This window comes from Nomascus leucogenys, chromosome 2 (assembly GCF_006542625.1).
Source record: "Nomascus leucogenys isolate Asia chromosome 2, Asia_NLE_v1, whole genome shotgun sequence".
NCBI lineage: Eukaryota > Metazoa > Chordata > Mammalia > Primates > Hylobatidae > Nomascus > Nomascus leucogenys.
Window position 1 is genome coordinate 117,668,903 of NC_044382.1, and position 288,358 is coordinate 117,957,260.

Below are 288,358 nucleotides of genomic sequence, written 5' to 3' on the forward strand. Positions count from 1 at the left end.
GCTAGGAGGCGAGGACACAGACTTTTCTTCCCCTGGGTGTGTCCTTTACCAAGCAGCCAACATTCAACTGATCTGGGCTAAGAGAATGAGGAAAGGCTAAAGAAGAACAAGTAAAGGTGATTAGTTCATCAGAGCATCTTTGTCAAGAACTCAAGACTGTTGCACTAAGGAGGTGTGGGTGGACTCTAGGGAGCTGCTAAGGAGAAAAGCCACATGGTCAAGGCGGGGCAGAGAACTCCTCTAGGCAGCAGCATGGGCGTTTAGCATAAACCCTCTTCTCCTTGCATTTTCTTAAGGCAGGGGGAGCAAATCCTGTGGACTGCTGCTGTGAATCTGGCTGAGTTTGTTTCTAACACTTCATATTGTACACGTCATTGTCAATTTGGTAAACCAGACAGTGACTGTAACCACCATTTCAGGAGTCTCATAAAGTGAAACTGCATTATAATTTCAGCAGTGTTAAGAGAAACTGAAGTTTTCAACAAAATGAAACCCTGTAACTATAGATATCAAACTCTATGTTCCCTGAAAGTAGCTTTACAGCATATAAAACCAATCTTCCTTTCTGCAATTAAACCAGAACAAGATAGATGTCTCATTCCTTGATGTAATGGCCTTGAGGCATCTTAATGGAAACACTCTAATAAAAGTTTATCTCAAATACTGACCAATACTTTATCTCTGGGTGCAGTGAGAATGGTGGGCAGCAGCCTTCAGCATTCAGCCTTATCAAAAAAGAAGTTTCAATGTCAAAACGTGGCAATGAAGAACTCAGGATGAACTGTGAGAACCATGAGCACAAGGAAAACACAATTACTTCTGGCCTGAGCCGCTCACCTCACAATTTCAGAGAAGCAATATGTGATCTCTCAGCCAAAAGGTCTTCTGAAGACCTCCTGATACCACTGTCAAACCATCTATGGTGGCCAGAAGATGAATAGAATATTCTCCAATTTCTCCATTCTCTGAGAGGCATGTGAAAAAGAACAGGGCATTGCTGTAATTTTCACACTGGAACTGAGCCATTTGAAAAGAAAATCGCTTTTTAATCTCTAAAAGAAAGGAAAAGAAAGGGAAATCTTTGAGCAGCTATAAAGAAAATGCTAAGAAGTGTTCAGATGGAAAAGCACTCCCATGAAATGCGCCCACTTGCCACCTCTTCGCATTAATATGACACCTTCGGCGTGGATGGAAACCTGAATATCATTTCTCTCACAGCGTCTTCCATTTCCCCAGGAATCATGACATTTCCAAGCTTTGCCTCCCATAATGACTGCATTCCACAAACTTCTACATATTCTACTGTCCAAGTCTGTCCCTTCAGCGGGAGACTAGGGTTTGATTAATCCTCATTTCCTGTCAATGCAGTCAGGGGACAAGATGGTGCTCAAGGTACGGAAACAAAAAATAATCAAGACACCTTTATCTTAAAGGAAACCATGAGGTTTGGGATATGTTCCGTAGTTATTTTCATGTCCAAAATGATTGCTTAATATCTTAACTTTATTTACTGAAGGGGAAAGCAGACACGATGTACACTGAAATTTAGCAGCCCAAAATGAAATTCAATCACTAAATTCATTTTCTGTTGTTTATTTTTGTTTGGAAATACCATCTTCTTTTAGTGCTGTGATCTGACCAGAAAAGCCATCTCTATTTAAATAACAGTCACTATTATTGGACTTTAGAAACTCACTCAGTTGTGGGTCAGGGCCTTGGAATTTTGAATAAGTCCTTGTTTGAGTTGGTCTCAGTTTGGGTCTGTTTTACAAGCTACTGGCTATGCAACCTTGGCCAACTTATGCACCTCCCTAAATCTCAGGTTTTTCAGCTCTAAAATGGAAGCTATGGCAGCTACTCTGCAAGCATATTAGGAAGATAAATTCAGACAACTGTTATAAACAGTGATGCCTGATTATCTGGTAAGTGCTCTATAAATGGTAGGTGTTATTATTAGCAGCAGTAGTATTCAGCTTCTCAGGCAAAGGATGTATAAACTAGGCAGGATAGGCTGAGACTAAAATATTCAATGTGTCTTCTGTTTCCTTTTGTTGTGTTCCACTTTCTGGCAATGAAAGGACATCAGTGAGGCTTTCAAAAAAGAAATAGACCCAATGTTTTTTTTTTTTTTTTTCTGTATTCAACTGGTGCCCTCTTTGGCCATGCACACACTGTCTCAGTGAATAATAAAAATTCTATAATGTTTTCACTCGACTTCTGCCTCTTGGCAGCCATGACCAAAATCACCCTGCAGCTGTCACTTACAACAGGGATCCCTAGCCAGTCACTTGGAGCCACCCTGCTGTGAGGGGCAGCTGCTCAAGAGTATTTCAAGCAGGAAAGTGACAGAGCCAGATGCTATCAGGAATCCCTCAATGATTTCCAGGCATTAGAAAACAGTAAGCCTCGCTCCCCAAAGGGATGGGGACTCCTGCTTCCAACCCATGCCAGGCAGATAACCATGTGATCTTTCTGAGATCTTGTTAATTACAGCAGTGAAAACAATGAAAGAAAAAGGCCCAGATGCTTTACAGTGCCCAGAGCCCTCAAAATTAGGAGAAAACCACTGAAGCACATTCATACAGTTTCAGGGAAAGGTAATCTGTTATGACATCCTTTAAACCTTCCTAACAGGAGTTTAGAAATTTTAAATGCAATTATATACGTGATAATAATGCATAACTTGAACATATATACAATGTTCTCAAATATATAACACATGCTCTCTTTAAAACACTCTGAATTCAATAACCTATTTGGGATATCTAGGATCCTAGAGTTTTCCTCAAATTCTTCTTCCACTAGAATGGCCAAGATATCCAGAAAAGTGTTTTGAGAAATACTAGTTCTTGGACTGTCAACAGGTGTTACTCAAAAGGTATGCCTAAACTTATCTGGATGAAATCAAATTAAATACCGTATGATCCTTTATCTCCAGACACTCAGAGCTTTTAATATGTTAATGTGCCCGTGTCTAGCATTTCCTAAATATGTTTGATCATGTGGTGTGTATGTGTGTGTGTAGCAATGGTAGGAACATGTTTTCTTTGCAGTGCACTTTAGCAAATGCAGCCCTATACTGTAAGCAGCTTGAGGGCAAGGGCAAAATTTTATTTTTCCTCATTATTACTAGACCCTAGCACAATGCTTGTCATGGATTAGGTATTTAATAACATTTGTTGAATGAATTAATGAATGCTGAGGTGATTTCTCAAATCTACTGATAGATACTTATGTAGCACTGGGGAGAAAATAGCTGCTGGCCAGGCCAAAATAGTGGATGCTTAGACATGTCAACTAATGGAAAGCATAATTAATCTTAAAAAAATTTAAATCTTAAAAAAATTTAGAATAATTTTTAAAAAAGAACTTGATATTATGTCAGGAAACAAGAGCATAGTGAGCTACATTCTAGTAAAACAGAAATTATTTTATTATAAGAAATTCAGTAGATGAGACTATGCAAATGAGTTGTGTAGAATATCATCTTCTATCTCCCTATGCACTGGCGATAGGAATTACCTAAAGGCCTATCCTGCCCCAAGGTGTAGGGTATCTCCTTGCTTGTCATCTCTCATTTCACCAGGAGCACACGACAAAGGTGAGACAGGTTCTCAGGCATGATTGTCCTGTTAATTCCTATGAATAGATGCTGGTGCAAGGAGAGTGAACAGCCTGAAGAAAGTACATTTCTGCACTTGAGCTTCCCTTTTATGGCCCTGACACCCACAAGGACCACACCACACACCGGCCACTGCTGCCTCGCCTCAGCCCTTCCCTAACCCACAGGCAGTATGAAGACCATCTGGACCACTGTTTGCAGGCTGTGTGGATGATGAGTGTCCCACCAAGTCACTGCAGATGTGATAAGGAATCCCACCTTAGCTGCCAGGATACTGGTTGCCAGGCCTAGCCCCTTTCTCCCATGAAGACTTATGAGGATGCTGGAGAGGAAAGCTGAGGACCTGTTCACATGGGTGGTTGATACAAGGAGATACAATATTTTCCCCATGTGATGGGAGAACATCAAACAACTGGACAGTTGACTGTGCTGGGGAGAATGTGGGGCTATAGGCACTCTCATGCATTGTTAGTAGAAGTGTGTCTTGGTAATGAGAAGTAATGTATCAGCTTATGTTGTCCTGGGCACTGTTTTAAGCACATTATGTGCATTTACACTTTTAATACTCAGAACAACTCATGAGGTAGATACTAATCACCCTCATTTTGGAGATGTGGAAACTGAGGCACAGAAAAGGGAAGTAACTATCTCAAAGACACATGGCTAGTAAGTTGTAATATAATCTCTTCAGAGGGCATTCTACAAATTTTAAATTTTTAAATGCTCCTACCACTTCCATATAGCTAGCTTAGGGAAACACTAGCAAATGTGTATAAGGAAGCATGTAAGGATGTTAATTGTAGTAAAACCAGAAACAATCTAAATGTTTATCTATAATGGAATGACCAATTAAAAGTTACTATATTCATATAATGGAGTACCATAGAATAATTCAAAGGGATGAAATATATATGAGCAAGGAATGTTCTAAAAATTTTTGTTGAGCGAATAACGCAAGTTTAAGTATGATGCACATTGTATAGTTCCATTTACATAAAGCCCAACCAAAAAAAAGTAATATATGTTATCTGTGTGTGGAAAAAGATATGCCAATCTTGTTAGTGGGGCAGGAGCAGACACCAAAATTAATAGTAGTAGTCAATGGAGATATTACCTTTCAAATTAATGTTCTGTTTATTTTTGAAAAGAATATATAAATATATTACTTGTATAATTAAAAACCCATACAGGCCAGGTGCAGTGGCTCACGCCTGTAATCCCAGCACTTTGGGAGGCCGAGGTGGGTGGATCACGAGGTCAGGAGATCGAGACCAGCCTGGCTAACACGGTGAAATCCCGTCTCTACTAAAAATACAAAAATTTAGCCGAGTGTGGTGGCACATTCCTGTAGTTGCAGCTACTTGGGAGGCTGAGGCGGGAGAATTGCTTGAACCTGGGAGGTGGAGGTTGCAGTAAGCTGATATCATGCCACTGCACTCCAGTCTGGGCCACAGCGCAAGACTGTCTCAAAAAATTAATAAAAAATAAATAAATAAATCAAAGTAAAAAACAATCAAGTGGCTCATTAGGAAAAATTAAACAAAACACAAAACAAACCAAGTAAACAAGAAGACAAACCAAATACAGCGGTTGAGCTTAGCTTTCCATCACCATAATTTTTGGACTTGCCTAATGTACACATAAAGGAGATCCTTCAAGTTTTATTCTTTCACTCATTTTCTGAAAACTTCATATTTTTATGAAGTTTTCACTCATTTTCTTAAAATCTTATATTATTTATTTTCATCACTCATTTCCCTAAAATCTTATTTATTTTCATCACTCATTTTCTTAAAATCTTATTTATTCCAAGAGTAGGCTGGTTAAGAATTGTTGGTAGACTGGTAAATTAACTACATCTTGTGTTGAAGGCAAAGAAGGTGTTATTTGCATAAAGTCAGATAATTCAGTTGCAATTTTTCAGTACACTTTTAAATCTCTGGCAGAATATCTATAATCAAGCAAAGTCTCCTCTTCCATGCCAGCAGTTCCTGCATTTTAAGTGCTTTCCTAGGGATTCTATGTTGCCAAAAAATACAATTACTTTTCAGTTACTTCAGAAAACTTTTAAACAAGCTCTAAGAAAATGTCAGAATCCGAAATAAGAATCTGCAAAGAAACTTGTTTCAATCACATCCATTTTGGCTGTGAGATGCAAGCTTGGTGATTCCATCTTGATAGATTGTGTTTCATTTGCCTTGTAAGCACCATGTAATTTATGTGTGGAGTTGAATGCTATCAGAGGAAATCTAAGCTCTGCAGGATTTGCTGTCGGGCTTCTCTTTGTGTAAGTTACCCCGTGAAGGGCTAGGATCTGTCTTCTGGTCGAGTCTGGTGTTTCCTTGGATCAGCTGCACACATGCTATAAATACAATGAAACTCCAAACTGATCTCACGTAATTACAAAGAGGCAGTGGGCATTAGAGTCTTCTAACAAACTTTCAAAATTTCTGAAATGGCCGTAGATTTCTATTTTCTATGATGATTTTCAAACTAGAAGATTACTGTCTCTAACAGAGCATAGGAAGATGGACAGGAAACCATATTATTCCCAGGGCCTTAGCTGATCTCTGGAAATGTGGGGAAAATTGAGATTGAGTGCCCACTGTGTGCTACTAATGCTACTTCAAAGTATCACATATGTTATCTTATTTAACAAACTTCTACAGTGTTGGCATTCTTCTTTCCATTTTCCATGATGGGACACTGTATTATGTGTCAGAGACAGAATTGAACCTGGATTTGTCTAAATCCTAAGTCCAGACTCTTTCCACAAAATAACCACGAAGTATTATATTAATTTAGTCAGTCTGTTCAGATGGTATTTGAGATACTATGGAGCTATTCTGTTCAATAGAAAGTGATCAGAATAATTTACTGACTTTCTTAATATGCACAACCCTAATTGAGGACCAGGCAAGGGGAGAAAGTATACAGGACTGTTCTTTGCCTGTGATTTCAATACACTCATACACCTTACAATGTAGTACACTGAATTCAGGCAGCCACCACAGGAAACCACCTGAAGCAGAGAGTTACACTGGCATTGGGAAAGTATGGCCCATTCAGGTGAAGCCCATGTTCATTTTTCATGCTGCAGCACACTGAAGTGGGATGGATTTCTTTCAGACCCACCAGTCCTCACTATCACCTGCCACTCCTATCAACTGTCCCTGTTTGCTCCCACTAGGACCAATTGCCCAGGCTGCTTGATCTCATTATCAGAGGAAAGCAAACAGTAGTTGCAAAGGAAGAATGTGTCCTCCTTGTCTCCTTAAAGCCATGACAATCAATGGCAGGCACATTCTTCAATAACAAGCCCAAGGCCACACTGGCAGAACCGGAAGCTCTTATCAGGCCTGAGACTGCTGCATCCTGCCAGAGGAGAGACTTGAAACAGCTCAGAAGAAAGTGCAAAGGATGGAGTGATTCATTAACTCACTCTCTCTAAGTAGCAACTGTGGCTCTGCTCTGCCTGGAACCTGAGGGCATTCAGTTTAGCATAAAACTGAACATCCTTTTAGGAGCTTCTGGGCACTTTAACATTCCAGCCATCTTTTATTATTTATTTATGACATTTACAAAGTGCCAGGTACTGTTTTAGGTACTTAATGGATATTCACCAAGGGGAAAATAAAAACAGTGAATAACCACTAAAAGGCATTCATGAAAATAATCAAAGTAATATACATTTGAGTTTGGGCTACAATTGTGACTATATAAGATATGTATGTACCAGGCTCAAGAATGCAATAGCAGATATACAACGGAAAATAATTATATTGGTATCCAGAAAGACAGTTGATTTTTTTCAACTTTTCAACAATTTTCCTTGATGTTGATTTTATATTGGTTTTGTAATTTAAAGAAAACAAACAAAAATAGTAGTCAAATTACGCTCTCCAGGTAACTTGTTTGAACTGTATGTTGTGAGGATCTCTGATTTTTTGATGTAGTGGGGTGTAATTTTTTTCTAATTTTAATTAGGAGCTTAGATTATCTGAGTATTGGAACTTAGTGTCATTTGGAATAACAGCTGGGCATGATTGTAGTAATAAATGTATAAAGAAGAGAAAAATCTAGCTTCTAAAAGAAGCATCTATTGAATTTTGATGTTCATTTGTTACATTGTCAAATTGTAATTTCTAATTATGGGGGGGGATAAGTGGATACTGTAGCCAATAATTACAAAATAGGGCTATGCATTGAAGTATATCCTCATATACTGTTGTCTAATTGAATTTATTATTTGAGACGTTGTTGTAGAAACCATCCCAGGTTGCCCAAAATTTATGTAATGTATTGTTTCTGAAGAGCCTTTATGCATATGTTAGTTATGCTATTTAACCAGTCAAACATTATGTGAGTGTTACTGGCAAATAGATGATGATAAACTACTATATTCGAATTTTGTGCTTTCTCTCCTTTACCATCATCTTTTCATCTGTGTGAATAGCAGCGGATATGGGATCATCCATGAGGCTAAGTGCCATCTCATCTAGGTTGTTGTTTTTTTGTGTGTCGTTTATTTAACAAGCAAAGATCTTGTACTGTTTTATTTATATATTTTGAATTAATGAAAGAATTAATATATTATCACCACCAACTAATTTGACCAATTTCTCATTATGAATTTGCAACATTTTCTGAATATTAAATGCCTTCAAGCATTACATAAACAATTTCCAATTGAGCAGGTCTTCAGGAACTTTTATGTAGTACCAAACATCCCTTTTAATGTTTCTTAGTTACGTGTGTAGAGATTTTTGTGCTATCCCTGAAAACAATCTGGTGGTTCATTTTACTGCATCTAGAAAGAATTCAGTCTCATACTAGGGTTAAAAAAATAAATAAAATGCACAAAATGAGAAGCATTTCCATGAGTAATTTCACACATGCTGCTAAGTACTGCAGAGTATTGCCAAGCCTAGCCTTTAATCTCTATGGGAAGCCATACAGCTGTAAATTCTTATTTGTTGTCACATGTCTTTTGCAAGGTTGTTAGAAAAGATAGGAGACAAGAAATCCTTCCATGTTACCTTACTTTATTTTTTGACCAGATTTTATTATCATTACCCCTTTATATCTGTTGATAGCTCAACATGTGCATATTTCACCAGCCTCAGGCAAAATTATGAAGTAGGATTCATGAGGCTTTGGTGTTCTCCCCACTCTGCCTTCTGGGCCCTCGCCTGTGTTCTCTCCCTGGAAGTTTCTCACTTGCTGAACCCAGCCCCTGCTCTCTGTCCAATCTACTTATTGTGGGAAGAGCCAAGACTGGCATGAAAAGCAGTGGTACTGCCTCCTCTCCACACCGTGCGCTCAGTGTGTCTAGCTGGCTTGCAACCATATTTCTCACTCTTGGACCCCCCCTTGCTTCACACATGTTAAGCATTCATTAAGAATCTATTGAATGAATGAATGAGTTTGAGACAGAGGATTTTTTTTACATGGTATGTACTGTTTGTTCTGATCTTTGCCAAAATGTCAAAAAGTCAAGGCCTCTTCCCTCCTTGCTCCTATTTGCCTATTTAGAAGTTCTCATGGTTAATTGCCTCCTCACCTACGACTTCTATCATTCTTTTATTCCTGGAACTAGAGTTCACTATCCACTATATTGCCCCCTTGCTCACTCATATCCTATAGGTTATATTCTAATAAGGTTAGGAAGAAAGAGTAAAGGAATTTTAGCTTTTCAGAAAACCTGGTTTCTAGTCTCAATTCAGCCACATGATATCCTTGTGACCTCAGAGAACACACGGCCTCTCAGATCCACAGTGCCTTCATGTGTAAGTGAAAATGTTGTTACTGCTATGCTCACCTCAGGTGGCCTCCTGAGGATCAAAGGAGTTGCTGCATGTGACAGGGCTTTGTAGACTATCAAGTGCTCCACAAATGTTAGTTCTTGTTAAAAGTAGACAGATGCAATGACGTATCATTGACTTCAGAAACAAGAGTTAGTTGAAATCCACCTCTACGATTGTAAGCAAAACTCACCTTTCCTAAGTTTCTGTTTCTTCATCCTCAAAACAGGAATAATACCCACTACCACTCAGGGTTGTGAGAGTTCAGTGAAACAATGTCAACAAAGGGCCTGACTAGCACAGTTTCCCAGTAACCTCTTCTCTTCTCTGATTTCCTGGCTCAAAATGTCTTTGGGATGATATTATCATCATTGTTATTGGTCCGCCCTTAAGTTTCCCCTGTCCTCAAGAAAGAACATTTGTATATTATTATTGGTTATGTGCAGGCTCTGGAGTAGGACTACCTGGCTTTAACCCTGGCTCTGCACTTGCTAATGCTGTGTTCTTGAGCAAGTCACTGTGCTTCTCTTGGCCTCCGTTATCTTTTATAGGGAACAGTACCTCCCTGAAGTGACAAACCATCCCAGTTTGTCTGTGACAGGACTTTCAGTGCTGAAATCAGGAAAGTCCTAAGCAAACAGGGATGAGCCGTGACCCTATTACCTACCTCACAGGTTTTTTAATGAGGATGAAAGGAGTTATAAATGTGAAGTGCTTACAACAACACCTGCAGTTAGTGTTACGTCTCACTATTATTTCTCCAGAAACAGTCCTTTGGTCCAAAAATTGAATAGTGGGTTTAAGGGTACAGGGACAAATCACAGCAGAGATAGAGAGGCCTCCTCAGAACCACTCATCCAAGCCCAGGCACAGCCACCTCCCTGGGCCTGCTGCTGACACTGTTCTGAATCATCCTCTGCTTTCCAGGGTCATACACAGAGGGGAACCACCGCCACTGCTGTCCTTGTCTACAGCTATGATTGTCCTTCTGGTCACTTTGAACCTGCTCCCCGAAGGGAAGAGAGGGCATGAACAACAACAACAAAAAACAACTACCTGATTGTTTGATACTTCTTGTGAGGATTGACCAAGCCCTAGAGGGTGAGGGGAGGTGAGGCCAGGGTTGAGCTTCAACTCCCTGACTTCCCTATCCTGCCTCTGAACAGGCTCCACTGGGGGCCATGAAGTATGTTTCTGATGCTGTATATTGAACATGATTGAGGGAACTTGACATGTTAATTCTGTGCTTCTCCCTGGGTCTGAAATAGCACTGCCTGGAGTCCAGTCCTGCATCTGCTTCTGCTAGGTAAGTGACCTTGGAATTGTTATTTAACTTCTCAGTTCTTTCATCTGCAACAGAGGGAATAGTAAAAACACGACCAACATCATAGAAGCGTTGTGTTATATGAGATAATTCATGTCAGGACATTTTCTCAGAGCCTGGCCTAGTATGGTAAACTAGGTAAAACTACGGTAAACTATAGTAAACTATATATAGGCACCAAGGGGAAATGAATATGTGTTTTGTTGGTATGCCTACATTTCCAAATATTAATATCTTCCTTTTAGATAACTTACATATAAAATTTATTCACTCATTTTTACCATCCTTTTGAAATTATAATGTTAAAATTATGACAATATTTTTCTAGGCCTAATGTTGAAATGGAAATCATGTGTGGTTTCTATGCTTTGTTAAGAGTTTGTTTGCTCATTGTCAATGACCAATAAGAATTTAAAATCTGAGCTTTCAAAAACTGGTTCCAGAAATTAGGTTTTAGTGTGTCATCAATTCTACCAGAAAGAATGCCAGAAATAAACATCAAACAATAAAGTTATATCTTGCATGTTTAATTGCTTACATGTTTACCAAAATCACTCTTTTCATAACAATAAAATTCTTGATCTTCTCCCTTATCAGTGTTTCCAAAGCAGTTTTAATTGTGACAAGGCAATCAAACAATGTCCTAAGTTCCTCGTTCTATTTTCCCTACCTTAGTGCTCCTCTGGGTTTGATTCCTTCATACTCCCTGGTATATTTCCATGCACGTGATCTTATGTTTGGAAGCACAACACAAGGCAAGGCTTTTGCCTTTAGACATGCTGTTGCTGCCAGAATCCCCTGTGAGCTCCCTTTTCCATCGTTTCCAAGCATAATAACAGGATCATCCAAGGGTCTTTATTAAAGCATTGGGGCCAAGATTGTACCACCAAAAACAGCCCTCTGGACTCACTTTTTTTATATAATCTGGTTCCTCTATAACAAGCTTTCAGGTTTTGTCAGTGATATGACTCACAAAGGGAAAGAGTCTTCTGGCCTCCTGATGCATTGTCTTCCCAGAGTTAACTGATGTGCAGTGTGAATCCAGTGTTTCAGCATACATAAGCTAAAATGAAAAGGATTATATATAGTGACTCTTGCCAAACTGTACTGTCTGAGTAAGTGCAGGCCAAAATACCCTTTAAAAGTAATTTGAACAATTATTTCCATTTCTGCTAGATCTCTGAATTTCCTCTATCCTTATAGAATTCAGCTTGCAAATTGAAGGTCAAACTATGTTCATCTCTGAATTTTATGGCATCTAAGTTTAAAAAGCTGCACCCGTTCATCGAACTTTAGACCAAAAATCTATGTGTACTATCCTGTGTAAATTAAACCTCATTTTAAAAATGGGGTGAGGTGTTGATGGGGAGGAATGCCCAAAGATCAAGTAATTCAGAACCTCTTGGTGGTGGGGCCTGGATATGGGTATATTTTCAAAACTCTCCAGGTGACTCTAATACACAATCGGGAGGAATACCCTATGATAAAGGAAAATTGAGAGTGGTTTAGGTTCAGGTTTTGGGCACTCCTGCAATATCTGGACGTATCTATGTGTCCTAGCACTGAACTCCTAGCTTCAATCTCAATTAGTATGCTACAGAAACTTCAGTAATGCCATTGCCTTTTAAGCTGGTTGCCACCCTTCTAACCCTTTCCATCTAGACCATCTAGAAATTTTATTAGGTATGCTTTTGTGTAGAGTATTTATGAAGTGGCAATGACCCCAGACTCTCTCCTCCTTTCATGGCCAGAATAAACATTGGCCTTACTATAAAAAGAAATGCATGAAAAAACTGAGCTTATTCAGGGAGTAAAATTATTATTTGAATTACAGCAAAACAAGTTTGACTCTTTTTCTTGCCTTGCTTGTCTTTTCCTGTCGCCACGGGAGCACTTCCACATGACACATTTAGACCTAAGAAGGAACTGCCAGTTTCACACAAGGAGGAATGAACATGTTCACTGCAAACCACAGGAAGCATGACTGGCAGCTTCCTCGGCCAACCCAGAAATGTGGCTTGCACCAAGAATAATGGAATAGTTTGTATCTCTTCCCTCTGTCATGCTTTTGTACTCTACAGGCAGAATTTTTTTGAAAAATGACATTCTTTATCCCATGTCCTTGATCAGAATGTTCCAGTGGAACTGCTGGTTGCAGAAAAAAGTGTAATCTTCGCAGTTCACCACTAAATGGTCTTACTCCTCGAGCCCAAAGCTACTAGTTCTAGCCTGATTTTCCACTATTTGTCTGCACTATTCCTTGCTGTTCCTTAAGTGAGTTCTTCTCTCTCCCACCCCACTTCTTTCTCTGTGCCTTATTCCTGGAATACCTTCTCTCCAAACCTCACTTCACTTTCTAGTCTCAGTGTCCCTGACCACATCAGCATAGGCCTTCTCCTTTCCTGAAAGTTTAAGCCTGTATTTCTGCTAGACTGAGCATGAGCTTTGGACTCAGAGAGATCCACTGTAAAATCCTATGACCTTCAGGAAGTTCTTTGATTTTTTATCTTTAAAAAAAGGGAAAGATAATAATACTTCTGGGGGTGGGTTGCTGTAAGAATTATATGAGATCACATGTGAATGCACTTAGATGATCAATACATATTTGCCTTCCCTTTACCACTCAAATAGCATTGCTTTCTACTGTGGGTTTTTGAAAGCACATCTTACTGTCTCTATAAAAGCCTAGGGTCCTTGAAAGCAAGGGTTTTTTTTTTTTTTTTAAATAACTTATTTGAATACTCTCTAACACTAAGAAGAGTGCCTTGCATGTAGAAAGTACTCCACAAATATTTTTGATGGCTGAATAAATAAATAAATGAATTTTCTGGCTGTCTGTTGGATAAAAGATAATGGCATGGAGGGGGATATGATGGAGAGAGCCAGTTTACTTAACGATTAGCATCAATCATAATTATGGAAAACACATTAAATAACTTATCCAGTCATATACTAACCTATTTAGGCTTCCTGGGCAAAAAGAAATGTTGAATGTTCCATACAAAAGCAAAGAGGTACTCAGGATCACACAAAAATAAATTCATTGACATTTGATGTTCTTACGCTTACAATGTAAAGAATAAAATGGGCTCTTGTCGTTTCCTTTTCAAAACTTCCCTTTAATAAACTGCCCACTACTGTGTGGTCCAGATGGCTGTTTGGTATATCAGTGTGAAATAATGCTTTACATTCTGTGAGAATAGAGAGGAAGCACACAAAGGGATGCCTTATGGACAATCCAGGCAGAGATAGTGCCTCTCTCACAACAGGGACACACTTTTTTTTTTTTTTTAAAGATTCTGTATATAGAAAGGTTACTGCTTCATTATGAGGTGAACTGTTTGACAAAGAGATGATGCCAGAGAATTCATATTCCTTAGGAGGAGACATCTTAGTCCTCTCTCAAGAGAGAAAGAAAAAAGAACTAGATGAGATGTTTTTGAGTATTTACTGCCGATGCTGCTAAAAAAGCACTCATAGTCTTATTAGATGACAGAAGAATAGACTCAGTTTTATATTGCAAGGTAGAAATGGGTCATTTATTGATGTTGAAGATCCATCAAGACTTGCAGGTAAATTGAGACTCTTGACAGATGACCTTGAAACAAAACAGTGCAATATGATATTTCTCTACCACCAGAAAAAAAGACATTTTTGACAGCTGAGAAATAGTGGCCAGATCTTGAAGTCATTTTTATCCCTCTTAGAGGAATTTGAAATATAAAACTTAGGACAGAGGTCACATCTTTGCTAGTCTCTTCGAGAGCTTAAAGTAATATCAAGATTCCACAGATAAACAATGACTTCTAATCATTATGTTTTTAAGGAAAAATATGTGATAGGATTTAGTGAGAAGTAAATTTATAGCATATTTTAACAAATGCCTCATCATTTTATATGTTTACTCAGTTGTGCCTACATTTTCATATCTAATACTGGTGGAAAAATACAGGTTAATGCAGAAGTAGTTGATGTAAATGCATGATAATGGTACCATAGTTATCTCCCCACCTAGTAGTCTTTTGGGTAATAAGTATGACCAAAATTAAACAATGCTACAGTTTATTAGCACCTTCAGAAATTTTAAAATCTGGAGTATTCTTTCAGCTCTCATAAAACTATTTCAAAAGGGAGAAAATAACTTATATTGATAGTATATTAGAGCTAATGGACAATCAATTACACGTTTTTTTTGTTCTTCTAGTGGGTTAGATTTGTAGCAGGAAGGAAATTTGAAAGGAAACAAAAGAATAAAATTCTAGGGCCTATCACTCTCACCAAGATACAAAACATTTACGAAGAATCAACTGATGGAATGTTATTGTTACTCTCTTTACCAAATATGGATACTAATGCTAGAGATTTTTTCCCAGTTTCCTTCTAATTTAAGTCTGACTCTAAAACATAAATGAAGAAAAATATATCACAATTTGTTATTTTACTCTCTTACTGGAGAAAGGCTTTTGCTGACACCCAATCTGAAATGGATACCTTTTGCAGCATAAGCTGTGCTTCTGAACTTTTGTCTCATGATGTGCAAGCATAACAGTCAAAAGACAGAGGATACAAAAATGGGGCTTCATAGTTTAATGTATGCCCTTTTTCATATTTTTCTTCAATCACACGTCTGTCATTTTGAACCACATTGCTTTCCGAATTAATGATAGTGTAGATGGTAGAATTTTCAAAAAATGTTATACCTAAAACTGATAAAAATGTATTAGTCCATGTTTCTCTCTAATTATCCTAAATCAACACTGTTTTCTAGAAGTTTTCATTTCTTTATTTTTTTCCTTTTAATCTCCAAGGTACTCTAATTGCTTCCATATTATAAAGATTGTGAATATTGTCATGACAACTAAGGAAACTTTGCCACCAGAAGTTATTCAAAATACAATGAAATACTTACTGTGGGGTTTTCTAGTGTTGACTGAGATTATAAAAATGTGCTTTGTGCTTCCCACCTCAATCTAGATCAAAGTGTTTTGGACTAATATGTCTGCTTACATCAGGAAAAAGTGTTTGCTTTTAATCATTGTGTGGGTTTGGTTGAATATATTTTAGCTGTAGTAATGATACATTGAAGGAAAGAATGTTTAAGGCAATAAAACCTAATTACTTTTCATGGATAGGAAAGGTAGTGAACATTCAATGCGATAAACATGTAGTCTGTCTTAAGGGATATGGAGCTTCAGAAACATATCAAAGTTTTTAAAAATGTGCAAGTCTAAACCATCAAATCTAGGTTTGCGAGCTTGGATAATAAAACTATAAAGCAAAGAAAGTTGGAATAATTATAAAGATCAGGTGTGTGGGTGCTTTTCTGGGAAGGGAATGGCTGTGGTTGAGACAGTTCGCATGGAGAGGCTTTTGAGGTGAGCTAGGAGGTGGTTAAAAGGACGTTTGTCTTATAATAAATTGTTAAGCTATGCATTCATCTAGCCTGCTCTATCTGCATTTATTTTACAATAAAGTGATTTTTAAAATGTTAAGGCTATATAGCTTCAGATTCTGAGCATAACTCTGTAGGCTATTTATAATCTGGAGGAGGTTTCTTGGACTTTAAGCAATGCCTCTGCCTTCGTATGTCTCAATATTGTACTGACAGGGTTAGAGATCAGAGAACGATTAAGAACTGCCATAAAGACAAAGACAAAAGAATTTGAAAGTAAAATTTCAATTTAAAATTGTTTTAAAATTATTATTAAAATATTTGATGTAGGCTGGGCGCGGTGGCTCACGCCTGTAATCCCAGCACTTTGGGAGGCCGAGGCGATGGATCACGAGGTCAGGGGATTGAGACCATCCTGGCTAACACAGTGAAACCCCGTCTCTACTAAAAATACAAGCAATTAGCCAGGCGCGGTGGTGGGCGCCTGTAGTCCCAGCTACTTGGGCGGCTGAGGCAGGAGAATGGTGTGAACCCGGGAAGCAGTGAGCCGAGATCGCACCACTGCACTCTAGCCTGGGTGACAGAGGAAAACTCTGTCTCAAAAAAAAAAAAAAAAAATTTGATGGAATAATTATACTTTTTCCTAATAGAAACATGCTGTAGTATTTATAAATGAAATGAAATAATATAGTATCTGAGCTTTGCTTCAATGATAATTTAGTCTGGGTATGTACACAATGGAATACTATCCAGCTGTAAGAAAGAAGGAAATCCTGTCATTTACAACAACATGGATGAACCTGAAGGACATCATGTTAAGAGAAACAAGCCAGGCACAGAAAGGCAAGACCTTACCTACATGTGAAATCCTAAAAAATTGAACTTACAAGTTGAAAGTAGAATTATGGTTACCAAGGGTAGGGGAGGAGCGCACCGGGTAGAAAGTCAAGAGATACAAAATTAAAAAAAAAAAAAAAAGAGTTGAGCTTATAGTTGAAACCATGTTGATAACTGGTGAAGCTGTACTATAGGTTCATGAGAGTTCATTATATGATGCTCTCTACTATTGTATATGTTTGACCACTTCCATAATAAAATAGTTTTAAAAGTAAAGTCTAAAGTATACAGTGGGAACATACATATTTTAAAAGTTGCCTTAGGATACTATAGTCTACATGGGGTTTGTGGCATTTCAATCAATTTTTTATACTTGAATATGACTATTGGTCATATTCAAGTATATAATATTCAAAAATTCTAACTGAACGATCTTAGAGATTAGTCCTTCATTTGGGACTAGTTCAATTACAAATTAGTGGCTTAATATAATTACAATAAAATAATCCTAAAACTGAAATAAAATAAATCTAAGTGGATGAGCACGTGGGTGTGTTTGCAGTTCCTGGCATTCAGAGAATCTTTGCATTATTGTTAACCCACAATGAAGAAAGGAGACACAAGGAAAGACACAATTAAAATGGAGTAGAGAATTGGATTAATTTCTTAGGTAACTCACAGGGGAAAATACAAAAAGAGATTGTTTCTAAAGAAGCATTGTAATTTTTGCTTTTTGTCTTCTCAAGATATATCTGTACCATGGAAAGTGAAGTAATTTGTTTACTCTCACATATCATCATTTATTTAACATAAAATGTTGAAGCTATATATAAATGTGCTATAATTCACAATCTTATGTCCTTCCTGTTAAAATTTTGTTCATTCTTGAGCTGAGCTAACTCCTCAATGTAAGAAAATATCTGTCATCTATCTCCACATAGTGTGTATATGTGTCTGCATATACATATTTTTTTCCTAAACAGTTTGAGAGTACACATCATGCTCTTTACCCCCTAAATATTTTAATGTATATCTCACAATAATAGACACTTTTATATACATAACAGCAATATGATGTTCAACTTCAGTAAATATAACAATGGATTTTATCCTAGTCTACCATCTAGGTGTCTGTTTTATCCATTAACACAATAACTAACATCTTTACAGCATTTTTTCTTGCCGTATGTGGGGGTGGAGTTCAGTCTAGGATCAAATATTGCATTTAATTATTAACCTTTCATTAAAATATTTTCACAGGTTTTCTTTGTCTTCCATGATATTGATGTTTTGAAGTACGCAAAAATATACAATATTCCTTATTTGGAGTTGTTTGACATTTCCTCATGATTTAACTCAAATTATAAACTCCTGGCTAGAATATCACATAAGCAGTATTGTGTCTTTTTCAATGTATCACATCTGGAAGCAAATGATGTCTATTTGTCCTTCATTAGTGATATTAATTTTGATGACACAGTGAAGGTGTTACACTATTTGTTCACTATATAATTATTTTTTTCTTTGTAACTAATAAGAAACCCAAGGATTGCTTGAAAAACATCCTGCTCCCCATCAAAATTTCCCCTATGTTTAGCATTCATTGGTGACTTTTGCCTGAATCAATCTTTGCAAACGAATAATTATTCAACTCCAGCCTTTCTTCTACATTTGCCACTTGACACAATAGTCTACTGTAAGCAAGAGGCTTCGCTTTTTACTTGTGGATTTATCTATTAATATTTATTATTAATAAGAATGCATGAACTTCAATCTTATAATTTGGTTTATAATTCATTACTATACTCACTTATTTTGTCATTAAAAATTTTCCAGATTTGGCCAGTATCAGCTTCTTCAAGCTGGTCTCCATCTTTTTTTTTTCTAGTACTTTATTTTCGTTATAATAAAACATTGTAGGCTTATCTTGTACCTATCCCACTCCAATCTTGTAGTCAATCATTTCTCTGAGAAGCCCTAGTTCCTTTTAGGGAGAAATATTAGATACCAAAATAGGCATGATAAGTGTGCTAATTGCTACTGTGGTGGCTTTATTTCTAGGTGCTTTCAGTGGCCAGAGCTAGGAAATATTTGCATGCAGGTAGACATAGTCATGCATACCTCTACATACACATATGCATATACATGGGTACTTATATATGCCTATACACATATATGCATATTTTAGAAGTCATAAATTCACACTGATCCTTTTCATTTTAATTCATCCCCATAGAATTCTTTATTGTCTTTTTCAGTTCTATATTTGTAAGTTCCTTCTTCCACAGTGAGAACCCTGGATCTCAACAACATCAGCACATTTATTCATTTGCTTAATTCTGTAATGCACCTAAAATGATCCCCAAATTGCCCTGCCCATATCACTACAAAATAAATAAATAAACCTACTAAACAGAATTCAGGATTTGTTTTCAGTATTTATTCCATTGCATCCCCAATGAAGACTGACAATACATAGTCGAATACTGTGTTTATAAATTACTTGAATTAGTTCTTTGCCTGCTTCAGTTTAGCTATGGCATACATTTGAATTAAAATTGCAGTTTAATTTTTGTTTAGTTTTCCCCTCTCATCTTGGTTGATTGAATTTTATTTTTGATTAGTAAAACATTAACATGCTTCCAAAAGTTAAAACTATGTAAAGAGTATCTCTGTATCCTTTCTGTATCACTTCCATCCTATTTTCTGATCCCATTGTAGGTAACCAACTTGATTGCCCTCATAGTCTTGATAATTATTAAACTATGTGACCTCTGTGAGCTCTTTTTTTAAACAGAGTTATGATAATTTGGAAAATATGTGCAGTTTGGTTGATACAGTGCTTGACATATACTAGGTTGCCAATAAGTGGTTATAAGAATCATCATTGGTAATAATATTTACCAGTAAACACACAAAATCTTTTATATAAGGAAGAGATCTTTTTCTTACGCCAGTGTGGAACTTGGCAGAAAAGGACATGAGAGAAGATTCAAATGGGACCAGCTCAAGGCTTCCTTTGGTGAAGGATTTGGGGGTTATGGTTAGAACCACACTATATGATATTTGTAGGTCTAATTACCTATTTATGATCCTGCATATTCATTCCCCAGTGTGGATTCAGGTATTCTTATTTTCTTCTTTCCATTGTTATAATAAAGTTAGGCATTTATGATAATCCCCTGTGGTTTTCAACATGAATGCTGAAAGGAGTGAAACAGTTGAGACATCTGATGATAACAGGCACAATTTGGCCCAGGGCGGGTAAAGCAATGGAAGAGCTTCTCTCACCCTGAAGCCTGTCTATCCTTTTGCACATGTCACATGTTAAATGACCATTTGACATGCCACAAAAAATGTGTATGTTCATTCGAAGTGTTTCTTTACCTTGTAAGAGTATGGTTGCAGCAGCTATTCCAATGAAAAGAATGTCTACATTTAGATGTCGATATTTTAGGTGGGTCATGAAATTAAATTTCTCTTCAAGAGTGAGCATATGTTGATAGTGCATGGCAGAGCTGTGTGTGCGTGAGTGTGGTTAGGAAGAAGGAAAAGAGGCCTTCTGTCTTTTAGATGCATATTCATAGGGAAACTCATAAAGTTCTTTGAGAAAAGTTCCATTTATATATTTGATTCTTGATAATTAAAGCAAATCGACTGAAAGGGAACCATTCGCTTCATAGTTTTGTTTGTAGTTTAATGCTGCTAACACATGGCAACTTATGTGTTTAATGTATTGTTTAGCATTTATGTTCTGGTTGTTTTATTTTAGAGTCATACGACATTTCTTCTTATTGAAAATTATCTCATTTTTTGGACTAAATAATGATTTCACTTTCTTAAGCCTTCATTTTTCTCTCTGATATATTTGATATTTGCCATTCACTGCATTTACAGATTTTTGTATTAATTTTTTTTTCAGTTTTAATATAGTTTATGTTATGGTAATTCATGCTCATGGTTAAAAAACTCAAAGACATGAAAGTATATAAACTGAAAAGCACAAATATACTCCTTACCACGGTCTTACTCCTAGAGATTGTCACTGTTCATACTTTCTTGCGTATCCTTCCAGAAATAATTATACATATATGTATTTTCCTTTTATTAATTCAATTTTTTTTAGAGACAGAGTTTTACACTGTTGCTCCAGCTAGAGTATAGTAGCATGATCATAGCTCACTGTAACCTCGAACTTTTGTGCTCAAGGAATCCTCCTGCCTCAGCCTCCCAAGTAGCTAGGACTACAGGTGCATGCCAGCACATTCAGTTAATTAATTTTTCAGAGCTGGGATTTTGTTTTGTTACCCAGGCTGGTCTCGAACTCCTGGCCTCAAGTGATACTCTCACCTTGGCCTCTCAAAGTGCTGGGATTATAGGCATGAACCACCATGGTTGGCCCGTATTTTTCTTTTAAAAAAGAGTATCAAACTATGCATGTGATACAATAGTATAACTAGAATTTTAACATTTAATACCTATCTTGAATATCTTTCCATATCGGTGAGATGTATATATAGATATATACTATTATTCATGTGATCCCATAACATTTTTAAATACATTTGTGTGTGTCTGTGTTATTTTAACAGCTGATTTGTATTCCATTGCATTGGAATTATAATTTTTAGTGTTCAATTTATGAAGATTTAAGATAGTTTAAGGGGCATTTTTTGCAAGATTACTTTTAATAAAGATGATTGACATTAATTAAATTGTCCCTCCTATTAGTGAATAATGGACATCGACTGACCAGAGGAAAGACTTAACATTCACCAATACTCAACCTCTGCCACCCTCTGTCCCAACAATAATTCATATGCTGCTTCTCTAGCAGTGTTAGGTAATCATCTAAGTAAGGCAAGTAAAATACATTTACTCTCTCATTTCTGGGTGACAGTTTGCTAAGATCTAAGAAGGTTAATTATTTTCATGATCAATTGTACCATTTCTTTTTGAATGCTTCTCAGAAAGACATGGATCAGTGAGATCTCAGTGTAGCCTGTGTACATTGTAATTGTTCATGTGATTTCCAAAAGAAATGCAATAGCAGCAAGACAATTCAAAGTAAAAAAGAGGATTTGAAAATTATCTTACAAAATGTGCAAAAAGCTTCCCACTTATTTATTTTTAGGGAGTTTTTGTTGTTATTTTGTTTGGGCATTTAACAATTTTTTTAAAATTGTAATTGTATTCTTCCCATTCTGTTAATGGATAGATTTCTCTTTTTTGGTTGACACTTCCTATTTTGTGATACTTATCAGCATTAAAGTAATAGTAAATACAAATGATTTTAACTTTAAGTTTCCTTTTCTTTCGTTTCCTTAAGGTCTCAATTTCATAAATAGTCCTTTTTTCATATTTTTATTGTCTCTTTATTTCTGTTTATTTCTAAGACATAACTATTGCTGATATCCCATAATGCACTGGATATCACAATATGTAACATGAACCACTTTTATTCTTCTTCTTTTAATAGTATTATTCTTACCTTTACCTTTTCTGTAATATAAATAATTCCTAATGCCTCTTACAGTGGGCCCCGCTAGTATACATAAATTGGTCACCCCGTCTTTAGTCACTTCTCTATTTTACTACCAGCCCTGAAATAGGCATTACCTTCTGTTTAACTATTCCTCTAATTCTGTAGCAGTATATGAAAATCCTTACACTGTGAAAAAAGAAAGACATCCTAGCAAAACAAAAAACAATATTTTATTGAGATCGACTGTAAATTTTTCAGGGTGTTCATTCTCACCAGCTATAGTGCAGTGATGTGTTCCTGTTTCCTTAGGATAGGGCCTGATACTTAGTAGCCAAGCAACACTTGCTCATCAGGGGACTATTTGCTTTTTGGATGAATCCAAACTGCTCTAAGAGCAACTGCAAAATTATGGTTGAATATAGACAATGTCGATAAAGAATATAGAAAAATAATGGTTGATTTGTTAGGTGGGGGAGTAGTAAGCACTTTACTGCCATTTTTGTCTTTTGGTATTGTTATAGTGCTGATTGAAAAATAAAAAGTTCTGTTAGAGCTTATCTGTTACAGGTCCATGCCTATGGATGACTGAAGTCAGCATGCTCCCTCCGTTTTACTATTGGCTGATCGCATTGTAGCCTTCCTCTGACTTACAAAATTTTTTTGATATAGTAAAATTGAACTAAAATGAATATCCAGATTAAGATTAAGAACAATGATGAAAATAAAAGCCTATATTGCATATTCACTCATGGGCCAAGTACAATATTTAGCACTTTGCTTGTATTACTTAATCCTCCCAACATCATTAGGAGGTAGGATTATTATTGTCTCTATTTAGAGATGAGGAAGGACAGACTCTGAGAGGCTAAATAACTTATTTAGAAAAACACAACATCTTGAGTCTGTCTCCAAAGTTCTTGAAAGTAACTGTAACAGAGCCTGAGATAGTGGGTTAGAACTGATGGCAGGCAGGCACATCTACTTTGCTCCAATAGGGATTAATGGTTTGACTGACCACTATTTTTTTTTTTTTTTCAGAAATGGTGGCTGTAGCCTCTGCTTTGTTTACCCAAGACTCAGACAAGTCAGAATATAACTGAAGAACAAATAGGTGGACCCATCAGGAAAATTATTTGCATAAAACACCAAGGTACTATCTGGGGAGATGAAAAATAAGGAAAACATCAAAAAATAACAAAAATCACATTTCACTCACAGGAATGAGAGAGTGAAGACTACAGATTTGATCTAGGGCTAATCACTCAGGATCACAGGAAAGGTCTGTTCAGATTCACAACAGTCCCTGAGTCGAAGGTCCTAGTGCTACGAGCAAGAAATGATGGGGCTCACTTGTGCCATTTCTCCAAGACTTTGGGAACACTACTTTTAAGACACATAACAACAGACCCCAGATAGACTAAAGAATAGAGCGTGGGGAGAGGAATCCTTTACACTGCAGCCTGAAGAGTCATGGTCACAGAAAGCCAAAACAGGTGAGGAAAAAAACAGGTGAGGGAAAAAAAAAAAAAGATTGGTTGAAGTCGCAGCGTATCTGGGATGGATCTGCTCATGGGGTTCATGTGAGATAGCCCTAGTGTTCACTATTCAGAGCTACCATGTTTCCTTCCTGGCCTTCTGACTGCTTCCCTGAGTCATGCCGCACAGGATAGGGGAGTCAGCCCTACCAGAATTCACTATACCTGAGGGACAGCAACATTTTATTGTTTTTGTTGTTAAATATTGTTGTTGCAAGAAATGGTGAAGTCTTCAAGGGCAAAGACCATATTATTTTTCATATGTCTGGTAGGGCTTAGCACAATGTTGGGTATAGAGCAAGAAGTTGCTAATTCTTCTTTAACCTGATTTGACATTAATTTGGTTCTTATTGTTAGCCATTCAAAACTACAAGGTTGCAAAAAGGTATAAATGAAAAAAAAATCCCTCCTTCCTGGCTATCACCAAGGACAACATTGCTTGGAAAGGATTGAAACATTTTATATCTCTACCAACCATTTCCCTGGGAAGCAAAGCCAAGACTGTAATGCTGATTAACAATGTTAATGTTCTCCTGTAGGCGGACAGGCAACTCAGAGGCTTGCTTCTCACCTTCCCCCTATTCCTTAGATAGAATGACTTAACTCCTCTAATGTTTTAGAGACAGAGTGAGACAGAGAGACACGCACACACAGAAAGAGACTTATTTACAGTTATGCAGTCTCTACTTGGTATAACACATATCCTATAAGAATTTAGAAGGCAGTGAACTTTAAACTGCAACAACACAAATACCTCGTCTACCGTATCAGAATAAATTAGGAACCAAGAACTGAGAAGGGAACTGATGCTTTAGGCCATTCAGGGGTCTTCTTGCCAAAGCCAATGAGGTTTCAGTATCAGAAAAAGCTGCAGCCCGTAGATTTCAGTGACTGTGGAAAGAGATAAAGTACCACAACACACCTGGCAGATTATAGTTTTTCAGCTCAGTTGTTTACTTACATTTGACCGTACACTTATTTGACTCAGAGACTCTGTTACTGTCACAAATTTTACTGCCAGACCTTACACATTGCCAGGATTTCCCTGAGGATGACTGGATATTTGCGAGTTTGTTCATCCTTTGACAGAATTTAAATGGTGGGATGATTTGTGGTTACAACTAAATTTGAAAAAGTGTGTTCATCCATGGCAATAAGGAGTGAGCACTGGTCTAGAGGTCAATACATTTTAGCCTGATTCCATTCTGACCTTTGGCAAGAACCTCACCTCTCTGGGCCCCATTTCCTTACCTGTAAATTAGCAGGTTACACTAGCTTGTTTAGAGGATCTTTGCCAACACTAATATGCTGTGCTATTGTTTATGAGATGGGGTGTAACAGAGAGATGTCCAAACGAAATCAAGAAGACATGACTTGAAGTCCCTGCATTTGCCGTTTACCAACTCGTTTAATCTCTCTGAGCCTTGGTTTCTTTCATCTGTTAAGGTTCATTCCAGTTCTAAATTCTACGATTTTATGACATTGCTTATTGAGTCTGGAAATATCACAAACATAAGGTCTCAGAAATTACCTTTAAGATTTTCATACTGCACAGATTGTACAACATTAACAACCCAATTTGATCGTCAACCACCAGCATTTTTGTACAAACAAATGGTTTATCTGCACAACTGTGCAGGGGTGAGAAGATGCCTATTTTGCAAATACCATTCAGTAGTGGTGGTTTTACTTTCCCCATCATAACTGAATTTTAAATCACCATTAATATTTAGCATCAATTACCACCACACGCTTTTGTTTTCATGAGGTTAAATACCATGTCAAGTTGATAAATTCTGTATTTTTAACATTCTGGATTGCCTGTTCTCTAGGATGGTGCTATTGGCAAGTAGCCAAACAAACAGATTGGTGCCTTCATACAATTGGCCCTAAGAAAATTGCATGCCTGTTGATGTGCTTTTGGAGTATGCATCCTGCAGTAGGTTCCACTTTAGGGTTTAACCAATTCAGATCCTTCCTCCTCCAGAAAATAAATTGTCTCTTTTTTCTTGTATCAGCTTGAGTATGGCTAGGCTGATGTCTGAGATGTGAGTGTGCATTGAGCAAAGAATGCCTGTTTTTAAAGGAATATTGGTAAAATGCAGAGGGAGCTTACATTGTTTTAGGGTGTGACTTTGTGCTCATTATTTTCCATTGTATCTTATTGGCTTTCCTCTGAAAGCCAGAAACAGAAGCGTTGGCTGTCAAAGATGGTTTTAATCCTTGTCCGGCAGCTGCCAAAGTCAAAGAAGGATGGAGAGATGGAAAGTAACATTTATTGAGCATCTCTTGTATTGCCAGATGGTTTAACTCATTCAGTGCTCATGAGGTTACATCAGACATGACAGAATTCAGGGACCTGGACAATGCACTCAGTACTCTGATTTTCTCCATCTCTCAGTTCTGCTTTTTCCTACTTAATTTCTTCTCAACAGCCTCTCTCCATAGGGTGGCAAGGCCACCACCAGCAAATCTACTCTCACACTCACCTAGTAAGCCCAGAGATGGAGAACCGTCCCATGCCTGTATTAGCAATCCCAAGGAAGATTCAGATTGGCCTTGATGCATCACATGTTGATGATGGAATCAATCACTCTGCCAGGTCAGGCAAACCTGTTCAGGAGTTGGGGTATGAGGCACAGTCGGGGGGAGCCCCTTTGTGGAGTGGGGGAGGAGTTTCTTCAAGGAACTAAAGGAAGAGGGTGGCAACCCTTCCTAGACAAAAATTCTTACCATACTCCATGGCAATGGACTACTTAAGAATACTGTTGGTTTGAGTTGTCAGTTTGAATGTCTTCTCTGGTAGAACTGAATCAAGAACCCAAAAAGTAAAGTTAAGGGTAGTTTACCAAGCCTCAGTGGACATACACATTAACATATATTTGTCAGACAAGCTACATAAATCTGTCTTTTTTTCATCTCTCAATGACTCTTGCTGTGCAGTAGCGGCAGTTAGGTTTCTCTTGGATATGTATGCAGTCATCTAGATTTAAAGGCATATGGTCTGTCTTGGATCGCTTACAGATTGCAAGATGGCTCTGAAGCCAAACTTGCTGCTTATTTCATGCCCTGCACATTTAATTACTGCTTGATGTGAATGAAGTGTTTTATCTGAAGATATGCGCCACTGAAATTTTAGCTGGGTAGAATCATAAAACAGTTCTCAGCAGATTGAGGCAATCTTAGAGGGAACTTTGTAAAGAAAGTTTGCTTGAAGTAGCTCACTGTAGGTCACAAATGTTTCGAGTCAGTTTGGTCGTTGCCAGATAAGACAACGAGTACAAGTGTTCCTAGTTTCCTAATTTCCTGGAAAACTCTAGGGATAAGACAAAATTCTTCTATTGGGATTAAACAAATGGTAAATTGTTGATCATTATTCAGGTGGCTTCTGAAAGAAAGGTGGGGCATTTTCCCTTGGCACTTGTTTATTTTTATTACACTTACCTGGTGCAAACGAATTTCTCTGCAATACAAGTTTTCTTAGTTTTTCTCTTTGGCTTACCTGCTGTGTCTTCATGTCAGTTAAACCAGTTCTCCAGCTGGTCATGATAGGTAGTACTAGCCAGGGCTAGGTCAGTATCAATAACCTAGAAGCCTGTATAGCCTCGTATTTAAGCAGATAGACAAAGAGCTCAAAAGTTCAGGTTGCTCTATATCATGGGTTTCTCTAGCAATTTCCAATTATGCAAATGTGAATGTCAGGAAATAGGTAGGCTTGTGGTGAGGATTGAACTAAACAATGCTAGTAAATTACCCAGCATATGTCCTTTATCCAAGGTGACTGCTGTGTTGTAATCAATCCAAGGCTACTGTCCGTGCACATTCTTCACACTGAAGCATGTGGGATGGTGGCAGGCCATAGTAGTTATTAGCCACATCTGGCTCCAAGTGATCCTTTGTTTTTTCCTTCCCTACTGCCTTCCCTTCTGTGCTAAGTAACTTGGATAAAATGTTAAAACAATGATCAAAACTCTAATCTCAAGAGACGGAATGGATGAAGAAAGTAATTTTACTGACTTCTTTAAATTCTTCCGAAGCATGGCATGCTCTCTCACCTTTCTGAGTCTTCATACAGACTGTTCCTTAATTCAGAAACACTTTTCCTCCTTTTTGTTAATGAGGCTTCTCACAGTCAAGGCCCTAGTTTACATTTTCCCTCTCCAGAAAGCCTTGCCTCACCTCTGCCCCGAAGTCGGGGTTAGGTGTCCTGTCTTCTAGGTTTTTTATGCCTCCTACTAGTTGAACTTCTCTTACCAAAGGAGTGTTCTCACCGGAGCCTGGCTTGGCAGGCCTATGAGCTCCAAAATGGGTGGAAATCATGCACACCTCATTGATCCTTATTGATCATTGTTTATCATCACCCCAAGCACCTAGCACCATGCCTAGCTCAGAGCAGGCACTCAATAAATATCCTTCCTTGGAAATATATGTGAGATCCTTTTCTGAGGGGGCTCAAGGGTCATTTGCTTTGTTGTATTTACTCAGTTATCTGTTTCCTAGAGCAACAATGCTGTTATGGTGGAAATGTCACATAGCTGTGCTGGCAGTAGAGTAGCCACTAGCCACGTGACACTACTGAGTGGTTGGAATGTGGGTAGTACAACTGAGGGGTTACATTAATTTAATTTAATAACCATATGTGGCGCTAGTGGCTGTCATATCAGCCAGCACAGTTCAAGGACCAGAGGTTTAAATTTTTTTTTTCAGGAGCCATAACTCTAGGAACTTTCGTGTTTTCAAGGAAATAGAGTTACCACAAAATCCAGAAGTTTGTCAGTAATACTCGTGTAGTTAATGTTTGGAACTGGGTTCCCAAATGACACGTATATCATGTCACTTGTTGGGTGATGCTGAGCATCTCAGTTTTAGGCAATGGAGGGCGGTGCCTTGGTTACCATGTCTGCTCTGACACCTTCTGGTATGTGCCCTTAACGTTTTGCGTCTCAGTTTTTTCAAGTATAAAATGGAGCTGATAATAGTTTGTACCTCAAATAATTGTGTTAAATGGGAATATGTGTGTGTGTATGTGTGTGTCTATGTGTGTGTGATAAAGTACTTAGTACAGTGCCTGGTATGTAGTATGCTCTCAAACATGCTAATCACCATGATTAATCATTCCATTCTTCCATGTTTCTTCATCAGCATGGCATTTGGATACATGTGCATACATCCCAGTATACCCAGTAAATGTGCTTCACAAGTTTTGGTCAGGCAAAATGAAGGTGAATGTGAGTGTAAAGTACTATGAAAAGGTCAAAAGATAGGTGTAATAGACTGTTAAACTGGACCATTATTAGGGAAGGTAACTCATTTTACAAAGATAAAGTATCTTGAAATGTTACTTTTAAAAAGCAGCCATATTTGAAATGGGAAGTAGAATTCCTGCTTGCAGGAAGGCTTTGCTGCAAACATTTCTATGCTTCTTTTCTATTTGCGTCACCTGTCCAGGATGCTTTTTTGCCATCCTTTCAATAGGCAAAATGTTCAGGGGGCAGTTGCCCTGTGCCAAGTACCACAGGGGCTGATATGGGCTGAAGCAAGGAGTCTAAAATCAACCTTTGAATTTTACTACTCAAATCAATATGCTGTACAATGTGTGTATTCTTTGTTGCTCCAAAGCCCCATCAGGAAACTGTGCAAGCTAGGGAGGGAGATTGGGAGATGGTTCCCAGAATCAGTAACTGATTTGCAAGCCTGAGGAGTTTGCATGAAAGGCAGCAGTAAAAGTCAGTCATCAGCTCTGATATTTATAGTGAGAGGGAGGAAAGAAAGAAGAGAAAGCCGTGAAATGTTATTAGGAAGTCAGGTAAATAGAGAGCTACTCAATGTAACTCATACCTTACTACCTGTTTTTCATTTTTTTTAACGTGTGATATATATGTGGGATCTGTTTTTAGAAATGGAAGCAAGAAACTATCTCTGATCAATGTTATAAAGTAAGTTACTATTTTTTTGATATACAAAATTGAAATGAACTAAACAGAAATTCAGGCAGATGAGATCTAAAAAGCAATACGAGGTTTTCTCTTCCCTTTTTTTTTATGTCAGAAATTGGGGAATCATACTGCCTATTCCCAACACAAAGTGTTGCATATTTTGCAAGTTTAGATGCATTTTTAAAGTATTTTATAAAATGTATTTGTATAGCAAGAAGATAGAAGAAATAAAGCAATTCTCACCTGATATTAGAAGAGTATCTAATGGTTTGCATATAAGTAACAATACAATATTGTACAAACAGAAAGCATTGATTTTATTGTGAATACAAATAAAGAAATAGCAGTAACAGTGAGGAACAAACACTGAAAACTATTGGAAATACTGAAATGCCACAGAATTAGGGAGTTTTAATGTCCCCTGATGAATTGTCACTATTGTAGATTCAGTATTATATGGCCATGTAGCTTGTTTCTGTAACTCTGATTTATTATTATCCTGAGAAGATTAGATCATGATGCTTGGAATTCTAATTGACCCTCAAGCTCAGAGATTAATTCCTATACAACCTAGCATCTGGGAGGTAGGACAAGCGTTTGGGGGGAGAATAGCTCAAATATACAGTAAAGTGAAAAACATATCTACGCATACTCCTTCTTTAAAAGTCTTCCTGGGTGTTTGTAAAAGCATAAGTGCTAGCACTAAAACTACCCCTTGGATTAGAATTAGGATGCTTTAGGAGGGCTTATGAAAGTATTCATCTTTGTGAGGCCACTGTGTTTCCACTGCACTGAGTCCACTAAATCAGCAGCAATCACAGAATATGAGAGACTGAACAGCAGCTCTCCTCTCCCTCCCCTTATTTTTTAGGTTAGAAAACTGGAGTCCCAGAGATTGATGGCGTTGCCCAGGCTACACACTGTTCAGAAGCAAGGCTGATTCTAGAATGGCACCTTTCAAGCCTCATCCAGTGCTCCTCACCACAGCATGCTCCCTGGCAGTCCATGGTACCTAGCACCTAATCCACTGCCTGGCACATAGTAGGCTCACAATAAATGTCTATGGACTGACGGAATGGCCTAAGAGCCTTACTATTTTTATAAATGATTTTAAATTAGCTAAAAGCACCAAACAAATCTGGTTTTAGGAGAGGCTAGCCAGTTGTTAACAAGGCCATTATGAACAAGAAGAGAGGTTACTGAATAACATAAACAGAAGGAAAGAATTCAGCTGTGGCCTATACTAAAAACGCTGAAACTTATCTCATGGTAAGGGGCTGAAAAACTGGTAAAACTGTGACTGTATCAAAAGGGATAAAACATCCTTGGCTATGATGGAAAAAATGTGGTGTGAAATTCCTTTGCTTTCTGCTGCTATTTAAACAGCAGGTGTATGTTCAGAGTGCTTCTTTTAGAGAAAACAGTGAAATTTTGACATCAAAAGGTCTTGAGATAACCATAGTAATGAGAATGACCACTGGGGAAGAGCATCCCTTTTTGAAAATACTGATTTAGGATACAGCTATTTTGAGCTTTTTTATTCAAAAAAATGGAAATTTTGCTTAATTTCCATTTATCTTGTTCTTAGTCTGCAAAGCACAGGCATGATTGATCTTAAAATGTCAATCTCTCACCTAAAGAGAGGAAGAAAAGATTTATTTAAAGAATAAAATGTCATAGGGGTTCTTAGGGGAAAAGCTCCGCGCTTGGATTTTCTCTTGACAGCCAGGCTTCTAGGTGAGCTACTCTCCCTTTCCATCCATCTCGTAGTAGCTCCCCAGATAGCTCTGAGCGAGACATCCAGGCTGGCAAATGTTTCCTTGTTTTAGTTTCCTTTTAGGCAGTTCATCTACCTGAGCACCGGTTAGTTTCAGTAAAGAGTTCTTGATACTGAAAGAAAAAAGTCCTCAGGATTTTGACTTTGAGGAGTTGATAAAATCATGCTCCTGGAGACGCTCATCCCAACGAAAATGTGTCCACTAGGCTGTTGTCTTTGGATTAGTCCTGGAGGATTTGGGAGGCAGCTGAATTCCACGATTTGGAGAACTTACCTCACTACAGTTTAATGTATAAATAGGTACAGAAAATATGAACGGTTTATCAGAAGGTCCCAAGAACTCTCAGCGTCTAGATGCAGTCTGCGCACTGCAGGTTTAATAAACGCACTATGCAGTATTTTCAGCAGCTACAGCAGGGCCCACCTGGCATGTAATTAGGCGTTTGAGAATCATTTATTAAAATAATTCAGTGTTAAAATAAGAGAAAATCTCCCACTGGCTAAGGTATGAGCATAAATGTATGTTGTTTATGAAAGTTTTAGCCGTTGTTTTATGACCCTGTGAATTAAGAAACAAAACAAATAAAACATGAATTTAGAGACGCCTTGAGGTGTTATCTAAACTGGCCCCCTGTTTAAAAAAGAATCTTACTCAAATCACCCTAGATAAATGGGATCTATTCTAAAGATCTTCAGATGGAGAATAGCTGTATATAAAAGTCCACTGACTGGTGCCTTGGTTTTCTTCGTATGAGGGTGCATAATCCTTGTTCTTCAGGTTTTCTGTGCTTTTCTGTGGTGGGCAGGATTTATGGAGTTTGTTGCCAATGCTTTGGACTAGCTGGAGGGACCGTTCGTCCTCCTGACAAATAACGTTAAAAACTCAACCTCTATCTTCACAGTCTTTACAGAGGAGCAAAAGGCAGACAGGAGATTCCCCATAGTTGGAGAAAACTGGACTAAAGAAGAATCACTCTACATAAGTGAATCTGTGGTCTTCTCTCTCACTCAGAGACCTCAGGGGAGCATGAGAAATGAGTCAGTCTCTCTGGGGACCCACCAAGCTGCCAGAGCTAAACAAGAGTCTTGTTTGAACTCTGAAGGGGAGAAGGGACAGAAGGCATGGATGAGAACACAGCTGCAGTTGACTTCCATGAAACCATCTGGAGAGCATGGCCCAAGAAAGAGAAAAGGGCATGGGGACCAAATTAAGAACGTTCTTAGTTAATTTTCTAAAGAATGACTCCACTGAAAAACCATCCACTCCTGGGTTCCTGATAATGCAAACTTCATTCATTTGTTTATTCATTCAACAAATGGAGTAGCTCAGACCAATATTATGGATTGGCTTGGAAAATACCTCTGGCTTCTTGGCAGAGAATCAAGCAAGAAACTTACATGTGATTTTGGTCTATTCTAAATAACTTCTCTAGGTTACGTACTTACACGCTGATGGTTCACACATAAGGAGGACAAAAGGAATGCTACCAAAACAAAAATCACCCCTCAAAATTACTTAAAAGGCGAAAGATTTTAAGTTGAAGAAATATCTTAGCATCACGTCAGGGATGAATGTACCAGAAAGGCTTTGTTTTAGCAAATTTACTTCCCAAAGGGCAGAATAATATATATGAAATGAAAAATGCGTAGGCCTTTGGTTCTTTAATGAACTTAGGGGAATATTCTAATTTATTAGGAATTTGCCAAGAAAACAGTTTACCTCTTCAGTTGTCTCATTTTGTGTTCCTAATTTTTTTTTTTTTAAGCCAGAGTCTCAATCTGTTGTCCAGGATGGAGTGCAGTGGTGCAGTCATGGCTTACTGTAGCCTCAACCTCCTGGGATCAAGTGATCCTCCCACTATCAGCCTCCAGAGTAGCTGGGACTACAGCTATGTGCTACCATACCCAGCAAATTTTTGTATTTTTTGTAGAGATGAGGTCTCGCCATATTGCCCAGGCCGGTCTTGAACTCCTGAGCTCAAGTAATCTGCCCATTTTGGCCTCTCAAAGTGCTGGGATTACAGGTGTAAGCCACTGTGCCCGGGCCATGTTTCTGAATTTTTAATACATTTTATTAATTCTTGCTGATCATTTTTCTGTGAAACACTAAGAAAAGTAAATTGTTTTATAAGTTTGTCTCTTAATATCCTCCATAAAAGTTAATTCTATTGCTTTCTCTTTGCATACTTCTTGGATACTTTTTTCCTCCCTTTGTGTCAGTGACTTATCATAGGAAGAAAAAAAAAGTTCCCCATTCATTCCTTACTTGGTATCTATAGGGCTGTAAGCGAAGACATTGGCTTTATCTACAAACTGCTGCAGTCAGATTGTTATGGAAATATGAATTAATTGTCGTAGAAGCAGTATAATGACCTTCTTGGGAATCAGAGAATTAAAACCAGGATTCAAAGCAATACCTCTAAGGGAAAGTGGTTGGGGTTTATTTCGGAATCATGGGGGTATATTATATTAAGGTTAAAGAGGGAGGATGAGATGGAAAGACAGAAAATCTCACCACAGCATGTGGAAGTTTCTCCTTAGGAGAGCCTTGTGGCTCATTGTGCCTGTCAAGTAGGCTAATGTGCCTGTAAATTTCCTCAGACAGAAAACACATCACAGCAGCAGCACCAGAAAACAACACAACCAAACTGTGGAAGACCGAAAGCCCAGCGCTTTCAAGGGTGATCAGAATATGCCAGAGTGAAAAAAAACAAACAAAAAAAAAAACAAAAAAAACCAAGGCATTGAAAATAAACAAAAGCTAGGAAGAAATGAGATCACTTTCCAAGAAATAAGCATTTATCATTTATGGGCGAAAGGAAATGCTTCTCCCACAGTCATTTTTTAATGTATTATTGGGCAGTCTCAGTTCAAGGTCAAAAGTATCAGAGGGCAAAAGGAATAGGACTCAAGATTTAATGCTGTATTTATCATAACTGGCTTTGTAATTGCATAAATATTAAATATGTAGAAATAATTGTAAGCACATTATCTCCACATCTCCACACATTGCTTTAATTTTTAATGTAATCTTTTATCTGCCTTTTCCTCAGCTGACTGTGGGTTTGTAATTTGCATAGCTAGAACGATCCGGTGCCATCAATTTAGTAATGAAGTCGCTCATTGAGCAGAAGAGTTTTCTAAAGATTATACAAAGCTGTAGGAAAGTAAAGAACAGAAATGAAATTTTATGTTTCAAATAAATGGGAAGTTTATTTTAGAACATATTTTCCATTGTAAATTTAATGCAACCACTTCATAACAAATTTGGAAAACAGAGAAGATTGGGAAAAAGCACCCATATTACATCATCCTAACTTATCAGTGTTTTGTGGTCTTTTATACCTAGGCACATATATTTTTAACATCGATGTAATCATAATTATGTGTGTGTATATGTGTGTAATTTTACATCCTATTTTTTCTATTATTAATATGGTTTTCATAACTATAACTATTATCACTATAAAATACTAATAAAAATAGGTGTCTATAATTTTCTCACTTACTAAATTTCTTGTGGCTAGCTGAGCACAGGGGTGGAATCAGATGGATTAAATATCAGCTCTGCTATTGAACTGTGTGGATTTGGGCAAGTTAGTAAAAAGCTGGGTCTTAGTCCTCATCTACAAAATGAGGATAGTGATAGTGCTTTTATTAGAGTGTTCTTGTTAGAGTTAAAGGAAGTAATCCAGCATTTAGCCTGGCTCTGTCATATAATAGGTACTAAAACTAAGTATTAGTAAAGGCAAAAATGTCAAATACGTCACATTGGGTTTCAAAACTTAGGAAAAAAAAAAACTGAAGTCCCACAAAACTGAATTTCCTGGGACATTTCCATCACCCCCTTTAGATTTTTTTTTAAATCTCTTTTTAAAGATGGGGTCTTGCTCTATTTCTCAAGCTGGACTCAAATTTTTGGGCTCCAGTGATTCTCCTGCCTCAGCCTCCATGCAGCTGGGACTATAGGCATGCATCGGTGAGCCCTGCTTGCCCTCACCCTTGAAGTCCCCATGTGCCCTTTCCCAGTCACAACTCCTTTCTTCCACCACAAACTAGACATTGATGCTTAGTGCTTTGTTGCTTTCCTTTATGCTTTACATGTAAGTATGCTTCTCTAAAGATACAGTTTATTCCCTGTTATTGAACTTGATATAAGTGGAGTCACACACACACACTGTGCACACACACACACATGCACACACACACATCATCCTGTATTTAGATAGCATTCAATCTAAGACTTGGTTTTGTGATGAAAAAGCTTTAGACATGGAACTAGAGAACTAGGCTTCTAGTCTAGTCTCCTTGAGACCTTGGGCAAATCTTTTTGCCTTTCTCCATGTAAAATGTTTGGATGTTCTAAGTGTCTTTGAAGCTTTAGAGTACAGAGTTGTTAAGCCTTTCCTATTGGAGTATTGTGTGGCATATGAAAATCAGAGTCAGAGAATCCAGAGAAAGCCTAGGTCTGGCTGGAAATAGACCTCCTCTTCCCCCAAATTAGGCCAATTGTAGTGACAGCAAACAAAGGGTTGTAGAAAAATGAAAGTGATGATCCTACATCACAAATGATTTTCTCATCTCTGATAAGTGCACATTTAGACATATTATTAGCCCTAATTATACTGTACAGAGAGGATATTTTCCCCAGGATAAATCATAGCCATAAAGATTGTAATTTCAAGAGTTCAGAGTTCAAATAAGTAATCATATATTAGATATTATAGGTTTTTCTGGAAAGAGACAGTTTTAAACATTTTATTCCATTCTCTCTGTAGATATATTTGTATTTCTACAAATGCTCCCTGTGGTAAGTACTGCAGGCTGGCTCACTCACTGTCCATTTTCCTCTCTTCTTATGGTGGCTTTTATACTGCAGAGGCTGGAAACTTAAAACATTTCCTAGACTTCTTTGCATGTAGAGCTATGACATGAATTAGGTCTACAATTCGATACACTCATGCAAAACTTAACAGAAAAGAAGTTAAGGCATCCTCCTGACCACTTTCGGTGGCATTTCTCTTAGAATTAAGGTCATAGAAACATTTTTCTGCAGCAGTGTTCCATGGTCCATTATTCAGCCTCCCGGAAGACAATATGCAGCTAAGGCCGTTGACAGTAGTAGGTTTTTGACTCCACCTTCTGTCATAGGGTTATGTTCTTGAACTCAGTGTTCCAGTTATCTTCAGAGGTACTAGCTTCACTGATAGGTCGCTTGTATTATACTGGGAATCACTTTTGGAAGCTTGGTCTAGCGCCCACTTCTTCAATCCTGACATGGATTTTTGTAAGCATCCCCTATTAAATAACTTCTTCCTTAAAATACCTAGAATGATTTCTAATTTTTACACTTAATCTGAGCAATACACTTCCTAAATGTTATTTTCAAAAATCTATTCGTTGTAATACAAGGTATAAAGTATCGTAATTCTATAGAATGCTGCATCAAAAGAGGAGTTTTGAAACCAGAAAAATGAAGCTATACCATTTAGTAGCTAACTATTCTAAAGCAAGTTATTTAACTTCTATCTAAGTTTCTTTATATGTAAAATAGATGTTAATATACTAGTCTTGCAGAGTTACGATAATTAAATGAGGCAACATAAGTAAAGCACTGGGCATAGATGCATTATATGGTGTTCATTTCTTTCTATCCCTATATTGGACTTCCTTTAGTGATCGAGATGATTAGTAAAATAATTTGGGGGAGAAATTATCTTTAAAGGGCTTTTTATTAAAGAAACACTTACTTTATAGGAATATAAAGATTTAGTGCTGACTCACAAAGACAAAAGGAATGGCTTTAAATGCAGCTCAAGAGCAAACAGACATCTATTATGAGCCAGGGCAACTCCTAATGGGCACTACCAATCCACATCAAGTGGTAGCCCAGGACCACGATTAGTATTCACTCATTCAACAAATATTTATTAGGCCTCAATATTGCTAGACACTATTTTACTCACTAAGATACAATGTTGAATCACAAGGTCTCTGACTTGTAGCAGCTTGTATTCTGTTGGGAGGATAGACATAAAATAAGTCAATACATAATTTCAAATAGTGAGAAGGGTTATAAAGAATAAAGTCCTTCTCCAGCTCTCCTTCCCTTACCTTCTTATGTCTCTCTCAGCAGTGTATTACGCTACTTGACTCATCCTCTCTTGCAGCTTCCTTTCATGGGATAAAAGGCACAGGGAGGTAAAGGTTATGCCGACAATATCAAGAGTTTCTGAGGTAGGTGGGTAATTTCAAGATCTGTAAAAGGTCGAGGGCTCACTACTGTTTCGTGGATATCAGTGGAAAACACAAGACACCCCAATTAGAGACAAAGGAAGATGTTGAGCCTGATGTTGGTGCTAGTTTCTCATGTCCCGCAGATCCCACAGGGTCTGAGGGAAAGGGTCCAGCTGGATGCAACATACACAGTGGATTTGTCATAGCAAAGGAATATCGAGCTTGAGGAATTCACTGCTTTACAGTGTGTGGTAAGTCAGTCTGCTCATTGTTTGGGAGAAGACATTACTCGGTTGCTCAAGGCTGCCCCCTGCAAACACGATCCTGAGAGGACACAAGTAAATAATGGTCAGGGCCTTGCATTCTTAGCATACCCAGAAAGAATGTGTAAGGATGCTCAGGGCTTTGACAGACTGATTTTCACAATAGGTTGAGTGGAGAAAAGGATTAAACCGTCATTCATTTATAGTTTTATGCAACCACAATTATAAAATTTTCTTAAGTTTTTAGGATTTAGAACTTTGTCCTACTCTTTTCCAATTTTTCCCCCTTAGATATGATCTATTTAGGCCTTTGAGGAGCTCAGACAGACTTAGAGTATCAGTTGACAGAAAAGATAGCTTTTCCTATTGTTAGTAAATATAAGCTGAGGCTCTTGTGCACATATAGACTTACCAACAGAAGTATGGGGCTAGACCTCATGCCTTCCAGAAACCTCACCCCAAGTACTCCTTTGAGACCTTTCCTATTCAAAATTACACTGAGTGCTCACTTTAACTTAATCTTCACTGCAACAATGTATTTCAGTGGGTAGGAAAAATGACAGATATTTATGATATGCTCCCAACCTGGAGCATTCTTTGTGTGGCCGTTGTTCTTGAATCCTGGTAGAAGGAGTTCTTCTGGATTATCCTCACAGTACACTTTCATTGAGCTCTCAAGCCATAGATCAATGACAAGGGAGAAAATGGTGAACTTGCTCCATGACAAATGAATGCTGTCCAATTATCTACATGGACTTCCTTCTCCATGTCCCATAGCAGCTGTTTCAAATGTTCTCTCCCCTACTCACCTCTCAATGCACCCGTCTTTCCCTTTCCCAGAGTAAATGGAAGTATCTGGTGAATGCTCTCCCAATATGTCACTACCTGTGGTAATCATACGGCAAGGCTGAAAGATCACTGTTACTACCCCAATATATATGCTGGAAAATGGAGGCTTAGAGATATTATGTAACTTTCCCAAAGTCACAAAAGCTTTATGTACTGGAGAAGCAATCAGATTTGAACCTTTATGATATGGGCTCTGCCCTCATGTACCTTCCCTTCCCTCTATTTTCAGTGTTCCTACAAAAAGCTCTAGCCTCCTGAGCCCCAGAAACCTGTACACTATAATGTTTGCTTTCACTTTTGCTAGGAAATTTTCTCATAGCATAAGGATTAAATCTGTAGCAATTTGTTTCCCTAATGACAGAGATAATTGCTCTGATCCAAAGGGAGGATAAAATTTCTCATATCTTTCCCAAATGAAAAGATTGTATCCCAGGATAGGCACCTAGGTTTGTTCTGAAGGTCCTGGGGAAACCAGAATGTCTACCTATCTATCTATCTTTCTATCTATCTGTCATCTATCTCATCTCATCTATTTATCTATCCATCCTATGTATTTATCTAATTTATCTGTATATCTCTATCATCAATTTATCAATCTATTTTCCAGCTTTATTGAGGTATTATTGACAAATAAAAATTGTATATATTTATGGTGTACAACATGAAGTTCTGATACGTGTATCCATTATAAAGTGATTACCACAAGTAAGCTTATTAATGTATCCATCACCTCACATAATTACCATTATTTTGTGGATGATGAGAACACTTAAGATCTACCCTCTTAGCAAATTTTCAGTACACAGTACAGTATCATTAACTATGGTCACCATGCTGTTTGTTAGCTCTCCAGAATTTACTCATCTAATAACTGAAGGTTTATACCCTTAGACCAAAATCCCCCCATTTCCTCCACTTCCCAGCCTCTGGCAACCTCCATACAACTGTCTATTTCGATGAGTTTGACTTCTTTAGATTCCACATACCAGTATAAGTGAGATCATGAGGTATTTGTCTTCCTGAGTCTGGCTTTTGCCACTTAATGTAATGTTCCTCAGGTTCATCTAAGTTGTTGTACATAATAGGATTTCCTTCCTTTTTAAAGACTGAATAGTATTCCATTGTTTATATATGCCACATTTTCTTTATTCATTTATCTGTTGATGGACACTTAGGTTTATTCCATATCTTGGCTATTGTGAATAATTCTGCAATGAAAATGGGAGTGCAGCTATCTAATGAGATATCACCTCACATCTCTTGGAATGGCTATTATCAGCTTTTGGAGACATAAAGACTCATATGTTAGTAACAATAGTAAAACATACAGCTTTTTCATAAGTGACAGTAAAATCTTATTTCAGTAAATAAGTGATAAAGATTATCCAAATTAATTTTCTGAAAAAGATAAGTTGCTTTGGATATATACACAGGAGTGGGATTGCTGGATAATGTGGTAGTTCTATTTTTAAGTTTTTAAGAACTTCATACTGTTTTCCACAATGGCTTACCAGTCTATAATCCTATAAATAGTGTACAAGGGTTCCTTTTCTCCCTTTCTGGGTCAACTCTTACTATTATTTGACATGTTTCTAGTAGCCATCCTAACAGGTATGAGGTAGTATCTCATTGTGGCTTTCATTTACATTTGCCTGATGATTAGAAAACCTTTTTTTTTTTTTAGACGGAGTCTTGCTCTGTCACCCAAGCTGGAGTGCAGTGGGGCAACCTCTGCTCACTACAACTTCCGCTTCCTGGCTTCAAGCGATTCTGCTGCCTCAGCCTCCACAGTAGCTGGGATTATAGGCACCTCCCACTACACATGGCTAATTTTCATATTTTTAGTAGAGAAGGGATTTCACCAGTGATCTGCCCGCCTCAGCCTCTCAAAGTGCTGGGGTTACAGGCAGAAGCCACAGTGCCCGACCTAGAGCACCTTTTAATATTAGCTGTGGGCCATTTGTATGTCTTCTTTGAAAAAATGTTTATCCAGGTGATTTGTTCATTTTAAGATTGGGCTATTTATTTATTTACGATTGAATTATGTGGGTTCATTATATATTTTGGATATTAGTCCCTTAACAAATATGTGGTTTGCAAATATTAGGTTGGTGCAAAAGTAATTGCTTTTTTTTTACCATTACCTTTAAAAAATCGCAGTTGCCACTACCTGCAAAAACCGTAAATACTTTTGCACCTACCTAGTATTTTCTATCAGCTGGGTGGTTGCCTTCTGTATTTGTTTGCTAGGGATGGCATAACAAAATACCAGGACTGGCTAACTTAAACAACAGAAATTTATTTTCTCAGTCTGGAGGCTGGAAGTCCAAGATCAAAGTGTCAGTGGGTTTGGCTTCTCCTGAGGCCTCTCTCCTTGGCTTGCAGATGGCTGCCATCCCAATCTGTCCTCACATGGTCTTTTCTCTGTGTGCATGTATCCCTGGTCTCTCTCTCTTCTTATAAGGACACCAGTCAGATTGGATTAGGGCCTCACTAACAGCTTCACTTTAACTTAATCGCCTTTTTAACTTAATCACCTCTTTAAAGACATTATCTCTAAATACTATTACACTCTGAGGTACTGGGGGTTGGGACTTCAACATGTGTGTTTTAAAGAGAAACATTCAGCCTTATACCACTTTCCTTCCATGGCCACATGATTGGTATGACCAGTCCCAGCAACAATCACTTTGCCCCTTTTCCCCCAAATCCTAACCATTGCTAACCCACACCATCTGTTTGGATTCATCTCTCAGTGACTCAGTGGTTTTGTCCTCATATAGCTTGTACCATCCTAGAACATATCCCGCATCCGAAGTGACCACTTTAGAGTTGTCATCTCATACTCAAGATCATTATCTCCTTCTCTCTAGTTCAAATACATATTATTAAGGCACCTAAAATACTTACTAATTCCTGCTTATCAGGTCCAATCAGCATAATGTTGTCAATGTAGTGGACCAGTGTGATATTTTATGGCATGTCAAGACAATCAACATCTCTGTGGACTATATTAAGGTGAATTGACATACCCCCAAGACAATACTGCGAAGGTTCCTGTTGGCCCTAACAGGAGAAAGCCGACTGCTCCTGGTGGTTTTACAAATAGATATAGAGAAAACAGCATTAGCCACATCAGTAGCTATATACCAAGCGCCAAGTGCTATGTTGATTTGTTTCAGTAAAAATAATACATTTAAGACAGCAGCAGCAATTGGAATCACTTCCTGATTAAGTTTATGAGTTCACAGTTATTCTACTAGATTTATTCTGCACTGGTGAATTAAATGAGAGTAAGTATCACCACCCCTAATCCTTTTAAGACTTTTATGATAGCACTGATTCCTGCAATTCCTCCCAGCCATGCAGTATTGCGTCTGGTGAGCTAAGTGGAAGCTCCAAGAGCTCCTGGAGCTTCCATTTAGCTCTCCCTAAAAATGGCCCTCATTCTATGGCTAAATCCCAATGTGGGGATCTTGTCAGTTGCTAAGTATGTCTATTACAATGATTAGATTGGTGCAAAAGTAATTGCTGTTTTTGCCATTAAAATTATGCCATTAATACATATTCCAATTACATTGGGAAAGTAGCCACATAGTTGGTATGTGGACTAACAGTGGTGATTTCTGTCCCCAGGAATTATCATCAACTCAGAGCCAGTGTTTAGTAAACCTCAAATGATCTGTGTATTTCCTTTTCGCCAATGCAGAGTCACTAGTAAATGGCCACCTGTCGTTTTGGGGAAAGCTTGAAAGAATTTGCCACGTGTACTGTAGCCAAGGTGCAAGATCCTTCTTAAAGGGGACACAGATTCTCTTTCAACCAAGGGACTATGGGTCTGTGAACTGACTTAGGTCTGAGAACCGAGACACTGTGACCATCCACTGTGGTGACTCAAGTCAGGTTTTGGCTACCTGACCTAGATCTTTTTACCTGTTATAAATATCAAGCAATAATCTATTTCAACTGCCTATCTATTTTGTTCCCAGAGCAGCTCCATAAGCCAAGGCAGTCTGATTTCCTGCTGCCCTTTAAGGTAGATGTGCCCACCTTGTCTTTGTCGGTTATGTGCTGCCTGGCCTCTGCTATTCTGAGATCGTGTCATCCCCAGTGAAATCAGGGAGCCCATCTAGACAGTGGCATCCTCTATAGTCAAGGTTTTCAAGCAAGGCTAGTCTCTTTAGACACTGGAGGGCAACCTACTTCCACTGATAAGAGAAAGAGTTGGAGTGTTTAAGATTGTCGGTTTCATCTGGGTCCAACCCATTTCAAGTATTGAGATTCTATTATTAAAAAATAACACAATTTTACACGAAAAACTCAGAATGTGTGTGAACTTAATAGCAATTATAATTCTGTAACATGAAAATTAAAATTTTGTTTGATTCTCATTATAATTCTTGTTGCTACAATAAACCAGAGCTTTTAGAATTCTACAGAATATCTCTGGTTCTCATACCATAACTCTGAGAGTTAAAAAACCTGTGCCTGTCATTTCTCTTTATAACCACTCAAAAGCACGCAAAAGAATCCATCCCACACCAGTCCTTCTAGTCACCTTTATAACCACAGCAGTCAAGTGTAGCAGCCACTTGGGGCCCCAAGGCACAGGCTTCAGTTGGCACTTCATCAGGATCAACCACAGGTAATTGCTTAATTGAGATGCCCAGCATGTCATGAATTACATTTCCCTTTGGCAAGGAGCTCAAGCTCAAACCTCAATCAAACTGACCTTTAATCCCATCTTTGCAGGTCTATTTCTTGGGACTACTCCTGGGACAGGGAAGGCTTAATAAAAAGAATTATTAACTACAATAGAGGATTAGAGTAATGAAGGATTCACTAGCAAGAAGAGAACTTTAAAGAATATAGCAACAGCAGCTATAAGGAGCTAACTTTATAACTAACTCTTGGGCTCAGAGACAGAGTGCCCAATGAAGAACCTCCCCAATTCCTCCCAGGGCTAAGATCTAGACCTTTTTGGAGAGGGCATGACCTGGCTCACTGAATGGCAGAGAAGTCACCATTGGGCTACGTCTGCAAAGCTCATGGAAGATGTGCCCTCTGCAACTTGCTGCAAATGCCTCTACGGTGCCAGGGAAGTTATTCATGGGGTAGTGTCTCACTTCCTCTACAAAGCTCCTAGAGTTGGGCATGTGAGAGGAAATTGCTAGTGACTGAGCACTATAGGACCTTGGCAGTGGAGAAAGCCAGGCATGCTGCAAAAGCCTATCAATACACTGAAACCAGGAAGCAAAATCCTTTTTTTCTGTAATGTCTCTTCAGCGCCCTCTATTGACAAAGCTTCAGTCCCAGAAGGCAAACGGAAAAACTGTTTAAAAGGCTCAGATCTGTTTTTATAGTGCAGTCAAAAAGGGTGAATTTGGAGCTGAGAGGCAATGAATCAATAACTGGCAGAAGCATCACTTCTCAGATTACACTCATGGATTTCCTAGTCAGATGTTTCTACATGTGCCTGGACGGCCCTTTGTCAGTCTCCTTTCCTCCAGGTTTTAACAGGCTGTCACCAAAGGAGGAAATAGTGAGCCCGAAGAGAATGTGCAAGCCCTCTTCTCTTGCATTTCCTCCACCCCTTCACCAAGTACTCTTCCAGGCACGCCAGGCCCGAGTGTCCTAGGATGGGAAACCTGGGCAACAAAGGAAGTGGGGTGTAAGCTCAACCCCTGTTGGACGTGGGGTGCTGGCGCCTGAACGCCCCCGAAGGCCTCAACTCCCACAAAGCTGCCTGCCAGGTCACAAGAGCCCTGTGAAGTCTTCCTACCGCCGGGACACTGGGAGGCAGGCGCGGGGCGGGCACGGCGGGCGACGCGCTGTGATTGGGCATCCTGGGGCCCGCCCCCTCATCCCGGAGCGTCGGGAGGGGGCGGGGCCAGCCGCCCGCTCGGCTCTGGGGCTGCGGGCGCCTATTGACCCAGCGGCCTCCGCGCCGCCACTGTCTTCTCCTGCTCGTGGCGGGCGGTGCTGGAGCGCCAAGTGGCGCTGGAGAACCGGCGCTTCCTTTTGCCGCTTCCGCCGCCATCTCCGCGTTTGTGGGGCGGGAAAGAGGGAGGGGGCTCGCGGCTGCAGCTGGAGCGGGCTTCTCTCCGGGGACGGTCATTTCCTCCCTGCTCTCCTTTTCCTTCTCCCAGCGTTGCCGCCGCCCGCCCTCTGCGCCTCCGCGCGGAGCCTGGGTCCGGGAGGGGGAAGGTAGGGGCGGCGGGGGGCGGGAGAGGCTGGCCAGCGGACGCTAGTTCTGAGGAAACTCATCAATCCGTGAGCCCCGGAGTCCGGGGTGCACACCGGCCCAGCCGCTGTGCGGCGGCGGCGGCGGCAGGAAGGGGCTCAGTCCGGGTAGGCGGGGGCGGTGCCGCGGGGGCGGGCCCGACCGTCCCAGCTAGAAGTTGTAGGGCCAGGCTCCTCCCGACCCTGTTCCTTTCCCCTCTGCTTCTCTGACCTAGCTGCGCGGCCCCGGCCCGGGAGCTGCCGAACCCGCGCCTCCCCTGGGTGAGGAGGACACGCCTGCCCTCGTCGAGAAAACTTTTCCTGCCGACTCAGTTGGGGCGGCTGTGGCAGGAAGTGCGGGCAGCGACCTCTCCTCCGCCTGCCCCGCGCGCCCTGCCGGAGGTCGGCGCTGAGCTTGCGATCAAGTTTGTGGGGGCCCCCCTTTCCCAGCTGCCGGCGAGTCTCTCCTCGAGAGGGGCGCCCGACCCCGGGGAGGGCGGCAGGCCAGGGCGAAGGCCAAGGGCGTGTGGTGGCACCGGAGACTAGGTGCGGAGCAAGGCGAGGACTCGCACCCGCAGCCGAGAGCGCGGAGGTGGCGCAGCCCGGGAGAAGGGAGCCTCCGGCGGCTGCTTCCTAGAGTCCACAGTCCGCTGTCTCCTTTGGCTGAGGACAGTGTCCTGGCCCCGAATCTATCGAGGAAAATGAAGTTAAGCCGCCAGTTCACCGTGTTCGGCAGTGCGATCTTCTGTGTGGTGATTTTCTCGCTCTACCTGATGCTGGACCGGGGTCACTTAGACTACCCCAGGAACCCGCGCCGCGAGGGCTCCTTTCCTCAGGTAAGCACCTGGGAAGGGGGTGCGGGGCTCCGAGGGGCCAGGCGTGCGGGCCCCTGGTTAGCGGCTGCTACCCGACTTCTTCCTCCCTCCGTGGCCCCACACCCGTGCTGGGCGAGGCCAGGCCGGGGGAGAGTCCCAGCCGCCTCCAGCCGGGGCCCTGTAGCTCTCGGACGGCAATGACCACCTGGGAGCCACCTCGCCCGGGCGCGCCGAGTTAACAAAGTGCTGGGCGGCGTGCGGCGGCGGCGGCGGCGGCATCGCGCTCAGGGAAGTGGCCATGTTCCGGCATTCGCACCCGGCCTGTTGGGGTGGCTTCGGGCACCTGCTGGCGGGGGAACGGGCGCGGCGTGAGGCGCCCCCCGCCAGCCCGGGGCCCGCGTATCGCGGTGGGGTCGTCTCGGCTCTCACAGGGTTAAGCCGCCCGCACCAGCCCAGACCCCCTGAGTCGCGGAAATGGATCAAACCGAACCCAGCTAGGCATTTTTTTTTTTTCTTTTTCTTCCCCGCTGCCTCTGAAGAGAGAGAAGTTTATTTCGTGTTGCGGCCCTTTTAGATGTGAATCTCTAGGTTGATTTTAGTGTCGTCATTCTTCAGCTATTACATCTGGTTTGTTTGTGGCAGAAGGGGAACCGAGTGGGGAAGCGCGTGTTATACTCCGGCCGAAAGCTGTGGGGCGCTCAGTCCTGCGTCCAGTGGTTAAATTGGTAAATGAGTTGGAAAGACGACCCATCCAAAGTCTTATTTAAAGTTACCAAAAATAAGCAAAGCGGACACAATCTGTTCCCTTTGGAAGGGTACCCACCGGGCGGCATGTGCGAGTTCAGTTTCAAGTTATTTGCCAATAACCTGTGCACTTCAGAAATTGCGGTGAAGCTGGGTATTGTGTAGTGTGCTCTGTAACGAATGAACCTGAAGAACTCAAACCCTGACGGGGCAATCTAAGTATTTCTACTTGACTTACGAGAAAGAGAAGCCTAGACGTGAAGTTGATATATATTTTTTTCTCTTTTGTGATAACTTAAATGACCAAAGAATATCCTTGCCATTTTTGTGTGTGTGTGTTATGCTGGAGCAAATGGCTTGAATTTAATTGAGATTAAAGTAAAAACTTGCCTGGAATTATTTTGAAAGTGAAAAAAGACCCTTTTATGGATGCTGTCATCAATACAGAGCACTCAACATGTTTTGTCGGTGAGAGGTTTTAAAAATCTTGCCGCAGAGAGATGTATCAAAATTTTAAAAGCCTCTGCCTCCCCTAGGTAGTATGACAGAGAAAATAGAAACAAGCACTATGGGCATCTTTAAATCTTGAGCTCAGAGCTTGTCCAGTGCTTCTTGATGAGGTTGAAGAAAACAGTTGGAAAAAGGTAAGGAGTTTTAAGCTTAACTTGATATGTTGTGTAATTTTGGGGTTGAAATTATTGTAATTTTTTCCCTCCAGTAATCTCATTTTCAGATTTTCCTCCATTACAGGAAAATCATAAAAAGTGATATATTTTACTTAAAGTGTTTCCTTAAATAATGTCCTTTGGCTTTGGCTTGATGATCACTTGAAAATGATTTATGCAAACATCTGGACCTGGGTTTTCTGGCAACCTTGGCATTTTCTCTGTTTCTAAAGACGTGAGTGACTCATTCAGTTACTGGGAAATCTTAGGCAAAGCTAATTCCAATATTGTAATACCTATCCTTAGTCCTCAATGAGAGGCTGAAGTTCTGCTTTAAGTGTAAAGCATTTGATGAAAGGTGAAAGTGGCTGCTGCAGGGGAAGGCTGTTGGTACTGAACTGGGAGGTGGGGCATTTTGTATTTAAGATTGCCTTTCTCAGATTTTCTGTACTGGATTTTCACTGCAGAAAAAAGGTATTCTTTAAGGGCTTGGAGGGCCACTGAATCCCCAAGCAGATAGACATTCTAAGTCCCCTCTGTGAGCTTAACCGTTATGCGTGTGACATTAGCCTTCCTATCTTAACAGGGTAAAACTTAAGTGGCGAGGAAACTGAGGCACTGAGGCACGGAGAGATTAATTAGCTTGCCAAAGATCACACAGCTGCAAGCTGAGATGTGAACAGGTAGCCTTTGTAGCCCAGGCTCCCAGCCACTATGTTGTCTTGCCTCTTAGGAATCTGTTGCCTGTTGTTTAGGCTGCCATCTGCTTATGGAAAGATCTGATGTAAAATATAGAGCAGTGATCCTCAACCTTTTTGGTACCAGGGACTGGTTTCCTGCAAGACAGTTTTTCCACAGACAGGGGTGGGGATGGGGGGAGTCAGAGGTTTCGGGGGATGGTTTGGGGATGAAACTGTTCCACCTCAGGTCATCAGGCATTAGATTCTCATAAGGACCATGCAACCTAGATCCTTGGCATACGCAGTTCACAGTAAGGTTAGTGCTCCTATGAGAATCTAATGCTGCTGCTGATCTGACAGGAGGTGGAGCTCAGGCGATAATGCTTGCTGACCTGCGATGCCACTCACCTCCTGCTGTGTGGCCTGGTTCCTAACAGGTCCACGGCCTTGGGATTGGGTGCCCCCGATATAGAGCATGTTGCTCTCTGATACCTTAGCTTATGACTAAAGGAACTTTTATTCTGAAGCCATAATGAATATGGTCCTTTTTCTGAAACATTTACTGCTAGAGATTTATACCTTCCCAGAATGTCCTCGAGCTCATTTCATAGCTAAACATTATAATGAAAACCATTATGTAGTCCAGCATCCAGAACTCAAGTTGATTCTTTTTTTTTCACTGCTTCTACCTTATTCTTAATAACACCAAACATAGCAGAAGGAGGTTGCAGTACATTTCTTTGGCAAGTTTGGGTATTGAATTCTTGAGTTTTAGTAGAGCCAAGCAGGTCGGTCACTATGTGTCATTTTTTGGTGTCTAGTAGAACGGTTTATTTAGATAGATATTGGGTTCCTCTAAATTGCCCATTTAGTTGGTTTCAGTTGATATGGAACCTTCACTAGGCTTTAGGTCTATCTTGTAAACAAGATATTTTTAAAGACCATCCTAGATTGAGAGCAATCTATTTGTTGTTTTTTTAGAGAGGGGGCTTTGTTCTTTTTCTCTTCTCTCACAGCTCTGTGTTTTCCACCATTTGGCTGGACTCTGGGGCAAGAGTGGGCTGGCCAAGGGTGCCCCAGTTTCTCGCACCATGGAGCAGCTGCCTGCCTCTGAGATATTCTTTGGAAGTCTATCCTGAAGCACTCCGAAGCCTTGCTTCTGCTTCTGGGAGGAATTCCTTGGAGGACTAGAGGCAACAGGGGGCCTAATCTGTTGACACTTGTGTGTGTATTTCAGGGTTAATAAATCTCAGCTAAGAAAATTAATAAAAATTCCACTGTGAATGAGAGGTTGGTCAGAGACTAATGTCCTGAAAATGCTTTATGATAACTTGGAAGAATTTGAGCAGATGGAAAGGAGAAACTTTGTTAAGGTCTCCCTGAAATTAGTCATCATTTCTTACAAGCAGATTTCACAAGTTGCTTAGTGTCTATGGTGTGTATAATAGGGTTGTCTTATTAATTAGTCTGATGTTTGGATCTAGAGAAGTAAATTAATGAGTCAGGTTTTGTATAACAAATGATCACTCTTTAAATAATTAGTGTAGCATATGACCGTAGAGATTAATATTAACTCTTAAAATATGGAAATTGAGACTCTGATGGAAAATGTGAAAGTGAAGTTAAAACTTTATCTTTTTGCCTATGTAACATTTATCAAGTGAGAAAGTGAGAATGCCTTTAATAAGCATTTGATTGAAAGCCATTAGAAGGTGAGAACTTGCATACCTTTTTTTTTTTTCTTTGGGACAGGGTTTTGCTCTGTCATCCAGGCTGGAGTGCAGCGATGGAATCACAGCTTACTGCAGTGGCCTTGAATTCTTGGGCCCAAGCCATTCTCCCACCTCAGCCTTCTGAGTAGCTGGGACTACAGGTGTGTATGTCACTGTGCCCAGCCAGTTTTAAAATTTTTATTTTGTAGAGATGGGGTCTTACTATGTTGACCAACTGGTTTCAAATTCTTGGCCTTAAGCTATTCTGCCTCAGTCTTCCAAAGTGCTGGGATTATAGGTGTGATCCACTGCTCCCAGTTGCCTTTTTTTTTTTTTTTTTTTAACTTACTGTAATACACATACAGAAATGTGCTTACATGCTTTACATCAGTAGTACTTCTTAAGAGTCCAGCATAGTAGATGTTATTAATGAAAGTTGACCCATGGCAATACGTATAACTAGGACTTTGATTCCCCAGTTTTTTTCTTGCTTTCATAAATCTGTAAATCTTAGTTAAGAATGACATGTAAGGAAAATATGATCTCCTTCCCCTTCCTTGAGTACAGTCTATTTATAAACAATAGCACTTGGTGCTGGGGTTTGTTCACGTTTGTATGAGGAAGATTGTCTTATTTTCTGGGATATAGTGCTGAGATCTGTGCTTTTTGGGAAGTGATGGAACTTTGATAGTGCATCCAGCATTTAGGAATGCAAGAACAAACATTAGAGCCTTTTGAGGATGGTGTCCTCTAACTCCTCTTCAGTCCAACAGCCCTGCGGGACTCTTCCTGATCAGCATTTTTCACTAAGACCCAAACTTATTTCCTGTAAACCAGCTGGGCCAGATACTCATGACTGTGGTCTGAAGATAGTAGCTTATTTTTTTTTTTTTTTTAAATTGAATTGGGTGTGTTGTTCCCGGATGAACACTGTTATCAGGGCCTAAACAAATATTTTCGTCAGGGAGATGTCACAATTGTATTATTAGAAGGGGATTTTCTCTCTTAGCTTTCAATTTGCATTAAGAGGTGTCTGGGCTGTGGGCAAAATAGTGACTAAAATGATCACTTTTATTTGTTTTTGAGTCAGCTATTGCTTTTTGTGATAACTGAAAACTTTAGTCTTTTTTGAAGGACTGAAGTGTTGAGAGTTTCCTGGAATGACTGGTTCACTAGCTGTTGCTGATCACCTGCTTTATTCTTAGCTTTTTTTGCATTCAGGAGTCTTAGTTTTCCCTTGTTCTGCAACTTCTATAATCTTTAAGAAAATGAAAGGATATTTAACAGCTCTGATGACCTGTGTTTGCCAGATTGTAAAGGCCTTATTGCATTTTTTATCCCTTCTGTCTTGGTAAAGTTCCTGATAGCAGCAGCTTTTATAAAAGTTTGAGCAGAACTAAGGCAAGGAGGAAGAACTCTAAAATAGTGATTTTTGCTTTTCAGTTGTTATTAGTAGGTTAATCAGGAGAGGAAGTAGGACATTTTAACTAAAAATGGGTTTCTGTTTCAGTTATCAAGCCAAGCTGCTATTTTTAAGGTTGAAACCATGTTTAAATTCAGACAGGTTTGAGGATTAACTGTACTGAAATGGAGCTCACATCTAGTGCTTTAGTGAGTATAGCTAAATGTGCCTATAATAGGGAGGAAGTAAATCATTTGGTTTGATGAACTCTGTCACTTGAGGTCATATCATAGCTTTTCTGAAAGAGTGCCCTGTTTAAGGTAACTATATTTTATGCAGACAGGTGGATAGTAGGTATCTAGCAAATATCTTTTTTTTTTTTTTGAGTCAGAGTCTCACTGTGTCGCCACGGTGGAGTGCAGCGGTGCAATCTCGGCCCACTGCAATCTCCACCTCCCGGGTTCAAGCGATTCTCCTGCCTCAGCCTCCCGAGTAGCTGGGATTACAGGCACACGCCACCACGCCCAGCTAATTTTTGTATTTTTAGTAGAGACGGGGTTTCACCATGTTGGCCAGGATGGTCTCGATCTCCTGACATCGTGATCTCCCCGCCTCGACCTCCCAACGTGTTGGGATTACAGGCGTGAACCTCTGTGCCTGGTCGGTATCTCTTAAATATCTTAATGTTAAATTTCTAAATCTAACTTACTGTTTTCTGAAGAAGAGATCAACTTTAAAGTACTTTAGTTTAAAACTGGACATACTCTACCATTTGCTGCCTCTATCCAGGGTTTGCAGCCTCTTTGCTGTTGACATTTTGGGCCAGAGAATTCTTTCGTGTTAAGGGCTGTCCTGTGCATTGTAGGGTGTCTAGCAGCATCCTTGCTGTCTACCCGATATCTGCCAACATCACCGTTCTCTCTCTGTCCCCCTAGTTGTGGGAACCAACCATGTCTCCAGACACTGCTCTCAATATCCTCTGGGAGTGGGAATCATCCCTGTTGAAACTGCGTTGGCTGTGGCCTATTCTTTATACCTAGTACATGTCGTTAGCACTTCTGTGTTTTAGGAAGGAGTGATCAAAAGGCTGAAGCTCAAAAAGCCAATTAGCATTTTTTGATGGGTGAACTCTGTTCTTTCTCAGGATGCCTAAAATTCAACTTACACATTTAGGATTCTAAATTGTAGTATGTTACAAAAAATTACAAGGATAGATTATGTTCATGTGTAAGTTAAAGGAAAAAAATGGAAGATTCTTATGGAACTTAAAAAAATTCTTTTCCAATTGAACATGTGTATTCTGAGAAAAACATTAGGGTCAGGTCATAGTAAATAGATCATCTTTTACTTTCTTCCAGCTGAATTAGAGGTTGGCACTTGTCCAGATTTATTCCTCTTGCCTTTTAGCATAGGAAGTTAAGATATATTGATTAATAAGGTAGTATAAAAATTGTCTGCAAAAATGTTTTGAAATGTCTGCAGTTTTCTCAGGCAGACTGTTTACTTTTCAGTGTATTGTTTTTATTTCTGTTAATTTTGATGATTCTGATTACAACATTTTAAATATCTTGTTGAGATGAGAAAAAACAGGGAAAGAAACTGGAAAATAAGGAGAGTGGATAGAGACTTTCCTCCTGATCATTTCATTTTGTCCTCTAAATAGCATTTTTTACGAAAGTGGGATGGAGGTGGGAGGGCAGGGAAAGAATGAAATTCTTGACAAATAATCTTCCTTCTTTCGTCTCCAAGGCCTCTGGTTTTGAACTCTGCTAAGTCAGCTAACTGTGAGTGAAATCTGCCTGCTACCTGTCTTTGTAGGGCCATGTGCTAAGAATGGTTTTTACATTTTTAAATGGTTTAGTAATGTTTCATGACATAGCCATGGTCATTCATCTACCAATTGTCTCTGGCCACTTTCACACAACAGTGGCATAGTGTAGTAGTTAAGACAGAAACTGGCTCACAAAACCTAAAACATTTACTTTCTGGCCCTTTTCAGAGTTTGCCAATCCCTAGTTTAAACTATATTTTTCTATTGGTAATAGTGGAGGCAAATAGTATTGTTAGATCTGTTAAAGTAGATGTGAGTTAATTAAACACAAACAAAATTCTCGTAAATTGGTTATTAGATAAGCATTGGTCAAACTTTGTGTTTTTAGAGAGTGGTTTAAAACTTGTGTTATCTACATGTTTCATAGATTTCCAGGTATCCTTGGGGAACTTTGATGCTAGAGCGTCGACATGCTTGATGAGTTGGTTTCTCTTCTTTCACCTGAGGGTTTTGCACTGTAGGACTGCTCTGGGAAGGAAGGTTCTGGGCCATGAACTAGGCAAAATTGATCCATAGCTTCAAGACTGAAAACCATGACTTTATGACTTTTTGGATCTGCTGTAATTCACAGATGGGCTTAATTCTGAGCCCAGTCTGATTGCTTGGGTTAGTTAGTCCTGAGAAGGGAGAGCTCAGGTATAGGTATCTTCTTCATAAGCTGTAAATAGAAGATGGAACTCAGCCAGTCTCTGGGATCCTGAGCGTTGTTCAGCTTGGAAGCAGGGTACTTTCAGGTTGCCAGCAGAGGTACTGGCCTGCTCTTCTGCTTATCAAAGAGCAATTCTTGCTAATTTTCATCATTTTCTTCACTTTTAAAGATTATATGTCACTTTTTTTGCTGTGACACAGGCCAACACCCCATTTGTGTCCTCACAGGTTTTAGTATCATCTTTAAATTGCAGTATACTTAGTGTGAACAAAATGGGGGTAATGTGTCTTATTGAGTAGTGTTAAGGTTAGTGTTAAGTAGAGTTTTTTAAGTATTTTTTTTTTTTTGCATTTAAAAATGTATGCATTTGTGTATTTTTCACATGTAAATGGATTTACCACAGGCCTCCTTTGCAGGTAGTGCCTTTGGAAGTCCAGAGAAATTAAATGCTTTTTCCAAGACCAGAGAAGACTCCAAATTTGACCCTGTCCTATGTTCTTGCTGGTGCACTTCATTGGCTTCAGTGAGGAGTCCGGAGAGCTGGGACTTTACCAATGATTTTTTTTTCTTTTAAACATGTAAAAGGTATAAATGCACATAGAAATAATTCAAATGACATAGAAAGGTACACATTGACAATAGAATGCCTCTCCCTTTTTTCCCCATCTTTAGTCCACTCTTCTCTGAGTCCCACTTCTGACCGTTTCTTTATGTTCCATGTGTAGTTCCTTCTTTAAATATGTGCATATACCTCTGTTTTGATTTTTGTTTCAATTTTGAGCTGTTATTTCCCTTTATAAGAGATGAAGAATTTAACTCAATACCCCTACTCTTCCCAGTTTTTAAAAAAGTTTTGTATTCAATTTCTGTTTGATATACATTAACAACTTTCAATGATGTAATTGCATTTGTTTTCTTGATTCATCAACTTTAGGCCTAAAGCGACTCCCCACTCTGTCAGTCAAGGAATTTGGTACTTCTCAGCCTTCTCCCACTCATTTCTCTTCCTTCTCATTTCTCACCCTCCCTCAGCCATCAGTTTTTTTACATCAACATACCTTATATCATCTACATTTCATTCTGTGACTGAATGTGTTATGTGCTCTGACTATAGGTTGGTTACAAAAATTGAAAACCAGTAAACAAGGATATGGAATTTTAGGTAGGAGGAATAAGTTCAAGAGATCTATTGTACAACATACTGATTATAATTAACAATAAAGCATTGTAGTTTTGAAAATTGCAAAGAGTAGATTTTAAGTGTTCTCACCACAAAAAAGAATAAATATGTGATGTAATGCATATGTTAATTAGCTTGATTTAGCATTCCACAATGTATGCATTTTTCAAAATGATATGCTTGCTAAATACATACAATTTTTATTTGTCAGTTAAAGAGAGCTTGTTTGGAGGTTCCAGCAGGGGAGTGCAGCTCCTTGTATACCCTTGACTGAAGACCAGTCCTCCTCTATCAGGGATGGTCATCCTCTTCGACCGAGCATGCAGCTTCAGGAGGAATGCACATAGAGTGGTGAGGGAGGAAGGGGACACCTGCCTAGCCAGCCAGATCAGCCGAATCAACCCTGGCGATCAAGGGGGTGACAGATTTCACAGCCAGATTGCCCTCACATCCTATTTGTCAGTTAAAGAAATAAAAAATGTTAAAAAAAGAAAACCAGTACATAGTGTTTTCAATTTTATGATGTTAAATACCATTCAATATAAGTCAGGTAGTTTGGCTTCATAAGAAGGAGGGATAATCTTGATAATTAAACCTGTGCCACTTGAAGGAAATATTCTGAGCATTAGAACAAGTGGAGTCTCTTATATTCCAGCTGATGAGAATCATGCTGTATTTCAGTTTCCTTCACTTCTGGACCATGACTTCCTTATATGTAGTTTTTGTTTTTTCTATTTGTAATTCCTTTCCGTTTTTGTTAGTGTCAGAGGAAATAGAAGTTATTGATTCCTATCTCTTTAAAAAATCATTTTACAACTCATTATGTACCAACATTTTGGTCCCTTGTGCCTGCTCAGGATTGAAAGTATGAAGTTTTGCCTTTTTTTTTTTTTTTTTTTTTTTTTTGGTTGTTCACAATTACTGTTTACTCAAACTGCCATGCTTCTTCTAGAACTGATAATGCTTTGTTTCCTTTGTGATGAGAAGCCTTTCCCTTCAGGGTGAGGACTTCGGGGCTGAAGATGTACTTTGCAGCAGTTCCCTTCTGTTTCTTTGTACCACGGATGTAGAGGAATGTGGAATTTATGGGTCCTGGCCTTGGTGGTAACATTTTACCTGTAGAGCATCGGAACATTGAAGCCTGAGAATGTGAATCATTCTTAGAATCATTTTCTACATAAAGTCCTGAATTGGTGTTTTTAGAATCCAGTGAAGCAGTCATTCTTTTAACAGTCACCAGCATTCCAGAAAAGTCATACATATGAAAAATTCAGGCACAGAATTGTAGAGTAGGCTGGGTCCTTCCAGGTCAGGTAATTTTTAGTCTTTGATTTTTCAGATAAGGGCACCGAGTCACGCGTAAACTAGACCTCAGCAATTTGCCCAGTCACAGGATACCTGGGACATGCATCCTGACTTATAATTCACTGGTCTTCCAGCTGTACTATACCCATATCCGGCATATATTTGAAAATTTACTGCGTTAGGTAATATGGAAATTATGGTAGACATATGTTACTTGTTTTGAAAGAACTTTTTAGTTATTTAGGGAAACAAAACTGCCGTTTGTGAAACTATTAGAGACAGTTAAGTGCTATTATTCATTAAAAGTTAAAGAGGTTAGAATGTTGCCTGGCATACAGTAGGTGCCCAGTAAATGCTAGTTGTTACCAATGGACAGAGACTTGTAGCATACCTATTATGTAGCAGGCACTGTTCTAGGTTCTGGGAATACAGGAGCTAAGACTAAAACAAGAGTCAATGATATTATTTTACATTCCTGATATAAAGGCAAAGGCCTTAAAGGGAACTCAAAAACAAACAAGTTCTGGTGATGGCCTGGCTTAAGTTGACTAAAGGAGAGGGTAAAGAAGCTAAGCTTTTCCTATTGGACAGTAGTTTGAAGGGAGAAAGAAAATTGCTAGTGTAAAGTATGGTGCTTATGAAGGCTTTGAATCCTGGAGGAGATTGGCTTGATTTAGAATCTTTGGTGCCTGTGAAGAGTAGTTGGGAAACCACTGTAGGTAGTTCAGGATCAGATTGCAAATCGCCCTGAGAGCTTGTCTGAAGAGGTATGAGTTAGATGTTAGTGAACCACTCCAAGTTATTGAATATACCAGGAAGCTGCTTGAGAAAAGCAGTGTGAGAGAATTAATTTTGTAGAAAATTTTAGACCTGGAAAGGAGCTAAGAGAATATTCAATCTAGATTATTCTGGTAGCTGTGTGTAGGAAGACTCAAGTAGGAAGGCAGCTGAGAATCTGTTTGAGGTAATATAGACATAAGGCAGTAAATCCCTGTACCAGTATTGAATTGGCTAGAATCGAGAGGATGAAAAATGTGGAGACATTTTGTAAAGAGAAAGACCAGAGCTTTTTAACAGGTTTGATCAAGGGTAATGATGAGTGGCTTGAATCAGAAAATTTCTCCTACCTTTTTCCATTGGGGTGTTGGAGACTGGTTGTACTGTTTGCAGAAGGGGATAGGGACAAGCTGATCTGGAAAGCCAAGTTCATTTTCATTTATGATGACGTGGATGTTAGTGGAAATAACCAAGTGGGCTGGAAAGCCAGTGAGAGATCAGGGAAGGGAGATGCTGATCTGGTAGTCATCAGCATAGCCGAGAATGAATGAGCTCACTTGGGGACTGTGCTTAGTGAGGGCAGGGCCAAGTACATTTCTTATAACCAAAAGCTGCACATCTTACATTAAGAATATTTTGTAGCAGATGTTAATGAAATAAAGCAGCTTGTGTTCAAATCGTCAGAAACCAGCAGCTCATGGATCAGCTTACCTAAGAAAAGATAAGATGATCAGAAGGAAGGATTTCAAAGAAGCATTTTAGTAGGAGTTTAAAAAAGACCCTTCTCATCTTTGGCACAAATGATAGGACTAAATTATTTTTTTCTGGGTCGTTTAAGACAGAACATAAATTGTGTGTGTGTGTGTGTGTGTGTGTGTGTGTGTGTGTGTGTGTGTGTAGGGAGGATGGGCAGCCAGGTGGTGGAGAGGGAGGGAGATTTATTAAGGATCAAAATGCAACACCCCAAATAGGGGGCTGAAGTTTGAAGGTTGTTCTGAAGGTCAGACAGATTTCTGAGAATACCCTCCAAACTGCCTCTTATTGATAGTAAAGAAAACCCCCCTTCTGTTGGGCTGGTAGCTGACCCCATGAACTGAAGAAGTAAAAGCTGTCTTTGACCCCGGGCTACCTCTGGAAAATTTGTAGGGTCAAATAACAACACTTGAGGTATAAGATATTTCTTGCGACATTTAGGTAGAAGATCCAACCAATAATTGTTTTAAACAAAAGAGATTTGGGAAGAACTCCAGAAATTTGTATCCTTAACTCATCTTTGATAGCCAATGGTATGATATTTAGAGGTTTGCTATTATTGTATTGTTATGTATTATGTTATGTCTTACTACTGCATTTGTTGCTTCTGTGGTATTTACTGTGTCTCACCTTGCCCTTGTAGACCAGTTGGTACGGATGGATTTTTATAAAGAAAGGCAATAGGAAAGAATTTGTAAAACTTTAGAGTCTGTAGTGCTTGTATAAAGAGTATTTTGGAAATTCAGAATTTATAATAATTCAGATGAGACTTGCCTAAATACCTGTCCCCTGTCAATAAGAAATAGAAGGGACTTATTCAGGAAATGATTAGTATAAATAAGGTTGAAGGGGGGTTGATTATCTACTTAATACCACCCTGCCTTCAGAGGCTTTCCAAAACTATTTCTGTATGAAAAACGATCTCAGACATGTCAGTTGCATTTATTTTAATAGGCCAACACTGTTTAGGTTGATTACTGAAAATTATTTTCTTTTTGTGTTGAAATTGTTTGTCTAAATTACTTGTTTAAAATTATAAGATGTTGACAGAACTTTTGTTAGCATATCCTAACATACAATACATGGCATTAATTCATGGTAAATGTGTTTAGGTTGTATAAATGGATAGTGCCTAATAACCTTGTGTACAAAGATAAGCATTTGTCCAAAATGTAAGACAGATTACCAACATAGACCAGCAATCATTGCCTATATGATGTGTAACAACATGACCCTGTTTAGCTGAGAATTGTTAAGGCCTGAAAGTGTATCACATGAACCTTCATGCAAGTTCTTGGGTGGGATACACTGTTGGCAGATTCTGTCAGAGTGCTAAGCATAAGAATATAAATTAAAAATAAGCTTTAGAAGTAAAGTCGGCGTGGTTTTTAAAAAAAATTCTGCAAAGAATAGTGTTCCATAGAACAGGTTGGGAAGTGCTGAATTAAAGAGTTCTATTAGTCAACAGTTAATATGTTTAGTGCCACTTAATTGTAGTTATTAAATGGATTTGCAAGTAATAAAACTGCATTTTATTAAAATTTTGTAATCTACACATTTTGCCCTGCTTATACACCCTCCTTCCACTCACTTTTAAGTGGTTATCTTTTTTGCATAGTCTCATTTTATGTAATAGCTTGGTGTCTAAAATGTTGCCTCAACAGGAGGTAGTTTCTGTGCAGCCATATTGGGCTGGTGCAGATAGGGCCATGTGGTTCTAATCTAAACGTACATCTGGAAACTCATAGGGTGGAGCTGGTGCTGTCTCCTGGAACCTGTAGAAAACGTCAGCAACTGGAGTCCTGACCACATTTTTGGAGGAGGGTGGTGAGGGAATGAGATGCTATTATTTGAGGTCAGGGCTTGGATCCTGTGTAGTGATTCTGGCAGCTACTAAGTTGGTGGCCCAGCTGCAGTAGTCATGAGTCCCTTGAGTGCTCCGCCAGAACAACGTATGTTGGGCTTGGAGTCCCAGCTTTTCCCTTCACAGTAATTTGGCACTCTTACCTGCATCTGAGCAGCCTCTGTTACTGTCATACCTAGGCAGGTGTGAGATTTATGAAAAATGATTCGCCTGTGCAAAGAGTATATTGCTCTTGCAATTTGGTAAGGTATTCTGTAGCTACGTATTTTTTGTGCTCACATCATGAGGGCATTTGTTTCTTTGAATGGACAAGTGGCTGCACAAAGACAAATTCCACAATTTGGAAGAAATTCAGGCATGTTAAGCTCTGAGTCTGGAAAATACCATTAAAAGGTTATTTATAGCTGGCTTGTGGCTCATTGACAGACAGGTGGAGATACATACAGAATTGTGACCACAGCCCCAGTTCACACTCTTTTTGGCCTCAGCACTACACATCTTAAGGGGTGGAATGGGTACTTGGAGGGTTACCTGTCATTTTATCAAACCCAAAAGCCTTCCTGTTGAGTTCCAGAGATCTGACTAAAGGCAGGGTTTTTCTGTAGAGATTGAATAGTGGCTGACTGACCAGGGACTGCAGCAATAACGATGACACCCCTGCTGGAAATACAGACTCTCTTTTACCAAATCGCAGTTCCTATATTTAGCTTTAATGCGGCGCTTCTTAACTGGGGATGTGTGAAAATCGCCTGGTGAGCCATTTTAAATTATAAAAGGCAGATCTCTGCGCTTTTTCTAGGTAATCCCATTTGTTCCCATTGCTTGAAATTCATATTTATTCTGGCCACTCAAGTTTATATATTTAGCCCTGCCTTCTCTCCTGAGTTCCAGACTTGCACGTTCACTGACACCACCATTCAGCTGTCTAATAGTTTCAGAATATAACATTTGCCCTTCCGTCTCCTCCCCAATAAGTGGCTCGTGGGCCTGTTCCTCTAAAATGCCACCCATAATCCTCCCCCTTGCCCTAGCAAAAAACTGAATGCGAATTTTTTTTCCTTTCCTGCCCCTCCCATTCCTAGCTCATCTTTCTTGTCATTCTTTCATGTTCCTTCCCTGCCTGTCCAAGCTACCATGGCTTTTACCTGGCAAACTGCAGCCTTTTACTCCATATGCCCCACTGTGGCTCCAGAATGGCTTAAAATTTTTTAGTTGATTGATTCTAAAGCTCAGTCTAGGATAAAGATGTTGATGCTGCTTTTTCTGAAAATTACTTTGAACCATAAAGGGTGACTCTGTCTTTTCTTAACTCCTTTATTCAAAGTTAGGTGTAGAGCCTTGTTAGACCAAATTATGCCCCTGGGAGACCATTTATGAGGTTGCACGGCCTCACCCTCCATTGCTTGAGCTCACAGCTCCTTAGTGTCATCGCTCTCCAGCTCTGATGATGGAGATTTGGGCAAGAATTTCTCTAAAAAGGACTAAGCATAAGAATATAAGCTTTATTTTTATAGGGGCAACTATTTGCTAAGTATATTAGTTTCTTATTGCTGCTATCACCACAAACTTAGTGGTGTAAAACAAGAAAAATGTGTTATCATACAGATCTTTAGGTCAGAAGTCTGAAACAGGCCCTACTGGACTAAAATAAAGATGTCTGCAGAGCTGCATTCTTTCTGGAGCTCCAGGGGAGAATCTGTTTCCCTGCCTTTTCCAGCTTCTGGAGGCTGAGTGCATTCCTTGGCTCAAGGCTCCCTTCCAGCAATAGCATCATTCTGATTTCTTGTGTCCTCACATCTCCCTCTCTGGCCTGACTCTTCCATTTTCCTCTTTTCCGTTATGATTACATTGGGCCTACTCAGATATTCTAGGGTTTTCTTCCCATCTGCAAACCCTTAAAATTAATTACGTCAGTGAAATTCCTTTTGTCATGTAAGGTAAGGTATTCACAGATTTCAGGGATTATTAGGACAGGGACATCTTTGACTAAACATTATTCTGCTTACTGCACCAGGCACTATTTAAATTTACTTGCGTATACTAACTAATCCTCATAACAACCCTATGAATTAGGTGTTATTAATTGTCCCCATTTTACAGATGAGGAAACTGCAGCACAGAGAAGTTATGTAACTTTGAACTTGCCCAGAGTTACATAGCCAGTAAGTAGTGGTGCCAGAATTCAAATTTTGGTTGGCTTCAGAGTCTATTCTTAATTATTGTGCGTACTATCTGGAGGTGCATTTTGTAGTACCCTTCAAAATGATTTTTCAAAAGCCATACTTTTACTATGTAGCAGCAGCTGCAATAATACTTTCTTCACTGCTTACTTGTTGGCAGGTCCTGTGCTAAATTCTTTCATAGCCATTCCAAGCAGTGGGTATTAGTATCTGCATTTTGCCCATAAGAAACTGAGGCCCAGGATTAAGTTACTTCCCCAAGATCACATGGCCAATAAGTGCCGAAAGTAGTATTGGAAGCCAGATAGCCTGAACAGGAGCCAGTGCTTAGCCATTAAGCTGAATTGCTTTCACCTTTATCTGGTGAATGATGTCATTAAAGATAAAGGTAATCTTTGCTCTTACATGGTGGGCACATTTGATGACATAATCAGAGTCCAGAAAGAACGTGATATGTTGGAGTTATATGTTGAATCTAACAGAATTAGATTTGAAGGAAAAAAAAACATAAATGAAAGGTGGTATAGATCCTAAGTTTCAGATACATGCATACACTTTGGGGTAAAGTTTTATTTCTTTTGAGTGCTACCATTGGTGGGTATATTATAAACATGTATATCTTCTACAGCTCTTATGACTAGAAACTTGATTTGGTTGAGTGCAGATCTTATATCACTACCATGATAGGAAGTAGTCCAGAATTATCTTGGGGTTCTTTTTCCAAACTTCCTTCACTCCCCACATGAGGTGAAAATAATAGTCTCTTGAGCCATGTTAGTGATGGTAGTGAGAATGGAAAACTTTTGATTGGGCTGTACAGAATCCATAATGTTTGCTCTAGAAAGGGAGCCACATATTGTATTCTTCACCAGGTCATGGTTGTCATCCTGTGGCCAATGTGGGTCCCATTCTATATTATTTCCCAAACAGCCCATGAAAACCACCCTATTAATTAGCTCTTTCCTTCCCATTCTTGCCTACTTTTGGGGATGCAGTGAAGACTTCTTTTGGATTTTCTTTCTTCAAAAATAGTGTGTTTTGTTTTTATTTGTATTCTTTTTGATGTGGGTTTATATGCCAAAACATTGAATACTTAGAAAGAAATGTTACATGCCATTTTTCTTTCTTTCCTTCCTTTTTTTCTCCCAATAAATACCTAAGGTCCTGCTGTGTGCTAGGTAGGTAGGCATCAGGGTACAGTACGTTGAGTAAAACAGCTATGGTGCCTGTTGTCAATATAGGGATTCATTGAGTGAGGAAAAGGGGGAAGCAATACATGAATAAAATAGATAATTGTAATAACACTGTGGAGGAAACAAAAAATAAATTGAGATAAACCATAACATGAGGAGGCTTGTTTTAGACTGGCTGGGGAAGGCTATGCAGAGGTGACGTTTGGCATGAGAGTTGAAGCATTATGTAAACAGAGACCATGTACAAAGGTTTTAGGGTAGGGTGGGGAGGAGCTGGCTTGGAACGGAGATAAGATCAAGGTGAAGCTAAGTTGAGAGAAAGAGATACTCAGTCCTTACTGACTGTGGTGTACAGTGTTTTGATTTTGAGGGTGCCTAACTAGGTAGAGATTAAAACTCTTTCCTAGAGATCTGAGGACTGTAGGTGTCTTTTTGAGGAGGATGATTTTTGGACTTAAGTTTGAAAGCCAATTTGAGGCATCAGGTAGGCATTTGCATATATGGGTCTGTTTTTCAGGGGTGAGGTTTCAGCAGGAGATATAAATATGGGAGACATCATGGAATTTAAATCACGGAGTGGATGAGATCATGTAAGAGAGTATAGAGAGGTAAGAGGCTCAAGAAGCTAACCTTGAGGTGCTCTAACATTTAGAGGTTGGGAGAGAAGGAGCCAGCAAAGGAGACTGATAAACAGTTGGCAGGAGGAAAACCTAGGGCATGTTGTACTGGGAATGAGTAAAGAAAATGTTTCCAGAGGGAAGGAGTGATCCATTGTGCCTAATACTCCCTGAGATGATGGGTAAGGTAAGGGCAGAGTGCTTTTCATCAGGCTTGAAACATGGGAGTCTTTGGGAATTTTACAAGGTCAGTTTTGGTGGAGTGGTGAGCAGATGCTGATTGTAATGGGCAAATGAATGAATGGGAGTTTGTAAGGAAGGGGGATAATGAGTAGAGAGAAACTTTTGATAATCCCGGTACATGAAGTGGGTGGGGTCCTGGAGGGGAATGGGAATGTAAGATGTTTTATTCAGGGTTCTCCAGAAAGACAGAACTGATAGGACACACACACACACACACACACACACACACACACACACACACTCACACACACACACGAGAAGGGAGTTATTAGGAGAATTGGCTTATTTGATTATGGAGACTGAGAAGTTCCACTACAGGCCATCTGCATCTGCAAGCTGGAGAACCAGAGAAGCTCGTAGCAGGATTTAGTCTAAGTCTGAAGGCCTTAGAACCGGAGAAGCCAATAGTGGAGCTCAGTCCAAGGTGGAAGGCCCAAGAGCCCAGGGACCACTGGTGTGAGTCTGGAGTCTAAAGGCTGGAGAACCTGGAGTTCTGACATCCAATGGCAGGAGAGGAAGAGCGGCCAGGCTCTTAGAGAGGGCGAGAATTTGCCCTTTTTCTGCCTTTTAATTCCATCTGGGCTCCCAGTTGACTGGATGGTGACTGCCACATTTAGGGCACATCTTCTCCACTTAGTCCACTCACACACCACCTCCTCTGGAAACACTCTCACAGATACACCTGGGGCAGCTCAATAATTCTAATCAATTGGTAAACCACCTGGGTTTCACTTTGAGTAGATAAAGGATGGGCTCAGTGCCTACTGAAGCTCTGAAGAATAATCAGTATTTGACCAGCTATCTGGATATTCTTTAATCTAGTCAAGTTGAACCCCAAATTAACCATCACATGGGGTTAAGCACAGGAGCGTGGAAGCGCAGGAGTTTGATTTTTTTAGATGTACATAGCATATAATAAATATTAAGTTCAACCTTACGAAATTGGTGGTATTTGACTATGTTTTACCTATGAGAATGGCAATTTCGTATAGTTTGATCTAATAGAACATGTTATATTACTGAGAATGAGTTGCTTTTAGAAGTAGAACTTGATTGAGCAATATCGAGAGGGTTTAATCAAAAGGGCAAAGAACAAAGCCTTGGAGCAGTTGAGATAAATGGGATTGTTGCTCGGCAGAGGGTTGGCCTTTGAAGCAGGGAGAAGGAAAGGCACATACTTTTCCAGGAAGGCAGGAGAAGATATACAGATTCAACCATGCTGGAAGGATCACGGTGAGGTCAATACCCAGTGGGTAGTGTCCTATTTGAGGCAAATAATTATGTAATAAATTTACGGATTTAGCTGTAGATACACATTGATTGATTTTGGTCATAGGACTGAGTGGGTACTGATCCTGTTCTACCTTGTGGTAGACTCTAAATTTGTTCTCTCAGAGGTCTTTGATATGTGATTTTTTGCTTGGTTTTTCTCTTTCACTAAAAGTGGAGTAAATCAAATATCATGACCTCCTTCCCCACTCCTGAACAGTGCAATGCTGTGGCCTCCCTGTAGAACTGATTAGCAAATCAAAGAATAAAGTAGTTTTCTCATAAGTGATTTTCTTGCCCTACAGAAAATTGTCTTTTTCAATGTTACTATCAGTATTCTTTGAGTTCTCAGCATAATTGAAGCATTATCTATGATTTCTGTTTCTTTAATGCAGACTACAAGTACATCCTTTTAAGGTCATTCCACTCTTCTCTGTCACATGTACAGAATTTGCTTGTGAGGTGTGTTCATTTCAAGAATTTCACCTGTTTGGAGGGAGACTTTATTCCACTGCATAATATAATTTTAAAAATGATGTTCTTTAGACCATTGTGTGCATATATCCCTAGGCCATAATTTTCTCCATGTACTTAATTCAATACAGAATTCCAGGTAGTTATCATTAATGATATCTTTAAAGCTAAATGAGATTGAAAGTCATCTTTAATGGCAGTAGGATCCTTTTTTCATGAACTATCTTCTGTAATGTTTATTTTGAATAATACTCTTATCCATGGATTATGGGACCAAAGCCATAATAAAAATATTCCCAGGAAGGGTTGTCTTCTTATTCAGTGTGTACTTGTTGAGCTATAGGCAGTTTTGCTGTGTATATGCCTCTAAAATGATCTTTTCCTCAAAGTACAGAAAGATCTGAAGAAATGTGGGCACTCATGTATTAAGTTTGTAGTGTTGTAATATTGTACGTGTAAGATAAAATGTATCTTTTTTTCTTTTTTTTTTTGAGATGGAGTCTCGCTCTATCGCCTAGGTTGGAGTGCAGTGACGCGCTCTTGGTTCACTGCAACCTCTGCTTCCCAGGTTCAAGCAATTATCCTCCGTCAGCCTTCTGAGTATCTGGGACTACAGGTGCGTGCCACCACACCCAGCTAATTTTTTTTTTTTTATTATTATTTGTCTATTTTTTTTTTGAGATGAAGTTTTGCTCTTGTTGCCAAGCCTGGGGTGCGATGGCGTGATCTTGGCTCACCACAACCTCCTTCTCCCGGGTTCAAGCGGTTCTCCTGCCTGAGCCTTCCGAGTAGCTGGGATTACAGGCGCCTGCCACCACGTCCGGCTAATTTTGTATTTTTAGTAGAGACGGGGTTTCTCCATGTAGGCCAGGCTGGTCTCGAACTCCCCACCTCAGGTGATCTGCCCGCCTCGGACTCCCAAAGTGCTGGGATTACAGGTGTGAGCCACCATGCTAAGCCACTGATTTTTGTATTTTTAGTAGAGATGGGGTTTCACCATGTTGACCAGGCTGGTCTGGAACTCCTGACCAGGTGATCCGACTGTCTCGGCCTACCAAAGTGCAGGGATTACAGGCATGAGCCACCGTGCCCGGACAAAATGTGGTATCTTTAAAAGCTCTGTGATTATGGCATTTTAGATTAAGGTAATGTTTTATTTTATGGAGATGTGTAGCTGTACTGCTGGCAAGATGAATCAACATGTTCTAATACTGCTTGTAATAAGAGTAACTTGATTTACCATTACCTGCTGTGGTAAATTTGTATCTTCAGTATTGGAATTATTCAACAGAATCTGTCAGAAGGGATTTCAAAAGCTGCAGTCTGTGATGTTGTGATAAGTGAAGAAAAGCATTTCCCCTATTTCAGACAGCCTTTGATAGCATATGTATTTAGGAAAATATATACAGATTCATCAACTGTGTACCTGACTCAAATATTTTTAGCTTCTTTGGGTTGAACTTTGGGTTATGCCAAGGGATCGATCCCCTTTGGTCTTTTCATGGAGAATCACTCGTAACCACTGTTGATGTGCACTTACAGAGAAGGGTGTAAAGGTTTATAGGACGATACTGCTCGACAGCTTTGCGGACCTGGAATCTACATGGTTCAGCTAGCTTCTCTATTTGAGCCCTGAACTAGTGTTGCACTCGTCTCCCGTTTCCTTTGCTTTGCCATTTCCGGTTGTAAAGTGATGTGTGCTCCCTCTCTTGCCTTTTACTAGTGCAGTGGGGCTTGTCTTTCAGGATGGGACCTGTGCTAAAACTTTTTCTTGTCTCTGTGTATGCTGATAAACAGACTTTAGAGTTCTATCTTGTGGTGACATATCACCCCACCCCATGTTAGAGATGACAATTGCCTTTAAAGGACTATAGTTTTAATGTGTAGGGGGCTCTTTCTGTTACGTGCTTCTAAGTAGAGAGGCCTGTGAGAGCATCTTTCAGGTCTGAGAAGGTACATGGCTGTCTTGTGCTCCTTTCTTCTCTAACATCAGGCTGTAGATATTCACCCCTAGTGTTGTATTGCCCCCAACCACTGCCACCCCCAGTGATTTGCTGCTAATTTTGGCTACTTTTTTTTTTTATTCCAAAATCTGTTGCAGTTTCTTCGGACTTCTGCCAATTCTGGCATAGTTTGCTCAAATGATTGGCCTTTTCTTGGTAGATCTCAGTCTCTTAACTTCTCCCCTTCCCCTTGTTGAACTGACCAATAACCTGTGAGTGTAACCCGTATATCTTGTGTGTTATATGGTCTTTCATATTTTTTCCTAAAGCATATCATGCCATACATACTATTTTCAAACTGCCTTTTCGCCACTTTGTCTTCTGAAAATACCTTTCCTTACTTTATCTTCTGAAAATACCTTTCCTTACATTTCTATTTTAAAACAATTTATATTTCTAAATTTTCAGTGGCCAACATCCCTTCCATGATAATAAATCTATCGTTTGACCAGTCCCCTACTTTTGGGCGTTTGGATATTTTCTATCCTTTTCTCTTTTCCCTTCTTCCTTCTTTCCTTTCTGCTTTCCTGTTATTTCCTGGTAATGAATATCCAGAGTTGTTTGTTCACCATGCATATAGTTTTTTAAAACCTTAATGTGGGTTTTTTGAGGCTTTTGCTAGTTATGACATCACCTTGTGTGTTCAAAGACAGGGGCCCAAATCTTATGCGTGTCTTCCTAGCATACATGCCTGACACAGTGGCCATTCACTAAAGAATTGAGTTTCAGAAATATGAGGGCCATTTGACAAATAAATGAGTACCTTCTATGTACTTGGAACCCAGGATATAGGGGTGAACAAGGTAAAGATTGTCCTTGCTCTCATAAGGTGAGGTATTATTTTGTATAACGAGGTTTATGTTACAGAGATGGCAACCCTTTTAATGTGAGGATCAATGAAAAAAATTTAAGACACACAGTATAGCAAAAGCAGACTGAATGACTTAGGGTATGGTTACTTGGGAGATGTTCATGCTTATGGCTGAGTTGACTAATTGATTTTTCCATAGATGATATTTCTTATTTAGGATTACCCACTAGTGTGAAGGGATTGAGATGGAATGATCTTTTTCAAGTTCATACTTTTTTGACCCTTGTAAGTAACTCCAGTCAATTATACTTACATTAAAAATTTCATACCGGAATATAATATGCTGTTGTACATTGATTCCAGGGACCCAAACATCTTTTAGGACTGAGTTTGGGGGGAACAGAAATATTTCCCAAAATATTTTTGGTCTTTCTGTTGCACGTCTTAAAATATGATTAAGCAAAGATTGCAGCCGTGGAGAAGATTTTCTGCTGTAAATTGATGTTTCAACCGTGCCAGCTGTTCATGCTTTCTGCGATCCCACTTACAAAAGTGGAAAGTGAAGGGTGAGTGGCTGCCCTCGTAGGCAACCACACAATTAAAAAAAAAAAAAGTGTATGCCTCAGCAGATCTATATTAGTATTTCATATAGCTGCCTTTTTCTTTTTTATTGTAGGGCCAGCTCTCAATGTTGCAAGAAAAAATAGACCATTTGGAGCGTTTGCTAGCTGAGAATAATGAGATCATCTCAAATATTAGAGACTCAGTCATCAATTTGAGTGAATCTGTGGAGGATGGTCCGAAAAGTTCACAAAGCAATTTCAGCCAAGGTGCTGGCTCACATCTTCTGCCCTCCCAATTATCCCTCTCAGTTGACACTGCAGACTGTCTGTTTGCTTCACAAAGTGGAAGTCACAATTCAGATGTGCAGGTAATGTATACGTTCGTTAATAATCACCGGCCTTTTTTTTTGTTGTTCTTTTTAAGATTTGACCTGATGTCTGTTCTGACTTGGTAAGTCACTTAAACTCTTTGGATTCTAGTTTCTCTTTTTGTAAAGTATTTTGATTAGTCACATGAACATTAATGTTCTGTTCAGTGATAAAATTCTATAATTCTGTTTTTCTCAGTTTATCTTACTATTTTATGCTTACGTGAATACAGTCTTTTTGTATGCTTTTCAGGTCTTATTTTCTGTAATAGTTGAAAACCTTTAGAGGTTTAAATTTTGCCAGAGATTTTTTTTTTTTACCTTCCGTTGGAGAATACAAGAAAATCCCTGTTCTTATTATATACAGTTGTATGTTATAGATTTTGTACAAAGTAAGGTTAGATTTTTTTTTTTTTCTTAATATCTTTTTGCAAGAGGGAAGGGAAATATTCTAGAGCTGTACTTTCCAGTATGGAAGCCCCTGTCTGCATGTGGCTACTGAGCACTTGAAATGTGACTAATGTGGCTTGAGATGTGCTGTAAGTGTAATGTACATACACAGTGTTTCAAACTTAGCATGCAAAATATCTTAATTCATTTATATATTGATTATGTGTTAAGATAATATTTTGGATATACTGGGTTAATGAAATATTAAAATTAATTTCAACTGCTTCGTTTTACTAGAAAATTAAAAATTTGGCTTGTATTATATTTCTATTGGACAGCGCTATTATAGAGGGCAATGGAGTCGAAAACCAGCGTTAGAAAGGACTTCTGCTTTTCTTAAACTCAGAGTGTTTCACTCACATTGGCTCTGCAAATTAGGGCAAGGCTGTGTTTAACTTTGTGCCTTAGACCAGAAACTGGATTTTGGTGGAAGTATCCTAAGGGGTAAATATTTTAAAGTTGGACAAAATTATTTGACTTCTGGCCTCGTTTTCGAATATGTACTTTCCACTAACTGCTGAGGGCGGAGAACATGATACCATCTTGAGGTCATGGCTCACAGGCCAAGCTGGAAGCTGAGGACAGTGGAGCTGGCCAGGTCTTGCACCTGCAACCTCATCAGCTAGAGTGTAGCCAGATTCTGATAGGATCAGAATCTTGTGTTTACAGGGATAGCTGTTTCTGTGAGGTTTGGCTTTATTTAGTTTTTTTGTTGAGTGCTTCTTAAGTACTTAGCCTTGTTGTCATCCATGATAAGGGAACAGCAAAAAAAAAAAAAAAAAAAAATTATTTTTGTTGTGTGGTCTAAATCTGGGCTGGACAGAAAGGAGTTGCAGAGCAACCATGGAAGTCAGGCAGAGCAAGTCAGGAGGGTACTGGGAGAGCTGCAGGACTGAAGGAAGAAACAGACACTGCTAACACATCCTCCTGCCCAGCTCGTTTCCAAAGATTTGTCAGCTCATCCTTGGGAAGATTTTATTTTATTTATTAAAGTCATATATTCCATAGGGAGAGGAATATTATTGGCTTAAAATACTTTGTATTGACTTTTATATGATTTGTTTGTCCTTTAAATTTTTTTTGTAACTTATTTATATATTTGGATGTGATTTTTGCAGTCTGGTTTTAACATAATTTAAATTTTACAAAAGGTTGTTTGGTTGTGTTGTCACATTTAATATTATAGAGACTATGAAGAACAAAAGTAAAGTTTTAGTTTTTTTTCCCACTGTTTTTTTCTTTGCATCCAAACATTATTAGCCAGAAGGAATACTGCATTGAAAAGCTAGAAAACAATAGGATACATAAAGGCTAAATCTCAATTTTAAAATTTTTCTCAATTTTTAGATGATTATGCCTGGTTGACCCTGTTGTAGTTGTACTTCTAGGATAAAATAGGTAGATATAACATATGCTACATGGAAGAATAGCTATAGATAGATGTATTTTCGTTGAGGCATAGATTTTTAATATACATGAGATTTACTATAAAACAAAGATAGCTCAAAGTAAAATATCATTTTCAGAACTGTTTTTGAAAATGCTGAAATATCTGGTCATAATCAAATTTCATCAGAAATTTTTTTCTTGGTTCTTTTTCTATAAATTTCTGTTAAATTGTTTTGGAAGTAAAGTAGGGGAAGAAGGAATAGAATGAACTTTTTTTTTTATTAGAAGCAGATGGGAGCGGATTATTTGTCAGGGTAGTTTTGTAGCACAAATAGCATTTCAAGCCTTTGAGTGGTGATGAAATATTTTCTACTCTAAACTCCTCAATTAATGTCTACAGAAATAGTTTTATTTTATAAAATATATATGCAGAGCATAGCAGTGAATAATTTTGAGCAAATATTTACCAACATTAAATTTAAATTAATAATGGTTAAACTTTAATTTTTTTTCTTTTACATTTTTAGATGTTGGATGTTTACAGTCTAATTTCTTTTGACAATCCAGATGGTGGAGTTTGGAAGCAAGGATTTGACATTACTTATGAATCTAATGAATGGGACACTGAACCCCTTCAAGTCTTTGTAGTGCCTCATTCCCATAACGACCCAGGTAAAATTTGCACTTCAAAAAAACAGGAGGTTATTAAGTTCCTTTAGGCCTAAGTCTTTTAATGAGAATGTGGTAGAGGCCACTTCTCAAATTTTTGAGACATTAGTCTCTGACCTTTAACATTAATGTATTCCTTTTATGTGTCATTATGTTTTAGTGTTCTCATTTTGTCAATTTATGTGCCATTCAAGGATAGTATCTGTGCAGTATGAAATAGTAATAAACAAAAAAGAAGGGCTTGCCTTTGGGGACAAAACAGTATATAGTTTTAAGAGACTGCTTGTTCATTTTAGTAACTTTTTGTAAAATATTGCATAGGAGAATTATTTCACGTCTATGAAGTCTACTTTTAGAAAAGGCAGAATACTCATGGGAAAGTTTGAATCTTTAAAATAGAGAAGCAGTATTAAATGTTTTAAGAACCTTGGTGTTGATTGGTTTCAGGCACATACGAATGTCTCAGCTCTCTGTATTTATCAGTGTTCGATGACTTTAGGCAAGTTACTTAATCCCTCTGAGACCAAGTTTTTTCCCTGGTAGAATGAGGATAACAGTATCTGTTTCAATTAGGGTGAAAAGTGAAAGAATCATGTATGGCACAGCAGTAGCTGCTATCATTATTGTTACTGCATATGATGGCGCTTATTTATTGGGGCCACAGATTCCCCCCACCCGACCCCACCCCGCCAAGATGAGGGGAAATTGTTTCAATTATAATGGGACATAGGATTTGATATACATATTTGTTGGTTTGAGTACACAGTCACAGAGAATTTAGTTGCAGCATTTTTTTTTTTTTTTTTTGTGGGGATTGGAGAGGGGGGTGTATTTCCAAAGACTTATTTTGAAAGGAGTGTGTTACTTTTCTTAATATCTCGATTTCATGATTACTGTCAGAAGCACTGGTAACGTAATAATTTGAAGGGTTTTTTCTTTGCTTCCAACATTCATTTATCTTCTACTTACATTTTTTTCCCATTAGTTTATTGGCAGATATTCCTATTTTTCTATTTTGAAGACAACAAAACGTGTTACTTTAGGTCTGGACACATGATTTAGTGAAGCATTTTTTTTGTGCGTGTGTGCTGCTTTTGGATGTGAGAGGTAGTCTGTAAGCTTGGATATTGAAATGCTTGGATTTCTACACTCCTTCAATATTTAGTATGCACTGACATGTAAAATATATGAAATCAATATTCTGGAAATTTGTGATGAGCAGTTACTACACCTCACCTTCTGACTTGATTTCCCTGTCTTTGATCTTAATGTCTTTATCTTTTCCTACATAGTCCTGTTAGTGTTATGTTTTCCTCATATATATTTTAGATTGTCTTTCTCCTTAATCTTAGCCTGTACCTTTTAAATCCAAACTCAGGGAAGGCTGGGCATCATGGAAAGACTTCAGGGATTTGGAGCTAGGCAGAATGAGGCAGGTATCTTGGCTCTGCTGTGTATTGCCTGTGTGTCCTTGGGCACATTGATTTGTGTATGTGTAAAATGGAGATCATACAGGTGGAGTAGCATCTTAAGCCAGGGTTAGTTATAAAGTAATTATAAAAGGTGATGAAAATTACATCTAATCCAAATTTCTTTGCTCTTTATTCACTTGAGTACAGATTAGTATATTTGCATTTAGGGGATGCATATGAAAAACACGTATCTTTGATTACTAGACTCACACTCAGTGAGGTGAGGTGCCACCACTTAATGTAGGATCTAGATGGCTTATGGCACTGCAGATTTTTTTCCTCTATAAATCTCGTAATCACTTGAATATTCAATTATTGAGTGAAATGGTGGCAGAGCCACTTGTAATATGTAAATTGTTCTCCCTTCTCTTTCTGCCAATCATGTTTAGTTTAATTCTTGTTACTTAATTGGGAGAGTGTTGTGATTCCATAGTATAATCTTCCTTGTAGGCTTATAAATATACTTCGAAGTGTGTCTTGTGAGTCTTCCTCGTATGAAGCCCACCTCTTCCCTTTTCTTGATTTTTTAAAAGACCTTTATTCTTTCCCTTTTTCTGCCACTTTTAATTCTCATCAATCTCATTTCTTGTTATTCCATACATGGGCACTTAACTGTAATAATAAAATCTATGGTTTACCAGGCAGAACGCCAAATGTTTTACAAACATTTAGTGCATACCCATGAAAGTTAGTGCCATGATTCACAATGAAGGTGTTACCAGGTTGCACAGCTAACAAGGGGCACCAGAATACTTTGCTGACAATTTACCTGGATCTCCCACTAAAGTAAATTCTAGTGGCAAAGAACATATGCCTCCTATTAAACACACTCTCCTCCTGGCCTAGTTGAACACTTGGCATATAGAATAATTGCCAAATAAATAAGACCTCTTTGACCTTTCTCGAAGCCCCTCCACCGCATACTCATACTGCACGCACACACCTCCATGCTTGCAGGTCTTCGCAGATGTAAACATTTACAGCACTTTTACTTGGTCTCCTCACTAGAATGTTAGCTCATTAAGGGCTAGAACTTTGTTTTATTCACTGCTGTGTTGGGAATGCCTAGAATCATAACTGGCACATAGTACTGAGTCATTAGAGTTTGGTTAAATAAGTTAATGAGCTAATGAATCTGACTCTTCAAACTAGGATGAAACATTTGACTTATTCTTTGGCCTAGGCTTTTCTTTTAAGTTCCCTCCTTCCTGATGGCTACTTATTTCTATTCTTAAAAAAAAAAAAGAACTTATTTAAAGTACTCTTTTGTAATTTTATGTACTAAAAACAGGCAATAATAAGCTCTTTGAGGGCAGGAATTGCCCTTAATTTTTAGATTTTTTTTGTTAGTTTGCATTACTATTCCTGCTTAGTAGGTCATCTTCTGAGTAGACATCCCTAATAAGTATTCCTGACTATAATCTATGTTGGTATCCTAGTAACTATAGCTGAATCTTTTTGTCATAGTAAAAGCTGTTAATGACCCTGACTCTCAAACCCTTCTCCACTTGGAAAAAATAATTGTCAGAAACAAACCTTTTAAAACTACAGTGATTTTTGCTGTCAAGCAAAATGCTATAGAGAAGAATCCACTGACTTAATAATTTTCACTATTCTTTAACAAAAGTAAAATATTGACAAACTAAATTATTCTGTGAAAAACTGAATTAGTCACATCATGAAAAGCCGTTCTTTTTAATAGAGAAAAAAAAGTGTGTTCACGTACACTCCAAGTCAAAATGTGACTTTGTAATGGGAAATCTTTGTATAATACTCCTAAATGAATGTGCAATTAGGCATTGTTCTTTCTAAATGAGATTTATAGAGATTTGTTTGCATTTTCTGCAGCAACAATTTAAAACAAGCTTTAGCATAGTAGTTTGTTTCATCGGTGGATTTTTGTCTATTGGGAATAGAAATATTTGAAATAGATTTTTAAAAATTTTCTGCATTTAGTTCCCCAACTTTGTGAATTTATGTTGCTATGTTTTTCTATATATAGATATTTTTCTTTTTGGACTGAGTTGGTAATATCTCTCAAGAGAAGGTAAATTTCAAAATACGTTTGTATTTTAATAAAATTCCAAATTATGTTACAGTCTGTGAAAAGGTGTAACAATTGTCATAAAATATTTAAGTGTTTTACATGAGTAAAAACCGAATTGGAAAAGAATTGTGAGGTAAATGCTGATAACTTTGTACTGTTATGCTTTTGAAAGTTTTGAATCATAGACCGTGAAATTAAATGTTAGTTGATTGATACATGTTCATGTTGTATTTAATAAGCTGATTAAAACACAATTACAGCACCTTTGTATCTACAATCTTAATTCTTTGCTTCCCACTAGTTAAACTGCTGAAATATTTGGTTAGTTTTACTTCAAAGAAGTCACAGTGTGTGGAGAGAAGATAAGGTATACTAAATGGAAGGTTGGATAGCATATTGTTAGTTAAGCAATTTGTGAAATGAACATTAGAAAATAATCCCTCTTGTGGTATGACTCTAAAATAGTAGGAAGACCTAGGCCCAAGAGTTAACACTGGAAAATAATTTTCTTTTGTACATTTGCAATTCTTTTTAGAACTTTTTATTGACTCAGAGGGCGATTAGGACTTTTTGCTTTTTTGTGTGTGTAAAATTAAGAAACAGATGTTTGCATTTAGTATTATGATAATTATGTATCCTCTAAAAAAGTTTGTAAAAAAAAGAATAAAAACATGAGGAAATCAGTGTAATAATTTTCAAATCTTTCTATTCAAATACTTTCAAGTATAGTTAGAATTTGAAAACAGTTCTGGTCAGCCATAGTTGGCTAATGTCTCTATCGGGGGTGGCCAATCTTTTGGCTTCCCTGGGCCACATTGGAAGAAAAATGGTCTTGGGCCACACATAAAATACACTAACACTGACAATAGGTGATGAGCTAAAAAATAAAATCGCAAAAAAGTTTCATAACATTTTAAGAAAGTTTACAAATTCATGTTGAGATGCATTCAAAGCCATCCTGGGCCACATGCAGCCCGTGGGTTGCAGGTTGGACAAACTTGATGAGAGGTGGTGGAGACTTATAAGTCTGGTTGCTAAAGGAACTTTACTGATCAGAATGAGATGGTCATTGGAAGGAGAAGTTGTATGTGAACACTGTTCGGAGAGTACTTTATTTGGTTTAGCTACTGCACGATAAAGTGGATTGTTTGATTTTGGCTGCCATGATGGGAAATTTTAGTTTCTGGAGCTAAAATCGTATGCGGAACAACTGAGATCTGGCATTTATTGCCTGTACCGCATCAGGGGAGTGGCAGGTCTTTGTTATTTTTTACTTTGTGTAATTCTTTAAACCTGAAAAGTGGTAAGTTAAGCCACATTTAACAGGTGAGGGCAGCGAGGCTAAGTTAGGGTAATTTGTTCAAAGTCAGTTAATTTAATTATAAATTCTCAGAGGTTGGTGAATTGAAGCTCAGGATTGCCTGATTGTAAAATCTGTTTTTTCCATTTACCTCTTTTTGTTGCCTCTTAAGATACTTTATTTAGTTCAAATTATTCTATTTCTTTTCTTCTTGTGTTGTAGGCATTAGCCAATTTAACACATTTATCTGGACTTTGGATTGTTAATAGGGTTGTCAGATTTAGCAGACAAAAATATAGAATGCTCAGTTAATCTTGAATTTTCAATAACAATGAATGGTTTGTGTGTGTGTGTGTGTGTTTGTGTGTCCCAAATATCACATGCAGCATGCTTATACTAAACATTTATTTGTTGTTTATCTGACAACAAATTGGCTGTGCATTTTATCTGACAACCTTGTTAAGAAAACTGTAGCACTTAAGAGTTAAACGGCTCTATATGGCTATCTAGAATTCTGTTTTTAGAGATCTCTAAAATACATGTATTGAGATTCTGTTTTAGAGGAAGAATAGATGGTTTCGTCTCTCATTGGACTTTATTCTTTGAGGAGCACATATGTTAAGCAGCTGCTGAGAAATGTAGATGATCATTAAATAGCTCTTCTTTCTCCTCAGTTTCAGTTACCTTTGTCTGTCTTTCAAGCCTGGGTGCTTGAAAACTCTCCAGTGCCCTGGTAATACAAATAATTACTAACACTTAGGGAATTATTATGTTCTGTGCACTATTCTAGGCATTTTACATATATCACATCCATTACTCCTTTCAGCAACTTTATGACAGAGTCTGTAATTACCCTCACTTCATAGATGTGGGAGAAGTGGCAGGAGAGAGCATAAGTGATCTGTTCGTGGCAGGACTAGGTTTGAAATCAAGTGATCTTTTTCCAGAACCAGTACTTGTAACAGTTTTTAATATGTTGCCTTTTTTGGTTAATTCTTCTAGAACCACAGGCTGAGCATATAGGAGGGAAGTCTTTTAAGTATTTCCAAGCCGAATGTCAACTACTTTAGTATTATTAATCATAAAAAAGATTTTTTTCAGCTATCTTGCGAAAGTGGATGTCTCACTGCACTATCTCCTATCCTTCTTTTCCTTCTGATTTTTCTGGTTTATCTTTATTGAAATGAATGTCTCTGTCCCTAAATACTATATTAGTACATGAGATAGTGGTTTTCCTCATTGCCACATTTTCTACAATTAGAAAGTGATTTACAAGCAATATTTTCCAGCTTTTGTTTTGTTTTGTTTTGTTTTTTGAGATGGAGTCTTGCTCTGTTGCCCAGGCTGGAGTGCAGTGGTGCGATCTCAGTTCACTGCAACGTCTGCCTCCCAGGTTCAAGCAATTCTCCTGCCTCAGCCACCTGAGTAGCTGGGATTACAGGCACACACCACAGTGCCTGGCTAATTTTTTTGTATTTTTAGTAGAGATGGGGTTTCACCATGTTGGTCAGGCTGGTCTTGAACTCCTGACCTCAAGTGATCCGTCCGCCTTGGCCTCCCAAAATGCTAGGATTACAGACTTAAGCCACCGTACCTAGCAATATTTTCCAGTTTTTAAGTTGGTTTCTTTTAGAGACTGTGATAATTTGCCCAGTATTTGTCTAAAGCTAAGTAGCCCCCTCGTGTACCCTAAGAGTAACCCACCAAAGAAAGTCACTTTTCTTTCTAACAGTGTCGGTCATATTTTAAACAGTTTTCTCATTATTTCAAATAACCAAGCTCTGTTTGGGGAAGACTTACTATGCCTGAAGTATTGTCAGTCAGTGTTAGATGCTCATAGATGGGATCATTAATAAGGGAGGGGAGAAGCTTTAGCACGGATTTAGAAATTATCTTGGAGTTTGATCACGCAATTGCAGTTATGAGAAAACAAAGTATGCAGGTCTTCTAAGGGGCACTTAGAAAAGCAATGTAATAAGGGGTCACAGTTGGACATTGTACGTATACAGCTGCAGGATGAACAAAACGCCTGCTGTCCTAACAGTAATACAAATAGGTTCCTCTGGTGTGGGGTAAAATTTCCAGTGACAGCATCTTCATATGGATTCAAAAAATGATCTCTCTGAAACAACTTCATTGAATTAAAGCTGATTTGCTTAGAAAACTATTAAATGACACTGAATCAACTGGGAAAAACAGGTTAGATTATTTTGGAAACCTGGGTTCAAAAGCATTTAGAGGCATCAGCAGGTTTCTAGGTTTTCCAAGTCTCATAGGTCTCTGGAAGCCTCAGCTTCATCTGTGACTGTCTTCTTACCCTCTCTTGGAAACTTAGTCGATTACTAAGTTCTCTTCATTTCGTCTCCTTGACCTCTTATTTCCCTCTGTTTATTTCCACTGCAGTCCATAACCATTTTTTATAGAATTTTTCAGTGGTCTCATTTTCTGTTTCTCTGCTTCTACTTTGCCTTTTTAGTCCTCGCACTCTTAGTACAGTTATTTTTGAAAGCACAGGTCAAAAAACCCTCACGTCCTCCCTCCAAAGTTCTCTGTAAGAAACAGGAATACTTTAGAAGGTTTTCAATAATCTGTCTCCCACTTCTATTTTTATATTTATTTCTCACCATATTTGCATCATGTACCCGGCAATGCAGCCATACCCAACTTCCTGTCTTTTCCATATGCTCTTCCCTCTATTTGGAACTACCACCCTTTTTCTCTCTCCAGATGATGACTAATCTAAGAATCTTTCTTCTTTTCTTTTGGTAAGACTTTACCATTTCTTTATTTCCATGGCATTTTGTTCATATTTTCACTGTAGAATCTGTTTTCATTTAGCTTTGCTTTATTGCTTTGCCCTTATTAGATGCAAGGTACGTGTTTGAATGAATAAATCAGAACGTTAATTAAAACTCTTTCACAGTTTATCAGGGAGGAAAAGCAGGCTTAACTTATAATAGAAATGTTGGAATTAAAATTAATCAGCAGCATATTTGAGTAATAGTAATACCATTTAAGATTGTATGTTACCCCATAAGTATATGACTAGAAGTTACAGTTGAATATTGAAGGATTAACGAGTGATGGAAGAAACCTGTTCATCATTTTGTCATAGAAAATAACTTAATTACTAGATGAGAACAATAAACACTGAGGATTCTGAAAGGAGGGAGAGAGGGAAGGGGGAAAGGGTTGAAAAACTACCTGTTGGGTATTATGTTCACTATTTGGGTGATGGGATCAATAGAAGCCCAAACCTCAACATCATGCAATATACCCATGGAAAAAACCTGCAAATATACCTCTTGAATCTAAAATTAAAAAAAAGAAAATAAGTTATTAGATCAAAGGATATTTATGTTTCTAATGAACTTTATTTTAAAATTTGAGAATATTTATCACATTGAAATGGAAAAAAAATCTTGAGGCTTAAGTTGCATGTGTTAATTGTTTATTACCAATGTATTGTTTATCTAGATATAATTATTTTTTATTCAAAAACTTTTCATGTTTTCCTGAAGGTTGGTGCTTATTTAACTTTTGAGTGGAATTAATATACTTTAAAAAAATCATTATTAATAAAAATAAAAAGAAAAGAAAAAATCATTATTATAGCAATCAAAACCATAGCAGTGTAACAGTGCTTTGTGGAGCGGGGTACCTTCTTAGGGATGGGTGTTTTAATCATCTTAGGGCTGACAGATCCTCTTAAAATGTAAATATTTTGGAAACTTAAAGATAATGGACAATGATTATTAGGTATAGAATCAGAACAGAGAGTGAACATATTAAAGCTAATAGTGTTGTATTATTTTATCTTTAGTTTCATTTCTAGTTGAAGTAATAAATTTGCATTTGTACTTTTTTCCCAGTCCTTTTGGCTATACCTTTCATTCATCTTATCAAGTACTTATTGAACTCTTGCTCTTATATGTTTGCAGTAGATACTAGATTAAGTTTGAGTGGTATGTGTGCTGAGGCCTGCTTCTAAAATTTGCAGAATCTGGGGCAAAGTACACAGAGGCCCGCATACCCTGTATTTAAACATTTAAAAGTTACACATCAAAGTAATAAATTACTAAAGAAAAATAGGCCTTCTCCTCTTGCCTGGAGAAATAGCTCAGTGATCTAGAAGACCAAATGTAGGTTTAGATTGCTGTAGCTCTAGTTCCCCACTGGAATATGGTGGTGTGTATGGGGAGAGCCAACCTGTGGGGCAGGCCAGCTGCCTTCTCCTCCCAGGCCTGGCCCTGTCCCAAACCAGGAAGGACCTTGCCTGAAGAGATCCTGGTGCCAGGTCTACACCCCTACAAACTACAGCCTCTTGGTCACTGTTTAGGGTAGAGAGGGTCCCATTTGTTAGGGTTAAGTGCCCTGATGGGGAAAGACTTATAAGAGTCCCAGGAGGCTTCCAGTTTGGGGCTGTTTAGACAGATTTCTGGACGCTGGTACTCAGAAGGGCAGGGCAGACTCTGGGTCAGTTTGTCCTGTGGATTAATCCAGTTGAAAGGGGTGTAGTCAGAAGAATAGGGAGGTCCTTCTAGAGTCCAGGGCTCAGGGCCAGGTAACTCTTGCCCACATCCTCATGGTGGTACTTAGTGTATGCCCTTGAACCAAATAAAACTAAATGTTCCTGAAGAGCATCAGAACTCCACATAGTCTCTAGATTTCCAACCTATGGCTGAGAGCTCAAAATTTTAAAAATAAATTGTGATTTGTCTGTGAACAGTTACTAGGTGCTTAATTGTTCATGAACATTGAATGTAGACAATAGAGTTTCCAGCTTTATTAGCTTTTTTTATTTTAGAACTTAAAAAAAATTAAATAGTGGTATTGAATTTGGGTTTATGCCTGCTTTGTGGAACTTGTAATTATGCACTCTGTTTTAAATATTTCCCTACTTTTTAAAAATAGCTATTAGCTTTTTTATGGGTGGTAATAGTGTTAGAATGGAAAAGAATAAATTGAAAGGTATTCTTAATGCTGTTCTAGCCCTGGTTCAATTTTCAAGTATATTCAACAGAAAGAAAAAAAGCTGTGAATTGACCACTTAAGTAAATCAGTTTGCAACTCAGTGTCCTGAGATTATTAAATCCAGAGGTAGGAATATAAATTTTATGTCATGAAAATTCATCCCCTACCACTTTTTATAAAATACTATATTTCTGGTTGGTCTCATGTTAATATACAATTGTAGTTTTTACAGTAATTTAGAAAACGAAAGAACCAATTCAGTGTAAAAGGGAATACTTGATTACTCTATTGTATAAGAGCAATAAAAGCTAATTTACTGTTATATTACTCAGTACTGAAAGCTGCAAGAGGCTATCTTTCAGTTCATTCTTCATTAATTATGCTGTATGGTGGTGATATCAGTGTGAGTTTTATGGAAGGCTTTCAGGTTGACATCTCTGAGCTTGTATTTTGGCTCACGTGAATGTCTTTACCATATTTTCCTCGTGATTGTTGAGGGGTGAATGAAGTGTTGAAGGCAAAATGGACTAATCAATCACTGATTCCTCTATGAAAACTCCCGTGATAAACTCTTTTTTGAAATGGCCTTAGTTCATTCATCACAGATTATAACTATTGAAAATAAATAGTTGTGCTTAATAAAAAACACACAAAAAACTTTTACTTATCAGTCTTCATAAAGACTAACCCTTAAAAATTTGCCTTTTATGCTAGATTACTGGAGTTTTATTATCAATTTAATTTGGAGGCATTTCACTATTTATAGTTCTTTAGCTACTAGCCAGATAATTAGGAATTAGTTTGAACCTTTAAATTTAGGTAAAAGATATTATGTGATATCTTAAAGACGATAATTCTAATAGAACCATTTCATTTACATGGTCGTTGTTGCACGTGTATAATAAAAGCATGGTACAGAAATAGATTTACTTATGTACATTTGAATTTAGCTCAGTTTTGCAATATGTAGGTAGAGGATATTCAGTTAAATATTATGTTGATATTTGATAAAATAAATTCTTCCCATACTGCAATCTTTATTTCTTGGATGGTAATGACGCTGATTTGTTCTAGGGCTGAATAAGTTTGCTAGGGCTGCCATAGCAAAGTACCAGACTAAGTGGCTTAAACAACAGAAATTTGTTTTTTCACAGTTCTGGAGGCTAGAAGTCCAAGATCAAGGTGTAGGCAGGGTTGATTTCTTTTGAGGTCAGCTCTCCTTGGCTTGTTGATGGCTGTCTTCTCCTTGTGTTTCTGCATGGTCTTCCTTGTGTATCTGTGTTCTAATCTTTTGTTATAAGTACATCAATAGTCATATAGGATTAGGGCCTATCTTCGTGACTTCATTTTACCTTAATTACCTCTTTAAAGACCTGTCTCCAAATACAGTCACATTCTGAGGTGGTGAGACTTCAGCATATGACACAGATCTGTCCATAACAAGGGCATAGAGTGAATTCAGTGCAGACTGAAATTTTGGGTAACCAATATATGTTTAAGATGTGGAGCAGTTTATAAAAGTGTTTTAATTGTATACTTTACAAATTGGGTGTTCAGAATATTTTTTATTTCCCCTTTACCTAATTTGATTGTACAGATGTGGGAAAGGGCAGTTAAAGACTGATGATGATATCAGTTCTGAGCACTTGATGTTTTTTAACGTGGTGGTGTTGGTATGGTCATCAGGGAGTTAGGGCATCCGGGTTGGTTGAGCTTTCTGGACTATTCCCTGGGAATCCAGAGGTGGATTGTGGCTCAGTGCTCTGAGGGCAGTGCTCCAGGTTAGTACTTTGGTGAAGCTAGGTGGAATTCTTTGCAGACCACCATTTCATGAAATATCTTTGAGGTTTTAAAAATAGACACAGGCTTTTTTAGTTAAATGTGGAAAAATTGAAGTATCCAGGAAGTGTTCTTTGGTGCCAAATCAGGTTAAAAGTGCCCCAGATCAAGAAAGTCCTGTAAAGACTATTTGACATTGTTTTTCTGTTTGGCCCATAGCTTCATACGTGCCACATTGTAGGTGCTCAGTAAATAATTGTAGGATAAATGAGTAGATTTCAGTTAAAGCAAGAGGAATAAATAAGTCATAGCTGCAGTGCTCTTTTCAAAAGCTCATATTCACATTGTCAGAATAGTTTTGTCTTCTCTGCCCTGGCAGGCTTTCATTTTTTATTTATTTATTTATTTTTGCCAGCAAATATAGTATACATATTAATTTAACTGTATACAGATAAGAAACAGCCATTTGGACCCCCTTACTCTTTAATTCTCTCACATGTAAGTTTGGAAACAATAGACCAATAGTTCAGCTTGGATATATAGAAACTTCTCCCTATAAGATTTTTTAGATGGGAACAGGTTATTATTTTGGGGGTCTACTTTGCCTGCCACCAGTAGATGGAATTGGTGGCTGTGTACGCTTTTGCTTGGCCGTTTTAGTAGTCTGCCTTATGGCGCTATGTTTCCACCTGTTGGTGTTAAAAATATTTCTTATAGCCAAATTGCAACTATCTGTAGATAAAATTTCCGGGATATTTGGAAAGTATAGGAAAAAAGAGGAGAACCAAGCTGTCAACATCTACAATTCTCTTTTTGAAAAATTTTACCTATATGCATTCGCATTTGTTGTTTGATTAGTGTTACTTTGTGCTTCTAAGGAATTGAATAATGAGCAGCTTTTGGGAACAAATGCCTGTATTTTGCAGAATTCTACTTCTCAGTGTTCATATTTATGCTGTAATTACCTTATTGGTCTGCTGCAAGCTTTTAGGTATAGTTTATACTTGCGATCTCTTTTTTCTTAGTTTAACTTATTTAATGGGTGAAGAATTTTAGATGTGGCATGAGAAGAGGATAAAATTTGGATCCCCTGTTAGGAGTACTGCCAACTTGTTAACACTGTTTAGATTTTTAAAATTGAAAAAATGTTCATTAAACTAGAGATAAAAAATTGAATTAGATACTATAATTGTTAAGATATAAATAACTGCTTTTTGGCCTTAGGTCATCTATCTTATTTTTCTCATTTCTATCTGAATTTGTGCAGTTTTCACGAGTGTTTTCATTGTTTTAATATTAGTGGGTTTCTGAGTCCCATGACAACTAAAATGGAGTTTCATTAATTGAAAACACCTGTTAATTTTAAAAATATGTCTATGAGTGAAACTTCTGAGGATGTCCAAAGTAATGCAATGGAATGTGACTGAGTTGAAATCAACCATACGAATTAGACCTTTGTGGTATATTTGTGTCTTGATTTAGGTTGGTTGAAGACTTTCAATGACTACTTTAGAGACAAGACTCAGTATATTTTTAATAACATGGTCCTAAAGCTGAAAGAAGACTCACGGAGGAAGTTTATTTGGTCTGAGATCTCTTACCTTTCAAAGTGGTGGGATATTATAGATATTCAGAAGAAGGATGCTGTTAAAAGGTTTGTTTTAAAACTTTTTTGGAATTTGATAATATTAAAGCTTAATTGTACAATGAACTAAGTATTGAATTTTTAGATGGTGAAAATTCTTAGCTTTATATCTGAAACTTATATTTCTTCACATACCATTTTCATTGATTTTGGTTCATCTCTGAAAAAGCCATTTGAAACTTTTCCATTTAAATCCTGTGTTCCACTGGAAGCAGTGGCTTACTGCTGTAATCCCAGCACATTGGGAGGCTGAGGTGGGCGGATCCCTTGAGGGCAGGAGTTCAACACCACCCTGGCCAACGTGGTGAAACCTTGTCTCTACTAAAAATACAAAAAAATTAGCCAGGTATGGTGGCTCACGCCTAATTCCAGCTACTCGGGAGGCTCAGGCACGAGAATGCTTGGACCCAGGAGGCAGAGGGTTGTAGTGAGCCAAGATAGTGCCACTGCACTCCAGCCTGGGTGACAGTGCGAGACTCTGCCTTGGGGGAAAAAAATCCTATGTTCCAACTTTGTCCCACAAATGGAATTACTAGGTCAAAGTGGCTTAATAGTTTAAAAGTTTTTTTTAAGCATATTATTAAAGTGACTCCTGTATAGTTTGTTTCAATGTATATTTCAATCTTCCATACAGAAAGTATCAATTTATTTGCTTTTTAGTCAGCAATATAATTTTTGAAATTGTTGGCCAATTTGATGGTTGAAAAATTTCATTTTAATTTTTATTGGTAACAGTGTTGCATATTTTCTCATACAGGTTAAGATTTTTGTGACTTGCTTATTGTACTTTTTCTTACTGATTTGTAGGAGTATTTATATACACATATTCCTTAACTCGTATTTTTCCTCAAATATTTATTTTCATCTTTTAGTGTTTGATATACAAAATTTTAACACATTTATCTACTCAAATCTATTATTCTGTTTTCTTTAGATACTGCTTTTGCTGTCATGTTTTAAAAAGTTTTCTCCAATCTAGAGGTCAAATAAATAGTGCTTTTTTTCTTCCTAATTTCATTTTTTACCATTCACTTTTTAAAAAACTGATTTTAAAAAAATTATGTTACGTTGGGAGGTTTTCTGATCTCCGTGTATCCCCTGGAGTTAAGAATTATCTTATAATGAATTGTTTAATTTATTTAATGTAACTTGTACAGCACTTATTGTGTTAGTCCCTGTTCTAAGCACTTTACAAATTGTAACTAATAATCTTCTAAACAATTCTGTGAAATAGGTACAATTGTTATCCTTGTTTTACACATCAGGACACTGACTCGTCCAGGGTCACAGGGCAGCCTGGCATTCCGTGTGCTCCAGGCTGTCCAGCTCCAGAGGCTGCCTCCTTTGCACACTGCGCCATCCTGCCTTCCCAAGATTGAATTAGTCTATCCTTTTCTAGTGATTTGAAGTGCAATCTTTATTATATTTAAATATGCATTAGTTCCTGGGCATTTTGACCTGTTTCATGGACTTTCCTGTTTGACTGTAATTGTTGTGCCTTTATAATATATTTCATTAACTGACAGTTGAAGTTCCCTCTCGTCTTTTTGTTTTTAATATTTTTAGGTATTATGGATACATAATAGTTGTACATGTTTATGGGGTACCTCTGGTATTTTAATATAAGCATATAATATATAATCGAATCAGGGTCATTGGGATATCTGTCACCTCAAACATTTATCATTTTTTTGTGTTAGGAACATTGGAATTCTCCTCTTTTAGTTATGTTGAAATATATGATACATTATTCTTAACAGTATTAAAAAGTTCTTTCAATGAGTGAACATTTAATTTTCCCAAAGTGCTTTGTAATTAATTTGTTAAATTCTTCGTACTCCATCAAAAAAGTAATCTCTTTGGATTTTGATGAAAATTGATGTAAACATTTAAAGATAATTTGGGGAGAATTGAGTTTTTATAATTTCCATTGGAGTTTGTTTTTTTTTTTTTTTTTCCCCTTCTGATAGGAGGCTTAAAATGCTTACAGGTTTGACTAGGAAGGTACTTTAAGTGAAGGGTATATTTTCTACCGGTACTGGGATTAATTAACTACCTCATCCAAAGGGGCTAGCCACATCCACTCTAGCCATATGCTGCCAGTGGAACCAGAGTTGTCAGGATATCCCTCCAGTTACTCAAGACAAGCTAGAATTCCAAAATATTATGTAAAATACCTAGAGTTTTTACATTGAAATGTTAGCTATTAATTTAGATTAATATACCAGGATATGCACACATGTGCATGCATAAACACACACACACGCACACACACACACACACACAGTGCCAAACAGATCACATCAGCATTTCTGAATCTGTAGTTTAGATATACTAGTTTGCAACCTTTTAAACATTAATAACTGTCCTGTAAAACCACATAAGCGTTGGTATTTGTTTTATAAAGGCAATTTTTTGATTAAGTTTTAAATTTTTTGCGAAGTGCAGTGGCTAATGGCTATAATCTCAGTAACTTGGGAGGCTGAGGTAGGAGGATCAATTGAGCCCAAGAATTAGAGGCTACAGTGAGCTGTGATCATGCCCCTGCACTCCAGCCTGGGTGACTGGGCAAGACCTCAACTCTAAAAAAAAAATTTTTTTTTAGGTCTTTAGGTCTTACCTTACTTCTTGAGCATGAACAATATTTCGTATTTTCTAAGAAAATAATTTTATAGGTACTCAGATTGTTTCTGATTTTAAGAATTTATCCCATCTGTAGTTATTTTTACTTTTTTGTTACTTCTTTTGGGAATCTGATTTTTTTCTTCATTTTGATTTACTTAATTTTGTTGGTTTTTGCCCACCTTACTCTCCTAGAACCTATTTATAGTTTACCAATTTTTACTCTTGACCTATCTGCTTTCATCTTTCCTAATTCCTTCTACTCACTTTCACTAAGGCTAAATGAGCCAGTCCGCTTAATAGGTTCATCTGTGTGTTTACCTCTTAGCAATAGTCTGACTGGCTTTTATGTTTTTATATGCTATTTTCTTATTATTGTATTTTTTCCTAAATATTAATTACTACTGTTTTCTTTTTGACTGAAGTATGTTAGAAAAATAATTTTCAATTTGCAAGTGCTATTTTTTCCAGTTATACTTTATTATAAACTAGCTTTAATGTCTTATGGCCATAGAATATGGACCGTATACTCTTCTTTTTTTTTGTTTTTTTTTGAGACTGAGTCTCGCTCTGTCACCCAGGCTGAAGTGCAGTGGCGTGATCTCAGCTCACTGCAACCTCTGCCTCCCAGGTTCAAGTGGTTCTCCTCCTTCGGTCTCCCGAGTAGCTGGGATTACAGGCACCCGCCACCATGCCTGGCTAATTTTTGCATTTTTAGTAAAGACGGGGTTTTACCATGTTGGCCAGGCTGGTCTTGAACTCATGACACCTGCCTTGAACTCTGGTCTTGAACTCTTGAACACCTGCCTTGGCCTCCCAAAGTGCTGGGGTCACAGGCATGAGCCACTGTCCCTGGCCTGTACACTTTTTATTCTTTAGAGTTTTTTGAATTTTTTTTTTTTTTGTGTGTGACTTAATGTGTAATCAGTGTTGATGAAGCTTCTACTGGTGTTTGAAAAGGTGGGGTTTGTAGAATACAGAGTTTGGTATCTGCTAATTCAGTATTTTACAATTGCTAATTTTATCTTCGTACAGTCAGTTTTGCTGTCATATTGCGTACACATTCTTAAAAATCATGTTATGCAAAATGGTGCAATATTAAACCCAGGGCTCATGAAAAAGTATAGTTAGAGCATAGCAGTCTAAAACTTCATTAGTGATGTAGACACACACACAACATGGAAACCAAATAAAGATGCTAATCCAGTTGTACCTGTGTTAAATTGGTTAAAAAATGCATAAATAAATATGTCGGTTTACCTTGAAAAAGGCCTAAAGTTTGATTGTGGAAGAGTGTATTGGAAGGAATATAGATTTGAGTTATTACTGAGAAGTGATGGCAAGTAGGTTAGCTGAAATCTATTGGAAAGTTGAATGCAGATGTGGATGACTGTGGCTCATAACCCTTGATGAACTGAGGGAGCTGGTAGATGTTTGAGGTGTGTGCGTGTGCCTTGTGCATTCCTTATACAGCTTTGTTCAGCTGAGTGAAGTTTTGTACCTTCATCTAATGTTTCTTGGAGACTAAATTGTGCATAGCAAGGCAAAATTTATTTCCTCATGTAATCAATCACCTGGGAACTCATTCCCATTTTTAAAACAAGTGTTTATAGCAGAACTGACTGTACTTATTTTGTGCTACTGTTCCCCATCAGCTTTTATTTTTTGAGTATTTTATGTTTGTTTGTTTGTTTGTTTGTTTTCCATTCTTGCCTGATCTTTTTTGGCTTCTGTTTTAGCTCATTCATTCATTCAACAGACACTTCCCGAACATCTACTGTGGGGCAGGGACTGCAAGGTGGGCCCTCCTAGGCTAAGATTTATTTTTCTTCATTGTAAACTGTATGTATCATCATTGACACCATCTTTTCTCCTTTTTATAATTAATACTGTTATACTACCACTCTTTTGTTGCTCGTTTGCTTGAGTTTGCTGTCCTTTTTACTTGAAGGACAGTCAGCTTGGTGGTTCTAAAGGCTGGGAACTGGGACCAGGCTGCCTAGATTCAAATTCTGCCAAGTCCCATCTACTGTGTGGCTTTGAGCAAGTTATTTAACTTCTCTATACCTCAGTTTCTTCATTTGTCAAATGAGGATAATATTGACACCAATTTTGTTGGTTTTTATGAGGATTGAATTAATTCAAACACCATGCTTAGCACAATGCCTGGCACATTTTAAAATCCCAATAAACATTAGTGCTTTTTTAACTTTTATTTGAGACTTTGAGTATTTCTCCTGGATACCATTTGTAATTTTTAATGCTGAAGTCATCTATAATGGGAGACTTTTCTTTTAATTTTTAATTTTTTTTTTGAAACAGGGTTCCACTCTGTTCCCAGGCTGCAGTGCAGTGGTATGATCACAGCTCACTGCAGTCTTAACCTCCTGGGCTCAGGTGATCCTCCCACTTCAGCCCTCCAGTAGCTGGGACTACAGGCGCACACCACCATGGTGGCTCATTTTTGTATTTTTTGTAGAGATGAGATTTTGCCATGTTGCGCAGGCTGATCTTGAACCCTTGGGCCCAAGTGATCCACCTGCCTCAGCTTCCCAAAGTGCTGGGATTACAGATATCAGCCACTGTGCTTAGTTCCTATAATGGTAAGATTTTAACTATAATTTTTTTTCTCTTCTCTCTTAAAACTTTCTTATATAATGCTTCATTGAAGGTAACTTTTTCCCCGTGCTCACTTACTTTATTTATGAAATTTTAAATTTTCACTAAGTTATATATCTAGGTATGTATAACTTTTCGTTAAGATTTCCACCTATCAATTCAAATGTTTCTTTAGCTTTTGTGTTCTGTACTTACTAATTTACTACTGCTTTTGTTTCATTTGTTTTAGAATTCAAGTACCTTGTTATTGTGTCTCTAGTCTCTCTTTTTCAAATGCATTTTTAATTTGTTGTATTTACTGTGTTTTGGGAGATTTTTCCTGAGTCTTCCCTGCCACCCCCTCAGTTCAGTACTCTGGTATTGAGTCTTTTCTGGCTTTGAGTGTTTGGTTCTAACTTTACTTCTGTGATTTTTGTATTGTTGTCCGAAGTCCAAGTATTTCCCTCCTTTTTATTTATCTGTGAGCAACAACAGCCGTATCCACACCTGAAATTTGTCCCAAAACATGGTGTAACTTGCCTTGAATCACTTTCTTTTCTAACCAAATAACTTTCAGTTTCCTTGCTGTGGGTATTAGTTGTTACTGGCTGACCAGCGTCCATTTCACCTGATTTCCTTTTGGGAAGTGGTCTCTTACCCAAGGAAGTCAGCTCCTCCTCCTTGTTGCCTAGCCCAGACAAGTCAGCTGTGATGTCAGCTCAGTTAATCAGCATATTATTTCCCAGGGCTTTGAATCTTTAGAGAGTGAAGTGAGGGCTGACAGATGGAGGGAGGGAAGCAGACACAGAAGAATGTTTACTGGTCATTCCTCACAGCACCTGCATTTGCAAGACTCTTCCTGTGATAAGATCCTTGTGTTCCTTACAGCATGATTTCTCATTTTCCTCCAGCCCTTTGTTAAGCCTAGACTTTTATCCTGTCTTCAGTTCTGTGTGTTCAAGACAGTATCCAGAGTCAGTTTGTATTGCTTGCAAACCAGAAAGCTAGCTGATAGGAACTTAGGATGTCTCCTTAGTTCCTCTGTTGGAGAATTACATCCTGCAAGATTATATGAAAATCAGGGATCAGCAGTTGGGGAAGGTGCCCTGGTTGTAAGTAGGACAGAGTGAGAGAAGAGAGGAGCTGGGGCTATGAGAAGATCTGGAAAAGGTGTGCCCCATCTATGAAAGGTTTTCTGTTTCTTTGGTGTAGCTGCTGAGCCTAGGGCTGGCGTTCTCCATCTAGCTTTGTTTTTGTGTGGCCTGTAAGCCAGGTAGGAGATGTGTGTCTGAGGGTGCTGCTTCACAGAGTCCAGCCACCTCAGAAGGAAACTGGGTCTGCTGCCTGCTGCTTGTGGTCAGGTGAGGCCAGCCATGCTTGGCTCTCTCCCAGCATGGCTTCATTAAGGAGACTGCCTCTGCAGCAGTCACAGTGCATGGGCAGAGAGACTTCTGCAGAGGGAGGCTCACACAAGTGCCATGAGGGTGAAGAGTCTGTGATTAGTATCTGTCCCAAGACTCAGCTTTGCCTCAGCCCTTGGCCCTTCAGATTAGGAGCTGTTGACAGAATCTCTCAGAATCTTCTTATTTATGCTGGGATTTCATGCTGATTTTTCATGCAGGTCAGTTGCAGGTCAATACTTGAATTATTTCAGTTTTACTTGTACCATATCTGTCAGAAATGCTGCCAATTTTGTGGCCTGCGGATGGCCTCTTTCTCCTGACTCTACCTGGATGCAAGTTCCCCCCCCCCGCCTTTTTTTTATTCTTTTGGTTATTTTTCCTAGGTTGAACCATATAAATTGCCGATATTTGACTACTTTTGATATACAAAAATGGCAATTTCATGAATCAGTCCAATATTAAAGATAAAATATGGTAAGATATTGAAGGGGACTGCAGATTAGAATCTAGTGCTCAATCTTTGTCTCCCTCAGATTTGTCTCACTCAGACTTCTGAGTGAGAACAGCTTTTTTGGCATTGGAAAATATTCTGGAATATAGGCTTGATCGTCAACAGTATCATTTTGCTTGAAGGAAAAATGGTTTTATAGCCAGATTAGGGCAGATGAATTCTGTTTCTGGTCAAGATTTGCTAAAGGTCTGTCTCTTCTAGCTATAATAATTCACTTTTATTCACTTATTACATTTGTTTGTAGAACTAGGGTAATAGCATTCCTCCCCACTTACTTGAACGAAACATTCTTAGTGTTAGTTGCTTAAATGTATGTTTTCAGAGGAAAACTTAATAGATGTTTAAGTTTGCTCCTGTTATTTAAAATTCTGAGCTTGTACTAAGTGGCATTACTAATAGTTTTTTTGTGTGACTTCTAGTGTAATGCTTATGCAGTAGCTTGTTTTTCTCTTTTTGAAGATGAGCTGTGGATTAAATATCTGTACCTAAATTTGCAAGCTAGCTGTTGCAGAGCAGAACCTGTTAATTCCAGCAGAGTTCCACGTAAGCTTTCATTGTCCCTAAAGAATACCAATTGACTGTGGGAACTTAACGGAAAGATAACTCAAATGATCCTTATAATCTATTCTAGCAGTGCTTGTTTGATTCTTATCCCCTCCCCCAGCAGCATTATTATTCAACTCTATAAGCTTTTAAAAGTGAAAATCTAGTTAACTAAAGAGCGATCTATATAAACAGCATCTATATTTTCTGTTTTTTCGTGTGAACTGAAATAATTTAATCAATTATAATCATGGTACCTACTGGTAATACATATCCAGTGGATTTAAAAGAAGCTGCCTTCCATTAAATAATCAGTGTATTGTCTTCTACGCTTGTTTAATTTTGAAAATGACTGGTGGTGTAATTTTTTTAAACTTTTTAGGCTTCACATTTGAATATTTTTGGCTAAATGCAGTTAAATACTGCATGATGTTTATAATACATCAAAATGTGAACCCTTATTGAGAGTCAGGCAGCTGAAACATTAGCCTTAGCCTTTCCTTTGACTAGCACACAGCATGTTACATATTCATTGTTCCTCTCTGGGCTCTGAGATACTGGAACAGCTTTTATATTGCATCTGCTCTTGCTATTGAGACCAGTGTTGAGTGGAGAAACCCACGAGTTATTAGAACCTAAGAACAGTTTATATATTCACCAAAGTCTTGACCAGTTTCTCTTTGTGGATCTTTTAGTGTGAAAAGGGCCTCCAAATGTGTGCTGGGAGGAAGGTACCATCAGTTAATATAGACTTTTTATCTTCACCAAATTGGTGGGTTTCATTGCTTTAGCAAGAATGCAAACTCTTTATTTATGTAATCTTTGTATTATCTTCTTACATTTTTTCCCCAGGTTCATATTTAAGTGAACCTTCCACTGTCTTCTCAACTATCTCTGCTTGCTTCTTAAAATCAGAGAAATATTTGATGTTACATTTTTAAATAAGAATCCAAACTTAACTAATGTGCATCTTGGGTTTTCTAAGAAATTGGACTATTAATGTTCTTATACGGACTAATTCATTATAGGTTTTATACAGGTTGGATTTTATGGTATTTAACTGAAGGTTGCTGTAAAATTTATAGAGCAATGGGAAGTTACAGTGTGTCTTGTGATACTCAAGAGTCATTTGCAGATTTGGATTGAGTTTAGAATCTAAAGATATTTAGCATTTCATCAAAGCACTGAAAGCAATGCACCAGGGTCTAAAATAACTTTAGTTCTAATAGTTGAAGCAGTGGTTTACGTTTATTTTAGAAAGCATATGTTCTATCCCTACCTTTTCAATTCCAGTTCGTCTTGAGTGAGACGGCTATCCTTCCACCTCTCATTCCCTTCAACCACTGGCATCTATTTATGTCATGGAGACCTGTAAAAGCCATGAGGGACTTCTCAGGTGCTCCGTCCATCCCTTGGATACTTTCTTAAGCCTCAGAGAGGATTTTTTTGCAGCATTGACATCGACCACTCCATTCTCCTCGAAATTCTTTCCTCTTTTAGCTTTGAAGTGACCTTGAGCTCTTTCACTTTCGGGTCTATTCTGGCACTGCTGGCCATTCATTTTTCATCATCTCTCTGATTTCCTCTTCTGCTTACTTCCCAAATATTCCTGTTCTCGCCTGTTGGGGAACACTGCTTAGTTTTCTTCATTTTGCATGCTTTTCCACACTGTTGTTTTAATTACCAGGCATTTGGACTACTTCCAGATCTAAAGATCCAACCTGGACTTCTTGTTCTCTAGTTAGTGGCAATAGTAAGAGATAAGCACTCGTGTATTTGTTCAGCCAATCCTTTAGCATTCTCTTGAGTTAAGGTTCTTTATCATCTTCATTCTCCTGTTGAGGGATCTGAGGCAGAGGTGTTAAGGAAAGTGCCTAAGGTCACCCAGCTAGTAAGTGTGGAAATAGGACCCAAGCCAGGCAGTCTTGCCCCAGAAATAGTGGGCAAATAGTCTTCACCTCTGTGGTGCTCTGCCTTTTCCACCTCCCTTTCCTGTGACATCCAGTTAGTCCCTAAGCTCTGTGACTTCTGCCTCTTCAGTGCCTCCAGACTCTGACCCCTGGTTTTCATCTCCATTGCTCTTGTCTCGTACTGTTGTGAAAACCTCCAAATGGTCTTTCCATTTCCAGCTGTGCCACTTCTAAGTGTCTGCCATTTCGTCAACAGAGTTAGTTCTCTAATATATGAGTCCCACCATGTTTGCTTTAAAATGCTTTGTGGTGCTTCAGTCTCAAAAGGCACAGGCCACTATGCTTTGCCTGACGCATACTGACTTTTTCTGTCTGATTCCTCCCAACTTGCTCATCCTTACCTCCAGTCACTTCCTGCGTCACATTCTACTCTTAGGCATTCTGAGCCACGGGTGACCTCAGACACATGCTATTTCATGCTTCTTAGGAATTTGCGTGTGTTCAGCTTGGATTTTTATTTTTTTCCTTTTGTGCACTGGATAATTTCAGTCTTACTCATTTTCAACACTCAGCTGAAATATTACCTCATCTCTGAAGCCTTCCCTTATTTACTTCTACCATTCATTCAGCAAATATTTATTGTGTTATGCTCCAGAAATGTAGGAGGTAAGCAAGACTGACCTGGTCCCAGCCCTCAGAAAACAGCAGGGAAGACGTGTAATTAAACACAGTATAACAATAAAGGGTTTTCTTCTATAGAGGCAAGAAGGGGGTCTTGGAAGGCTTCCTGAAGCAAATGTTATTCAAGCTTAAACCTGAATGATGACTAGAACTAGCCAGTCAAGAAATGGGTGTCAGAGGGCAGAGAAGGAATTTCAGGTTGTGAGAAGAGAATGGTGATTATGGGCCAGGGATTAACAAAGGCATGTTTGAACACCTGAAAGACGTTTATTAGACAGCAGCAGTTGGGGAGGGTGCGCAGCGAGGGTGTGTGTGTGTAGAAGCTGGATAAATCATGGCCATCAGGGAGATACATATCAAAACTTCTAGAAGATACTGTTTCCAACCCTTTTAGAATGGCTAAAATAAAAAAGATGACAACGTCAAAAGTTGGCAAGAATGTGTAGCAACAGAAACTCTCATATATTGCGGGTGGGAATGTAAAATGGGGGCGACTTTCTGAAAAGCCTCCAAAGAGTTTTCCAAACTTAAAATATATACCATGTGATCTGGGAGCTCCACTCCTAGGAATTTACCCAAGAGAAATGAAAAAATGTTCACAAAAAGACTTGTACAGACATTTTCATACAGGCTTTTTCCTAGTAACTTCAGACTGCAAACAGTTTAAATGTCCTTCAGCAGGTGATGGATTAAAAAATTGTCGTATATTCATACAACACAATACCTAGCAGTAAAAAAATGATAAATTACTGAAATACACAGTAATATGGATGAGTCTCACAAATGTTAAGCAGAAGTGAGACAGAAGAGTAAATATTGTTTGATTTCCATTTTATGAATTCTGAGAGGAGACTCAACTGATCTATTGTGATAGAAATGGAATGTCAGAATGTTTTTTGGGGGCAGGGTGAGTGGGCGAGCATGGAGTGGAGCGGGGCATGAGGGAACTCTGAATTGGTGGAAGTAGTCTATATATTATTTTGGATAGTGATTACAGTTGTCAGAATTCATGAGACTGAAAATATGTGTATTGTATATTGTTATATCTCAATTAAAAATATTTTAGAAAATGTAATACAATATAAACATACAATACAATAAATACAATAATACAATACAGTAAACATAATGATATGTGTCTCTTGATATGGAAAGATGTTCATGGTATAATGTTAAGTAAATTAACTTGGTTAAAAACTCTGGCTACCATAACCCTTTGTGCATATATATCAAGGTAGTGAGTTTTAAAATTTTATTCTTTAATGTCTTTCACATTTTTCAACTTATTTTGAATGAGCATTTCATGAATAAAGTATTGTTTACAGTGAAAGATTTAAAGTACATCCCATGCTTATTAAAACTTTGCAGAAATTATTGAACCATATGAGAAATTTATTATTTCTATTAATTAATTAATTTTAGAGACAGGGTCTTTGTCACTCAGGCTGGAGTGCAGTGGTGCTATCATAGCTCACTGCAACCTCAGACTCCGGGCTCAAGTGATACTCTACCTCAGACTCCTGAGTAGCTAGGACCTACAGGTGCATGCCACCATGCCTAGCTAATTTTTATAATTTTGTAGAGATAGGTTTTACTGTATTTCCCAGGCTGGTCCTCAATCCCCTGGCCTGAGGTGATCCTCCTGCATTGGTCTCCCAAAGCACAGGGATTATAGGTGTGAGCCACTGCACTTGGCCCCAAGATATATTTTTAAATAAATTTTCATGACTATTTTTAAGCTACAGTTCTGTTACTTTTTTTTTTTTTCTTTTTGAGACAGAGCTTTACTCTGTTGCCTAGGCTGGAGTGCAGTGTTGCAGTCTTGGCTCACTGCCACCTCTGCCTCCCAGGTTCAAGCAGTTCTCTTCCCTCAGCCTCCCAAGTAGCTGGGATTACAGGCATGTGCCACCACACCCAGCTAATTTTTGTATTTTTTGTGGAGATGGGGTTTCGCCATGTTGGCCAGGCTGGTCTTGAACTCCTGACCTCAAGTGATCTGACAGCCTCGGCTTCCCAAAGTGCTGAGATTACAGATGTGAACCACCGCATCTGGCCTCAGTTTTGTTAGTTTTCAGTGCTTAGGAGACACAGGTTATAGCATTTATAGTTGAGAAAAAAATTTGGTTTAATTTACTTTCTAATATATGCCTTAATATATACAAAGGATACACAATGAAAAGTAACGTACTCAGCCACTCCTGTCTCCTTGTCATTTTGCTCTTTTCACAGGAGGTAACTACTATGACCAGGCTCTTATTTATTTTATGGATATATGGGAAAACATATGCACATGCACATAAAGGCATAGGCATATATATTATACAATGATACCATGCACATTGTGCTGGTTTTTTTTTTTTTTTGAGTGGGTCTGTTTTTTAAATTGTAAATAAGCATAACATAAAATGTACTATTTTAACAATTTTTAAGTGTACAGTTCAATAGCATTACAACATTTACATCATTGTGCAGCTGTTACTACCATCCATCTCTAGAACTTTATCATCACCCCAAATGCAAACTTTGTACCTATTGAACAGTAATTCCCATTCCTCTTGCTCCTGGCAACCACTGTTCTGTTTTCTGTCTCTACAAGTTTGACTACTCTATTAGGTGCCTTATATACGTAGAATCATATAATTTTTGTCCTTTTCTGTCTGCGTTACTTCATTTAGCATAGTATCTTCAAGGCTCATTCATGTCGTAGCATGTATCAGAATTTCTTTCCTTTTTAAGGCTACATGATATTCCCCTGTATGTATTGAAAGTAGTGACAAAAACCGCAATTACTTTTGCACCAACCTAATACATACCACAGCTTATTTATCCATTCGTCCTTTGATGGACATTTGGGTGGTTTCTACCTTTTGGCCACTGTGAATAATGCTATATGGATATGGGTGTGCAGATATCTGTCCAGGTCCCTTCTTTCCATCTCCAGAAATGGGACTGCTGGATCACATAGTAATTCTATGTTAAATTTTTTTTTAAATCACTGTCAATTTAGGTGTATTTTTTTTGGCAGAGTAAAACATTTAAACATTTTACATAGACATAAATATGAGCATGATAAGCATTGACATGAAAATGGCAGTAATTCTGTACGTGTGCTTCTTGTATTTTTGTTATATTTTAATGTCATGCTTTTTTGCAAAATACATTATAAACATTTATGAATTTCACTAGTTTTCTGTGATATCATTTTTAATGGCTGAATAATGTTCTGTCACTGTATGGTTGAGTTAACTTGACTAATCTCTTACTTTTGGGGATCTAGGTAATTTTTTAACTTTTATCTTTGAAAACATCTGTTTGTATCCATGATCTCTATTTATAATCTAATTTTATACAAAGGTAACACAGAGCTGGCGGGGAGAGGGTGGGTACAGCAGTTTCATTTGACTGACAATATAATCAACATTTAGCTGTATGATTTTGTCCTCTTTGTTGCCTAAAACGTTATTCTTTAGGGCTTTCCCCAAATCGTTTTAGAACAAGGAAGTGGACATGCCTTTTCTACAGGGTATACTGCCTGGGAATAATGTGGAATTGCACCAAGGAGTCAAAGGGCAGTATAAGGATGTGTAATACAAGATTCGTGCATAATTTTTTCATCACCATGCTGTTTTCCATACTACTGTACCATTTTACATCCCACCAGCAATGCACAGATTTCCAGTTTCCTCACATCCTTATAAACACTTATTTGCTGTTTTATTATTTTAAGTAATAGGCATCCCTAATGGGCGTTGTACCAGTGCTTTTTAAACATGTATCTTGGAGAATCTTTTAGTAAAGTCTGTTATGTGAATGGGACTTGTTATTTAACTACTTCCAATTTTATTTCTGGCCTCTTGGTAATGTATTTAGTGTATCTTTTGTCTTTAGTGTATATAATGCTCTTATTTTAAAATACAATATTTTCTTACTCATTTTCAGTGAGCATGGATGAAAGTACATATGCATTTTACAGTTTGATAGTTGTTGCCAGCAGTATGTGAGACTACTTATGTCTACATCCTTAACATCACAGTGTGTTATACAACTTTTCGATCTTTCTAATCTGATAGGTGAAAAGTGGCATCTTAATGAAGTTTTAACTTGCATTTCCTAATGAGTGAGATTAAATTTCTTGTCATTTTTATGAGCCAGTTATTTCTGAAATATCTGCATTGTATCTTTTGCCCTTTTTTTTTGCATTATTGGTACCCATGTCTTACAATTTTATACTAATAGGAACAATCAGTGTTAAATGATGAACAAAACTGATGTGATTCCTGCACTCATGGTACTTACAGCCTGTTGGAATAGAAAGATAGTAGACATACAAATATGCAATTAAATTTTGTTGTAAATGTTATGGAAGAAAAGTTAGATTTTCTGTAAGATAACAGTTTAGGCTGGATTTGGGTGGGATGTGGTGGCCAGTAACAGCCCCTAATGAACCTGTAAGAACCAATGAGGCAGATATTTGAAGGGAAAACATTCCAGGTAGATAGACAGCATGGACAGCTAGCTGAAAGAAGGGGATGTGGCTGGATTGCAATGAGGAAGAAATCATGAGAGATGACTGATTTGCCCTCTGCTCCTCATACACTAAATCTGTATAGGTATGTATCAACAATGTTCAAAAGTATACAGTGAGTTTCCCCTATCATTATATAAGGGGCTTTAAAACAAATTTTTTTTCCCTGCCTACTAGATATTCTCCATGAAAGGAATATGAATCAGACAATCTGATTAGCAGAATGTCTTTAGGGTATAAATTGATTCATTGGGAGCTTCTGTGTTTTTGAATTTTTCATTTAAAATGTTTTTTAAATTTAAGGATGAAATACTGTATGTCATCTTGTATTATTTCCTGTTTCTCCAGATGTGTGATTAGAAATTCAACGGTTTTCTTATGTGAAATTAATTTATGATTCTTTGAAGCTTGCTAAATGATGCATTGTTTGCTACTAAGTTGTCTGTAGCAATTTCCCCATTAGAGAGAAAAGCTCTTTGAGTGTGTCCTTCTGTGTGTGACCAAATTCCAAATGTCTGATGATTCTACATAGGGGAAAAAGTGACACTCAGAGAAAATGATTTGCAGCTTGTTGTGCTTTGCAGTAAATTCTACATGTTAGGTAAAATGAGGAACGACAGATATGCTCAGCTTAGTTTTGATCAGTAATTTTCTTTAGCTTTCTATACCAAATTTCTCATCATTGAAATAGAAACATGGTGGTATTTTAATGTCTTTTACCATTAGTTACAAGTCAACTCAGTGTAAAAAGTGAAACACAAGTATTGTTAATTTTGAAAATTAGTTCCTGGTTTCTTAGTTTCTGGATTTGTTAGATAAATATATTCCTTTGTTTCCCTTACTTACCCAATATCCTTTCACTTTGGCCTTTAGAGTTCATGTTTATTAGGAAATACCATGAAGTGTACATGTAAAATAGACAGAGAATGTCTTTGTAGAAACTAAACAATAAACCCTATGATGTGGGCACATCTTTTTTTTATAATTTTAATTAAATTTTAATTAAATTTATTTTTTTTAATTTTAATTTAAATTTTAATTTTTTTAATTAACTTTCTCCACTAATATTCCCCTACCTGTCAGAGAAATAGTTCAATTGATACCTGTTGAACACTGTGAATGGAAATACTTGGAAGTGCCTGTATTCATTCTAAGTAAATTTTTCTATAGATATGGGTATTTCTCATTACTTTAAAAAAATCGTTAGTCTTGAATGTACAGCTACAATCCATCTTCATTTTATTTTTATCATCACTAACAACAGTGGCTTTAAGTATGGTACTTTTTTAGGTTAACATAGCTTTTCTGTTATTGCTTGTAAATATTTTTTAAAGTGTTTCCAGACATATTGTTTCTGTTAAGACTTTTAGTCCTAGGTTTTGTAGTTATCACTAAATGATGATGGTTACTGCTATGCTTCTCAATAATTAGGTCAACAATTTTCTTTGTTTTTTGGGGACTATTTCTTGTTTTTCTTTCACTCATCAGATGCTTCCTTAAGTGCTTATCATATATGTTCTAGAATTCAGGGCAAATTTGTGTCCTGATGTTTTTGGGTTTTGTTGTCGTTGTTAATGGCAAGTGTTTTTGCTCAACACAGCAAATATTTTATATCAGACCAAACCTTCCTGCTTGTGAGAATCTTCTGATTTATTATCTGTTTTTCTATTCTTGTGGATGGGTTAGAGGGTAATACCCTAGGAAAAACAGGCAGTTCAATGAAATACGAGTACTCACTAACCTGATTATTCTATCAGGTATCATACTATTACAATATGGTCCATATTAAAATAATGTTGTCTCTTTTCTTCCATGGGATGTTTTGTTCTATCTTATAAAAGAAACTATGCTAAGAGGAACTAAAACCTATGCACTTTCTGGCCTACTATTATGATGTCATTTATATATGATATGATATATTTGCCTATTTTTGACCTACTCATGCAATTTTTCTGAAAAACCTGTATGAGCATAGTGTTTTGAAATATGAATCCCTTGGCTTCCATGACATAATATCTTGGCATTTTCTTATGAACTGGTTTTAAGTAACTCTGATTGAGTCTTAAAAAGAAAAAATATAACTCATTCTTTCTCCACTAAATCAATGGCTGTTTTATTGTATTTTTATATTTTTAATTGATGCAAATATTTGTACATATTTATGGGGTATATGTGATATTTTGTTACATGCATGGAATGGGTAATGATCAAGTCAGGGTTGGGGTGTCCATCACCTTGAGTATCATTTCTAAGTGTTGGGAACATTTCCAGTCCTCTTTTAGCTGTTTTGAAATATACAATACATTGTTGTTAACTATAGTCACCCTACTCTGCTGTCAAACATTAGAACTTACTCCTTTTATCTAACTGCATGTTTGTACCCATTAACCAACCTCTCTTAACCCCTCTTCCCAATCCCTACCCTAAGTCAAATACTCTTCCCAGCCTCTGGTATCTGTCCTTCTACTCTCCACTTCTGTGAGATCAACTTTTTTTTCTTTTTTTAGCTCCCAAATATGAGTGAGAACATAGGATATTTGTCTTTCTGTGCCTGGCTTATTTTGCTTAATAGAGTGACCTCCAGTTTCATTCATGTTGCTACAAATGATATGATTTCATACTTTTTTATGACTAAATAGTATTCCATTGTGTATATATATACACCACATTTTCTTTTTCCATTCATCTAAATCAACACTTAGGTTGATTCCATATCTTTGCTGTTGTGAATAGTGCTGCAATAAACATGAAAGTCCAAGTATCCCTTTGGTGTACTGATTTTTTTCCTTGGTATACTTGAGTTTTTCCCAGTAGTGGGATGGCTGGATCATATGGTAGTTCTATTTTTAGTTTTTTTTTTTTTTTTTTAATAAATCTTCAATGCCTATTTTAATAATGTAAATATTTAAAAAAAATCTGTTTTTCAACTTCCTATTCTGACTCACTGATGTGTTTATTTCTAAGTCACAGTTATGGTAGCTTTTTAATGGCTTTTACCAACCGGAAGGACAGATTGCTCTTTATTACTCTTTTCTAGACTGTTTCAGACTAAATTCAGATTTATTATTTTTGTCCTTTAGCATTTCTTATCTCCATTTCTCTTATATTTTCCTTCAGCTTGATCTTTGACTCTCCTTTTTGCTTGTTTTTTGTTAACTTCTCATCATTCGCTGTTTTCTCTTTTGTTAATAGTTCTTTGAAACTTAACTTTTTAATTGGCCCCTTTTCTTAAACTTACTCTTCTTTTTCACTTAACTCCTTTTGGATGTCACACTGGCATCAAAAAGCCCTGTCCAAATTTATATGCATTACTACAAAGTGACTTCCTTTCTCAACGCAATTGCACTGTCTGTGTATTGATACTACCATTCCGTTAGACACCTGGAATTAAAACTCTAAGTCATATTTGCATTAATCTTTTCATCTATCTTCAGCCATTTTCTAATTACCATTGGTACTTTTTCATGTGATGTCTCCCCTGTCTTCCTCCTCCTCCATATTTCATAATTACCACTACCATATTCTGGATCATATCATCTCATACCTAGATAATTGAAACTTCATTCTGACTGACCTTTCTCTTTCTATTTTATTTTGCAAGTATCTATAAGCTTCTTCTAACATAAAAACTGTAGGTAAATACTAATATTAAACTGATGGCCTTATTAATTAATTCCTCATTTATGTAACAAATATTTGAATGACCATTATCTGCCAAGCAAGCTTCTGAGTGCTGGACATGCCAACGTGAACAAAGCACATTCTAGTCCATGCTCTCTTGGAGCTTACATTCTAAGGGTGGGTAGAGGTCGGGAGGGAAAGAGTGGAGATCTGACAATGAACAAGGTAATTTTGGTTTCTGATAAAGACTGTGATGGATAGAATGGGGGGCACAGTAGGAGTGTTAGTTTAGCTTGGGTGCACATGAAGACATCTCTGAGCTGAGCTATGAGGGCAGTTGAGACCAGCCACACTGGGAAAGATAGGGGAGAAGAAAATAGGTAAATGCTGGAAAACATTTTAATAGGTGGGAAGTTTTTCATGCCTCCTCAAAATTAATAGAATAGTCTTTAACCTTTAAGTACAGATAAGAATTCAGTCTTTGATGAAAGTAGCATCCCAGGCATCATGGAGAAGAAATGGATTATTAACAAATGGAGCTGGGAAAATTAGTTACTGTATATACTGTAATTCTTGGCTGGTTGACTTTCTTGAAGACCATTGATGCCTGGGGGACAGGAATTATGTTGTAAATTAAAACTGATATAGATGAAAAAAAGAAAAGTTCTGTGATTGGAGTAAATTTTTTCCACTTAATTTTTAGTTTTCTTAATCTGTAGTTTTTTTCTCTATTCAAGATCAGCGAAGAGTTTGTTTTTGATTTATATCTGAACTTTTATCTGAAATTTTCCAAAAGACCTATTTATTGATATATTGAAATAATGAAGTCAAGTTTCCATATTTGATAATTAGATACTAAATCTCATACTGTCCTGACATCTCAGGCTGCCAAGCATAAGGCATAAGGGGCAGGTTTGGTCCATAGCCTCTAGAACTGTGGCTAAATCAGGCAATCACCAGAAAGATAAGAAAAAGAACTAATTGTATGCATAGGTCTATCTACAGTAAAGGTGGGACCAGTAGCCTTGAATTTAGTTGTGTTCTTAAGGGCATTTTTTAGAAATTTCCAGCTTCTTCATTGTAGATTCTTGATTTGGGCCTTTGAGAATCTGAAGTTTGACTGGGTATTGTGTTTCTTTAGACATTCGAATGAGTGATATTCTCCATGTGAAATTATATTAGTTGGTGATCCCCATGGCAACATAAATTTATTTCTTTAATTTTTGCAGGGAATTTATTATTTGATTTTTTTTAGAAATTATGTCCATTATCTACTCTGTTACTGGTTATATGATCATGCATATGTTTGAATTACATGTTGTGTTCATGTGGCTTCTGTCATATGCTTTGTAGGAAAATAGTTATTCATCTTTTGTGCCTCTGGTCTGCTTCAACTAAATTTGGCTTGAGAGTTGGCTGTTAGCTGTAGGCATCCAGTGATGTATGTCGTTTTTAAAGCTGCTTTGCTTCTTTCTGAAATTTTCCCCCATTTTCCAAACCATCGTGTTGCAGGCTGGCAAGTCTGTGACACTTAAGATAGATACTTGCTCAATTTTTTTCCTTTTCTTTTTTCTTTTTCTTTTCCCTTTCCTTCTCTTTCTTTCTTCCTTCCTTCCTTTCTTTCTTTCTTTCTTTCTTTCTTTCTTTCTTTCTTTCTTTCTTTCTTTCTTTCTTTCTTTCCCTTTCTTCCTTTCTTCCTTTCCCTCCCTCCCTTCCTTCCTTCCTTCCTTCCTTCCTTCCTTCCTTCCTTCCTTCCTTCCTTCCTTTCTTTCTCTCTTTCTTTTCTTTAATTTTCTTTTCTTTTCTTTTCTTTTCTTTTCTTTTCTTTTCTTTTCTTTTCTTTTCTTTCTTTTCTTTCTTTCTTTTCGACACAGTGTCTCACTCTATCTCCCAGGCTGGAGTGCAGTGGCATAATCATAGCTCACTGCAGCCTCAAACTCACAGGCTCAAGCAATCCTCCCACCTCAGCCTTCCAAGTAGCTGGGACTACAGGCATGCACCACCACACCTGGCTAACTTTTTAATTTTATTTTGTAAATATGGGATCTCCCTATGTTGCCCAGGCTGGTCTAGAATTCCTTACCTCAAGCAACCCTCCTGTCTTGGCTTCCCAGAGTGCTTGAACTACAGGGCTGAGCCACCGTGCCAGACCTTGCTTAAATTCTTGACTTTTATGCTTCCTTGGGCACTATTTCAAAATTTTAATAGTTTATGATTTTTTTTTTTTTTCTTCTCAGGGGAAAGTATCTTCTCAAAACAATTTTATTAGGACTAGGGATCATGTTACCTGGTATGGTATTATGGCACAGGAATACCCAATAGACAAGTAATGATGCTGTTAGAGCCTTTCACTCAGTAATGGAAAGTAAACTCTACAGTTCAACTGAATCTGGAGCAAAGTACTTTATGATGTTATCTGTATTCCCAGAGCCATGTGGTATTTACTAGCTTTACCCTTGTTATTTTTTAGGGTAGTTTGCATGATTAACTTATCAGTGTCAGAAGGACTAAAGTAAATACTGATTTTTTGATAAAAGTATATTGAAATAAATAATGTGCTTAAAATGACAGCCCTCCAATAAACACTCATCAAGCATATACTCTGTGTAAAACACTTTTCTAGGTGCTCTGCAAGATTCAGAAATAAACTAGATATGGGCCGGGCGCGGTGGCTCACGCCTGTAATCCCAGCACTTTGGGAAGCCGAGGCGGGCGAATCACCTGAGGCTGGGGGTTCGAGACCAGCCTGACCAACATGGAGAAACCACATCTCTACCAAAAATACAAAATTAGCGGGGCATGGTGGCGCATGCCTGTAATCCTGGTTACTCGGGAAGCTGAGGCAGGAGAATCACTTGAACCTGGGAGGCGGAGGTTGCAGTGACCCGAGATTGCACCATTGCACTTCAGCCTGGGCAACAAGAGCGAAACTCCGTCTCACATAAATAAATAAACCAACTAGATGTGGCTTTTGACATTAAGAATCTTTGAGGCTGTGTGGGAGTTTATACCCTTGTGGAAGGAACCTCCAGAATGACCTGTGTGGCTTTTCCTGCAGAAGGGCAGGGGTCACCTGAGACACCGGGTGCTATCATGAGGTCTTGAAGTTGAAATTCATTCACTGGTTTAAACATTTTTTGACAACTAGTATACATACTGGTTATATTTAAAGGCTGTTCTTAATGTTTATGCTTGTTTAGTTTTTCATTTGAACTTTTCTTATATTTATTAATGTAGACTTGTTGTTTTCTCTCTAGTTTAATAGAAAATGGTCAGCTTGAAATTGTGACAGGTGGCTGGGTTATGCCTGATGAAGCTACTCCACATTATTTTGCCTTAATTGATCAACTAATTGAAGGACATCAGTGGCTGGAAAATAATATAGGTAAGTATTGGTATATTCTTTATTTGGGCTATTTTGGACAGTTAATTTTCGGGATGTGAAGTGAGGCTCTGTTTTTTTTTTTTTCGAGTAACTGTTTCCCTGTTAGTCATTATTGTTGAATAATTTATTCTTCATTAATTTATGATATTTCTTAGCTCATAAACTGAGTTACAAAGATTTACTATAGTCACTTTAAGGATCATCTACCTTGTTTAATGTGTTATTTATCTATATTTTTATTGGTTTTGGGATTATTTTAATTGTATGTTGAGACTTGATGACAAGAGGCAAAAACCTAATTATGGTAGCCTAAGTTTTTTTTTTTCAGCAAAGAAAGGAAAGAAAGATATTCATTATGTCACTGAGTGTTCCAGAGATATGGGTAGCTTCAGGTATTGCTGTATCCAGGGATCCAGGGGACTTAAATTATGTTGTCTGGGCACTATATCTTTGGGTTCTGCTTGTTTTGCTGGGTTTCTTTACAAGGTGAGTAAGATGGCTCTAGGCAGCCGAGACTAATTTTTCCAACTTAGCAACCAGGAATTCTCTTTAATACTTTATCTAGTTGGCCCACCTTGAGTCAGTTGCTTATGTCTGAGCCAGTTACTGTGTCCAGAGGTATAGGAGTTCAAATCACTGAGGTCTAGTCATTTAGGTGGAAATGGTCTTGGGGGAAAGGGAATTGTGGAGAGCAGGGTCAGCTGCACCTAAAAAGCATGAGAATGGGTCCTCCATATGAGTGGCCTCATGGAATGGGTCCGGTTCAATAGAAGAATTCTGTTGCTACAAGAAATGGGAAAAAAGATGCTAGAATGATAGAATCAGATGTCCACTATAAAAACTTGGGACTAATAGAAAACTATGTGATATTTAATATTTGCATTTTGTTACATGGTATGTAAATCCTTTCAAATATTTTATATCTCAGTATAATAATGTAGTTTTTTATGTAAGTATATGTGTTTTTTATTGAAGTTATTTTTAGATATTTCCTTATTTTAAAAAATTGTCCCTTAGGGATAAAATTCTTCTCATCCCTATTAATTTTTTCTTTACTTTTAATTTTGAGATAATTGCAAGTTTGAAGAAATGTATAAGAATACTGCAAAATATTCTCATAAACCCTTCATCCAGATTTACCAGTTGTGAACATTTTGACACATTTACTTAATTTTTTCTGTTTCCGTATTGTTGTAGTGGTGCTGGTATTTCTTATTATCAGAACCATTTGGAAGTATGTTGCAGGTATCATGCCTGTGTAGAAAATAGTTAGCATAGCAGGTGTGCTATCCTTAGAAAGGCCTTGCTTGCAAGATTAGCCCTTGGTTAGTGTCTGGGAACATGGATATCCTAACGATAAGAGTGGCTCACTGTTTTTAATCTGTTTGTACAAGCACTATAGTTTGTGCTAAACAATTGCTATCCTTCTGAGAGTCTGAATTCTTAGTATGTGCTGAACAGAGGGTGCCTACATGACCAGCCCCCAACATTGGACACTGAGTCTGTAATGAGTTTCCTGGTCAACAACACTTCACACATACTGTCACAGTTTCATGCTGGAGCATTTAAACACATCCTGTATGACTCTACGGGGAGAGGATGCTTAGAAGCTTGCACCTGGTTTCCTCTGGACTTACTCTATATGCTTTTTCCTTTTGCAGATTTTTTTTTTCCCATTTCACTGTAATAAATTATAGGTATGAGTACGACAATATGTTGAGACCTGTGATTTTTCTTAACAAATCACCAAACCTGAAGATGGTCTTGGGGACCCTCTCTACACATTGCCCTTTTTCTTAAATACTTGATGTGCTAACCCAAGAATATTCACTTCATAAACCTCAGTTATGAATGTTTTTTATGTTTTTATTGAAGTGCAATTTACTTGCAGTGGAATATATAAATCTTAAATGTAGAGGTCAGTGAGTTTTAGCAAATGTACATACCCATTTAATCTATACATTTATTACCCAAGGTCTCTCATCCCCTCATCTTTCCACTTGCAGCCAACTGCTCTTTGATTTCTGTCATTGTGCATGAGTTTTGTTTGAAGAAGAATTTATTAATATATGAACTCACATAATATTATTTTGGATCTTATGTCTTTCGCCCAGTGTAATTTTTTCTTACAACTTTACTGAGATATATTTCACATAAATTCATAGATTTGTGCAACCATCACCACAGTCTATTTTTGGAACTTTTTTCAACATCCCCCAAAGAAACCTTATACCCAGTAGTAGTCACTCCCCTTTCTAGCTTCACCCTTCCCTGCCCGACTCTCAGGCTATCACTAGTCTTTCTGTATATATGGATTGGACTATTCTGGACATTTCACATAGTTGGAGGCATGTAATGTATGGCTTTTGGTGATTGGATTCTTGGGATAATATTTTCAAGGCTCATCATATATTATAGCATATATCAGTGCTTCATTCCTTTTTATAGCTGAATAATATTCTGTTGTATGGATATACAACATTTGCTTATCTCTTATTCAGTTGATGGGCACTTAGGTTCTATCTTCTTTTTGGCTACTGTGAATAATGCTGTTATACACATTTGTTTAAAAGTTTTTGTGTGAATCTACCTTTCTTCCTAGGAGTAGAATTGCTGGGTTATATGGTAAAAATGTTTAGCATTTTGAGAAACTATCAAACTTTTCCAAAAGAGCAGTATCATTCTACCTTCCCACCAGCAATGTGTGAGGTTTCTACTTTATCCATATCTTCACCAACATTTGTTACTGTCTGTCTTTTTTATTATAGTCATTCTAATATGTGTGAAATGGTAACCTCGTCTCATTGTGATTTTGATTTGCATTTTCCTAAAGACTAGTGGTACTAAGACTCTTTTCATGTGTTTATCAGCTGCTTATAGATCTTTTAAGAATAAATGTCTGTTCTAATTATTTTCCTGTTTTTCAGTAGAGTTATTTGTCTTTTTATTATTGACTTAGAATTTTTTTTATATATTGTTGATAAAAGTTCTTTGTTGGATAGTGATTTGCAAATTTAATTTTTCGTTATGTGGTTGTTTTTTTCACTTTCTTGAAGGTGTCTTTTGGTGCACAAGTTTTAATTTTGAGGAAGTTTTTCTTCTGTTGCTTGTGCTTTTGATGCCATAGTAGGAAATCGTTGTTTAATCCTGAATTATAAAGATGTACTACTGTTTTTAAACTAGTTTTATGGTTTTAGCTCTTACATTTATGCCAGTGATCTATTTTTAGTTAATATTTGTATATGATGTGAGGTAGTTTCATTTTTTTTTTTTTTGCATGTTGATGCCCGGTTATTCCAATGCCACTTATTGAAAAAGGTGATTCTTTCCTCACTGAATTGTCCTGACACACTTGTTAACAGTTAGTTAACCATAATTATGAGAGTTTATTCCTGGACTCTCAGTTCTGTTTCCTTGACTTATATTTCTGCCAGTACCATACTATCTTGATTACTATAGCTTGTAGTAAGCTTGACATTGGGAAGTCTGAGTTCTCCAACTTTGTTCTTTTTTTAAACTTGTTTTTTCCACGTGAATTTTACGCCAGTTTATCAATTTCTGCAAAAATATCAGCTGGGATTTTGCTAGTGATTGTATTAAATGTGTAGGTCAATCTGGGGGAATATTACCATTTTAACAATGTCACATCTTCTGATATATCAACATGGGATGGCTTTCCATTTAAGTAGATAATCATTAATTTCTTTCAACATTGTTTTATAGCTTTCAGTGTAGAAGTCCTGTACTTTTTTTGTTAAATATGTTCCTAGGCATTTTGTTTTACTGCCATTATAAATGGGATTGTTTTCTTAATTTCATTTTAGGATTATTCATTACTAGTATGTAGAAATACAATTGTTTTTTATTAGTGATCTTGTATCCTGTCACCAGCATGAAGTTTTTGAGATTCATTCTTGTTGTGTATGTTGGTAATCCATTTCCTTTTATTATTAATCCAGTTTCCTGTTGAACTTTTGGGTTGCTTTCAGTTTTGAGCTATGGTGAATCATATTGTAATAAACATTTGTGCACAGGTCTTTTTGTGGGCATATGTTTTCATTCTTTTGGAATGAAATGTTTACTAGCACCTGAATTGCTGGACTATAGGATAAGTTTATGTTGCAGCTTATGTGAACTTTGAAAGAGTTTTCCAAAGTGGTGGTGCTATTTTATATTCCACCAACAATGAATTAGAATTCTGATTGTTCCACATTTTTGCCAGTGTTTGGTGAGTCTTTTTTCTTAGAACCATGCTAGTGGGTATATAGTGATATTTCACTGTTATTTTAACTTGCATTTCTATGATGACTAATGATTTTGAGTATGTTTTGTTGTGCTTATTGGCCAGTGGTATACCCTATTTTCAAGTTTCTAAGTCTTTTGCCCATTCTTTTTATTTGAATTGTTGCCTTTTATATATATATACACACACACACACACACACACACACTTTAAGTTCTGGGATACATGTGCAGAACATGCAGGTTTGTTACATAGGTATACAACATGCCATGGTGGTTTGCTGCACCCATCAACCTGTCATCTATGTTACGTATTTCTCCTAATGCTATCCCTTCCCTAGCCTCCCAGCTCCTGACACGCGCCTATGTGTCATGTTCCCTTCTCTGTGTCCATGTGTTCTCATTGTTCAACTCTCACTTACGAGTGAGAACATGTGGTGTTTAGTTTTCTGTTCCTGTGTTAGTTCGCTGAGAATGATGGTTTCCAGCTTCATTCATATCCCTGCAAAGGACATGAACTCGTCCTTTTTATGGCTGCATAATATTCCATGGTGTATATGTGCCATATTTTCTTTATCCAGTTTATCATTGATGGGCATTTGGGTTGGTTCCAAGTCTTTGCTACTGTGAATAGTGCTGCAGTAAACATACATGTGCATGTGTCTTTATGGTTGAATGATTTATAATCCTTTGGGTATATACCCAGTAATGGGATTGCTGGGTCAAGTGGTATTTCTGGTTCTAGATACTTGAGGAATCACCACACCATCTTCCACAATGGTTGACTTATACTCCCACCAACAGTGTAAAAGCATTCCTATTTCTCCACATCCTGTCCTGCATCTGTTGTTTCCTCACTTTTTAATGATCACTTTTCTAACTGGGGTGAGATAGTATCTCATTGTAGTTTTGATTTGCATTTCTCTAATGACCAGTGATGATGAGCTTTTTTTCATGTTTGTTGGCTGCATAAATGTCTTCTTTTGAGAAGTGTCTGTTCATATCCTTTGCCCACTTTTTGTTGGGGTTGTTTTTTTTCTTGTAAATTTGTTTAAGTTCCTTGCAGATTCTGGGTATTAGCCCCTTGTTAGATGGCTAGATTGCAATAATTTTTTCCCATTCTGTAGATTGCCTTTTCACTCTGATGATAGTTTGTTTTGCTGTGCAGAAGCTCTTTAGTTTAATTAGATCTCATTTGTCGATTTTGGCTTTTGTTGTCATGGCTTTTGTTGTCATTGCTTTTGGTATTTTAGTCATGAAGTCTTTGCCCATGCCTATGTCTTGAATGGTATTGCCTAGGTTTTCTTCTAGGGTTTTTATGGTTTTAGGTCTTAAGTCTTGAATCCATCTTGAGTTAATTTTGTATAAGGTGTAAAGAAGGGGTCCAGTTTCACTTTTCTGCGTATGGCTAGCCAGTTTTCCCAACACCATTTATTAAATAGGGAATCTTTTCCCCATTTCTTGTTTTTGTCAGGTTTGTCAAAGATCAGGTGGTTGTAGATGTGTGGTGTTATTTCTGAGGCCTCTGTTCTGTTCCATTGGTCTGTATATCTATTTTGGTACCAGTACCAAGCTGTTTTGGTTACTGTAGTCTTCCTTGTACTATAGTTTGAAATCAGGTAGTGTGATGTCTCCAGCTTTGTTCTTTTTGCTTAGGATTGTCTTGGCTATATGTACTGTTTTTTGGTCCCATATGAAATTTAAAGTAGTTTTTTTCTTATTCTGTGAAGAAAGTCAATGGTAGCTTGATGGGGATAGCATTGAGTCTATAAATTATTTTGGGCAGTATGGCCATTTTCACGATACTGATTCTTCCTATCCATGAGCATGGAATGTTTTTCCATTTGTTTGTGTCCTCTCTTATTTCCTTGAGCAGTGGTTTATAGTTCTCCTTGAAGGGGTCCTTCACATCCCTTGCAAGTAAGGTATTTTATTCTCTGTAGCAGTCGTGAATGGGAGTTCACTCATGATTTGGCCCGCTGTCTATTATTGGTGTATAGGAATGCTTGAGACTTTCACACATTGATTTTGTATCCTGAGACATTTCTGAAGTTGCTTATCAGCTTAAGGAGATTTTGGGCTGAGACAATGGGGTTTTCTAAATATACGATCATGTCATCTGCAAACAGAGACAATTTGACTTCCTCTCTTCCTATTTGAGTACCTTCATTTCTTTCTCTTGCCTGATTGTCCTGGCCAGAACTTACAATACTATGTTGAATAGGAGTGGTGAGAGAGGGCATCCTTGTCTTGTGCCAGTTTTCAAAGAGAATTCTTCCAGCTTTTGCCCATTCAGTATGATATTGGCTGTGGGTTTGTCATAAATAGCTCTTATTGTTTTGAGATACGTTCCATCAATACCTAGTTTATTGAGAGTTTTTAGCATGAAGGAGTGTTGAATTTTGTTGAAGGCCTTTTCCGCATCTATTGAGATAATCATGTGGTTTTTGTTATTGGTGCTGTTTATGTGATGGATTTTGTTGATTCATTTGCGTCTGTCGAACCAGCCTTGTATCCCAGGGATGAAGCCGACTTGATCGCGGTGGATAAGCATTTTGATGTGCTGCTGGATTCGGTTTGCCAGTATTTTATTGAGGATTTTTGCATTGATGTTCATCAGGGATATTGGCCTGAAATTTTCTTTTTTTTGTTGTGTCTCTGCCAGATTTTGGTGTCAGGGTGCTGCTGGCCTCATAAAATGAGTTAGGGAGGAGTCCCTTTTTTCCTGTTATTTGGAATAGTTTCAAAAGGAATGGTACCAGCTCCTCTTTATACCTCTGGTAGAATTCTGCTGTGAATCCGTCTGGTCCTGGGTTTTTTTTGGTTGGTAGGCTATTAATTACTGCCTCAATTTTAGAACTTTTTAGTGGTCTATTCAGGGATTCAACTTCTTCCTGGTTTAGTCTTGGGAGGGTATATGTGTCCAGGAATTTATCCATTTCTTCTAGATTTTCTAGTTTATTTGTGTAGAAGTGTTTATGGTGTTCTCTGATGGTAGTTTGTATTCCCATGGGATCAGTGGTGATATGTCATTTATCATTTTTTATTGTGTCTATTTGATTCTTTTCTCTTTTATTCTTTATTAGTCCTGCTAGCCGTACTAGTAAAGAGTTGTTGCCTTTTTTAAAATTTGTAGATGTTCTTTGTATGTTCTGAATATGAGCACTTTGTCACATATATGCTATATGAATATTTTCTCCCAGTTTGTGGTTATTCGTTTGCTTTTAGTGGTATCTTTTTCATTTCTCTTAGCCATTTAATACCAGTATATAAGAAAATTTTTCATATGCATGTGTATATGTGTGGTCTAAAATTGTATAAATCCTAACTATCTTTTTATTATAAATATTTTATATAATTTCTTATTAGTTATAAATATGTAATAAAATCATAAAATGAAAATTATCTTTTTAAATACTTATAGTATTTAGACTATATGTCTGTTTAATATTTTATTGCATGGATAAAATCTCTTATAGTAATGACGTAGGGTAGTGGTCTTCTTGTTCCAGGTTTTTAATAGAAATTGTTTAGCTGTTCTGTAGTAAGTATCATATTATGTAGTGTTTTTATGGTAGGTGCTATTTATAGTGTTTAGAAAATTATTTTCTTTTTAGTATTTTTCAGTTAACAGTGAATACAGAATATTACTGGTTTTCTTATAGCCATCTATCAATACTGTATGGTTTTTCTCGTGTTTCCGTGGATGTGACAGCAGTTTGTTCAGTTAAAAAGTCATTGACTTCCTGGAATAAATCCCTTTTGGTTTTGGTACTATTGAGTTTAATTTATTTAGTGGTTTTATGATTTTATATCCGTTTTCATAAGTATGATTAGTTTTCTTTTTTAATGTACTACATTTATATGATTTTTTATTGGTTTATGATACTTAATAAAATGAATTAGGTAGTACTGAATTCTTCCTTGTATTCTGTGACAGCTTATGGACATTTGAAATAATTTATTGCTCAGATCGTAGGCTTAGAGGGGTCTTTTATTGGAGGCAGATTTTTTGATAATGTTAAAAATTTCTCCAAAGTTATTAATATCCAATTTACATCTAAAATGTAAATTGTATTATTTTTGTTAGAAACTCAGCCTTCTCATCAACATTTTAATTACTTGGAGTATAAAGTAAGAATTATATATAGTATTCTTTGTTTTAAACAGTGTTTTATTAAATACTATGCAGTCAATGTGGGAAAATAGGAAAAAATTATATACTAGCAGAAAGTAAGGAGAAATCCTTCTGTGCCATTTAGAGATAACCTGTTTTGTGATATATAACATTATAGCATTCTGGACTTTTTCATATGTATATTTAAACACAGTATAAGTTTTTTTCCACAAGGATAGGATAGTATTTTAAAACAAATTTGTTAGAGATAGTAAAGTGTTTAAAGTTATCTTCTCTACAACTTTTGTATCTATCTTCTTTATAGTTTTCTGTAGGGCATTTTTATTTGACTGTTAGTCTGTGTTATTTATTTTTTAAAGAGCAGGTTAAAATTTTTTAAGCTAAAAGGTATTTTGTGTTTCTTCATACTACCTTATCTTTATTTTCTTCTTTCTTTGTTCCTTTTGTCTGTTTTTTGTTTCTTTTTCTCTCAAGGAGTTGGCAAGGGGTGCATGTGCACACATACATACACTTTGGCTCATTTGTTCTTTTTCTACGTGAAGGTGAGTGGCTGCGAGGCCTCTTGTGAGAGAGCATACCCATCCATCTCACTCATCCTGTGGAGTCAGCATAGGCAAACTGCCGAAATGGAGTAGGAGCTCATTTCTGCAGTCCAGGCAGAGGACAAAGGCAATGTGGCAGGGTCAGTCTGAGAGTGTATGTTCCTCCTACCTCAAGGTGCCCTGGAGAAGATCAGTGCTGGCCTTTGATGTGCTCAGGGGATGTACTTACGACTCTTAGCATGTGATATGAGGTATTTCACCACTTCACTCTTTCCTGCATCCTAAATAGTGGACACATTTAACAACACAACATCATAAAACTGTTCAGTTTTAGAGGTCAAAAAGCACAATGTGAACAAATTCAGCTTAAAGACTGAGTTGGCTTTATTGAGTAATTCATGAACAGGGCAACATCCCATCTAAAAAATAATATTCTGATGAGCAAAGCAGAGAAGATTGGCTTTATAGGCAGCAAAAGGCTGCAAAAGTAGAAATAGGGAACAAAAAGTAGGTTGGTTATTTCAAAGTTACTTCCCTTCCAGGGTTGAAACAGAGGAGACTTCCTTATCGTGCTGGCTCAAGTAGACCAGTCCCCTTCTGATTGTGGATCAGATTGCTTCGAATCTCCTGGTTTTTATTGTTATTTTTTAAACTGGTACATATTCAAGTTCAGTTTGATTATGTGGCACCTAGCACAAGTGACTGTATTCTGATTTGATGTGGTCTTTTGGGTTGTACTGCAGCAGCTCAGCCTAATAACAGTGGCCTCCCATAAATTGTATTTAACATAGACCTCTGTGAATTTAATTAGTAGGCTTTTGAGCATCAAAGTGAGCCTCACTACATGTTCCATAAAGCTGAGAAAAGCCAGGTTTGGGGAGATTTTCCCTTGGCCCAGTTACTTTCTTTTTAAAGATAATGAAATACCTGAGGATATGACATTCCTTTGTATTGTAGCTTTGGCTGCATCTTATGAATTAGTGTCCCTGGTTTTGTTCTCTAAAGAATTTAGGACATGTTATTTTGGAGACTTTTTACATTTGATTATGGGATGCATTTTTCGTTGTTTAATCTTTGGCTATTAATGTCTGCTTTTAGCTTTATTATGAAAATTGACCATTATAACTTTTTTTTTTTTTTTTGAGACAGAGTCTCACTCCATCACCCAGGCTGGAGCACAGTGACGCCATCTCAGCTTACTGCAACCTCCGCCTCCTGGGTTCAAGTGACCCTCTTTGCCTCAGCTTCCCTAGTAGCTAGGATTACAGGTGCTTGTCACCGCACCTGGCTAATTTTATATTTTTAGTAGAGATAGGGTTTTACCATGTTGGTCAGGCTGGTCTCGAACTCCTGACCTCAGGTGATCCACCCACCTCTGCCTCCCAAAGTGCCGGGATTACAGGCATGAGCCACCGTGTCTGGCCTATTATAACTTTTTTGAGCTTTTAAAGTTGTCTTTTGACTACCATATCCATATTACAAATATATTTCCTGATTCCTCTTAAACTGTAGTATTAAATATACTTAGAATAATCCAGTTTTATTAGGTACTATTCGTATTACTCATGTTCTAATATTTAAACGTATTAGGTTTGCCAAAAATTAACTGATGTTAATTCTTCTTAATGATTATTTTCCATACTTTTTTCTTGTATTTTGAACAGTTTTTACTTTTATGTATTTTGATAATCTTATTCTTGAATGAAGGCATGAAATCTTTTTGATGAGTTTTCCAGTTTTATTAGCAAATGTGCCCTCTTTATAAAATTTTGGATTTTTCTTATATTATACTTTTTCCTAAGTTTGCCCCTTACCCTCCTTTTAAAAAGTATTGCCAAGAAAAACTCTAGCAGGAACTGGGTTCCTTTTTAAGTCTATCCCTAGTTCTCCACTCCTTTCCTATCAAAGTTTTTAAAAATATAGTTTACACCCTCTCTTTTCTACATTATTCAGTGTCAGGGACTCTTTATTCCATTGCAGCTAGGTTGCCACCCCTCTGGATCCAATGGTTTTGATGTGGAAAAGATTACCAGTGATGTTATAATTGTTAAATTGAATGGACACTGTAAACTCTTTGACATCACTACAGTGTTTGATATTGATTTTTGTCTTTTTTTGTAAGCTTATTCTGTCCTCGTTATTTGGACAATACATACTCCTTTTTTAATTTTATGACTTAATTTTGATATAATTTCTAACTTATAAGTGGCATCATAGTACTTGGGAAGGACTCCTGTATATCTTGTACATTGATTCATATGTATATTTTTCTGAATCATTTGAGAGTAAGTTGGAGGTACCCTGTACCCTTATCTCTAAATACTTCATTGCATGTTTCATAAGAAATAAGGGCACTTTTATATGTAAATAGAATAAAGTTATCAAATCAGGAATGTTAACAGTGATACAGTAGGACAGTCTAGTCCACAGGCTGTATTCAGATTTTGTCAATTATTTCAATAATGTCTTTTATAAAAGCTGCTTTTCCCCCCACCCAGTCAAGAATGGCATCCATGGTCATACATTGCATTTAGTTGTCATGTCTCTTTAGTTTCCTTTTATTTGAAACTCTTCCTTAGTCTTTCTTTGGGGGTTTCTTGATCTTTATATTTTTGAAGAGTAGATCCACTTTTGTAGAAGTCTCTCTATTTGACTTTGTCAGTTTCCTCATGATGGGATTCAAGTTATTTGTGTATTCTTCCTATCTATGTGTTTGTCTGTCTAGTTAAAATATCACTGCAGTAATGTGATGTCCCGTTGTCATATCAGGAGGCATGTGATGTCTCTGTCCCAGTACTGGTAATACTAGGAACAACTAGTTAAGGTTTGTCTGCTAAGTGTTAAATTTTTGCCCTTTCTAATTAATATGTGGGAGGTACATTGGGAATAAATATTCTATTCCTCAGCCAACTCTCATGTTTTTGTTTTAGTGTCTAATGATGATTTTCTAATTCCTTCTATAATTGCTAGTTGGTATTCTACTAAAGAGAAGAGCTTTCCATCTTATTTTCTGTTTATTTATTTATATCAGTATGGGCTCATGGTTAATATTCAATGGGTTATAATGCATTATTTATTTTCACACCTCAGGTGTCCCAGATTTGGCCATTAGAAGCCTCTTTGGTCTCTTCCTGAGTTATTTTAATATGCCCCCATGATACCTTGACAGTCTCTTTACTTTATGACACAAGAATATATTCCAGGCTTATCATGTACTTTCCTGGCTTCAGCCTTGGAATAAGCTATTTCTTTCAGGTTTTTTTTTCTTTGTAAAATGATTGGTATGTAGAGGCCAAGACCTGAGAGCTAAGGTGTGATCATTGGTACTGAGGTTTTATTGCATCTAGGTCCTTCAAGTGCACTGAGTTGGAAAATTTGTGTATTTTTTGATGCCTATATCTATATTTTTATATTTCTTCATGAAAAACCATGAGTTAGTACCAATATCTCCTGTTGTAATGCAATATCGTAGGGTACATTCCAGTCTTCCACATTTGTAGTTACTTATCTTACCATGAAGATCCTGGCTCCCTTGTTCTCATTTGTTCAATCTTAGAATACATGAAAGCTACCTTCAGAATTGTTAAATCCATGCTACCACAGAAACCAAAGTTACTAAATAGAGTTCAATATTTCTTTTTAATTTTTGGATGTAAATTACATATGTGAAATGCACAAATCTTATATGGTCAGTTCTTTTAGTTTTGACATATGCTCTTTTTGAGTTTTGACTATATACTCTTGGTCCCCTGTAGATCCTGACTTTTCCTTATTGTCCTTTACTGGCTCCCCATCTCTGTGTTCTTCCTTAGTATTGTTTACAAAGTTCTAGTTCTCTTTGTTGTCTTGTGTGTTACTTTGTGTTATACTTATTTGAATGGCAGCCTCTGCAAACTGGAGTCAAGATCTAGTTTAACTTGTTTTTGTAACCGTGGGGTCTTTCATCATCTTAGGTAAGGTGCTTAAAAGGTGTTTGAATGAAAAAAAATACACACAGCAATATTAGTTATGTCATTTTATAAGTTGTACGTAGACACTTTATTTGAGAATCCCAAATAATTAAAACATCAGATTTTTATAATGCTAGATGAACAATCTTATTCTAACCTGTACATTTATTATCTTTTTTATTTATTTTTTACATTTTATCCTCTGTGAAATTGAGATATATCTTTAGTCAGTAGTTCGCATTATTGGTGTGAGCCAGCTATGAGAAATCACTGGCCCCTTTCTAGGTAGAGTGAAAGCACCAGCATCATAATGTCTTAAGATTTAATGAAATATGGTATAGTTATTTTGGCCTGTTCTGCCACTGTATCGTAAGATGATTTGGGGCTTTTGTAAGGTGTAAAAGACAGACTGAAAAATCCTTAATGTTGGGGTTGGGAAATGTAAGTTGAAATAGTTACGTTACTTTTCTTTATCATGTAATAGTTCCAGGGTTATCCACCCCCACAGATCACAGGACTGTGAGATCCTTCCAGGAAGGGCCCTGGTCCTGTTTATTCTTTACCTCTAGTTAATGGCAGTGGCTTTATAATAGGTAAAAGATGTTAATGGCTAAAAGATGGCAGTATTTATTTCAACTCTAACTGATTAATTGCAGTGAGCATCCTCTGCCTATGTGGATAGGCAGTGGCACAATCCTCCCTTCATGATATCTTGCTGGGAATACTTGGCAGAGGATAATGCTGGGTAGGTCCTTGGTCTGATATCTCTAGGAGACTATACAATGACGATGAGTCTGAATGTGTTGTGACTTCTTTTTATTTCATGTATCAATTAAAAAAATAACAGTTATCAACTTTATCCACAGGAGTGAAACCTCGGTCCGGCTGGGCTATTGATCCCTTTGGACACTCACCAACAATGGCTTATCTTCTAAACCGTGCTGGACTTTCTCACATGCTTATCCAGAGAGTTCATTATGCAGTTAAAAAACACTTTGCACTGCATAAAACATTGGAGTTTTTTTGGAGACAGAATTGGGGTATGTAGGGTTTGATGAAAGTTGATCCCAATTGGCCTAGATACTATTTCACAGGGGTTATGAACTCATACCACTGTGAGTTTTGTTCACTGTCAGTCTTGAAAAATCAGATGACCCAAAGATACTCTCGTAATTATTTTTCGCATGTACCTATGTCAAGATTCTTTTAAGTAATAATGCAGATATTTATAGAGCATAGGAGAATCTTTTTATGACTAAAGGAAGTAGATAAATATAAGGAGTTAGTATTTTGCCAATAATGCTTTCACTTGCTTCTGTTTTAGAAAGCGCGTTTTATCACAAATTTGAACATGCATTAGAACTGATATCCAGTCATATATCTTATATTCAGCCAGTGTTCCTTCCTTCTGTCTCTCGTCTCTACATCTTGTAAGAATTGCTTTTTAAAGCCTTAATCTTGTCCTCCTAAAACAGCCCTAATATCAAAATACCACCTGTCTTCACAGTGTGTTCTGTGGCCACGCAGGCATTCTAAGGATATACTTCTGCGACTCTTTATTAGGAGAGAGGAGAAAAGATCTAGGCCTCTTGGGAGGCCTTTGCCTTTCTCAACCCCTATTTAATTCAGACCACCTTATTTTCTGTTTATTTATTGAGCCTTTATTATGGGCCATATATTATGTTACCTCTGCTTTATATTCATTCTCATTTAATCTTTTTAATATTATTCTTTTTTTATGGTGAAGAAATGGAGGCTTAGATATGAGAAGCCATTTGCCAAAAGTCATATAGATCATACATAGAGAGCAGAGATTTGAATGTAGTTCTGTGTAGTTCCTGAAGCCCAGGCTCCTAACCTCTGTCATTGTGTTCTCAGTAAACTTTCATCTGAAAGAAATATTTTGTTTATAAAACAGTGTTTGAGAAATTACTGCATTACATTATACTTGTTTTCTTGTGTAATCTAGACCCCTTAAATGTTTCAGAAAAATCATTTGTAAATCTAGACAGTAACTTTCTTATATGTACTCCTGTTTTTTTCAGTAAGGAAAGCATTAGCTATACAGTTTCTTAATTCTAGAAAATTAAACCTGTAGGGGGAACAAGAACTTGTAGGGGATTGCATTCCGTATAGTTTGATCAAATGCTAAGGAGCATATTAATTTGAAAAACAAAGAATTTGAAGAAGTCCTACTTAAACAATTGCCCATAAATATCAGTTAGTAAGAAATTATTGAGTACTTTTATGTATTTAAATATTGTGCTAGGAAGAAATATTGAAAACATCCTTGCTTATAGGGAAATTCCAGTCTAATTTGATAAAATACAGATACAGCCAAATGTAGCAGATAAAATTAAGTATGCAAATTAGCTGCAAAAGAGTAGAGCATAAGGAGAATTAGTGGGGCATGGAGTATGTCCTTATCCATAGGAGAGAAGAGTTTTAGGACTTGTGACAACTATATGCTCATAGCAAGCATTGGTGACCAGCATCTGCAGTGTCACAGTTGTGAATATGATTCAGTGAAACAGCTGATAGCACTGAAATACATAGATTTTAATAGTTTTAAATTTGGAAAATAACAGTTAACTAAATCGATAAAACTGGAATATTTTAGGACTTACCTGATAAATTTGAACATGTTGCTTTTTAAAAAATGTTTTCGAATTAAGTTGAGCTTGTTCATGTGTTTGAGTTCTTAATGAAGCAGTTATTTTCACTTATTAAAAATGTAAATATTTTTGTCTTTCTGTTACATAAGCAGTACATACTCATTGCTGAAAATTGGAAATCCATACATAAAGGGTGGGGGGTTATTTAAAAGCTCAGGATCATATTCACAAAGATAGCTTTTAACTACTAGTTAGGTCCTCCAGTCTCACTAGTTGGTAGGCTTCTCACCTCTCCAGGCCAGTGGTGTCAACATGTGATAACATTGTAGTTTTAATTAAAAGTAATTCTGCATCAGGAATCAGTGTTTATTTTTCATATCTTGTTTTGTTTTTATTTTTGTTTTGCTTTTTGAAAATTACTTTTTCTTTTCCTGTGCTTCTTTGTTGGTGAAAAGTCCCATTGACTGAATCATTCTTGGTAAACATGGGGTGAGACTGTCGATTCTCCTGGGTTGCACATCCTCTCCTCACCGTAAGAGGAAATTTTCTCCAAGATTGAATTTCTCCAGTGTTTTTATAAGTCTATGCTCCACACTTCCTTTGTTCTTCCATCCCTTTTTTACTCCGTTCTTCTCACCCAGCCTCTGCAGCTGATATCATGGTATCTCTCAGTGAATCCTGTTACCTGAATTGGGAACAGTTATGGCAGGAACTGGCAGCCAGGGATGGACATAGTTTTGGATGAGCCAGCTGTAACTTTTACTACTGCTCAGTTTGTATCCCTCCTGGTCAGCTGGTGCTGGTTCATGCTGGGGCTTCCCTGTCTCTGCTATGCTTTAGATAGAAGAGGTAGATAGAGACTGAGATGTGTGAGTATCTTCCTTCAGACAGTTGGTCATTAAATACCGCTGGGGTATGTGTACTGGAAGTTAAGGGGGCTGCTGATTTAGGATAGCGCTAAATCAGCATTACTTTGTGAAAAGTAATGACATTTTAAATATTTTTTGGGAAAACAGATTTTATAAATGCAGGTTTGTGTGTTGGCTCTTTATTTTAGATCTGGGATCTGTCACAGATATTTTATGCCACATGATGCCCTTCTACAGCTATGACATCCCTCACACTTGTGGACCTGATCCTAAAATATGCTGCCAGTTTGATTTTAAACGGCTTCCTGGAGGCAGATTTGGTTGTCCCTGGGGAGTCCCTCCAGAAACGATACATCCTGGAAATGTCCAAAGCAGGTATGAAAATGCATATTTCTTAAGACAACATCTTGAATAAAGTAGCCACTCAGCTGCTAGTTGCTGAAGGCTTGAACAAATGGGCTTTAGTAGCCAACATTATCCTTGTTTGAAGTATTCATTCAAACCAGATCTAAAGCAACTTAAAAATGCCAGAGCCTTGACTATGCCGGTTATGTGTTACAATTTAATGGAAAGTGAACAATACTAGATCAATATACAGTGGATAACCTATAATACACTATTATTACCATCTCCTTTGCCCTCATTATAAAAGCCTTCTACTGTGTTTGATTGATTTCATATACTTTTGTTGAATAAAACTTCTGGTCCCTATTGTACAAATTGGTAAGAAAAGCAATTCAACTGCAAAAACACATTTATTGAAATGGAACACATAAAGAATGTAATTATCTGTTCCCTTAATAACAATTTCAATAATAGTGAATGCTTCCCAGCTCTGGTGTATACACATCTTTGCATCATTCTGATGTTTTTGACTTACAGTAAACTTTAATTAGGAATATTTATACTTAAATACATTTAAATAAAAATCAAAGGTATGAATCATTTCTTTAGAAGAAAATTGTGCTAATGATGGAAGCATCTCATTAAACCAACTTACATGTAGTTTCTAATATTGGTACTTTTAAAGTTTAATTTCTTCACTTAAAAATTAGTAGTATATTAAAATAAAACATTGTGGTGTAATATAAAAACACTAAACTGCTAGGAAAATAATATAGCCCATTAAATAAATAAATTTTTGCACTTTTACATCAGTTTAATTTAAAAAGAGAAGTCACTTAAAAAAATGTGTGTGAGGAAGAAGGTGAAATGAGATCTTTTTACCTTCAATGAGTCCTTAGAATCACAAAGAAGATTTTCTTTGTGAGCCTCTCACTGTGGCAGACATGAAGATGTTTTAGCATGGCAGCCTTCTTAAAGTCATGGAGCCCTTCTATCAAAATCTGACTTTAATAGTTGGTTAGAAAAACTGCCCAAGGTTAGGGATTGACTTGATTTCATTTTCTTGGTTCCTACAGCCATGAGAACCACTGAGGAATTCTGAACAACCTGCTTTCTAGCTAGGGTTGGGCTAAGTAGGCATAAGAGAATAAGCCAGTGTATTGTATGGCGGAAGGTGTAATGAAAAGGAAGGGTTGAGTGTGGGGGTACCCTGGCCTGTGTAGGTGGGCAAATAGCTGTTTATATTTACAGGTATTTACACTACTCTCTGCTCAGGTGACCAGGGATGGGGAAGTTCTTAAAAGTGATGTTTCATGTGGGGAGTCCCAGTGCATTCATAGTATTGTGAGCCCTTTGTTCTTTTTTTGGGGGGTGCTGCTGAGACTGCCTGAGGCACATTATTGAGGAAAAAAAGGCTTTTTTATAATCCTTTTGCTGTGTCATCTAACCTTTCAACAATTGCCCCTCAGGATGATACTTTGTGCTCAGTTAGTTCCAGGGGTTTTGAAAGTGATTTCCAGGCACCTGGGGGCATACTGTTGAATGAGTCTATATAATACTTAGAGATTTTTTCTTTTTAAACTTCTTGGCCGGGCGCAGTGGCCCATGCCTGTAATCCTAGCACTTTGGGAGGCCGAGGCGGGCGGATTTTCTGAGCTCAGGAGTTCGAGACCAGCCTGGGCAACATGGTAAAACCCCGTCTCTACTAAAATACAAAAAAATTAGCTGGGCATGGCGGCGTGTGCCTGTAATCCCAGCTACTCGGGAGGCTGAGGCAAGAGAACTAACAGAACCTAGGAGGTGGAGCCTGCAGTGAGCTGAGATCTCCCCAGTGCACTCCAGCCTGGGTGACAGAGTGAGACTTTGTCTCTAAAATAAACAAACAAACTTCTTACAAGTCTTGAAATATTAACTCTACTGGTTACCTCAGATCCATATATCACCTTCTTTTTGACCTGATGATGAATTGAGATCAAACACAGGCATCCCAGCTCATTGGCCCCTTTCAAGCTCCCCACTTTTTTTGAGACAGGTTCTCTTTCTGTCACCCAGGCTGAAGTACAATGACACAATAGCTCACTGCAGCCTCCATCACCTGGGCTCATGCAGTTCTCCCACCTCAGCCTCCTGAGTAGCTGGGACCACAGGTACATGCCACCATGCTCGACTAATTGTTTTAAAAAATTTTGTAGTGACAAGGTCTCCCTGTGTTGCCCAGGATGGTCTTGAACTCCTGGGGTCAAATGATCCTCCTGCCTCGCCCTCCCAAAGTGCTGGGATTACAGGTATGAGCCACCATGCCTAGCCCTGTTCAATTTGTTAATGTCCCAAAGAAAATGAAATTTAACCATAATGTACAGATGGCATCTTTGGGTATGTCCAGCTCAGCAGGTTCTTCTACTTTGCAAGTAAATAGCATTCTTTGTCAAGTTCATTTTTGGTCAAGTAGTATATATTTTAAGTTGGCTTTTTCTATTGATTGTCACGTGATTTGATGTTTCGGGGATTTTCTTTTTCTTAGTTACAGTTAAGTTGACATTTCTTACCTGGTAAAATAAATCAGGAGCAAATTGCATCTGTATGTTTTCAAATGTGATGTTGGGTCAATTGATTTGTTATTGGTTCACCATATATTTAGTGAGTGTCTTCTTCCTGCCAGGCATTACTGGCTGGTTACTTGGCTTTCCCAGTGTTGACACTTTCTGGACAGGCTTGAGACTTAGGATAGATGTGAAGTGTGAAAGGCATGCCATTAACGTTTGTGATTTCTTTTCTCCATATGTGCTTTACATATATATATACAAGATACTGTATATCTAATAGTAAACCCTTTTTTATGCTGGCTGCCTAGGAAATCTAGTTGGAGCTCAATTATATCTTGTATCTATGATTTATATATTTGATTATTTTTACTCATTTTTTTTGGTAGCCTTCTTTCTATGTGGTTAATCTCATTCTTCATTTTTATTGTAAGTAACCTAAAAGTGTTTTGGCAAATGTGGAATATTAGTAAATTACTAGTAAAGATAAAATAATGTGCTAATGTCAGAAAACTAAGCATTATATGTTACATAAGGACGCTGTGGTTATATTTTACTCACCAAGATGTTATGTTACTGCTAAAATTTTATATTTGCAAAGCAATTTCAGTGATTATAAATGTAAAAAGGACCATATGAGATTTAAATTTAGTTAAATGTTTATAATTTTTATAAAATACTTCATTCCATCATTGGTGTTCTTTGAGATACTTTCATAAGTTTTTATATTGTGAATTAGAATTTACTTTTGGATGATCCTTGAAGTGAAAATTATAAAAATACTTGTTTCATCACTGATTTCTTAAGCCTTGTCTTTGTAAGTATTGTGAACTGTTCTGGGTTCATCCACTTGTATAATTTCATTTTCACAAGCCCTTTCTCTTAGTTTGTATTCTCAGACTTTCTTAAATGATGCCCTAATTCTGTGATTTCCAAAGGACATTCTGCAGAATACTATAATAGGATATGAAATATAAAAGCTATTCCATCAAGCTATTGGTTAGAGTCCAGAGAAGTAGAAACCAAAATAGCTAATTCAACTCCTAATCCTTATCTGATGGTCAGTATTGAAAAGGACACTGTGACAAATACTCAGATTATTGGTGGCAGGTGACAAGTATGTTGATTTTTTTTTTCTTTAGAAGAGGAAATATGACTCTATAAAATGTTGTAGATTAACATTTATTCCCTTTTGGTTTTGTTCAGAGTACACTTTTTTCTATGTTTAATCAGATAATTTTAGATTAGAGAAAGGAATATTAAGACAAAGCAAACTTCAAAGTCTGTATGTGTGGGAAGTCCTTATTGTCGTACTAGATAAATTATTTTAACACCTGGGCTATCTGGTATTCAATCTCTGTGGCTGGGCTTTAGGAAGTCATTGGTACCCCACTTATTATATGCTAAGTTGGTATATGACCATATTTCTCCAAAGATAATCCATTGGAAACCTATGAGTTTTTCCTACTGATAAGAATTTATGAATATATTTAAAGGATAATGAAAATTAGTATGATAGTTTAAAAAAAATCTGTCTTTAAATTATACTAACCTTCAGATAGATAAAGTATACAATAATTTCTTTTAATATAATGTACTTTTGAATTTGGTTATTTCCTTTTTAATCAGTTGTCACATTCCCTTTTTCTTAGTCAAATTCATATTTTCTGTTTTTGTTTTTTGTAGGGCTCGGATGCTACTAGATCAGTACCGAAAGAAGTCAAAGCTTTTTCGTACCAAAGTTCTCCTGGCTCCACTAGGAGATGATTTCCGCTACTGTGAATACACAGAATGGGATTTACAGTTTAAGAATTATCAGCAGCTTTTTGATTATATGAATTCTCAGTCCAAGTTTAAAGTTAAGGTAAGGAGAAAATATTTATGATTCCATATTTGAAGTTGAGCCTTTATTATTAAATGAGACTATAAACAGAAATCCTTAGCTTCTTTGTCCTACGTCACAGTGCTGCTTAGAGTATATAATTCTTGTGTAAAAGTATAATCCATTAGGGAGAAAATTATTATATGCTATAGTTCCATATCTAAAGTTGTCCTGTTCCTAACACTCCTTGAGGATTAAAGAGCAATTTACTTTTATGTGATTGAAAATATGTACCTATTAAGTTGTGATATTTAGTCTTCAGGGACATCCTGTTTTTGTTGGGCTTGTTTTTTTTTTTTTTTTTTTTTTTTTTTACCAACATTGAAAGTCTGTTACTTCTCTCTGACAGCCGCATCCTTGTGATTTAGTAGCATGACTGGCAGATGCAGATGAACATGTCATGAATTTTGCAAACAAATGTCCTATGTCCAGAGAATACACTAACATTTTTTTTTAAGTGAGAAGACTTCTAAAATTAATCGTTTGCCTATGGTTCTTACTCTTTTGTTTTCTTATGGAAAATTTAAAATGTACTGTAAAGTTCTGAAAATAGCAAAAATTGTTCCCTTTCTCCCCATATCCATGGCTCAGCTGCAGCATTCTTCAACTCAAGACCACTCTTGTTTCAGCCATGCCCCACTGCTGTCTCACTCCTCCCCACAAGATTATATTGAAGCCAATCTCAGGTTTCGTATTGTTTCACCTGTAAATATTTCAGTATGTATCTCTAAATTATAAAGGTTCTGTTTAAAAATATAACGATAATACCATTATCACACCTAAAAAACTAATAATAATTTCATGATACATATCTGGGCAGATTCAAATTTTCCTCATCATAAAAAACAATTCTTTTAACACATGCTTTATTTGAGTCAAAATTCAGGCAATAATCATATATTGCATTTGATCAATGTTTTTTAATTACAAAATTGATTTTTTATTGATACATAATTATATGGATTTATGGGACACCTATGAATTTTGAATACATGCAGAGAATGTATAATGATCAAATCAGGGTATTTAGGATATCTACCACTTCAAACTTTTATCATTTCTTTGTTTTGGGACAACAGGCTTTTGAAGTCTTTTTTTTTTTTTTGTAAATGTGTCTTAGAGACTCTACATAAGAAGATTAATTATTCAGCATATTTATTATTTCGCATATTGACATGTAAAAGTAGAACATCTGTGAAAATACTATAGAAAGGAAGTGATATTACTGTTCAGGAAATTTGAAAGCTGATGGTGAACTATAGTTTAGTAAGAATTCAAGTTTATTAAATAAACCTAAGTAATATCAAATAGATAAATAAACCTAATAAAATATCAAGTTTATTCAGGATCGTTACAGCTGAATTTTTATCAGATTATGAACTCGGATCCTAGGGGTATGTTTAAATTATCCCTGTATTCTCCTGAGAGATGATGCTCATACATGAATATGTGATCAGAGGGGGGGATATATATATGAGTATCTTATCTGTAATTACATCTTACTAGGAAGTGGTTTTGGTTCATAGAAGCATCTGGTCTCCTGTCTGACTGAAAAAATTAGACCCTGATTTTAGTATTCTACCTATTTTATCCTTTGCCTACTAGAACAGTTTTTTAAAAGTAATTTAAAAAATTGAAGTGCCACATACATAGAAGTGGACAAACCATAAGTGTAAATAGAATTTTGCAAGTTTAAAAGTCTCCATGCAACAATCATCCAGATTAAGGCTTAGAACTTCTATTGTCCCTCAGATCTCTTTCCAGTCATCACCATCTGCTGCAAAAGCAACCACTACTTTCACATCTGTCACCATGATTACTGTTACCTATTCTTGAATTTTATACGATGGGGACCATACATGTGTACTTTGTATCTGGCTTTTTCTTTCCACGTTATGTTTGTGAGAGTCATCCATTCTGTTGCAGGTAGCAGTAGTTCATTCCCTTTTAGTACTGTATAGTGTCTCTAGTATTCATTTTTTGATGAGTATACCACAGTTTATTTGTTGTATTGTTATTGGGTATTTGGGATTGTTCCCAGTTTTTGTCTATCACAAATAAGTCTGCTTTTATTATTTTGTCCATGTTTTCGTTACTTGTTATGAGTTTACGTGGGTATTAAAGGGGATGTAATTTTTTGGCCAGCACATGTTCAGCTTTAGTATATATTGCCAAACTATTCCAAAATAGATGCACCAATTGTGTTGTACAAGAGTTTCCGTTGTTCCACACCCTTTCTCAGTTTGTATTGTTAGGATTTTTGTTATCTATTTTTATCCTTTTGATAGATGGGATGGTTTTATTTTTTATTTCTCCTGTGGTTAATGAGGTTGAGCCTCTTTTCATATGTTTATTGCCATTTGAGTATCCTCTTTTGTGAAATACCTATTTAAGTCTTTTGATGATTTTTTAATTAAATTGGGTTGTCTTTTTCTTACTGTTTATAGCTCTTTGGTACATTTTGAATTCTATCTTTTTTAATATAAAAGTTATGCGAATGTTGTCTCCTACTCTGTAGCCTGCATTTTCACTTTCTTACGCTGTCTTTTGATGAACAGAAATTTTTAATTTTAATTAATCAAATATAACTAGTTTTCCTTATGTTTAGAACTTGTTCTGTTTTAGAAATTTTTATCATTTGGTTGTGAAGCTACATTATTATGAAGCTATCCTCTAGAAGCTTAATTGTCTTGCCTTCAACATTTAGGTCTATAATCTATCTGAAATGGATTGCTGTGAATTGTGTGAGGGTAGGGATCAAGATACATTTTGGCTTATATAGATATCCAGCACCATTTATTAAAAAGACCATACTTTCTTCCACAGCACCACAGTGTCATCTTTGTCATTAATCATGAATGAGACTGCATTTTTGTGTGGGTCTGTGTCAACACTCTTTATTCACTTTTATTGGTCTATTTGACTCATCTCACACTGTCTTAATTATTAACACTACAGTTTTACAATAGGTTTTAATATCTGATAGTAAGTCTTCCAGTTTTGTTCTCCTTCCCAAAATTGCATTGGTTACTGTTAGTCCTTTGTAGTTCTACATAGGTATAGGGCATCTTTTAAATTTCTACCAAAAAAAAAAAAAACTGAAGGGGATTTTGATTGGGATTGCATTGAATCTTTGGTTTGATTTGAGCACAAATAACTACAATTATTGGGCCATCTAATCGATGAACGTGGTGTATTTTGTGTATTAATGCAATTGACTTTTGCATTTTAGCCTTGTATCCAGTAACTTTGTTAAATTTATTTATTATTTTTAGTTATTTGTGAATTCTTTATGGATTTCCTATGTATGAATAATGGCATATTTATGTCTTCCTTTCCAAAGCTTTAAATCTTTCAATCTACTTTCTTACCATGTACGATGGCTGTGTCCTCTAGTATAATGTTGAGTAGGAGTGGTGAAAGCAGACATAATTTTCTAAGAGAGAAAACATTCGTTAGTCATAATGTTTGCTGTAGAATTTTGTAGCTTCCCTTTATCAGATTATGGAGTTTTCCTTATATTCCTCATTTACAGAGTGTTTTTTCATGACCAGATACTAAATTTTATTATTTTCTTCTTCTAGGACTTTGCTTTCTGTTAGGCCTTTATGTCTTGTGCAGTGATTGGACCAGTACCCCAAGATGAAAATTTGGTAGAGTATAGGGTCCACCTTAATGCATTTTCTTTCTCTCCGACATTTTTGTCCCTTAAGTTCTGGCTGCTTTAGTTCTTTAATGTCTTCAAAGCTTTTTCTTTCTGTAGTTTATCTAGTTATATCTGTTTCTTGTGGGATACTTAAAGGTACTTTGTCTGAACTGGAACCATAAATTTGTTATTTTCTTTTAATGAACTGGAGAACAAAAGTAAACAACTGAGTTCAGATGGCTGAAAAATTAACATGGAATAGCCAAGACAGTCATTTTGCCATTTGATCATCATTTAACAATTTTTGTAACTTTTCTTATGTGTTGTCCTGATAGAATTCTTACATTTAAGATTAAAGTTGTTGCCTTTTAATGTAAAAACCATGTGAATATTTTTATTTGGTTATTTTTAAAGGTGTCCTAAATATTTACTTTTTATGAGCTACCAAGAGACTTTCTAGAGAAATTTACTTTAAATAATTACTTTAAAAAATACTGTAGCACAGGTACTGAGTTATTTTTTACCCTTCAAGATTGAAATAAGTTTTTGAGAAAGCCTACTAGGCTTCTTATCTAAACTGCTCTGGGACATTGCCAAGAAGGATGTATTTTCATCTTGGCTCATACCAAAAACTAATTGAAATATTTTCAAAGGGTATACTTTATTGTTAATATTAATTCTGTAGCATGCTATAGATTTCTAAACTTTGAAGTTCAAAATGATTTTTATTATCTAAATAAAATCCTTTGTTTTATATTTGAGGAAAGTGAGACTCAGAAATATTTAGATCATAGACTATTTTGTCACTCTTACTATTTATACTTTCCTGAGCTCATCTGTATCTGCTGGATATGAAGTTAATGCCATATTTCGTTCTATTCGTGACTCATTTCTTTTATGGTTACACAAACAGATGCATGCGCGCTTGTGCACACACACAAACACACACACACACACAGTCTTCTTCCTAGTAATGCTTGTGAGTAATAATACTCTTAGTGTTAGCTAAAACATATTGAGTGCGTATTATTTGCTGTAAATTGTTTAAAGTACTTTATTTAACTTATTTAGTTATCTGAACATTTTCTGGTAGGTCCTATGATTGTTCCCATTGTGGATGAGGAAATTGAGGCACAAATAGATTAACTTGCCCAAGATCACTCTCTATTTGGTGAAGCCAAGATACATTGGCTACACCAAATTGAATACAGTTGAAAATTGCTTATCTTTAATATAAACATAAGGATTTGGAAATAATCATCTATTTTGCTGTAAAAATATATTGCAGCACAACTAGATTACAATCACTTATATTTGCCTTATCAGTATCATTGTTGTAAATGTTCCAGTCGCAATTTTGTCTTTGCAGTGAAGAAATGATAGCTAAAGCTTACACCATTATTTGCCAGTCATGGTTGTAAGTTTTTTTTTGTTTTTTTTGTTTTTTTTGTTTTTTTTTTTTGAGACGGAGTCTCTCTCTGTCACCCAGGCTGGAATGCAGTGGCGTGATCTCTGCTCACTGCAAGGTCCACCTCCTGGGTTCATGCCATTCTCTTGCCTCAGCCTTCTGAGTAGCTGGGACTATAGGCGCCTCCACCATGCCCGGCTAATTTTTTTTTGTATTTTTAGTAGAGACGGGGTTTCACTGTGTTAGCCAGGATGATCTCCATCTCCTGACCTCGTGATCCACCTGCCTCAGCCTGCCAAAGTGCTAGGATTACAGGCGTGAGCCACCACACCCGGCCACTTGTAAGCTTTTTACTTAGAGCCCTGTTCACTGTAATGTGGATAGACAGAGAAGTTATGTAATATGCTCAAAACACATGTCAGATAAGTGGTAGAGATGGAATTCAAACCAATACTATTGCTACCTTGAATCAAAATGACTTGCAATATCTGTGTTTGTGTACGTGTATATGTGTGTGTGTGTGTTTGTGTATATGTATGTGTGTAGGAAGCAACAAAATCAGCATCTTTCTTTTAAAAGGAACACATTCCCTGTTAAATAATCTATTTATTTTTGACAGGACTGCCTTTTAATATCTGTTTACAAGATTTGGTTTAGTGTTTCTTTTTGTCTTTGATTTGTAGAATAGTTTGAACTCATAAAAACGGATTTCTTACTGCTGATTTAAATCATTAGTCAGAAAGACCAGTGTGTTTAAGCAGCCAGACTTGCCATTCTTAGCACTCTTTGGATTTAACTTCTACTTAGTGTTACCTACTGGTAGAGTAAGTTCATTTTTTTAAAATGACCTGCTGTTCTTAAAGTCTCTTCTCCTTCACAAGAATTTATCTGGGGGAAAAGGGAGATAGAGGAGGGTATGATATATGAAATACCTTATGGCTAACAAAATTATTATTCTAGACTTTATGGCTAATAAAACTGTTATTCTAGACTTCTGGAACACTTTAATATGTCTTTTATTTTTGCTGCTGCCCTCATCTTTCATTTATCTGGATTAATCCATACCCAAATCATTGTACACTTTGAAATTCTAGAGATATGTAGGAGTTTTCATATTCACTGATTTGTAGATCTAAATAGCTCTCCTTTTAACTGCTGAAGTGTATAAGTTTTCCCTTAGTTTAATTTGGGCCTTAATGCAAGTAAAAAAAAAGTCACTATTATTTTCTTCCGTGCTTCTGATTTTTATAAAATCTGAGCTATGTATTCATCTTAACTTGGAAACACATCTTAAATATTTATTATTAACTTTCCCTAGCAGTGTAAGAAGTAAATAATTTTAAGGTAGAATGAATAATTGAAGTGCATTTTTTTTAAACTAGATACAGTTTGGAACTTTATCAGATTTTTTTGATGCGCTGGATAAAGCAGATGAAACTCAGAGAGACAAGGGCCAATCGATGTTCCCTGTTTTAAGTGGAGATTTTTTCACTTATGCCGATCGAGATGATCATTACTGGAGTGGCTATTTTACATCCAGACCCTTTTACAAACGAATGGATAGAATCATGGAATCTCATTTAAGGTACTTTTACCTTTCTATAGCTACATGTATTTGTTCACTTTCTTTAGATTATGATAACCTTTTTGTAGAGTTTTGCATAATATACATCATTCATGTAGTACATTACGTAGTGTTAAGCTCTAATTAAGCACTTAATGTAATTGTGAAATTTTAATGCAATCAGAAATACGTCTCCAGACTACAATCAAATTATTACATGGGTTTTTGTTCTGGAAGAAAAAATAGTTTATTTAATTAGATTTTTAAGGAGTTGTATTCTACATTTTGTATTTTTCTAATTAATTTACCTGTGTTATTTGCACACCATATTAATATTCAGTGACACCATCATGAGTGTCTGCAGGCCACTAATCTGATAGGCTTCTCATTGGAAATATAGGTGAGCATCAAAGAAGGAAATAGGGCCTCCCAGCAGCCAAACGTGAGCTTCAAAGTTCACAATCCAAAACTAATGTATTTTGTATGTGGGAGAACTTTAGACTAGGCTTCATCTCAGTTCTTACATACTTATTTGAAGCACATTTCTATAGGCACAATTATCTGCATAGAAGAACAGCATTTGAAAAAATGATGACTGATGGGGCAGATAGTGATTGAAAATGTAAATGGATACAGAGAAGACAGAAAAGTCTGTAGAAAACACAAAAACACCAAACTGACACTATCCAGGAGAACTTTCAATCAATGATAGAATATTTTATAGTGATAGGTTCTATTTCGGCACTGTCCAATATGGTAGTCATTAGGCACATGTGACTATTGAGCACTTGAAATATGCCTATTTAATTTTAATTAATTTAAATGTCAATAGCCATGTGTAGCTATGGCTACCATATTGGAGAGCATGGTCCTAAGTAACACAGGGTGATTGTTGATAAAGTTACAACTACTCCAGAGGCTCCCAAGGCTTTCTCTATGTATAGACCGGTAAAGTAATTCATTTTCATGATGAATATTGATGTTTGAGTTAGAGTGTACTTACTGTCTTTTATATACTAGTGGACATTGATTACATTTTGGAAAGGCTTTTTATTAAAAATTATTAATTTAAGAGTTGTATTTTTATATGGTAGTTTTTTTATTGTTAATATTGTGCTGCTATTAAATACTATTTCAAAAGCCTAACCTTTTACTGTTACTTGTAATATGCCAGAAAAATATCTCATTAAAGAAATTATTTTCATTATTATAGGTACATATTAGTTGTACATATTTATGGAGTACATGTGATATTTTGATATAAGCATGCAGTATATAATAATCAAATCATAATTTGTATATTCATCATTTGTGTGTTTCAAAATAACTAAAAGTAGAATTGGAATGTTTCTAACCAAGAAATAACTGCTTGAGGTAATGGAATATATCTTATTAAATTTAAAACAATGTTTACATATAGTGACTATTCATTCTTACCCTACAGAATATCAACCAGTTATCTCTTATACTGTTTTAAACTTTTCTGTTATAAAGTGGACTATATTCTCAATAATGTAGAGATCGTTTTGGACCACTGAATTAGTGATTTTTAAGTGCCAAGTATTTTTTAGTGGCAAAAAGAATATTGGTTTATCTTAATTTATTGAACATATTCAAGGTATTGTGATTACTGCTAGTAATATATTTGGAAAATTCTGCTGCATTAAAACAAACCAAAAAACCATACAATAGTTGTGACTTTCCAAATGTATTTATTTATACATAAGTTTGTCTGAAAATAGTAATATTTCATCCCTATGCTCATTTGTAAAATGTGGATAAAATATAAAAGCATAGGGAAGACAATATTTCCCAAATCTTCTTTTTAACATTTTAGGGTATCTGGATATGCATATGTACTCATTTTAAAGCCAGGAATATTTGCCATTGGATATACGTTAACATAGATACACAATTTAGTTATTTTAAGCTTAGTGATTGTTACGTCATTATTTTTGGAAGGATTAGAATTTAAAAGTGGAGATTGTTTACTAACCTTTGATTATTTCTACAGTTTAGAGAAATTCATCATTTTACAAACAAAAAAAGTATTTCTAGTGTCTCCTCTTTTCTGAATCTTGATAACATTTTCAAGTTGTCTTGATTCTGTCTCCATCGTCCTTAAAACATGTTTCATGTATAGAACCTTCTTATACTTTTTACTTCATCAAGCCATGTCTCCTTTTAAATAAGTTTTTAAGAAAAACTTATCTTGAGCCATATCCTCTGATGAAAAAACATAAAAGTTGGAAATTATAGCCCCCATATTCTTCTTAGACTAAAGGTTTTTTTCCTTTAAAATGTACTACAAAGGACATCTTTTTTTTTTTTTTTTTTTTTTTTCCAAAGAGAGTCTTGCTCTGTTGCCCAGGCTGGAGTGTAGTAGTGTAATCCTAGTTCACTGCGGCCTCAAACTCCTGGGCTCAAGTGATACTCCCACCTCAGCTTCCTGAGTAGCTAGGACTATAGGTGCCTGTCACTACACCTGTCTAAGAGTCTCTCTGTGTTGTCCAAGCTGGTCTTGAACTCCTGGGTTCAAGTGATTTTCCTGCCTTGGTCTCCCAAGATGCTAGGATTATAGGCATAAGCCGCCATGCCCGGCTGACATCCTGTTCATCATTTTTCAGTTTGTATTGTTAAATTCTCTATATTTGTTATATGTTATCATTCAAAACTGAAACCAACCCTTTCCCCTGAACTGTTCTTGGGTCATTATTTTCTGCCTCTCCTCTCCTCTGAGTGTCCTGCTCACTGACCATGCCTTTCTTTCTCATTTCTCTTAATGTGTATTTGTGAGAGTAAATGACATTCTGGTGATGTTCATGGTCTATGTGTGTGTTGCTCTTGGAGAGAAGAAAGGACAGAGAAATTTATCCAATTTTTCAGATTTTTTTTCACTGTGTTATACATAAATAAGCCTGTCTTGCTGCCAACAGGTACTGGCTTCTTTTCCAGGATCATCTAGAACAAGGACCCCTGATACTAGTGTAGACGTGGTATTCTTTGATGATTGAGAATGTAAATGTGTTATATGGGATACATTGGTTGTTTCATATGAATTATTATTGCCAATATCTTTTTCATAAATTGCTTGTACTGCAATTATGGATTAAAAAATTTGGAAAGTATCAATGTCACATGTTTTAGATTATAAGCTAAAGTGTTTGTTTTAAAATAAAAATATGACTTTTATGCAATTAGGGCTGCTGAAATTCTTTACTATTTCGCCCTGAGACAAGCTCACGCATACAAGATAAATAAATTTCTCTCATCATCACTTTACACGGCACTGACAGAAGCCAGAAGGAATTTGGGACTGTTTCAACATCATGATGCTATCACAGGAACTGCAAAAGATTGGGTGGTTGTGGATTATGGTACCAGGTAATCTAATTATAGAAAAATCATCTTTAAAAAAATCATTAAAATTATGGTAATAAGATTATATCTTTTGATGAAGTTGTTAGTGTATATCAAACCACATTAACAATGATATCCCTCGTAAGTATTACTGTGTCAAAACAGCACCGATATTCAAATATTTTTTAAGAAATCTGTTGACAGAGTCCCAGCTGTGCCAACTTTTTATTGCAGTGCATTTCTGCAAATAGGGTAGTAAAATATTATTACTACTGTTTAAAGCTGATCCTATTTTCTTCTAAATACAGTATGGAGACTGGAGTTATCTTCTTGACCAAGGACTTGGCATCAAATAAAACATAGTTATAATATAGAGAGATAAAGATTCCTACTTCATTGTATGTCAGCCTAATCTCATCCTATTTCATATCCAATTGTTCTTGTATGCTTTTTTTTTTTTTTTTTTTTTTTTTTTTTTTTTTTTTTTAAGAGGTACATTGACATAATAAGCTGAGAAGCATAGCTAGGAAGGAAAAAGACCTATAAACCTTACCATATGTGGATGATATAAGCCATTGGGAATGAGAAAGGATGACGTGTTGGTATCAAAGCCATCTTTTTTTTTTTTTTGATGTTTTCCTACATCACCCACTTGCTGTCTCTGGCTGTCATATCGAAAGAGATTTGCTTATAGGTCATTGAGCTTTGGCTACAGAAGATTTTTTGTATCTTGACTTGTCTGGAAGAGCTATCATTGGTTCCTCCATATGTTTTGTGTTGCTTTTAGCTTATAAAAACTTCCCCGTGTAGAATTGCGTGTTAGAGAAAAAAAGGTAGTAATTCTCAGACTGTACTTGTCATTTGTAAATTTGCTATGTCAGTACTTCACACTTCATTGAAAAGTCATAAACAATCACCAAGTCATTAGCACAGACATTTTAAGGAGGAAATTTCAAAACACAAGTGAGAGAATTATTAACAAAAGAGGTAGTTGGTATTGGGTGTTCTCTTGAACTCGGACTGATGAGTACTATTCATTCAAATTTGGCAGAAATATCACTGTGAACAAGTTTATGAATTAGGCATGCATTTGGCTGCAAGTAATAGCAACCAGAAACAATAAATCCTGTCCTGCTTACTTTTATGTCGTGTGAAAAAAATCTGTAGACAACTGGTTCTGGTACGGCAGCTCTGCAGTGAAATCAGGCATTCAGGCCTTTCTTTCTCCTCTGCCATAGTAGGGGGAATCTGAGAGCATGCTGTCAACAGTAGATCGAATGTGTATATAGTTACAAACTGGAAAGCAAGAATACATCATGGCATATTTGGAGACTAATTCTAATCATGGCATGAAAAAAATGAATTGGATTGAGACAGTGTTTATAATAGTCAGCTTAAAAGTATTAATAGATAATGTGGCTTACGTAGAAGGGAAGAAGAAATGGTAATGAGGTCATTTAGAGAAACGTTTTAGAATTCCGCTAATTATTCCTAGCTTGTAATTAAGGTGGGTGGGAGAAAATGGAACACAGGGTGAGCGTGAGGGTCCTAAAATGTAGACAAACTATATAGTGGCAGACATGCTAACATCTTCTTAATCCAACAGCCATAACAACAAATTAAGAAACTGTGATTCCCAGGTGATTTTTCCCGAACCGTATTCCGTATTAATAAGATAAGTGCATGTTTGGAAATTAGAGGCCCTGAAAAGAATTCTGTATTAATGAAATGTTGAAACATTTAGAATTTTGTTTTACCCAATGTTTCCGAAATGTACTGTGTTTCATTTTGCTTTGTTTTAAACAAAACAGCTCTCTACATCCTGAGAAAACATTTGGGGGGTGATATACTGTAGTCTTTATTGTACTCATCTTATGAGAAGGCTGCATGTGTGCCTTTAGGATGCGAACATTGATTCCTGGCTTTCTTTCACTCAGTTTAATTGGGACTCTTTAATACATCTGTGGTTTTAGGTGGTGGAGAACATGACTTTCACTCTGCAGATTCAGGCTGCCTAATAAAGATAGCCCTGTAGACAATAGAAAGGAACTTAGATTGAGGGTCTTATTGTCATAACTAAACCATATTCATATGGTGTTTTAGTATGGTGAAAACAACGCTGTCTAGGAAAACATTTGAATATATTGGGAAATTTAGTTAGATTATGGCATGAACTCAAATCCATAAGATTTTAGCATTAAAATTATAGATTTGCCATGTAAATGTATTTAATTAATAACATTGATCATGATCACTTACATCTCTGAAGGAAATATTAATGCTCTGTAAAAAAGTTAACTTCTTTTATAAGTTTTTTTGTTGTTGTTGTTTGTTAACTTCTTTTATAAGTTCTTTTATAAGTTTTTTTGTTGTTGTTGCATGACAACAAAAATGTCTTTAAGGCATAGATCCAAAGTTGCTTTCTGTATTGGAAAAAATAATATAATTGAAAATGTGATTAGCGAGGAGTTTCTACATACTTCTCCAATATGAATTTGCCTACGGATGTCTGGTCTGTAAAGCCTTCAAGAAACATAACTGAATTAGGAAAAAAAAAAAATCTTCGAGCAAGTTCTTTTTCCATGAGTAGTGCATCAGCAGTAGCTGGTGATGTACTGAGGATGTATTTCAGAATTGGTCTGGAATCAATAGACTTTTGATTCCTTAGACATAAAAATACAATTTGAATATAGTTAGTAATTTGAGTGACCAAAAAAATTAACAGTGATGAAGACAATTTCGTTATTCACATCTGTCAAAGACTCTTGTTCTGGTTCTCTTGAACAAGAACATGAAACTACATTAAACAAAACATCTATTTTAATTCTTGGGGTATGACTTGTATACTAATTGAATTTTCTTGTGAGCTGAATTATCTCATGTTTTTATTCATTGTTAAAACCCTTGTTAGAGCTTTTTCTAAAGTAGCAAATCATTGTTTTTTTGATAGAATGCCTCAAGGTTATTGGGGTGATCCTACTGGATGTTATTATTTGGTGCGATATTCATAGAAAGTATACATAGTTTGATTATGTTTATGTGTTTCAGGTGTGTCCAGAAAGCTTTCAGTTTTAAATGGATTCTTGTCAGTTATATCTTCTGATTAACCATTTTTCTAAGTACTTAGTTCTAGGGGAAAAAAGAGCAGGTTTGTCATAGATTCATTATAGGTTTCACTTTGAATACAAGATGAAGATATTGGTGGCTTGGCCATTAGTAATGAAACTGAAAATATTATATGCAGATTTTTAAATTGTTTCTCAGACTAATCAAATTTTTGATTTACAGACTTTTTCATTCATTAATGGTTTTGGAGAAGATAATTGGAAATTCTGCATTTCTTCTTATTTTGAAGGACAAACTCACATATGACTCTTACTCTTCTGAAAGCTTCCTGGAGATGGTTAGTGATTTCATCTATAGTCATCATAAAAATGTGTAATTCCATTGTTCTTGCATTAGCAAAGAGGATGAGAAGCTTAATGAAAACAGACATTGAAATATAATTTTTTGTACATTATTTGAAAGAATTTTTATCACTTAATATAAATTACCTGTATGTTCATCTTTTCTATAAATATTTCAAAGTATGTGAAATATATAGGGTTTTAGAATACTATTAAGATGTTAGTAAGGCAACTGGGCATTACAATTAGTAGTTTTGCTTGGCTTTAGAAACCCCTTGATATTTAAATTTTTGTAAGTCCTTAATCTATTCCTGCTAAACTTGAATTTGAATGGTCTTCTGGTTTCAGGATGAGTCCATGGAGTGTTAAGTAACATTAAAAAATTGCTGTTCATTTTTATAGGATTTGAAACAAAAATCACAAGATTCTCTGCCACAAAAAAATATAATAAGGCTGAGTGCGGAGCCAAGGTAAATTCATAATTTCTTACAAATGTTTACCACTTTCTGGCTTAATTTTTTTGGTTTTATGGTTCTGGCTTTTAGTTAGCATATATTTTGAGGCAATCAATTTATTAATTAAAATACTCCTAAAAAATGGATTTTCTTTCATGACTGTGTTATGCGCAGTGCTAATAGCTAACACGGTGCTTAGTACATTGACTGCTGAATAAATTATTATAACAATATTTCTCACAGATATAAGGTATAGCATGATAAATATATAGCTTATAAAACATTTTCTTATCTCTATAAAATTAATTTCAGGTTGTATCCTTTCTTGATTAACCTTCCATTTAACTACCTTGTTTTCATTAATCCCTGATCCTATTTTTATATGAAAGAAGAAACTTTATTATGATTAGAAGATCAAGGTTTCTACTGTAAATTGTTTATTAGATAACTGTCATTTTGCTGGTGAAACAGCCTTGTTTTAACACTATTGATTTATGCTAAAGTAAATGGGAAGGGTGTTCAGTGACCTTAAACCAGGGCATTTAATTGGTGGCTACCTAATAATTATAAATAAATGCATTTTGTTTTATTGGTATTTCTTTAAACAGCAAGGTATCTGTTTTTAATAACCAAATATTTGTTGGTCATTTCCCAGTTGACCCAGGCATATAGTGGTTATTTTTTGTAATATAACCTTTAACTGTCAGAATTGAGATATTTAGTACCCCCTTTTACCAATTATAGGATAAGACAATAATTTCAAAGAGTAATTCATTATTTCAACGAAATATATTTTATTAAAATTATTTAAAAATAAATGGAATGAATGTATAAAAAATTTATAGTTGCTAGTAAAGTTGAGGCTTTTTGTTAAGCATAGACTAAAGTCTTAGTTGTCTAAATTTCTTTAGTAAGTAGAGACATAAGGTACATACAACTTATTCCTTAGAACGAGATAATAAGTTTTTTTATCTTAGTAGTACTAATGTTCTCTGTAACATGGCAGAAGCCTTAGGAGCTTTCAGATTGCCAGGTCATAGTTAGGATGAAAGGATAATGACACTGAAAGAAATATTACTTATAAAATTACAAAATGTTTTCTTTGTCTTAAAATAAGTTATGTTTTGATGCATTTGGGGTTATATGCCTGTTCCTTAAATATTGTGTTCCTAGTAAACTCTGGCATTAGTAAATCTATTTGGATTTAGGCATAGTTCTCTCATCTATTAACTTTTCTTTATTTTTATATTTTGGTGGAGGAAGATCTTTGTTTTTGCTGGTTATAAGAATAATATATGCTGGTATAAGTGATTTGTGCCCCATCTCTGGGTGCTCTTATGGTGGGTGGGGTGAGGCAGGGCTGGAACCATAATAGGTCAGAGGAAAAGATGTTCCCTTTAGTTTCTCTCCTTCCTTTACTGTCTTTGCCTTAGCAAGCAGTAATTGATAATTTCGCCTTTCTAATGCCAGAAGAAGAAAGTTAGGAAATATAGTATATTAATGAAAGAGAAAAATATTTTTAAGCTTTCATATTGAGGAGTTTTAACTACAGGTAAACATAAATGGAATTTCGGGGGCTATTAGTAAAATGATTGCTTTTTGATATTTCTTTTTAAATAGTTTTTATTTAAATAGTATAGTGTTTATCTTCCTATTACTTCTTTACAGTTCTTTTTTATCAAATATTGACTTTCCTATTTCTGTAGGTAGGTAAATTAGGAATACTTCTGATTGGCAGATTCTTATTTATTTTTATGCTTATTATCCATTTTTTAGGTTAGGGCTTCTTAGATTTTAGGTTTTAAAATCTATATTTTACTTGTTAGCCACAAATTATTTTAGTTACTGATCTCTCAGTAAAAATAGATGAACAATGAAGGAATGATAGTGGCCTTTAAAATGGAAGAATTTGATTGTTTTATTTAGCAGGTACTGAAAGTAAAATAATTGCCCTTTTCAGTTTTTAAATTGGAAGCCTTAGAGGTGTGGCTATGAGTCTTTGTCATATTCTTCATGAGTCTTCTTTAGTGTTCTAAGGGTTGGCTTTATTTTAGTTATAGACACAGTTCCTATTTGAGTAACAAATTATCTCTCTAAATAAACCATGCATTCTCGATGGGGGAGATATTTTTTCCAAGAGAGTGAAAATTGGTTTTTTGGGGATTTGAAGAATCTTACTCTTTTTAATATATAAAGCACAGATATAGTACATAACAGGTAAACGGTTTGTGTGTGGCATTAAAATTGTATGTGGGTGATTAGTAAATGTCTAAAAAGAGTCTTTAGGGAGGTGATAATGTAAAAAAGATTGAGAAATACTAACTTGAACCCATAGAATATGAATAATACCCGTAAATTTGATCATGCTGTTGGCAATATTAGTTATAGCAATAAACCTAACATAACTTTGTAAGTATTTAAAAAGTAGTCCAAGATCTGTTTAAAGTGACATTAGTACATGTTGATATGCCTAATTTAGTTCACACAGTTATGTGAGCTATATCATGTGTGGATTCATAGATTTTGTGTAGAAAACAGATACTTCAGAATATCAACTAAGATATGAAAAGTACTTAATTCCAGAAAAGCCCTCCCATAACCCATTGCCATTGGCTTGTTTAATGGTTCTCCCTGGATGACCTCCCAGCACCAATAATTTAAGTTCCTGTGATTTTCTCCATACATACTTTCGTTTTGGATGCCAGTCTTGATTAAGAGTATTGTTATCTTTTTAGTTATCTAGGTTCTGAAACCCCAGAACCTACTTTGACCTCTACCTTTTATTATTCCTTAAATTTTATCAGTTGGAGGGTCTTTTTCTTCTCATCTGTGAAATGCATCTTCTCTTTTCCTGTTACTTTTTGGTTCTAAGCCATACTTCATGCTCGAATTACTTCAACAGCTTCTTATCCTTTTGTCTTCAATTTCCTATGCCCCTCATTTATTACATGAAGTTATCAGAGGAATCTAGCCAAAAACAGAGCTCTGAGAAAGTCACTTCCAAATTCAGCATTCTCTAGGTACTTCTTCTTACCTATTGAGGAAAGTCTGACCTGATGGTCAAATGTTTTAGTAGACTGTTGCCTAACAAACTACTCTAAAACTTAATGTCTTAAATACAATTTCTTATATTTCCCATGTTTTTGTAGAACTGCTGGACAGTTCTTGCTTGGGGTCTCTCATACCATTGCAGGCAATTGGAGATTGGGACTGGAGTTCCCCAAAGATTTGACTGGGCTCAGTGTGCATGAGGGTTCATTTACACTGCTGAAAGTTAATGCTCCCTGTTGGCCGAGGGTTCAGTTGGAGCTGTTAGCTGCCAGTACTTACACATGGCCTCTCCATATGACTTGGGCTTCTCTAACCATAGTCGCTGGTTCCAAGAGGGAGTATCTTAAGATTGAAAGTCTTAAAAGTGAGTTTTCTGGGTAGAAACAGCAAGATTTCTTAAGACCTAGCTTTGAAAGTCCTAGAAGGCCGTTTTCATTACATTCTATTGGTCAAGAAAGTCATTAAGGTTAGCCAAGATTCAAGGGGAGGGAATTACTCTCCATTTCTTGATGTGAGGAGCATGTATAGGAAGCAATGGGAATGATGGTAGTCATCTTTGGAGACTAGCTATCACAGTTCACCTATAGGCTACCTCAGTTCACATACGTTTCATGTATGGAGTAACCTCACCCACCTCCCAAGATGTCCAAAGTCTCATCCCATTATGCTATTAGCCCCAGACTTCTACCTAGATCAGGCCAAAATGGGTCACTCATATGGCTGGCAGTTAATGCTGGCTTGTTTCTTCCAGTATAATTATTTAAAGTTAATCACACTAGATTGTAAACTCCTTGAGAGTAGGAATTATTTCTTTGATTATTTCTAGCATCATGCCTGTGGTATTATATGCAACGTAGCAAGAATAATTACAGATTCATTGAAATACATTTAAATATCGACTGAAGAGAATATTAAGCTTCAGACACCAGATATGCATAGAACATGGTTCACATTCTATGTGAAAATGTGGTATCCTGGTATATATTCTCCTCAGGTAGTTCTTTGGTCTCATATTTGGAGGTTGGGTGCCATAGTGCTTCTAAGTAAACTTTAAGTACCATTACAAATAAAGATAAACCATAATTCAGTAAAGCTTGGAATTTGTATAACTGTCCATTTAAGATTTTAGTTTTATACCATGAGACCTGAAAAATTTCAGATTGCATCTCAGCGTCATTGCATTCTTACAGAGTTAACTTCATTGAGATTGGATTTTGGGTGGCTGTTCAGAATGGATGGATATAAAAGATAGTTCCAAATAGCTGAATGAATTGGCTTTATCAGATTGGTTTTTATATGTAAGACTTACTGTTACGATCGACATAGACTGATTCTACATTTTGTATTTTTAATATTGTTACTGTAAACAATTCTTCTGGCACTAATTATCTATCAGTTTAATGGGATTCAAGGCTAGTTTTTTTCTTTTCTTATGTTATCAACATATTTTTATACCAAGAAAGAATGTGTCTTAGAAAATATCTAATATCTCTAACCAGTTGTTTACACATAAGTTTTAAATGAAGAAGCCAAGCTCACAACCTTATTTTTATTGTTTGGAAATGGAATTTCTAGGAAAATAGAATTCTAACCACTCAAATTGTGGCAGCATTATTTGATAGAGGCATTTGGAGCTTAAGGGCAGAAGTGAGATTCCATGACTTGAACCAAGGCGGCTCTAGTCTGAGAAGTGAGTCTGGTGAAAGAGCTGTCAGTGTACAGAGGGAGCGCACTTTGTGCTCAACTGTGGAGGAGATGGAAGTGTTAGCTGCGATAATTAGTCCAGGAACTGTCCTTAATAGCTCATGGATTATGATGGTTTAAGCTTAAACCTTGACATGTACTAGAAAACTAGTATATAGAAATGTCTTTTCATTAGTTAACAGAAAAATGAGTGTAAAAAGTCAGTAAGATTAAAGGTTTTCTTTCTTGAAACTGGTTGGCTGTATTTTTTAGTTATCCCAAAGAATTCAAGGCAATAATAGAATACAGGATTTGACACCCTGGACCCTCTCCAGCTTCTATTATTTTGAGAAAAGCGAGATATTTTTACCTTTTAAATAAAGCTGTTTTGAACTTTTCTTTTGATGAGGGAATTAGTAACTGATGGTCCTAGAGACTCTTAAACACATAAAAACTAAGGTATTCTGTATTCCAGTCTAGTTTAGCTGTATCTAGGCATTCATAGCACAGTGTATTTATGAATTTTATTGGGTTTGAAGGATGAGTTTATAAACTGTCCTCTAGGATGCTTTTCTGTTTAAATATATATTGCTTGTAAAAGGTATGGTATGTTTTCACCTATGTTCTGTCTCTGTTATGTGTTAACTGTGATTTTTTTCAAGGTATAGGTTGGCTAGTTCCCTGATTTATCCAGAAGCACTTTTCATCTTGTCTGTAGTCTGCTGGGGTGTTTTCAGAAAGGATGCTTTATCCAAAAGACTGAATAGAATATGTTATATTATGTAAATAACCAAAAATTTCTTAAGGAATTCAAGGTACCTGCAAGATGCTGCATTAATTTTATGTTAAAAATTATTTGCATCGACTAGTGGTTGGTACTAGTGTTGGAGCAGTCATGGCTCGGTAGCAATACAAAATAATCTTATTTGGTGTTTGCCATTCCAATTCAGTCATCACAGGATTACATTTTGCCTAATTTTTCAAGAAAATATAAAGGTCTCTTGGGGAGGTAATGAGGAGAAAAGGCTCCACCTTTGTTCCAGTTCCCCCCACCCTTAGCATTTCTATTTATTTTATGACATCGGGAATGATGAGTATTAATTCCTGAAATACTGTTTCAACCTCACATTGACTGAAATGAAATAACATCTATTATATTAAAAAAATAGTTGACACTTGCAATTTATGTGATGGCTGACTAGAGACCGTGAAACTGACTCTTAGTTTCCCATTAAAGCTCATATGAAAATGTAGAAGATGATGAACAATTGTAGGAATACCAAAACCTTGGCTTGACAGTCAATGTATTACCACAATCTAAGATGTCCACAAACTATGAAGCTGATAGAACTGGTCTGAAAAATGCAATTACTTGCCGATTACTGATAAGCAGTTAGAAATAAAAGCAACCTGCATGTCTTTTAAAGCAAGTATGGAGAATGAGATTCCTTTTCCTTTTCATAATGTCTACCCCCAAGGCTTTGAAATTCTGGTATTATATCAACTAGAAAAGTGAACAAGTATTTTTCTATTGGAAGAGTGCTACTTTTGAGGCTATTAGGAAGTTATGTAGCTTTTCTTTTTTTTTTTTTTCTTCTTCCTCCCTGCCTAAGGTCTCTGTTGACCAGTCTTCATTAAATTGACCAACTAGATCAACTGACGCTCTTCATTCCTTTTCAGTGCCCATGGCAATGTGGCCTTGTAGCTAACAGGCTGTTAGCTAGCAGGCCAATGTATTTTCCTCCCTCCATTCTTTCAGTTGTGTGATTTTCATGAATCAGTTATTTATATCTAAACAAGTTGTTCTTGTTATTTTTTTCTCATAAACCATTTTATTACACTGTTGAATTATGTAAAAACCCTTTTTTATGAAGTTGAGGACTTTGGAAATATTCAGCAAAGGTGAGTCACTGATAAATATTGGTGAGATGACTGCAAAAGATTTGGGAAGAAATCATAAAAATATAGAAGCAACCTGCACTCAGATTTTCTTAACATTTTTGAGTTTAAGTTCTTGCTATACTTTAGAGAACCTAAGCTTGGAACCATAGAAGATTATCATGTTTGGTTATGCAGAAAATATGACAACTCCAATTACTGGTTTCATAGTCAAAGCAAATGATTTGCATATTTTGAATATGATACATGTATATGTCTCATGGTAAAGTAAAATATTAAGAATAACACATACATATCATAATGATCTTCTACTTTAACTTTTATTTTCAGGTCAACTTTAACTTTCTGTTAATAGATCTATTGCCAGCCTTGATCACATTGATGAAAGGGCTTCCACTGTATCCATATTTTGCAATCAATTTGGAGACTAAATCTGCCAGAAATAAAGTAGGCAGGAGCAAGGGAACTTAACGATAGATCATTGAGCTAGGAAAGTCTGCTCAAGGAAATTGCTGTTGGTGGTGGCATGGGCCAGAAGAATACTGTGATATTCTTTGTTGAAGAAAGAAGCCTTCCCTTTTTTGAGATTCAGAGCTGGTATAGAAGACTGAATACCAATCAGGCACAGCCACCTTGGATATTAACCTTTTGGAAACTTGCGATCAGGCTGGATCCATGCATGTGAGCCTATTATTCACTCACTCTTTTTCTCCATCACTGAATCCCCCTTACATCCTTCATGACATTATTAACAAACTGGCCATGTCATTTATTCCTTATTGTGTGTCTCCCTTGGTAGAATAGCAGCTCCATGAGGGCAGAGAGCTTGTTTGCTTTTGCTTCCCCTGACAAATAGCTGGCACACAGTAGGTGTTCAACAAATATTTGTCAAATAAACTAACTACGTTAGAGAAGGACTTCAGCTAATATCAAAATAAAAAGGACCAAGGGTAGTTTTAGCAAACACAGAGTCTAGGTAAATGTCTACTTCTTTGAGGATAAGCGATTGAAAGGTTATCATAGGAGAGCTGTGAAAAAGCTCTACAGACTGATTAAAAAATAGGGTGCAGCATGAAGACTCAGAAGAGTAACTTATTCAAATGATTTATTACAGAGACTAGATGAAAATTTTTTTAAAAAAGAGGACCTGGAATTCTCAAAAAGTTTTGAGTTATAATCTCTGAGAAATATGAAACAAGGTGAAACACTGAAACAAAAAGATGACAAAAAATGAAAATGAAAATATTTGGAAGAGGAGAGGAGTGAGATAAGGAGAGATTGTTGGAGGGGCAATAACAGACCATCTTCACTAGTGATGCTGAAGAGTAAAGCTGGCACTGAAAGAGGGTATTGATGTGAAAAAAAAGTCCATGAGATACTTTTTTAAGAATGTAGACAAAAGGAAGACAAATGCCAACAATGAGAAGGAAGATGATGATAGGTATGGAGGACAAGATTCCAACAAAAGAATTAAAAAACTTTAGGAAAAAAATACAGCAGAGGCAATAATCAAAGATATAATTGATGAAAAGTTTTCTGAGCTGAAAAGGCCTCCCTTTATAGATGAAGAGGGATAACTGCTGGGTAATAAAAATGAAAAAAGAGCCACCCCGAGTACACCATGGTAACTTAGTTCAATTAAAAGGAAAAAGGACATACTAAAAAAGTGCCCAGGCAGAAAGACTATATTGTATAATATAGAACAAATGCTAGACTGACTTAGGAAGACTATGAAGTTTTGAAATCATTTTATACTCAAAGTTATCTTTCATATGTGAAGGTAGTAGAGAGACATTTTTGGATATGAAAACACTTATAAAACATACCGCAGGCACACTTCCCGTATTTTTAAAAAGAAATTTTAAAAATTTCTTGATGAAGTCAGTTCAGCTGACTGATAGATGAATTAAAATTAACAATTAAAAATGAATTAAAAGCATTGGGAACAATTAGATATAGTGAAATCTAAATCATTAGTGTCAATTTTATTGTCAAACTAAAGGTAGAAATGTCCATTTAGTTTTGATAGAATTTAACAGCACTGTGGATCTGCGGCTTCAGGTTATATTAATGCCTGAAAGAGGTGGAGAGGCAGGAGCATATAGGAGATCCTAAATAATAGTTTTTCATCAAGAAGATTTAAAAAATACCAACTTCTGGGGAGAGTGATACTTCTTGTTCCATTGCCTTTACTTACTATCAGTGTACTGTTAACTCCTCAAACATCTGTCTGCTGAGAAAAGTCTCCTAAGTTCTAGACCCACCGGCCAAGTGGATAGCTCTCTTGGGATGGCCCATTAGCAGCTCCATTTCACTGTGTTTAAAACGAAACTCCTCTTCCCTGCTTGAACCTGTTCTGTGGTCCCAAGCTCTTTCAATTTTAGAGTGACCAGATATGACAGTTTTTTCACTATTAGCCTCTTTCACTCTCAAAATTAGTTTGGACAATAAATTATGGGGCTACCCTGATCATCTTGTCTTTTTTACTTTCAACTTGTATCCAAACACGTGCTAGACCTTTTCATTCTGTGTTTTGTTTGTTTGTTTTGTTTTGTTTTGTTTTTGAGATGGAGTATTGCTCTGTTGCCCAGGCTGGAGTGCAGTGGCACAATCTTGGCTCACTGCAAGCTCCGCCTCCCAGGTTCACGCCATTCTCCTGCCTCAGCCTCCTGAGTAGCTGGGACTACAGGCACCCACCACCACACCGGGCTGTTTTTTTTTTTTTTTATTTTGTATTTTTAGTAGAGACTGGGTTTCACCGTGTTTGTCAGGATGGTCTGTATCTCTTGACCTCGTGATCCGCCCACCTCAGCCACCCAAAGTGCTGGGATTACAGGTGTGAGCCACCGCACCCAGCCTCATTCTATTTTTTAAATGTGTCTCAAATTTGTCCTCTTCTCTTCATCTTCAGTGCTACTACCCTGCTTCAGACTGCTACTGTCCCTCCGCTGGGTGATGGTAATAACCCTGTAACAGATGTCCCTGCCTCACACATTTGTTGGAGGGGTTAAATATGGTTATGTGTATGAACTTCATAGTATGGGACCTAGCGCTTAGCACGTACTTAACTAATATTAGCAATGATGTTGTAACTTAGCTCAAAAGCCTTCTTTTTTCCATTACTCTAAGGATAAACTCTAGACTCTTTAACATGGCTTGTGTGCCTGCATTTTGTCGCTCTCGCATCATCTCTTCCATCAGCTCAGTCTGCGCTATGTGCTCCAGCCCCACAATGACTCTATTCAGAACACAGCAATTCAGAGAACTATCGATTCGTGGACACTCCACTTTTTGTTATATTACCTTTACATCTTTACTGCCTGGGGGGTTAAAAAAAATACAAAAAAGCAGGCCAGGCGCGGTGGCTCATGCCTGTAATCCCAGCACTTTGGGAGGCCGAGGCAGGCAGATCACCTGAGGTCAGGAGTTCGAGACCAGCCTGACCAATGTGGAGAAACCCCGTCTCTACTAAAAATACAAAATTTTCTGGGCATGGTGGCACATGCCTGTAATCCCAGCTACTTGGGAGGCTGAGGCAGGAGAATCACTTGAACCCATGAGGTGGAGGTTGTGGTGAGCCGGGATTGCACCATGTCATTCCAGCCTGGGCAACAAGAGCAAAACTCTGTCTTAAAAAAAAAAAAAAAAAAAAAAAAAAAGCAAAAGAACCAAACCACAACAAAAAATCTCCAATCTTGGCCTGGGACGGTGACTCACGCCTATAATCCCAGCACTTTGGGAGGCCGAGGTGGGTGGATCCCCTGAGGTCAGGAGTTTGAGACCAGCCTGGCCAACATGGCGAAACCCTACCTCTACAGAAAGTACAAAAATTAGCTGGGAGTGGTAGCATGCACCTGTAATCCCAGCTACTTGGGAGACTGAGGCAGGAGAATTGCTTGAACTGGGGAGGTGGAGATTACAGTGAGCCAAGATTGCACCACTGCACTCCAGCCAGGGCAACAGAGTGAGACTGTCTCAGAAAAAAAAAACCTCAAACTTCATCTCCAGATGCACCTGAGTGGGCACACACAGAGACATGCACATGCACACATACACCATTTGCCTGATAAATTTCTGATTGTCTTTTAGAACTCAGCTTAGATGTTACATCTTACATCCTCTGGAAACTTGGTTGAGATCCTTGAAGCTAGGTGGTGTTCTCATATGCCTCCATGGGGCTATGTTTACCCACTAACTGCCTGCATAATAGTCCTCTGAAGAGATTTGCTATAAATCTCTTGCAGGTATGGGTTGGTCTTGTTCGTCATTCCAAAATGGTGCCTAGCAACTCTTTAAGGAAAATTACCTACTGCCTGTGGCATTCGAGCTAGGAATTGCACTAGACGGAATCTGTCCTGCAGAAGTAATCAGATATGGAGGTGGAGAGAACTTTGGACAAGGACGTGCATTTCAGCCTTATCATGTGAACAAATATTTTAAAAGACTTTAATGTTTATCAGTGATAATGAATTGGTCAAATATTGTATATTTGTAAGTTATGTAGAAAGATTTTTAAAAGATGCCTAAATTAGCATTTCTTTTTGTAACAGAGAACATAGGACTGGTAAATTCTGAGATTTTAACTAAAGTTTTTATGAAATCTGTGTTTTCAAGTTTTATGGAGTAAATGAAGATGACTTGTTTGAATCGAAGTTGTGAATGGTTGAGTGAAATATGGAAGAAGTGCTTGGTACATAGGAGGTGTTTGCTAAACTAATAACTAAAAATTGGAGGTGGAGAGTGAAAATTATGAGAAAAAAGTCATGTAATCATTAGGGAATTAAATAATTTATCCATAGTGATTAACCCTTATGGGAAAAGTTTTGATTTAGAATCATCTCGCATTCATTGTTTTCTCCTTTAAAGGTGAAGTTTTTTGTACTTGTTGGCTTTCCTTTGTTAACCAATATGACTTCTTGTATGTATAGTGTTTCATTTTGTATTGCACTGAACTGCATACAACAGAAACCTTATTACAATGGCTTCTGAAGAAAGCCTTTTATTATTCTTATAGACAAGTTTCAAGGTGGGTAGTCTGGGGTTCATGATGGGTTCCATGGTGTCATCAAAGGTCCAGGCTGCTTTTACCTGTTAGCTCTACCACTGTTAGCCTGTGGCCCTTGTTCTTGTGAACTCAGGATGGTTCCTGCGTCTACATACATTACATCTGTGTTTCGTCCAGAAAGAGAGATGAGTAAAGGATGAAGGTCATGGCAGTTGGGATGAACTGGGGACCCAGTAAGTTTCTCAGAATTTCCACATACTGGAATTCTAATTACATATCATTGTCCAGAACTATGCCACATGTCTGCATCTAGCATGGGGAAGCAGTTTTTTTGTTGTTGTTCATTTTGATTTTGTTTTTTAAGCTACCACTGTTGCCATCCTAAATGAAATTGGCTTTCTACCAATAAAGGAGAAAGTGATAATGGTTGTTGGGTAGGAAGGAGCAGCATCTGCAAATTAGATTCATTAACTAGATCAAAAAGCAGCTACCAGATTTTCTGTCAGCTACTCTTCCTTGCCCACTTCGGCTCAGGGACTGGAGTTGTGTTCTGAATACTCTAGGAACAGGTCTATACTGAATAAATCAGTAATGGTTGTTAGAAATGTCTTTAAAATGTGTTCTCAAGACTTATCAGTTAGGTAGGAAAATCATACCAAACACAATGAAACTGAAAGATTTTCTACATATTCTAAAACCAAAACATAATTAGATGCTGCAAAATTAAAAATTTAAAGAGATAAAGAAAAGCTCATAAAATAAGAGCATATATATACAATTGAGATTCGGGTTATTTAAATATTAAGAAAATAGAATATTCTTTAACATTTCCTGTTTATTTGTAGGACTATGTGGGCCTGTGTTAAAATATAGTTCCTTATTCTTTGATTCATACATTCATTCATTCAATGACAGATTTACGTTGCATTTCTGTCTTGGGCAGCACTGTTCTGGCATGTGTTCATATTTTCTTGCCTCTTTCATTTCTTCTTGATTCTTTCTTGCTCAGAACCTACACAGGCAAGGTCTCTTTTCTAAGTGACCTGTGATTTATACTGTGCTGTGTAGACTGCCCGTAAGACAAACCCTCAGTGCCTTACCTGAAATCTTCAGGGGTAGATGTATGTGAGAGTTGAGAATTCTTTTTAATTTTAGGAAAGTACTGTGCATATGTGGCATATTATTGCAGAGTCTCCTTTGAAATTTCTGAATCTTCCGATCAAATGGGATAAAGATTCTATAAAGCTTCATGTCAGTTCTGTTTAGATTTACTATCAAATGAGTTATAAAAAAGCTTTTGATTTTTTCAGAGCTTTTTGGATTTCACAGTTTAGAGATTGTATTTCTGTAGAGTATTGGTTTGGGAGAATTATGAAATTGCTTAAAATAATTAGCAAGCTTCCTAAAAAGATGCATTATAGCAGAAACCATTTTGACTCTTCTAAATGGCATTGATTGTTACTATCATCCATACTTGGGTGCCTCAGCTTCTCTTTGTTCTGATTCCCATCATTTCAAAAATCTGTTCAAAAATGTCTGTCTCTTAAGAAACCTTTGCTAGCTGAGCAGTGCTTTTCACCCTTTTGTACCACATTCTCTAAACATGTAGGTATTTAGATGTTGACTTTTTTTTTCTTTGTGAGAATTCATTCCTTGACTTTACTAAGTGTTGTATCTTCCTAATTATACTTATACTTCAAGATTCCCTCATCATCAGAATTCATTCTATTCTGCATCGTTCTAATAGAACGAAGAATATCGTTCTATTATTGCATCTCCTAAAATAATGCTTTTTGCAATTCTTGCATCAGGCAGTTTAAAGTTTATGATAGGCTACCTAATACAATATAATTAAATATATATTTTTACTGTCATTTAGAAGTTTGAAGAAAAATGTTTGTCATTAGGCTATTACCAGTCTCACACATTGATTTTTAAGTGATACACAGTGTGGGATTTGCCTTAGTGCTCTAACAGCATAGGATTTTAAATCATTCTTTTCTTCAATTTCACATGAACTTTAAAAAAATCTTCCTCACCAGGCCCTTATAATTTAGTCTGCTGTGATTTTGTTTTTAGGTACAAAATTCTTTTAGATTTTATTTGTGAAAGTAATTAAACAGATAGATTTCATTTAAAGTTATATTTTTTATTTTTATTTCTTGAAAAATAAAGGCAGAGTAGCTTAATGTTCAGAGACCACCTGCTAAATTGCCTGGTTAGTCTGTGTTTTAATTGATTTTATTTATATTTTAAGTCAAACTTTCTTAATTAACTAATTGCATGGTTCTAGTTTATTGTCAGATTATTATGCAATGAATTCAGTTTGCAAAGTGTGTTTTAATTGTGTGTTTTGTGTGGTGAGATTAAAGTTATTTTGCTTGTTTCTTATAAATAACATCTTCATCCATCAAGGACCATAGTCAGGAAAATGCAGATGATGGGGAGGAAAAACAGGTGCTCATATATAGAGAATTATGATGAGATATTTTGATATATTAAAATATGAAGGCAGAATTGTCATGGGAAGTACCACATATAATGGATAAAGGATTATAATAATTTCTAGTTAAGATATTTGGAAATACATAACTGTATGTAACTGAAGAAAAACTTTGAAAAGAAAATGAGGTGGTGTCAAAGAATAGCTGGTGTTAGTTTTGGTATGTTTGCTAGATAATGTAAATTTTGAATGATTCTGTTTTTCTATTGCTGTAGCACCAGCATTTGAAGTTGTATAAGGTACTATGAAAATGTTAAAGTAAACTAAATATCTGGAGTATGAATGATTTTTAAAAAATGATTTCTATTGGGGTGGGAGTAATTGATGGTTACATGAGATTCCTTCAGTAGTTTACTGTTTTCAGTTTCTTGCAAAGTTAGTTCTCTGTCCACTTTCCACTTCTTTTCCTCCCAGTGTCCATCATGTCTTCTGAAATAGTAACATAAAGCTAATTATTAACCCAAAGCAGTTCAGAACATAGACTAAAGTGATGTGGCATATTTCAAAGTCTTCCACTCTTCTGAACTAGATTTTTTTTCCTTCTAAATGCAGATTAATAAAGCGTGCACAACAAGAGGAACAAGGAAAAGGATTTTAGTGAAGGTATCCTGATCCTGAAAAAGTCAGGGAGGGCTTCAAGCCCATCTTGGACTTCAGAACACTTCACAACTTTGTGGTAAAAGAAACATTTTAAATAGAGCCTTTGGACTTACTTATTGAGAGAGTAGCACTTTTTTTTTAATTTTTATTTTTTTTAGGCAAGACAATTGTATGTGAAATCGGGTTACTTTTCAAACTGAAACGTACCTGGGTTTCAGATTTGTTGTAGGTACTTAATATATACTCAAAATATTACAGGTAGTTGGTTGGCTTGTGTGTTTTTCTTTGAAATGTGTTCTTTTATCTCTTGTGACATTGTGTTTGCATTCACTGTGAGTGATGTTTTCTCTAGTGTTTTGTATCTTTAATCGGTTCATCGGGTTGTATAGTAGGGAGTCTTTCCTAGGACCAATATTGTTTCTAAAAATACTTTGAAAGTAGAAAGTGGTTTGTGTTTTATTGTTTTCATATTTTTTACCAGTCATATGATGGCTTACTAATGTGAAGAGATGTAGCACTAGTAAAAATTTGTTGTTTTATCCTCTATTCACCTGGAAACCTCACACAGGATAGATTTCATTTGTCAACACAGATACAGAAAGTGAATACAAACATTGCCATTTCTGTCCTTAACAACAAAACAGTCTTATTTTACTGTGTTAACTTTTTAAGGTCCTTTTTATTTGTGAAAATTAGGTTGTTCATGTACTATGTGTTCTTCTAAAGTTACAGAGTTATATTCATTGGAGAAATGAAATTTTCTTCCAGTAGATGAAAATTACATTTTGATTGAACATCATTCCTTATGCAGTCACCCATAAATATAATGTCTTTTGCTGTCTTTTCAGAAAATGGCTACAGATGTGATTTCTGAATTGACAAGGAAATAGAACATCTTAATGTTTTAGGTAAAGCAGATGGTATTTTTGTTTGAGGCAAAACTCTCTCAGAGAGAAAGCAACTTAATTGGTGACAAGACTCTTGGGGTCAGCCAAATTATATACAATTTGTGTTTCTTTTTGTTGCTTTAATATCAAAAGTTTTAGAATACTTGGAATATTTATTCTTTTATTGACTTTACTATTTTCTGTTGTGTACTGGAAATAGTTGTAAAATTTTTCAGTCTTTATAAAAATTATAAGTCCACATATTTATTCTGCTTCGGTTACATTTATGGTCTTAGAAATGCTTTTTGCATTGTGGAAAGTTCCTGAAATTTGTAGTTCTACTTTTGAGGGTTAACATTTTCATTTGTAGTTTTAAGTTGCATTTGCAACTACAAATTCTGTAGACATTGATACCAACTCTTCTTTCCATGCCATTGAGCTCTAGGCAGATCTCACTGTCAGATGCCTGGAATTTCCGGAGCACAGTGTTGTGAAGGGAGCCTTCCATTGAGAGTCATAGGACTGATTCTAGCCCCATGTCTGTCACTAACCAGCTCATATTTTTGGAACTTCAGTTTCATTTGCTCACTATATTTGGCGGGTATTAATAGGTAATCCCCGAGGTCACATCCAGTTAACATTTGGTTTTCTTGTCTAAGTATTAATCGTTTATAAAGCATTCGTTTGGATAAACACCAGGAAAGGAAGTTTTGAGGAAGAAACTACTCTGGACAATAACCAAGTGTTTCCAGTAACTGGGACATAAGATAAAGAATCTGTCTTCCAAAATATCTCCAGTATTCCAAAATGAAGACCTGTTATGTAGCAAATTTTCTTTTTACCACCTCTTACAGAAATTCAGAACTGGGTAGTGAAACAACCGCTTGTGTTGTCATCATAGCAACCAGGGGAAGTAGCCTAATCCTCACCTCCAGGAAACCTCCTTTACCCCATTCCTGCCACTGCAGGTGGGGAAGCTTTGGAGTGAAGGTTCTCTGCTGGGGTGAATATAGAGCAGTCTAATAAGGCTGTGTTCAGAGAGGCAGGGGGAGGGTAATGGGATTCTGAGTGCTCTAGTTGCTGCATCAGCACTTCTAGCACGTGCGCCCTGACTGCCTTACCCCCTGGAGGGAGACAGCAGGTCACCTTCCCTGCCTCTGACTGCCTGACTGATTGAGTTTGAATCCTGGCTGTACCATTTCAATGGCTACATAACCATGAGTAGGATACAGAACCATTCTATGCTTCTGTAAAATAGGCTTGTAAAGTAACTGTTAGCTCAGCACTGTTTTAAGGCTAATTAAGTGCTAGCTGTTGGTATTATTATCATCATAGTTGCTATGATTACCGTAACATCTGAAAAACTCTGCTACGAACTAAGTCATTTACTTAAATATAGCAAAAATATTCCTTTAATACAATTTTATATTTGACTTACTGCTTTGTCTGTTAATATTATAAACAAATATAACTGTCTGCCCCAGTAATATTTTCTCACATAGAGCTTTCTAGAATATTTACTTAACATCATACTTTCCTTGCCATTCTTAGTTTAGAAACTAAAAGTTTATTAGTAATATTTTGTGGAATTCTTGCATTTGAGGAGAATAAGTTATTTGCAGCAATCACTTAGTTGCCAACAGCAATTTTAGGTACTGTGGTCATACTGTTTTGTGAAGGACAACTTTATATTTGCATTTGATCACACATGCAGCATGCTTGTTTACCTTCCTTTTGAATCTTTTCCTTGGACAAATGGCTCTCCATGGGATGATAGGCTCATAATATTTTGTCCATGATTTTAAGAATGATTTCTCCTAAATATAGAGAAAGGTGTGAAATAAACTTTCATATATTAGGAAGATCGGGTAGCATTTATGTACTACTATATCCAAGTAAAATTCTAATTTTTATTGCTGAAAGAGTGTTCTGTACCTTAGCATTGAATTTTTTTTTCTTGTAAGAGCAGGTCATATTTGTTACTTAACCAGCTAGTAGCTTCCAGAAACCATCATTTAAAAATTTTCGCTTGTGAATACAGGAGAGAGGGCAAAGGGCTAGACCCACTTCATTTAATCTTTGCTTGGTCCCAGTTCCAAGGACCCCAAGCTCTTCTTGCTTGTTACTCTTTGCCCACCTCCATCCTGTTTTCCAGGACTCAGGATTTTCTTTTATATATCCTCGATGCTATGAAACTGGACGTTAGTCCTCATTTTCAACAGGAATAGTGTAACCTGGTGTATTAGTTTCCTGTTGCTGCTATAATAAATTACCAACAAACTTAGTTCTATTAAAAAATACACACAAGTTTATTATCTTATAGTTTTGGGGGTCAGAAGTTCAAGATCATTTTCACTGGATTAACAAAATATTGGTAGGGCTGGTTCCTTCTGGAAGCGCTGAGGGGAGAATCATTTCTTTGCCTTTTCCTATTCTAGAGATATCCTGCATTCCTTGGCTTGTGGCCCCTTCCTTGTGTATCCCATCCGCTTGGTTGTGTTGTCACATAATCTTCTCTGTTGGATCGTCCCTCTAATAAGGACCCTTGTAAATACGTTGGGCCCTCCTAGACAGCCCCGAATGAGCTCCCTATACCGTGAGCTGTAATTTAATCATATCTGCAAAGTCTTTTCTGCCGTATAAGGTAGCATTCATGGGTTTTGGAATTAGGACATGGACGTCTTGGGGTCATTATGCTCCCTATCATACCTGGAAATCTGATTTTTAAATTTCCAGTGGAAAAATGGATCTATCTGTCTTCACCTTTCCTGCCTAGGCTATCAACTTGAAGCTATCTACTTCATCTTCCTGCTTTGAGCCTTCACCCCTTATGTTCTTTCTCCACCTGGCAACTAGAAGTAGGTATTAAAAAGGAAAATTTGACCATGTTAAACCTTTTCCATCGACTGCACAAAAAGCTCCAAGCTTCTTGTAATGACTAAAAGACAACCCACTACCCACTATGACTTGAGTTTTATCTCCTTTTCTAACTTCATGTAATTGCATTTTAGAGATTCACTTCACTGTGTAGCTTCTAGTGGTAGTGGCCTATATATCTTGAAAATAACATTATTTCCTGTATATCTGTGTCTTTATTACTGAAAAGGATTTCCCTGCTTCCTTTGCCCTTTAAAAAATTTGTTTGTTTTTGATGTTGTTATTGTTCTGAATTTTTCTAATAAACACGTAACTTCCTGTAGAATAGTGTTTACACCCAAAGCTATTAAAAGGATTTCTAGCATATTCACTGATAACCCTAGAACCTAGAGGAGGTAACTATTAACAACAGTTTCTTTTTAGAATTTTATACATTTTTACATTTCACTGATTATTATTTGTATATAATTCAGAATATTCTTTTGTATTTAATAATGCAACAAACAATTTCTTGTATTTAAAAAATTCTTTATAAATATTTAATGGCTATTAATATTCTAATAATAAGTATACTTTTAATTGTTAATGTATTCCCTCAATTTAATATTGTATTGATTAACTAATATAATGTTTTGAATAGTATTGTTTAGATATTTACATTGCTTAGCTGTGGAAATAGTTTAAATATTTTTTGTTTACTATATTTCTGTTTTTCTCCTTACACTAATTTTGTGTGTGTGTGTGTGTGTGTGTGTGTGTGTGAGACAGAGTCTCACCCTGTCACCCAGGCTGGAGTGCAGTGATGCAATCTCGGCTCACTGTAACCTCCACCTCCCGGGTTCCAGTGATTCTTGTGCCTCAGCCTCCTGAGTAGCTGTGACTACAGGCATGCGCCACCATGCTGGCTAATTTTTGTATTTTTAGTAGACATGATTTTGCCATGTTTGCCAGGCTGGTCTCGAACTCCTTACCTAGGGTGATATGCCTGCCTTGGCCTCCCAAAGTGCTAGGATTACAGGCATGAGCCACCACACCTGGCCTCCTTACACTAAATTTCTAAAAGTAGGAATCATTGGATTAAAAGGCAGAGACTATTTTTAAGTTACAGTTTTTTCTGATTATAAAATTATAAATGCTAGATGTAAGAAATGTATAAAGTATGAAAAATAATTATAATGCTGCCACCTAACAATAGGTATTGCTAATATTTTGGTAAGTCATCAAGTTATTTTTCTCTTCTTTCTTGCCTTCTTTTATAGATGATTTTAATATTCTTTTAGTATTTACATAGAAAAGCATAGATGACTTATTAATAGTCTAATTGAAATTATTACTTTTGTGTTTTTTTGGGTTGTCATTTACATTTTCTTATATATTTACCCCTCTTTGTGCTCTTAATTTTTCCCTGCAATCTCATGTTTCCCTCTGATATTATTTTCTTTCTGCCTGAAGACTTAACATTTCTTTCAGTACCAGTTTGCTGGTAACCCATACGCTCAGTTTTTGTTTCTCTGAGGGCATTTTTATCACTTTCTAAGGAAATTTTTGCTGGATATAGATTTTTAGGCTGGCAGTATTTTTTTGTTTCCTCACCACCTCAAATATGTAATTCCGTTTTCTCCTGGCTTCCTTACTTCTTTTGATATGTCAGCTGATGATCTTATTGTTGCTTCTTTGAACAGTGTAATCTTATTTTTACTGGCTGCTTCTCAGATTTTGCCTTTTCGTGGGGGATTTAACATGACACACCAGGTGTATTTTCTCCATTTGGGGATCACAGAGTTTTTTTTGTATCTGTGGGTTAGTCCCTTTCTTTAGTTTTGGAAAATTCTCAGCTATTCAGGTAATTCTGTTGTGCTATTTTCTCTTTTATTTCCACCTACACATATCCTATTTCACATATTAGATCTTTTCACTGAGTTGCCTGTGTCCCTAACATTCTTTTCTATATTGTGTATTCTTTTTTCCACCACTTCTGTTTGTATATTTTTTATTGACTTCTCTTTTGCTGAGTTAAATATATTTATTCTGCTATTGTTAAAGACATCTTTGAAGTTTTTAATTGTAAATATTTATCCTTTTAGAATTTCATTTGATTATTTTGTAATATATTAATTTCTATGGTAAAATTCTCTACCTTGTCCTCTACTTGATTCATGTTTTTCTCTTTCCTTGGCCATATTAATTATAATTTTAAAGTCATGTCAGCTAACTTCAATATCTGGGTCATGTATGGTTCTAGTTTCTTTTTTTTCTTGGTGTTTAGTCACGTGGCTCTGTCTTTTGTGATGCCTCTTAGTTTCACATTGAGTACTAGACAATTGTGCATAAAATTTAGAGAGACTCTAGAAAATATCTTCTTCTAGATAGATATTGTTCCAATCAAGGACTATGTTAAATTGAGACTGATTTATTCAACCTGTGGTTCACTTGGCTTTCTAAGTAATTTTTCAACTAACAGCCTGCTTATATTCTGTAGGCCCTATCCCCTGGTGGGTTCTGGAATGTCATGAGATGTCTCTGCTCTACTTTTCGGAAGCTTTCTGTTCAGGTTTTAAGCTTCCCTTTCTGCGCAGCCTTGGTATTTGGCACTTGTCGTAGTGAAAAAATCAGCTGTGTACCTGAAGCCTCCCAAAGTCTCCACAAAATGCCCTCTTGACCTCTTTGTTCCCCAGTGATGTCTTCCAGACTTTCCACTAGGTTTTGCATGGAACTCACAGCCTCTCCCTTGCTGAGAATTGGCATGCCCCGGAGTGAAAATGACTGCAGAAGGCTGGTCACTTTTCTGAAGTTTTTTCCTTTCTTCAGCAGTTTTTCTGTTGCCCTCAGGCAAATATTATTTTTTATCTGGCTTTTCTAGTTGGCTAGTAGAAGTGAGAGCTCTTGTTTGTTGACAGCTACTCCATTTCCCCTGGAAGTGGAAACATCATTTATTTCTTAACTTCAATTTGACAAAAATAAAATGCTCACCTTTTTTTCATATGAGTGTTTATATTTCTGTTGATTTATAAGAGCACTTTACAAGTTTTACTAATTTATTTTTTTTTTGGTTTTTGTTCTTTAATCTTATTTTTAAGATAGAAAAAGTTTTAGGTTTTTTTACCAAATCTGTCAGCCTTTTACTTCATTGTATTTTTCAGTTATGGCTAGGAAGACCTTTTGTACCACAGATTATATATTTATTTTTTCTACTAACTTTGTATCTTCTTTATGTTTCAAAATTTACATTTATGTGGAATCAGTGTTGGCATATTGTTTTAATGCATCTAGTAACCATTTGTCTTGCTCATCTATTATTAAGGATGTATGTGTATTATAGAATTGATTTGCCCAGCTCATGATCATTTTCCTTCCCTCACCTTTCTTCCAAGAAACGGAATTCAGTGGGATTTTGGTTGGCACTGCATAAGACTTATGAATTAATATTGGGAGAGTTGTGCTTTTGCATTATTTTAGTTTTCTTATTTAGAAAGATACGTCTCTCCATTCATTTTTATGTTCTAAATGACATTTTTTCATTTTCTGCATATATTATACATTCTGCTCATTTTGTGTAAAATTAATTTTGTATTTTGATTGGTCTCCTGAAGATTCTTAATCTTCCTAACTGCCGTGTGTGTGTGTGTGTCTGCATGCGTACGTATGCATCCCATGACATGCTATTGCATACCTTTGTCTTCCTGCCTGCCCTGTTACATTGAACTTACCAGTTTGTTTCTGTGCCTCCCCCTCCTAAGCTGTAGGTACTTTGTTGACTGGGATTATGTATTCACATTCATAAGTTTATAACTACACATACCATACAGCATCTTTCTCTCCTTTCTTTGCTTGCTTTTTAACTTAGCCATAAGTCATATGGTTACTTTGAATGTGTATTCTCACCACTACCATGTTATGAGAACTCTTGTTTCAAGATATCTGTATTATCGCATGTTGTTAATTTCCTTTATTTAGATTTGTATATGCCTTACACAAAAAAAGGATTTATGACAGCTCATTGACCTGGGTTTGTTAAATCGTTCACTGTACTACCCAGTGTGATGATGTACCAGGGTCCTTGGTCACGATACCATGAGGGTCTTGTAAGGGAAAGGAGAGAAGTGAATTGTTATTGAGATTCTTTTTTGTGCTTGGTCTGAGCTAGGTGGTTTTCTAAACGTTTTATAATTTAACATTAACAATAATCTTGTTTCCCGATTTTATAGATGAGGATATTAAGTCTTGGGGAAGTTAAATAACTTGTCCAAAGCCTCTGAAACTCTAAGTGACATGGTGGGGATTTGAATTTGAATGTGTCTGACTCAAGAGCCCAGGAATCACACAACTGTGATTTTTGAAGATCTAGTATAACTCAGAAAGACACTCTTAATTTTTAATGTCTTGAATTTTTTCCTGCCAATATGGTAAGCATTATATTTTAAACCTAGAAAACAAAATGGAATATATCAAAAGAACTTCAGATGTAGATATTGCAACTTTTGTTAACATGTAAATTCATATGTTTCCATTTTCAGAATACTGTATAAAGCTTAATATTTTTCTTTAGGTTATATTCCACTAATGAGGCTACTTAGAGAAGATGAATGCATTCTCGTTTGAAAGGATTTTTTTAGTATGTTGTCATTGATTAAGTCAGACAAAATGAGCTCTAGTTTTTGCTTTATTCTTAGCTTTCTCTGTAATATTGAATGTGCCATTTGCCCCATCTTTACAAAGGGACTAATTATATAATTTACATTTTTGAAGAATTGAAAAGCACTTTTTAAGGAATTGAAATAATCAAAATGGAACTGCTCTGATAAAACTATAAAGCCCCACGTTAGTAGATACTATTTACAAGTAATAAATTCTCCTAGTGGTATTTTTCTGCACTGATCATTCATTAACTATTGAACATTATTCTGTGCTAGGTACCTATGGTAAGCACATGAAATTACAGTTATTTTTCATATGCCTTTTGGTGTTTGCTTAACTGATTTTAAAGTGCACTTACAAAGAACTTGAAAAAATACATTATTTTTTAATCTTCATTACACAATCATAAAAATATGTATGTTGCTTTTTGCTTGTTTGTTTGTTTTTTGAGACAGTGTCTCAACTGTCACCCAGGCTGGAGTGCACTGGCACAATCTTGGCTCACTGCAACCTCTGCCTCCCGGGTTCAAGCCATTCTCCTGCCTCAGCCTCTCAAGTAGCTGGGATTACAGGCGCCTGCCATCACACCCGGCTGTATGTTGCTTTTAAAATATTTCTTCAAATGTTTTTGCTTACTTCATGCAGTGAGGTCATAAGATGAACTCCTTAGTATATATTGCAAGTGTTTTTCTATTCCAGTGTTCCAGTATATAAATTTTCTTTCACAAATATACATGAAATGTAAATAGCTTGTTGCTTATCTGAGCTTCCTGAGGAGAGAGGCTCTCTGGGGATGTTGGCATTGCTGAGGAGAAAGTTCTTCACATTTGAATTTGAATGGAACTAAGGGAATCTCCACAGGAAACTTCAGCTGTTAACAACTGTCGCAAAGATCCTTATATGCCTAGCCTGTGAGTGAAGTAGTTAAGAAGATGGGTGTGGAGGTAAAATTGCATTCTAAGCCCTATTGTGGCACTTTTTAGCTGGGCCAGTCTTGGCAGCATTCCTGCTCTTGTTGAACCTCAGTTTCCTTGTATGTCCAGTGAGAAGGATGAAAGGTTGCACCACACGGGTTGCCCATGCAGGTCTGAGGACCAGCCCAAGCATGCAGGATGCACTCTGAATGATAATTCCAAGGTCCCTCTGACCAAGGGGCATGTTCCTTCCACTTTGTACTGCAGCTAGTCCTAGAAGGAAGCCTGTGTGGTTCTAGTGTGTTGTTCACATTTTAGTGGGCACTGATTAGATTTACCTCAAAGAGAAAACTCAGTATTCCATAGTTGTCTTTTTTAACATGATATGAATTACTTCTATGAAAGGGGTGAAGGAATTTTTAGTATACTCATCCTCAGTAGAGTCTTCAAGGACAGCCACGTTTACACTGGGATTCTTCCCTAAAGTGATTCCCAGTTTGATATGAGCATACAGATGTTCTTTCATTGTTCTCCATTCCTTTTTCTCCAGCCAAAGTAGATTATCTTCTGCCCTCTAGTTTGATTGGCAGGTAACATATGAGTGCTTTTTCTTCATGAGGTGAGAGTTATTCCTTGTATATGGAGAACTGAGATAATTGCTCATAACCCTGAATTATGGGGGCCCAGTGTCACAGTGAGAACTAGGAGGCTGGACGTGACTTGGTGACAGATGATACATAAGAAGCTGATGCTGATGTGGTGGAAATTGGAGAAGAAAAAAAAGCACTGAACTTCCAGCTACAATTGAAATTAACCCTCCCCATTCTGAAGATATAAACATAATTTTTTTGTTAATGTGGATCAAATATTGTTAATTTTCAGTAAGTGAGTATGATATTATGATACACTGAAACCTGTTGGTTTCATTCACAACTAGAGGGCCTGAAAGGACTCATGTTTGGGGATGTTGGCAGTATAACAAATGTTTGACTACCAAATGTGATGACAATGAAAATTAAGTTATTTATGATGGTGTACTTATTTCCAAAGGAAATATCTATATATGATCATCCTTTCTTTGTACTCTACTTAAAATGTACATAGATAGGAGTTCATGTGTCAGATAAATTTGTACTGTGATGCACATAAAAAACATGCTGTGAATCTCCATGTTAAAAATTATTTTCTTAGTGCAGCGTTATACTCATTATGTACTCTACACATTTAGTTTTTGAATAGATTCCTGGCATGATAATTACATAATCATTCAGTACAGTAGAAACATCATTATGGTCAAATACTAATTAGCTACTAAAATGAAACAAAATAGAAGCTAGTTCACAGCTTATTATAAAAAGTGATTTAATAGGGTGCAAAACCAAATATATGGTTAAAATTATTGTTTGCATTAAGTATGAATACTTTTTTTTCATAGAAGGAATTAGTGCTCTGGATGCCTATTATCTAATTTATTGTTTGGGCACACATTATAGTATCACGGTCTTCATGACCTTTGGCTGTAGTGGAGCACCCAAAGAACATGCCAGTAGGGATTCTAGGCTTAGTGTGCCTAGGTATGCCTCAGGGCTACTGCAGAATTAGGAGATTGGCCTAAGTTTTCAGGCACCATTTTCTCAAGTTCTTTAAATACTAGCTCTGTAAGCCTCTGGGAACATGGGTTTCAGTAGTAAATCACTCATTTCTGGGGTTCTGGTTTGAACATCTTTGGTGCAGAGAATGAGGGATCCACCACTGTTTTTATTCCCCAGTGCACCTTAGAAATATAGGACAGTCCCATTGGTAATAATGAATCCTGGCCGTTGCAGTTCTGCAGGTGTGTTTGTGAATGGGGAACAGTCAGGCGAAATGTAATCTCCGGTAGGAGGGCTGTGGGAGGCTGCAAATAGATTGACAAATCTCTGAGGTAAGTCTCTTGAGCATACCTCTCAAGAGGGCATTACCCTCCCTCTCCTTGAGAATTGCTTCTGTGCGTAAAATGGGATTTTATCTAAGTACTAGAAGGATTCATTACTCTTTGTAAATATGTTTGTGACTATGTGGTTTCATCTGTTCATCTCTTCTATACATACGGAATCTCAGTGAACATAAGTAATACAAGTTAGGTCCTGTTATCCTGACGCATACTATAAGCCTAATAGGAATTAGAGACATTCTTAATGTCATTATCACCTTTGGTATCTCAGAATGTTGCTTTAACATAAATGCTTCTGATGAACAATTTATAAGTCTAGTGTCACGGATTTTGTGTTATATTCTCTTTCTTTTTCTTCATTTTTCCTGTTGTCTTATTTCCTTTTAGTTTTGGTCCCTGTAGGTATTCATTTTATTTCTTAATGAACACTTTGTAATGCAATTAAAGCAAAAATATATAGAACACATATACAAGATGGAAGAATACTGGTAAGCTTGGTGCTACCATCTATAGCTACAACGTGTTGGGGGAAAGGTGGTTGTTATCCAACTGTTCAGTGTGTTCCTGCAGTTACAAAATTGTATAGGAAAACAAAAATATTTCAGATCATGAAAATATGCACTTAGTGAATCAGTGAGTTATATTATTAGTCCAACATCCTCTTTGAAATACTCTTCTGATTTATTTGAAGGCATTATGATGCAAATTGATTATAAATTATAAAATCATAAACCTTGCAGAGGATGCAGATTTCATGAAGTCTGTGATGTGATGGTCTAGAACGTCTCTACTCACATGGAAGAATGAGAATCTGGCAGAGTTATGCTAGTAAGAAAATCAAGGCTGTTGGGTACCTCAACTGAGAATTATTTGAATATCAGAACTGGGAGAGGATTTTAGGAAAAATAAAGTCCTTAAATATTTTTTCAAATATAGTTTATTAATAAAACCATCATGTAAAGATTAAATGTTATGTGAAGGATGTCATAATATGCTGGTATAAAATATTGGGAAAATTGTGTCCCAAATTTCAGTTCATTTATGTTTTTGTTCATACCAAAAGTTACACGTAGTTGCAAATACTGCCTAAACTTACTTTAATAGTTTGCATTTTCGTTTTTCTACCTAATCCCAATAAATTTTTTTTCACCATTACTTACTATAAGTATTTGGGGCCCTGTTACAAGTGGATTTGCTTCAAGTGACGTTTTTTAGAATCAACTTTCTTTAATAATAAAGTCCCATTGTATATAAAATATATGTGTGAATTATGTGATTTTCCATATATAGCCATACATTCTTAGTGGTCTAAACTGAATATTAGATTTTTAACTGGAACTAATTGTGACTAAATTGCAAACAAATTGTGAATTTTTTTTATTCGGTGAGATTTGGTAGGAGTCAGGGTATTAGTTGTATGGAGCTGATTCTTTTAGACAGATGAATAAAACCGTATGTATATGTCTTTTTCTGGGATACAGAAAAGCTTTATTACACATCTATGAATATCTTCCATTTGTAAAGCATTAATTCTTTAGAAAGGGCTTCCGAATCATTATTTAATTACACTTTGTACTGTGTGATATTCGTTGTGATGAAATTGCCTGTTCTCTGAAAGTTCTCACAGAATGTTCCTGTTAATTCTTCTCCATGAGTTGACTCTATGACTGTCCATGAACTGAAGTATTATGAAGGGTTTGAAAAAAATTAACCAGATGTAGTGGCGTGCACTACACCTGCTACTCCCAGCTACTCAGGAGACTGAGGTGGGAGGATTGCTTGAGCCCAGGAGGTTGAGACTGCGGTGAGCTATAATCTAGCCAATGCACTCCAGCCTGGGTGACAGGGTGAGAAGCTATCTCAAAAATGTATATGTATATGTATATGTATATGTATATGTATATATATGTATTTAAAAGAAGTAAAAATATTTTGAGATCCCAATAATGAAGCAGCTGTTTTTGCAGGTACCTTGTGGTCTATAATCCTTTAGAACAAGACCGAATCTCGTTGGTCTCAGTCTATGTGAGTTCCCCCACAGTGCAAGTGTTCTCTGCTTCAGGAAAACCTGTGGAAGTTCAAGTCAGTGCAGTTTGGGATACAGCAAATACTATTTCAGAAACAGCCTATGAGGTATGTTGTGGCCATAGAACTTAAGGAGGCATTGTAAAACAAACCTAGCCAGTATATAATTTATGTACATACAGTAGCCCCCATTTAGCCATCATGTTGGCGTATGTGAGGTGATGAAAGTTGTAAATACCAGAGAGTTTAACTGGGGGGTTAAATGACACTAAAGGAAAAATGATCCTGTGTTCCCTAAAATGTTAATTTCTTTGTTAGTATATATATTGTATCTTATTATATGTTGTTCGTATGTATATTGTATATCTTTGTAAGGATGTATACTGTTTATTCTAAGGTAATGCAGTAATTATTACTCAAAATTTTGAATATTTTGCTCTAAGTGAATTTAATGATAATTATGCTTATCAAAAGTGAGATAAATACCACCTTTAATAACTTTGGATAGTTTTAGGTTTTCGTTGCAAAGGTGACATAAGACACCATGGAAGAGAAATGCCCTAAAATAATTAAGATGCTTCTTTTGTGAGAGATAATTGTGGAAAATCTGTGCTCAAGTAATAGGTATTTTTTGTGCCAAAGTTTCTTAAAATAAGCAATATTAAACTGATCACTCTACCACTAGAAAGGTTAGACTTTTAAAATCTGGAATGTAATTTAAACAGCACTTCTGGAGATACAGCCATAAACTAGGAGCTCTAAGAACTGTTTCTGCTTGACAAAAGCTATTGCTGGCTACTTTTTTTATTATTATTATTATTTTTGAGACAGAATTTCGCTCTTGTTGCCCAGGCTGGAGTGCAATGGCGCGATCTCGGCGCACCGCAACCTCTGTCTCCCGGGTTCAAGTGATTCTCCTGCCTCAGCCTCCTGTAACTGGGATTACAGGCATGTGCCACCACGCCTGGCTAATTTTGTATTTTTAGTAGAGACGGGGTTTCACCATGTTGGTTGGGCTGGTCTCAAACTCCTGACCCCGTGATCCACCTTCTAGCTACTCTTAAATATGCATGATCTTTTAGATAGAAAGGTAAACTATAATAAAAATTTTGGTCAGATTTTACAGGAAGCTTTCCATCTAGAAAATGGAACAACAGCTCCTGGAAAGCAGGAGTCATGTCTTAAGCTGTGTGCATCCCCCATGCTCTGTTCAGTGTCTGCTGAACCTCAAGCATTTGATGTCTAGTGCTAACTTGTTTAATATTTATGTTATGTTTATCATTTTTATTAACCGAAATATCATAATATTGCAAAAAAATTTAATAATTAGGAAATGGCATTGTTGTAAAGCCCTTACATTCATGGAGAATTTCCTTCTCTAGGCATTCTAGAGTACAGCCAAACAATTGAGAATGATCATACAGGTTCACATACTGGATAAAAACATTAATGCTTTTGATAGGCCTACCAACTTTAGGTTATTAGGTTCTCTGGATAAACTGAGACGTTTATGGTTTACCCATAAGATATCAAACGTTTATAGAATATGGTTATACAGCCATCCCTTGGTATCTGTAGAGGACTGGTCCCAGGACCCTCTGGGGATAACAAAATCTATGGATGCTCAAGTCCTTTATATAAAATGGCATAGTACAGATGATCCCTGACTTACAATGGCTCAACCTAGATTTTTCAGTTTTATAATAGTGTGAAAGTAATGTGCATTCAGTAGCAGCCATACTTCAAGTACCCATACAACTATTCTATTTTTCACTTTCAGTATAGTATATAATAAATTACATAAGCTATTTATATTTAGTATAAAATATTGTTTGTGTTAGATGATTCTGCCCAACTGTGGGCTAATTTAAGTGTTCCGAGTACATGGAAGGTAGACTAGGCTAAGCTATGATTTTGGATAGGTTAGGTGTATTAAACACCTTTTTGACTTACGATATTTTCAAATTCTAATTGGACATAAGCCAATCATAAGTTGAGGAGCATCTGCATTTGCATATAACCTACACACATCCTCTTGTGTATTTTAAATCATCTCTAAATTACTTGTAACATCTGATACAATGTAAATGCTGTGTAAATAGTTATTATACTATAGTTTTTATTTGTATTTGTTGTTGTTGTTGTTGTTTTCAAATATTTTTTATCTGTAGTTGGTTGAAACTGTGGACATGGAACCTGTGGATATGGAGGGACAACTGGATTCTCTTTTTAAAAAATATGATAGTTTGTTGGTTTTACCAAAAATATAAATGGTTTGCCTCTCAGTAGATAACATTTATCTTTAATAAATTCCCTTCCCTATCTTTTAAAGATCTCTTTTCGAGCACATATACCACCATTGGGACTGAAAGTGTATAAGATTTTGGAATCAGCAAGTTCAAATTCACATTTAGCCGATTATGTCTTATATAACAATAAAGTAGAAGACAGAGGAATTTTCACCATAAAGAGTATGATAAATACTGAAGAAGGTATAACACTAGAGAACTCCTTTGTTTTACTTCGGTTTGATCAGACTGGACTTATGAAGGTATGTTCTGAATAGTTCTAAAATTCATAGAATGCTTATCATTTTTGCTACAATGTGTGTAGATTAATTAGGCAAAAGGGGAAAAAAGTCTTAAGTAGAGCTGTATCAAAGACTCTTGAGTAAAAGGACGCATGAGCTTTTTGCACCTTCATTGACCACTTGCTGCTCACATGTATAGTCTGTGGGTGGCGCTGCTCCACAGGTGGGCTGTGTGTCACTGGTCGACAAGATAAGTACAGAAATTGTTTTTTTAAACTGTCATATACATAGAACCAGATGCAACATGCTTAACATCTTAGTAGTGAGTTGCTTACTGTTTTTTTTTAATCTTCAGCAAATGATGACTAAAGAAGATGGTAAACACCATGAAGTAAATGTGCAATTTTCATGGTATGGAACCACAGTTAAAAGAGACAAAAGTGGTGCCTACCTCTTCTTACCTGATGGTAATGCCAAGGTAAGTGGTACTGATGAGATGACAAATGGAATAAACACTTATTGAAAGAGTATTGTGGAAAAAGATAAGTGAGTGTCATTATTTTATCATCTGTTGATTTATTAGGGATAGATGAACTTTTGGTTTCAGTATTATCTATCACTTTATTGATACTTAGCAATTTGTAGTCGAAGGTTAGATAAATGGCTGGGCGCAGTGGCTCACACCTGTAATTCCACCATTTTGAGAGGCCAAAGAGGGTAGATTGCTTGAGCTCAGGAGTTCAAGACCAGCCTGGGCAACATGGCGAAACCCCTTTTCTACAAAAAATACAAAAATTAGGCGTGGCGGCCTGCACCTACAGTCCCAGCTACTCAGGAAGTCTGAGGTGGGAGGATGGCTTGAGCCTGGGAGGCAGTTGCAGTGAGCCAAGATCAGTGATGCCACTGCACTCCAGCCTGGGTTGATGGAGCAAGACCTTGTTAGATAAATAGTTTTTTAGAGTTGGAATTTGTTAAGATGCTACAATGAACAATGTTCAATTAGGATAAACAATGAACATGGGAAGAAACTAGAATTTACGTAGAGTTAGGGAGGTTTATATATATGCATTTTATACAGACACAAAACCTCTAGCCATATGGGAAAAATAGATTTTCCACTGGACCATTTTTCTCCTTAACTTTCAGCCCTTTAAAAAACAAATCTTTCTCACTCTTGACTATAAAGGGAGTAATATGCAAACTCTGGCACATTTTGAAAATGCCAGAAACTGAAGAAAACACTACAATTTACCACCAGGTGCACAATCCCATGAAAACCATTGCCAACATTTGGATGTATTTCTTATTGTCTTTTATTTTATGCATATCCTTTTCTCCCCGTTCTCAAGTCTTGACTTATTGCATGTACATATTTTGTTTTTCATTTGTGACAGTGCTCACAATCTGGTGGTATGTTTTTTAAAAATCCAATTTTAATATATACTGTTGTGTTTAAGATGTTGCATATATTCTTTTTCTCCCGATTATTCACTACCATAACATTGTACTAAGCTTTCTTTGTAGCATTCAAAAAGAATGCTATAATGCAATTCTGATTAATTCCTGAGAATAACTTTCTAGAAGAGTCGTTTTGTATCAGTGTCTGAAGTCTTTTAAGGACTTTTGCTATGTACTGATTATCTTCCCTCTAGAAAGACTAGGTAAATGTTCAATCCTACCAGCGTTTTTTGAGAGTAACTCTAAAATCCCACTCCAAGCACTGAGAATTGGTCATATTAAAAGCTTTGCCTGTAATATAAGTTAGTAGAAAAATATTTTTCTGTTAAGATTTTCGTGATTACTAGTAAGGTTGAACATTTTTGTACCTTCATTTATCTTTCGTATTTCTTTTGTGATTTTCCTATTTCTATTCTTTGTTTTTCTGTTGGTGTGTCCTGATGATCTCTGAGCACTCTTTATATATGGTAAAATTAATCCTTTTCCCTGTGTGTTGTAAAATTTTTCTTATTGTGTCATTTAGTTTGTTAATTATTTTATTGTATTTCTCATTTATAGTGGTTTTAAATTTTTGTGTAGTCATTTCTTTTTTTTCTTTTGAGTTTCTTCCTTTGCTTTTATACCTTTATAGGTTTTCTCCACCTCAAGATCAGTGAAATATTCTCCTAATTATTTTCTTGTTAGCTAGGGACCTATCTCCTGAAAAAGTTACTTTTGTTCCACAAGTTATGAAACTTGCTAACTAAAATCCAATACTGGATTTTAAGGGATTGTGTAGGCTACAGTAAGGACTCTAGGTTTTTTGTTTGTTTGTTTGTTTTTGTTTTTGGCTGTTTGGGGTTTTTCTTTCTTTTTTTTTAAGTCAGTGAAGAATTAAAGACAAACTACAACTCATATGAGGCATTCCAGGATGGGCAATGAGTCCCAATTATGAGCTGTTTCAGTGTTTTCTCATTCACCAGCTTTTGTCATTGGACATTTTATTTTGATTGACTGTATTTATACTTAAAAAAGTAGTTGTGCTATAGAATTTCGTGCATAGATACCAATAACTAATTTATTTAAAACCATTTTATTTTTAAATAGCTCTAATGTCAGATAGAAAGATAAAACAATTGTCATTTTTACAGAGAGAAAATAAAAAACATCAGGGAAAGAGGCAGTCTAGTATATCAGAAAAAGGCAAGAGCCCAGAACTCATCATCCCAGGTTCTCATCCCCTCCCTCACTTTCTAGCTATTTGGTAATTAGGTACAAGAAATTTGTAAACCATTAAGCATTTTAATAACTCCAGAAAATTTTCCCTAGCCAAAGAGCTAAGTTTGGAAGAAAATTACACAATTCTGAAAAATTTTTTTTTTTTTTTGGAGACAGAGTCTCGCACTTTCACCCAGGCTGAAATGCAGTGGCACGATCTCAGCTCACTGCAAGCTCCGCCTCCCGGGTTCACGCCATTCTCCTGCCTCAGCCTCCCGAGTAGCTGGGACTACAGGTGCCTGCCACCATGCCTGGCTAATTTTTTGTCTTTTTAGTAGAGACAGGGTTTAACCATGTTAGCCAGGATGGTCTCGATCTCCTGACCTTGTGATTCACCCACCTTGGCCTCCCAAAGTGCTAGGGTTACAAGGTGTGAGCCATGGCACCTGGCCGAAAATCTTATACTGTTTAAGTAGTTCATATTGCAAGCCTAACTTTCTATGCTATTGTTGAACTAAGGTATCTAATACTTTAAAAATATAATTACTCATAAATGTTTTAAATTTGCTTCCATGTCACATAAATTATGTGCTTTGTTACCATTTTTTTAAATTTAAATAAAAACTAAACTAGTGGTTTCCAAGTAGTTTTTTCAAGTTTGTGAATTTATATTCAGCTAGTTCTTTCAAGTTAAAGGACAGAATGTCTTATAGTTTAGTAAACCGAGCTATGATTAAACTGTGTTTCTGAATCGTGCTTTCAGTTTGCTTAGATGACTCCGTGTAGTCATCCTTGCCGCCTGTCCGAAACCCTGAACATTAGGGGGCTGGGATCATGGTTATAATCATTATTTACCTGGGAAAATGTAACTTCTGTGGAATGATTGCTGTTTCTAATAAGTAACTGTATGGACAAATAGAAGGATTTTAGTTAGAAATTTGTATAGCTGGGAGGAATGCTTTCTAGACCAATGAAGTTTTAAACATTTTTATTTCCTATTTTCAGCATTTTTAAAAATAAAAAACATGTTCAGTTTTTATCACATGCATATTATGTTACCTTATAAGATCTGGTTTATACTTAAAATTGCAAATATCAGGTGATAATGTATTTTCTATTTTTGAAACCATAATAAACATATTCTTTTAAAAGTTTGGAAGCCAAAATATTTTTCTTAAATACATTATTTTCTTCTCAGCCTTATGTTTACACAGCACCGCCCTTTGTCAGAGTGACACATGGAAGGATTTATTCGGAAGTGACTTGCTTTTTTGACCATGTTACTCATAGAGTCCGACTATACCACATACAGGGTAAGAAAATAGGAATGCAGTTATGAAACATATGTATGATGGTTTTTGAATTCTTGCTTTTCTTATGCCATTCTTAATAAATTAACAGTTGGTTTTTGTAGATGATATTTTTCTAAACTTGACATATTTTTAATATGATTTAAAATATGAAACTTACCCTTTGATTATAAAAAATGATAAAACATTTCAATCCCTACATATACATGTTCCTTTGTATATCTTCTCTTAATTGTTGCCATATTGGTCTTAGTTATAAGCTCCTTAACTGGAAACGTTATTTCTAACACCTGAAAACAATACAGTGTTTTGATTTTATGAAATGGAAATTATATTAAATATGACTTTCAGTTAATAGACCACACACATATATGGGGCCTGCTTCCTTAAATACAGCCTGTATCACTGGAACATAACTTTAAGAGAAAAACGTTCTAAGCTAGTTCTGTTTGTGTACAGCTGTTTACCCAGTAGAGTATAAAACCTAGCAATTGTTTATCATTTTTAGAACAGTATTGAGCAGCATCTTAATGAACCCAAGTGATAGGAAATAGGCTTTTGATCCTTTTGAGAACTTAACCCTGGGCAATGGAACTGATTCCATGGGGTCTGAGTGGGGCTGTGGTTTCCAAAGACTTGCACATTTAGGTTGGTTGATTTAGAATTCATTGTTTGTAGAATGGTGTGCTTTTCCAACTACAGATTTAATCCTAATAACCAGGGTATTTACCATATTATTGACACTCTTAGAAAAAGGCCTCATAAAAATGCCATTTAAATTTGTCTTCACTGTTAGCTAAGTTGAACAAAGTAGAAAAGAAAAAATACTCTTTCCTTGAGTCTTCATACAGGTAAAAAATAAAGGATTTCACAAACTAAAGATAAATGTATGGACAGGCACGGTTTCCTTTTTATGTGTTGTGAGGAAGCAAAGGGATACTACGTTCAGGGAATTTCTTAAATAACAGAAGTTCAATTTTCCGATTTCATAGTTAAATTTAATTTTGCTTTTATTTAACTTTTATTAACTGCAAATTTCATTAGTATTTGCTTTTTGTTAGAATTTCAGGTATGTACAGACTTTCTCATGCAACTTCTTTAGGTAATAATATGATAGGTTTTTCAGAATAACCCATGATTCACAGGATGAATCAAGAAGTAAAAGTTCTCTGGCAGGTGGGAAAAATAATGCTAGACACTAATTTTGTGTCCTAAATGTGACTTCTGAAGTTATCTGTGATCACTTTCCTACCTACAGTAAAACCTGTAGTTCTGAAATCATCTTTTATTGAGTTTCTCAAAACTTCTGGTAAGTCAGAAACTGTTTTTGATCATCTGTTTGTACTCTTGTGTAAGCCATTATTTAATACCCCTGAGAGCTGTAAGTTACATTTTCAGCTTTATAGCATTACCACACAGAAGATATGCTGATCTATTTTTAAGTTTGCTTTAAACTATTGTTTTTTAGTGGAAAAGTTTTTCCTGGAGTACTACATGGCACACACTTTGGCACAAACTTGTGTCATCAAGTTTGACTTACCATTGTTTTTCATCAGTTATATTTAGAGATGGGCTGTGTCTCAGAGGAAATGCTGTAGCAACTCTTCCTAAAATTCCAACTTCTCGATCAGGTATATTTGCATAATTACTTTTGCTTTTATTTAATCATGTCACTGTATCTTCTGGGTTTTCCTTGGATTATCCAGGACCTTGTTCTCACATCATAGGGCAGTTTGTGTAGACTAGATGGCCCTTTTCTGCTGCTGGTGGCTGTAGCTTAGCTTGCCAGAGTACTTAGTGCTTGACTTGGAAATTAATAGACTCTGACTTGCATATTTACTTACTTGAGCAAACTACACTCATCAGAACTAAATGCTTGTCATTTTTCCTTTCCCCCTCTCTTCCTGTTTCCCTCTGGGCAGGGAACTGTCCAGTGGCTAATAGTGTTAAGCAGGAGCCCGGGCCACTGAGGTTTGACTGGCTCCTGGCCTTCCAAAGGGGCTCTCAGTGTAGCCCATTTCTATTTGCTGGTCTTGCCTCTGCCTCTTTTCTCTTTTTTACTCTTTAGTTTTTTTTCTTTCTTTCCTTCCTTTTTTTTTTTTTTTTTTTTTTTTTGACCGTCTTGCTCTATCGCCCAGGCTGGAGTGCAGTGGAGTGATCTCAGCTAACTGCAGCCTCTGCCCCCCTGGTTCAAGGATTCTCCTGCTTCAGCCTCCTAGGTAGCTGGGACTACAGGTGTACACCAACACGCCTGGCTAATTTTTGTATTTTTAGTAGGGATGGGGTTTCGCCATGTTGGCCAGGCTGGTCTCGAACTCTTGACCTCAGGTAATCCACCCGCCTTGTCCTCCCAAAGTGCTGGTATTACAGGCATGAGCCACTGCACCTGGCCTGATTTTCTTTTTTCATGTGTTTCCTTTCTAGAATATTTGTCTTCTCTTCCTTGGTGTTCTCGGGCATATGAAAAAATAAATAAATAATGGATAATTAAGTGTAATGCAAACTTAAGAGTGCCTCACTGATGAGTTTTACAGTAGTTGCCTGGTTTAAACGTGAAGCCGTCATACATAAACTGGACGTAACATATAAATCTTTTTTTCTTTCTTTCTAGTCCAGATCATTTATTTTTTCAACTTGAAAGTAGTTGGTGGGAAATAGAGATACCAGGATCACCTGAAATGCTTTCTTCCAAGCTATATACCTTCTCATGTTAGTATTTGAGCTCTTCTTAACAAATCTCGCTCTGGGAAAAGATAAGCCCAGTTGTGGAGAGAGTCTTTCCTTAGTAATCTTCATGACTCACCTGTCCCTCCTGTTTTTCACACACTATTGCCTGAACACTCGAGTTGTCTCAATCCTGGCTTATTGGGGTTTTAATGAAATCACTAATCAAGGCCCATGATAGAGATACGAAGTCTTCAGGGTATTTGGCTCTATCAGTGTTCACGCTGCCTGAAAGGGTGATCAGTCTTCAGGGATCTGTTATTTAGTGCCAAGTCTTCCGTATTAAGAAATACTGGAAAGTTGCTTAACATTCTAAATTTTGGCCTCCTGTAAATCAGACACCTGGATGATTGGTCAAAATGCATAGACAAAATGTGGCTTTTCATTTTAGATGCAAAGGAAACGTCAGCCAACTTCCATGCTGTTGTAGATTGGCTTTTAGCTAGTATTGCATAAAATAACAAAAATATTTATTCTTGAATTTAATTTACTAAACTAGTTTTGGATATATGCTACTTTTGCCCCCCTTAAACCAACCAGATGCAGTTATTTGAATGAGTATTAATGAATAGAGCCTATTTGTTGTTAGTACCAGATTTTCAATCCAGGAAGAAATGAGGGTTTGGGGAGAGAGACTATTAATATTTTATGATTACATACTATAATTGTATTAGGTTACTAAACCAGTTAATTATACAGAAGATCTTGTAATCTCAGCAACAAGGAATAAAGAAACAGAAAATGAGTTAGTATTAAAGATTGTCTTTGTTGGGTGTCTATTTTTGTTAAACCTTACAAATCCAATTTAAAAACTAAATGCATACCTGCCAAAATATTCTTACATTTCTCAATCTCTACTTTAGTTGTTCTTTGACCCTTTTCTCCCCAAAGTGACTATTGTCCAAATTAAGCTTCAGGAGAAAACAAAATCAAGAACGAAAATCAAGCAACATTTCCAAAATTATATAAACTCTTTGGTCCTTAATGATTTTGAAACAGAATTGAGAGGCCTTGTAGTTCAACCTACTTTTGTTTTCGGTTTGGTATTTAACTTTTGTTTCTCTATTTGCGTTCTCTCCAGATTCTGAGAATGATCAGAAGTGCAGTTGAAGGGCTCTCTCTTTCTTAACATCTTTTAAACTAATAAAAGAACACTCTGTTTTCCTTTTCATTATTGTTCAGACATCGCATTCAAAAGGTTTCTAAAAATACTAAATTAGAAGAAATCTTCTGCTCACTAGCCTTAAAAGCTCTACAAGATCAGAACAGTTTAGAATTTCTAATGAAGGTATGGCACGGTGGCTCACACCTGTAATTCCAGCACTTTGGGAGGCCAAGGCAGGCGGATCACGAGGTCAGGAGATCAAGACCATCCTGGCTAACAAGGTGAAACCCCGTCTCTACTAAAAATACAAAAAGTTAGCTGGGTGTGGTGGCACGCGCCTGTAATCCCAGCTATTCGGGAGACTGAGGCAGGAGAATGTTGAACACAGGAGGCGGAGGTTGCAATGAGCCGAAATAGCGCCACTGCACTCCAGCCTGGGCGACAGAGCGAGACTCCATCTCAAAAAAAAAAAAAAGAAAGAAATTTCTAATGAAATATATTTTTTTGCCCATGTCATGTTTAATAAATCCATTTTATAGCACCCATAATTTAATGAAATGCAATTTATTTCATTTGTAAAAAATCACATTCTTCTGGGGGAAAAGTTGAGGGAGGTGGGAATTAATTTTTATTGCAGTATAATCATCTTTCATTTAATCGAAGCTTTAAACACTACCATATAGGCTGCTACTTTAGCTTTTTTGGTTAATCTGTGATTAGAAGATAGAATATAATACAAACAGAAGGTCCTGTATCTTCTTGTGTTTTATTTAATACTGCACCTACAAGGAAAGTACATACCTTGCAATAATATAATACCAGTAAGTGACATTGCTAACTGTGGCCTTATTTGTCTTCAGAGCTGTAATTATTGGACTTTAGTGTCCTAGTTTCTGATATCAGCAGCTACTTTGAAGAATTAGGTCACTGTGGGTAACCAGTGTGTCGTGTACATTTCACTGGCGCAAGGACTGTGTTCTCCGAGGCAGGTGTTTGTTAGCGAGTGAGTATGTATGTGTGTGTAAACCATGTTTTAACCCTTCGGGGAAACATCTTAAATGCGATACTTCTGCCCTGTTTTCCACCAACATATCATAAAGTATTATATGTAATGGATCTTACTCAAAGAAAACAAGCAGCCTGGAGGTAAAATGTAATGAACTGACACCAAAAAGTATGGAAGGAAAGACTTTCCTTTCACTGAAATGACTGATTTCCTTGCATATTTAGCAATCGAAGAGAGTTGCTTAGTTTTTCTCTGAGCAATTTTGAATATATAAACATAAGTGGATTTATAACCTGACTCTTGGCTTTTAGAGAATCAAAATGAGCTTCATCTAGTTAAACATACTAGGGGACTTCAAAAAGTTTGTGGACAAATGGAATTAAAAGATAAAAATTAAAAATATAAACTATCAACATAAGCTTCATCAAGTTCATGACACTTTTGTAAGCAATGAATCCAGCTACTCAGTCCATCCCTAAGGAACGGAGGGTCCTGGGAATTTATCCATGTCATTTCAGTCTACTTATATTATTAAGTAAAATGAGTGCCCATTAAATACTTGTTTAAGATTAGGAAACAAAAAGAAGTCAGGAGGAGCCAAATTAGCACTGTAAGTGACCGCCTAATGATTTTCCATTGAAACTGTCACAAAATTGCCCTTGTTTGATGAGAGGAATGAGCAGGAGCATTATGGTGGAGAAGAACTCTGATGAAACTTTCCTGGGTGTTTTTCTGCTAAGGCTTTGGCTAATGTTCTCAAAATATTCTCGTAACAAGCAGATTTTACTGTTCTTTGGGCCTCCAAAAAGTCAACACACCAAATGCCTTGAGCATCCCAAAAAGCTGTTGCCATGACTTTTACTCTTGGCCAGTCTTCTTTTGCTTTGACTGGACCATTTCTACCTCTTGGTAGCCATTGTTTTGATTGTACTTTGTCTTCAGAATCATACTGGTAAAGCTGTATTCCATCTACTATTACAATTCTTCAAAGAAATGTTTCAGGATCTTGATCCCACTTATTTAAAATTTCCATTGAAAGCTCTGCTCTTGTCTGCAGCTGATCTGGACACAATGGTTTTGGCACCCATTGAGTGGAAAGTTTCCTCAACTTTAATTTTGCACTCAGAATTGTATAAGCTGGTAATTGTTAGTTCTCTTCAGTTAGAACAGGAGCGAACTTAATTTTTTTCTTGAAAATTGGTGTAGTCTTCATCTTCAACATTGTCTCATCCCTTCTTAAAACAATTTATCTACTTTGTAAACTGCTGATTTTCTTGGACCATTGTCCGCATAAACTTTTCATAAAGCATCAGTGATTTCACCATACTTCTACCCAAGCTTCACTATAAATTTGATGTTTGTTCTTGTTTAAATTTTAGCATAATTTATATTGCTCTGATAGGGGTTCTTATCAAATCGAAGTCTCACCCTTCTTAGTGCCTCAAACTAGATCCTGTTCAGACATGTTACAATAAGTAAGTATGAGTTTATTTTCATGAAATCCATGCATAGTTTTTTCATGATATGCATTTTTCATGAAACTTTTGAAGACCCCCCTCTTATAAGGGAATCACATTGGGATTTAGAGATCCAAATCCTTAGTTTTGCCTCTAAGCAAACTAGAGGAGTATGGGTTTGTCGTTTAATTTCTTAGGGACTCAGTTTTTTAATCTATAAAAAAGGTAGTTGTTCAATTAGGTGTAACTGTCAAAGAGTCTTCATACAACTTAGTTTCACATAAAATCTCCTGTGCCTGAATTCCTGCTTCTAAATTCATCTTCTACACTTGGTCTTAGCCAAAAGGCCAAGAAGTGATTAAATTCATCTTCTAAGAATGCCTGAATCTGGGGCTTCCATCCCTGGAGTCTACCCCACTTGTAAACAAGGTCTCACAGCTTCACTGAAGTTCTTTTTATTTCCATAAAAAGATTCATGAGGACGTTAAAATGGTTTGCAATCAATCTCCCATTTTTTTCCAGAGCTATATTCCATATTTAGTTTGATTTAAAAGTAAAAAGCATTAAGTAAGTTATAGCTAGGCAGGCTTAGGTAATGAAAACATTTTTGGAATATCATAATATGCAATTGACTGCTAAAGATTTTTTTCCCTGTTAATTGGAACTTTTAAAAATTGAAATAAGTAGCTATATGTCGAATCTGATTATTCCCTACAGGCATGAAAGAGAAGGTTATTTTAAGGGACTGTAAGCACATTCTGGTTACACAGATTCAGAACTCAGAGGTTATCTTTGGGGCTGTTTGAGAGCAGCTGATTGTTGAAGCCATAACTCCTTAGCAAAGAAGCATCATCCCCTACAAAGGTGGGATGCACTGAACTCAGGTGAAGGGCACAGGGATGGGAAACACAGGAGATGTGTAATGGCTCAGAGTTGAGACTCCAGAGCCAGTTCTCTTGTGTTTTATTCCCAGGCCCATCCCAGCTCTGCCACTTAGCAGCTGTTTGACCTTGCACAGGTTACTGCCAACCTGGCTTTGGTTTTATCGTCCTGAAATGTTGACAGTAGTAAAATCAGCTTCAGAGGATGTTTGGAGTATTCACCGAGTGAATATACAAGGAACCTTACCCATAGTGAGTGTTGTATCTACTTACAAGAGTGAGTAAGCCAGATGGGTTAGATAGTTGAGTGTTACAAGACAAAGCATGGTCATTAAGGATTGGGGGAATTGGGGAGGATTTAATGAAGGACGTGAGTCACTGAGAGGCTAGGTCTTAGAGAATGTCACATGAAAGGCAGAAAGGAGGAAAAGAATATCACAATATGTGAAATAAGGTTGTTTAGAACCCCACTGTAAGGATTTGAAGAACTCTTTGTCCCTTATATATTTTTTAATTGACTTGTAGTTTTTCCTTATACATTTAAATAATTGCAAAGGATGTTATTTTGGTGTATTGTACATGGTGACTTTTAAAAATAAGCATATCCAGTGGGCAGTGGTACTAAATCATGTGTTTTTTAAAAGCCTGCACTAGCTTTTTCTTTAACTGTCAGAAACTTCACATCATTATTTTCTCCTTATCATTACATTCTATTTCTCCACAGAATTTTGTCTTAATGTAGTATTTTTGTAGTTCAGAGCTTTGTTATTGGTCAGTCTTTCATTACTTCTCTAAAACAAAAATCGTGTGTGTGTGTGTGTGTATTTACATATACAGTTTTAAAAGTCTGTTATAAGGCTCTAAGTATTTTATTTCTTCTGGATTGAGATATAAAAATTATTATTTGTATGCAGTTGGTCAAAACATAAATATGTTCATATTTTAATAATTTTATTTTATAAATTTTAATGAAAACATTTTTCTCAGTGGGTTGTACCTTTTTTATTCCTAATGGATAATGTATTCATTGATGAATGTCACTCATTGCTAGAATGATATATGATTTTATTCTTAATTTTTGTTTTGATAAATATCAGTGCAAAGGAAAGTTGTTCACATAAATAAGTAGCTGATAATGGAAGGAGTTTTGTTATAGGAATATCATTCAGTACTTTAAACTCCTGAGTTAGATGCCATAAGTCACAGACTGATCTATCGTCAAACATTAATTTTAATCAATTATTTTTAAAGATCTACTGCCTGACAACCTGATTAGGTATGCTTTCAATTTTGGTGAAAGCAAGCAATTGGAAACCACGTGTTTTGCAGAAATATTTGTTACTTAGTCATTAAAGTCCAATCAGACACCAGTATATTGAACTGTCTTTGTTCAGCACACACTAAAGAGGGTGAGAGATATGCTGCTGCTTGTTTTATTTTTTTTTGGAAGTTGAGAGAAGAAATAGAGTGGTGGAAAAGAAAGAAACATCCGTCATGGAGGCAGATCATTGTGAGGAATCTTTTCCTGCCTAAAGGTGCCTTAGAAAGGAGCATGTTTGGGAAAACAGGAAGTAGGTAAGTTCAGAGTAACTGCCAGTGCCACAGATGTGCAGATCAAATATCATGATTTTGTAAACTTGGATAAAGTTTACAAAACTTTAGTTACAAAGTTTACAAAGTTAACTCTCTCCTCTGTCCTAGACCAGCCCAAGCCTGGGACACGGGGAAGGCACCAAAAAACTCCAGTGTTGTAAGCTATTTTATTCACCTCCTAGGGGAGTGTTTTAGTTAGACCTTATTTATTTTATCTATTTTGAGGTTAAAACTGATGTCAGTGTTATGATCCCTCCAAAACAGGGCTTCCAAAAAATTCTGTTGTTTCATAACATTAATACTTTAAAAAAAAACCAAAAAGCCTTTCAGTTTTGTTATATGTTTTTCAGTTATTACGTCTTCTTCAAGTATATCATAGTTTATTGGTATAATCTTTACCCAACATTTGCAATTCGTATGATCAAAATGCCATACCTTTCCTATTACAGATTTAGTTTTTGACATTTTCTTGAGAATTATTGAAATGAAAAGTGTAAAATAGGTACACTAGTGCCTAACTCATAAGTGATTGGTAAGTAATAGTAGCTGTTTAGTAGTATTTCATGAATGGCACAAGGCAGTATATCATCATTTTCTTAAATTTGTGACTTGGAATGAAATTTACTAAAATTTGTATTCATGAAAGCAGATGCTAAAATTTTCACTTGTGGAGAAATAATCAATATGAACATTTACAGACCCAGAAATCGGCAGTGACTCAGAGGATAAATTAGATCTTATAATGAATGGTAAATTGAGTGGGTCAACATTGAAAAAAAGGTCATCCAGTAGTGGGAATTATTACCATTTTTATTTTGGTACTTTCAGATATAAGTACAGTTTTTTTTTTTAAATATGGTCACGATAATATTTTCTTTTTAGAAACGTTTAGATGTTGACTTACTCAGTTTGTCATTGTTGTGAGAATTTCATATAAGCATACTTATCGAATTAAGCAGTATATGTTAATTAGTAACGATAAGCTTGAGCTTTAAGCTAAATTGGATAAAGTTTACAAAACTTTAGTTACAAAGTTTACAAACTAAAGTAAGTGCATAATAGCAAAGGTATTTTTATATTTTTGATGATTAAAATACAAAACAAAATGTTTCCGAAATTGAAGAGGGAATATTCAAAATCAGAAGCCCTGGTTTTTTATGATAGCTATTATTATCCTACTTCTGCAACAAAGTGATGATTCTGTCATCCTCTCTGCTGAGACACAGATTGGAGGAAAGGAGATGAGAGCAACAATTAGATAGATAGCAAGGTTCCCTTTCCCTGAGAGCCAGTATTTTTAAGACACTCAGACATTTCTTTGAATCTTAGATGGGTGGTTTTGGAGATTTATTTTATGTGATTTGATAGCCATGTTAAATTTCAGTTAAACTTTTATTTGCGGACTTAAATATGCCTCTTAGGATTCTTGCCATCACTTGTCTTTTTCCTAGGTGATCATGGGCCGTTTGCTATTGTCCCTCTTGATCTAATGAGTTGTCCTAATCACATTAGGTGCCACTGATAAGATACTGGACTTTGCTGGGATATGAGTGAGGTTCTTTTTTGTCCTTTTTCCCAAGTTGTTGCCTCTGACTCCTATAACTGGTTGAGTGTGGTGAGAGTGGTATATGATTTATGGGTATATTCCTTGGAAAAGTATACTTTTGCATTTCAAAATAGCTAGAATAAGATGATCTGGAGAGGTGGAGAGGGTTGAGCTAATTCTGAGATTCTGCAGTTCTGGGTTGAATTAGGCAGCTTCAGATAAATTGTTGAAGGATCTGAGAGAGTTGGTGGTACAGAGGAAGTAAAAGCCTGGGATTCTCCGAAGGCCATCATTAGTTGTTGCTCAGAGCTATGACTCCAGGGTTTCCATTTGCATTTCGTGGAGTCCTTACTCCCTCCTGGATGTTTCCTTTACCTCATATTTCAGGCATGGCATGTGTCGGGCTTGCCCTCCAGTTTTTCTTTTAATAATAATAATTATCATTATTTTTGCGATGGAGTCTCACTCTGTTGCCCCAGGCTGGAGTGCAGTGGCGCGATCTTGGCTTGCTGCAACCTCTGCCTCCTGGGTTCAAGTGATTCTCCTGCCTCAGCCACTCAAGCAGCTGGGATTACAGGTGCCTGCCACCACACCTGGCTAATTTTTGTATTTTTTTTAGTGGAGACAGTGTTTTGCTATGTTGGGCAGGCTGGTCTCGAAATCCTGACTTCACGTGATCCACCCACCTCAGCCTCCCAAAGTACTGGAATTACAGGCATGAGCCACCGCACCGGCATGCCTTCCAGTTTTTCTCTCCCCACACGAGGGAGCACCCTTTTTGGTTTCCTTAGACTGGTGCTAAGCAACAGTTAAGAGGATGACGCCTTTTGTTTTCTGTTCTCTCTCTCCTGATCCACCCAGTGGGGGAAGGCTCTGAGAGGAGCAACATCATTTTGAGAGTGGTGCTGAAACCCTGTAAGCCTGAGTGTTCTGTCCTCCCAAAGCTGAGATACGGCTCAGCCTCCTGACGGTGACCTACTTGGTTTTATTTCTTCTTGCTGTGTCAGAAAATATTCTAAAGATGCTTAATATTATTTTATAAATACAGGTATAAGTAATATATATGTGTACTCTTCTGACAAATTTCACACATTACAGATATAAAGTAAAATTCCTCTGGCATCTGTGTCTGTCTCCATCCACTCTTCAGGAGAGGAATTCAGATACATGTGCAAGCATACATGCACCGCACTGTCTTAGAACTGTAGAAAAGTATAGTATTGTGTTTGTGTCAATTTTCAGCATAGTTTATCATGCTATACAAATGCTACATTTAGCTTTTTTCTTCTGATGTTTCTCTGCCAAGAGAGACAGTTACCTCATGCTTTTCATTTGTGACACAGCATTCCATAACATGGGTGTATGTGATTTTATTTATTCATTTCCCTGTTGAAGGGCATCTAGCGTGTCTTCACATTTTTTTGTTCCTAGCGCCAGTATGCAGTGAACATACTGGTGCATGCCTCCTGGGCTCACCATTATGTACATCTCAGCTAGGTACAGTGGGGAGGAACTGCTGTGCAATAGAGTATCTGTCTTTAATATTAAATATGTATTACTTTCTTGGCTTCTAAGGTGAGTGTGCCATTTTAAAAGAGAGTTTTGGGTTGTTTTAAAGAGTTTTTGGGGTCTGGAAGCCTCTTGTGCTTTATTTCACTCAAAAAAGAGAGTTTTGGGTTGTTTTAAAGAGTTTTTGGGGTCTGGAAGCCTCTTATGCTTTATTTCACTCAAATAGCTCTTGCAGGATATCAGATTTCAGTTCAGTGCCCACTCCCCTTAAAAACAAAAACAAAAACAAAAACAAAATCTGGAGGTCTTCTCTCTACTCACTTACTACAAGGCTTCTCCCAGCCCTTGGTTCCAGAGTAACTTGAGCCTTCTCCAATAGTTGGTCTGCCAGTGAGACCTGATGATGTAGTGGTTTAGTCCTGGTTCTGCCAGTCTTGTCCTTGGATGAGTGATTTCTTCCTCGGCTTAGGGTCAGGACGAAAGGAGTCATTATATGTAAAGCTTGTAGTAAACATATGGTACATAGTAAGCATCAATAACTCTTGGCTCCTGTCATTGCCACATAGCTGCCACCCTTCACTCAGCATACGTTTACCACCCTTCACTCAACATACATTTATTGTACACGTCTACGTGCTGGGAACATGAAGATAAATAAGACATGGTCTCTAGCCTTAAGGAACTTACATTCTAACATGCATGTAACATGTATGTAAAATGAAAGTTTACTTAAACTTTATCCATAGCCCAGTTTACTTTCCTCCCGTATCAGCTAACTTCTGCATGATAAAGGACAGGCTTTCATATCTTAGCTATTTCCGTCTAACAGTGATTCAGTACTTACCATGTACCCCAATTGTTAAGAACTGGAATGCAAAGGTGGTATGTAAGACAGTCTGTATCTGTGAGAAGCTAACATTCTGTAGGGAGATTAAAAAAAAAAAAAAAACCCTAGCTCCGGGTGTGAGACTGGAATCTACAGCATCTATACAACACTCTGGCGTAGTGGGACCTTCTGAAGGACTCTTTTTGGCCTTTTTATTACCACTTTTCACCTGTGAACTGGCTCTGTTCTACCTTGCATTGCCTATGGGAATAAGGATAAACAAACTCCATTCTCTCTTCCAAGGAGGAGAGAATTAACAGCAAGAGGGCACATATTTCTCTTTGTTGAAACCTGGGAATGGCATCAGTCCTTTCTTTCCCTAGTGACTAATCTTATAAAGTGTTAAAGAGAAACCAGGGGGACTTAGAAAGCCCTGGCCATTCATGCCCAGGTGGAGCCATTTTAGTAAAAAACTAGCATTTTTGCTGCCATGCGATGCACAGGTAAAACAGACCATTGGATACTGCTGGTTTGCATTCCTGCTTCCCGGGAAGTTCTCCCTTCCATTGCGTGAGCCTCTTTGGGAAAGGTAAAACTTAGGGAATTACTGACACAGAATAGGAGCAGTTGGCAATCCTTTCACTCTCTCACATATACTGATCTTTAAAAAAATAATAAATTATCATTGAGAACTCAGGGATACCTCCTTGCTTTTATGACCATTACAGGTTTTGTTTAGCTTGTTCATAATAAGTATATTAAGTTTAATCTTATTTTAAAAGTCTGTCCTGATACAAACTTTAAATTGCTATCTTGCTGAATTGTGAATGGACATAAAGGCTCATTTTAAAGAGCTTTAAGTGTTTGTTGCCACAACAGGATCTGAGTATAATGCTGAGCTTGAGAAAGATGATTTTCTCAACAGAAATACTTTATTATTGCTAGAGGTAGTGTGAAATTATTATTTTTTCCTTGAAGCATGTTCTTTTATAAATGCTTTCTGGAGATACATGAATTAAAATTAATGATGTTCTCTTTTGTTAAGGCTTTATTTCATTTCATGTATTCTGTTGATCTTTGAGAGAATATCTCATCTAGACAGAAGGAAACATAAAATAGTACTAAAAACCCAATGAATGCTTTTAGCAAATTAGAGTTTACTTCCTGTCATCAGCCATGCTCCCTGGTATTATGTGAATACTATCATGCTTGGTGCTACATTTTGTGTTTTGGATGTTTTTGGTTCATTTGTAGATGCTTATCTGTTGTTATTAAAATTCCATATACATTTCATTTTGGCTTTACAAAACTATTTTGGTTAATGTAAGCATACTGAAAAGAGGGTTTGCATTTACAGTAATGCATTTCCTAGGTCAGAGAAGATACTGTTATTTATCATCAGTTATATATGTGATTTCTTTTTCAACTTCCCAATAGTGGTGGAGGTATTTGGGTCATCTATCTTTCCAGGTCCTTGCAATAATTGTCATCAGGAAATGTACATGTGTAGGTAACTGGCAGGGGTTAGTGGTTCAGACTATGGCCATCAAAAAAAAAAAAAAAAAAAAAAGGCATCAGCTGGGTGCCGTGGCACATGCCTGTAGTCCCAACTACTCAGGACGCTGAGGTGGGAAGATTGCTTGAGCCCAGGAGTTCGAGGCCAGCCTGAACAACATAGTGAGGCCCCGTCTCTTTTTTTTTAATGACATTCCGCATTTCCTCACCCATGGAGATGGTACTCATAATAGTTTTATGAATGTAGGAAGAAACACTAGTTAGCTCCATTCGAGTTGGAAGAGCAGTATATACCAGAAAGAAATTCAGTGAGCATTCTGAAAATTCTGATCCTAGAGGCTTCAGCCCATTTAAGTGTTATTTATCACTAGATTGTTATTTTTATTTTAGAATTTCCATTGTACTTTTCAGATAAATCTATGGTGCTTACACTAACTGCATTTACATTCTTTTTTTCTTTTTTTTTTTTTTTTTAACAGAAATGCCTTAGCCTCTGGAAGGCCATTTTATTCACTAACACATGCTAAGAAGCTTCAGCAATATCCTGCTCCATTCTAGAAAACAGCAATTTGATCCTTTTTTCCTCCTCAATCATTAACAAGATTATGCATTTGGGGTGAGATGATCCTTCTTGAACAAGTAGCCAGAAATCATTTGTTCCAGTTTCTTCTCAGGGTGCTGAATTAAGTCTCGTCTCATAAATCTTGTGGCTTCCTTGATGATGGATTCAAAAAATCATTTCTTGACTTCTATAGGTCCTTGCAGTCCTTCAAGCAATTTGAAGAGCTTTTCATATTTTCGTCTAAAGTGTCGAATTTCCTTCACTAATTGACATTTTATATCAGCATTAATTTCTTCTTGGCGTTTTGGAAAAGGGAATATTTCTGTGACTTTTAGGTCATCTCCAGAGAAATTGCTGGTAATGATTCCTCCTACAGGTGCATTTCTACCAGGTTTCTGCATCAGCCCATCTTTGCTGAAACCACTGAAGTCATCAAACCGAGAATCCAGTTGGCTTGGTGGAATACCATCTCCTGCCATAAGCTTCTTTTCCTTGGACATTTGGCTGGGGCAGGGCACGCCATAGCAGGCAGCCTTACTGGAATAAGGCTGTCTCCTGCTCTTTGTTTCCTTAACAACAGGGCCATCTTCTGCCTTTTCCGAGATGAAGGACTCTCAGATTCCCTGGGACGTTTAAACATGTTTTCAGGTTCTACAGCAACCTTCTCTGCTTTATCAGTCATTGTTTCCAGAAGGACCGATCCAGTATGGCCCAAGGGGGATGGAAGGGAAACTGCCTGCTATGGCGTGCCCTGCCCCAGCCAAACACTGGGAACGCTGGGAACCTGTGTGGTGCGCCGGAGTGCTGAGGGAGAAGGCTTGTGTTCAGTAGGATCGCGGGTGCCAGCCCCGAGAAGCGAGAACCGTGGGGCCTGCATTTACACTCTTTCCCACAAACCTCACAGAGTTAAACTTCCTTTCTTTAACTCTTTGCTGTCACCTTCTGCTAAGCTCTGGGGATTCTACTTGTCTCCTAGGAAAAAGTCTTCCTTACTCCTTTCCTCCCTTCCGCATTTTTCCTTTTTTCCTTTCTGAACCTCAGAAAGCTTCAGCTTTATTGAATGGAATAACGTCACTCTTTCTTCTTATGACCACTTTCCTAATTGCTGTCTTTAGAAGGTCCTGTAATATCTCTCACACACCCTTTTTAAAAAAAATTTCCATAGGTTATTGGCGTACAGGTGGTATTTGGTTACATTAGTAAGTTCTTTAGAGGTGATTTGTGAAATTTTGGTGCACCCATCACCCGAGCAGTTCTATTTGTAGTCTTTTATCCCTCGCCCCCCCTCCAACCCTTCCTCCCAAGTCCCCAAAGTCCATTGTATCATTCTTAGGCCTTTGCATCATCATAGCTTAGCTCCCACATATCAGTGAGAACATACAGTGTTTGGTTTTCCATTCCTGAGTTACTTCACTTAGAATAATAGTCTCCAGTCTCATGCAGGTCGCTGCAAATGCCATTAATTCATTCCTTTTTATCTCATACACTCTTGATCTGTATTAAGTGTGTTGGATTTCCTCTTCTCTCTCTATGAAATTGACCCAAGGCCTCACTGAGGACCTGAAGATACAATTAAAGTAGAACGACAGAAACTAGTAAACACTTGAGGCTTATCCAAACGAATGTTTTATATGTTAGGGACTTTTTAAAGCTGTCCTCTGCTTTATATAACAAAGGACAAAATGGATCATTTCATAACAAGGGGTCCTAAGAGATACTAAACTGAACTAAAATTGGTTTAACTTCTGGAGAGCTTTCCAGATTATAGTCCACAAATACTAATATGTTAATATCACTTTCAGCCATAAACCATCTCATTGGATCTCCTGTCTCTTGTCCTAGCAATAATACACTGTCACTTGAACCAGCAGAATGTAAACTTTACTGGCTCATAATTTCTGGTCTGTAAGGAGAGAATGGTGAAAAAGTGGGCTAGAATGGCTCTTTTGGGAAATGGTGGTGCAGGTGAGAAGTGGACTGGCCTGTAGCTGGGCAGCCCTTTTTTCATTTCATGTCCTGTTTCCCCTCTAGAACTCAGTGAATCATTTACATGTTGTACATCATCTACATTTTTCTCATCCCAGTTGCTTCATTCTTTGGTTGAATAATATGCTCCCCTGAATAAATGCTATCTACCTTCTAATAGTTTTTAAAAAGAAAAGTTAAATTGTCATAGCATTTATTATATAAGAGATGTTAAGACAGGAAGTAGAAAATAAGAAAATGTATGTAACTTTGGAAAGAGTTCTGTATAGTATATTTCAAAAAGGTGAGGCAAGTAATTTCTTTCTATTAAACTATATATATATTTTTTAAATTTAGGAATAGAAGGACAGTCTGTGGAAGTTTCCAATATTGTGGACATCCGAAAAGTATATAACCGTGAGATTGCAATGAAAATTTCTTCTGATATAAAAAGCCAAAATAGATTTTATACTGACCTAAATGGATACCAGGTAATTTTTCCTTTAAAATGTTTAAGTAATGGTTGTATTGGTATGTAATTCTTATATATAATAATGGCCCAGTTAATTTTGGATCCTTTGAAAAAGTATACTTAAAGTTGCAAATTATTTCTAAAATAAAACTGAATTTTGACAGATAATTTCAGGTTCTACAGTTAGAACAAATATTCGGGAGACCATTTTTTTAGAACATCTTTTTGTAAGGATTTATTTGTTCAAAGGGTAGATTTGGTGACCACTATGAATGTTAAATATCTTGATGCTAAAGTATATATATATGAATTTATCTACCAGAAAGGAAACATAATTAGGGATTGATGGATTATACTTATTGGGTTTTTGTTTTTTTTGTTGTTGTTGTTTTTTTTTTTTTTTTTTTTTTTTTTTTGAGACAGTCTCGCTCTGTTGCCCAGGCTGGAGTGCAGTGGCATGATCTCAGCTCTCTGCAGCCTCTGACTCCCAGGTTCAAGCAACTCTCCTGCCTCAGCCTCCCAAATAGCTGGCACTACAGGCAGACACCACTACACCCAGCTAATTTTTGTATTTTTAGCAGAGACAGGGTTTCACCATGTTGGCCAGGCTGGTCTCGAACTCTTGGACTCACGTGATCTGCCCACCTTACCCTTTCAAAGTGCTGGGATTGTGGGCGTGAGCCACTGTGCCCAGTCTGTTTTTGTATTAGTCCACTCTCACACTGCTATAGCGAAATACCTGAGACTGGGTAATTTATAAAGGAAAGAGGTTTAATTGACTCACAGTTCTGTATGACCAGGGGTAGCCTCAGGAAACTTACAATCGTAGAGGAAGGGGAAGCAGACAAGTCTTACATGGCTGCAGGCAAGAGAGAGAAAAGCCCAGGGGAACTGCCATTTATAAAACCATCAGATCTCGTGAGATCTCCCTCACTATCAAAAGAACACCATTGGGGGAATCACCCCCATGATCCAGTCTCTGCCCACCAGGTCTCTCTCTCAACACCTGGGGATTACAATTCAAGATGAGATTTGGGTGGGGATACAAAGTCTGTATCAGTTATCCTCATAAGGAATTGATCCATACCTATTAAGTTTATTCCTTATATATTGGTTTAATGTATGATCTAATAATGGGCTCTTGTAAATTTCAGGAAAACTCTTCCTCTGTATGTGTGTGTGTGTATACCATTATACATACAGAGACACACATGTATACTATACATAGGTATATCTATTTAGAAATGGGCAGGTATATATTTAAGCAAAATTTTCATGAAATAATTTCAAATTGTAGTAAGGAAATTGATTTATACAATCTTACCAGATTGTCAATTCTCCAATTTAATAGAGCACTTTCGATTGTTACCTAAATCTCTGTTTTCTGAGTGTATGTGTTTGATAACATATCTTTGAAATACCATTAAAACCATGAGCATGTTTTTAAAACAAGTGTTTTAGAAATTTCTGGCTGTGAATAGAAATAATTTTACAATAAACACTTTTACTTTGATTTTCACCTGGGGGTGGGTGAAAAAGATTTTAATAATTTTCTCTTCTATGATTTCCTGCAAAAGTTAAATTTAAACTTTTTCCAAAACATAAAAATTGCAGCATACATTCTGAATTAGCATGTTAATTCGACTACAGCCATTTGGATTCCAAATAAAATCTCAACTTTATGGTGATTCATTTTTTTATGTACAAAAGAAAGTCTTTTCTTAAAATTATACAAAACCAGTTATTTGTATTTGTGGGTGTAGCCATGAATGAGAAACTTAGTAAAACCGAATAACTAAAAATGTGAATTTTCTTTTTGAGGTTGGGACGTTTGACTAAAAAAGAAGATATTACTTTTAAGTCTGTAATATTTCTGCTTTTAAAATTGACCATTTTTTAAGCTTTGGATATAGTAGTACTTGGGCAAAACTAGATATCTAGCTCCACCAGTGGGGAATGGGGGTAGCAACAACACAATTGTGGTAGTTTTACATTTTTTAAAATAAGTTTACATATACAAGTTAATTGGGTTTGGAAAGGAGAAATAGAGAATTCTTTTAAGGTAGCTTTACTTTTTTTTTTTCTGTAAACATTTTACAGTTGTAGCTTTATCAGTTTATTAATTTCCCAAGGCTGCCATACAAATGGAATCATGTAAAACAACAAAACTTTATTCTTTCACAGTTCTGGAGACTAGATTTCTAACATCAAGCTGTTGGCAGGGCCATATTCCCTCCAAAGGCTACAGGGAAATAACCTTCCTTGCCCTTTCCCAGCTTCTAGTGGTTGCCCATGCTTGGCATTCCTTGGTTTGTGTATGCATCACTCCCATCTCCACCTCTTTTGTCATACAGCGTTCTCCCTATGCCTCTTGTATCTGTCTGTGTCCAAATTTCCCTCTTCTTGTAAAGATGCCAGTCATTAGGTTAAGTCCCAACATGATCCAGAATGACCTCATCTATTTCTACAGAGGCTCTATTTCAAAATAAGAACACATTCACGGGTTGTGGGTGGACAGGAATTTGAGAGAGGGAGGCATTATTCAACCTAGTACAACCAGTAATTTGAAGGAGACATTGCAGGGTTGTTGGGAAGATTAAAGATCAGATTTGTGAAATACTCTGGACCATGCCTTTCGTTAATGGGCACTTAATACATGTTAACTATTATGGTAACTTTGTACCTCTTCTTTTCTTCACTTTTATGTCCAACTTTCATGAGTTTAAATGAGGAGATGACATTTTTATGTGGTATCATTAAGATTCACTGATAATAGGGTTCTGAGCTTAGAGTCAGTCACTGTGACCCAGATGGGCTTTGGGGTTACCGACAGTCTTTCTCAAAAAGTAGAGTCATATTTCTAACATTCAGGTACTAGGCTACAAGGAATTGGAATTAGGAACCATCTACGTTGAAACTAATCAAAAAGAGGAAGCACTGAATGGTTTTTAAATATAAATATGCATTTGATTATAACATAATTATCTTAGAAGATTTGGTTTGGAGATCTGTGGTATTTATTAAAACCAATTCAAGAATAATAAGAGATATTTCTTGAAAGGGGATAGAGAGCTATTATACTTAGCATTCATTACAAAAGCAGTATGTTAGATTTAGATGAGAAATGAATACTTAATACCTTTATAATTTGTTTTATGCAAATATTGGAGAGGTAGAAGACTTTTAAGCATTTTTATTCTGAATTTAAATAGGAATGCCTATTTTAAAAATCTGGACAAGTTCTACCTTTCCCACCTAAAAATTGTTTTCTAATATCCTTGTGGTTTTTCTTTATATTGTTTTAAATAATGTTTTCATTTTTAAATTATTTCTTCCACTGAACAAAAAAGGAAGCTTTGTCTTTTTCTCTTGGGAAGAAAAATCACCTGTCCTCAAGTTTTTAAAAGAACATTTGTAAATATCACTTTTTGTAGATGGAATTGTTGTGTTTTATAGATTCAACCTAGAATGACACTGAGCAAATTGCCTCTTCAAGCAAATGTCTATCCCATGACCACAATGGCCTATATCCAGGATGCCAAACATCGTTTGACACTGCTCTCTGCTCAGTCTTTAGGGGTTTCGAGTTTGAATAGTGGTATGTATTGCTTACACTCTTTTTCGCTCTGAAAGGTTTCAGTTCCAACTGTGTACTTTTTCTGTTGGTCAGATGTGGTATAATATCTAGTTAAAACCTCCCTGTCTTCTTTTCAGCTTTTTTCTTTCAACAACCAGACTATTAGTTAAGTTTGGGTTTTGTGAGAACAACATAAAAAGATGAATCTCCTAAATCTTCAGATGAAGAACAGGAGACCTAAAATTCCATGTCAAGATTTCTTTTTAAAGATAATTTGCTTCTCCTAATAGTGTGTATTTTGCAGAGGTCTCCATCATCATTATGATTTAACGGATGTGGAAACTCAGATTCAGAGGTTTAGATAAGTTGCCTACGTTTGCAAAGTTGGGAAGTTGTGGTTCAAACTTAGGTCCTTCTCTGAATCATGGTCTTTCTATTCTACCACCTGAAAGAAGGAAGGGAGTAGAAATGATAGAGATATGGGGATAAAGAGGTATGGCTTTGAGGATTCCAAAAGAGAGAAAGTGATGCACAGAAAGTGAGAGAAAATAGTCAGTAGACACTGATTAATTTTTGCAAGTCTTTCTATTGAGAGACTTTGATCCTTTATAATACATATTTTTAATTGGTTATCATACATGGTATCATTGGTCTTCTTACATTCTAAGAGTTGGTAGAGATAAATATCTGAAGGAGCCAGATAATAAGTGAGTGCAGATTCCTGGTGTGTCCTTTGACACAAGCCCACTTTTTACATGAGGCATATACATGCATTCTGTAACTTACACACACACACAAAAACAGCTACTTCTCATTTTTCTTTGTGGCCTTCATTAGATAAGATCATGTAAACTCATGCCATAAAGACGTGAATTCGGTTTTGAAAATAGTAATGGCTCCACTTCAGGGATCCAGTAGGGAGGGTTAGAGACTTGAGCAAACTGAAGAGCATGTTCCCAATGTGCAGTGGGGCAGCATTGTTGCTGTGTGGTTAGGGGCCCAGTGTTGCTAAATTCAATTTTTGAAGAAGAGTTCAGAAGTCTGGAATTTTACATGAAGTTGTTCAATCTGTAAAATATTGATACAATTTTTTAAAAAACACTATGTTGACAAAACGTAAAACATCTTTGTGCCCTCCATGACTCTTGAGCCACCCATTTTTAAACACTGCCTTAAATTCTCAAAGCTGTTCCCTAAATAGAGGACTAGATAGTAAGACTCAAGCCATGATTAACAAAGCAGCATTATCTTGCTTCCTGGTAAAGACAAGCTAAGAAATAAAGTTCCTCTTTTTCTGCTATAGCCACCAAATACCTTAGTATTTGAATTAAAGCAATTCAAGTACAATCCGGGAAATCACCAAGTGCCAGTCACATGTTATATGTACCAACATTTGGAGACAGGAGAAGAGTTAGAAATTACCAAGACGTTGATAAGCCAATTTGGGCGGGAAGTGACAAGCTGTAGATAGATCATACCTATCTACAGCTTGTCACTTCACACCCAATTTAATCCCTGCACCTGGGGACTAAATCTTGGACAATTGTCTTTTAAATTATGAAGGTAGTGACAATGAGATTTCTACTCATCTCTGGTAATTTTAGGTACTAGATACGTAAACTCAGAAGAAAGAAGCTAAACAGAATTGTTATGACTATGTAATAGTAGTAATTGTTAAAGTCTTTTGTGTTTGCTGTTTCCCTTTTGTACCAAATGATCATTTAATATAGTAATGGACATGAATGAATATGCATGTATTTTTAAGTATGTAACTTCAGTTTTCTAAGTCTTATTTGAGTATTAGCTTAAATGTGTGTGTGTGTATATATGTACACATATGGCTCTAGTTTTTTTTTATTTTTTAATCTCATAATGTAATGATTAGCTTACAACTTGAGCTAGAGGAAATATGGAAATATTGCATAGCAAATGAAGGAACTAGGTATGACCCCTTGTAAGCCAGAGAGGCAGGACAGTGGTGCTGCCACTAACACAATATCAGAGACGCAAGGGAGTATCTCATGAGTGTGTCCACATTCTAGGGCTTCTTCAGAGACCTGCTTCATATCAAGTAACCTAAATTTTATTTGCAAACCTATTTTAGACCTACCAATCTGTGTGTATTTTACTACTCTCTGTGTGATGTACATTTCCTAATAAACCTCATAAGCATTTTTGATTCCAAATGGTTCTACTAAAAGTTTTGGAGAACTTAATTTACTCTTTAGGTTAATGTTTTGGAAAAAAAGTTTCATTTAAATTTTGATCTGTCGTGTCTCATTTTTAAATTTCTTATCAGATATTGTGAAACATTACTAAAGAAACACAGAAATACTATCCTGTTTTATGAACTACTTTGAGCTACTATCAAGAGAAGGCCCATGGTGTAGTGGGTTGTATAAATCCACCTCCTTGCCTGGAGGGGAAATTTAGAGCAAGACATCATGGCTGCTACTTAAGTGCTGCTCAATGAATGTCAGTATTAAATTATTATGGTCAGTTTTACTTGTTTGTTTGTTTGTGTGTTAGGTCAGATTGAAGTTATCATGGATCGAAGACTCATGCAAGATGATAATCGTGGCCTTGAGCAAGGTATCCAGGATAACAAGATTACAGCCAATCTTTTTCGAATACTACTAGAAAAAAGAAGTGCTGTTAATACGGTATGAAAAAATGACTAGCATGATCTGATATTGATTGTTCTTTGTCACCCAAAACTTGAAATTATGACTTTCCACTTTTAAAATTTTAAAAATCATTTCCAATATTGAGATTTCTTTATAGTAGATGTGGCCCACGTTCACAGAAATAGAACTTCAGTTATAAATATCGTGTAAGATTTGCACTTAGGTCTTTTTTTTTTATGTTTGCTTATTATGTAGATAAAAAATAATGACAGGAAATCAGTTTGGGTAAATATTCCTGAAATTATTTTGAAAGAAATAAGAATTGAAAAATTGAGGTAACTAAAAGTTAAAGAATAGAACTTAGGGCCGGGCACGGTCGCTCATGCTTGTAATCCCAGCACTTTGGGAGGCCGAGGCGGGCGGATCATGAGGTCAGGAGATCGAGACCACGATGAAACCCTGTCTCTACTAAAAATATAAAAAATTAGCCGGGCGTGGTGGTGGGCTCCTGTAGTCCCAGCTACTTGGAGAGGCTGAGGCAGGAGAATGGCGTGAACCTGGGAGGCGGAGCTTGCAGTGAGCCGAGATTGCGCCACTGCAGTCCAGCCTGGGTGACAGAGCCAGACTCCGTCTCAAAAAAAAAAAAAAGAAAGAATAGAACTTAGTCATATACTTAGGAGATTAAATTTGGTAAACTTTATTTGAAATCTTAGTAAAATTTATTTGAAATCTTAGTGTACTTATTCTAGTCTTAGACTCTTCATGTGAAAATATATTTATATGTAGGTTTTCCATGTTTGATTTTTATTCCTCAAAGCAAAAATCTAGTAGTCTGTGTTGAATGGTCTGGCAAAAGCCCAGCTGGACCTGAATGACCTGACGATACGCTTGTTCAGGCAAAGTTGTCTTCAGAGTTCTCCATAAGTTATTGATCACCCACCTTGGATAGCCCTGAACATGGGCTTTTTCTTTTTTCTCTGTTCTCCTTTCTGCACTGACCATTGCAAGTCCTTTCTGCTCTTTTCAGCCAGTGACCGTACCTTTCACTTTATAGAGAGAACAGCCATTATCCAGGGCTCTCTGTTCCAGTTATCTAACATCTACTCTCATCCTTCCCTTCTTTCCTCCTGTTACATTTAAAAGAGACTTTACCATCCATCATCCTAGGCAGGTCCCACCACTTGTCCTTGGAACTTACTCTCTTCACCCACCTCAGCATCCTTTTACTATTCATTCTCTCTCTCTCTCTCTTTCTCCCTTGCTCCTCATATCCAACACTTCCTGGGAGATTCTTTCTGTTAGCTTTTGAACACTCTTTGTTTTCTTCTGTTAAAAATAGAAATGGAATACAGCCTTTCTTCAGACTCTTACTTCCATTTCCTATAAGCTACTATGCTCTTCTCTCCTACCCAATTGAGCCAGAGTTTATGAGATGAGTTTATTTCATCACTTCCTTCTCACACTCCATTTGTTTCAGTCTGGCTTTAGCCTCCATCATATTCTGAAAGAGCTCTTTCCGATGTCAGTAGATCCAGTGGATATTGACTTTCATCATCTTACTTTACCTTTCAGCAGTGTTTGACACTGGCCATTGTCACTCTGTAAAATATTGCCTTGCCAGGGCTTCTATGGAGCTATGCAGCTTGGTTTTCCTCCTACCTGTCTGGTAGTTCTTTATCTCTCTAATAGTTCTCTACTCAGCCATTAAATCTTAGAGCTCTCAAAGCATGGCCCCTGGCCTTCTCCTTTTCTTATTTTTTATGCTATCCCTTGGCAATCTCTTTTATTCCCCTGGTTTTGTTTGCATCCTCCACACAGGTAGAAGCCACTAATACATATCTCCAACTTAGGCTTGTCTCTGACCTCCAGATTTATCTATCTAATTGCTTCCTGATGTTCTCTGTTTAGAAGGACACCTGAAGTTTGACATATCCAAAACACTCATAATCTCTCTTCTCTCCCAAACCTGGCCCATTTCCAGTGTTCCCCCCAGTCAACAGCCACCGCCATCCCATACAACTCCAAGACAGACACGAGTTCTGCCTGATAGACAGTTCTTCCCATCAGCCTTTTCTTACGGAGTAATTGCTATCACCTATCTATCTCATTGCCTGAATATTTCAAATTTATAATCTTCTTTACTTCCACCACCCTAATCTAAAGTGACTTCCTGTATTTCCTGGGTCTAGCCTATACGCATCCACCCTGTTCTCTTTCTGCCATATGTCTGTTCTTAACCCAGAAGGCAGAATGTTTTTTGTTTTTTTGTTTTTTTCAAAGCCAAATCTCACTTTATTGCTTCCTGTTGAACCCTCTGATATCTTCTCATTGCTGTCAGTATAAAAGTCAAAATTTCTTACCATGGCCTCCAGAGCCCCTCATGATATGGGCCCTGCATGTCCCCTAGGCATTGGCATGCCTTTTACTGTGTCTGCTTTAGGCCCACTGGTTTCCTTTAAGTCCCAAGTACTTTCCATCCCCTCCTCCCCACAGCACTTTTGCATATGGCCTGTTATCCTCTGCCTTAGAGACTTTTGGTGATAGTTTCGGTTATTGCTTACTTCATCAGCTGCTTCTGGACCAGGTTAAAAGCCCTTCCCCTATGCTGCCTCCAAACTGTGCATCTCACCTTCCTGCAAGTGTGCGATTATTTGATCCTATCTTTTCCCCTCCTTTGGACCATAAACTCCATGAGAGTGGGGAGTGTGCCTTTCTCAGCTTCTAGGATTATTCCTGACAGAGGACATGCCTAATATATGTCATATGAATGAATATCCAAATGCATAGATGAATGAGCTGTTAGAGTAAATTTTGCCGCTGTATTTATTGCAATTTCTGCCTATTACCTTGTCTTCATATACATGTTGCATTCCTCCTACTAGATTCCAGGGACTTGTTGCCTTCATTTTCATATGTCCTTATATTTGGTAGACATTCTTTAAATAAAATACTAGTTGATTGAATGAAATGGCAACAGCTAATAAAGCAAAAATTCTTCCAGTATTTAGAATATTTTAGAAAAAAGAATTAGTATCCACTTTAGATGTCAAGAGCCATACCATTCTTGAGACTGATATTTTAAATCAATTACTGACAAGATAGCTTAGTTTTAAGGATTAAATCTGCGTAGGAAAATCATTGTCTGAGTGCTGACAGCTACTGTCTTTTGCTCCTCCTGAAAAAGTTTCTGGCTTATATGACTTTATATTGACACTAATCTACAAAACTTCTGTTAACTGCAACAATAAAAATTTTCTCATCAAATCTATAAAGCTTTGACTTAGAAGTGAAATAATTTGTTTATTCCCATTCAGAACTCCTTGGATAGTAATTGATTTAAATTTAATTTAATGTTTTTATGTTGATGAAAATTTTCTTTTACTCAAGTATAGATTCTGAGTCTTCAACTAATGGTTTCTTTTAAATAAGAAATGAACTAGAGAAGAGAAAATACATTTTAATGTCTAGTGAAAATAATTAAAAAGGCAATTGATGAAAGTTAATACCATGTAACTTGAATTTTCTAGAAAGCGTTCTTAATTTCAACTCAGACTCAAATATCTAAAATAATGATGGAGGGAAGTGAAGTAGGGGGATACTCCCTGAGTAGGAAGAGATTTTAATGGGAAGCCCTGAGCATGACAGAGCCTCATGGAAATAATCCCGAGCTGACTAAGTGGAAGTTAGTCCTGTCCTCAGAGAATTATGCAGAGAGTCAGTAAAAACAAGGACTTGGATGATATCCACTGTGTGATCTGTGCAGGTGTCCAGTGAGGACTGTGGCTGCACGAGGTTGACCATCATTTATGCTAATCATCCTCAAAGCCAATAGAAATGGAAAATAGGATTCATCTCTTTGGCATTGCCAGGGTTTGAATGTGTCCCCTAAAAGTTCATGTGTTGAAAACTTGGCTACCATTGTGGTAGTGTTGGGAGTGGGAACTTTGGGAGGCTTTTGGGTCGTGGGGGATCTGCCCTCATGAATGAATTAATGCCATTATCATGGGAATGGGTTAGTTATTGTAGGAGTGGCTTTGTTATAAAAATGAGCTCTTGCATGCACTCTCTTGCCTTTTCACCATGTGATAACGCAGCAAGAAGGCCCTCACCAGATGCCAGTGCCATGCTCTTGGAATTCCCAGCCTCCAGAACTGTGAGCTGAATAAACTTTTTTTATAGATAAATTATCCAGTCTGTGGTATTCTGTTATGGCAGCAGAAAATGGACTAAAAACAGGCATTGATGGCTTTAGGATTTGTTTCTTTGACCGTTTATCCTTACCCCTTTCCTGCTACTGGTTGTTTAATGAGGCACTGAGCTAGGAACCCTGTAAGTGTTCAAGTGTTAAAATTGTGTTGTTTTACCTTTAAATATAAGGAGAAGAAATTGGGAGAGATCAGATTAAAATATTAAATACTTATATGGTTTAGAAAAGTGACAGCATAAGGGAGGCCAACCAGGTCTAAGGGTAAATACTTAGGTGACCAGAAGATCTACAGTAAACTTGAGGACACATCCCACTAATACCCACAACTCAGCTCCAGCTGATTGTTTCCACATGGGACTGAATGCCTGTCCAGGGTGACACAGATTTCCAGTTTCTTGGGTAAAAAACAAAAAATGTGTTTCGGGTTTTTTGGGGTTGCTTTTTTAGTATGAATTTTTTATTAAAGAGTTGGCTTAAAAACAAAAAAACTTTTTAATACCATACAGACCTACCAAAATGTGTATCTACAAATTTGCCCCACAGTCTTCAGTCCTGGGCTACAGATACTTACCTCTAAATGTTATGATTCAATGTATTATTATTCATTTTCTCTCCTTCTTCCTCTTTGTCTTTCTTATCCCACCCTTCCTCTCTAGTGTTCTTCTTTCATTTATTTATATTGCATTTGCTTATTAAATTAATAGATTTACTTCAACAGACATTTATTAAGTTCTCACCATGTTTCAAGTCAAACTGAATAAACAAGAGTAACTTAAAAAATGGTCTCTTACTATCTCACCATGATTTAACAGGATCGTTTAACTCAAAGTGAGCTTAATAAAGGGCACCAAGAAGTCTGGCAAGAAGTTCTGACTCATGGAGTAAGGGCTGGAACCCAGTGAGGAAGAGCTGTACTTTGTGTGGTTTGGATCAGAAGGTGCTAGAAACTTTCTTTAATGTCAGACAGGCTGCAGAGAGAAAGCTACACTTACACAGTCTGAAACCTTCCAACCAACAAGAAATTAAATAAGGTTTATAGTACTAGATTAGTTAAGTACAAGGCTGGGGAATTCATTTATAACTTAAACACATAAAATTTCCTGTAGAAAACATGTTTTTAAAACTTTGGGTTTATTATATGACTTACAGTGGAAAGGTTACCTTTGTAGAGATTAATTTAAATATTGGTGGTTCAACAGTTAATGTCTTGTTGAGCCTCTTGTTGCTGTAAATATGATAAGAAAGTACATGAATGGTGGAACTCTGGGTGAGACTTTGCCACTCCAACCTGGCCAGCCTCCAGCAGTGTTATTTTTTCATGGCGCTCTTAGGGTAGAGAACCACAACTCTTCTATAAACTTCTTTATCTTTCTAAGGACAGTAAACTACACAGTTTTTAAGTTCTTGAAGTCCTTAATATCCATGACATTGTTTCCTTTTAGAAGACTCCTGTCAAAATGTCTTTGAAACCGAATCTCGTTTTTCTAGTGCAAAGGTAGTTAAAAGGTAAAGCTTATCTTTTGATTCTAAAGGGAGCTCTGTTTTCTCTATAAGGTTGAATGTCTGGGGTGGCAGTTCCCAGCACAGGGTCATGGAGCAGTGTGCGGATGACTCCATGAAATTCACCTGGGGAGGCTTTTCAAGTTTGCATTTTCAGGACCCCACCTCTCAAGATTTTGTAGATTTGGGATAGGACCCAAGAATCTATGTTGATTAGAGGTGCCCCAACTCATTCTGTTGTGTGGTTAATTTGGGGAAATACCAACGGTTAGGAAGAACTAATCTGGTTTGGAGGATTGGTATATATGCACGTTACTGCTTCTGAAGTATAGAAGATTAATCAGGAAGTGTTCTGGCTACTCACTGGAGTGGTGAGGAATTACTCCAAGACTGTGGAACAAAGCCAGAGCTTTCTCTGAATGTTTCTTGACCTAGAGTGGACTTAATACTTCCCAAATATGATGAGGGAGGTGTTTTCTTTTCTGTTTGAATCTTTTATGTTTTATTGCTCGTGAGTGACTTTGTCAGCAATCCTAACCTAGATTATGAAGTCCTTTGACCTTGGAGTACATTTAAAATACCTTGTTGAAATTGTTCCCTCTTTATTCATGTTATTCTACAAGCTGCATTAAATTTCAGTATTACTGGAGAATATTATTTTATATGCTTTATTTAATCTTTCTTTTAATACAATTCATTCAGACCTGATTTTTTGTCAGTATCTTAATACTGCAGTGTCCCTCCGCTGTCTTAAAAATTTTTTTTTCTCTCCCCATGGTCTGAATTGTAATGACATCTAATGTTAGCTTCTGGCACGATGCTAGTCACTTTTTGCTAGCACCCTTCTGTGCAATGCTAATCTGACATTCTGAATTTTAAGCTCTATATCTCTTAAATCGTGTCTTTTCACACAGATCAGTAGCCAAGCCTTTTATCTGAGCCTTATATTACAAAAAGGATGCAAAATCAGAAGATACCAATGGAGTAATCATTTTAAAAAATAAGATACAAAATTAAATTTGGTTCAAATGTAACTGGTGATCAAAGGACCTTTCTGCATAAATTATTTTCTAAGTTATTTGTGTCTGTTTTTACTCCTTAGGTTAAGATTCTACTCAGTCATTGATTTAATTTTGCATGTCATCTAGAATATTTAATCTACCAACAGTAGTAGATTATTTAATGTTTGAACATACAGAAATGTTGCCTTTAACCATATACCATAGCAAAAACTAAAGCATTTTAAATTATATGGAATAATCATATACTATGTAAATGTGTGATAACTATTCAGTAACATATTTAACACTTCTGCTTCTGGAATAAAATAGTGAAACAATTGGCAATGATTTACCAAGTTGAAAGAAAACAATCAGATGATCTAGGCATGCCACCTATGTTATTTATATTTAAAAATTGGATTTATTTTGAGAGTTTTGTTTTCTTTAAATTCTGTCATTGGGTAACATTTAGTTCCTATCATTTGGTAACGTGGATGGACTTTAGCTTTGAATCAGTACATGCCTTTATGGTCTTGTTAAGGTGTATAAATGAAACTACAAGAATCTGGTGGATGAAACCTGAGAAGGGAGATAATATTTGATGATGCACAACATATAATCTATGTACAGCCCAATCCTTGTACTTTGAGAGTTTTGTGATAGGTTGAGAATTTTCATAAAAAGGTATGCCTTGTCCTAAAATGTATGTAGGAAATGTTTTCAGTATTTTTAGTATTAAATCAATGGAAAAGATATTTTAAACATATGAGTTAGATGTGCACTGTTTATTTTCTTGTATTGCTTACAATTAAACTTGGTAGTTTATGGAGTATTTTCTAAGACTGTTATTTATAAAATATAATAAAACTAAATTATTCATATATTTTTATAGTAAACGCTCTCAGATAATTCTGTTAATATGATGAGAACTGGAAATATAGACCTCTTAAACATGTTTGTTTTTTCTTGATAGGAAGAAGAAAAGAATTCGGTCAGTTATCCTTCTCTCCTTAGCCACATAACTTCTTCTCTCATGAATCATCCAGTCTTTCCAATGGCAAATAAGTTCTCCTCACCTACCCTTGAGCTGCAAGGTGAATTCTCTCCATTACAGTCATCTTTGCCTTGTGACGTTCATCTCGTTAATCTGAGAACAATACAGTCAAAGGTATGTCTCAAAATATATCTTATAAAAAATTACTGTTTATTATGTACTTGTTTTAAGGGGGTAAGGAAAGGAGAAAAAAATAATGTATGCTTTACTATGATTTGAGGAATTATTAACAGGGCTTCACCTTTAGCCAAAAGCTTCATGCCTTTCATTTGACTATTGCTGTATATTTTAGAGCATATCCTGATACTAATTTACTCTTAAGTTCTTTATGGCGAGCAGGTCAGGAAATATCATTAGTAGGTGGGCAATCTGGGCCTTAAGTTTAGCACTACTGACTTTTCCCATTCATTTCTCCTTGTTAGACAGTATCTCTCAGAAGCTAGAGAAATAGTATTTAGTTATTTCTGTATCAAAGGCTTTGTATTTTCCTACCTTTCTCTTGAGAATCACTGCAACTGAGTTTCCCATTAGAAAACCAACTGTTTAGAAGAAATAATAGAGGAAAAGCATGGGGAAGTTTTATTAGGCATGAAATTTAATTTAGTTAGACTGCAGTTATATTCATACCTGTTTTTAACATCAAAAAGATTGCATTTGGAAAGAATAAGAATTAGACATTTGACATTGTTCTTATGTGTTGCAAAGCTGTTTTGATATTGCAAATTGACATAGATTTAGCTGGAAATAGTAAGTGGTTATGGATTCTGTGGAAAATATCTCATGGTAAATGGCCTAAGTATGAAAAGAAGAGGATGCTCATGTTTAAAGACAATATAAGAGGTGAGAAATGTTTAATTTAGAACAAAGAACTAAAGCAATAAAGTAAAGATAAATGCCTATAATTTGGACATTAGAGATTTACAACTTTATGTCTAAGATATAGGAGAAAAAATATAATTTCTTTTTTTTCTTTATAGATTTTTGGTTGAGACACTTTTGAAAGCAAAGGTCAGATAAACAGGGGAAAAATAGCAATAGTCTATTGTACATGCTATACCTGTCACTTGGGAGAGGCCCCAGTTCAAAAGTATTTTTTTCCCAAGGCAGTGGTTTTGGGACCTTGCCTAAATAATATTTTAACAAAGAGCCATAAATCCTCTAGAGACAAGACAAGGAAGAAAGCATCTTCAGGCTCCCAAAAGGCAGGAAAATGTGGGAGGATAAATCTATGGGAAGAGTGAAGTCTGCTCCTAGATGCTCTGGCACTGCTGTCTCTTAGCTGATTAGCAAGCCTTGTAAAGGGGCCTGTCTTTAGACAAGAAAAGGCAGAGAGGAAGGGATGAAGACCTCTTGTATTTGTAAATTGCTGTCCTGCCATGAAGCAGACAGAAGAAGGGACAGAATGGCCCCCTGGTTTTCTTCCTTCTTCAGCTGAATAATCCTCAGTTTTTTGAGAGAGAAGTATTTTGGTTTCCTTCAGAGATAAGGAACTTATGCTTGGCTATGCAGGCAAACATATATGACTTATAATAATGACTACAAGCAAATGCTTGAGGCGTGCGCACGCGTGCGTGTGTGCGTGTATGTGTGTGTGTGTGTGTGTGTGTATTGAAAGGCTTTTTAAAATCATATGAGTGAACTTGCAGGATTTATTTCCTACCCACTACATGCCAGTTACTGCCATAAAACAGACAAATGCCCCTGCCCTTCTAGAGCTTAGATTCTAATGGGAGGATAAAAATAAGAAAAAGTAGGAGAAATGTGTAATATGTTAGATGGTGTTAAGTGTTATGAAGGAGTAAAAAGGGAACAGCCATTCAAAGGAGGTAACACAATTTTAATTAAGGTGTGTAGAGAGGGCCTCACAGGGGTGATAATGCAGTAAAAATCTGAAGAAGATCAGACAATAAGAGACTCCTGCGGATTTCTGGGGGTAGAGTGCTCCAGGAAAAGAGCAAGTGTGAAGGCCCTGAGGCCGGAGAGATATGTGGCCAGAACAGAAGCTCCATGAGAGCTGTGCTTGCCCTTTATTCATTGCTATATCCCCGTGAAGAACAGTGCCTGCACATAGGATCTCAAAAACTATTTTGAATCAGTGAATTGTGTAGATGTTTTTTCCAGGATTCTGCTGTGGCTTTTTGTAGGTCTACATTTTGGCTCCCCAAGGTGTGTCATAACTTCGTGAGCTAAAAGAAATGGAAAGAATAGAGTGGAGGGCATCAAATACTCTGGGCTTCAGGTTACCACCACCCAGCATAGACAGTAGAGGACATCAGCGACCTGAAGAACCCAGAGGCTTCTGGGGAGGATGGGCGGTCACCATCCCTTAGCCTCACTTCTAGGTGGCTCCTCCACTGTAGTTGTTTTAAATGTGATTGTTTTCTGGAAGCAGCTGGAGCTGACTAGAGTTAGTGAGCATAGGGTTTTACCTTCTGTAAGCGAAGCCTGGAACTTGTTTTTTATGTCACCTTTTTTTAGTGGTCACTCACTTCTTTACATCCTTCCTGCTTTTGACTATTTTTTTGTAATACAAATCTAATCACTTCTCAGATGAAAAATCCCATTGCCTACTGAATTGGTTCAGACACTGAGCATTCAGGTCCTCTGCAGCCTGGCCTCTACTCACTGCAGCCACCTGGCTTCCCGTTGCTCTTCGTGCCTTTGGACAGGTGGGCCACCCTCCCTACCTGTGGGCTGAGTGACTGCTGACTCAGCTACCATTTATAACATGAGGCTAATGTCACGTATTGCTGTGTCAGGTCTTTTGCTAAAAACATGAAATCCTATTGTGAAAACCTTTTGAAAACAAAAGCACTCTGTAAACATACCTTGTTATCCTAATGACACTTACTCCAACTTGGTTGCAGATTGGGGTTTTAGCAGAGGGAATAGAGAGCAACTTAACAACATAAAGATTTGACCAAGAGGATTAAAAACTAAAATGTTAATAATGCCTGTTGGTAACTACCATGCTGGCTCATAATCAGAACTAAATACTTGGCAGTTTTGCGTTATCATATCAGTTGGTGCCAGTTCCTCTGTTAGCCTTTGAGTCTTAGCACATATTTATAACAGTTGTTTAAAAGCCCACTAGTAATCCAAGAGGAAGGATTGGTCCATTCAAAACCGCTTCTTTAAAGAATTGCTCTAACCTGATAATAGAAAGATAATCATTGAAGGGAACTGTTGTGGGTATTGATTCAAAGAAAGCTGTACTTACAAAGTGTGCACTGTAATTCCATGCGTATACTAAAAGAAAGACAAAATGACTCAATGAATAAGTGCAGAAGCCAGACCTAAGCATTTTGGTTTGGGTTCCTGTTTCTGTGTGCTAGAAGCTTCCAATGTGCAATAATGGGCTGTTCATTTGGAGAATGCAACTTATTTTTCCCCTTCAAATAATGTCAAAATAGACATAGGTTCCAAGCAAGACCTGAAGTCTGCATTGGCCTGTATTTAAGAAAGCATATTCCTAACCACCACACTATTTCATGAGAAATGTGTCTGAAGGCCACCTTAGCATGATAAGGACACGTGTATTCCTGCCTGACCAACTCCTTCAGCACCATGTTAGAGAGTGCCCTTGCTTGGCCCTGCTCTTGGCCGCTGTCTAAAAGTTTCTCAATTCTTAAACCTCAATTGGTTTTTTTGACTCCTGGGATAAGGGGTTATAGATTCGAAGAACAGTGAGGGTGGCAAGTTGCAGGCTGCAGGTATGATAACCCACTGAGGTAGTTCAGCAGTTCCAACTACTAGTCCTCAGATTCACTGTATCTGGACCACACAGGGGAGATTTTAAACATAGAGACTTTTACAAATTTCCAGATCTCTGAGATTCTCATTCTATAGGGATGGGGAGGAGAGCCTAGGAATTTGTAATTTTTAAAAATGTTTCTCATGAAATTGCTGAGTTATCTCCATTTCCTAAATTAGGAAAGTAAGAATTAGAGCTAAGTTAAATGATAAAAATAAAGTCACCCAGCGGTAAATGGCAGAATCAGGCATTCTGAATCTCAGGCCTTCTGAATCTCAGTGCTGTGTGTGGCCTCAGAGGGTAGCATTTGACTTTTTTAGAATTACTAAATTTGTTTCTAAAAGTCCAGGCTTTCAGGGATTGCTCTATATTAGTAGATGACTTTACATTTTATATAGACATATCTTGCTTTTAGACAGACATACCTTGCTTTTCTGCTTTATATCAATTTTTGGAAAATGATTATATGCCGTATATTTGTATTCAGATGAAAAGGGGAACAAACATCTCTTGAAGCCCTGCCTCACAGCATGCTGCATGGCCTTGCCCATTCCAGCCAGTATCTACAAACTTACCCATTAGCCTTCCTATTCTGTTGGCCTGTCTTTCAACTTTTTTCCTTGATCACCCCCTTTCCCTACACTATAAAGAGCTTGAGATACTACAAAGAAGCTTCTGTAAAGGTTTGAAACCTAGGGAACATGAACACCACTGAAATACACTAAATGCAAAAGCCTTGTCATCAGGAAAGGACCATTATTTAAAAAGGGAGATTGGGTAGGGAAGATGCTGGGAGGATCTCATGGGAGGACAGATCGTGAGTCAGGCTTCTGAAGCTGGAGCTGCAGGTTCAGCTTGGAATAGAGGGACAAAGAGGAAGCTGGATAAGCTTAGCTTCATGGAACCATTCTACTTGGAATACTTTAGAAATGTGATATGTAGTTCAGCTCTTTTTTTTTTTTTTTTTTTTTTCAGATTATTTCCACAGCTTTTATATTTAGACATATTTATTTTATATAAACGTGATATATATATATATCTTAACTGTTTCTCTATGTAATTTATTTTGATTTGTGTTTAACTGTTTCTTGCAAGTAGTTAACCATCATTTCAATATCAGCACCACTTACTGAATAAGATTTTATCTCTCCACTTGTTCATTCTGCCTCTTCTTTTCTTATAAAAGGCAGTTTGAGGATTTTACTTTATTTGTCTTTCTTATAAGAATTGATTGGTGCTTTATTGATCTCCCTAGCTTCTGGAAAGGTGAAAATTGTGAGAAAAAAAAAAAATTCCTTTGTTGTACGTATCTAAGAACAGCCATTTACCTTCCCTTTCTGTCTGTCATTTTATCTTGTTGATCAAAACAGGATAGCTATTATTGGACATTTTAATGAGCACCCTAAAAAATGAATTTCTACTGGTTATAGTACCATCTTAGGACTTAAAATGGAGCATGTAATTTTCTAACCTTTCTAGCTGCCAGAATGCACTAGAGATGAGTATTAGGTATTTTCAAAGAATCTGAGTGGTTTGGAGAAATTTTCCCACCAGATGTGTAGCCATGCCTTAATCTATGTGCACCTTACTAACCGTGTGAGGAGGGTGGGGTCCTATGAGTCCTGGAGAATTTGGCCAAAGTTATGGCCCCTCTCTTCCCCACAAACGGTGGTTGTACACATAACGTTTACTACAGTTTCCAAAAGTTTACTGTTTCTTTTGGTGCGAGACAGGAATGACATAACTCACATCTTAAGATCTTCGGTAGAGGACTATTCACCTGCTTTTCTTCTTAAAAGAGACTGTCATGTGTGTATAATTTTCAGAATGGCCTTAAATCCTATTTGAAGTGGGGTGAATGGATAGGTGGATAGGTGGTAGATGGAAGGAAATTACAATTTCCAAAGCTTGGTTTCTGAATTGATATATTTTTTGATAAGTTGTAGTTTTATCTCTGCTGGAACCATCAGTCAGTACTCTTCTTTTTCAGCCGTCAATTGGAGGGGTTATATCCTTTAGTTTACAGTATTTTGTTATTTTACATCAAAAATATTTTTTATCTTTTCTCTCCTGGCTAGGTATCTATGAGCACAAATTCATAGCTAGTGCAAAGGTAGGAGAAGGAAGCTGTTAAAAGCTTAAACTTTGGAGTCAGATGTCCTGGGTATGAGCATGTCTCCTTTGCTTTCTAACCACGAGACTTAGAGCAAGTCACTTAACTCTCTGAGTCTCAGGCTCCTCCTTAGTAACATGGAGATGGTAATAATACTCACCTTAGAGATGTTCTGAGGATTGGAGATAATTTCAGTGTTAGTAAAGCACTTAGAACAGTGTGTGGCACATAGTAAGCCCTATGAGTGCTTGACAAGTAAAGGTTCTCACCTGTGATAGTTCAGTCATGAACAATGGCGATTGTCACTAATAATGAGATAAAAACATTGCCAGAGTAAATCTTGATGTCACTTTGACTTATTCCTGATATTTTAGGTTGGTACAAAAGTAATTGCAGTTTTTGCTATTAAAAGTAATGGCAAAGCTACAATTACTTTTGCACCAACTTACTACTTTGTTAGTAATTCCTCAGATATTTAAAAATAACATAGCTAAAATTGTCTGTTTGCTAGGCATTATGCCAAGTGCTTTACGTGAACTTTATTTAAAGCTCTCACAAAAACCCTGAGAAGGTAGGCAATATTTTCATCCCATCTTACAGAATAGGAAAGTAACTGACCTAGAGATATGATAGATAACTGTCTAGGACGCACAGCCAGTAATGTGGTCCTGGGGCACACGCAGGTGTGTCTGAGTCCAGATGGCTTCTCAGAACCTTATACTGTCTTGCATGGGAACAAGAAGGGAGAGGGAGCACTGAAAATGTGAGGGAATACACTGTCTATTTTTCTTGTGTCCTCAGTGATAATAGGACACCTACAGAAGGATATCCCAACCATTGGCAGGAGAAGACTAAGGGCTAATCCAGGATCACTGGTGGTCATTGCTATTTGAGTATAAGAGAGAATGCTTTGTGATAGAGATTTTCTTGTATATTTACATATTTTAATACAAACTCATATACCACCTCAACTATTTCAAAGGTTGTTGTGAGATAAAATGAGTTAATTGATGAAAAGCATTCTGCACAGGATATGGCACACAGCAAGTGCTCAACAGGTATTAGCAATGACTGATATTGTCACTGCGGTTGACCCTCAGTCTTCAGAGGGACTCTTCACAGGTCCAGCTTAGCTTGCTGAATTTATAGAGGTTTACTCAAAGTCACATAAATGGTTCATGGTAGAAAAAATCATTGGTCTGATTCAGCTTTCTCTAGGCCCAGCTTTATCTGATGGCTTCATTCTGCAAACCAAATCATCTTTCCCGATACTCCACCAAGTTGCTGGAAGAGCCTCAGAGGCCCAGCTTAGTCTATGAGCTGAATGTTGGTTTTATCCCCTGAATTAAGTTTGCAGTGGATTTTCTCTGTGCAACTTTTGAATATGCCAGCCTTACTTCAGTAATTCAGCCTCGAAAGTGATCTAATCTGTTTTACAAAGACAGTTACCTGCCACAGTACTTGGCACAATTTCAAAAATTGTAAATTTTCTTCCCTACATCCTCCCATTTTATGGGGTTCAGATATTACTAATGCATTAATGAATGTAAAAGCAGTTCTTCCAAAATCTGTTTACTCTCCTAGAGCATGCAGTGTGACTGCTTGAGGGTATCTGTTTTCCTGCATGCATATTCAAGTTAAATTCACAGTTTCCCTACTTTGAAAAACAGTTTTCTTGGAAATAAAATGTCTAGACAGACTTTGAAACTGAAAAACTGCTGCTTTGCCTCAGGTATTTTTGCTTGAAAACTGATACTTTCATGAATATTTGCTTTTTTAAAAACTTGGACAAGATGATTGCTATTTCAGTTCGTTTTTACAAAAGTGATGTAATTTTAGTTTTGAGAGAAAGTATAACTTTTTCTATCAGTGAAAGTTAATTTTTGTGACTTTTATCTCTATTTTTGTATTGTCGGCTTGTAGAATTCAAATGTAGAATTCCAAAGGTGTTTCCCTCCCCACGTTTTTTGTCCCCTTCTGTTGCTATAAAGGCCTTAAGAATTCATTATTCCAAGAGCACATGTGTTGCAGGAATTTTAGCAATGCCTGCTATCAAGTGATATGTAAGGATGGACCCATGAGTTAAAATGGCCAAATGCTTTAGGTTAATAGTGATATGTGCTTTTAAAAGAGCTTAATGAAGAGGGTTTCTAATCTGTTAATCTGAATCCAGACTTTGTTATGATTTTGATATACAACTCTAGACATATAATTTAGGAGTTCCCTGAGTCTTTAGCTACAAAGTTGTAATGTCGATAAAGGAAATTTATGCTAAGGGCTTCCTGTGTGCCAGACACTTGGCCAGATCTTTGTTAAGCTATTTCATTTCATCTTCATTTTACGGAAAAGGAAAACCTGGTTTTGCTGAAACCCACGGCTAGTAAATTGCAGAACAAAGATCCAGATATCCAGCTGTCTGACTCCCTACTCAGGCTCTGAACCACTCTTACTACACAGCTCCTGCACTAGCGCATTCTGCCCTACAAGGCAGTGTGAAGCTACTTACATAGTATTTTCAACAGGTTAATCCACACAGTGACTCCATGAAGGAAATAATACAAGCATTACCTCCATTTTACAGGCAAGAAAATAGATATTTAGGAAGAAGAAATTACTATCCTAAGGTTTCACAGTTGGCACATGACAGAGTCCTCTCTGTTATTCTTTTGGAGATCTAATGATACCATAAATGAAGGGTTTTCCTATGTGTTATTTTTATACTACATGGGGAGGGTGTTTTAAATGTGTTGAAATGCATTAGAAATTTTTATCATATGATTTAAAATTGCTGTGTGTATCATGTGGTCTTGTGATGACTCAGAATTCCTTAAATGACTTTTCTCTTCCTTCAAACAAAATCTTAGCAGTACCACTACAAAATATCAGTGTGAAACATCATAACATAGGTTATTCCAGCCAAGACTCTGAGGTGAGGACAGCTTTAAACTGTTCAGGCACATTAAAATCAAATCAGTGGTGGAGATTCTGGCAGCCATTCAGGAAAGATGTCTCTTTAGTACATTAAAAAATCTTATCCCCTAGTGAGGATGATCAAGAGTTTGGGCATATTCCTGTCTGGCCAGAGAACAGGGGAAAGAATCAGTTTTATCACAGTGTCAGTGCTGAGCAGCACATGACTCTTTTTTCAAAAACTGTATGTTTCTTAATTTTTCCAGGGATTTTTAATTCATTTATCTTATAAACACCTTCCAACTTTAGGAAACATAAAATTTATTAAGATAATTGTATTTTAAAATATTCAGAGACCTAAACCATTCATGACATTGATACTTAAATGGATATGAGAAATTTTATTGCAAGAAAAGGTATACTGACCCTCTTAGCTGACTTGTCATGTTTAGTATTTTTATTTTTGTCTGCCTATCAACAATAGCTTCTGCAGTATCAATTTAAATGATACATCAAGCTGGTAAATGTGAGCTGGCCTATCAAGTGAAAGCATAACTAAATTTAGATAGCTCTAATATAAAAATAATGAATCAATACATCAAAGATTAAGAATGCAGTTAGCAAAAATTAATGTTCAATTAAGAAGAATATATGACTTTTAAGTTAGATGGTATATCATTCAATGACCAGATAAGGACTAAGTTTAGGTGCAGTTTATTCAACTGATGTGTGTATTTGAAAAATAAGATGAAAACACAATGCTTTATTTGAAGAAACTTTAATAAAACAATATATAATGTGTGGACATAAGGAAATCTAAGTCCTCGGGGATTATAGGGGAAACCAAGGCATGAGGTTACCTAACAAGTAACCTTAGAACATAATCTCACCTGGCTCAGTACAAGTAGGAGAGGATGGTAGCAGGTGAATAAGCAGTGAGCATGGACCTGAAGAGAGATGAATTTGCCTAACTTTCTTGCTAAATAAATGTGCTTTTGGATGCTGACATCAAGAGAGTGGTGTGTGAAGTACCGTAAATATTTGCTTTATTGTCTGCGCGGTGTGACTGCATTCTGCTCATTTGCAGGTGGGCAATGGGCATTCCAATGAGGCAGCCTTGATCCTCCACAGAAAAGGGTTTGATTGTCGGTTCTCTAGCAAAGGCACAGGGCTGTTTTGTTCTACTACTCAGGGAAAGGTAAGTTGAAAAGGTTATTTTTGCTTAGTGTTAGTGTGCTTTGAAATCCTCTTTCTGCAAAGGATCTTGACAATAAGATCATGTTTCGTTGCCTCTTTACTATCTGTTTTGTCGGTCTGCAAATTAGTTTGAATCTCCCCATCTGAAAAATGCACTTTTTCAAAACTTCAGCCTCCTTTCCTTGTCAACATCAAAAGGCATAGCTGGAATTTATGCACATTTGAAGGCAATGCTCTTGTTATTTCCTAGGCCTTCTATTTCCAGCCTACAAAGTGCCTTGCTCTCAGTCCCCCAGTTTTCTCCTCCCCTGAACCACACATGCTCGCATATCATCTAGTTCAGCATTGGTAAACCTAAGTCCTACCGAGGCCAAGGCAAGTTTATAAAAACTGAAGCTTATAGAGGTAGCCATAAAGAAGCAAATGGGAAAATTCAGACTGTAGGCTAGTGGAATAATCCACCCACAGCCCAGGAGGCAGCTGTACGTAGCGCCAATCAGTTGTTTTCTCTTGGGAAATAAATGTAGGTCTTGGTCTTCTGATTAATGCAGATTTGCATATGAGTCAACACTGTGCAGGCCAAACAGATCCTCAGTCTGAACACAGCTTGCTGGCTGCCTATTGTTTATTTCTCTTCAAGTTGGTCTTTCTGGCAGTTCCATCAAGCCTGTCCTTGAAAGGAAACAAACCTCCAATCTCCTGCCTCTGTCACTGAAAGGGCCATGACTCAGAGAAGGCAGCTGGGCTGATTTAGGCACACAGGCAGGTCTGCCTCACCAGGCAGCTCAGCTGACCCAGCTTTCCTCCAAAACCTCATAAATAATGCTGTAGACCAGACTCAAGTGATTCAGTTCTAACCCTACAAATTAGCGTGTGTGTGGGGTCCAAAAAGATAAGAAAAATGTGGTAGGAGCCCTGGACCTACTTAGATAGATTAGCTTCTACATTTCTTTTACCCTACCCTGCTTGGAGTTGGTGCCAAGAAAGCACTGATATTTTTATTACTTTTTAATTATACTGTATTTGCACTGTATTGTATTGTTGATGATCTAAGTATACTTGGTTCTGAGCATTCTGACATTAAGGCCTTGAGTCATAAGGGGGTTATACGATCCAGAGAGACAGATAACATGGCAGCAGTGAGGGAAATACTTTCCAAATGACCTGTCCACCTCTATAGACTGAGACTCAATGACATAATGATCCTTACTTGTAGTGAGCCTGTGTGCTCTCTCTTAACTCTTTCAGAACAGGAAAAAGTGGTTGAGGACTACCATTGTTAGGGATAAGTATTGACTAAAAGAGAATGAGGATATTTTTAAAGCTTCTTGGCCATTGGATGTCCTTTCTTTTATTGAAAAAGCCCCTGTGCATGATAAAATTCTCAAGCAATACAAAAAGCAGTGCAGAATATGTTGTTCATGACCATTACTGGTTTCCTGTTTCCTTCCAAGGATAGTCTGTATGTTCAAGCATGTATATATGTATATTTAATTCACCCTTTTTTCTGTAAAAAAGAACTTATATATATATATATATATTTAATAACTTATATATGTATATTTAATCTACCCTTTTTTCCTCAAAAGAGAACTTCAACATACTGTTTTATTCCTTCTCATACTAATTTTCACAGAATATATAGTTGTGCTGTTAATCTTCAAAGTTGATCTAAATATGCAAATTTTATCATTTGCTTTTCAGATACTGGTACAGAAACTTTTTAACAAGTTTATTGTCGAAAGTCTCACACCTTCGTCATTATCCTTAATGCATTCACCTCCCGGCACTCAGAATATAAGTGAGATCAATTTGAGTCCAATGGAAATCAGCACATTCCGAATCCAGTTGAGGTGAACCTGACTTTCACATTTGGATTGGGAATCATTGGCTTTTATACCTTTCTTGGTTTGACGTGCAATAAAGAAGCACATTATTTTAGCTTCTGGCTACTGTGAGAACATGAATTCTGTGATTCTGTGAGTTTTTTCTTTTTTCTTTTACCAGTACATTAAGAAAAAAAAAAAAAAGCCATGCTATCAATCAAGTTTCTTTTTTTTAAAACTTCCTCCCGTGAACTACCACTATCAGTATGAATTGATGCAACAAATGAAGAAATATTTAAAGACAGCCTCTCAACAGATTGTATCTCAGGTTATATGCTAACTAATTATGTCTATGTTGGGGGTTGTGAAGAGATTCTTACAAGTATTTGTGTGCTGATTCTTCATTAGTTTTACAAAAACACCTATTTGGCTGAAATGGAATAAAATGTTTGTGGGTAAAAGCTAATGGCCAAAATGGTTGCAATCATTCACACTAGTTAGAAAAATTATGTGTTGAAATAAGTGGAAAAGTGCAATCCATCCACCCTTATGATTAACATAGATGATTTTTATACCTTTTTCTGGTGTACCTCTTGACCTTCTCCTTCCCTTCCTACCCGTTCTAAGTATTTCCAGAAATACCTGATTTTGAATCATTCAACAGTAGAAAAAGAGGCATATTTTCATTACTTGACAGTGTGGGATGGGTGCAATTTATTCCATCTTCACTAAAATAGAAGCAATTCCATAGGTACCATAAACCTATTTTAGGTACCACAAGGTGTCTTTTTACACAGCTCATTTGAATACAGGTGTTCTGAGAAGGGGTTTCTATTTTAAAATTACCATATCAAAATGTGCCTTATTTTTTTATAAGTCTTGTTAAATCAGTTTCCATATTACTGTTTGGGGAAGGGGGAATGTTGCGGGGTCGGGGAGAGGGTGGGTACTTTCTATGACACATAAATGATGTAAATTTTGCCTGACAATGCTGGCCACATTCTGATCTGTTTCATTAAATTTGTGGTGATGTTACTCTAAACATTTTGACTATTTGAATGTACTGAGATGTCAGAAAACAAAACAAGGAAGGAAAATATTGTTAATTAAAATATGCTGCTGCCAAGGAAACTGCAACTTGAAGCAAGGATTTTGTAAAATGCAAAATCCAGCTACTGTTTCCATTTCACAGTAGTTAACTATATTAAAAAGAGAATGCTTTAAAATTGATCTTGTTTTGAAACCCACTTTTATGTAGCTCATCATGGTTTATCTTACTAAGGAATATGTTTGTTCATTCAATTCTCAACTTTTGTATGTGCTAACCTTAAAGTGAAGTTCTGAGCCCGTGTGCCATTACAGTGCTTTTAATAAAATTTATTTGGGATTATTGTTTCCTTAACATTAAAATAATAGCGACGTTTAGACTATTCAATTTTAGCATAGAAAGGAGTCTTTGAGTATGTACAGTTTTGAAAATTCTCTTTGAGATAATCAATTTCGTATTCTGTGGCTTTCAACCTCCATTTACCTCTTGTCATTCCAATATCTTTATAGAGAAATAAAAACCCAATTTTTCTTTCACCATTTAGTTTATCATCTGGATTTTCACTCAAGATGCAGCTCCTAAGATTATTGTTATGTTAAATTCATAAACTCCTTCACCTTTAATAATTAAGGAAACAATGCCAGTGTTGATAAAGATATTACAAGGGGTAATTTCATGCAATAAGCATGTACTGTAAGTTTTCTTCCTCATTTTTTGGGAAAAAAACTGAAAAAAGAAAAAGGACTTCCTTTTTGTGGACATCTACAGATGTTAGGGTTGCCAGAAGCAAATCCCAGGAATGAGATCAGTATTTTCATTGCATCTTAAATGTATAACCTTCCTGGTGGGAGTTCAGTGTGTTCTGTGGTTAAGTGGGTGTGCTTAATCATTCTCGAAATTCTGATCAGATGAAATAAAAAAAAAATCTTGTTGCAATAACAGTGGTTTTTGCCACTGCTGGTTGTTTGAGATAGATCTGTCCCATGTCAGTCTGGGGTTTTATTCAGCTTGTATTGCTACCAGCAGTTCACAGGTAAAGCAGAAATTCTCTTTAAACAGCAAGTTTCTTCTTTTTAAGGTTACTTTTAGAATAAATCATCAGGGAAATAGAGAAGATGCTTTTGCTTTGGGTTGTGGTCAAAAACTGATTAAATAATTTAATGTCTGTGGCACACACTAAAAACCATACACTTCAGTTGTGATCTCAGTGGCATATTTATTTGGTTAGGTTTCGTTACATTTATTATTAAGTTTAGTTGACCAAGTAGTTCAGTGTTTTCTTTCCTTTTTTTTTGGAAATTTTAGTTTGAGTTTGTGACTGCAGTGTTCAAGAACTCAGCATCCTTGTTTTCTACAAATACCGATTAAAATAAAATGCTGTAAAATGTGTTGTAAAACATTATCATGATCTTCCCATGCCTTTGTTGTACTTGTGCCGAAGTGTTTTTATATTCCTTTGTCTGGAAGAAAATGTTTGCTTTCGTTTTGATCATTTTGTTCACCTTGGAATCAACAGGTTTTGATATTTTCTCTTGGAAGATTTTATATCTTTTTGGGAATATGTAATATAAGATCTCTAATAAAAGATAATCTTATCATGTACATGGTCCTCTAGAGTAGTTCTTAATCCTATTTTGTAAACGTATTAAAACGTAATGAAGGGGTAGGGGGAGTAGTGAGGGTCTGTTCTTTGTTCCTTCATGATAGATTGCTTTTTTTTTTTTTTTTTTTCTGGACACAGAGTCTCGCTCTGTCACCCAGGCTGGAGTGCGGTGTTGCAATCTCAGCTCACTGCAACGTCCGCCTCCTGGGTTCAAGTGATTCTCTGCCTCAGCCTCCCAAGTGGCTGGGATTACAGGCACCCACCACCACTCCTGGCTAATTTTTGTATTTTTAGTAGAGACAAGGTTTCACCATCTTGGCCAGGCTGGTCTTGAACTCCTGACCTCATGATCCACCCACCTCAGCCTCCCAAAGTGCTGGGATTACAGGCATGAGCCACCATGCCTGGCCTGGATTGCTCTTTCTTTAGTCCAGTTGTAGTTAGAAAATGTAGTTGTAGAGTGAAGATTGTAGATGGGTGGTGGTGAGTGTTACATCTGGGTTTGGAGGCACCTTTCAGCTTGAAGTCTAGGGACCTTCCTAGCACCTGTGCCCCACGGGGCCTTCTGAGCCCATTAGGAGGTAGGCAGATTGTGGTCAGATTCCATATATAAGCAGGACAAAGTTTTGGAGGGGAGTAAGCTCAGACATGAAGCTAAGAAGGTCCATGTGAATTGATCTAGAAGGGAGGGTGGGTTGAAAGAGTCGCATCTGGAGGCACCCTCCAGCCTGCTGGCCCAGACTACTACACAGCTTCAGTGACTTTAGGGGAGTCCCCTCAAAGCTGAGAGGCAGGCGCAGGTGGAGAATAAATATTCAGGGAGGTACACATGGGTTAGCCAGGTAAAAAGTACATGTTAACTAGGAAATCTGCGCTTGGTTTGGGTAACTTATGCAGTAAAGAAATAATCCACTCAAGGCCAGGTGTGGTGCTTCACGCTTGTAATCCCAGGACTTTGGGAGGCTGAGGCATGCAGATCACTTGAGGCCAGGAGTTTGAGACCAGCCTGGCCAACATCGTGAAACCCCATCTCTACTAAACATACAAAAATTAGCTGGGCATGGTGGCGGGCACCTGTAATCCCAGCTACTTTGGAGGCTGAGGCAGGAGAATTGCTTGAACCCAGGACACGGAGGTTGCAGTGAGCTGAGACTGTGCCACTGCACTTCAACCTGGGCAATAAGAGTGAAAATCTGTCTCAAAAAATAATAATCCAGTTATGCACACACGGGAGTGTAACAATCTGTAGAAGTTAGTAAAAATAGATGTCATTGAGAAATAGTGAGACTTGTCTTTGGCCCCATAAAATTAGATCATTAACGTGTTAAAATAACTTGAATTATTTTATGTTCACAATGCCTTTTACAAACCTTCGAATCAGACTAACAAAGGGCAGTTATGATGTTGAAAAGTTGGATCACAGGGGAGTTGAAAGAATTAGCAAGTGCTCTGTTACTACCACATATCAAAGCAGAAAACTACCACATATCAAAGCAGAAAGAGAGGTTGTAAAGGGCGAGATTTCTCCAGTACACACTAGATGAAGCAAAAATAGGAAATTGTAACTATCCAGTAACTAATGTTCAAGGTAGGTAGCACTCCAAATATAGCTATTGCCAGGTATGAGATGCCATCTAAGCTCTGTCTGGATCTCTTGGTTTTTCTTTCCCCTGAGTTGTCCTCATTCTTGGGCAAGGTCTGCCCAGTGAATGGCAAAATGGCTGCCAGCAGATCCAGACTGGCATCCAGACAGCTCAGAGACCTCAGTGGAAAGGGCACTTTTATCTACACTTTTGTCTAATTTTTTCAGCAAATGTCCTGGGATTAATGTCACTGGCTCTTTGGCTCATGTGCTAATGATTATGGCTAGGAGTATAGACTTAGGTTCAACTGAATCACATGGAGAAATGGGTGAGGAGTAGTGCCCCACCCCCAACCCAAAGAAAATGGAGTTCTGCAACCAGAGAAACAGGAGTTGGGTGCTCAGATACTTTGGATACTAGGCAGGCAAAATACAGTAGAAATACATTGCAGAGGAAAACCAAATGGAGATTGTGGATTTAAAGGAAGCTGAAAGCAACACCCAGTTTGAGTTTCAGGAAAGGTCCCATAGAAGAAGTGGACTTGAGATAATTAATTCTTAGAAGATGGATTTGATTTTAGCAGGTAGAGACAATATGTGTCCCCTGTTAAAAAAAAAAAAAAAGGTGGGGCAGCAGGGGGAAGACATGATAACAGCAAACCCTGAAAAACTAGAAGAAGTATCTTCTGACTGAAGCAGTGCTGTCCTATAAAGCTTTCTTTGATCATGGAAATGTTGTTTATACTTGCTCTGTCCAGTGTGGTAGCTACTAGCCTCTTTTTTAGCTCTTAAATATTTGAAATCTGATTAGTGCAACTAAGGAACTAAGTATCTTAATTAAATGTAAATAGCAACACGTAGCTACTGTGTCTGGAGTGCATAGTTACGTATAATACCTGAGTAGAAAGTACAACTGAAAATACAAGTTAAGGCCACATTTTGCTAGAATCCTGCTACTCAAAGTGTGGTCCTCATCCCAGAAGCATTGACATTGCCTGAAACATGTTAGAAATGAAGACTCACAAGTCCCACCCCGGATCTACTGAATTGGAATCTGCATTTTAACAAGATTCCCCCAAGAATTCATGTGCTCATTAAAGCTGCCCTAGCACATTTTTCAAGAAGTTAGGTCTCTGTCTTGTCAAACTTTTCTAAATAACTCTTTAAGTCCCACCCTTACAATCTCTACTGCCTGAAAACATCCCATAAAATCTGTGCACTTGTCCTAAAACCAACCAATTACAAGCTATTTCCGGCCCTGCCCACTTCTAAAAAGTGACATTCAAAAGTCTTCCTTGTTAAAAATCTTCTGTTTATCTTAGAAAAATATAGACGCATATTAACTTGGATTAACATAGAAACTTTTGCCATGGCCTAAAAGCCCTACCTGGCCTGGTCCCTGCCCTTCCACGTATGTGAACTTTATTGTGTGTGTTGCATAAAAATTTATTTCCTGACTCAAGCCAGTCTTGCCTTCTACCACTGTCCCTCTTACTGACAGTTGTCTAGGATTTTCTGGGTCTCTAGCTCGCCAAGATCATTCCTCTTAAGGGCCTTGCACTTCCGTCTGCATCAAAGGCTCTGCTCTCGGACCTCCCTATGGCAGGCCTCCTCCTATCCTTCTCATCTTAGTTCAGTTGTCATCTTCTTAAGGCCCTCTTCTCTTGACCAGCCATGTTATCAGAGTCCTACCTCCACTCCTTCACTGAGTTATCTCCTTTTTCTTACAGCAGAGCCAAACCTGAAATTTTGTTGGTTTGACTTCCCCATTAGAATGTAAGCTCCTCTGAGGGCAAGAACTGCAGCCGTCTTGCATTGTATCCCCATGCTTGGAACAGCAGGGGTTCCATAAATACTTGTTCACTAAATGAATAATGATTACCACCTGTAAATGTAGAGAAACAAGAATTATAATTTCAGAATAAAAGGCTGCAAAATCCATTACATCTAAATATTTGTTTGTTCATGTTATTTCTCTACTCAAAACTCTCAGGGAATTCCCATGGCCAGTAAAGAATGTATAAATTTTCAAGCTCTATTCCTAATCCCCTCAAAGGATATGACCTTATGGAATACACTGAAAGTTATTATTAACCAAAAGCTGCCCCTTCACCTTCTTCTTCCTAACAAAACTCTGATTTTACTCAAGTACCAGGTAGCCATGGGTCTCAGAGGGTGAATCGTGGCTGGTCTAAATCGATCATGATAATTTCCTTCTCCAGGCTGGATTATTGATTTAGGAATTGACATCTGATACAATTCTGGCCAATCCAATGACCTATCATGGAAATTAGTTGGGAGCTTCTGGGACAAGCCTCTTTACTCCCTCTTAAAAAGGGGAGAGCATCTTACTCTCGCATGACCAGGTTCAAAGACAGCATTGGGTAAGTGTTGATGCTGGAGCTGCTGCAGCCATTTTGTAACCCTTCAGGGAAAGCCTGAAGACAGAAGTCAACTGGATAAGTAGAGCCTTGGTCCCTGATGATGCCGAGCTGGTGAATGAACCAATTCCAATTTTCTCATTATATGAAGTAATAACTCACGTGAGTATTTGGAGTTTAGTGTTACATGACAAAGAGCTAAAAGCATTTAAACCAATGCTCTTGGGTGTCACCACTGCCCCAGCACCACGCTCTTACTTATGTAGCTGCTTTGCTGAATGGGTACGTGTGGACTTGAGTGACTAAGTCCACTCAAGTGGACTTGATTGCAGAGTCAGTCCCTCGGAACATGGCCTCTTACTTTGTCTCTCCTCCCCTCACCTCTCACATATTTTGCTCAAAAATTTTAATAAACTGCACTTTATTACATTGCAGTATCTTTTTTCAAACATAAGGTGTGTAGACGGGTTTTTAAAAATGTGAAGTGAATTAAGCATGTGGGTACTAGGGAAATGCCTGAAGATTTTAGAGTTCCTTTAGCATATACTCAAAGAGTGTTTTAATTTAGATGTGGAATTGGGGCTGGCTCCTGTGTGGCAAGATGACCCTTCCAAATGTCAACCAAAAACTGGAGGTAGAGGGGAAGAATAAGTAAAAGGGGCTGGGGTGGGAGCAATGAGTCAGTGGCAGCTAGTTTCTTTGAAGTATGTCAAGTAACTCTTTCAAGTACTTTGAGACTTTTTCAAACATCGTTGAGAAGCTGTCTGTGAATTTCTAAATCTACAAAGGAGGGAAATTGTAACACTGCTATTTAAAAAGGGCTTTTTTTTTTTTTTTCAAATTTATTGTTTAGATTGACATTGTAAAAGGGCCTATTTTACGGGCTTTACATGTAGACTTGAGTTCTTGGCTCCCAGATTTTTTAATTCACAGTTTAGCCTTAGGACTCATTTTCTGGTCTCAGAGCTAAATGACAATGCTAGCAAGCAAGATGTACCTATAGGGTCCGGATGTGTGAAACACCAGTAAAATAAAATAGAACCCTCACTGGTTGGCTTTCAAAGCTTGATCTGAAGTTGGCGGTAGGTCTTTGTTTGGTCTGAAACTCCCTCCTGGAACTGGAGACTCAGAGCCTTTGTGTTTCTTGGGATGGATTTTTCAGCCATATGCAGGACTGAAATAATATCGGACCGGCTATATGGAAGTGAGTGTTCCAGAAAAACCATGTGAGTCATTCATTTACGTATTCATCTTCCTAAATGAATTTTCTAAGTGCAGTTAATAAGATAACTTTGAAGTTAAAATATATTTTCTCAAGTAAAATCTGCAAACTCATCCTCACTGAATTTGTGGGGTACCTTTAAGAGGAGTCTGAAGGCAGTTTTCACTTTTGCATTGTGCCATCAATGAACATTAACTGAATTTATCATTTAAGCAGGGCAGTTGTGCCAGGCTCTGAGAGAGGGGGATTCTAATAATCCTGCCCTCCTATTAGAAAGATAAATCCCAATGCAGTTAAGGTGCCAGAAGATGAGAGCAAGAGGGTCGCATTAGTGGCACAAATGACAGATCCTCTGGGAGTACAGAGGAAGGAGACTTTCCTTCCATCTGGAATGATGAGGAGGGAAGGCAAGGAGGTAGGAGAATTAGAGCTGAGCCTGAAGAATAAGTGTGTCACCAGCTGGGTGTGTGAGAGGAGGGTGACTTGAAACCAACAGCACAAAGGCAAGAAATCTCATTTCTCGTGGAAGTTTCATGAAGGGAAATTATTGGAAGTTTGGCTGGAAGTGTTTTTGATTAAAGACTCTGCAATCTGCATGTAGAGTTTGGATTCTACTCTACAGAAGAAAATGGGGGTGTGGCAGTGTGCTCATTAACATTGATCTGGAAACACATTTAAGTATCTGAAAAGAAAAAACATGCTTATAGTTTTCAGGAAAACTTAATATAACCACACAATTACAAATAATTGTGAAGGAAAGAGCAGGTATATCTCTGAATTTGTGATTTTTTTTCCTTGCAGCCCCACGATACTTAAGGAAATTATGAAATATAAATTTCTCATATATGAGCCTGGTAGCCCCAGAACTCTATAGTGATACAATGAAACCTTATCAGTGAAAGAGTAGAATCTAATCCAAGTGTGGACAGAACATTTTCCATAGTATTAAAGTAACTAGCCCCTTTCATTAGTCCACAGCCAATCTACTTCAGAGCCATCTGTAGGGTTTAATTTGTTAACCATAAACTCAGGAATATTTGTCACCAAGATAAGAGGTTAAAGAATTAATGAGACACATTATTAAAATTCTTTTAGCTTTAAAGAGTTCTATTATTTTAAGGTTTAGTAGAACCTTGTCATCGTGCAATCTCTTGGGCCTGTGTCATTGAAGTAAAATAATGATGAAGTTTTGTAATTAAGTGAAAACTACCGTAAGTGAAAGAGTAGGGCACCTTATCCTGAATCTCACCCTGTCTCCACCATGGGAAATGAGTGGGGTTTCTACAGAGTTGTGGGACATAAGCATATGCCTTAGTTAGTTCTTGTAGCTTTGACAAGTAGAGGAAACATGAAGCTCTTTGGAATACAAAATTTCAAATTAGAGGGTGACACAAGGGGCAGAGTGGCACCAGAAATAATGGCTGGCCTTTGAAACTATGCACCTGGCTTCGTTAAAATCTCTAGAAATAAACAATGAAAATAAAAGCTGTTCTAAGTTTAAAAAGAAAACTACCTATTTGAGCACCTGGTTTCAAGGAGCCAGGCAGGAGGCTATAGGAATTCAGAATTTGCCAGGGTTCCAAATAGAAGGCAAACTGTCTGTCTCAGGCATGCAGAGCTCTGGGAGCATGGGGTCTGATGTTGCCATCTGTGCGATTGTGACAGTCGCTTACCTGATGAAGTTTGTAAAGCATTAGAGGGTGGCTCATGGCAGTGGGTAAATCTTGACTTGTCTGGGGGCAGGGGAAAAAGAAAGGATTACTAAATGGTGATACCTTTGTTTCTCATCCTTTTGCAGAAGGCACAGTCAGAAGTTAAATAATGATGATGATAATGATAACAGCTAACATTTTTCGTGTCATGTGCCAGGTGGGTACCATAAGACATTTAGCATACCTTCTGTTATTTAATCCTCACAGCCACCCTATAAAGGATATGCTATTGTTATACTCATTTTACAGAACAGGAAAGTGAAGGCTGATGAAAAACTTCTGTCTATCCAGGAGTCTGCATACTATAGTCCACAGGCCAAAGCTAGCCCACTGCCAGTTTTTGTAAATAAAGTTTTACTGGAACACAGTGACACCATTTGTTTACATATTTTCTGTGGCTGCCTTATGGCTGCAAAGGCAGATTGAGTAGTTTTGACAGAGACTGTGTGGCCTGCAAAGCTGAACAAATTTACTAATGTTCCTTTAGAGAAGAGTCGCTGCCATCTTGTCTCTCTGTAGAGGTTGGGTTTTTAACACTATCCTTCCACTTCAGATGGAAGTCCTAAAGCTGTCACTTCAGGGAATCTTTTTATTACAAAAGAGAATGGAAATGATGCAACGGTAATGGAGAGAACATCAGATTGGGATCTGGTGATCTGGATTTCAGTCTCAAATTCTGCAAAAGTAGCTGTGGGACCTTGGAGGAATCACTACACCTCCTAAGAACTCTTTTTCCTGGTGTGCTGATTAAAGCCACACTGCCAACTTTCCAAATTAGAAGGTTTCCCAAACACTTTTTCTGGTTGCAGAAAACTATTTTAGCAGATGAAATAAAATGCATTTTAACTGGTTCTCCATAGCAACGCTTACAGCTCTTTCCAGTAACCTTTTGAAGTCTGACTTCTCCATGTTGTGGTTATGGCACCTTTGGGTAGATAGATATTTGGGGATGGGAACAAAATGATCTGTTTAATGCGAAACTTATTTTGGTTTTGTTTTGGTTTTGTAAATGCCAGGGTTTCCTTTCCAAGCAACAACATAAGCCTGAAAAAAAAAGAACCTGAAACTTTATCTGGGGTGGTTAAAGCCCAAATTTTAAGAGTAATCTGAACAATCTTGAAAGGATTACATGAAAATAGCTGTTTTGAACAGGGAACCAGCAACCACAGCTCATAAATGCCTTTGGCTTAAGATCAGTGTGGGGACCTGCAGAAGAGGAGATTCTCTTCAATTGAAGTACTAAGAGGAGAAATGTTTTTAGATCTCAAGAAATCTTAGTTTTTGGCTATCTGTGGTTAAAAATCAGTCCTGGTGTAGCTTTGCCCTGAAAGATTAAGGGAAAGGACTGCTTAGGAAAATATAATGACTGCTTGATAAGAAGTGCCTGAGCAGTGACTTCCACATAGGGTGGATTTGCTAAGGTGTCTGGCGATGGGACCTTCACCTTGTTCCGCAATGCACCCTGGTGGTTTGAAGCAGGAAGCATGTGTAGTTTGGTGATGCTGTCTTGACTCTTCAATTTAGAGTATGAAGATTTGGAGTGGGAGCAGAGAGGAAGTAATTAAATGTATATCTTTTTAAAATGCAACCTCAGTCAAGTTTGAATCTGACAGAAGTTATGTGTATATTTTAGGAACAGCAAAATGTCAGGACTTCAAGCCCATCATTTGAGAGTGAGCTCCCATTTGGCTAATTCCACTGTGTCCTGTTGAGTCTCAGGTTGGTAAAGCATTGCAAGCACAGAGCCCGTTAACATTACTTCCTCTTAGGATACGGGGCACAGGTAGCGACTTGAGTGATGGCTCCTGAAAAGATATCTCCATGCCCTAATCCATTGAATCTGTGAACGCAACCTTACTTGGAAAAAGAGCCTTTGTGTATGTGATTAAGTTAAAGACCATGAGAGGCTATCATCTGGATTATCTAGGTGGGCCATAAATCTAATGACAAACATCCTTATCGGAGGCAGAATAGGAGAAGACACAGAGAGGGGGCAACATGACCATGGCGGCAGCGCTGGGAGTGATGCGGCTGCCAGGTAAGGAATGCTGACAGCTACCAGAAGCTGGAAGAGGCCAGGGAGGAGTCTCCCCTAGATTCTCCAGAGGGGATGTGGCCTGGCTGATAGCTTAATTTGCCATTCTCTCACAGTCTGGCACCCAGAACTGTGAGAGAATAAGTTTCTCTTTTTTTCAACTACCCAGTTTGTGGTAATTTGTTACAATAGCATCGGGAAACAAATATAGTACCCAAAATACGTTCATGCAACCCATCCCACGGCCCCTGTGGAGAAGCACATCAGAGCTTTCCCCACCTTCCTGTGATCTTGCCAGAGAATAAAGGGCTGAGGGACTGTGCTGACTCCTGATAGACAAGGTGGTGTGCCAGGATGACAGAGGCACAGAACTAGCCAAGAACCGCTCTCGTATTGGATTCATTTGGCGGGACTACTTATTCCACCTGCTTGGAGTAAAAACGGGAAGATGTTTTCAGTGATTTGCCTCCATTTGCCACAGAACGTTACTCATCCAGTTCCAGCTGATTTGAGTCATCTTCTCAAGATGAAATAACTGGATACTTGTCAATAGTAGGGAATATGAATAATTTTCACTTCTCAGAAACTTTTAATTTTTAGGGCACTTTAAATAGGCAGATCAATTTGCGCTCTCGAATCTCACAATAACTCTGTGAAGCAGGTCAGACAGGTATGATTATGAATCCTTTTAAGCTGTGCAACTTAAAGCTAACGAACAACACCAGATTGAAGGATAATTTTTCCTCATCCAGTGTCCTGCTTAACTGGCTTACTCACTCTGTAGGGAATGACTGACTGATTCAACAGAGAGTTGACAAAATGAAACCGCATATACCTGGAAATGTCCTTGTATGAGAATAGGGGGAAAAAAGTTTTAAATAGGAAAAATAGAGATACACCCTACCACACGCTGAAACACACGTATATTATACATCTGTTCTGCCTAGAATATAATAAAGATTGCATTTCACATTGGTGGTAAAGAGGTAGACCACTCAATAAATAGTATAGTCTTCATATGGAAAAAATTAAATTGTTCATCTACTTTAAACAGACACAAAAAATAATTAATAGATTAGATATTTAATTGCAAATATATATATGTATACATATATATACAATAGAAAAAATATAGGAAATGTATTTGAATGACCTGGGAGTGGAGAAGGCCTTTCTGTGCATAAAATGAACTTAACAGCTGTAAAGAAAAATAGACAAATTTGGTTATAAACATTAAAAATGATGTGGTCAAAGATGCTATAATAAATTTTACAGAAAAACAAAACAATATACAGTGGTAAATATTTGCAAAATGTGTGCTATTTATTGATTTATTCAGCGAAAAGTTTCGGAGCACCAGATATGCACCAGACGCTGCAGTCAGCATTAGGCACTAAACCCTGAATAAGACAAGCAGTCATCATGACCTCATGGGCCTTGCGATCTAGCCCTCATTGACCGAGTACTTTTGAGTATAATGAGTATTATAAAGGTCAAGCTGGATGCCATGGGAAAGTGTGATGTGGATAAGTCTTGATAGGCAAGAGTCAGCATCTCTAAACAACTGACAGAAATCAATGAGAAAAATATTAACCTAGAAAAGTTGAAAAAAGATATGTACTGAAAATTCCCAAATGAAGAAATAATAGTTCACCAATGAACACAGGAAAATATTTTATCCTTATGAACAAAGCTATTCAAATCAAAATGACATGTAATGTTTTACCTATCAGATTATTAAAGAATCAAATGAGTTACAATAGAAACTGCAGGTGATGAGAGGTAGGAACCTGGGCTTTCTCTCATTCTTTGTAGGAGTGTAAATTGTAGAAAATCATATAATGCCTATCAAGATTTACAATTTAAAAATCGATTTCTCTATTCAAAGTGTTATGGACTGAATGTTTGTGTTCCACCCCACAGCAAATTAACGTACTGAAGTCCTACCCCTCAATGCGATGGTATTTGGACACGCATCTTTGGAAGGTAATTAAGGAGGGATGAGGTCACGAGAGTTGAGGCTTGCATGATGAAATTATTGCTCTTATAGGAAGAGACACCAGAGATTTGTTTTTCTTTTTCTCCCTCTCCCTCCACTCTATCTTTCCCTGCCATGTGAGGACATACCCAGAAGTCCCATCTGCAATCTAGGAAGAGAGTACTCACCAAATCGGCAGACACCTTGATCTTAGACTTTCAGCGACCCAAACTGTGAGAAATACAATCCTGTTGGTTAAGCCACCCAGGCTTTTGGTCTTTTGCTATCACAGCCTGAGCAGACTAAGACATTGTGTGTGTGTGTGTGTGTGTGTGTGTGTGTGTGTGTGTGTGTGTGTATGATTTAAAAGCAAGTAACAGGAGAAGTAAGAAAAAAATATAAGTACTGCAGTATCAGTCAGAACGTTATAGTGGGGATTGACAAACTCTACAGCCCATTGCCATATCAAGCCCACTGCCTGTTTTGGAAATAGAAAATATTGGAGCAGAGCCATACTCATTTGTTTATGTATTGTTTCTGGCTGTTTTTATGCTACAGCAATATATTTGAGCAACTGCAATAGAGACTGAATGGGCTGCAAAGCCTAAAATATTTCTTATCTCTTCATTTGTTGACAGTTTGCCAATGCTTCTATTGAGATTAAAACCATAAACAATTTAAATATTCATTAATTATGTTTAATTAAAATTATTTTATATTCACAATGTGGAGTATTATGCAGCAGTTGGTAGAGTCTTACATATAGACATGTAAATATGGCTTAAGATATTTTGTTAAATGAGAGTTATGGGTCAATATGTGTAGCATAATTCATTTATGTAAACAATATGTATAAAGAGAGATACATACATATGTATACTACCATTTATAAAGTGCTAAAATACTGCCCTAAGCACATAACATAATTTGTCTTATTATATGATTTATTCCATATAACAATCATATGTGTTAGGTAATATTATTTACTGTTTTGCAGAGAAGAAAATGAGGGTTAAAAGACTAATTTGTCTAGTCACATAGCTAGTAAGTGACAAAGTCAGAATGTGAATTCACACTTTTCACCACTGTACTGTGCATAAATGTTCAAAAAGGGTAAACACAAACAGTTTTTACTTGGGGAGTAAGGAACGGAATAGAAATGGAATTATAAGGGTCTTTAATTTTCTGATATTGTTTATTGTGTTTACTGGTAATACATGATTGTTGTTAAAGATTCAAAGGTGCTTCCATTTTGGAAAAAAAAAGAATGTAGAAAATAATTTCATGAACTTTGTCTGTCTATAAGTCAAGGTTACTGTCAGTAAATTTTGACACTGTCACATTAATGCCAAATACATTGAAACCTGTCATTTAGGATCATTTTCTAATCATTTTAATTAAGAATGAAGAAATAATAGTTCACCAACAAACATATGAAAAAGATGTTTATCAGAAAACCCATTCAGTTTATAAATGAAGGAAAGAAAGCTTTAACATCAATTATTTTTTAGGAAACTTGCAAAACAGGGAAAACTAAAATGTCAAAATCTGGGGTAACCACCATGGATTCTCTAAGTTTGCATTATTCAAAGGGATATAATTTTCCTGCCATACAATTTGACAGGCATAGTTGTGGCCTGGTAGAAATAGGTGTATGCTGGCAATAAGGTTCAATTAAATTAATGATCCGGCTATAAATTTTGGCCTTATTCTTTTACTAGCTAGGTCATTAAATAACAAATAAATTATTTAGTCTCTTGAAATTTTACTTTATATTTAAAATGGGGATGTTGGTCCCTAAATTTCTGGGTCTACATACATTAAAGCCTCTAATACATCCAGCACATTGCCAATTATTTGCCATTTATTAAGCATCACTTAGTAGGTGCTTAATAAACACTGGCTGTATCTACAGAGATAGAATTTAGACTATCAAGTAGCAAGTTAAATTGGTCATCCCAGATATTTCTGTCCTCAGCTCTACTAGTCCAGAAGGAAAGTGGTTTTCTCCCACTCACTAGCACAAGCTGGCAACAGCACCATCCGGACTCAATGCTCATCACTATGGTAACAATCGTGGTCTCCCTGCTTCCTGCTGAGTGTTTATTCTTCCCTTTTTTCCCCACCCCCCTCAGAGCCAGACTCAGCCTGTGGCTCCTACTCAGAAGTTTTTCTGAAAAGAATAGACAAATTATAGAAAACGGTAATTGGATATAATCTCTTTTTCCCACAAAGTAAGATACCAGTATGATCCACTTTTTTTTTTTTTTTTGGTAAAAGGAGCATAACTAAATATAGTAGTTCCATTCTTGTAACAACACATGATTCCTGTGTTTGATAGAGGTAGAAACAGGAGGCATGCTTATTGATACTCACTTAATCCTCATGAATTTGCTCTCTAATCTTTAGAGCCCTACTGCCTAGGGGCATCCCATGGAGGGGATTATGGGAGCAAAGACACAGATATAGGAATGCAGTTGGTGGATCTGAAGGTCCATGGGTCCACTGGCTTTGTAGGAAGAGTAGGTTGACACGGTTGAGGAGGAGGAAGTAAGCCTGGAGCGCTAGATTGGGCCAAGTTGTGAGATAATTGATATTGTTAATCTTGTCCCTTTCCTAGGAAAAATCATCTCTCTTCATTATACCAAATTTCACTGTCAGGATCACTTAGGTCCTGCATTCCTTATGTTTCTATGATTGTACCATCTGCAGGAGAACCAAGTATATGTAAACTCAATGATACTTGATCTTAAGCAGTTTGCCATCTATGGCCCTTGATGCAACAGTTATACTTGTATAACTTATTTTCTTAGCTTCCGGTTTTCCAAAAGCAGGCCTATCTAGATAATTATTTTTACAGGAATAATATTTTTGCAAATGTTAAGTTGACATTTTTCATTTTCAGAAATCACATTGCTATGCAGCTCTGCACTTATTAAATCACTGGACTTCATTTCATGGGAGGTTGGAACAGAGAAGTCGTTTCTTGGCCATCAATAGAAAACCATATTTTAAAAAATTCACAGTGAGAACATAATATTGAAATCCAGGCTTTGTTGAGAGGGGAAAAATATTGTTTAAATTTGCCAAAATTTCATTTACAAATCAAATGCTAAGCCTAGGGAATCTGGATCATTGAATTTTACTATAAGCCATTATGTAGAGAAGACCGATATATGCTGCAAGGGACATTTCTATCTAAGAATAGGGAAAGCCCCTTATATTTCTGAGAGGAGATGGTTGCGAGGAGTAAAGAGAAGAAAGACAAGCCATCAGACATGATTATGCCAGCTCTCTTGTCCCCTTGGGGTAGTAGTTTCTTGGAAGATGTGGTAGAAACATGGTCCAGGACAGCAGGTGTATCCCAGCCTGTGCTTCAGAGCATCCCACAGTTGGCGTGGCACTGCATCTAACATGGTGCCAGACTGGATGGCAGAAATGGCTGAGTGGGCTGTCTAGAGCGCTGAGCTTTAGATATCACCTCATTTCTTCGTATCCTCCAATATTCTGTATCCTTGACATGAATGGGAAATGGAAGAAGCAGCAGACCAGAAGAGGACTCAGGTTGGAAAAAAGAGGTCATGAATGTAGCTATGACTTCAGCAAGGATGCCAGCATAGCATTTGAGGGAACCAGGTGGGACAAACCACACCTCTGTGGGCACCACCACTGTTTCCTGGGCACCAGACCAAACAAGCTACAATGTGTCGGAGACCAGCAAGGACTCAGAGGCAGTGTCTCTCCCTAAAGATAATTCATTTATTGTATGTGTGATACATAACCATACCTGTATGTCCAGGTGCCAATTTGGAAAGTACGAGAGGAAGGGAATACTTAGAAGGAGCTTAAACTTTGAACTATCCAAAACTGAGGTATCTTTAAATAGCGAGTAGAGAATAAATAAAGTTATATTTTCACTCTGAGTGTGTAACTTTTGAACCATAAACATCAACATTCTTAACCACATGCAGAAGTTCCTGGAGGCCTTCTGAGGGAGTACATGTATGCTTAGCCAAGTAACACAGAAAACTTACCAACTCCTAATGGTAGACCTAATAATATGATAGAATTAGAATCAGAATCATAGAATCTCATAGTGATGGGAATTTTTCAGTCCAACCATCTGAGTAACCTGAACCAGAGAAAAAACAAGACTACCATGTCCAGCCAGCAGAATGCTATAATATGGTATGATGACTGGAATCCTTGTTAACAAATTCCAGCACCCAGTGAGTATGGATTTCAAATAAAATTATACTCATTGAGCACTTTGTAAGGCACCATGCATTCTCTAAATGAGCGATAAACAGTTGTGATAGACTAGAACAGAAGAGAGGGTTAAAATTGCAAGAGACCTTAGAGGTTGTATATTTTAATGTTTGTTTTGATCATCTGCATCAGAATCAGCTTAAATGTGTGAACATGCAGATTCCTGGACCCTAGTCTTTATGAACTGAATCACAAATCTCTAGTGATAGACCCTGGATATGTTTTTATTTTTTATGTATTTTTTTATTTTTTTAAACCAGTAATTTTTATTATGTAGTCATTTCCAAAGTTGACAAAGAAATAGATTAACTATCCCAATTAGTTGTATTGACTGCAGAAAATGTTCACAACCATGTTGTAGAAATTGTTTTTTACTAAATAAGATGGTTGTACTAAATATTTGGGATAGACACATCATGTTTAAATATTTTAATCCCTAAGCATAAAAAATTAATCAGAAGCAAACTAGGACTGAGCTGTCAGTCTGGGATTTATTGTTGAACAAGGATAATCTCCTCCTACTGGACTGTCACCAGCCTGTCACCTCTCCCTTGAGACCAGCATGAAGGTCGAAGTTCATACCACCTCCGCAGACTCATTTCATCCCTCACCTGCCCACGGTCACCTGTGTAGTTGGTAAGTCCTTGAGCCCTCAAAGGCCTAATAACGTAGATGAGTTCAGATCCAGAATCATTAGGGATCTGTAACTTTGGAGTGAGAAATTGGTTTTCAAAGCAAGAACCCAGCTGGGGAAAATCTGTAATGGATAAATATTTAAATGATGCAAGGGTTTTAAGAAATTAAAAGAATGTGAAGTGAAGTGAGTTGTGAACAAAACCTCCGTGTCCTTCTTCTCCGTGTGCCTCAGTTACCCTCATGCCTGACAGGCTTTGCCCACGGAGCCCAGGGGACCCTCAGCGATGGCCTGCTGTGGTCGTCAAAGTGATGGCCTCGGTCAGGACTCATTCAGTCCCCAAAATACGCCCGAGTTTCGTCTGAGTTTTCACCTTAAACCCCACACGGATGTCCTGGCTGGTCATGGTAAGATAGAAAGCCTTGCAAAGAAGTCCGGTTATCTGATCTGAATTTTTCCCTTGTCAGCCCGGGCCAGAAACAAATACCCAAATGCAGCATTTGAGAGATTTCTACTTGTCTGTCTGCCTCCTTGAGAGCAGCACATAACTGCAATGCAGCCTGTACAGGAGGACAGAGGGAAAGAAAAGCCAGAGCCAGGTCTTGAGCTGAGGAGGGCAGAGTCTTGTAGACGGCCCTCTAGACTGGGTGATGCTGTGAGGGAGCATGAACCCCCTGTCCCCGAGGGTCCTGAGCGCTACTTGGCCATTGGGTCGGATCACCAGGTGGGTGATGCTGCCGTTGTTGAGGGAGCAATGGAGCCAGCCTTCGGGAGGAAACTGCAGCGCTGTGCCCTGTCATCTGCAGCTAATGACACTGGCGTGACATCGGAAGATCTCCTAATTATCCTCCCCCTGCTTGGCATCCCCCGAGGGATGCAGTTTCGGAGCGCTCCCTTGATCCGGACTCCATCTTCATAGCACGCCCAGTGGCCGCTTCCAGTGATACGCTGCCAGGCTGGCTTGACCAGGAGGGTTCCCGCCCCAGGCCTGTGCGGACTTTGCAGATGCTTGGCAGGTGCCTGTTGCTGAAGCCAGTGGTTTCTATGGGGTGGGTCATGGAGGAATGGACGATTTTATTAAACCTCAACCCCAAGCTTGCAAGTCGGAGTCCAGTTAGTTCGACCTGTTCACAACCCAGTGGGTTCAGAGTGCAGTCCTTTTCCAGGGAGCCGTCCACATGGCACTGGGAACGCATGATGAGGAGGATGTGACCTGTGGCCTTGGCTCTGCAGCGGTCCAGCCTGCACGCCAGCTCTTCTCCAGATTCCACGTTCCTCTTCCTTAGGTTGTTCAGAGACAGTGATTCTCGCCTGTCCCGGTCGGGGTCCCAGACGCTGAGGCTCGGCGGCGTGCCCCACGCCCAGGCCCGCCGCTCGGCTGCGCGCGGCTTCCCCACTGTGCCAGCGAAGCAGAACCCCGGGACCAAGCCCCTGGCCAGCCCGCAGGCTGCCAGCCTCAGCACCTGCTGGATGCCCGGGCCTCCCGCTCCCGCGCAGGTCCCGGACGCTCAATGCCTGGCGGGCGCGCCGCCTCTGGATATGCTTTTAAATAACAGAGTTGGGCCGGGCGCCCTTGCTCACGCCTACCTGTAATTCCAGCCATACAGGAGCTCCACACCAGCCTGGGCAACATAGCGAGACTACAAAAATGAAAATAAAATAAATCGGAGTGTGGTGGCACGTCCCTGTCATCCTAGCTACCAAGGAGGCTCAGGCGGGAGAATGGCTTGAGCTTGGAAGTCCAAGGCTGTAGTGAGCTATGATGGCGCCTCCGCACTCCAGCCTGGGCGACAGAGCAAGACTCTATCTCAATAAATAAGTGAGTAAGTAAGTAAGTAAGTAAGTGATTTGTTTTGTGCCACCTATACCACTTTTCTAGTCCTAGACTTCATTTAGCAAATGAGAAAACCAAGGTGTAGAAGAGCAAATGATTTGGTCCTGATTACTCCACTAGTTAGTGGAAGAGCCAAGATTGTATCTAATAATAGTCTTTCATAATTTGTTAATTGAGAGGGAGAGCGGAGAGACGATGGGGATGGTTTATGGGATATATCAGACTGGTTAATCTTGTCTTTTAGCCACAGGATGCTCATTCCCCTCCCATACTCCACCTCATGACTCTCTTAAAGTTATTGTTCAAATGAGTGTGGCAAGGTTCGCGAATTCTTTTAGCTGGGGGTGTGAATTCTCAGTCCCTTGACATAGGAATTTTCAGCATATCCCAATAATTAGATTCTGGAAGAACTTGTAACCCAAACTCATACATAGGACTGCTTTGTATTGGAACACCAACTTTCTGGATGTTATGGAACACATAGCTCCAGAACCGAGATCAGTTGTCCATCTACAAATGTCACTCCCTTTTATTTGATGAGTTAACCGAGAAATACTTATTTCCATATCAGCGGGCAACTCTAAATATATAACATATAAACGTCTGTGTTTATATGTTTGTTTTCCCCCAGAAAAGGAGGAGACATTATTATTATTATTTTATTTTTTGAGAGACAGAGTCTCACTCTGTTGCCCAAGTTTGAGCGCAGTGGCATGATCATTGCTCACTGCAAACTCGGACTCCTGGTTACAAGCAGTCCTCCTGCCTTGGCCTCCTAAAGTGTTGGGTTTACAGGTGTGAGCCACTGTGCCTGGCCCAGAGATAATATTTTTCATAAGACCCAGTTGGAAGCAGATGCAGTTACCAGAGGTCCCTTTAGTTGTACTCCGCTATTTTCCTAAATGCAATGCAGATTCTTGCCTTTGTATCTCCAGAAGATTTTCACGCTTTCCAAATTTCACTTCTCTTCAGTGAAATGCTTTCTCATTTCTAGAGTTATTCTACAGCCGGCGTTCACCTACCCGTTTATATGTTTATGCTCATTTTTACGTCAGCATTGCATTGAACAAACAAGGGACAATCAAAACAATGTTTTTTGACAACTGCTGCAAGCACAACCACTCTGAGGGCAAGTTCTTCTCTGTCCCAGATGAAATGAGGGGCAGGTGCCATTGACTTTCCTGGTTACTCTTAGAAAATAAAATATCCTCTAGATACTTTAATCTCCAGAGTAATCTCGGTTTAGTAACCTGGATGTCCAGCCAAAACTCCAAATTTTTTCCAAAGTTAAAGTTTCTTTCCTCCTCCAGCATTGGCCTGTCAGGGCCCAAGGTGGAAAAGCAAGCAGGAAGTGATTGGCTTCATGACTCTGTCACTTCTCCCCTGCCCTCCTCCCCAGCTCCCTGACAAGGTAAGAGGAAGGGAGGGGAGGCAAGAGGGTCGGAGGAAGCCTTATTGACTCACATCAATCTATGATCGACATTTGCAGTTGATTTTGTCCTGGAGCATTTTCATAGGTTCTTTGGGGACATCCATTGCTGGAAGTCTCCCTCGATGTGGGCATGTGCTTCTGCTAATCACTTTGCCTTTATCTCAGAGCCCCCTGGGTATATTGTGGTACACCTCCGTTTTTAAATGCCATAGCTTCCGAAGATATAGCTCATTTTTCCTTTGAGCACCTGGTAGGCGTCCAGCCCTAGCCATAAAATTAACCTTTAGATTTTTCAGGCACTAGTCACATACCAGTCTGGTATCAGAAGTCACATCACAGGTTCTCCTGGTGGTTGATTTTGAAATCTCCTCACTAGATTTAAAATCAGAAAAAGGCAACATTCATCCCTTTCCCAATCAGGAGTGGAGAGTGCAGGAAGAGTTGAGACTCAGCGCTATACCAATTATTCCTAAATAATTTTTTTCTCTAATTGCAATTTTCCAAGCATTTAATTTCATTTTCTATTCTTTTTTTGAGAGAGGCTAAGGGTTGCAAAACCAGATTTAGACTACATCCATTACACTTTCTCCATAAATAGCCTTGTATATCATTTTGGAACCTGGAAGCAGTTGTTTCTACCTATTGCTTTGGGACCTCAGCCTAAACTGAGACCAAATCTCATTTTACCTTCCTGTTGCATTCAGATGGAGACGGATCTGTACAACTAGATGGAAATGGTGTCTACTTAACTTCTGAGCCCTCACCTATCTCTGCAATTTCCTTATATTTGGGACTTTCTCTTCTCTCCTCCCCTCCTACCTGATAAGGGCCTCCACTTTCTGTGGAGTCACCCCCATAGCATCTATTTCATGTCATCACTCATTCTTCGATTTTGCAGCTCTTTCCAATTTAATATTTCCTTGCTTTATATCCCTCCACCCTCAAACTTAGGGATTTTTAACTTCTGTTTGTGCTGTCAATTCAATGCAAGATTCCTGTTTAAAAAAAAGGTAAGGACTATAGTTCTTAGAAAGAGATGTTAGAGAAATTTTTCCAACTTCCTGGGGCCTTGGTCCCCTTGGTAACTCATCATCCAGGCCCCTGCAGATTCCTGCTTTCTTCAAGGGAACTCTCCCTGGTTGCAGAAACAGAGGAGACCCTTTTGTTTGTTGCCTACATAAGTGTGGTATCAGTCATTGAAAGGAAGCACGTTGTGAATTCTATTTGCCAGTTGTATTTCAGTTTGTATGTAGTTACTTTGTTCCACTTCTTTACTTGCAGCAGAAGAATAAAGCAAACATTTTTAAAAATTCCTTTGATGAAACAACACAAAACAAGCATAGCCATTTATTTCGGACCAAAATTTTTTGAAGTATTTTATTTATTGTCAAAAAGAAACTAGTGGAAATAAATTAAGATGATGTAGATGCAGAGCTAAGAAGACAGTCAGATCAATACACTGAATTATATTGTTATCAATTACACGTTTGGCCATGTGATAAATGTTATAAATGCTTTCAACGTTTCTCTAGACCCCAAAAAGAACGTTTCATTAGACTAATATACATTGGAAAATAATTTGAATTTAGGAAGCTAAATATTTGGAACAATTTTGATTAGACTGCATGTTAAAGAGGGTTTATATATTCACCATTAGTAATTCCCAATCTAATATTGCCAATGAGGAAACTCTGAACAGCTGTCATCTAGAATTCTAAAATATCACTCATTGATAAATGTGCAACATAAGCACCATAGCTCAACAAAATGAAGTGCAATTTTCTCTTCAGTCAGAGAAAAGAGCAAGTTCAAGATTAGTTATGCATTAAACAGTCCATTTGGGAAGGCTAATTAGGGAGAGAGAGAAGACCTTGAAATAGAAGTCACCAGAAAAAGCTAGCAGATGAGTCTTTTTGGAGACTTAATTTGTCCTTTGTCACAGACAGAACACTTGTGAAAAGTGCATGTTGCCCTCATCCAAAGTCTGGTTATGAGGTTCAGAACGTTTTCTGATGCCTGATGGAAAAAACAAAACAAAACAAAACAAAGTAGCTCATGAAATTGTCTTTAGAGATGCTGAGGCCTTTTGGGCATCAGGTTTCCAAAATGATATAATAGGTGTGCAAACTCAATTCCAAAAAAAAGACATGGGCACAAGATTTTGGCTTGTTCTCTTTTTCTCCAGTACTTTAGAAGGCCTGAAAATGAATAGAACATACTGCATTTAAGAGAGTCACATTTTTGACAGGAAATCTAGCACGTGGAAAAAAAATCTGAATTCTTTCCAATTTAAATACACTCAGATTAGTACAGCTCTCACTCCAACCAAATACCAGTGCTCCCAGAAGCTGCCCAAGTTTAATATTACATGCTATTCTTTGTAGAACACTAATCAAGGACAAGAAAGAAGTTATTCTTGTGTAAGTTGCATTTACTTTAGTATCACTGATGTGTATCTTTCTTGAAAATCTAGACAATGTTTTTCTTAACAAAATTGTTTTAGAGTTTTGTCATCCCGGTTCCTCAATATTATCTCATAGAAGCTAAATGAAACAAAAACTTCTGGAGGAGAAGGGTAAGAGTGTTGGTTGTCCATTACTGGAAGGGGGGATCCCAGAATTAGTGATAATTATATGAAATATCTCTGAGCAGGTTGTCCTAGACCTGTCTTTACTAAGGAATGCAACAAATGCCCTTAAGAAAAGACCAGAATCATAAGTTAAAGTGTTTTATCTTCGAGCCTTTTTTCTGGGCAGTAAGCAGTTTAGCCTTGAAGCAAGATAGGCCAAAAGCTGTGCTCTTAAACTCTATCAGTGTCAAGAACTCTCAGATGATCTATTAAAATCCAAGGCCATGTACATTCTCTTAAGAAAATCTGGTTTTTAAAGTAAAAAAAAAAAAATCTAGTTCTCTTTTTCATTTGCAAGTAGCATGGCTAAGGGAGGCCATTCTGATGATTTCAAAATGAGGCTTAGTGAATTGTTGTACTTGCCCACTCTTCTGAGCTCAGGTTAGGCAGTGTCTAGAAGCTATGAGAACTGCTCTGGAGGTCATGCTACTCACTGCTCTTTAACTCTCTCCTCAAGTCTTTCTTCCCTTACAAACGGAGATCTCTTGGTCTCATAGGAGAAAAATATCCTGTTGACCTGAGTGTGTGTGTGTGTGTGTGCGTGTGTCCTGTAAGTATACACTTCTTGTAAAAAAGTTCCAAATCTCTACAGTCTACAATCTCAACCATGGAAATCATCTCGTCCATCTTTTATTCCCACAACCAGGGATAATATCCAAAACATTTAACAACTAATATGGCTTCTTCACAGGTTATCCAAATGGCACCGGCAATAGTGCTGGAGTAGAGACCTGAAGGCCCCATTTGTGTCTCTGGTTGGAGGGTAATGGAGAGGCATGGATAGATGGTCATGGGAAATATTGGGTGGGCTCCAGAAGTGGTTATTCACCAACTTGTAGTAAAGTATTTTAATATTTTAATGATCAATACAGCTGTTAGCACTGTGCACTGCCTGGATAGAACCCCTGTTCACAGCACTATGAGGTGGAGATTATAACCTCTGTTTTATAGCTGCGGGAACTAAGGCTCAAGGAGATTAAGTAATTTTTCTATGGTTACTCAACTGGAAGGAAACACGGAGAAAGGGAAACCTGAAGGGTAAGCCAGGCTTATAAGATGACCAAGCACAGGCTTTTCCTGCTCCTCTATGCAGCACCTGTTAACCAGGCCCACATTTATCCAGCTCCTCAGTATCTGGTCTGTTAAATCAAGTTTAGAAATAACCTTTGACCTTCTCTCATTCTGTGAGGTTGGCCTGGCTGTAAATTCGGCAAGAAGACTATAGAAGTGGGTGCACCTCTAGAAAGTAAAGGTTGTTACTGCTTTACCCACTCCCCTCCAAGCTTCAGGAGACCCTGGCTATTTTCAGGCCATACAAAACTCCTTCAATGGCTGCTTTGCTGAATGACATGGAAGTCTGTGAGACCAACTTTTCTGAGATTGCTTTGGCAACAGGAAGTTGAAATATGCTCTCTAGAAAGGATTTTTTCCTTTTTCCTTTCCTTTCCAAAGATCAATAAAGTATACAAAGGAAATACATTTTCTTTATTTTAAAAACGTCTCTACATTTTAAAAAATTCGGGGTTGACTGTAAAACTAACTAATACTTATTGTAAGCAAGTGTGAAAAAAACTGGTTTGCAAATTACTTAATAAAATTAGTTACACTCCTACTACCTGTTATTTTATTATATTTATTGACATACATACTCCTGGAATCATACTTTTCAGCATTTTAAAGTTTTTTTAATTATTAGTTTTTAAAAGTCACTTTGAAATAATTTTATGAGTTTTTTCCTTTTTTATTACATTATCTTTGAAATTTATTTAATTATTCCTTTATCATTGAATATTGAGGATATTTCCATTTTTTCCTCATTATACATAAGGCTTCATTCAAATCCTAATATCATGAATCTCTTACTTATCACGGACGGTTTCCTTAGGTAAAAATCCTAAAAATTGAGATTATAGGAACAAGAGAATTAATATATTGCACAGTTACTTTCCAGAAAGACAGTGCCAATCTGCACTTCCACCATAGTATATTAAAGCACCTGTTTCACCTCATTCTTGCCAACAATGATAATTTCCGAAGAACTTTCCAAACTGAAAGATGAAAGATAGTATCTTTTTTTAAAAAAAAATTTCGGATTTTTATTTTTTTATTTTGTTTAGACAGAGTCTCACTCTGTCACCAGGCTGGAGTGCAGTGGCGCAATCTTGGCTCACTGCAAGTTCTGCCTCCCAGGTTCAAGCTATTCTCCTGTCCCAGCCTCCCAAGTAGCTGGGACTACAGGCGCATGGTACCACTCCCAGCTAATTTTTGTATTTTTAGTAGAGACGGGGTTTCACCATGTTGGCCAGGATGGTCTCGATCTCTTCACCTCGTGATCCACCCACCTTGGCCTCCCAAAGTGCTGGGATTACAGATATGAGCCACCATGCCTGGTCAAAATTTCACATTTTTAAAGCACTAACTATAGCCAGTTTACTGGGCTTAGTATTTTTAACCTGTTATTTCCCTTTCATATTGACTAAACCCAGTGGAATAATTATTGTTTCTATTCTAGAGATGAGGACCTTGAGGCAGAGAAGGAGTGCTTGGCCTGAGGGCATACCTGCAATAAGGGTCAGTGTCAAGGTTGCACTGGGGCGCTTTCAGGGCTGGTTCTCTCAACCTCTCTGCTGTGCTGCTTTGCTCTGCACTACTGTGATCTGGTGAAGAGCAACACATTTTTAACATTCACTTTTCCCCCAATTACAAAAGTATTATAAGGCCATTGAAAAAGAGTGGATATCCAGAAAAGCCTAGAAAAGCAAAAATCAACCTATCCAGAATCAACTACATGTATTACACATATTTGTATGCTATCTAATTTCTCTCTCTCTGTGTACTCTGTGTATACATATGTGTGTGTGTGTGTGTGTGTGTGTATATATATATGTATATATAGTCGATTCTTGAACAATGCAGGGTTTAGGACATCAACCCCCTCCATAGTTGAAAAATCTGTGTGTAAGCCTTTATTCCCCCAAAACATAACTACTAATATCCTACTGTTGACCAGAAGCCTTATTGATAACATAAGCAGATTAACACATATTTTCTAGGTTATATATGTTGTATACTGTATTCTTACAATAAAACAAGCTAGAGAGAAGAAAATATTATTAAGAAAGTCGTTAAAAAGAGAACCTGTATTCTCCATTCATTAAATGGAAGTGGATTGTCATGAACATCTTCATCCTTATCATCTTCATGTTGAGTAAGCTGAGAAAAAGGAGGAAGAGGAGGGATTGGTCTTGCTGTCTCGGGGTGGTGAAGGTGAAAGAAAAACCACATATAAGTTGCATATAAGTGGATCATATAGTTCAAATCTGTGTTGTTCAAGGGTCAACTGTATATATATTATGGATATTATCACATTGTTTAAGTTGCTTGATGACCTGTGGTATATGTCATTCAATAGTCTTGTACAAAATGACTTTAAATGGATACTTAGTGTATTAGTCCATTTTCATACTGCTGATAAAGACATACCCAAGACTGAGTAATTTATACCAGAAAAATTGTGTAATAGATTTACAGTTCCATGTGGCTGGGGAAGCCTCACAATCATGGCGACAGGCAAAGAGGAGGAGCAACTCATGTCTTACATGGATGGCAGCAGGCAAGGAGGGAGCTTGTGCAGGGAAACTCCCATTTTACCATCAGATCTTGTGAGACTCCTTCACTGTCATGAGAACAGCACAAGAAAGACCCAACCCCATAATTTAATCACCCCCCACTGGGTTCCTCCCGTGACATGTGGGAATTGTGGGAGCTACAATTCAAGATGAGATTTGAGTGGGGACAGAGCCATCCATATCACATAGCATTTTATTAAGTGGAACACCAAAATTTAATTAAATAACTCCATAGTGTTATACATTTAAATTTTTACAATTTTTTCATTTATAAGTATCTTCAGTAAAGATATGTATAATAAGGAAGTTCATTCTAGCATTGATTGTAAAAGTAACAAAAGTTTAAACCACCTAAATGCTTACCTACCACAGAATGGTTAAAATTAAGCTAAATTAATATATATGCACTTGTTTAATAAATGAAATAAATCAACATGTATTTTTCTAGGAAGAGGTGTACAACACACACAACCCTTCACACACACACACACACACACACACACACACACACGTATATCTATGTGTTAACCGCTCCTAACACACAGACTTATATCCCTTGGATATCTTAGGCCAGACCTGTGCTTTAACAACTATAACTTTCTACAGGTTCAAGAAAGTTATGCTATCAGTGATTCTTCTTTTTTTCCAGCAAGTGGTTTGCTTCCTTTCTACTTAATTCTTCCTAATGATATTAAATATGTCAAAATCTTTCCTATATTAAAAAATGAAGGGAAAAAGAAACTTCCTAGACCCCTCATCTCCCTACAGATTATCTCCTTATTTTTCGTCTCCCTTTCATAGCTATGATAGATTGGAATATTTTTCTTACCTACTATGTAATAGAATTACATATTCCTTACCATCATGTTATGGTCCTTTTTTTTTGTTCCTACTGAAGGAGGAATATGTTTCTCTCTGTTGTAGATGAGCATTTATTAATAGGTAGTTTGAAGTTTTGTTATTTTTACAATCAATGCTACAATCATCTTCCTTAGACATACATCTTTACTGAAGATATTTAGAAATGAAAAAATTGGAAATACTGAAATGTGCAATGCTATGGAATTAATTAAATTTTGCTGTGACCTGGACTTTGGGCTTGGCCATTTGCTTTGGCCAAGGCCACATTTTCATGTATTAGCAGAAGCTTTAAATGCCATGACTTGGTTTGTCTCATATTTCTATCCTCCACTATGAGCACAGAATATCCCAGTAGCTTCTCCTTCAGCCTGGATCCCAGAATGGAAATACATGCATAGTTGAGTGGAGCCCAGTCAAATCCAGCAAAACTATAGCTGGTCCACTGAAACAAATGTTTGTTGCTCTAAACTACAAGGTCCTGAAGATGTTTATTATCACTGCAAAAGTTTATTAGCGCAATAGCTAAACCTCTTCAAAGAATTGTCCATATTCACAATTTTTATTTCTTTATTTCCTGGTCTTTTTTCCAGTTCACTCCATATGACTTTGGCCCAATTGTCTCACTGAAATAGCCCTTGCTATAGTCAGTAATAAACTCAATAATGCTATATGAATGGATACATTTTAAAACTCTCTAGGTTTTCACCTCCCTCAATGGCCATTTTGTTCTGTATCTTTTGCAGGCTCTTCTCCTTCTACCCAGAAATTACATGTTGACATTCTTCTCTTAGAGTCTCTCCTTTTCTCATTTCATACTTTATTCTTAATCTCAACCAAGTTCAAAGCTTCAGTTACTATTATTATGTAAATATGATATTTATCCCAGACTTATACATTTAACTACTTGAAATAAAAGTTTCTCACTTGAACATGATCAGGACTGAATCCATGATCTTCCCTTAGACTGGTACTTTTCCATTGTTCTTACTGTGATGAATGGTACCACCTTCTATTCATTCAGTTGCACAGGAATAAAATTTAGGCAATGTTCCTTTCCCTTACATCATCCCCATATCCATACTGAAAGCATTGTTGGTATCACCTCCAAAAAATCTGTTTCATTTATAAGCTTGATGCAATCACCATTTTAGCCCGAGGTACCATCACCTCTTGTCTAAGTAATGCTTCTGTGCTTAATTGCCATCTTCTCCTGAGGATTCCATTCAAAGTTTCAATTGGATTTTAACACATCCACTGGGCTTGGGGTAAAGAATAAACATCAAAATCCTCAGCGTAATGACCAAGGCTCTTCATGCCTAGATGCTACGTCTTCCTCAAGCTTCCTCTCTTACTCTCTCTCCTCATTTTTTATGACCAAGTCATACCAGTCATTTCCAGTTTCCGAATGTGCCTTCTCTTTCCTAACACAGAGCATTTGCAATGGCCATTTCCTGTCTTTTGAACGTTCTTTTCCATCTCTCTACTTTCACTTAAGTTCTAATCATATTTCAGATTTAATTTATTTAGGGAAGCCTTCCTAACCCCCCACATATGGGATCAGTTTCATTTGTCATATGACCTCATAAGACAACCTTTTTATCTCTTGGGATGATTGTCTTAGTCCATTTGTGTTGCTATAAAGGAACACCTGAGGCTGGATAATTTATAAAGAAAAGAGGTTCATTTGGCCTATGGTTCTGCAGGCTGTACAAGAAGCATAGTGCCAGCATCTGCTCTGGTGAGAGCTTCAGGCTGCTTCCACTTATGGTTGAAGGCAAAGTAAAGCTGCCATCTGCAGAGATCACGTGGTAAGAGAGGAAGCAAGGGAGAGAGAAGGCGCTTGGCTTTTCTTAACAGTTGGCTATCATGGGAACTAATAGAGTGAGAACTCACTCACTACCTTGACGATAGCACCGAGCCATTCATGAGGGATCCACCCCATGACCCAAACACATCCCATTTGACCCCATACCCAACCCTGGGGATCAAATTTCCACGTGAGGTTTGGGGGAACAAATATCCAAACCTTAGCACTTATCTTCATTTGAGAGTCTACAGTAATATTAGTTGACTTATTTCTGTAATGTCTTCCTTCTTTGTTACATCATAAACCCCACAATAGTAGAGTTCAACTGTTTTTACTTACCACTGTATTCCTTCCCCTTAGTAGATATGCAATAAAAAATTGATGGATGAGTATAAATATATACTTAAATTAAAAATAAATTATAGAAGAGTGTGAACTGATTGTATTCTTTTTAAAATAAATGCATATGCATATGTGCTGGTATCCATCACTACCTGCAACTTTATCATCCAATATAAAAAATAGAATATATTCAAATGTTAGGGGATATTTGCATGTATTTTTGTGTAAAATATAAAAAAAGTCTTGGGATACTAAAAAAGTCAAACATTTGTAAATGTCCTCTCTACATAATTAAACTTTAGTGAGAATCTTTATCAATCTTTAGACAAATCTCTGATTATTTCCTTTAGGTAAATTTTGAGAAGCAAAATTACTAAATCTAACTGTGTCTGCTTATTTAAGTTCATGCATATTGCCATTACTTATTTAATGATAAGGAGCCCAGTGACTGGGCTAGCCCTAAGAACCAATAGGAATAAAAATAAAAATAAATATAGAAAACATATAAAATAAAAAATATACATACTTTGTTCTATTTTGATTATTATACTCGGTAATTCCTTAAAAGTCACTCCACATCTAAGGATCTGATAAATATTAATTACATTTCTTCCCATTTATTTGAGGCGAATTTTAAACATTTCACTCTTTAAGCCATCAGAAGTTTTATTTGCTTGAGATTATTTTTTCCCACTAAACAGTGATCTAATTATCCCTGCACTATTTATTGAAGAGTCATTCTTTTCCCTGTTAAGCTGTGATATTACATTTATCTTACACTAAATCATTACGTATACTAGTGTTGGTTTCTTGGATATTTGTTCTGTCCTGTTGATATTTGTACTTTCGTGAACCAGTACATACTACTTTATTCATTTAAGCAAGGATCATAGGGTCACTATAAAAGAGTTACTACCTATGCTTTAATCATCATTAAAAAAACTTGTTTTAAGTAATTGAAAAGTTACTAAGATATATAAGTACATGATTTACTTATTTACCTTTCATTACCTCCAAATTTTAAATATTTTACAGAAATGTGCATTGTACAATGGAATAAAAATAAATGAAAACATTTGTAAGAATTAATTTAGGAGTGAGATTAACATATGAAATCATTTCCATAGATCATATATTGTTTCTAGATGTGATCAAAACAAAGAAAAAAAAATGTGACCGTTACAAGATTCCAAGCTTATCCTTAGAGTAATTTTTTAAAATTATTATTTTTTGAAGTCCCACTCCCCTGGTATTGAAACCCAGAAGTGGTGGTAAGCAGCCTTGATTATATCCCTGCAGTTGGCAGGCGAGTCTCTCTCACTGTGCTTCCAAAGCATCTTCTGTCACTATCCAATACTGACTGTGTCGTGCTACAATAGTCATGCATGCTTTGCTCTGTCCCCACCAACATGACCCTCCCAACCCCAGCCTGTAAATTTCTTTGATGCCTGTTTTCATAGCCCTTGTGTCTGGCACAGTGCTTGGAACAGGAGAGTGTTCAAAATTGTGAGGGAAAAGGGGGAAGAAAAAGCAAACAGAGAGACGGGAAAGAGGGAAGGAAAAGGAAGTTATCTAGGATTCCCCATGGATTTGTTTGAAGTTAGCACTAATATGTTGGTGCCTCTGCCTTCACATTCCATGCTTCTAACTTATCCCTGGTGCCATCCTGGTCCCAAATTCTGTTCCCATCCCTCAGAGCAATAGAAATGGATTTTAACCTCTCTGCTTACTGTCCCCAATCCCAGTCCTGACAGTACACTGTCTATGCTCATATTAAATAGCACAAGATGATTTTTATTGTGAACGTGATGGGATTTCAGGGCTAGAATCATTTCCAGTTAATAGTGTGACATTAAGAGTTGATAGATTTAGCATCAGCCTCAGGAGCTAAGTCAAGCTCACTCATCTGCCTTTAGCGATGCTGTAACTTTGTTCAAAAGGACCACTCAGAAAGCAGAGCTGCTGGCTGCTTGCTCACAGCTCCTTAGATAAGGCAGGCCCATTCCGCTGGCTTATTTTCTGAGCATAATGTGCTCATAGCATCTGTCAAAGTTCATTGCTTATAAGAGACAAGGACCTACCTTAAGCCAGCTTAAGTATGAAATGAAACTCATGTAACTAACTTCTGTAACTCATGCAACTGAAACCTCCAGGAAAAGTTGAGCAGGGGCTCAAATCAAACCCTGTCATCAGGGCTCTCTCTCAGTTCTGTTCCTCTGTGCTGGTGTCATTCTTAAGTAAGTCCTCTCCACATAGTGAGCCCAGCATTTTCAGCGTAACAACCCTGGCAGAAAACATCTTTTTTCATTTTATTTTCCTCTTTTCAAACAGTTTACAGCCAAAGTCCAAGGATCTGAGACTCATTGGCCTCTCTCAAACTCAGTAACTCTATTCAGGGCATTGGAATACGCTCAATGTCTATTCCTAGAGATTCAGAAGTGGAGTCAGCCCTAGCCCACCCACATAGACTGCTCATGGGCAAGGGGTGGCTCTCCAAAGGAAAATTGAATCATGGAGCAGAAGTAAGAAGGAATGATGTTGGGCAGATGTGAGGTTCGTTTTATGTGTCAACTTGACTGGGTCAGTGTTTGAACAGATATTATTCTAAGGGTGTTTTTGGAAGAGAGTCACATTTAAATTGGGAGACTGAGTCAAGTAGATTGCCCTCCCGGGTGTGTGTGGGCCTCACACCTAGGTGAAGGCCTGCATGGAACAAAAAGGCTGACCCTCCTTTAACTAACAGAGAATTCTTTCTGCCTGACTGTATTTGAACTGGGACATTGGCTTTTTTTGTGCCTTTGGACTCAAACTAAAATGCCAGCTCTTGGCCGGGCACGGTGGTTCACGCCTGTAATTCCAGCACTTTAGGGGGTTGAGGCGGGAAGATTGCCTGAGCTCAAGAGTTCAAAATCACCCTGGGCAACGTGGTGAGACCCTGTCTCCACTAAAATACAAGTAAATTAGCCAGGCGTGGTGGTGCATGCCTGTAGTCCAAATTACTCAAGAGGCTGAGGTTGGAGAATTGCTTGAGCCAGGGAGGTGGAGGTTGCAGTGAGCCAGGATCGCCCCATTGCACTCCAGCTTGGGCGACAGAATGAGACTCCGTCTCAAAATAAATAAATAAATAAACAAAATGCCAGCTCTTTCTGGTTCTAGAGCCAGCGTGCATTTAGATTGGAATTTACACGGTTGGTTCTCCTGGTTCTCAGGCCGTCTGACTCGGACTGGTCCTACACCATCAGCTCTGCTGGGCTTCCAGTGTGCTTTCTCACCCTGCAGACCTTGGGGCTTGTCCATATCCCTAATCATGCAGACTAATTTCTTACAATAAATCCCTTTCTATATATGCATATAACCTTTTGGTTTTGTTTCTCTGCAGAATCTTGACTAATATGGAAGGCCAGACAGTAGAGACCCTCTACACTCTCCATGTCCTCTCGCTGTGTCTTTGAAGTCCCTGTGCTCTGTCTACCCACATCTTCTTCTTCCTGTCCTTGAAATATATGTGTGGCCTATTCCAAAGCTCATTCTTATCCTCTGCTTTGAAGCCCTTCCTTATTTTATTCTTGGAGAACGCAGCATCATCCACCTTATAGTTTCACAGAGTGTAAGTGTTTCCCCACCGTTTCCTCATTCTAATTCCACATGGACTTATATAGCTTCCCTACCTTTAAGGGAGAAGAGATGCTTTTTCTGTGCACCCACTATGTATACAATCCTGTGTTAATGTTTTATGGAATATGGATAGGAAATACAGTTGCTACTTGACTTACAATGGGGTTATGTCCTGATAAATTTGTTGGAAGTCGAAAATATTGGAAGTTAAAAACTCACGTAAAGGATAAGTCATGATTGTGGACTGTGAATGTCCCAACTCACGTGTGATGGCCATTACTGGCCTGCTGCCTTCATGCTGGGCAATTATCTTGAGTTTCATCTCAAGAGTAATTGCCTTCCTCTTCTTCTCACCAGAAGCAGGAGACACAGATGGGCATTTTGTAGACATGATGGATGCGGAAACAGGATATCCAAAAATTGCTGGCAACACAGCACACTGTCATCATGTGCCTGACTGGGAGCTGCATTTCACTGCTGCTGTCCAGCACCTCAAGAGAGTATCCTACTGCATATCTCTAGCCTTGGAAAGAGCAAAATTAAAAATGAAAAATATGGTGTTTACTGAATGCATATGGCTTTCATACTACCATAAAGCCAAAAATAGGAAATTGAACCATTGTAAGTCAGGGACAAAGGTACTTGGTTTCTTCTCTCAAACAGAGTGAGAATTAGATAATCATGGTCTTCTCCCTTCCTCTAGCCTTACTTTCTGACTCATCTCTAATTAGGCAGTTCACAATATTTCTTGAAGACACACATTATCCCCAGAACTATTGTTAGGGTAGTGATTAAGTTCTGTGACTGGTGACAATAAACCAGAGTGATGACGGGAAAAAACAATGAAATTAGCTTGAGGGCAAGCTAGAGGCAAGTTGTGCCAGAGGTTTCCCCTTAGGGTTGGTGCCTGCTATAGCAGGGGCAAAACCAAAGATGATGCCATTGCACTTGACTGAGGCATCAATCACAAATGGCCCATCCCCGAAATTATCTGGTTCATCTTGTAGAAACCGAGTTGGTATGCTCTAAGTGGTCAGAAGGCACAGGGTGAAGATCCGGTGTCAATGTTTACCTAATGTCAGATCATGTGAGGCCACTTTACTTCTCTGGGTTGTTTCCTCCTCTGTAACTTGAGGTACTGCAAGGCTGACTTCATGGTCATGCAAGCTCTGTGCAGTCCTAGAGGAGCCCACATGTAGAACAGCCCACACTTGGCTTAGTGCTTTGCTGTCACTGTCTTGAATTTCTTGATGATTTTTAAACAAAAGGCTCATGATTTTCATTTTGCACTGGGTAATTATGTAACTTGTCCTGTGGGCCAAGTCAGTGATTCCACAGGATTCCTGGGGTTGGTCTATGGACTAAGGTGCCTAAGGTCCTATTTGTTTGGGAAAAAGGTGGGTTAACCATTAAACAAAGATAAGTAAGTTTCTTTACTGAAGGACATCTCAGAGTGTTTACATGTCAATGTTTTTGTCACTCTCCAGAAAACGAAGATGAAAATCATCTTTTAAACTTATTTGACCACAAAGCTCTCCAACTTTTTTTTTTTTCTAAAGAAGCATCTCATATAACAAGTGACACGCAGAATACATTTTGGAGAATGTTGGCTTCAGTGTTTGCTTAGGTGTCTATGAAGTCTTGCAATCTATACTTTTTTTATTGTAATGAGTCATGGATGGAGATTGGGAGCAGGGGAGGGGGAATTAAAGCTGGAATTAAGAAGTGGAAACAGGGTCTAGTTCCACATTCAAAGATGAATAATGCTATTCTATGGCCCAGGGCTCTGTTGCAAGAAAGAGTTACACTGGTCTTGTCTCACTGAAGCCCACACAGACCTACCATTTATCTCCCCTGAATTTCTGTTTATGCTGCTTTGTCTATGTAAATGCCCTGCTTCACCTCAGTCTAGTAAATTCTTATTGTTTCTTCCTCAAAAATGTATCTTGAATTTATCTACATTTGTGTCTCCCAGCTTCACCCTTGTGTAAAACACGTTGTCACAAATGGAGTAATGCTGTCGTTTTCTAATTCACCTCCCAGGTCCACCCCATTCTCCACTTGGTACTCTGACTTGACTTCTCTTTTCAAATTGCAGACTGGCCTCATGCCACTTCCCAGAATACAACCTGTCAAAAGTCCTGCTGTTTTTAGGAGAAAATCAAGACTTCCACTCATAACTAACTGCCTTGCAATATCTGAACCCCACCTACTTCTCCAACTTCATCGCAAGCTAGCCTGCCTATTGCTCCTGTTCTCTGAACACAGTGACCTTTTGAGACTTTCTTGAGAGAACCAAATTATTTTTCATTTTAGGAAATGTTTACTTTCTGCTTTCAGTCTCATGAATGTTCTTACCCTTCCTATTCAAATGGCTGGCTCCTCCTCAGTCTTTAGGTCTTCAATAAAAATCACTTCCCTTGCAAGATCTTTCTTGACCACTTTTCTAAAGCACCTCCCCCACCCCCACTGACACCATATAGCTCCTACCCCTCTTAATACTATCATTTCATCCTGGTCATTCAATTCTTAATATCCATACATGCTATAATTAGTTGTTTACTTTCTCATTGCTAGAATGCCAATGCCTTGAAGGCAGGGATTGTATCCCTCTGGTATATCTGATTCTTAACAAATGCGTGGGACATAATAAATGTTCACTATGTATTTGTTGACTGAATGACCAAGTGAATGAATTCCTAAAGCTCTGTCTAATGCTTGTTTCCTATCCATGATATCTCTTCTGATTTTTCCCAACCAGAAAGGATGTCTCCTTTGTCTGAATTCTCGTAGTTCTTTACCTATGACCTCTTTATAGCTCTTATATTCAGCCCCTTGGCATTATTTGTGAGTCTACTGCATCCTTCTTAAGTTCCTGGAGTAGCATCTTGCAGATTTTTATATACTCCAGCTGTTCTTGGCACAGAATAGGTGCTCAATAATTCTGATTGGCTTGATTTGAATAACTGAAAGAGCTTTCAGTAGAACAGGCACCTAAAAAGTTGCTGAAGAAGATTATTTAAAAATAAAACAACAACAAGCCAAAAATGGGCACATTTCCCGGCCATTTTAGGAGTCTTGGAGAACGGCCTAAACACCAATCTCCACTGATCCAAATCGGCTTCATTAAACACTCCCTGGGCCTGTGAGATGGATGGCATCTGAGCAGAGCCCTGACAGGCAGGAAGAAAAGATCTCCACCTCCAGGTGCTCCTCCACTGCTCCTGGCCCCAATTGATGGCCCTGCCATGGAAACTTTCAAGGAGGAAACTGCTGTGAGCATGAAGACTGAGCAGTGCTTCTTTTTTCTGGCCCTTTCAGAAGTTTCCTCCGATTGAGAATTAGTCCTGGATATATATGCATAGGTGAGATTGCAGTAAAGACTTGGGAAAGAGGAAGGTGTCTTCCTTGGCCAGGACACTCATGTATACGTGACTATTACCATTCTGAGTTTCTTTTGTTTCATCTATAGAAGTAATAATGTATACCTGGCAGGGTTGTTGGGAGGATAAAATAAGATAATATATGTCTTAATTTTATATGCATATAGTAGATCCTAAATATGTGTTAGGTTCCTTCCTATCTTCCCTTCCATATCAGGTAAGAGCTCTGTGCGTGACCTCCAGGATGGACCACATCAGGGGACATAATTTGAATTTATAGAAAGGGGAAAGTTAGATTGGGTTATATGTGTATACACATGAGTGCATATAGCTCATGTATATGTGTTATCTGATGGGAAGCTGGTACTTGCTACGCATTTTGATGTGATAAGTGAACAGCACACAAAATGATGTGCACCCAGAAGAGAATGCAACTGGAACCTTCATCTTAACCTGGACAGTAGTGCCTTGTGGAGATGCTGTTAGTTTGTGGGAAGAAAAGTTATACAGCCTTAAAGGGGCAAAGGGTGAAATTTTCTTCTTCAAGCTAGGAATAAGAACAAGTTTCATCTGAAGCAAACTAACATCAGAAAAGTCATGATTTCTTTTTCAAAGTTTGTTTCATAGCCAGGGTGAGGGATTTCCATTGGTAGAACTAGAAGCCATTTCATATCAGTCTCCATTATTTATTAAACGAACTTCAGAAATAGATGGATAAAGTAGTATCTGACGCTTGAAAATCTCTGCCAGATGCTGTGTTCCTAGCCCAGCAAAAGAGGGGCCAGATTACATTATGATGTCATTTTTCTCTCTTCCTTTCTGATAATCATTTCCTGGACACAAGGGTGGAAAACAGATTACCTGGGAACAGAACATGTCTAATAGAAACTCACTTGAGGTTCAGGAAATACCTGAAACATAAAGGATTTTTTGCCGTAAATGTGATGTGGCAAGTTCACCTGTGGACCAAATGAAGTAAATGCATGGAGGACCATAAAGGCATCCATTTGCTTGAGAATTATGCACACAGTAACCTGACTTCAGTTTTCAGATGCCTCTGCAACATTTGCTGTGGCCTTGGGTTTTTTTCATCTCTATCCATGGTATTTTCTTCACTGTCTTATTACAAATGGGTAAGAGATCTAAGGAGAAAATCAAAAGAAAAAGAAAAACACACAGAACCCCCCTCCCCCAAAATGCCATGTTTACAAGGACAATAGATGAATGGATAGAATTTGAGATAAATCTGTCACAATGATAGCTGTCATTTAAAACAGTTGTCTTTAAAATTTTGTTTAACTGGCTTTTTTTTTTTTTCTCTGTCATCCAGGCTGTAATGCAATGGCATGATCTTGGCTCACTGCAATCTCCACCTCCTGGGTTCAAGTAATTCTTGTGCCTCAGCCTCCTGAGTAGCTGGCATGCACCAGCACACCTGGCTAATTTTTGTATTTTTAGTAGAGACAGGATTTTGGCTTGTTGGCCAGGCTGGTCCCAAACTCCTGGCCTCAAGTGATCTGACCACCTCTGCCTCCCGAAGTGCTAGGATCACGGGAGTGAGCCACCGAGCCCCAGTGTTTGACTTTAACATGGCATGAAGTTTGTTTTGTGATTGTAAGTTTTGGAAAATAACACATATATTTGCTTTGTTGTTAGTGAAAGCTTACTTTAAAAAGATGCGATGAAAAGGAGATTCACTGGGAAAGAGGGCCATCTTCTCTGACATTTAATACATGAAAACACAGCAAAACGACAGGAAAATAATACACGTTCCAGAATGTTGATGTCTCAGAGACTCCTCCCCAACTATTTATTTGTGTCTTATCTCCTCCATCCCACTAACAGTTGTTGCAGTGGCACAGCAGCACCAGGGCCATTTATTAGATGAGGCACTTTATTAGAATGGTGCTTCACTGGAATAGAGACCCACACAGTCCTTGAGTGAAGACACATGTTGGCAATGGGAAGAGGTTATTTTGCCACAAGTCATATTGAAGATGACTGGGTGTTGACACAACACAGAAAATCACTGGTGAAGGATTTTAACCTTCTTTACCAATGAGCAGATCACCTCATGGAAAGATAGGACAGAGTTTTCTGAAATCTTCCCAGGAGCTTAACGAATGGATTTGAGCAGATTATAAAAATGGCTGCATAAATATTTTTCTTTGCTCATTTCAGAGCATGGTAATCAGAAAGGCTCTTTGAAAACAATATTTTTATCTGCACCTCAGATTCATCCATGCCCATTAGCTGCTCAATTAGGCGAAACAAACTTTAAGTTGCATGCCAGGGGCTTAATTTAATTTGCCTGGGATAAGCAGTTGCCCATAGCTGTGAAGCCCTGTGTTTTTAGAAATTATACCAGAGTATTGAAGCAAAAACTCTTAAAATACGGTGTGGAAATTGAAGCAGACCATAGTTCATATTGTGTGGGAAATTAAGAGGTCTAATAACCAGTAAGCAGGTATGTGAGTCACATCCCCCTGATGTTCCCATTCCAGTTGCTTGTTTTTTCACTCTAGTCCTGTAGATTCTAAAGTAGTACTACTCAAGTGACATCAGTTCATGAAGACAAAAGAAGCTTTTTGTTTGATTTTGGCTGGGTGGGTGTTTTGTTCAGGCAAGTATTGAGCAGAAGAAAAAATGTCTTTATAAATCCTTAGCCTAATGGATTTTTAAAAAATCAAATGTAAATTCTATTAAACTACTTTTCAGTTATCACATAATTTACTTAGGCATTTCTGCGTAGCAAAATATATTTGGCCTACATGCAAAGGGAAAAAAGTGATTTAACTTTGCAAGAAACTGTTCCTTTTTTTAAAAAAAAAAAGTATTTTTAAATTTTATGGGTACATAGTAGATGTATTATTTATGGGACACATGAGATATTTTGATATAGGCATACAATATGTAATAATCACCTCAGCGTAAATGGAGTATCCATCACCTCAAGCATTTGTCATTGCTTTGGGTTACAAACGTCCCAATTATACTCTTTTAGTTATTTTTAAAAGTACAATACATTACTGTTGACTATACTTGTCTTTTGTTTTTAATCATTTAAAATAACATCCAAGACACAATTCTTGTAAAAAGGAAAGTTAGAAAGTTGATTCTTTACAGCATGTAAAATAAGTATATTTAGGTGTGTAGCACCTTCCTAGAATAATAGGGGAGTCAATAGCAAAGCCTGGGTCCATTGTGTGTCACTGATGCATGTGTTGTGTAGAAAATCAGGAGCAACTATGGATAGGGCTCAGGGTATGAGTGCTGGCTCCGATCCTGATATCAGCTATGTGACTTGAGACAAGTCACTTGACTATGCTGTCGTAATTTTCCAGTAAGTGAAAAAGTGAAAGAAATAATATGACTTATTTAGCCCACAGGGTTGTCTACAGCAGAGGCGGAAAAGATGAATGTGATTAACATATTCAGCTGGGAAAATATGCAGCAAGTTTCAAATGAGAGCTGTGAGGTACAAAGAGAAGAAGGTTGAGAGAAAATTTAGAAGTGAAGAGCTAAGGGGCCCAAAAGTAGTGTCTAGAGTGAGAAGAATGGGCTCGAAGAAAAATAGCAGTGGGTTTGATGCATAGAGAGATGCTGGCATGAGCGTGGACAAGACACCATCACAGCAGAAAACATGGAGCCACTTGGTGATGGGTGGAGTCTTCTACATTGACCTTGCTGCAGTGTGTATTTCCTGTTAACCATCCCCATGCTGCAATCTGTGACAGGATGGAATTTGTTGTGAATCCTTGTAGGGTCAGGGCCAGGAATCAGTGAAAATGACTGCATTGTGTTGATACTTGAGTTCCCTGCCAAGCCTGGTAGATAGGAATAGTCCATGCGGTGGCTGAGAGTGATGAGGTGATAATTGAAGAGACAGAGTAAAACGAACAGAAAACCACTGGGTGTTCAGTGCACAGAACTTCTTGGCATGCTGGATTTATCCAGCAAGAAAAAGAAATAGAGGGAAGACATTGGCTGATGATCTCTCACTTGTAGACTTAGTTGCTTAATTGCCAATGAGGGAGAGAGGCTGCTTGCAGGTGAGTTGCCAAAGTGAATAAACATGAGTTATGTTAAGAAATTAACAAAAGATAAATTTCAGGCAAGTTTCTGGAAAACACAGACTGGTGATAAGATCCACTGGACTGTGAAAAAGCCTTACCCTTGGAAAGCGGAGGGAGTGCCATCATTTAAGATATTTAAAACAAGACTAGCTAAAGCATCTGCTAGAATCTTATCCAGAAGGGAAAAATCCAGATCTGGCAAGAGATGAACTAGCTGATGTCTGGGAGCTCTCACACCTCTCGTTCTTGATGTTGAAAAGCTGTGGTCAAATCCCTGAACATTTTCCAGAGCACATATAAGACTGGGAGCTGTGTGACTCATTAGTCATTCTGATAATATCTAGGAGGCAGTGCCAGCTGTGGAATTTTGAGCAGATGTGGCAAAACAGCAGAAACCACCTTTTGGATTCATATCCTCTTGTCTCTCACTCTTATCCTTGGAAGAATCTGAGCATATTTTTAAAGAGCAAGTTAGGTGGTAGTAGAGTTGTTAAAAAAAAAAAAAAAGAGAGAGAGAAATCTGTTTGAGAGACAGAGCTTCCAACTTCCTGATTTATATTAAGGGGAGAATAATTGTAAATGCCCACATTTAAGTGAGTAAACTATGCCTTGATCTAACCATTATAGGATTCTGCCCAACCCAGAACAATTATCAACTGTTAATTATGCATTTGAGCATGAGGTCCAGCAAACTGGTAATTCCAGACTATCTTCCCTCTGCTGCCTATCTGTTTCTAGCCTGTCCCTTGGCTATTTGCTAGCAGAATAAACTATACCCTTGATAAGACTGCCATTTGAGAAAAAATGCATCTGGAAGGACTGGCAGAATAGAAGGGATAGGAGTGCTCCCTTGATAAGTCGTAAAGACCATCTGTCAGCTCTGAATCTCTGATCTAGGCTGATAGGGGAAAAGACAGGTGCAGACTGAAGTTGAAAACACTTTTTTTGAATGACTTTGTCAAAAGTTTGCCTTACTTAATTTCCACGAGAGCCTAAACCTGTGGCTTTGAATTGGCCCCTGAGAGTGACGTTTCCATTGCCTGACTCTGACACACATGTTGTGTGGAGAGGCAGAAAGAACCATTGATAAGGAATCAGAAGCTCAGGGAACGAGGCCTGGCTGTGTGTGACTTTGGACAAATCACTTGACCGTGTTATTTTAGCTTTCTGGTATGTGAGAAGGTAATAACTCTTTTAGAGTTAACCCACAAGGTTGTATTTATTAAGGGAGGAGAAAAAGGAAGCAATTAATGTATTTTCTTCTGAAAGAAAAGCATTTAGATTAGAACAATTTGTCCTATCAAAAGCCAATTTCTCTATTCACTTAGTAACTGCAGCTCATCTCCTTTTACTTACTTAACTCCAGAAGTTCATCTTGTGTTCTGTATCATTAATATTCCCCATCAACTGGATCATTCCCATGGGTATACAAAAACTCTTAATATTTCTCATGTTAAAAGAACAAAAACAGAAGAACTTTAATTCCCAGTCCCATGTCTTTCTCCACCTACTGCCCGCTTGCACTGCTCCCCTTCATGACAAAACACTCAATGGAGTTGTCTATGCTCTTCTTCCGCTTGCTCATCTTCCAGTCTGTTTTTAACTCATTTCATCAGGCTTTGTTCTCCCACTCTTTTGAACGTGTTCTGGTAAAGTCACCAGTGACTTCCACATTGCTGAATCTAGTGATTACCTTACAGCACTCGTTCTTTGTGAACCCTCTGCATCATTTAACGCAATTTTTTACTTCTTGAAACACTCTTCACTTGACCTCCAGGCTGTGACAATTTTCTCATACTCATTCTGTCTCCTCAACTACTTCTCAGGCTTCTCTATGGGTTCCTTATCTTCTTTCTGACCACTGTTTTGGAGTTTTGGGGGTCTCATTTATCAGATTTTTGTCTTCTCTGTATTGTTAGATGACTCCATCCAGTTTCATGGCTGTAAATATTATCTCCAGCCTCAACTTGTCCTTTGAATTCCAAACTCCCATCAAGGTGCCTCTGTGGCATTGCCAGTGTCTATCTAATAAATTTCTCAAACTTAGTATGTTCAGTACATCTATTCAGTTAGTCAGGCCAAAGTTCCAGGAGTCAACTTTGAATCTTCTTCCTTCATATCCTAAATCCTACTCATCAGCAAATCCTGTCCATTCTTCAAATTACATATCCAACTATTCTCCACCAAATTCATGACTACTATCCTATCACTCAATCATTCTATTAAGTCATTAATATCCTATCCTATCATTCTATTAAGTCACCATCATCTCTCATTTGGACTAGGGTGAAAGTCTTATAATGGATTTTGCTTTCACTCTAGACTGCCCCAAATCCAGTCTCCACACATCACCTTCAAAGATCTTTTAAACTCTCAGTGAGATTCTTTCACTTCTCATTCAAAATCCTCCAACTCAAATTCTTTATACTGGCCAATAAATCTCACATCAGATTTAATTTTATTTTCTATTTTTGTCCCCATTACACATTCTGTTCTGGTCATCTGAGCTTTCTTGGGTTCCTTAAACATGCCAGGCTTATTTCCTTCTCAGGCTCTTTGCAATTCCTGTTTCCTCTGCCTGAAGTTTCTCTTCCAGATTTTGAAGGAGTTTGTCCGAAGAGTCCTTCCCTGACCATCTGACCTAAAATGGTCCTTGAGTCCCTGCTGTGTCACCACAATCTCTCAACTTGATTACTTTTCCTTTAGAGCATCTATTAGTGTCTAAAGCTACATCATTTGTTTTTTGGTTTTAACTTGCTTTTGTTTTTTGTTTTCTCAGTCTTTCCAAGTCAAGGTAAGTTCACTGAAAGCGAAGTTTACTGTTGTAAAATCCTCAATATCTGAAATAAGACTAGTGTATAGTAGATGCTTCATAGTGACTTTAAAAACTTATTAATTCACCATACCATTTAAATTTCTTTAAAAATCTCTTTGTCATGTTTAACTTTTGATGCATAAGGACATCAGGTCTTCCTTATGGAACCAGAAAATGCCTGCTGTGTTGGCTAGCTCCAGTGCACTATTGTTTGTTCTCATAGTGATGTTCAGTAGCCATGTTTGTGTAGTTGCTGATTATAACTCCTGTGGTTTTTTTCTCCCAAAGGAGTCCTAGATATGCCAATACATCACAAGGATACACCACAAGGGAAACTGACCACTTGGATGTGCTTTGGAATGGGCTTTTGGGGCAAAATTGAACAAACAAACAAACAAAACAAACAAACAAAACAAACAAACAAAAACCAACCTGGGTTCTTTTGTAATTCACTTTCCTGAAACACGGATGCGTCAGTGTAGGGACTGCTGATGGAAGCAATTAGGGTGAGAATGGAGGTCAGCTGGTGAAAGAGCAAGCCAGGGTGAGAGTTGACTCCAGTACATAGAAGAAAGCAGAACTGAGAGTCAGGGGCACAGACTGATACAACACGTCGAGGAAGAACAGAGAGACCCAGTGCTGGAAGGTGGGGGGCGGGGGCGGGTTACTGATGGTGACTGGCAAGGTGAGGGAGGTGATCACAGAGCTGGACCACGGAGATAAATATCTATCTGCAGGAGAGGGGGGGTAATGTTAAAGGAGAGGCTAACTTCTGCTTAGGGAGTCCTCAGCTCATTATTTCTGGGGTACTAACCACACTCTTTATTCAACTTAATTATTTAGGAATTTGTTAAATGCCCATACATGCCAGGCTCTGTGCTAGCTACTGGAGATAGGAAGCTAAAAAGGAAGCCCCCATTCCCATTTTATGCCTTTGAAGTGCTTACAGTCTGATGTGTTGTTGGTCTTAACAACAACACATCAGACTGTGTACACAAGAAATCTTTTTAAAACCAGATAAATTTGCATTAATTTCAGGGAAAATAGTGATGATGGAAATTAGTTGAGGTTGGGGGAAAAGAAGATGGAACAGAAAGAGAAGGCTTGAAGAGGTAAGGTAATTCCCTGAAAATATGTATTTTTTAGTGTTTATCAAAGGTTTCATCAGTGTAACAAGCATTTCACTGTCAGTAGGGGGTTTTTTCTTTTTTTCTCCTTGCTCATATCAGCATAGGAGACTGGAGGATGGAATAAGAAATATTAAGTCAGTTACATAGGTATGTTATTTCCCAGAGTGTCAAAAAATTTTATATTGGGGATTCCAACATAGGCAAACATTTATAAATGGCTGTTATTATCGTCTATGCTCTTCTTTTTTTTCCCTAGGACTCCTTGGAGAAGTTCACATGACATTCTGTTTGATGTAAAATCAGCATGTGTCCCAAGCAAATCAACAACAGCTGTTTTAAATAGCAGATTGTATTTCAAAATATCATTATGAACCAGGGGAAGAATTGCATGGATGCCTATGTCTCCAGATTACAGTCATGGAACATAGCATCTGGACATTGTGGCCATGGGCAGACAGATCTCAGAGTTGGCTGGAAGATGGTGATCTATTTAATGAAACAGTAATCTTTAGGGGGAAATTTTTTTCATGATACATGTGTTAAAAATGCCAGCAAAAAAGAATGAAAGGAAAAAAGGCTCGGTTACATTCAAAGGAGTCATGCTTCTGTTGGCTGAAGCTTCTACTCACAATCCTGTGCATTTCTCTAAATGGGGTAGTAAAGCAGTTTAATACCAGTTTGTTCACTTCAAAAGTACTCATACCAATAAACTAAGTAAGATTCAGTACCCATCCCCACAAGAGTTCTTAGATAACATGATGGACTAACTGTATCACACTGTGTCACTAAGAAAGTGTAGATCCTGTGACCTACAGGTTGTTCCAGGCACAGGATGGACCTGGCTGCACTTTTCAGTCTCTCTCATTGTCCCCCACTGGTTAAAATTCCTTTGGCAATGCCAGCAGCACTTCTCTCTGCTCTGATTTTGGGCCTCAGAGGACAATTTAGGCATTTCCCCTTCACCTCCTAATGAATGCTTCTTTGAATAACCTGCTTCCATGATGCTGCCAAGTGAGCCTTTCCTGTTGGCACAACCACACTGAGTTGCAGGGCAACAGCTTCATCCTGTGGTGGCACATGCAAATCTCAGAATCTCCATAGCCAGCCCAGTGTGCCTGACCCAGGTGGGCACCCGTTTCCTGGAGAGTCTGTGTCTTATTTGCAGGCTTGCTGAAGGGTCCGTCATTACATTACATGACTGAAAGTGCAACTCACATGACTCATGGCTCTCTGCAGGCCTTGTCCACTGTGCACCTGTGGTCAGCCTTAGTACCTCAGGGAACTGCTGGACTTGATCTCATGCTCTAGATTCACTATGGCCTCACCATGCTGTCTTTAGATTGACAACTCTAGCAGGCTAGCCTGCTCACATAGCCAGTCTCTAGGCCCAGGTGCTACCTTCTGTACCTATACTTCCAGCCTGCAGAGCAACCCCTCCGTAAGCCTCTAATACCCAGCCAGAGACAGCACTGTGGGCCCCCTTCTGCTTTGGGGCAGGAGTTTGAACGTATCTCCATTGGTCACATATCTCCCAAAAAAGTTACTGAAAAACTTCTGTTTCTATCAGTTATATCTGAGGTTGTCAAAGTTTTGCCTGTTGTAAGTGAAAATGTGAATCCAGAAAGTTCATGGGTCCAGCGTGTGCTTTCCCACTGTCTGGTGTCCTCTTCTTTGAAATACTTGCTCGCTCCAGGCCACTCTTGCCACAGTGAAAATTCATCTGAAAAACAAACAAACAAACAAAAAAACCCACCTATTTATTTTAGAATATTTACTGTAAAAATAGAAAGCTTACAAATTACAATGCCTCTGAAATGCTTTCCAGATAGGTTCAAATTATACCTACCCTTTAAAGCACAGCTCAAATGCCAGAAGTAATCAATAACTTTCCCTCTTGAATTCTCACAGCATTTTATCTGAAACACTCTTAAGATGCTTATACTTTTTCCCCTAGATTATTGTTACTGACACATATCCACCTTCCAAGAAAACTCTGTATAGTATAGGCTATCGTATTCCTCTATCTCCCACAATGCCTGTGCATGGAAGACTCTTAATACATGTTTGCTGAGTACAAAATACAGAACTCCTTGAAGGTGTTATGGTACTCTGCAAAATAATGACAACAAACACATTGAAAATGGCCACATTTCTGGCCAGTAGCTCCTGGTTGCTGCAGATATCTATGGACAAGGATAGTAGGGCCTTTTTAACTCTTTCTAGATTGTCCTCCCCAGGCAGCTGGAAGCCTGACTCCAAGAGTGAAGTTGCTAATGAGACAAATGGAAAGTGATTGTAACCATTCACCCAAACCATGATGGTATCTAATTAACAGGCATGGTTTTGACAACCATGTGAGAATATGAGTTCACACATGTGGTGCTAACCTTGCCAGGCAGAGCTTTTGAAGGAAAATGGAATCTCACTGAATGGCAAAAATGTTCATTCCACAGAGAAAAGCATCCTAATTGTTTTAATCTAGCACAGGCAGGGAGCTCTGTTCAGCAGGGAGATCTGGCTTCACACTTGAACGTGAACAACAAAGGCCTCTTGAGCTTTCAAAGTACAATTCTGTCTTCTGCTCTTGCCTTCTGACTAATGCTGAAGGTCAGAGAAAGGAAATGGTATATATGATGTAAAAAACAATGAATACCAAAGTTGCTACTTTTCTCTCCAAGGTTAATTCTGTTTAGAATCTTCTTCACAGTGGACCTTTGAGACAACACAAAATAAAACCAAGGGAAATAGTGTGCAAATTGCTCTCTCTCCAGGAGAAATTTTGACAAACCCTTTATGGAACACTCCACTGAGCAAAGCATTCTTGTTCTCTTCCTCTTGTTGTTAATAGGGTTACATTCTTTTGACCTCAGAAGCAGCCAGCTTACCCCAGCTTATATCGAAATCCTTAAGGTATTTTTCAGTGCCTATCAAAACCAATAAATTTGGAAAGCACATTATTCATGCTTTCTGATTTGCAGTTTTACTGTGTAATATTGAAGAGCCAGGGAGTATGTGAAGCTGAATCTGGAAAACTGGGCCTCATAAGGCATTTTTGGTGTGGCATGTAGGTTTTCACTTCATCAGTCTGCTGGATGGTGCGTATATACACACAATTGTCATCACTATTCAATATTCATTTAAGTGCGAACAATAACCAAAGTACGAAATATAAGCTTAAATAACATTTCTGGCCACAGTGAAATGCATGGTGAATACAGAGCAAAATGATTAATAAAGAAATGCAGCCTTTAGAAGATGAGGGAAGCAACAGGGTTCACTCTATTTCTCTTTTCCTAGAACAGCCTGGCAGAAACCATCTTTCTTCTTTTCTTGTGGATCTCCTCCATTCTCCACCTCACAAGTCCGGTCCTTCTTTTGCTCCTACACCAGATGTGCTTGCAGACTTTAGGACTGGCTCTGACTTTTCTGAATTCCTGAACCATATATTTAAATCCTTTGTTTTGAAAGGCACTTGAGTTGTTCCACCATAGATACTGTTTCATACTCAAACCCTGTAGTAAGTATTTGCTTGGGGGGCAAAAATGAAAATGCCCAGAAAGGGCCAATCTCACCTGAGTATAAACTAGTTCTAACATGGTCAGAGAGCTGGAAAAGTGTGTTCAGGTATGTTCTGTGGTCCAACATGTGTAAGATAATTAAAAGGGCCTTGGGGAATTCCCTGTAGAAGGTACAATGGGCTGTGGTCCAGATTTATTTGGGAACATCCAGTTCTGTCTTGGGAACCCCTACCCCCTACAAATTTGATCTGATTACTGAAAGTGAGATAGTAATACTGAGATGCTCCGTTCATCCATTAATTTGTCTTTGCAACTAACATTTATTGAGCATCTGCTATGAGCAGGTCTCCGTGCTGGGTACACATGAATATGAGCTGGGCCTTATCCTCAATATGCAAAACTGATCAAACCTTTCACTCCTTTCAGGGAGCTTACAATGACCTTTTCTTATCCAGCTCTTTATCTTTGTTTTAACCTCTCCTCACCAGGTATGACAGACCAGTTTGTGATTACTGAATGAATTCTACTCTCTCATGCCTCTGAGACTCGGTACATGCTATGTTCTCCACTAGAGTGGCTTGCCTGCGCTTGAGTCCTAATAAATGCACATCATTGAAATCTATGTTCAAGAGCTATCTTTTCTACAATGCCTTCCTTGATATATTCAGTCTGGATGCTGCTTCTCCAATACTCTTTTTTTTTTTTTTTTGAGACGGAGTCTCGCTCTGTCGCCCAGGCTGGCGTGAAGTGTCACTATCTCGGCTCACTGCAAGCTCCGCCTCCTGGGTTCACGCCATTCTCCTGCCTCAGTCTCCTGAGTAGCTGGGACCATAGGCGCCTGCCACTGCGCCTGGCTAATTTTTTTTTTTTTTTTGTATTTTTAGTAGAGACGGGGTTTCACTGTGTTAGCCAGGATAGTCTCCATGTCCTGACCTCGTGATCCTCCCGCCTCAGCCTCCCAAAGTGCTGGGATTACATGCGTGAGCCACCGCGCCCGGCATTCAGTGCTCTTGAAACACTTTATATACACAGTCTCACAAGCTTGATAAAAAAACATGTCTCACTCCAAAATTATAAGTTCTTTGAGGGCAGAAAGTACGAGTTTAGTTACTCTATCTCTATTATCTTCCCCAATGGCTTAGTATATGGTTGACAAGTATTTGCTAATTAAATAAATTATTTAATGTAGAAAATGATAACTACTCTAAAAGAGGTACCAATGAGCGGCAGCTGCCATTTATTGACTGCTTATCCTATAGCAGGCACTGTATTATGCTTTCTATATACATGCTTTTATTATTTCCCACATTATAGATTATGAAACTGAGCTTGGAGAGGTTAGTGAAATTGCTCAATCTGACATGGCTAAATCTGATGGAATAATATTTGAACACAGGCCTGTCTGGTCCCAAAGCTTTGCTCTTAACTGCCACGTGGTGCTGTCCTCATTCAGGCAAAGCTGACCCAGGAAAATGAGCCTATAATTTAGAATGCTATGGCTTTTCTTAAAAGCAGCAATCATAACCCCTATGTATTATTATAAATGTATGGCCCATTATTTCTGAGTCTGACCTGTAACCTCACATGATGATTGAAGAAGGAAACGGAACCCTTAGTGCTGAACAAGCATAGCACAAGCACTGACTTTTCTTTCGAAGTTAGGTCACTACGTAATGCACAGTGTTTAATTGATGCCTGATCAAATTCAAATCTCATTTGAATGTGGAAATTAAAGTTCTCTACCGCGAATTCTGAGGGATTTTGTCAACACGAGATAATTCTCTTCCAAGATAATGACTAAATTTAATCTCACATAAGCCTGATAGCAGACAATTCTCCTGACAGCCATGAGGCTGTTGGGCTTGTGTGTGAGTGTTGAGAAACTGAGCAGTGGACAGAAGTGCTGAAGTGTGGGATGTGAAGAAAATGGTGAGAAGAGAACAGGACATCTCCAGGGAAAAGAAGGCCCCAGTTAAACACTGCTGTGTCTGAGATAGGCCTCTTAGAGCAAACCTAGCCCTGCCAAAGGCACATGCAAAGATGTTACTTCAAGTCCTAGAGACATTTCTGGATGCATTTATTTCCATTTCTTGTTTTTTAGTGCTTGTATTTCTCTTCCTAACAGTACTGCCCCTATGATACAGTTAGGCTTTGTGTTCCCACCTAAATCTCATCTTGAATTGTAATCCCCATAATCCTCAAAACCCCCGCTTGTCAAGAGAGAGACCAGGTGGAGGTAATTGAATCATGGGGTGATTTCCCTTGTGGTGTTTTCATGATAGTGAGTTCTCACGAGATCTGATGGTTTTATAAGGGCCCCTCCCCCCTTGGCTCAGCACTTCTCCTTCCGGCTGCCTTGTGAAGAAGGTAGGAAGGTGCTTTGCTTCCCTTTTATCTTCCACCATGATCCTGTTTCCTGAGGCCTCCCCAGCCATGCTGAACTGTGAGTCAATTAAACCTCTTTCCTTTATAAATTACCCAGTCTCAGGCCGTTCTTAATAGCAGTATGAAAATTGACTAATAAAGTAAATTGGTACCACACAGTGTGTGGTGCTGCTATAAAGGTACCTGAAAATTTGAAAGTGACCTTGGAACTGCGTAAAAGGCAGAGATTGCAACAGTTTGGAGGGCTCAGAAAAAGACAGGAAGATGTGGGAAAGTTTGGAACTTCTTAGAGGCTTGTTGAATGGTTTGGGCCAAAATGCTGATAGTGGTATCGACAACGAAGCCCACACTAAAGTGGTCCCAAATAAAGATGAGAAACTTATTGGGAACTGGAGAAAAGGTCACTCTTGCTATACTTTAGCAAAGAGACTGGCAGCATTTTGCCCCTATCCTAGAGATCTGTGGAACTTTGAACTTGAGACTTAGGGTATTTGGCAGAAGAAATTTCTAAGCAGCAAAATGTTCAAAAGGTGACCTGGGTGTTTTCAAAAGCGTTCAGTTTTATGCATTCACAAAGAGATGGTTTGGAATTGGAACTTATGTTTAAAAGTCTGGAAAATTTGCAGCCTGGTGATGCAATAGAAAAGAAAATCTCATTTTCTGAGGAGAAATTCAAACCAGCTGCAGATACTTGCTTAAGTAACGAGGAGCCAAATGTTAATTGCCAAGACATGGGGAAAATGTTTCCAGGGCATGTCAGAGACCTTTGCAGCAGCCCCTCCCATCACAAGCCCAGAGGCCTAGGAGAAAAAAAACTGGTTTCCTGGGCCTTGCTGCTTTGTGCAATCTTGGGACTTGGTTCTCTGCATACCAGCCATGGCCAAAAGGGGCCAACTTACAGGTCAGGCCATTGCTTTGGAGGGTACAAGCTCCAAGCCTGTGGCTTACACATGGTGTTGAGCCTGCTGGTGCACAGAAGTCAACAACTGAGGTTTAGAGAACCTCTGCCTAGATTTCAGAAGATACGTGGAAACACCTGCACGTGCAGGCAGAAGTTTACTATGGGGGTGGAACCCTCATGGAGAACCTCTTCCTAGGGCAGTGTGCAAGTAAAGTGTGGGGTCAGAGCCTCTATGCAGAGTCCCTACTGGGGCACTGCCTAGTGGAGCTGTGGGAAAAGGGCCCTTGTCCTCCAGACCCCGGAATGGTAGATCCACTGACAGCTTGCACCATGCACTTGGCAAAGCTGCAGACACTCAATGCCAACCTGAGACAGCAGCCAGGAGGGGGCTGTACCCTGCAAAGTCACAGAGGCAGAGCTGCCTGAGGCCATGGGAACCCACCTCTTACATTAGCATGACATGGATGTGAGACATGGAGTCAAAGGAGATCGTTTCAGAGCTTTAAGATTTGATTCTCCCATTGGATTTAGGACTTGTATGGGGCTTATAGCCTCTTTGTTTTGGTCAATTGCTCCCATTTGGAATGGGTATATTTACCCAGTGCCTGTACCCCCATTGTATCCAGGAAGCAACTAACTTGCTTTTGATTTACAGAATCCTAGGTGGAAGGTACATGCCGTGTCTCAGTTGAGACTTTAGACTTCGACTTTTGGGTTAATACTGGAATGAATTAAGAATTTGGGGGACAGTTTGGAAGGCATGATTGGTTTTGAAATGTGAAAGGGACATGAAATTTGGGAGGGGCTGGAGGGAGAATGATATGGTTAGGCTTGTGTCCCCACCTAAATCTCATCTTAAATTGCAATCTCCATAAATCCTTGGTCCCCATGTGTCAAGAGAGAGACCAGGTGGAGGTAATTTAATCATGGGGGTGGTTTCCCTTATGGTGTTCTCATGATAGTAAGTGAGTTCTCCCAAGATCTGATGGTTCTCCCGAGATCTGAGCTTTTTCCCCTTAGCTCAGCACTTCTTCTTCCTGTCACCTTGTGAAGAAGGCGCCTTGCTTCCCCTTCATGTTCCACCATGATTGTAAGTTTCCTGAAGCTTCCCCAGCCATGCTGAACTGTGAGTCAATTAAACCTCTTTCCATTATAAATTACCCAGTCTTGGGCAATTGTTTATGGGGGTATGAAAATGGACTCATACACCCTGGGAATTTGTTTCTCCTCCTTAGGGCAAAACAAAAGATAGAATATTTCCCTCATCCCGTGCTCCAGTCTAGAAACATTTGAGCCCAAATGTCTATTGTCTGTGATGGATCCAGTGCAATGAAATTAGCCAATGACCAAGTCTCTAGATCATTTTAAATTGACTTGTTAAGTAAACTTTTATTTTACGTTCAGAGGTACAGGTGCGAGTTTGTTATACAGGTAAATTGCATGTCACGGGGGTTTGGTGTACAAATTGTTTCATCATCCAGCTAATAAGCATAGTACCCAATTGGTAGTTTTTTGATCCTCTCCATTCTCACACTTTCCACCCTTACATAGGCCCCAGTGTGTGTTGTTCTCTTCTTTGCATTCACATGTACTCAGTGTTTAGCTCTCACTTATAAGTGAGAACATGTGGCATTTGGTTTTCTGTTCCTGCATTAATTTGCTGAGGATAATGGCCTCCAGCTCCATTCTTGTTGCTACAAAGGACATAATCTCATTCTTTTTATGGCTGTGTAGTTATTCCTTGGTGCATAAACTTTACCCATTCTGCCATTGATGGGCATTTAGGTTGATTTCATGTTTTTGCTACAGTAAATAATGCGGTGATAAACATATATGTGCATGCGTCTTTATAGTAGAATGATTTATGTTCCTTTGGATATATATCCAATAATGGGATTGCTGCGTCAAATGGTAATTGTTTTAAGTTCTTGGAGAAGTCATCACATTGCTTTCCACAGTGGCTGAACTAATTACATTGTCACCAGCAACATATAGACATTTCCTTTTCTCTGTAATCTTGTCACTATCTGTTCTTTTATGACCTTTTAATAATAGCCATTCTGACTGGTATGAGATGGTATCTGATTGTGGTTTTGATTTGCATTTCTCTAATGATTGGTGGTGTTGAGCATTTTTTCACATGCTAGTTGGCCACCTCTATGTCTTCTTTTGTAAAGTGAATTGATCTGTTTATTTATTTTTTAAATATCCTCTTATTTGGACTCTGCTAGGTCCTGGCTTTGAATGGATTTCCTCTCTTTCTCTTCCTCCTCTACCACTGAGTGTGAGCAGGGTCCTCAAAAGCTGCTGGGCTCCTGGGGCATGTGGAAGGTGGTGCCTGCATGGATATGGAGAGTAGTGTTGGGGATGGGGATTGCTACCTTTCAGTCATTTAGGGCTTTTACCTGCAAAGGCCCATAGAGCTAGCTTTATTCAGAGTTTAATTGCAAAGCCTCATTTCCACTTTCCCCAATTCTTCTCTCAACCAGTCCTTGCCTCCAAGGACACCCATAGAGTCCTTGTGGTCATTTCTGGTGGTTATCAGCCTCCCATGGCTCATCCCTGCAGCTGCAGGAGGTTCGTGGTCCTGCCATTACCTCTTGCAGTTGGTTGGGGCTAGATCAGCCTTTTAGCTGCCAAGGTAGGAGTCAGGAGCTGCTCCACATTTTGGGCTGAAGGAAAGATGTTACAATTATGGACTGAAAGACCCCGCTGTTGGCATCACTGACTGACCCCTAAGCAGAGGATTACATAGAAATAGACAGCAGGGACACCCAGATGGACATGGCTCACCCGACTTTTACTGGCTGACCACGATCACCTTTTTCTGACCTTTAGAAAATTACAGAGTGCTGTGCTCTCCTGACTCAGAGTATGACTAATGTGGAAGGGTGGCTGAATAATCATGCCCTGGGATATTGCTATTTTATTATTTTTTTCTTTTTAATCTTAGCACACAATCCAGGAGTGTGCTAAAATGATTTGGACCCTATCCTTGAGGACTTTAGGATATTGAAGAATGCAATATTAACACAGACATAATAATTGAGAACAACATAAAGGAGTCTATAATGGCTGCATAATTGTGTGCAATTGCCTGATGGGATAGTAGGAGTAGCCTTGAGGGCTGTGGGAGCCAAGAAAGCCTTCAAGAAACAGTAACTTAAGCTGAGTCTTAGAGAATGTGCTGGACTTGAGTAGGGAGATGGAAGGGCATTCTAGGAGCCAAGACCAAAGGGGAAGGGAGAGGAACTGTTTATTAGAAGGTAAAGAAAGCAGTACAAACCTGAGGCATGGAAGGACAAGCTGGGAAGGTCTTTAACGGTGAACCCAGGTCCTGAAGTTCAGGGGTGAATCTGATCAGGTGTGAATCTCTCCTATGCCAAAGGTCCACAGAGTGATTCCTCAAGGTCACAGAGCAGCCATGGTGCCAGATGCTGTGGTGTGTCTGTGCAGTCATAGGCTCAAAGCACTTCTCACTCAACCACATTGCATTTGCTCACAACTCATAACCCCTTTGAAGCTTGCCAAAACACAGGTGCACTTTTATTTTGAAGACAAACTCTGGGAGCTGCTGATGGGACTTTTTGAGGCCAACATTGCTTCCACAGCTGCTCATATCGTTCAAAGAGCTGAGGCCTTAGCTGCAGGGCCAGGGGAGCCGTTGACTTCTGAGGTTTAGGTGGCAGGTGCCTTTTCCGCAGTCGCTCCCTCCTTCTTTGGAAGCAGAGGGTGCTAGCCTCCTACAGAAAGGACTGTGAACTGCCCCCTTGTCACGGATGGCCCTGCAGTGCCAAGTGTTGACAGGAGGTCGTGACTGCTTTCAGCGGAGCATTACCCCTAATAGGTTTGGCAGGATTTTAAAATAATCAAAACAAAGCAGGTTAAATGGTTTGATGGGGGAGGGATGTGGTGACTGCTTGAGCTTAGATCACATGGTATGCCCAGCAGCCTGGCCCAGTACAGCTCCAAGGCCTGATGCCAAGGGTCTGGGCTGAATAGAAATCTGAAGTGGGTTTATCAGAGAAATTAGTCTGTGATTAGAGCTGAGAAGAGTCACGAGTCTTAACTTCTATTTAGCACTCCAAGGATAAGGTGTCCCGTGTGGTGCCAAATTACTCCCTCTGGGCAGTCTAAAGAATGAATGGGATGCTTATCCAGGGAGCATGGTGGAGGAAAGATGCGGGGGCTGGGGGGAGGTTGCGGGGTAAAGAATGATGCAGTGCCATGGAGCAAGCTGTAGACAGACATGCTTTGGCTTTGTTTGGGGGTGGGGTAGGGTGTGAAACACTTTCTGTACTGATTTCTGTCCTGCGATCAGAAAACTATGACATGTGTTAGAGCCAAGAAGAGACAGAACTTGACCAGGTTGGGTATTGCTTAATTTTTTTTTAAATGAGGTCTTGCTCTGCCTCTCAGGCTGGAGTACAGTGGTACAATCAGCTTACTGCAGCCTCTACCTCCTGGGTTCAAGCAATCCTTCTGACTCAGCCTCATGGGTAGCAGGGACTACAGGTGTGTGCCACCACACTCAACTATTTTTTTTTTTTTTTTGGTAGAGATGGAGTCTCCCTATGTTGTCCAGCCTGATCCTGAACTTTTGACTCAAGTGATCCTCCTGCCTTGGCCTCCCAAAGTGCTGGGATTACAGGTGGGAGCCACCATATCTGGCTGGTATTGCATTTTTAATACAATTGGAATAGTATATTAAATATTTTTGAAGGAAAGAATAGACCTTCAATGTGGCGGAAATGAAAGGAGTTACCCAACTCATTTTCCTTGTGGTAGAATATTGTATTCCAGCCACCAGAGGCACTCCAGCCTGTGGCTTTCAGTTGTGAATGACAGCCCACTGAAGTGACTTGCCCTTGCTGTCTTTGTCCCCAGAAATCCCTGGCTTTGCTCTTACTTTTGCCAGGGCTTCTCTTCTGCATCCTTGATGCTTTTGCCTTCCAAATCTGAATGTTTTTGGCAAGGTCAGAGATGTTAAAAAGCTAGCAGGAGGGGCTGGTTCTGACAAAGGACAGGCAGGCAGTGCACAGGCGGTGCACCCTAACCTAACAAAGGCTCCTTTGCTCAGTGGTGGGGAAGAACTGCTGCATGGCTTTGCTGGGAATCTGTCCTTGAAGCCTAGATGGGCCCAGCTCTCACCTGAGTAGGGATTGTCCCCAAAGCTCTTTTACTGCTAATTCAAGCAGAATGGAGGACTGACACTAAGAAAACAGGCTATCTATCTCATGAAACACAAGGGGAAAACATGTCTAGGTTTGGGACCAGCATCTTAAAATATTCAGAAAGTGCCAGGCGTGGTGGCTCACGTCTGCAATCCCACCACTTTGGGAGGCCGAGGCAGGCGGATCACGAGGTCAGGAGATCGAGACCATCCTGGCTAACACGGTGAAACCCCATCTCTACTAAGAATACAAAAAAATTAGCCGGGCGTGGTGGCAGGTGCTTGTAGTCCCAGCTACTCAGGAGGCTGAGGCAGGAGAATGGCGTGAACCCGGGGGGGCGGGGGGGGGGGGGGTGCGGAGCCTGCAGTGAGCCGAGATCGCGCCACTGCACTCCAGCCTGGGTGAAAGAGCCAGACTCCTTCTCAAAAAAGAAAAAAAAAAGAAAAAGTTCAGAAAGTAACACAATTCCTTTCTCTCCCTCTGTCTCTGTCTCTCTGTCTCTGTGTATCTGTCTCTGACTTTTGAAGCTCTTGCTCTCCACTTGTCACTGTGTATCTGCTTTATTTTTCTCTTATTACACCAACTTTTCCATTTCTTCAAGCACGTGGCAGAAGATGGCTGCCTCTTATCTGGCAATTTTACAAAGCCCTCAACTCAGGCAAACGGTAGAGCTGTTCCTATCAGTGCCAACTCCAAATTCACAGAAAAAAATCTGATTAGATTAAGTCAGAGAAGGTTAAAAGGTTTCTGAGGGAGGGATGTAATTGCCTGATTTCTGATCATAGTATATGCCTTAACGGTATACAGGCTTTTCAGAACAATTCCAAGACTGTGGTCTTGGGGTGGCATGGTGTGGATAGAAAGCTCACAAAATGTTCACACAGACAATTAATATGGTTGCCTGGACCCACATGTACTAGGGTTCAGAGCTCAGAGATGCATATGTGTGCAGGTACATGCTCACACATGTGTATATGTGAAGCATGCATGTGTGGTCTTATGGTTGGGTAGAGACCCCTAAAAGTGCCTACCACATCAGATAGAAGGATAGATTTCTAGATAGAAGAAATTTGGGCCCGTCTGTTACCTAGAAATTTCTTTTGTTGAAAGCTCCTTCCTGCTGTGTACTTCGGCAAAGTTCCTCATTAACATGACCCCCCTGAATTGGGAGATTGGGTCCCAGATTCTCTAATCATCCTCTGTCTTCCCAAGGTGGAGAAGCTCATATATGCTGGGAAGTCTTTTGTGAATTTACATTTCCTTTAATATGCATTGGGCACAGATGGTTACCAGGTTGTCTCCGATTCATAAGTCTTCTTTCATCAAGGGCTAATCAAAATTTAGTGCAAGTAGGTTTAAAGGGACAAGCTTTTAGGCTTGGAAATGTGCATATAAATAAAAATGTTGCCGTAGCGACTCCATTGTTAATGAAAGAAAAATGATCCATGTCCTCTTCCTGGATAACAGAGTCTCTGAATATATTTGTTTCAAGATTTAAGTGCTGAGGGAACCGGCCACAAATCACAGAGCAACCATTAATGAGCCTCTGTCCCTACCTGTTTAGCTTATTAACTGCCTGTTACCTACAATTCTGTATCTCACTTGGGGACACAAAATGGATGCGTCAGCAATGCAAAGGCTGAAAAACACAGAAGTTAATCAAAAACACAGTGGTCCTGGGAATGCAATCAGAAGATATGTGCTGGTTGTTTATTGGGGTACTGGGAGGTGGCTGGGAGGGAGGATCTGATGCTGTCTGATATGAGATTTGGCTAATTAAATCCCCCTGTCCTTTAGTCAGTGTCCTCTCCACTCTGTGCAAGCTGTGGACATGAAAGGAACAGTCCCTGCCCTCAAGGAACCTACATGCTAATTGTGAGGCATGCTCTACGTGCTGGAATCACAGAAAGCAAACTCAGGATAGTACTGTAGAGGCTACATGAACCACTATTAAAGTACTAAAAAATGGTGGATTGTTATACAGTAGAAAGAGCTTAGTTGAGAGAGGAGGTCTTGGATTTTGCTTCGGTTCTATGATGTGACAGTGGCTGTGTCATTCACCTTTTCCCATCTTGATTTTCTGATAAAATAAGAGTTTGACCTGGATCATGGATGAAGGGTATTCATGAGAAGCACTTTAGGTATTCATGAAATAGGAGTAAAGATGAAGTTATTGAGATTTCAGGAAACTTCATTTGGCTACTTAGCAAAGTAGCAGGTTTAATTCATAGAGAAGAAAGATGAAGCCACCCTCGGCAGGGACCCTTGCGTACATCAGGGTGTGTGTATGTGGAGGGAATGGCCTGCCTTGTGGGCATGAGAGCCAATAAAAGAGGGGAGTGGGTATCAATCACAAGCACAGAGATGGGCAGAACAAATTAGGCAGGTAGGCAAACCAGAGTTCAACACCAAAACCAACAGCTATGTTCTTTAACCCAAATAATCAGAAATCTTCTCAGTTACTTCCCAACTTGAAGGCAAAATTCTACTAAAAGAAAGTCTTTTAAAAGTAATTTGAAGACACAGATAAAAACAGAAAACTAAAAAGCCTTGGCTCCATGATTAATTAAAAGGATCAGCTTAAATTTACAAAATTGCTTTAATTAAAGAAGACACAAAATCACATACATGTGCCTCCATATGTTAATGATGGCTATTTTTCTTTGTTTTTCTGCTGCTGCTATAGCCATGTCCCATCTATCACTTGGTTTCAGGCGTCATAATCAATTGACTCTACCATAAACAACATGTTGTACATGCAGCAACTGATAACAGCATTTAACTTGACACACGGTAAAACCTCCCTCTTTTTTATTCTTCCAGTCTCTCAGAAGACAGAAATAACAGCCTTGAATCAATTCCTTACTTATTGAGCCAAGCAGGCATTTTCTTATGAATTTTACTGGGGCAGACAAATGCGGCCCAGCAGTTAATCCTACCAGATAACTATATCCACTGTGATGAAGCTCTGTAGGAACCTGTTATCCTCGTGTCCAGAACAGTGCTTGGCACACAGTAGGCACCCAATGGCTGTATGTCCATCAGATCACTACTCCTAATTTTAGTTTATCTGATAAGAGGTAAATTTCATGGAGAATTGACAATCTATTGTTACCCGTGGAAGGGATATTTTTACCTATGGAAGATAGCAAATCTTTTTTTGTGGATTGAAAATAAGTAAATACATAGAAGATCTCTTAGTGACCACTAGTGAATTGACACCCAACTCCTTGTGAATTAACTGATTTTCTTCTATTTCTTCTCTAAACACGATGACTGAAGCTCATGGCACATTGAATGCTTACAGCCAATTGGCCGGTCAGCCTTATGTTGTTCTTCCCTAGGTTGGCTGTACGCTTGCATGTGTACCAAGAGCTAATTGTGTTTGCTTCCGAATTTCTTCCTTCTAGTTATCTTTAAAACTGTAATTACAGAATTAATTAAATACTACATAAACTGATGAGACATACAAGAAAAGTCATTTCTATGAAATATAAGTTGAATGTTCTGAAGAAATTCAATGAAATTTCTTGTGATTACAGAGTTTATATTACATCAGCAGACAAGATATCTGTAAATGACGGAAAAGAACGTAAACATCTAGACAAAATACACTTTCTTTTTTTTTTAACATTAGGTAGATCTTTTTTTATTTTTTTATTTTATTTTATTTTATTATTATACTTTAAATTTTAGGGTACATGGGCACAACGTGCAGGTTTGTTACATATGTATACATGTGCCATGTTGGTGTGCTGCACCCATTAACTCGTCATTCAGCATTAGGTATATCTCCTAATGCTATCCCTCCCCTCTCCCCTCACCCCACAACAGTCCCCAGTGTGTGATGTTCCCCTTCCTGTGTCCATGTGTTCTCATTGTTCAATTCCCACCTATGAGTGAGAACATGTGGTGTTTGGTTTTTTGTCCTTGCGATAGTTTGCTGAGAATGATGGTTTCCAATTTCATCCATGTCCCTACAAAGAACATGAACTCATCATTTTTTATGGCTGCATAGTATTCCATGGTGTATATGTGCCACATTTTCTTAATCCAGTCTATCTTTGACAAAATACACTTTCAACTTTAAAGAAATGAAACCTGGAAATAATTGGTGATGGGTGTGCTTAACACAAGAAAGACAATGTACAACTCCAATTGGCAAATGCCTACTCAAAGAATACTTAAGGATTCAAGGGAAAAAAAAGATTTCAGCCATGTATGCATTGTTTTTGACAATAGTTTGCTTTTTACAAACATTTTCAATTAACAGTAAACAGTTTTTCATGACTGGTAGGTAGCATGAGTTCTACTGAAAATAATTTAATGCTTTCAGAAAGAATTAAGGCCACACAAAATCAGCAGTGTAACTTGGCAGTGAAAGCACAGTGATTGGGGTTACAACCCTGGAAACTGCAACAATATGGGAACTTAGTGGAGTACTTCCAAGTGAAATGTGACCCATAGTCCCAGCTACTCGGGGGGCGCAGGCAGGAGAATCACTTGAACCCGGGAGCCGGAGGTTGCAGTGAGCCAAGATCGTGCCACTGCACTCCAGGCTGGGCGACAGAGTGAGACTCTGTCTTAAAAAAAAAAAAAAAAAAATGTGACCCAGGTCAGTGTTCTCCTCATGGAGGGGATGATGCTTTCAGTTAACAAACCTATCTTACAATCAACTAGTTATTTGTCTTATACATAGTGCACGCATGCTCTCTTTCTCTGTGTTTCTCTTTTTTTGTAATGTTTTATAAAATGTTTATTCTGAAAAAACTTCAAACTTACTGAAAGTCAGAAAGTTGCAAGTGTAATGTAATTAACTTCCATATGCCCTTTACCTAGATTCACCAATGTTAATGTTTTACAATCTTTGCTTTCTCTTTCTCCACCTCCCCTCCCCCTCCAACAGTCTCCTTCTCCTTCTTCTCCCTGTTGCTATTACTGTTAGCTTTGCTAAATAATTTGAGAGTAAATTGCAAATGTCATGAATTTTATCTCTCAATACTGTGTGTCTCTCTTATAAGCAAGGATTGCAAACAACGGAAATTTATTTCTCACAGTTCTGGAGTTTGGGAAGTCCAAGATCAAGATGCTGGCAGGTTCCGTGTCTGGTGGAGCAAGTTTCACGGTTAATAGATGGTGTCTTCTCTCTGTGCCTTTACTTGATAGAAGGGGCTAGCTAGCTCTCTGGGGTCTTTTTTATAAAGGCACTAATTCCATTAATGGAGGCAGAGCTGTCATGACTTAACTCCTCAAAGGCTTCACCTCCTAACATCACCTTAGGGGTTAGGGTTTTAACATATGCATGCTGGGGGGACACAAACATTCAGACAGTAGTAGATCATGTCCAAATGATGTCTTTTATAGCCTTTTTCCTTGATCCAGGATCACTTATTGTACTTTTTAGTTTGCTTAAATCTGGAATAATTACTCAGCCTATTTTGTCTTTCACGGCATTGGCATTTTGCAAGAGTATCTGGACAGTTGTTTTGTGAAATGCTCCTCCATTTGTGTGTATTTGTTTCCTCACTACTTTCAGGTTATGCCTTTTTGGCAGGAATACTACATAAATAATATTGTATCCATTACATCAGTAGAGACGTGATGCCAATTTGTCCCATTATTGGTGATGTTAGCTAGGATTACGTGGTTATGGGGGCGTCCTTAAGTGTTTTTCTACTGTAAAGTTAGCACTATCTTCTTTGTAATTAATATTTGGAGATGGTGTAAATACACTGTTTCTTATCAAACTTTCATCCACGTGTTTTCTCAGCCTTTGATAATTTTTGTCCGAGTCAGTTATTATTATGATACTTGCCAAATGATATGTCTATTTATCTCTACCTTCCTAGCTTCCAACTGGAGAAATCGATGTGTTTGCTAGAAGGTGGAGATGGGGGATGGGGAAAAAGAACATATATTTCCTTCCCTCCTCACCGACCACTTGGCTGGTGAAACAAAATAAATTTCTTAATCTATTCAACTTTTCCACAGTTGCACTCCAGATTCTTGGTGATGTCATATTCATAGATGTCCTTCCCTCCTTCTTTCTTATGCCATCAGTGCTTTTCATCTCTTTGCTCTCCATCCCTCAAATTTCTGCCACTTCCTGTGTGCAGGCTCAAAACATAGGGGAATCAGTCATTTTCTGTTGCATGCAGTGCTTTTGCTGAATGCAGTGTGTGGGGTAAAGAGGTGGCTGTGAAAGTGTCATGTCATGAGAGTAAAGGAGGCAAGGGAGAGGGAGCCCCTGAAGGGTATGTCCTCAGAATGGACTTTCTGAAAAACATAATGATATGCATTGCAAAGGTCAATCTGATAGCATGACTTTTTTTTTTATTACTTTGTTGTGTTACGTGAACATCTACTCCTCAGGCTTGAGATGTGTCCTTTGCTTTATTTAGTGCCTACATGAACTAATGCTTTGCTTGATTTATCTCATTTACATGTTATAATAACCATATGTCATAGACAATACTGTTAATGTCTCCATTTTACATATGAGGAAACTGGAGCTTAAGAGAGGTAGGCCTAAGATCACAAGCCTGATGACCAAGGTGTTCTATTTGCAGAGGCCACTTTTTTTTGGCACCATGTTTCTGAGAAGTGAGAAAAATAGGTATCAGAAAGCTCACAAACGTAAGTATAGATCTCCATACTTCTAGATCTCCAGCTAGAGTTTACCAATGAATTTTGAATAAAATTATGCTTTCCAGCATAATAAACTTGGTGATGTGGTTTCCCCCTGACAAATGGCAACTCCTCTCAAATCATAACTGATTCTCATAAGAAATAACAATGGCTACACTGACAGATGGCAGCTGGACAGCTGGAGAGGAATCAGCAGAGGCTCCCCAGTGGCCCACTACAGAGGAGTCTGAGTGAACATCCTGACATGCTCCGTCCCTGAAACACATCTTCCAACAGCAAAAGATGCTCTCACACTGATAAACTGAAAAACCAAGGAAATAATGCATTGGGTTTCTTTAATCTGTTTTGATGAAAAACACATTTTGTGCATCTCCTCTCACTCTAATAAGAACAGAATAGGGTGGGTTGGAGGGAATTACTTTATCTCAGCTGCAAAATAAGGAAGCAGCAATCCATCTCTAAAAGGTCTCTTCCATTTTCATGAGTCTAAACATGAGTTGTTATTATAACCATCTAGTTCTAGAATATCAATAACTTCTTTGTTTGCGTGTCACATAAACATAGCCTATGCTTAAGTTAATCCTGATGTTCAAACCATAGTAAAATTCCTTAAGACAGTGCTGTTCTAATTGGTTCCTGGAGCAGACATTTTTGGTGAATAAATTCTCCGAAGACAAGGAAGAACTCTGAGATCATTACTGTATTTAGAAGACAAATGTATCACCTCATGAAAATGTTAATGGGCAGCATTAATTGGAAGCAGAGGCCAGGCTGGGAGTTCCCTGTAGAACCTGAGAGTCACAGAGCACGCCAGGGTAGAAAGAACACATTTTTAGGTAATAGATTTATAGGTCTGGACAGGGAGTATTTTAAGTCCCTTAAACTTTCTGATTCTCTTCTTTCCCTTTGGGTCCGTGTCTGCATTTGTTCTTAGCTTCTACCTCCTCACTCTCTCCGTCTTCACTTCAGCAGCATTCCTGATCTCTACTATGTATTTCTGGCATGAGCAGTAAGGATCAGTAATAAGAAGAAAAGAGTAAAACCAGGGAAAATGTTGACTTCAAAGGAAGCAATGAGACGACCTGAAAATTATTGAAGAATAGACCAACATCCATACATGAGGACTCGCCTTTCCCATTGTCTGTCTAGCTGTTGTCTTTCCTCTTGGTCCCTTTTGAGAGGTTAATTCACAATTGAAAAAACAAATGCCAACAATAAATATTCTAGTTGAATTTTAGCCCTGCCCTCTTTTCCTCTTGCGTCTACTGGAAAATTACGCTATCTTACTGAACTTTACTTAATTTTTGTTAGCTGCCTCACATTCATTCCAGAACAAGAAGGGATGCAAAGAACCACAAACACGAACAGTTTATCCAATTGTGCTTCTATTATCCATAAATGATAACCAACATTTATACAGCATGTACCCTTTTGTGGGCACTGTTCTATTATTTCACATGTATTGATTATATTGATTCACTTAATCTTCCTGTGAGTTAAGCACCATGATCACTCCTCCCCACCTTTTGAAGGCGAAGAAATTGAAACCTAGAGCAATTAAGTAACACTTCCAAAGTCACACATCTAGCAAGTAGTGGAACAGGAGTTTGAAATCATACACTCCTGAGTCCTGACTCCAGGCCTTTGACCACCACATGATGCTGCTTCCCTCAGGTGCACTATTAAGGGGTGTGACGAGTGGACACATAAGAGCAAACCTATCAGTGTTCAATGAACTATGACTAGCTATTCGGGAGACAGTGACTGCACAAGGCTGCTCTTCGGGAGCTGCAATACACATAGATTTCAATACAAATCATTTTCTAAGCCCCAGTAGAGCCTACTAGAGAGTCGCTTTCACCAGGATTATTGGTTTCGATTTTGCAAAAGACCTTTCTAAGACTTCTGTTGGTCTCTTCTGCTAATTTTAAATGGTGATTAAAAATACGCTTCTTCAAAATTTCCCCCTTCTCTTAGCACTTTGGGTGCCTCCTCTTCCTCTTCTTTATCTCCTATTGCTGTCCCTTGTCACAGTTTCAGCTTTTTCTACCTGACAGGTAGTAGTTAATTTGCTTTAAAAGCAGTGCCATCTGAGACTGTTTCAACCTGAAAAGAACTCTCTGGCTCTTTTGCCAGAGAGAAAAGCCCACTTGGTTCAGAGGCTGTGGCTGGGGGCAGCAGATGGATCCTGTATCGCTTTGAAGATTGAGCCTTGAAGGGTTTCCTTGAAGAGATGTCCACTCACTTCAAAGGGGACAAGTGTTGCTTCTGCTGGCACAGACTCGTACTTCAGTCAGCCTCCTTGGGGCAGTGGGGAGGGACACAATGACTTTTATGTTTGTGGATATTGTTTTGGCTTAATTTAAAATTCCAGCTGATTTCTGGCCCTCTGATGTGCTGATGAGGATACCCAGATAGGAGGAGAGAGATGCAAATTTTCCTTTGAAATTCAACCACTGGCTCGGGCGTCTTCAGCCCCAGCCAATAAAACCAGCAGTGGTTTTGAGTTGCTTTTTGCTTGAGCCCACAACGCTTCTAGCAAGAGGGTGATAGAGAAGGGAAGAGAGCACATGTGAATGTTGCACCTGGTTACATACTGTTTGTACAGAACGGTAACTTAATTAACACTTAAATCTCTTTCTCTCTTTTTTTTTAAGAGATGGAATCTCACCATGTTGCCCAGACTGGTCTGGAACTACTGGGCTCAAGCGATCCTCCCACTTTGGCCTTACAAAGTGCTGGGATTATAGACATGAGGCACTGTGGCCAGCCAGCACTTAAATCTTAACCAAGATAATAGCTTTATGAGACATGGGCCTCTGTTGCTTGATGGAAACCTACTCCTCTTTTAGGAACATCATTAAAAGTCAATTTCAAAATTTCTGTCTGTGATGATATCCCAACAGTGTGGCTTCCTTTCAAGCATTTATTATTTTGAGTGGCTGCCCTGGTTGAATTGTTCCTGCACAGGTTCTTTTAAGGGTTGTTTCCAGGAACACAGAAATTACTCAGTGGCTTCCATTTGGCTGACAATTTTGTATTAGTTTGTCAGGTTAAGACGACCTGACCTTATGTTCATGGTTATGCGTGGTAAACTGTAGAAGCCCTTGACTATATTTTGTACCTTTCCTATCTTAGGATAACTAGTGCCAGTTTTCTCTGCTTAGTCCAAATTTATGCCTGCTGTTCCGTAAAAATTGTCCCAGTTTGTATGCTAAATTGTAAGGTTAGCCTATAGCTAGGAACTCAACAGGTATCATCCAGTGGGCACCCACTGTGATTTAATAGAAAAAAAATTGGGATTTAGAACTAGAAATCTAAACCCTGGATCTGCCATGGGTGATGGGACAAATAGTCTAAAGTCTCTGAGCCTCGGTTTCCTCATCCACAGACTAGGAATAATAATGACCCATAAAGTTTTTGTGAGAATTAACTGGGTCAATATATATGTGAAAACACTCGGAAGTGTGCGTGGAACTCAGCAGGGAGTTGCTGCATTTGTGTTTATGGAAAACCTCTTCCCCTGAGGTGAGGGTGGATTGTACTAGCTTTATTTTAGCTGATTGTGTGTGTGTGTGTGTGTGTGTGTGTGATGGGAATGGGGCAGAGAATTAAGCAAGAAAAGAGAACCTGGGGGCAAAAGAGAAAATGAATTAGAAGTAATTCTAGTGCAAGACATAGGATTGCTGATTTTAAATGTAGCATGGAAATTATTTTCACTCAGGGCTGTGTAATAATTGCACATGGATCCTCCAGCATATGTTTGAGGTTTCTTAATGTATTTCATGTCTTGAGGCTTTTGATGCCTGTGTTCCAGCCCACTCTCATATTCTTTTGAAGCAGTCTTAGTTTCTCCTTAAAACAGGGCATTTCTGTGCAAAAGCTATCATGTTCTGGGACTTGAGTCTCCAAAAACAAACACAAATTCATCAGGAAAAAAAGCGCTGGATTACCATGCTGGGGAGACCAAGCGAAAAGTTGATCCAGACACAACTAACCTTGGGCAGTTGGTTGCAGCTGGATAAACATGAGTTACAATAAAGTTACATGTGTAATGTATCTGCAAGGTGTAACTGTCCAAATACAACCAGATTTTACTTTCTCTTCCTATGATCCATCTACTATTTCACCTGGAGTAAGGATATGTTGATACCGAAGAAGTTATTGTGTTGAACGTGCTTTTACTGAATAGTCCTCATTACCAATGTAGTACATGTTTATTATAGGAAATATGATCCATAGTTCTACTATTCAAATGCAACCACTGTTAAGGCTTGGACATGTTTTATCCAAGGTCACACTTCTAAAATTTTCCATTCCTTTTTTCTCTCAAATTATGTTAAAATTTTATCATGTTGATATTCCATTGGACAAATTTTCTAAAAATTACATAGTAATTTGCCAAGTGTTAGAT

The 288,358-nt window shown here is 37.7% G+C and overlaps 1 protein-coding gene, 1 long non-coding RNA gene and 1 pseudogene across 2 annotated transcripts; 2 read left to right on the top strand and 1 right to left on the bottom strand.

Annotated features, from left to right (window-relative positions):
* Window positions 1-44,944: 44,944 nt before the first annotated feature.
* On the top strand, window positions 44,945-221,951 carry MAN2A1 (mannosidase alpha class 2A member 1). The gene is made up of 22 exons (XM_030817529.1): window positions 44,945-46,119; window positions 69,127-69,381; window positions 71,748-71,892; window positions 84,944-85,115; window positions 106,778-106,905; window positions 120,643-120,816; window positions 123,449-123,635; window positions 127,832-128,009; window positions 134,464-134,666; window positions 137,847-138,029; window positions 141,294-141,408; window positions 141,815-141,882; window positions 169,822-169,987; window positions 172,212-172,430; window positions 172,765-172,887; window positions 176,263-176,377; window positions 193,421-193,554; window positions 196,992-197,133; window positions 199,642-199,775; window positions 207,421-207,615; window positions 217,366-217,476; window positions 219,180-221,951. Exons 1-22 carry the CDS (start codon window positions 45,985-45,987, stop codon window positions 219,330-219,332), a joined length of 3,435 nt encoding a protein of 1,144 aa, XP_030673389.1. The 5' UTR covers window positions 44,945-45,984; the 3' UTR covers window positions 219,333-221,951.
* LOC105739382 lies at window positions 191,140-191,780 on the bottom strand (annotated as a pseudogene).
* Window positions 221,952-236,988: 15,037 nt separating the features above from the next.
* LOC101176634 lies at window positions 236,989-238,700 on the top strand. The gene is made up of 3 exons (XR_004032555.1): window positions 236,989-237,091; window positions 237,668-237,767; window positions 238,233-238,700. It is a non-coding gene; the product is annotated as an uncharacterized LOC101176634 (long non-coding RNA).
* The last annotated feature ends 49,658 nt before the right edge of the window (window positions 238,701-288,358 follow it).

Excerpts from the sequence above, each read along its gene's own strand:
- MAN2A1 (XM_030817529.1), top strand. The coding sequence starts at position 45,985 with ATGAAGTTAAGCCGCCAGTTCACCGTGTTCGGCAGTGCGATCTTCTGT. Across the intron at positions 134,667-137,846 it reads ATCATGGAATCTCATTTAAG|GGCTGCTGAAATTCTTTACT; the intron begins GTACTTTTACCT and ends TTATGCAATTAG. Across the intron at positions 217,477-219,179 it reads GTTCTACTACTCAGGGAAAG|ATACTGGTACAGAAACTTTT; the intron begins GTAAGTTGAAAA and ends TTTGCTTTTCAG.